Source organism: Bombus affinis, chromosome 10 (assembly GCF_024516045.1).
Source record: "Bombus affinis isolate iyBomAffi1 chromosome 10, iyBomAffi1.2, whole genome shotgun sequence".
In the NCBI taxonomy this organism is placed as follows: domain Eukaryota; kingdom Metazoa; phylum Arthropoda; class Insecta; order Hymenoptera; family Apidae; genus Bombus; species Bombus affinis.
The window spans coordinates 11,743,308-11,987,100 of record NC_066353.1 but is presented as its reverse complement, the minus strand read 5'-3'; the positions used below and the strand labels follow the sequence as shown (position 1 = coordinate 11,987,100).

At 35.9% G+C, this 243,793-nt stretch overlaps 15 protein-coding genes and 7 long non-coding RNA genes across 58 annotated transcripts in view; 11 read left to right on the top strand and 11 right to left on the bottom strand.

Annotated features, from left to right (window-relative positions):
* Positions 1-1,177: 1,177 nt before the first annotated feature.
* Positions 1,178-2,888, bottom strand: LOC126920972 (uncharacterized). The gene is made up of 2 exons (XR_007712153.1): positions 2,749-2,888; positions 1,178-2,387 (listed from the first exon to the last, which is right to left on the bottom strand). It is a non-coding gene; the product is annotated as an uncharacterized LOC126920972 (long non-coding RNA).
* Positions 2,889-3,039: 151 nt separating this feature from the next.
* On the top strand, positions 3,040-15,856 carry LOC126920951 (protein tramtrack, beta isoform-like). Of its 4 annotated transcripts, XM_050731986.1 has the most exons (7): positions 3,040-3,287; positions 5,140-5,332; positions 5,662-5,914; positions 6,047-6,163; positions 13,085-13,347; positions 13,415-13,765; positions 13,846-15,856. In XM_050731986.1, the coding sequence occupies exons 2-7, from the start codon at positions 5,207-5,209 to the stop codon at positions 14,452-14,454; spliced, it is 1,719 nt and encodes a 572-aa protein (XP_050587943.1). In that variant the 5' UTR covers positions 3,040-3,287; positions 5,140-5,206; the 3' UTR covers positions 14,455-15,856. The 4 variants fall into 4 exon arrangements, with proteins under 4 accessions (XP_050587943.1, XP_050587944.1, XP_050587945.1 ...); XM_050731987.1 differs by lacking the exons at positions 3,040-3,287; positions 5,140-5,332; positions 5,662-5,914; positions 6,047-6,163 and adding exons at positions 8,324-8,523; positions 8,604-8,769; positions 11,786-12,360; XM_050731988.1 differs by lacking the exons at positions 3,040-3,287; positions 5,140-5,332; positions 5,662-5,914; positions 6,047-6,163 and adding exons at positions 8,324-8,793; positions 8,824-9,273; positions 11,786-12,360.
* LOC126920970 (uncharacterized) lies at positions 7,481-8,153 on the bottom strand. Its single transcript, XR_007712151.1, has 2 exons — positions 8,008-8,153; positions 7,481-7,724 (listed from the first exon to the last, which is right to left on the bottom strand). It is a non-coding gene; the product is annotated as an uncharacterized LOC126920970 (long non-coding RNA).
* On the bottom strand, positions 10,643-11,787 carry LOC126920975 (uncharacterized). Its single transcript, XR_007712156.1, has 2 exons — positions 11,496-11,787; positions 10,643-11,397 (listed from the first exon to the last, which is right to left on the bottom strand). It is a non-coding gene; the product is annotated as an uncharacterized LOC126920975 (long non-coding RNA).
* Positions 15,857-16,633: 777 nt separating the features above from the next.
* Positions 16,634-22,856, top strand: LOC126920964 (CUE domain-containing protein 2-A). Of its 2 annotated transcripts, none has more exons than XM_050732020.1 (5): positions 16,634-16,800; positions 17,693-17,782; positions 17,902-18,238; positions 18,309-18,482; positions 18,682-22,856. In XM_050732020.1, exons 2-5 carry the CDS (start codon positions 17,694-17,696, stop codon positions 18,940-18,942), a joined length of 861 nt encoding a protein of 286 aa, XP_050587977.1. In that variant the 5' UTR covers positions 16,634-16,800; position 17,693; the 3' UTR covers positions 18,943-22,856. The 2 variants fall into 2 exon arrangements, with proteins under 2 accessions (XP_050587977.1, XP_050587976.1); XM_050732019.1 differs by lacking the exon at positions 16,634-16,800 and adding an exon at positions 16,887-17,083.
* A 189-nt stretch (positions 22,857-23,045) lies between these two features.
* On the bottom strand, positions 23,046-27,171 carry LOC126920946 (chromatin-remodeling complex ATPase chain Iswi-like). Its single transcript, XM_050731974.1, has one exon. It carries the CDS (start codon positions 26,975-26,977, stop codon positions 23,948-23,950), a length of 3,030 nt encoding a protein of 1,009 aa, XP_050587931.1. The 5' UTR covers positions 26,978-27,171; the 3' UTR covers positions 23,046-23,947.
* A 1,366-nt stretch (positions 27,172-28,537) lies between these two features.
* LOC126920959 (uncharacterized) lies at positions 28,538-31,521 on the top strand. Of its 2 annotated transcripts, XM_050732011.1 has the most exons (5): positions 28,542-28,983; positions 29,430-29,688; positions 30,013-30,233; positions 30,306-30,635; positions 30,872-31,519. In XM_050732011.1, the coding sequence occupies exons 1-5, from the start codon at positions 28,728-28,730 to the stop codon at positions 31,021-31,023; spliced, it is 1,218 nt and encodes a 405-aa protein (XP_050587968.1). In that variant the 5' UTR covers positions 28,542-28,727; the 3' UTR covers positions 31,024-31,519. The 2 variants fall into 2 exon arrangements, with proteins under 2 accessions (XP_050587967.1, XP_050587968.1); XM_050732010.1 differs by having other exon boundaries at positions 28,538-28,983; positions 30,013-30,635; positions 30,872-31,521.
* A 2,434-nt stretch (positions 31,522-33,955) lies between these two features.
* LOC126920947 (chromatin-remodeling complex ATPase chain Iswi-like) lies at positions 33,956-37,829 on the bottom strand. Its single transcript, XM_050731975.1, has one exon. The coding sequence runs from the start codon at positions 37,573-37,575 to the stop codon at positions 34,546-34,548; it is 3,030 nt and encodes a 1,009-aa protein (XP_050587932.1). The 5' UTR covers positions 37,576-37,829; the 3' UTR covers positions 33,956-34,545.
* Positions 37,830-39,753: 1,924 nt separating this feature from the next.
* Positions 39,754-43,645, bottom strand: LOC126920949 (N-acetylglucosamine-1-phosphotransferase subunits alpha/beta). Of its 2 annotated transcripts, none has more exons than XM_050731978.1 (7): positions 43,322-43,645; positions 42,669-43,090; positions 42,355-42,566; positions 41,457-42,270; positions 41,201-41,372; positions 40,927-41,114; positions 39,754-40,853 (listed from the first exon to the last, which is right to left on the bottom strand). In XM_050731978.1, exons 1-7 carry the CDS (start codon positions 43,472-43,474, stop codon positions 40,544-40,546), a joined length of 2,271 nt encoding a protein of 756 aa, XP_050587935.1. In that variant the 5' UTR covers positions 43,475-43,645; the 3' UTR covers positions 39,754-40,543. The 2 variants fall into 2 exon arrangements, with proteins under 2 accessions (XP_050587935.1, XP_050587936.1); XM_050731979.1 differs by having other exon boundaries at positions 41,457-42,249; positions 43,322-43,643.
* Positions 43,646-45,036: 1,391 nt separating this feature from the next.
* LOC126921398 (putative fatty acyl-CoA reductase CG5065) lies at positions 45,037-91,857 on the bottom strand. 6 transcript variants are annotated; one of them, XM_050732960.1, is made up of 11 exons: positions 83,901-84,395; positions 83,468-83,669; positions 77,265-77,378; positions 52,521-52,766; positions 52,276-52,411; positions 47,135-47,451; positions 46,796-47,043; positions 46,323-46,509; positions 45,876-46,061; positions 45,517-45,777; positions 45,037-45,442 (listed from the first exon to the last, which is right to left on the bottom strand). In XM_050732960.1, the coding sequence occupies exons 5-11, from the start codon at positions 52,333-52,335 to the stop codon at positions 45,364-45,366; spliced, it is 1,338 nt and encodes a 445-aa protein (XP_050588917.1). In that variant the 5' UTR covers positions 52,336-52,411; positions 52,521-52,766; positions 77,265-77,378; positions 83,468-83,669; positions 83,901-84,395; the 3' UTR covers positions 45,037-45,363. The 6 variants fall into 6 exon arrangements, with proteins under 6 accessions (XP_050588917.1, XP_050588916.1, XP_050588912.1 ...); XM_050732959.1 differs by lacking the exons at positions 52,276-52,411; positions 52,521-52,766; positions 77,265-77,378; positions 83,468-83,669; positions 83,901-84,395 and adding exons at positions 47,535-47,800; positions 91,534-91,857; XM_050732955.1 differs by lacking the exons at positions 52,276-52,411; positions 52,521-52,766; positions 77,265-77,378; positions 83,468-83,669; positions 83,901-84,395 and adding exons at positions 47,535-47,883; positions 48,479-48,818.
* On the top strand, positions 69,760-82,793 carry LOC126921400 (uncharacterized). The gene is made up of 4 exons (XM_050732962.1): positions 69,760-70,166; positions 73,639-73,761; positions 79,672-79,801; positions 81,321-82,793. Exons 1-4 carry the CDS (start codon positions 70,063-70,065, stop codon positions 81,369-81,371), a joined length of 408 nt encoding a protein of 135 aa, XP_050588919.1. The 5' UTR covers positions 69,760-70,062; the 3' UTR covers positions 81,372-82,793.
* Positions 89,314-93,520, top strand: LOC126921399 (uncharacterized). The gene is made up of 5 exons (XM_050732961.1): positions 89,314-89,633; positions 90,140-90,253; positions 90,589-90,711; positions 90,799-90,909; positions 93,197-93,520. The coding sequence occupies exons 1-5, from the start codon at positions 89,518-89,520 to the stop codon at positions 93,198-93,200; spliced, it is 468 nt and encodes a 155-aa protein (XP_050588918.1). The 5' UTR covers positions 89,314-89,517; the 3' UTR covers positions 93,201-93,520.
* A 961-nt stretch (positions 93,521-94,481) lies between these two features.
* LOC126921298 (protein son of sevenless) lies at positions 94,482-104,090 on the top strand. 9 transcript variants are annotated; one of them, XM_050732760.1, is made up of 22 exons: positions 94,482-94,825; positions 95,925-96,041; positions 96,933-97,196; positions 97,278-97,361; positions 97,476-97,556; positions 97,657-97,806; positions 97,881-98,089; positions 98,172-98,355; positions 98,441-98,687; positions 98,771-98,995; positions 99,076-99,439; positions 99,521-99,713; positions 99,803-100,039; positions 100,142-100,297; positions 100,387-100,569; positions 100,645-100,762; positions 100,838-101,127; positions 101,198-101,423; positions 101,570-101,895; positions 101,980-102,235; positions 102,344-102,430; positions 103,863-104,090. In XM_050732760.1, the coding sequence occupies exons 2-22, from the start codon at positions 95,934-95,936 to the stop codon at positions 103,907-103,909; spliced, it is 4,035 nt and encodes a 1,344-aa protein (XP_050588717.1). In that variant the 5' UTR covers positions 94,482-94,825; positions 95,925-95,933; the 3' UTR covers positions 103,910-104,090. The 9 variants fall into 9 exon arrangements, with proteins under 9 accessions (XP_050588717.1, XP_050588718.1, XP_050588713.1 ...); XM_050732761.1 differs by having other exon boundaries at positions 95,915-96,041; XM_050732756.1 differs by having other exon boundaries at positions 95,886-96,041.
* Positions 103,499-113,267, bottom strand: LOC126921301 (anoctamin-4). Of its 2 annotated transcripts, XM_050732772.1 has the most exons (14): positions 111,816-113,267; positions 110,844-111,183; positions 109,386-109,533; positions 108,048-108,330; positions 107,761-107,906; positions 107,402-107,647; positions 107,144-107,343; positions 106,937-107,074; positions 106,655-106,872; positions 106,264-106,572; positions 105,887-106,196; positions 105,588-105,793; positions 105,209-105,499; positions 103,499-105,078 (listed from the first exon to the last, which is right to left on the bottom strand). In XM_050732772.1, exons 1-14 carry the CDS (start codon positions 111,852-111,854, stop codon positions 104,764-104,766), a joined length of 3,189 nt encoding a protein of 1,062 aa, XP_050588729.1. In that variant the 5' UTR covers positions 111,855-113,267; the 3' UTR covers positions 103,499-104,763. The 2 variants fall into 2 exon arrangements, with proteins under 2 accessions (XP_050588729.1, XP_050588730.1); XM_050732773.1 differs by lacking the exon at positions 106,264-106,572.
* Positions 113,268-115,185: 1,918 nt separating this feature from the next.
* LOC126921314 (lachesin-like) lies at positions 115,186-119,966 on the top strand. 2 transcript variants are annotated; one of them, XM_050732806.1, is made up of 7 exons: positions 115,186-115,278; positions 115,368-115,502; positions 115,820-116,061; positions 116,137-116,393; positions 116,463-116,866; positions 117,176-117,296; positions 117,411-119,966. In XM_050732806.1, exons 2-7 carry the CDS (start codon positions 115,457-115,459, stop codon positions 117,430-117,432), a joined length of 1,092 nt encoding a protein of 363 aa, XP_050588763.1. In that variant the 5' UTR covers positions 115,186-115,278; positions 115,368-115,456; the 3' UTR covers positions 117,433-119,966. The 2 variants fall into 2 exon arrangements, with proteins under 2 accessions (XP_050588763.1, XP_050588764.1); XM_050732807.1 differs by lacking the exons at positions 115,186-115,278; positions 117,176-117,296 and having other exon boundaries at positions 115,285-115,502.
* A 68-nt stretch (positions 119,967-120,034) lies between these two features.
* Positions 120,035-124,558, bottom strand: LOC126921315 (D-altritol 5-dehydrogenase-like). 2 transcript variants are annotated; one of them, XM_050732808.1, is made up of 5 exons: positions 124,373-124,558; positions 121,651-121,908; positions 120,960-121,197; positions 120,438-120,616; positions 120,035-120,314 (listed from the first exon to the last, which is right to left on the bottom strand). In XM_050732808.1, exons 1-5 carry the CDS (start codon positions 124,508-124,510, stop codon positions 120,111-120,113), a joined length of 1,017 nt encoding a protein of 338 aa, XP_050588765.1. In that variant the 5' UTR covers positions 124,511-124,558; the 3' UTR covers positions 120,035-120,110. The 2 variants fall into 2 exon arrangements, with proteins under 2 accessions (XP_050588765.1, XP_050588766.1); XM_050732809.1 differs by lacking the exon at positions 124,373-124,558 and adding an exon at positions 123,759-123,776.
* On the top strand, positions 122,993-124,358 carry LOC126921322 (uncharacterized). Of its 2 annotated transcripts, XR_007712280.1 has the most exons (3): positions 123,196-123,493; positions 123,558-123,675; positions 123,823-124,358. It is a non-coding gene; the product is annotated as an uncharacterized LOC126921322 (long non-coding RNA). The 2 variants fall into 2 exon arrangements; XR_007712279.1 differs by having other exon boundaries at positions 122,993-123,675.
* A 7,360-nt stretch (positions 124,559-131,918) lies between the features above and the next one.
* LOC126921325 (uncharacterized) lies at positions 131,919-132,682 on the top strand. The gene is made up of 2 exons (XR_007712289.1): positions 131,919-132,059; positions 132,134-132,682. It is a non-coding gene; the product is annotated as an uncharacterized LOC126921325 (long non-coding RNA).
* Positions 132,683-159,261: 26,579 nt separating this feature from the next.
* LOC126921307 (tyrosine-protein phosphatase non-receptor type 7-like) lies at positions 159,262-170,560 on the top strand. 7 transcript variants are annotated; one of them, XM_050732788.1, is made up of 10 exons: positions 159,262-159,393; positions 159,464-159,875; positions 160,887-161,097; positions 166,426-166,618; positions 166,709-166,907; positions 166,984-167,199; positions 167,277-167,687; positions 167,782-168,077; positions 168,162-168,371; positions 168,478-170,560. In XM_050732788.1, the coding sequence occupies exons 4-10, from the start codon at positions 166,596-166,598 to the stop codon at positions 168,590-168,592; spliced, it is 1,470 nt and encodes a 489-aa protein (XP_050588745.1). In that variant the 5' UTR covers positions 159,262-159,393; positions 159,464-159,875; positions 160,887-161,097; positions 166,426-166,595; the 3' UTR covers positions 168,593-170,560. The 7 variants fall into 7 exon arrangements, with proteins under 7 accessions (XP_050588745.1, XP_050588747.1, XP_050588746.1 ...); XM_050732790.1 differs by having other exon boundaries at positions 159,296-159,833; XM_050732789.1 differs by having other exon boundaries at positions 159,296-159,879.
* A 1,093-nt stretch (positions 170,561-171,653) lies between these two features.
* LOC126921299 (myelin regulatory factor-like protein) lies at positions 171,654-239,241 on the top strand. 7 transcript variants are annotated; one of them, XR_007712275.1, is made up of 19 exons: positions 171,655-172,327; positions 224,366-224,459; positions 228,298-228,507; positions 228,960-229,051; positions 229,451-229,773; positions 230,288-230,551; positions 230,871-231,049; positions 231,257-231,461; positions 231,812-231,970; positions 232,052-232,381; positions 232,550-232,809; positions 232,898-233,245; positions 233,385-233,556; positions 233,641-233,716; positions 233,834-233,946; positions 234,023-234,276; positions 234,462-234,690; positions 234,784-234,981; positions 235,059-239,241. XR_007712275.1 is itself a non-coding variant. In XM_050732769.1 (18 exons), exons 1-18 carry the CDS (start codon positions 172,279-172,281, stop codon positions 234,856-234,858), a joined length of 3,420 nt encoding a protein of 1,139 aa, XP_050588726.1. In that variant the 5' UTR covers positions 171,654-172,278; the 3' UTR covers positions 234,859-239,006. The 7 variants fall into 7 exon arrangements, 6 of the variants coding, with proteins under 6 accessions (XP_050588726.1, XP_050588724.1, XP_050588725.1 ...); XM_050732769.1 differs by having other exon boundaries at positions 171,654-172,327; positions 228,298-228,495; positions 234,784-239,006; XM_050732767.1 differs by having other exon boundaries at positions 171,654-172,327; positions 233,837-233,946; positions 234,784-239,006.
* Positions 187,481-190,342, bottom strand: LOC126921328 (uncharacterized). The gene is made up of 2 exons (XR_007712291.1): positions 190,190-190,342; positions 187,481-187,623 (listed from the first exon to the last, which is right to left on the bottom strand). It is a non-coding gene; the product is annotated as an uncharacterized LOC126921328 (long non-coding RNA).
* A 2,908-nt stretch (positions 239,242-242,149) lies between the features above and the next one.
* LOC126921323 (uncharacterized) overlaps positions 242,150-243,793 on the bottom strand; it is a 3,501-nt gene continuing 1,857 nt past the window's right edge. The window contains exons 1-3 of one of the 2 annotated variants that reach the window (XR_007712281.1): positions 243,494-243,793; positions 243,244-243,440; positions 242,150-243,179 (exon numbers count right to left, since the gene is read on the bottom strand). The exon at positions 243,494-243,793 is cut by the window's right edge and continues 1,857 nt beyond it. This is a non-coding gene — a long non-coding RNA (uncharacterized LOC126921323). The remainder of the gene's footprint in view (positions 243,180-243,243; positions 243,441-243,493) is intronic. The other variant, XR_007712282.1, reaches the window with a different exon arrangement.

The window sequence follows — 243,793 nt, the reverse complement described above, 5'->3', positions numbered from 1 at the left end:
ATTATTATCCATCGTTCAAAAATGCTGCCAAGAAACAATGAAAGATTACATACTACATATGCTAGGAAGAGAGAGAAAACAAGGAAAGTATCATGACGAAGAAGAGAAGAGAAGAGGAATGAATAAACCTTTGTGAAAAGTCGATCGAATAGAGCGTTGAAAAAATGACTAAAAGACGAGGAAGAAAGAAAAACTATGTGAAGGAGTAATGCCACCGAAGGTCACCGCCTGCTAGTCTTGTCTATATTGTTATTCGGTTACATAGTGCATATAAGGAAACAATATTTAATATAATCGATTTAATTAATATTGTACTTCTATAAATTACATTAAAAACAATGAACCATTACAAACGAATCTTTTAACATGCCCTTTGGAACGGTTAATAAAAATAATTCAAAGAAACAGTCTCGCTGGTGTATTGAATAATTCATAAAGTTATAACATTTATAGAATTACAAATTATATTTCGAAGCCTTTTATTATTTTTCATTTTTCAAATTTACGTTATTAATGTAAAATATTGAAGCACGAAAACATTAATGAAAAAAAACGAAACACTCTTCGTCTCTTATTTTTATTACAAAAATTGGTTGTTATATAATCTAGCATATGATATTTCTTTTGTATTGATTTTTTAAATTAACAAATCTTCACATTAAAAGAAAATATAAATATACGATAGAAATATGCGAACGAAGATTCTAAATAAGATAAAAGAGATAAACATAAAAGTAGAATGGGATAGAAATATACGCGTTGGAGTCGATCGAGTCAAAGTAGAAAAGGACGAGTTGTTACGGGAAGGTGGTGTAAGAACAACACAATACGATCGTATAGTACTTAAATGCTATCAAGAATGTAGTAAAACGTGACGGATCGAATTTCAGGCAGCAAAATAGTATTAAGAAGAAAAAACAAAAAATGAGCATTCTTAAAAAAGAAAGAAAGATGGTATAATACGTTTGGAGTGTTGAAATGTAGCAAATAAAATTATACCAAAAAAAGAGCTTTGTTTTATAATATTTCATACTTCAGTTTCCAACATAAATTTTGTTCAATATTTTACAGTACTATACGTTGTACTTTTTAAACATGTAATATAACATATTAAGAGCACATGCAACTAAATATTTGGGAGATTTTATTATGTATAGGATAAATAAAAAGTATCTTCTTTTTGGGCTTTTTTTTTAAATTATTATAGATTCAGAACACAATGAATCTTGATATACATATGTATATTCCTATGCTATACAAGTGATCATTGCGGATAGTTACAGGCTTTTATCTACAATGATACGGATGTTCCCAATTTTACCAATCCAGAATGTCTTACCATGCGTATTGATTTTCATGACCATATTACATTACAGCTTTTCCATGAAAAACAAATATTTTTATGCTACTACAGAATCGATAATCACGATGAATTCACGATATACACATATATGTATATATATAGAATATTCTGTATACATTAATAGTTACGATACAATTATAGGAAGTGAATGATTCTACATGAAAAAATAAGTCGAAAAAGTAGAATAGAATTATTTTATATGAAATTTTCTTTTCCAACAAATTTTGAAATCCTTATGCAAAATAAGTAATTTTGATGATTCGCTTTAATAATACAGACAAATAATTGTTCAAAATGCTGCCAATTGTTCAGCGTGTATAGCTGCGTTCTTTTTTAATTAAGTTATTATGCATTTTAACCTATGTTGTGTCTTTCATTATTCCAACGCTGAAACAATCCTCGTTTTTAGTTACTGAGATTTTATTGTATATTTTTAAATATAATAAGTCACGTTTTCAGTAAATTCACAAAATTCAACACATTTACCGCCAATTAATATTATGTTTCCAAATTATTTGATTTTTAAATTAAATATGTTTTCCATCCCTCTTGTAATTTAAAAAATATTCCTTGTGGCTTAACAATTATACTTTTAACTTTCTCATTTTACTCACTGTTCATGTTTCTCGCTCTAATTGAATCAGAATCCTATCCAGATCCTATACTATTTATTTCAGTTCGTGCATCTTATTGTCAGAGTAAGAAACATGAAGCATAAGATAACAAGAAAAGTTACCATACGAGTATATTTCTAGAGTGAAATAAAATTGTTTGCAACTTGCAGATAATGCTCAAACGAAAATCCTCAAACTAAATTTTTGCAATGAAATTTTTTTTCATTATCTCAATATCTAGAATTGACCCTACAAATATTCTCCACATATTTTGAGATACTATATAAATATCTGTGAGTATACTGGTATATACATGTATCTACAGTTGTTTTAGCAGAGATACGAGAGCGTCGCTACTGTCAGTGTTTTCCATAGATCGGTGTTCAGTCCATCGATGCCGCTTAATAAGCCTATAGAATGTCAGAAAACAGACGAAAAATTAAAAGTTATTCTTTGTCGCCTTGAAACACGCTATACTGTATATATATATATATATATACAATCAACATGAATGAATAGTCGTCTTAACAAAGACATGAACGCATGGCTATTGTCAATATTTTCATAGATTGACGCCCATCGAAACGAGTTAATAAACCAAAGACGGTTATACAAAAGTGTGGTAAGCGGCAAACGGTGAGCGATAACCGACAGGGCGATAAAACAAGTGACGATAGAGCCACAGAAATTAAATCAAACTTACAGATTTACATATGTGGAATAGGCCATATATAGCAGCTGAGCGACCAGCGATAAAAGATTGTCGCTTACCGCCTACCGCTTATTCCTCTTCGATCCTAATCGCTAATCGTGGCCCAATACGTAACATCGTAAACAGACAAAAACTGAGATAATTTAGTAACAATCTCGTGGAAAGCGCCATCCGTGCGTAAATGGTAAAAGTGTGAAACGATGGCGCGTGAATAAACCACAGACGGGTGCCATAGTGCCGTTCATTGATTGCGCTTGTCCGGTGCCATATTCCTTGTTCCAGAGTGTGGCGTTTATTGCGCAAAATCCAATCACTAGCGTTTCGCCATTTTTGTTGACCATTCAGTAGATTCCGCGAAAACGGCTATAAGGCAGCCTGTCCGGCAAAAGTGATCACGCTCGTTACCTAAATATCGATTCATCTCGATTCAGATCCAGAATCGCGATTAGATTCGTAGAATAAACGATAGAGTTCTTACCGTTCCTTTTTTTCACTATACTCGTTACTTTCTCAATTTATGTATGTATAATGTACATATACATAACTGTACTTTGAACGTTCCTACGAATTTTGTGATAGAATTACGCATCGACAACACGTGAGTATTATTGCTACTTTGATACTTCTCATTCATGTAGAAAATGATGCTCTTTTCGATGACTGAGTAAATAAAAATTTCATCTTAATTCTTCAACCGTGCGTTCGTTGATGTTGAGAAAGGCTGTGCCACGGTTGTTTTTAATTTATAATTTTGTTTAAGTTTCTATTGTCAATATATTTCCTTTCTTATAACTTATTTATTATATTATTATATATTACACTCTTTTGGAATTATATTTCTGGAAAATGAGAAAAAGGAACTTAAACCTTCACTTCTACGGAATTTTCCTACTTTCTTGTTTACCGGAAGTGCTAGTTCGAAGATGGTGGAAACGAAAAGTAAAAATTGCAGCAGAGATACGTTCAATGACGCACGGATTTTTTTACATTGATTACTAATGTGTTTTTTATTATAAATTTACATGTCTCTCAAATTTTCACACTTTGCATAACAAACTAAATAAAATCTTCGAACAGTGATATGTATAAACGTCAATATTGATATTGGTACAATGAAGTGATGAGTACTTCGAACCAACTTTTATCTTATATTTTTCCACACTTTCCATGAAGTAATACGGAATAATGTAAAGTAAAAAAAAGGTACATAAAAAGGTTGACAAAAATAATATTAGAAAATCGCAAAAAAGCAATAAATGTGCAAACATATTCGATAAAAAAGAGACAGGATGGACAAATTAAATATTCGCACTGATATGAGATAGAAACGCAATCTAAGCAATGTGTACATTTATCTTCTTTCGAATGAAACTCGTCATTTATTACAAAGATAAGCTCTTTCAATAATTTATTTAATTTATTACCGATCTAGATATTCCAAATAATTTTAATTTTTCAATAACCAATAATAAAATGAACGATACGAAAATTCTGATTTTTTACAATCAATTTCCAAACTTTTTATTTATTACAATTATTGCAATCTATTACAACAAATTCACATCTCTGGGAACTCGATATAATCTTACTTCTTTAATAATAAACAATACGAACATTTTGATTTTTGTCCCAATTAATTTCGAGACGGACGATTTCTCCGCATACTTCGCCGTGAATGCAATTTTAAATCTGGCCAAATGAAATAATGTAATCGAAAGCGAAGTGTAAAAGAGACGAAGTAAGGAAGGCAGAGGTTGAAAAAAGAATGGTCAGCCTGCGGACGAACACGAGGCAGACTGAAATTTCTAGCACGCACGATTTCCGAGGTTCTATAGACTCTCTGTTCATTTCTCTGTTCCGTACTATTTTTGGCGCGTGCATAGGTATGGAGACGTTTAGGCGATTTCACAGTAATAGAAGCCGAGCTAACAGATGCAATTGCGCAAATCGTTTTGCCGGTATATCGCTCGAGATCGACGGCCGTGCAAGCCTCAGATCAAAAAATCGCGTCTGAATTTGGGAGTGAAGCTTGGCACGCGTCGATATCTTTATTCTGTACACGATAGAACATAATTTTTGATAAATTTAATGCTTTATGCGAATAAAATGAAATGAATGTTAGCAATTCTTTTAATATACGTATATATGTCATAAACAGGATTTTTAATAAACCTTTTATTCAAATAAAATGTGAATTAGTAGTAAATTAATTTGATAATTTAATAAGTTTTGTTTATCATTCAATAGAAATTTTTGATATATTAATAATTGTCTTTTTATAATATATAAATATTACTAATGAGGCGTAAGTTTGATATTGAAAAGAAAAATAGTATGTGCACTCAAAATACAGTTTAAAATACAACACTTTATTGAAATTAGATTGCTTATACATATATAGAAATATTTCTAATAATATTTCTTTTTAGTAATGCTAATTATCTTTTCAGGTCAGTATCACGAAAAATAGGCCGTTGAGAGTTTACAGTACTTAGCACCGGGGAAAATAAAAAAAGAATGAGCAGGATGCCACAACGCGTGAAAAGTGCGTCCAACGTAAACAAAACGCAGATCAAGGAAGAAGCTTCCACATCGTCCGTTCTTGCCGGGAATTCTAGCGATGATGATCCGAACGTAGCCGAAGTATAAAATAAAAGAATTTAGGAATCACTTAATATTTAATTATCAAGTTTTTTTAAATAATTAGAATCGTTTGTATAAAATAAAATTATTATTTCACTATTATGCGAATCAAAAAATCAGATATTTATATAACTGGATATTAACATAACTGTTTCGTAGTAATATACATATAATAATATATACAATGACTGCAAAAGGTATTTGAACACGACTGTATTTATCGTATATATTAATTAAATAGATCTAAGTATATTTAATTTTATATTTAATAGTACTTTCATATGACTATAGAACATGAAACGTCTAATTAAAGATTCCGAACTCTGCAGGTTGTACTATCGAATAAAGGCGGGCCAAAATTAATTCACCACGGTTATATGTATACATTGCACAAGAAGCAACCGTACAATATCCGATGGAGATGTGTTCGCAGAACTATGCATTGTAGAGGCAGTCTTATCACTACCACGAGTTGGACGAAGCCAAGGGTGCGTATGGAGCACAATCATAAGCCAGACTTCGCGGCCGTTCAGGTTGCCAGGAAACGGTACTTGGCTCTTGGCAAACCTAGCGTGTTAACAAGTAGGTTCACCAACTTTTCCATTGATTATGATTTAGCTCGTTTATCGATTCCTGCCTGAATTTTCAAAAATACATCTGAGGGGATATTTCCATAATACATAATATCACGTTTAAACTTTGTGTGTTTCGTAGACGTAGAAAGAAATACTGTCAACTCTATGAACGTACCACAACGAGTGCTTCATAAGGAGAATAATGTACCAGAACAGAAAGGTAGGAGACCGAAGACGCGAGCTACAGCCAGGAAAAGTAAGTGTTTTGAAGACTTTTATAATTGTTAATAATTTATTAATAATCAGAATCCAATCTTGGAAATCCAATATTGGAAATGGTTTGTTATATGTTATATAGTATTGTGTAGAATGGATTATTCTTTTTGATATGTGATTTAATAAATTATTGTGTTTTAAATTAAGACACTAATGAAAGTCATTAAATGATTCTCCAGAAGATTAATAGGGAATAGAAAAATCAGTAGAGAGATTAGATACAATCAAAGAAAAAGAGATTCATATTTCTAGCTATCGATTTAAGATTACTACGAATGAATTGGAAAGTTATAACGAATTAAACACTGCAACTCTTATTACATTTACAATGAGATGTACGAATGATTCTACTATAAAAAGAATACTGAATATATGTAGTCGTGTTCAATTATCTAGCATATAAATAATCGTATAAATATTAATTTTAATTAAAACGACTAAGAATACATAAATTTCAGTGTTTGGGAATTTATACAATATATAATTTTAGATCTATAATTTTAGACTAGCATTACAAATATGATGAATTGAATCTTTCAATCAATCAGGACTAACAATTACGTGGAAAATATATGAATTTATTCTGTTGGGTTAATGTTAATGCCTAGCGTAATCGCTCTATATAAATCCGCACTATCCCACATATTCAAAAACAAATTATTGTTAGCGATCGTTCGTCTAAAATCAGGCGGGAGTATTATCGCGCGATTGATAGCCAACAGTTATTTTATATATACTTACGTACACTTACTCACACATATAGACGGTCTTTTATATAACATAATATTCGAAATGTACGTAAAAATTATAATTATTTCATTATTTCTGCAATCGTTTGAATCGTTAACTTTATTTTTGTTTAACTATGAAGTTACTAATAAATACTATAGGAGAATATATTGTGTGATAAATATCATATTACACTAATTTATAGAGTAATTTGTTTTGTTTTTAATAAACATTTTATCATTGTGCAAATAATTAAGGCAAAGCGTAGTTTTTTTTATAATGAGAAAATATATTCTAAAATAGTATTAAAATTGTAATAAAATCTTCTCGCCATTTTTTAATACAATAAATAAAATCAGACAAATAAAACCGCTCGCAATTTAAAATGAAACACAGTAGCGGTAAGGTAATCGCTTGAAAACCATCAGTGTGAATATGCTCTCAATCCTTGCATTTCTATAGCCAGATCATTGGAGATCTGCCGAATCTAAAGTAATAACGCATGAAGTTTCAGAAACTATTTATGTTAGTCGTAAAATGACGGAGTTAACAAATAAGAGGAGAAAAATTTCTATTTGCATTTATCTTTATTTTCGTTTATATTTGCAATATTCGCTTTATACATAATGTAACAGTTTTATACAACAGATGCAGTAAAACTAAATAAGAGCAAAACACAAAGGAATATTTATCTGCTTTTCTTACAGTATCATTTATTTATAATTTCCCATTTTTCGCTCGAGTGGTAGATCTCATGGTGAAGATGGCGAAATACCGACGACATATCGATTGTTATCGATAACCCTCGCTATCTAAAACAATCGATGTTGTTTTGTCATTATCGATAATTTTGATATTTTTGTTTTATATTTATAAGCACATATTCATTCATAAATATCCAAAATAGAAGTCAATCAAAATCTAACTATCAGATGACAGATTGCAATTCTTAACTACCAATTCTACCATAGATTTCATTGGTTAGAAAAATTCGTGAAATTTAAACTATCGAAAATAATCGATAATTATCGAAGATTGTGATTATCAATATCTCTCTAGCTCTATTTCAAAGTCCGTACTCGGAGGGTTAATTACCGCGTAAAGAATGCGACCCAATGGGCAAGAGACGCATTTCAATTTGCGTGTACAGTGTGTCCAAGATGGCGGGCATCTTGAAGATGCGCGCGAGAAAAAGGGAGCTGTGGTAAGCGGCTCCCGATCGATGAGAATTCGCTCGGACGAGGCTCGAGTGAGTCGAACGTGATCAGGTCGGTTAGTAATTCCTTAGCGAAGAGAGACCCGGGAACGCGCACACGATAGCAACACGAAACACGGTACGGATAATATGCGTCGACGACCGGCGGCGCCGTCGCACATGCGCGCCCTGACGCGCCCCTGTTCGTCCACCGATTTCGATTTTAGTCACTCCCGGGTTCGGCTTCGGGGAAAATCGTTCCGCTCTCGTAGCGAGCCTTACTCGTCCAGACGCGTCGTGAAAAAAACTCGCACGGATTTTAGTAGCGATTTTTGGTCGATCGAGTAGAAATACAAACGCGTCCCTACACGAGCCACAACTCTCTAACATTCGACAATTTTTCCTATTCGCAACGAGTAGATATATATATATATACATATATATATATATATATATATACATATATATTTGTACGCTTCGACGTATACCACGAAAGAGAAGGAACGAGAAAGAGAGAAGCAGATTTTTGGGCGATTATTTCCTTGTGTCGTCGTTCACGGACGATCGTATCCCAATACCGGTTTAATCGTCAGACGTTTACACGGGCCAGCGAGATTAGACACGCCGAGAATAACGCGATAGGAAACCAGTGTTGATCTTTGGTAAGAATCTGATCGAGCAGAGAAGTATCGAGAGAGAGAGAGAGAGAGAGAGAGAGAGAGAGAGAGAGAGAGAGAGAGAGAGGGAGTGAGAGAAGAGAATTTTGGACGAGAAATCGAGCAATTCATTTGTGTAGTTTAGAATATCACTCCTGGGAATATCGTACGAGGGTCGATAAATTGTCGCGTGGTCGTTGTCGGTACAACGGTTCTCTGACGCGGCGCACAATACCGAAAATCGAACCGGTTCGTAGCCGCGAATCGACCAACGAACTGGATTCAGTCTAAGTGACACCGTAACGAACAACAGAGAAAAAAAGAGGAACGAAAACAGAGAAAGAGAGAGAGAGAAAGAAAGGAAAAAAAAGCACAGAGAGGTAGAGTAAACGTAACGACGTAGCAGCGGCGTGTGCTACTCGATATCGTGCTTGGTCCCAACGGTTGCCATTTTATAGTCAGTCGCTCACGAGAGTTCTTCGGGGAGGCAAGAAGGAGAGGGAGAATTGAGTAAGAACAAAAGAGCGAGTAAGATAATGCGAAAAAGGTAGAAGGAGCGAGAGAGGGAGAGAAAGAGAGAGAGAGAGAGAGAAAATAAAGAAGAGAGAAGGATCGAGCGAACGTAGCGTATGAGACGGGAAACGTGGTTTGATAGTGGGGAGAAGGAGGGGAAGATATTGAAGTAGGAAAGAGAGAGAAGAGAAGAAAGAAAGGAACTTCGCAGATGGAGTAGAACTTCCGTAGATGTTTTTAGATTGTTTTCGATCATACGTACGTGTAAATTTATGGGAATGAAACTTTTTCTCTCTTCTTTCTTTTTTCTTACTTTTTTTTTGATAGTTTGTGTCAACTAACACGTTGCAATGCAATATCGATTTGGCCTGCGTAATATACGTGTGGTATACTATCGCACGTTCTCATCGGATAAATCGTTAATACGTATTATCCGTGTGTCGTCTACTGAGTGATGATACGGTGTGCTAAAAGGAGTGGGAGTAATAGAGAGGCATTCAGAAACGAGAAAGATAGTGCGTGAACGCACTATATACATGTATACTTTATCTACTCAGTATGATTATCGTTAGCGCTTTTTTACAGTATCTCACTATACCGAAAAATTTATATCATATATTATAGTATTTCAATATTTATTCCTTTTATAAATTTAACACCTTGTGTGTTAAATTTATTATTGTTATTGTATTTAATATTAGTATTTAGGATTGTGAAATATATTTACTTATACTTGTTAATACTTTCAAATTTAATTATGGTATTTATATTGGTAGAGCAGAAGTATTTTATTATTTATAAGGTCTTTTAACATGATATAAAAAATACATTATTTTGGATAGAGTTTAATAAAGGAAAATATTTTTTTCATCTATTTATTCTTATTCTCTTACAAAATTATTCTACACAGTCAGAAATAAGAATTCAACATCATCTGTTTATTGGATAACGATCCTACGATCTAATTTCTCATCCTACTCAATGTTTGAAATAGGTTACATGATATGATAATTCTCGACTAACCAAACGTGGTAAATCAACGAACATCATCATAGATTCACTTACAACCGAGATATACTCACTACTCGCCATCACATCATTTTCTTTATGTCAAAATCATGAATGTGCAAACTTTTACTTTTTCAGTAAAGAAGTGGACTGAATATCTTTCTTTTTGTTCTCATATGAATTGTATTTACGAGTGTAATATAACAGATGTGTAGTAACAGGAGCATAGTAGTTATTAACTCTAAGGCTTGATTCATCATTTCGGATCTACCGAATTGCATATTCATAATTTAATTTAAATTAATCTACAATATAATGCCATACATCTTTCCTTTTTTATTTTTCAACTTATCGCTCGTTTATAAAGTAAAAGAAAAAGTATGATTAGGATACCAATGCCAAGATGTTGTTACGAGTAATCGATTTGTGAATTAACGCGGGAAAATGTCGTTTCTTTATGTTGTCTTACGTCTTGTGTAGAACGTAGAGTACAGCTATACTTCTCTAACTCGCCAGAGATAGGAACCTTATTTGGCCAATTATTCAGAGAGGTAGATCTAGGAAATCTCAAATATATTCTCCATTAACCTATTAAGAGTCAATATTGCGTTAATACGACATATTATTTTAAAGTTCTTATTTTCAACAACTTTTCAACTTCTCAGATTTTTAAATCTTCAAATGTTCAGACCTCCAGATTTTCAAATTTGTGCATTTTTTAGTGTTGTATATTATTTATTTTTTTACGCTATATTTCATAGCTTGGTCCTTAATAGGTTAAGTGAGAGTGAAAGATGAGTATCTGACACATTTATTCATTTTACATATATATCCATGTTAGTAGTTCTGCATTAAGTAATCACCATTTTGCTACATGAACTGACCGTCGCTATCTCCATCACTTCGCGAAACTATTATAATTTCATTGAGCTTCTAATGTTACGTACTTATGTAAAATAAACGAATGTGTCAGGTATTCTATTTTACTCACATTTAATGGAGAAGAAACATATCTCCTAGAAATAAGGTCCCGATCCGTGGTCAGTTAGTGGAGCATTACCTTGTCCTCTTTAGTCAAAAAATGTTTTACCTAGCATTTTTTCATTATCCAAACTAAGAAGAGAGATTCAAAATTCGTTAATAAAACAAGTTTCCTTCCTGGTATTGTAGTACCATGGATTTCACAGAATTCTTTTTTCATAGCCGCATACCTTTTTCATACCTGTTTAAGTATCCAACCATGATCTATCATAACTCATAATGTTACAAATATCTCAGTTTCTTTAAATTTCATAAACTCGTAGAATACATGTGGACAAAATAGCACTAAAAAAATTACCAAGCAAACCCTTGAAATTCTTTCTTTATATCCACAATGTTAAAAACTAAAATTTAATAATATAAATTGATTGAAATAAAAATTGTATAAATGTTGCATTAACGCAACGTTGGCTCTTAGTGGGTTAACGCGGCAGTACTGTATCGCGTTTTCGTCCCACAGAGAAAACACACCATTGGAACGAAAATACGATCAGCGTGGAATTGGCGATCGACAAAACAGCGAGTCAAATACGAGCACGACGGCTACGACGGTGGGTCGGCTTGTACTGGTGGCCTGCAAGGACACCGTGAAGCTGACTACCCGCCGTCTCCTGCAGGAGCGTCAACGTGACCGAAATTGCCACGCGAAAGTCATCACGTCTTCCAACGCGGATATCGTGGAGGGCATCCGGCTCGAGGACGTCACCATGAAGCAGGAACCCGAGGACGAGGAGGATTCCTACCTGGAGGCAGTCGAGATGCCGTCTCTATCGCCCTCGTCATCCAACAATAGGAGCGCAGGTGCAGCACATCGTGTTCGATCTCATGCACGTAGTCTACGTTCTATGACGAACCCAAGCGCGGTTTGGGCACATTTTGATCTGTGTGCTAACGATCCTCTACGTGCACTGTGTCGAATCTGTGGGGCAGTGGTGGTTAGAGGCGGGGCAAATCCACGACAGTGTGGTACAACGAACCTTCATCGACATCTCAGGGTACATCACGGTGGCAGACTCATTGGCACTCGCTATCACGGTAATAGTTGTCGGTCGAACCTTTCAGAAGCCGAACTGATAATTATATTGTGGATGTTTATACATTTATGAGAATGCATATAATACTTATATACTTAATACCATAATTTGGTCCCACTATTAATTCCAACTCTATTCATCTCAGTAATTCATCAGTATGACCAGTAATTCACTCACAATAAGGAACAAGTTATAAGCATCTAACAGTACAAGTATTCAGAATCAGTAGTGCATTGTTGACTGAGCCAGTTATATTGCAGTAAGATGATGTAAACAATCCAAAATTCCAAGATGAATTCAGGGAAATAATGCTTGTAATACTCATTTTTCTCTACTTTTCCATATATGAAGTTGATCAGAGTGGTTTCTGAATGATTTGATCATGTGCTAGTACTCCTATACTAAGAGAGTGATAGTATGTAATTTGATAATTGTATCGAAGCTATTAATGGTTATTGCTATTATGTGTATGAGTTTATGCAAGATAATCTTCGAAATATGGTTTATATTTATTATATGAATAATATTGGGATCTCTGTAATCAGAGGACTTTTTATTACTTGAGTAGTGAACAATCTGGGGAATATATCCATTTTTAATGTATCTTGTTGACATTTTCTGGAGAATCATTTTAATGAACATGAGTGGACATGAATTATTTGTATCTTCATATGTTGTATTAGTTATATTCATGAACTGAAAGTAATAATAGTTGTTTTTCACAGTACTACAATCACCTCAGACCAATTCAACTGGCAAGACTATAAGAATAGCAGCGCAGTCCTTGGTAAGATCTCATATTAGAAATATTGCACCAGCACCTATATCACAGCAACAACAGCAACAGCAGCAACGACAACCAAAGACTCTTGTGTTAAAAACAATACCCTTAAAAGTAAAGCAGGTTGCACCTACGACCATTAAAATGCCACCCCGACAGATAAATCAGGGAGTGCCTCATAATGTCGTACATCAACAGCCTACAGAGGTAGTGACATTATTACGTATCAGTTTCTATAGCAATAACTTAAATATTTAATATCTTTGTTTTTCAGGTTTGTTTAAGATGGAACAGTTATCACAGCAACATGCAGAACAGTTTCCCATCTTTATTGGATTCTGAACAGTTCGTCGATGTCACTCTGGCCTGCGAAGGCCGCTCGTTGAAATGTCATAAAATGATACTGTCAGCATGCAGTGATTATCTCGCGGATCTATTACGCGAAAATCCATGTCAGCATCCGATCATTTTAATGAAGGATCTTAAATTTTGGGAAGTAGAAGCACTAGTCAAATTCATGTACCGCGGAGAAGTAAATGTCGCCCACGATAAACTGCCACAATTGTTGAACGCAGCTGAGGCTTTACAAGTAAAAGGATTAGCCGGTCCAAATCCTTCTTCACGGGTGAACGATGTTTTTTTATTGTTTAATGGATCTAAGATTCTGTTGATACAAGTTTTTACAAAGCATATTTTTTTTGACAGAATCCAAAGCCGCCTTTACTTATTCCGCAATCGAAACCAGTAGTATCTCAGCAAGTTCCTCGAGGCGCTTCAGAGACCAAAGAGAAACCTTCCACTTCTGGAGTTTCTACGCCTTCTAGTCCTAAACGCGCGCAAAAACGACAACACTCGGAACCGATCGAGCCAAAACCTTTTACAAAGATACGCTTACAACGACCTGTTACACCGTCACAGATTACTACGGTTAAGTTGGAACCCCTAGATATCCCTCTCAGTCCTACGGAGATGTTCCCCGAAAATAACGAGGACAGTTCAACTCCGTCGAATTTTGACAAACTCATGAATTTACACGAGGAAGATGATCCAGGTGGCAACGAGGCTACCGATGGCGAAAGAGAAATTCATTTCTGCGAGATATCCGACCCACCCGATATAAACGATAGCGAGGATCAAATGGAATTTGTACCTACGGACTTTTTAGAACAAGAACAAGACATAGTCGAAGAAACGGATACAGCCTCAAACAAAGATTGCAAAGAAGAAGAATCTAGGGAGGATTATAATTCTGTTGAACTGGAGGTCGGTGAAGGAGACGGAGTTGAATGTTCAAAAGAAAAGAAGCCGGTTTAGTGAGATGTTCTGAATTCAGTATTTGGTTTGTTTGACGGAAATGGAGTAAGATTGTCGTTTCGGATTTTTAACAAATTCTTGGAATTATCCAGTATTGCCACGAGACTTTTATTTTGTTAATCAAGTATTGATTTCAATGGTTTCCTCTTTTCTTCGAAATTAATACAAGAGAGAATAATGTATATATACATATATCTATATATTATTTTTGTGATAGTGTTTTATGAAATCTATTATTAGCATTAAATCATTATGCAATATATGCAATTTTAACTTTATTTGTGTTTAATCAGACGCAACGCAACATGAAGTTATACATATATTGAGATTTTACCGTTTGTTCTCAGAGTAATATGACAAATATTTCATCGACATTGTAAATAGAACGTAAACGATAAAAAGTAAAACTATTTTTATCACTTACTGTATGAATCGTAGCGGCTACGTATACCTTTCGAGTATTTTCTTCAAGTTCACTGTTCGAAACTGATATTTCTATACAAACAACTATGCCAGAAAGTGTGAGAGAGATATTTAAGTGAACATTATTAATTAATTACACATATTTACAAGAGTACCTATAACTACTTTTCTTGCATAGTTCTTAGAAATTCGAATACGATATATGACTTCTACGTTGTCAAACAATTTTAATTTATTTGTTGAACAAAAACTTTTATATTATACTTTTTTAAATCGTAGATCGATTTCATTAGTCAAGTAGAAATTGATCGATTATTTTAAATTCGAATGACATTTGAATCTGATGAAAATCAATTTGAATCATTAATGAAAATTCGGAGATTACCTATTCCTACTTTAATCACAAATATGCTAACAGCATAAAAAAGATATAGCTTCTTAAGAAGAAAGTTGTACCTGTTAACTTTCATGGTCGTTTGCAGTATAATATAATGATAAACAGTACAGCGGATTAATATTTTTTGTTATTTGTGTTGTATGAAATTTGTTTATTTTAATAATATACTTTTAAATCTGTACGTAGGCATTATATGGAATAAGATGTCTGAATTTACTAATACATTAATGAAAATCAAATACATTCATGCATTAATCGTAAAAATTCATTATTATTAAATAAAATTGCAAAATTAATAAAGTGATAACTCGATATATCATACTTTTTATTACATTTCTACCTTTTATCGTAGGTTCCTAAAGATCATTGCGTAAATTTTACTTCGAAAAAAAAATTATCTTTTTAGCATTATACGAGTATGTAAGCGTTATGTAAAAATAACATTCTACGTATATGGTATATATTAAATCGAAGCTAGCGGCAAAATTACGTTTGTTGTAAAAATTCATGTATGATTGAAAAGTATATGTACATTGTATAACATGTGAAATTATGTGTTATAAATAAACTGCTATAATAGTACACAGCGAAATAATATGCGTTAAAACGTTATATACGTTTATTCTAAAAAATTTACTAGTTTTACTATTTTTCTATGGCAAATTACCTTTCTTTAAAATAAAGAATTATAAATAAAATTGAAAAAAGAAAAATATGTTATCGATTATTTGGGAAAATTCGAAAAATTATTATGTATCGTAACTAAATATTAATGGAACTGTAATTGTATATAAGTTCCTTCTATGTTTAGCATCTTTATACATATATTAATATGTTACATTCTTTGAATAGATAGAAAAATTCCTTGTTCTCATTTTATTGCTAAAAATATTGTCGAGTTTCAAAATATAAACATAATTAATCGTACAGACTTTATTATATAATTTCAAGCACTCAAGTTCAATACTCCCAATTAATAAAAAGCACAATTCCCAAGTTTTTGTTTTATTCTAACAGTTTTGGAGCTGTAGCTTATCAATGATTCATAAAATAAATTTCATTTGAATGATTGAATCTACTAAATAATCCATCTCATCTTATTTATTTCTAAAGACAGTTCTATTATACATACAACAGGTACAGATTAATATTCATGTAACAAATAAGTTTCGGGGGTTACAGTATCGATATTAGTGCTCCGATGTAAATCGAATTTCTGCATTTATGCTAATCCTATATAATTTGTGATATTTACTTTTTTCATTCATCGTAAACGATATTTCGAGTAGAAAATTATTTTATTTTATAGAATAACTGTTTCTATTTTGGGTTGTTTTAATATTAAAATTACAACACTGAGATTGCTGATTTGATCCCGAAGTGAGTCGCGGACTGTGATGGCGCCACGTTATCTCTACCCGTCCCACCGGACTGTCAAATCGAGCAACATTGTTTGTATACGAAATTTTTATCAGTTTTCAACTTTAAGTACGATCCGGGGACTTGGAGCAAGTGAATAAGATCAGGTTCGTACTCGCGCCTATTTTCATGATAAAATATATCAATGTTATCTTACGAAATTGTTTGTTCATCGCAGATGAACGGAAATGCTAAAAGCTGGATATGACCGGCGCTGCTACTACCTTTCTGTCAATTTCTTCTCCTCCCTTTCTCATTTTCCTTTGCGATACTTATTCATTTTCTGTTTTTTCATGCACCACGAAAAATGATTTTATTCTCATTTCTTGCACGAGATAAAGACATTCAAGAAAAGTCAGTTCTTGAATACAATCCTGTTTTGGACTACCTGTAATTGGTTTTGCCTTATTTCTCTTAACCTAACTGAAAAGTTAACAGTAGCTGGACGACAGTAGCTTTCGAAAACGAAATTTCTCAAATGAAATTTCTGTGCGAATTAAATTTAACGTTAAGCATAAATTCGACGCGGTTAATGTACTGTGTAATAAAGTCAATTTGGTTTATAAAGTTCATGTTGCAAATGTAGAATTTGTGAATTAATATTTAATAGTTTGTTGTAATTATTTCCTATGTAAACTGGTAAAAGAGTTAGACTTATGTATTTTTAATGTGCTTTTCCTCTGCAGTGTAAATGTTTTGTAATAAAGCTTTTACACCTTAATATAATTTTTTCTAACTATAATTTTTTCTAACAATAACATTATATGTCATCATTGACTTTTTGTAAAGACACTTGTTAAATTGTTTTAGAAATATTATTGAATATAAATATTGTTCTAATAAGGTTGTATAATATTAATTTTTGTTAATAAACTGATTACTTTAAAGAATATAAATTTAACTGAAACATTTTAGAGTTTATAAATATCAAATTAAATATATAGAAATCTTTCAGTGATGGATGACTTTTACTTGAATTAGTTATTATTAATTTTTTAGGATGAATCGTACAATGGATGAAAAGGAAGAGTTGGTCAAAAAGTCTTTATTTAGTTTTGTAAGGAAAGAGGTACCAACTGCCCAATTAAGGTAAAAACAAGAAAGAAAAAATAATGGAACTTATTCATAATTCAGCAAATGTATATGTGGAACTTATATAATAACTGCATTTAATGTGTTTTTGTACTTTATAAAGATATCCCTTCCAGCTTAATAGATGACATTGTCCTGAGCTATGTGGTGAGCATGGTAGAAGAAAGTGCACTTGAGGAAGACTTGGATGTTGATGGATTATGTGAAATGGTTTCTGCTTGTCTTCCTGAGTTTTCTACTATTGAAAAAGAAGCAGTGTCCAAGTGGTTATTAGATGTTGAAAGTAAACTACGGCAAGAAAGCAAAGGGAATGAAAATTGCCAACCTCAAGATCCCTTGAGTCATATTAGTTTAACAGCTCTGTTACCTCCTGGTACACAGAGAATGAGAGTTCATCATCTCTCAGAAACTAGTGATGCTGGAAGTGATTCTAGTGGAGAATATTTTTCAGAAGTAAGTTCCTTCTACTTTGTTTTTGAAGTAACTATTAGTTATTTTAAACCATGAATGTCTTATTTATCAGGAATCATCTTGGCATCAAGTAGCACTTTTACAAGAAATGTTCCCAGCTGCAAGTCCGGCAGAAGCCAGACATTGCTTGGCAGTTGCTGGTGGTGATATAGCAAAGGCAGCACAACTTGCACTTCATAGACAAGAAGCAGGGCAAAGTATTGTTAGTAATCTTACTTTTCTAACAGTAAGTATCTATTTTTACATGTATGCACTTTTTATAAAATATATTATATAATTTATTTTTTGTATGATATTTGAAACTTATACTATTAATTTAAAATGTTATTAAATTTATACATGTATATACACATGTACGTGCATTTTCATAGTAATGAATCAATTATGAGTTAAACGATATAAAATAGCGTAATTATCTTCTACAGCCAAACGGTCGTAACAAGGCCAGAGTGAACGACGAGGAATTGAAATCACGTATCATTGCACGGTATAGTTATGTTGATAGAGACGATGACTCACGTGAGCATCGTCCAGTCGCACCGAAAACGGAACCAAAAAAATTAGTACGTTACTTAGATAATAAGATCGTAAGTGTGAAGGGTGAACGATACACTGAAGTAAGAAGGGGCGGCGAAGAGGAGGATGGTAACGAAGGTGGTAGAAAAAGAGGTCATTGCCGACCGTAACCAGTCCCTTTGCCTCCACCCCCCGATCCACCCCCTTGGAGGCATCTGATTTCGAATTAAAGCTTTCGCTTAGATCCTCTTGTCTTGCTTATAAAGGAATACGGACAGGGTCTTGAATTTCTATATACTTGCAGCACTATCTATTTTGTACCTCTCTTTTTTAGTTGAATTTGTGTTATCCACAATGATTTTTATTGATTTTAGAATTATTTTTATGCGTGATATTATAATCATTGTGATCTGTCGCAAAAGTCTTGGAGCATTTTAAAAAACCGCAAATAACTTGCCGTTCATAGTGTGGACTAATGAAAATTTCTCCATAACGGTACATCGCTAATGTTATTAATTATTATTATTACGTCGCAGTTTAAGTACCTGTTAACGTATAATTAACTTACGTTTGAAACTTTTTATTTTTTACCGAAATAACTTTATATAATGGTCACGAAATAAATTTATGATTTTTAGTTTAGAGAAACTTTTATGATAGCGAACTTATAGGTAAATGTTAAAATACAAGACGTAATTTCGTAATGTTTCGTTGTTTTTCAACAGTTTTTCAGATTTTAAATCTGCTATAATTAATTTTATCTATGAATATATGATTACACTATAAGTTCCTTTAAACTTATAATTCAATTTCTGCGATACAATCGCAAGTCGATAATTTTACTTATTATTTTCAAACGCATACACTCCTTTACTATTAAAATAATACACACATTTTATTTATTAAACATGTTGTGTGTCCTATGCTCTTCAGTGAATATCGAACCGTTGTTATATTAACTATTATTATTAAGACTATGATATGTGCTGATATATCTTGGAATATATTACAATCACATATTTTATAATGTTAACTAATAAGATTAGTTCAGTTGATTGTTTCTAAACGTTACTAAATTTGAGTAAAATCTCTATCTCTGTCTGTCTGTCTGTCTGTCTCTCTCTCTGTCTCTCTCTCTCTCTCTGTCTTAGACTCGTACTATGTATGTAATGAAAAGTACGTAAGAACGATAAAATATAAGTGGTATATCTTTGCAAGGAGTTCGGTTTCTTGCAAAAACACTAAAAATAAAATGATATATAACAAAAAAAAGTTTAGGAATTTTTATGTGCACACTTACTTGGAAAAAAACCGAAAAAATTCCAAATAAATAATTATTCTAAGCATGCATAGTTATAATTATTATCTACAAATATAATCGAAATTCACCAAAAGTTTAATACAATATTAATTGTAAAAAGAAAAAATATCGTGCAAGTGAATACTGCGTGCATACTGAATCTCTTGGTATCGCAGAAAAAAAATTATAATCAAGTTGTAGATTTCAGATAATAAATTGTAGTATATGTATTAGGTAGGAAGAAATATATATAGTATATATATATATATATATATATACACACACATACACACAAATATATATACATATATATGTATGTATTATACATACATATATCTATATATATATATATATATATGTATATATATATATATGTATAAACAGATATTATATATACATACATGTAATAGATACGTAAGCGGGATGAAAAAATTGCTTACCGCGCCATATAACTTACCAGTATTACTATTGTTATTGCTATTATTGCAAATTTCAAAGTGTAGATGGATATAATCCTTTAAATCTTAGGATATTAATAAAGTCGAGTGATTACTTGCAATAATATATGTATACTAGGAAGCGAAGTTTAATAATGAATTCATAGAGACACCAACTTTTGACGATCGTATATCGTGATTTGACACAACAAGAAGTGTAATTGATCAGAAATATAAATTTACATTTTCATATTTTTTAATTGGGTCCATTGATACGCTGTTTAAGGAGTTATTGGTGTCGTTGAATTTTATTTATTACATTTATTAATTCATTCTATTAAGTGCGTGTCTTTCTTATTAATGTATTTGTTTATAAAACTCTTGTTTTAATTATTTGATAATTTTAATAAAAAAAAAAGAAGAAAACTATATATATACATATATATGTAGTTTTAACTTATATATATATAAGTATATTGAAAAAACTTGAGCCGCTCCTTGCCATAGGTGATTTATAATAACGCTACAGAGGAGTCATTATTTCTAATAATTGTAATTACCGAATGATGAACATATATTCACTGTAAACTAAATATACTCTACTGCCGATTAATTTCAGACAGAACAATGTTGCTGTAAGATTTCCGAAAGTATGTGTAATAGAATAAGATAGCAATATATTAAAAAAATTATTAAAAACAGAAAAAAATAAAAAAATATAAAGAAAAGTGACAAAAATAAAAAGAATAGGATAAGATGAGCAATTACTATAAACTGGGACACTTCAGTTTCTTGCGAATTTTGCTGTATTCCCTTTGATGTAACATATGAGTATTTTTAATTAACAATATTGATTACATGTAATCTGTTATTATGAATGTGCAATTAAGATCATATATAAAAATTAGGATTTATTCATAAATTTCGTTTATACGAAATTGTTTGCTTATAAATGATCATTATTGTTTAAAACACTAATTCTGTAGCTTATTTTGTTGTCTTTGAAACATTTTATTGATAAAAAATGGTGGAAAGTTTACATCTAGAAAAAAACGGGATAACAAAAATTATCAGCTGCATTATTACTCAAATGATATTCTACATTGTTACAAAATTAAAGACAATGAAAAAAAAATTGTTTAAGGATCCCTTTTGTTTTATGAATTCAAACATAGGTATAGAATAATAAGAAGAAACAATTATAGTTTTTGATTATTTTATTTGCTTTTTAAGGAAAGTCGTTTAACTAAACAGAAATTTTATTATGATCGGGAAAAAAATAGTTCTCTCAGTATAAATAGATTTTAAATGTAACACCAAATTCAAAATACTTATATGATTATAATATTACATATATTCTGTGGTGATAATGACGAACTCCGGGGCCTTAAAAAGTGATCCAAAAAACAAATAAAAAAAGATTCTATTAACAGTCCCATTTTATTTTTTTAAGTTTATTTGAAATTTATCTCTCTTAACATTGATATAATGCAGCAATAAGAACTCTGTTTTATTTTAAAAAATACTTTTTACAGTTTTATTTTAAGAAAAATAAAGTCATATTTCTACATGTTTTCTACGTTTCTTATAGTACTTTCATAAAGTCATGATATAGTTAATCAATATTTTTTAATAATTAGTATGCATTTATAAAAATATATAACTATCTTATTAATATATATACTAAATTATTCATTAAATTACGATATTATTATCATACTCGGTAAAATATCCTTTTTTTGTGACCTTGTAAAATCAATAATTTCTAGTAATATGTCATCGAATATAGTTATAAAATACTAGTACAGTTAGTAGAATTAATGATTGTATGTACACAATGAATGAACAATTTTTGTGGTCAAATTTATCACGAAACTCTTGTATGCATATTTTACCGATTATCGGTTAATTCGACTTTTCCATGCATTTAAAAGTAACAACGCTTTGTTCTCTTGTAAATCGTATCCAATAACTGGATTAATGAAAATTAGAATATAAAAAATTCTTCTAGAAAACGAATAGAATAATAATTTTAAAATTGCTTTATAAGCATTTCGGTATAAATGTTGATATATATGTTATACTACTTTTTTCAAGTTGTAGCACGAAGAGAATGTAAGTTTTTGAAATGTAATCGTTTCATCTATATATTTTAAAACCCGATGATTGTTCAACAAAGAATTTGCGATTTATCTCATTTCGATAATCGATTTCGTAAACTATACGAACAATAATACATTCACCGTTTAAATTAATATACGTATGTATGTGTGATTATATCATTATATTATTCATAATTACATTTGATTTAAACACAAATAAACCTAATATTATATATAAACCTAAATATTTTTTCTTCACTCAGTACTAAGAATTCCGAAATTCTATATATATAACTATATATTCGAAAACATGAAAATAGAATTGATTATATTTATATCGTTCTAATCTTCACATTCTAATCCACCATAATCCTATCTTAATTATCGTCATTTCAACTTTACATAAGGTAATTAATAATCAACAACTAAACACATTAGATTTTCATATGAAACGGCACATGATATTTTATTCATAAAACGAATTACAATGCCTTTTAAAATCATAACAAATAAATAAAATCGATCACGTAATATTGCATCACAATTATGTAAAATAAAATCAAGGTACGCATGTGGTTTATATACAATACATACATGTTTGCGAGTGTCTATGATAATTATAATGTATGTATAAAAAAATCTCGCTTTCCTCTAATTACATCAATGTCAGAAACAAGCACCTCTTTGACATTCATAAGAAGAATCGAAATAGGTCATCCGGTACATATAAATATAAAAGCTATCATTCTTAATGTCACATGTGAAAATCCATTTATTACAATAATACGTCCATTAACGATAATAATAAATACGTTCCCCGGCTGAACTTCGTTTTGGCATAGACTGAATTTTTGACTTTCTTTTCATGATGTATGATAGGCTTTGGCGAGTATAATTTAAAAATAACTAGTTTTAAGTTGCGTGAAGCGTTACTTTAAAAGTCATGGATAGATAAAATTAATATATCGGATACTCTCACCAGAAACTATCGCACATTATAAAAAAGAAAAAAAAAAAAATGAAAAATTCAATGTGCCACAAAACGAAATGTAAGCCGTTTTTCTGTTTTGCTCTGTTAGTTGCTTGCTCCCGTTAACTCCAAATATTAATTGATGGTTATTAAGAAAAAGAGAGTCAAACGTAATCATACTGAAATGTAAATCTCGCAGGGAATGAAAAAGTGGCGAAACTGCAAAAAAGTTTACAGGTTCTCCTTAAATTTAAACAATAACAGATCGTTTTAATATTTGGAGAATGAACGATGAAAAGATTATTATATCGTGATTAAATTCGATTTTCCAAATGACAACTGGAAACGTATCTCCGTTTAAGTCTTTTATTTCTTCTTTTTCCGTGGTTTGTCTTGTGGTGCTGGTAGGTTCTCTTGTTTTCTCTTGGACGCAGGTTTTGCTCCAATACTGCCGCCTTTCTTTCTCCTTTCCTGTCTCTCTCGCTCCTCCAGCTCTTGATTCTCGCGCTCGATGAGCGTAATTAGCGTGTTGCATCGCCGCTGAAGTTCTAAAGCTGTACGAGACTTTACGAACCAGTCAAAACGAAATTGTGGCGCCGATCTGACCGTGGCACGAAGTTCCTCATATACGTTTTCCTTGTCAAAGCCAAGCTTGTGCAACATACACACGAGGAATCGATCTTCCTCCTCGGTGTAATTCTTACCTTTGTTCGTTCCGTACGCTATCCTCAACTGATGAAAAGGTGCGCGGTACCTTGCCATTTTGGCGTCCAAGGCTTTTTTAATCCCAGCTCGTCTCTGTATTTTTGCTTCTCCTCGTTCAATTTGAGCCATTACCCTATCTATATCTTGTAACTCATGACATCTTTCCCAAAAAACAGCCGAGTACTCCATCACTTCTTCAGGAGTTTTTCCTTCTACTTCTTTGGCTATGTTCTCAATATCATCACGACCATATTTTTCATTAGCTTTTATGAATTGATTAAAATCTCTCTTCGTCCAGTTCGTGAAGCCTTGAGTAAGCAGTTTCTCTTTTTCTGCAACTTCTTCATCGGATAATGGTTGAGCTTCGTCTATCTTACGCTGTTCTTCTTTTTGAATTCTGGCAGCGTCCGATCCAAGCTCTGGATTTTTTGGAACTTTATAACCTACCGTTTGACGGAAGTAATATATCTCTTGGTCGAGTAATTCGAATAATCGTGGCGGGAAGAACTGGAAATCTTGGACTATCGGTTGCTTTGGTGGTCTAGGTGCTTTTGGGGCTTTTGGCTCTGATACTCGGAGAGCTTCTCTGAAGTAAGCGTCCACCGCGTAATTGGCTTTACGTTCGCGTTTCGGTGGCTCTATCCAGTTACCTATTCCAAGAATCTTTTGTTTTTCGCGGTAATCCTCACCTTCGAATTGGTAGACGGAATCCGTGGGTGCGTCCACAGTGAAGTTACGCAGAGAAGATTCACCTAGACTTTCCAATTTCTGTTTCATTTCTTCGGTTTTGGCTTCACCTTTTTGAAGTATAGTGTCTATGTCTTCGTCAGTGATGGCGCTGTCTTTCGATGCAAATACCTCGTTTGCACCGTGCCTGATCATGTTTAACATTTCATCCTTGTTCAACGCTGTCTGCTTCGCGTCCACTAATCGCCCCTGTTGAATAACTAGTTTATCTAAACGCAATTTAACTTCCGCACGCTCTACGATTTTTTCTTCCACTGTATTTTCTGTGATAAACCTGAATACGCGGACTTGCTTCTGTTGACCTATACGATGAGCTCGATCCATCGCCTGCAAGTCCATTTGAGGATTCCAATCGGAATCATAAATAATTACTACGTCCGCCGTTGCTAAATTAATACCTAAACCACCCGCACGAGTCGACAGCATGAAAATGAACTTTTCGCTTTCCGGTGCGTTGTATTCGTTGATTTGACGTTGTCTATCCTCGTGGGCTGTGTTACCGTCTAAACGACAATATTGAAAACCTCTCCAATGACAATAATCTTCTAAAATATCTAACATTCTGGTCATTTGACTAAATATAAGAACGCGAGACTCTTGTTGTTGTAATTTTGGCAATAGTTTGTCTAGGATAACCATCTTACCGCAATTATAAACAAGATGTTCATCGGTCGTGTAAGGCGGCCCAGGCTCTGCACCGTCAAATAAATATGGATGATTACAACATTTACGCAGCTGCATCAAGATGTTCTGCAACCTCATCTTCTCAATTTTGCCAGCACCGTTAACTATATCTATGTCCTTCATAAGTACCTTGGTATACCATTCTCTCTGCATTTTACTGAGACCAATGTAGACCTTGATTTCTTTTTTAGGTTTCAGTCCTTTTTCTACCTCAGATTTTAAACGTCTCAAAAGGAACGGTCTAAGGACAGCGTGTAATCTCTCGACTAATGAATTATCACCTAAGAAACTGTTAGTGTTGAACCAAGAATCAAAATCATCCGAACTATTAAATACATCTGGTAACAAAAAGTTGAGCAAAGACCACAGTTCATGAAGGTTATTCTGTAAAGGTGTTCCCGTTAACAGAAGGCGATTAGCAGTTTTAAACTCCCTCAGAATCTCAGATAGCTTGGACTTTTCGTTCTTTATCCTGTGAGCCTCGTCGATTACCATGTAACGCCAATTGAACTTCTTAAACACTGATTTTTCCTTTATAACCATCTCATAGGATGTTACACAAACATCCCATTCTCCAGGCATCATAACCTCTCTGATGAAAGTGTTTCGAGTTTCTGCATCTCCTATGAGACAAACTGCTCTCAACGACGGACACCATTTTTTAAACTCGTTCATCCAGTTGGCCAACGTAGACTTGGGAACAATGACTATGTGCGGGCCAGGAATGTTTCTGAAGTGTTTCATATATCCCAGTAATGAGATAGTCTGTAGAGTCTTACCCAGACCCATTTCGTCAGCCAAGATACCATTTATACCATGCTCATACAGAGATATCATCCAATTTAAGCCTCGTATTTGATAATCTCGTAACTCACCAGATTTAATGTAGTGCGGAGACGATTCAAAACGAGTGGTTGGCGCGACACTGGCATTACTTTCAGCCAACAATTCCTCGTCTTCTTCTTGTTCCGTCTTACGATGCCTATGGTCACCAGAATCGAATTTCACTTGGGTCTCCGGCTGTTTTCTGGGTCTCCCAGCTTTTATCTTTAAGGGACTCCCAGCCTTGTCCTTCTGATTATTCGTCATAAAGTGTGAGAATATCTCAGTTTGCTTTAGTAAATAATCGAATCGTTTACTACGATCGGTTTCAAGTTTTGTTTCGAAGTCACCACCTCGGGACGACGTGGTCTCGGCCGAAGATCCATTCGAATTATCTCCTGTGTCCCCTGTGTCTGCATTTTCATCTGGCTTCGACATTTTACTCTTTTTTTTTTAGAAAAGATATATTTTCTTGTATGTATAAAATGAATCCGCGCTTTAATTTTACTTAATTTTAATTTTATTTTAAATACGCGCCTGACTTAATTACAATTATTGGTGGATTAGACGCGCTCTTCTCACTGCAACGTTCACAAACGAATAACACCAATCGCTACCATATTGAATAATGTTGTCCCTCCAAAATCACGAAAGTGGCGCCATCTATAAGCCATAATATTTTAACTTATTTTAAACAAATTACATTGTATGCAATTATATGTAACTAATTTTGTCATTGGATAACAAATGTCGTATCAAAGTATCGAAATAACTCTATCGTATATCGAAATAACTCTTTTATGTTTACGATGACTGATAATTCAGATGTACATAAATCTGAATAAAACACATTTGCAGTCAGTAATTTAATAGAAATTTTGAAGTAAAAAATTGTAATGTTTTTAAATATAAGTACATAAACATATATTGGTAACATTATTATACATTAGTAATCGAAAAATATTTCTACTAGTTATTATTATTAATTTGAATAATAAAAGTAATATATACTGTAACAACGGCTGTTGATGTGTTAAATATAATTATTCTACTTCATATATCTAGATATTTTTATTGTTATTTTTAATTACTTTGTATGAAATGAAATACTTTAGTAAATATTTTGGTATTTATTCATATTGAAAACATATATGTAAACTCCCTAGAGTTCAAGTGTGATAGGGACTTTCTCTGCCTACGGACAGCACTACTTTGTCTCACAGACAGAGCGACTTTCTTTTGTTTTACGAACAGTCATTTTTGAGAGACACTCATTTCCCGAACAGACGGACAGAGAGCAACGTCTGATGTAGACAAGACCACAGAATAAAGATTAAATATTTAAAACATCGAAGATTGACGGAGGAAGATCGGTATCTCAGGACGTTGAAAATCGATTCTTGATTTTCAGATAGACATTGTAGAGATCTTGTTATTTATTGTTTACTGTTATAGATTGCTATTAATTGTTGTTTACTCCTGTATTTCATTTAAGTATTTTTGCAATAAACTCGATCTTCAGACTTCAGAATCGATCACCTGAATTACTCCGAGATTTATGAGTTTACAGATATATATATAATTTAATTTTATTATTAATAATGTTATATGTAAAACCAAAGAATAAAGCTTTTCAACTTGACGAATGATAACGATGATAAAAAGAGAACTTCTTTATCGATCGATTCTTCTGACGAGTTATATATATTTAATCTAATTGTGATAATCGAATGTTTATATTTAAATCTTACTCGTACTTTAGCAAACGAAAACGTTTATCAATATTTTAAGAAAATATTTAATATAAAATTAAATGAAAAAATGATACACATCAATAGCAATTCTTTCATATCTATTTTGAAATATTTTTTAATATTAGAAAACTACAATTGGTTTGAAGATGACCGAAAGAATACAAGCGGGTTAAATAGAATGTAAGTGAAGGTGAGCGACACTATTCCTACCACGAATTGATCACTTTTCATCGATGTTGTTTCCTAGACGACGAAACCCCGCGAAATGGCAACAAACAGTATACCTGACTTAATGTACTACGATATTCAAGTTAATCATAGTTTCACTTCGTATCAACTAGCATTCCCCCTTAAGATTTTACTCTCGTTCCTTATTCGAAAGTTACAGTACTTAATATACGAATAATTTGTTGAACTTTGAAAAATTGATAAATATGTCTGTTGCAGAACAATCAGTTTCAGAACATGAAGTTATCGTGCCACCGAGTTTGCCATTAATTCTGAAGGAATTCTGCAAGGCGGCTATTCGAACGCAACCGTACGATTTACTTCGATGGTCTAGCTCGTATTTTCAAGCGTTGGCCAATGGTGAGGAACCACCGACGAAATTAAGATTGGAGTATCCACCACCGAATACCGCTTCCGGTTTGACTCTTGGTTTTCTGAGGATTTTACTTCGTCAATTTGGAGGTATCGATAATAATTATTCGAATATATATGTATAGGTATATGAATTGTTGGAGCAACATAGAATTTTTTATTAACTGTTTCAATATATTATTTTTGATCGATTATCCGTATTTAATATTTAATACCACCGGTTCTTGTTGGTCTGTACTTTATATTCATACTAATCACTAATACATATAATTATTCTAATTATTAATTATTGATGCTAATGAATTAAATAATTATATTAAATATAATTACTTATTAACTGGACATAGAATTATCAATTATAAATATCAAATATTTAGATATTTCTTAGGTATGTTAAACAAAATATGTAATATAAGATAACTCTTAGTTATTATTTTTTTAAAGTAGAACTTTGTGATCTGGGTGGAAAAGTTTTTAAACTGTGTATTTAGATAAGCATCTTTCACCGACATTGAAAAATAATATTTCTTGAATAGATTACAATAAAACGTTACCTGTGGAAACGATACTAAGGCTATGGGACTGCTTGTGTTTGGATCGTCGGGATCTAAATTTGATCTTGATGATCGGGAAATTTCGACGAAAATGCCAAGTGAAAAAATTCTTGGCAATCGCTGTTGGACTTTTAGGTTCCAGCCTCTTTGAAACAATGACTATGATTTGCGAGTTATTTACTCACGAACCTGATGGCGGATCTGCTATGGTTCCAGTTACATTCTTTCTGGAGATATATGGGTATATACAAAACTTACAAAATGTATAATACATATTGATATAGGTAATAAACCGTGAAGCTATAAAACACAACTGAAGGGAAGAAGGATGTACTTATATAGGGCGTTGAAAAAGATATGAATGATATTTATAGGATTATACATATAGGAATTTATGGAAGATATACATATATTGTACTTATATGTATGTATATATATAGAGATCTTGAAATCTGTAGTTTTATATATCATAATAATAGAAAAAATTCTACAATGTTTAGCGTTATTCAATGTATATTTTATTAAATGTGAGAAAATTAATTTATTAATAATAACACCTTTTCAGATATTTAGCTGGACTTTGTTGTGACGGGAGCGAAAGAGATCCTGGCGACGAGGATCCGACAGAATTCATTATATACGATTCTGAATATTCAGAAAATCAAGAATCGAGCAAAAGAAAATTTTCCATAGATCGGGTTTGTTCAGCTACGAGCCAAGACACGGAAGCTGACGCGAATTTAGACTTAGAATTGGTATCAAGAAAGGACATAGACTCTTCGAGAAGTACATTCTTACCAGAAATTATTATCTCGTTCGCACATTTGTTACATAATTTACAAAAATATTCTTCTACAGCTGATATAACGCCGCAGTTAAGCGAAAGTTACGCTAGCCAGAAGAAGATGGTTGAAGATGAAGCGAAACAAGATTTCTCTAGCAAAGAAACTTCACAAATAGAACCTAACGAGATATCCGCTAGCAATGTCGAGTCAAGCAAGAGACCGGGATCTAATGGACAAAAGTTGAAAGGTGAAAATACATCTGCAAAAAGTGTGACTAGTAGTACTTCGGCAGAAAGTTATAGCGAGAAACAGAGCATACGAAATACGGAAGATAGGGTTGAAAGGAAAAAGAAGAAGAAGGTTATAGACGCAAAATTGCTCAAGTATTATCCGAATGTTCCTGGTGAGATAACAAAGAATCTTTAATTATATTACAAACCGATATACATACATATATACAAGCCGAGTTGTAAAATTGTTCGAGTTTATTTATGTTACGTTTATGATTCTTTGTAAATTTCAAGTTTCTTGCAAAATTATCTGAGACTTTTACGTCGCGGTTTCTGTACAAAACCAGTTCTTTGCTATGATTATCATTACATTAATTTTTATAAGATTTCTGTTATAATTCGATATTAGGTATTGGATCTCGTCTATCAGCTGAAGAGGTAGCTAGTGTCGCAATATGGTTGAGCGAATGCGCAAGAGTACAAGAAGGCATGGTTGGCCCGCGAAATCTCCGGCATATGAATTGTCCTCCTTTAGACAAACAAGAGATATCGGAGTCATGACAAGACGCAATATGATTGTGACATGAATCTGCGAAAGTTTTCTAAATACTAAATATATGGCACTAGCGAGTGAAAACAATTAGAAATATTCAAAAGTAGCATTATTTAAAGCAAATTTTAGATTTATATCTTTTATGCTTCGATTTTAGGGCGCTTGTGTTTACACGAAAGTACACAAAACATCCACACATGCTATTGTACAATAAAAAGCAAGGAATACAAGAAATCGTTTTGTATGAATTTGTTACGACTTCAAAAGCGTATGTGTATAAATAACATGTTATACCTACTTGACTAAAATTTTATTGAGGAAATGAGAAATGTTAAACGTTTAAAAACGGTACGAGTGAAGTAACAAAATGAAACAAATGAAATGAAATTATGAAATCTTACTTCTCCTTACTAAAACAAAAAGAAATTAAAAAAATACATATATAAAATACTATTATAGTAATATATAATACTATAATTTATAATACCTTCAACCCTCTATATGCTGAGAGATATCCGACTATAAAAATTCTTAAATAGTTTTTTATTTTCTCCATATTTCTAATTAAATTTCGCTTTGCTCTTTTTTAAACACGTTTTATCACTTTACTGTAAATGAAACCAATGTCGAACATTCTACACGACTTCATAGGGACTTGAGAAACGTGTGGTTTCTTAAAAAATTATTATTACAAGAAAAAACAAAATAGATGTCGTCACAGCTGATACAAAACGGTCAGTCGAAGGAAATATATTTTTCCAGTAATAAGAAAACGTATTAGTTGTAATGTAATAGAGAGTGACGATGAATGAGGCGTCGATTTTTGAAAAACATATTTTTCTGATTTTCCTTAACGCAGTACCTTCACTTTCGTATGTTTGTTGAATGAAATATTATTATCGAATGCAGTTCTACATTCTAAACTGCCTTTTCCATTGTTTGCTTCAGTTCAACGCCAATTGCAAATTTAGTACTTTGTTGCAAATCACGATTTTTCTTTTTACACGGTTCTTTTTCACCAGTGGAGAAATAGAGCGTTAAAACGTACGCAATGTGAAGTGGTCACTTAATCTGAATTTCGCAAACTTTGCGAAACGTAAGCGAGACTGATCTACTCTCAGCCAGTTCTTATTATATGATTATTAGTGTAACAGTAAGTGTTAACAGTTATGTGGGTATGAGAGTGGAGAGGGGAGAGTTTTTCATCCCCGATAGTCAATTAAATATATTTAAACCACATGTAGAATGGAAGTTAGATTTAGACATTTCGAAGATCGCCCATTATTATTATACATATTAGGTTAAATGTCTTGTGATCAAATGGTATCGACATCGAATGATACGAGCATGTTTTCCATGTTAAATGAGAACGCTGTGATGAGCATACAAAGGTTCGAGGAAATCTCTTCGTCTCTTCAACGGAAGTCGTTGATGTGAGTAAACTATCTCAGAAGACTACATCGATAATTCGATATGTAAGTAGGAAAAATACAATTTTCGTTAAAATCTCTTGAAACAGAAGAGCCGTAAATCGTATAAATTGACTGTAGATTGAAATTGACGCTGCGCATGGACGCCTTTATTGCATAAATGGTCTAACGAGTACTGCTTGTTGGCTAAAAGTCGTTCCATTTGCAAATAACTGTCATAGCTACAACGTGTTATTGATGTTTACCATCGATGGTATCATAATGAAAACAATACGAAACAGGTCTCGGCGGAGCATTGTTGATGTGGTTTGCTGACGATATCCTGGCCATGTTGGATATATCATTTGTGAGACCATTCAATATACAAAGTAACCCATTTCTCTCCAAATACATAAATGCGAATCGCATATTTAAGCGATCCTGCCAGATTCTACGTAAATAATGTCTATACCGTTTCAAGGTTACAATCGCTACGTTTGTCCCAATTGCAACAATCGGTTCAAGTTTTCAAATTCCTTGAAAGTACATATTGCTCTAAAATGTGATCAACTAAACATTAATCATCTCTGGACCGAGGTAGAGAATGAATTCAATTTAACGATAAGGCCGCACAATACTCAAAGTGTGGCTGTTCCGGCCAATGACTGTCCTCATGCGAAGCAGACGAAAATAATAATCAGCAATCTCGGAAAATCGAAACAAGACTATTCTTGTTTCCATCGTGGAAAAGTTTATACAAGAAAGTATGGTCTAAAGATCCACATCAGGTTAATATCACATTTTATTCTTTCTATTATCTAACTTATGCATCAAGATGGTTACTTTCTTCTCAAAGAAAGACATCATTCTTTTACTTTAACAATTTTCTCAAATAACAACTAAGATCTGGGAAAAAAATTCCAAGTTTTACATCCTTTCGGTTTCCAGAACTCATACTGGTTACAAACCTTTAAAGTGTCCATGTTGTTCGCGATCATTCGGAGGCCCCAATAATTTCGCTAAACACATACGATTGCATACGGACCGCAGTTTTCATTGGAAAGGGAGATCTTGAAAGACATATAATGTTAGAACATTAAGAAAGTATGGATCACAGTTCGGACAGCTCGTTCGAAGGAATTGACGTCGAATCAGAGACTTGAGTAGATTCTGCGATTGTCCATCCCAGAAAAGCCCATCGTAATTCTACGCGATCCTTTTCTTACATGCTGCCTGTGGTTTGTGACACTGGACTTGCAGAACCAGAGTTCTTTCGATCAGAATCGAAATCGTTACTGTTCCGTTTCAATGGCTTTTATTATTATTCAATAAGAAAAGTGTTTTCGATAACAAAGGCAATTTTGCTGTAATCACAAACGAAATCATAAAATAGAACGTTGTTCACCTTGCAAATAGTTATGTAGTGCCACAAATAGACGAGTTCGTACTCTTACGGCAGATTATTATGGTGCAACATTCATAAGATGAATGGAAATAGGTCATCCGGTACATATAAATATAAAAACTATCATTCTTAATATCACAGATAAAAATCCATTTATTACAATAATACGTTTATTAACGATATTAATAAATATGTTCTCCGGCTGAACTTCGTTTTGGGATAGACTGAATTTTTGACTTCTTTATCATGATGTATGATAGGCTTTGGCGAGTATAATTTAAAAATAACTAGTTTTAAGTTGCGTGAAGCGTTACTTTAAAAGTCATGGATATATAAAATTAATATATCGGATACTCTCGCCAGAAACTATCGCACATTATAAAAAAGAAAAAAAAAAAATGAAAAATTCGATGTGCCACAAAACGAAATGTAAGCCGTTTTTCTGTTTTGCTCTGTTAGTAGCTTGCTCCCGTTAACTCCAAATATTAATCGATGGTTACTAATAAAAAGCGAGTCAAACGTAATCGTACTGAAATGTAGATCTCGCAGGGAATGAAAAAGTGGCGAAACTGCAAAAAAGTTTACAGGTTCTCCTTAAATTTAAACAATAACAGATCGTTTTAATATTTGGAGAATGAACGATGGAAAGATAATTATATCGTGATTAAATTCGATTTTCCAAATGACAACTGGAAACGTATCTCCGTTTAAGTCTTTTATTTCTTCTTTTTCCGTGGTTTGTCTTGTGGTGCTGGTAGGTTCTCTTGTTTTCTCTTGGACGCAGGTTTTGCTCCAATACTGCCGCCTTTCTTTCTCCTTTCCTGTCTCTCTCGCTCCTCCAGCTCTTGATTCTCGCGCTCGATGAGCGTAATTAGCGTGTTGCATCGCCGCTGAAGTTCTAAAGCTGTACGAGACTTTACGAACCAGTCAAAACGAAATTGTGGCGCCGATCTGACTGTGGCACGAAGTTCCTCATATACGTTCTCCTTGTCAAAGCCAAGCTTGTGCAACATACACACGAGGAATCGGTCTTCCTCCTCGGTGTAATTTTTACCTTTGTTCGTTCCGTACGCCACCCTCAATTGATGAAAAGGTGCGCGGTACCTTGCCATTTTGGCGTCCAAGGCTTTTTTAATCCCAGCTCGTCTCTGTATTTTTGCTTCTCCTCGTTCAATTTGAGCCATTACCCTATCTATATCTTGTAACTCATGACATCTTTCCCAAAAAACAGCCGAGTACTCCATCACATCTTCAGGAGTTTTTCCTTCTACTTCCTTGGCTATGTTCTCAATATCATCACGACCATATTTTTCATTAGCTTTTATGAATTGATTAAAATCTCTCTTCGTCCAGTTCGTGAAGCCTTGAGTAAGCAGTTTCTCTTTTTCTGCAACTTCTTCATCGCTTAATGGTTGAGCTTCGTCTATCTTACGCTGTTCTTCTTTTTGAATTCTGGCAGCGTCCGATCCAAGCTCTGGATTTTTTGGAACTTTATAACCGACCGTTTGACGGAAGTAATATATCTCTTGGTCGAGTAATTCGAATAATCGTGGCGGGAAGAATTGGAAATCTTGGACTATCGGTTGCTTTGGTGGTCTAGGTGCTTTTGGGGCTTTTGGCTCTGATACTCGGAGAGCTTCTCTGAAGTAAGCGTCCACCGCGTAATTGGCTTTACGTTCGCGTTTCGGTGGCTCTATCCAGTTACCTATTCCAAGAATCTTTTGTTTTTCGCGGTAATCCTCACCTTCGAATTGGTAGACGGAATCCGTGGGTGCGTCCACAGTGAAGTTACGCAGAGAAGATTCACCTAGACTTTCCAATTTCTGTTTCATTTCCTCGGTTTTGGCTTCACCTTTTTGAAGTATAGTGTCTATGTCTTCGTCGGTGATGGCGCTGTCTTTCGATGCAAATACCTCGTTTGCACCGTGCCTGATCATGTTTAACATTTCGTCCTTGTTCAACGCTGTCTGCTTCGCGTCCACTAATCGCCCCTGTTGAATAACTAGTTTATCTAAACGCAATTTAACTTCCGCACGTTCTACGATTTTTTCTTCCACTGTATTTTCTGTGATAAACCTGAATACGCGGACTTGCTTCTGTTGACCTATACGATGAGCTCGATCCATCGCCTGCAAGTCCATTTGAGGATTCCAATCGGAATCATAAATAATTACTACGTCCGCCGTTGCTAAATTAATACCTAAACCACCCGCACGAGTCGACAGCATGAAAATGAACTTTTCGCTTTCCGGTGCGTTGTATTCGTTGATTTGACGTTGTCTATCCTCGTGGGCTGTGTTACCGTCTAAACGACAATATTGAAAACCTCTCCAATGACAATAATCTTCTAAAATATCTAACATTCTGGTCATTTGACTAAATATAAGAACGCGAGACTCTTGTTGTTGTAATTTTGGCAATAGTTTGTCTAGGATAACCATCTTACCGCAATTATAAACAAGATGTTCATCGGTCGTGTAAGGCGGCCCAGGCTCTGCACCGTCAAATAAATATGGATGATTACAACATTTACGCAGCTGCATCAAGATGTTCTGCAACCTCATCTTCTCAATCTTGCCAGCACCGTTAACTATATCTATGTCCTTCATAAGTACCTTGGTATACCATTCTCTCTGCATTTTACTGAGACCAATGTAGACCTTGATTTCTTTTTTAGGTTTCAGTCCTTTTTCTACCTCAGATTTTAAACGTCTCAAAAGGAACGGTCTAAGGACAGCGTGTAATCTCTCGACTAATGAATTATCACCTAAGAAACTGTTAGTGTTGAACCAAGAATCAAAATCATCCGAACTATTAAATACATCTGGTAACAAAAAGTTGAGCAAAGACCACAGTTCATGAAGGTTATTCTGTAATGGTGTTCCCGTTAACAGAAGGCGATTAGCAGTTTTAAACTCCCTCAGAATCTCAGATAGCTTAGACTTTTCGTTCTTTATCCTGTGAGCCTCGTCGATTACCATGTAACGCCAATTGAACTTCTTAAACACTGATTTTTCCTTTATAACCATCTCATAGGATGTTACACAAACATCCCATTCTCCAGGCATCATAACCTCTCTGATGAAAGTGTTTCGAGTTTCTGCATCTCCTATGAGACAAACTGCTCTCAACGACGGACACCATTTTTTAAACTCGTTCATCCAGTTGGCCAACGTAGACTTGGGAACAATGACTATGTGCGGACCAGGAATGTTTCTGAAGTGTTTCATATATCCCAGTAATGAGATAGTCTGTAGAGTCTTACCCAGACCCATTTCGTCAGCCAAGATACCATTTATACCATGCTCATACAGAGATATCATCCAATTTAAGCCTCGTATTTGATAATCTCGTAACTCACCAGATTTAATGTAGTGCGGAGACGATTCAAAACGAGTGGTTGGCGCGACACTGGCATTACTTTCAGCCAACAATTCCTCGTCTTCTTCTTGTTCCGTCTTACGATGCCTATGGTCACCAGAATCGAATTTCACTTGGGTCTCCGGCTGTTTTCTGGGTCTCCCAGCTTTTACCTTTAAGGGACTCCCAGCCTTGTCCTTCTGATTATTCGTCATAAAGTGTGAGAATATCTCAGTTTGCTTTAGTAAATAATCGAATCGTTTACTACGATCGGTTTCAAGTTTTGTTTCGAAGTCACCACCTCGGGACGACGTGGTCTCGGCCGAAGATCCATTCGAATTATCTCCTGTGTCCCCTGTGTCTGCATTTTCATCTGGCTTCGACATTTTACTCTTTTTTTTTTGGAAAAGATATATTTTCTTGTATGTATAAAATGAATCCGCGCTTTAATTTTACTTAATTTTAATTTTATTTTAAATACGCGCCTGACTTAATTACAATTATTGGTGCATTAGAGGCGCTCTTCTCACTGCAACGTTCACAAACGAATAACACCAATCGCTACCATATTGAATAATGTTGTCCCTCCAAAATCACGAAAGTGGCGCCATCTATAAGCATTAATATTTTAACTTATTTTAAACAAATTACATTGTATGCAATTATATGTAACTAATTTTGTCATTGGATAACATATGTCGTCTCAAAGTATTCGAAATAACTCTTTTATATTTACGATGACTGATTGTTCAGATGTACATAAATCTGAATAAAACACATTTGCAGTCAGTAATTTAATAGAAATTTTGAAGTAAAAAATTGTAATGTTTTTCCTCTAATTAAGGCAATAAAATTAAATAAGTTCGATTTTAAATATAAATACATAACCATATATTAGTTATATTATTATACATTAATAATCGAAAAATAACAACAACGGCTGTTAATGTGTTAAATATAATTATTATACTTCATATATCTAGATATTTTTATTGTTATTTTTAATTATTTTGTATGAAATTAAATACTTTAGTAAATATTTTGGTATTTATTCAAATTGAAAACATATATGTAAACTCCCTAGAGTTCAAGTGTAATAGGGACTTTCTCTGCTTACGGACAGCACGACTTTCTTTGTCTCACGGACAGAGCGACTTTCTTTTGTTTTACGGATAGCCATTTTTGAGAGACACTCATTTCCCGAACAAACGGACAGAGAGCAAAGTCTGATGTAGACAAGACCACAGAATAAAGATTAAATATTTAAAACATCGAAGATTGACGGAGGAAGATCGGTATCTCAAGACGTTGAAAATCGATTCTTGATTTTCAGATAGACATTGTAGAGATCTTGTTATTTATTGTTTACTGTTATAGATTGCTATTAATTGTTGTTTACTCTCGTTCTTCATTTAAGTATTTTTACAATAAGCTCGATCTTCAGACTTCAGAATCGATCACCTGAATTACTCCGAGATTTACGAGTTTACAGATATATATATATAATTTAATTTTATTATTAATAATATTATATGTAAAACCAGAGAATAAAGCTTTTCAACTTAAAAAATGATAACGATGATAAAAAGAGAACTTCTTTATCGATCGATTCTTCTGACGAGTTATATATATTTAATCTAATTGTGATAATCGAATGTTTATATTTAAATCTTACTCGTTTGTAATCGTACTCGTTTCTTCCACAATTATTTTACGGACACAAATAAAAACATTGTAAAAAGCGAACTTTACCATTTTCCTTGCGATTCTAAGCCATTTCTTTTACCCATCATTTAGTAAACTAATTCTTCTAACTTCTCAAAAAGGCTTAAGTCATTTGGTCCAATTTTTGAAAACTTATTTTGCTTCAAACTATGTTCAAATACTTTCATAATTCACAGTACATGCGTAGTAAACGAGAATAGTACGTTTAATATATTACTGTCTTGCAAGAAAATTTGCCGTTGAAGATAAATCAGAATCGAAATTTCCATAAGTTAATTCGCAAGGAAAACATAAAGATCAAAGGACGATTAGACAAGTCCAAGCGATGTCATTCGATCATGATTTATGCACGCGTGCGAGAGAAATGAGCTCCTTTATTTCCTTATCAATCAAGAATTCAGATGTATCTTTTGGCAGCATCCCCCATCCTAAGGGAACTATGTTAGTTTGCAGCTGAATGAAGTAATGTCCTGGTGAATGTCGCACAACTTGTGTGCGTCACGTGTTCGTACTCCCTGTGATCACAACTAAATGTGAACTAAGTTCGATGATGATCGAACAGAGAAAGGGCATACAGTCCGAGAGAATAAATGAACCATGATCCAATGTTAAATGTCAATATTTTATCAATTATAAATTTATAATACTGACAGTACTAACGCAAAGGGTATAGAAGAACTCATTAGAACTATGAGAAAATAATTAACGCCATTCAGTTCGTCTTGTTGAGTACATTGTTGCATACGCAATATGTGATTCCATCAAACATTAACGTTTTATAGTCCATAAAATATCTTTTATCTCTTTTTTTGAGTTGTGTATAAATAATGTACAACTAGTAAGAAATAACATATAACTTTATTTGAATCAAATTATGTACATACACGGTTTTCTGGAAATAAAATAAATACAAACTGCGAAATTAAAAAGATATTCAGTTTAATGGCATTCTACTGCAATAATATCCTTATTATTTTAACAGTAAGTACAAATTTGGTACATTTCATATCTTCAACAATTATTAACCGGGTAATTTTCTAGTAAAAAATTGTACTACACATTAGGATAGAGAAATATTAAAATACTATAAACTAATAACACTTTAAAATTGCTATACATTTTTTAAATCTTATATAAGTTCTCAAATTTCAGTGTAAAGTTAATATACATATCATGATACACTCATCTTGGAGAAAAATTTATGAGATCTAATCTTCCATTTTGTTAAGAGAGAAACAAATAAAGACAATCAGTACTTTATCAATATCACAGGAACGTTTTACTTAATTTTAACGCGACACTAAATATCTATTTGTTCATACCTTATTATACATTATACCTTATAATGTATCGACTCTTAGCAATGAATGTTACCTTCTAAATGAATTTTTTAAAACAAACAAAGAGATTTGTATTTTGTTTCTTCAAATATCACTTCTAAATTGTGGATGGACTTGTAGATGTAAAACACACAATAAAATAGATGAATTATCTGTTAAAATAGTACAAATTTGTATGGGAATTATCTGTATAAAACACAATCCTATATCACATAAAATGTTTAGAAAATGTTGTCCTGTTTAAAAGATATCAATATATTTATCCTATTTTTGCATTTGTACCTTAGACTTAAACGAGTAATACGGGTAGTGCTCGTATTCTGAATAATCGACGCACTTGATGATAAAATAAGTGATAGAAAGTCGTAAGAAGTAATAAAAGGATAAGACATAACAACAAATTTCTGGCCCTTGTTCGATTAGTTCTCCACTCAAGGAGCTTATGTCGATGAGTGAAAAGATTTCGATATTGCAAAGGCAATTCAAAAGTACTGCGTAATGGATAGAGTGAGCGATAAAAATCGTTCAGTAATGCCCGAACTATTTCGTTCTCAGAACGTCGAAGGGGATCCATATCGTCATTTAAGCAAATAAATTTTCTAAAATAAAAGTAAAATTATCCCTAACAATCCTTAAAATCCTAACAATATAAAAATGATCACAACTACTTACTTTGGATCTCTACGTATCTCGTCTAAAAGTTGTACTGTTAAAGACACGTTGCTTGTTAACATTTCGAATATTTCATTTCTTCCAGCTTTAATTATTTCGTGTGGGTAAAGTTTTTCTTGACTGAATTTGTTTTTAATTTTGCGTGAAACCGTTTCGCATTTTGCTATCAATTCCTTAGTTACAATCGGCTATAAAAACATAAATTATTATTATAAATAAAAGATTTTCTTTTTAGATTTAAGTATTATGTAAAGTTTACAAAGTGTTTGCTCACAAGAGATGAATCCAAATATCTTTCTCCAGGTGGTGGATTTAATACTTTAGTAACTTTTATATAATTTGAACAATTCGTTATTGCATTTTCAAATTCAACGACTAGACTATAATCAAGAGGAAGTGGATAAAGTCTAGATAAAAGAGTCCTAATTTCTCTATCAGACCAAGTGCTGAAACAGAATTACTATTTTAAATAATACTTCTGTTATTTTCTTTCTTTTTCTATTATTACTATTTTAAAATAGTATAACTACCCTGATTTATCCGTGTCAAATGTATCAAATATTTCTTCAATTGGTACTTTCCGTTTTTCACTAGCTAGAAAGTAAAAGTAAGAGAAAGCAAATTGCATATCCTCGGAGTTTCTAACTTTATGGCTAGATGTTTTTCTAAATTCGTGCTCGAATTTTTGTTGCATATCAGCAACGATCCATTTATCTATTAGATGAGGCATATGAGCGGGTACTCTTCTACGTTCGAAACCATATGCCATATTATATATTCTATTCACATATAGCAAAGATTCGGCATATGTATCAAGTTGTCTTGTTCGAAGTTTCCATTGATCAGAATGAGTCGATTTATGATTAGCTTTTGTGGTACTACTAACTTGTGGTAAGTTCATGATATCATCATTTAAATAACGTTTCAATTGCAGACGTCTCTCAGTAACGTTCAATGTTTGATGTCTTATCTTATTTATCATTTTTGATATCATCGATTTTTGGGTTGGTACGGTTTGATCATTTTCATTCAATTGTTCATTAAAATATCTTTCAATGGAACTCACGTAATTATTATTTTTGAAATTATAAGATTTATTTATATGCATCTTTAGATTTGTGACTGTGTTTGGAAATGTTTGTTGAACAGACAATTGTGTATCATTCCACATAGTACTTATACTTCTGTTTCTAAAGATATTTAAAAATTTTAATCCATAGTTAGTATCCTCTAGAGGATCTTGTAAAAGTTTGTGTGGATAGTCTCCCTCTTCCTCGAGAGCTTCACTGTCAGTAGGAACTGGTGTGCTATCACAATCTCCTCCTGTAAAAAAGATTAATGATACTAGTTTAAGTTTACATATATTGTTAGGTTATTAAATTTGTTAATAGTTGTTATTTCAAAACAAATATAAACAATGAGTGCTACCATCAAATTCACATAATGTTGTATTACAAGCAGGATCACATGATCCATCACCCACCCAGGCCCAAGGACAAACATCCGAACAATCAGGAACCCACCATGCAAGATACACTTTTTGGCCACTTGCTTGTGTAATAAAATCTTCTGGCCACACTTCTGCTCCAAGCATTACATCATCATTAAAATATAAAAATTTATCTGAAATTCCAGGAATTCTGCAAAAGTAGAAAATTACATTGTTAAGAAGATTACAAATAGCTATTAACCAGATAATATAAACTGTTATGACTGCTATTGTATGATGAATTTGATACTACCTATGAATATGACTTTCAATAGCTGGACTAGAAAATGTTGGAAGATCACTTTTATTTAAAAATATATCTTCATGAGTAATAAGTGTAACTTTAGGATTATCCATATCTAACCAACTTGGTATTTGACCATTTGTAACAATATACACGTGTCTCACCCAGGGTGCATACATTTCCAATGAACGTAATGAATATCTTAATTCATCTTTATCACTAAATCTGGAAGTAGCTGTATTAACGTCCATGATAGGAACATGCTCTTTAAGATTTTTTAAGAAGACTGGATCTGACCCATTGACCCACGTATATACAACATCTATTGGAACATGTTGGCATAATTTTTTTTGGAAAGAGATACCTAATATATTATCATTGAAAGAGTGAAACACTGCTTCGTATTTCTCTTTACTCCATGTTATCCACATCTGAAACGTTAGTATTTAATTAGAATAAAAATTTTTATTTTGAATTTAAGAAATTCAGTAACTCGAAATTTACATGCAAATTTGACATTTACATTAAAATATTATCTCACACTTAATTAATAAATAAAATATATTCTATGGATAACAATAAAACACAAATTTTTAATAATCAACAAAATAGACAGATAGAAAGATAGATAGAAAAACAATGGGGAAAATGAAATTCCTAACCTCTCCAAAATGAACAATGCCGATAAATATGCAAGTAAATGCTGTCAATATCACTAACAGCGAATATTTATATGAAAGTAGATCGTAACACCGACGCTGTAATAATTTCCATGTGCTCATTATATTGATAAAGATTCTGCATGCGATTAACATTGCTACAATTACAATACGAATTCATATAACACTGTTTACACCTCCGGCTGATTTCAATCATTGATAAAAATGTACTGATACCGGTATATACTCGTTGTTATCGTATACAAAAGTCTAGTAACTACCGTGGTAAGGGATAAGCGGAACCAGACTCTTAATGACCGGATAATGTTGGCCCACTTGTCCGCGGTATGGCGCTTTAATCCATTTGTTAGGATTCGTTGTGTAGCGCCATCTGGTGCCTACAACCTGCAATATCAATGTGTTATGTCGGTAAATTCATGTATATATCCTCAGTTGGTAAGCAGGTTGAAGCGTGGTTGCGGTTTCCCGTCGTACAATTATAATACATATATCATAATCATAATTATTTGATAATAATAAATTTCAATTCACTGCTCCATGGCCATGTATTGTGGCGAATTGTCGGTCAAATTAGAGCGAATATAGTAAAAAACTATCTGTTGTCGTAGTGAAGAACGAGTATCTTCGTGCAAAATGAAAAGCATTACATAGTACAATATTAATAGTTACAACATTTTTAATGAATTAAACAAAACTTAAAAACAAATTTATTTTCCAATAGATGCGTATAATATATATATATGTAATATGTACATACAATAAATGTATAAAAATATATATATTCAAAAATTGTATTCTTTTAATCGAAATAATAATACTTATTGATGATTCACATAATTAATATTTAATTAAATAACATTTTTCTGTATCGAACGAAATACTGTATAAGTATTTTAAATAAATTATGAAAGATTATGAAGTCATTTAATTCAGTTTATATTCTTTACCTTCAATGTATATAGTTATTATTCTCACTGTAGGATGGCGCTATATGTAAAATTCTAAGAAATAGATCGACGCATCATGGTAGCGGCCGACCTGTAAAGCACAATTCTCGACATCATGAGCTTTACTCCCACCACGGGAGTTTCCAACCTCTATATTCCTGACTGTGGTCTGTGGTATCCATGGCCGTGGCCTGTGCTACCGGTGTTGAACCAATACAACTATGGATAAGATAAAGAACATATAAATTTAGGCTCGATACACATGGGCATACAAGCGATGAATGTCGGGCTATTCCACAACGGTGTGAAGTTGTGCGCACGAGTGCGTTGGTTCTTAATTTATAATGTAAATATTTTAATGTAAACTGGTCAAAGAGTTACAAGGTTTACAAACAAATAATTTAGAGACCAAACCAAGTTTTTAGGACAAATGATGATTGGTTAGAAAGATTTTAATTTAGAACGATTTTATTTTAAAAGATATTTATTTTTTATCATCACTGTTTATTCTACAATAAACTCTTCATCGGGAAATTTTTGTTGTCGTCGAATAGTTATTCCTCGTGCTTTTGTTTGATGGAGAATGAAAGAAATTTATATTATCATGCGGAAAAATGTTTATATTTCGCGAATAAATATAATATACAAAATATTAGTTGTATATATTATTATTTTTCCCTATATAATTATGTTTTGTTGTTTAGCGTTACACAAAGGCATGACGTAGAATCTTTGCGAACAAATTAATAATTAAATATTTCAGCACATTTTATTTTTTGTTTTAATTTAATGGAAGGATCTTCGAAGATACGTGCATTCAGAGATAACACACAAGAATTCGCAAATATTGTAGAACAAACAGCATGAAGTATCGAAATTGTCATGTATGATTTGTTTACAAACTTCAAAGCGTATGTGTATAAATATATATATATCCTTATTAAAATTTTATAGACAAAACAAGCAATACTATAAATGAAGTGACCTGATTATAAATGAAACGGATAATGATTCCTTTTTTCATAAATTATTATTTACTTTTTTTTCATTCAAGTAGAAGAAATAACGTTCGAATGATCAGTACGTAACGCGTAATATTATCCATAGTAAAAAGCTTATAGCGGATATTTGAGTTGTCTGATGTATCCAGTACAACCTGAAATAAATGAAAATATACAAATATTTATATTCGTTCCCATTTTTTAATACGTAGATACATTCTATACGTACTTTGATAATCGTTGTCTGGCAGCATCCATAGATTCAAGATCTTCTTTCAGAATGAATTTCTTAATTCCCATCATGTATGTTGCGATATATTTCTCCCAATTCATATGCTGCAAGTCTAGTTTCACGACATCGCCGTCTTTTAACGTTTTTACTTTCTTTACCATGTCGGTAATGTTATCCCTTTGGAAGGTCCATTCGTGCATGGTAAAATACGCTGTCACTGTTACGAGTTGATAGCAATATTTGACAATTTTCATCATTCTGAAACACCATTTTTAAATATTATTATAGATAAGGACAAAGATTACTACTACAAAAAGAAAAACTGTTCTCGTTGTTGCAGAAACAATAAAACTCACATTGGCTTACTACCGCGAAATCTTAAAAAGATGTCTATGACGAACGCGGGTAGAACGTGCAGGATTAGGTTGAGGGCGTTGTAAATATATCTGTTAGCTACCATCGGACAACCCGGGTACCATAATGTACCGTTCAGTGGCGTTTCTATGCTACATTTCACGATGGCATCTTTCATCTGACCCCATCTTGAAAATTGCAACGTTTATGCATATAGAATTGATCGAACTATATTTGAAATACAGTTCATTACCATCAGAGTAACTTGGGAATAAAAAGTATTACATATTCTTAATTATCTTTCTAGTCTTCTAAATTGAGGTATTGTGAGTAAAAGTGAACTTTTGTATTTTATCTTTGCTCGTGTCAATCGAATGAACTAAAATGTGTCGGATACTCTGATGATAATTGAATCGCATTAGTCGATAAGAATTCGCAATAAAAATTACTTAAAAGGGTACGCGTTACTCGTGCAGTTGTAAACCTTAACTTCATTATCGCGATGATGTAGCGTGACGTGCCACGCGGCGCACATTATCGTGTCGACTACGAAATCCACAGGCACTAAATCCAATCTCGCGTCCTTCCTGCCCCATATAGCTTTCGCAGAACCTTTGCTGATTTGCAGAAAGATATCTGTAACATAAAATTTCTGTAGAAATTACTCGCGATTCTCGACTATCGGAGATATAGCGATAAATAGATATTTAGAAAGGATAATTACAATTGTCAGCAAAAAAAAAGAAAATACGTATATGTACATGATAACAACGGTGATCTTGAATACGTTTAAATCGTTAATAACGACGTGTGGAATGTTAAAGCTAATTTCTCTCGCGCAGAGGGCAAATTGATTAACTCTACTTATGCGAGATGCAAAGAGTATCAAACAAATTATTGTCGTTAAAATCTGTGGAAGTACTTGTAACTCCAAAGATATTCTCTAGCCAACCAGGACACGGTTCTTCCTGCGAGGCACCGATTATACTTGGTCGTACTATCGCAACTGGTAAACCTTTGCTGTCGCTAGCTACAATCTGCTCTGCTAGATTCTTCGTAAACGTGTACGTGTTCGGATGAGTTTCCAAGATCTTCTTCTCTAACATGTTGATCAATTCAATGTCCAGTTTGTCGCACATGTTGATCACCGTAGAAGGTTCCAAATTCGTGCTGCAAAATTATCAATAAGCGAACATACTCGTCACATGCCACGGTCGCAAACCGAACCGCGGAACAACATTCGCGCGTCATTCGTACTTACGTGTATACCTTCTCCTCGATCTGCGGTAGATTCGCGTTGCTGTAAGCTGTGCTAACGTGGACGATGCTAATTACGTGTTTCAGTTCCTTGCACAGTTCGATGATACGAGCAGTACCTTTTGTATTCATATTAACAGCCGCGCTCAGCGGCTCGTTGAATCTTACCGTGGCAGCCATGTGGAACACTATGTTCACTTTCTTCAGCAACAGATTCCTGTCTTCCGGCGAGAGACCTAGATTCGGCAGGCTCACGTCACCCCTTACGGGCTGTACTCTGCCGAGAACCGAGGGACATTTCGCTCTCACGCCATCGTAGATCTGAAGAAGAAGAGAAAGACGCGGAGTTGATGAGTCCGGCTTGGTGAAGGCGTTCGTAGACAACGAGAACCTCATCTACGCACGGGATCGTTTATGAGCTTCTTAAATCGTTGCTGTATCGTTTGGTTATTTTTCGGGCGGATCAGTAAGAAGATGACGGTGACACGCGGACAAACGCGCATCAATTTTTCCAGGAGACCTTTCCCCACGAAACCCGTCGCTCCGGTGACAAGGACGCCGGTACCGGCGTAGAATTCCTCGATGGAATTCGCCTTGTTCAATCTTTCGTTAATCTCATTTTCATTGATTTCTGTATTCATTGTACCCATATTACAGGACCCTCTGCCTTCTGCGAGAGACATTCCATTGTTCATTAGCAGTCAAATGGATGGAGAAACGTTTGAACGAAGATTACGATATAACTTCTACATTCTATTGTAAATAAATATCTGGATATAGTGTTCGCGTATCTCGCGTATAGATCTCACGAGCAAATATCGAAATTGTGCATTTCGTTTGCACGTGCGATCTATAATGCACAAGATACGACCGTTATGTGGAGGCACTGCATGAATGCTTAAGTGACCGATCGATTTATATCGGCAGAACGAAGGTCCTCGGGGGAAATAGTACAGCCGAGTGACCATGCTCTAGAAAGAAGCTTCGTATCGAGCCTATAAATGTTTTACTTTCATCGCGCGTGATAATCGAAATTCATGTCGTTAAAGCACGTATGAAAATCTGTATCAATTTCTCTTTCAAACGGCTGTGCATCTTTGTTCGTTTAATTCGGAGAGATGGATTTGTTCTTTTATTCGTATTTGAACGATTAAAATTGAAATGACAACGGTGATAGATAAAAAAAAAAAAAGAAAAGAAAAAGAAATAGAATAAGAAACAGAAATGACAGATAAAAGTGTTCGTAGCTATTAAATTATTTGAGAATGAAAGAGTTAACGCGATTAATTACTTTCGAAAGGATTCACTTAAAAGTAAGAACAAACATCAAACGAAAGGATTGACAAACCAGGTATGCGTATCGTTAGAACTACTCATTCTGCCGATTATATATTCCTAAAGGAAACTGCGAATAAACGTATCCATCTGAAGGAAGGGAAGAACCTGAAGAACATTCATTAAACTTTCATCCTCGTCCCAATATGCTTTTGCTGACACCAAAAGAAACAAAAAAATCTAATTAGAATGAACATGAAACTGCCGTCAACGTGTTAGAGTATGTATATTTGCAAACTCATTTGCGATCTGTTTCGCGATATTCGAGGCAGAGTTTCGCGTGCACGCGTGTTTTACGATCGACAACGTTCCGCAACGAAGGAAGAGTCGAGACTGGCTTTGTCGACGTTTGTCGAACGATCCTGGCTGGCTATACCGGTTGATAACCAGCAGATGACGACACTCGCCGGGGTTGCTTTCCCAAAATATTTATACTGAATCGCAATCTTCCAGGGATTAATCGCGAGACTTATTCGTTTCTAAACGAATTAAGAGGATTTTAGGGCGAAGGAGACTCAAGATGAGACAAGCGACGTTTAATGAAATTTGGAATGTTTTCTGTCGTATCATACGAAGGATCTAGGAGAAGAAGGGAAAATATCGAGCTTTGGCATTTTGTAGGGAATCGAGTATTTATTTTTTACACAGAATGTCACAACTTCATACTCTTTCGTACGTATTATATCAAAATAAAACATTTTATTCATTATTTTATTCCGCATTATTTTTTCCATTAATTGCTAAATTTTCAAACTCAATTTTCTCAAAAACTAAACCTTAAACGAACAGATTTTATTCAATACTTTGTTCTTACTTTTTCACGAGGAATCACCTCGTGCCCGTTTGTACGTGTTATTCCGTCGCACCCTCCATATATCTTCTTCTTCGCTATCATTTCATCCCGGATTCTCAAAGCAACCCTCGAGACTCAACAATATTCAACGATGGTTTAAATAATAAGTATTATAATTTTATCCCTAAATGAAAATAGAATTCGTGGAAATAACGGGAGGTGGATATTATGTACTTTTCCATACTGACTCTACACGCTCATTTCACTGCGGCATACAGGCACGTTGTATCGTTGGTACGTAATTTTAACGATTAGGAAAAAGCGGGACAAAGGAAAATGTCGAGACAAAGTGAGATATTGTTTTATGCATGCTACTGCTAGTACTATGTATTCTGGGTCACGAAAGTATTTTAACATTTGCGATAGAAAACTACTACGTACGTATTGCGTTCCATTTGTATTGCGCTGTATATTTGTACAGGGTGTTTCATGACATGGACAACCGATTTCAGGCGTAGACAGGAGGCATGGAAACAACGAGGAAAGTTCATACGGACATGTATGATATCCCCGTCTGACCTTGTTACGAAATTTATAGCCATTTTTCTGTATCATTAATTCGCAACTGCTTATCTTCGTAGAAAGTGTTCGAAGTGGCTATCGTCGGTCTCTATTATTCGACATACACCTGGAGTTTTTGAAAGACTGCGAAATTCTCTGACACGATAACTGCAATTTTGCGTGTGAATCGTGGGTGGTCATTTCGACCACCCTCTGCGATGATAAACTGTCGCGGATTATTTTAATACAAAAGTGACTATAATTCTAAAACAAGGTCAGATAGGACATACGTTCGTACGAAGACTTTTCATTGCCCTTATGTCTGTCCACTACCGAAACGAATCACACGTGTTACGGAACACCCTATATAGATTTTTGGTCTTGTTCCCAACTTGCACAAGTATTAGAATGCGTCAAAAGCTTCTTTCGTTTTGTAAGGAAATAACGAATGAGCAACATCTTTTGTTTTATATTATTTTATTGAATTATGTGTGATTCATTTTGTTCTATTTCTGTTATTATGATTATACATAATTCAATAAAATAATATAAAACAGAAAATGTTGTGCATCTGTTGTTTCCTTATAAAACGAAAGAAACATTTGGAACAACCTAATACTTAAATAATAATTGCAAGAAATTATATGGTCCTGTAAATGCATTACAGCGCCGTTTGCGTTGTCTTAATCTTTTAGGATCTTTCAGCAAGATCCTTCGCAGGAATAGGAAGCGACACGAGTAATTTGAAGAAACGCTATTTTTCAAGCTCCGAGAAACGCGACTGAATCACCTGTTCCATAGATTTAATTAATGTTTTACGCGCTACCTTTCCGTTAGAAATTAATTCTGGCTGAATTTCCTTTTCTTAATTGTAAGCAAGTTTCTTCATCCGAAAACAATCTCATTCATTATCACAGCGCTTAATTCTTTCGTCCCGTGTTTTAATGATATTCTAGAAATATATTTCGGGTAACGAGGCGACGTAACCGATGTTTACCTTCTTCTGCCTTTTGATATCCTCTGTTTCGTTACAATTTGGAGGATATCTCTTCAATGATTTGTTAGTTCACATCTCACGATTAACATTTCTTTCATCTAGATACGCATTTAATTTAGTAACGAAAATACTCAGATAGTATTATAATACTCAGATAGATAGTTTTAATAATGTTCACGTCGATGACGATTTAAAACTTTACCTAGGGTTTTAGACGCTTGACTAAACTATCGATCGATCGAAGTAATAAATGGGAAGAATACGTCAGCAAAAGTATAATAATGTACTAATGTACTACAATGCGGTAAGATAAGGTTGCTTCTATAAAAGTTAAATGACCCAATACTTTTGCGTATCATCCTAAAGTAATTCATATAATTAGTAATTGCAAAAATCTTGAACAGATTGTAACCGTAACTTGGGATATCCAAAAAAGTTTGAAGTCCACTGTGAAGCTTTAGACGCGGTAAATAATAATTTTCCTTAAACCGGATTCTTCCTCCACGAGGCATAGATCTTCAACAGGGAAAATGCAATCACAAGATGAACGTTAATAGAACGATAAATAAAATATCATTTTGCATGCTTAAACAAGAGATAAGTATTGCTTTTTAAAGGAGAGAAAAATAATAAAAGATATACACAGAACTTTAATTAAAATCATTCATGTAGTTGTTGTAAGAACTATGTAAGCGTTATTAATAGACTGCGGATTTTTATGCAGCTAAAGCGTGTTCGAATATTCAACTTATGTGTAGAAAATATACCATATTATGTAAGGATATACACCACATAATGCAGATTGCATATACGCGCATAACACATGCATATCATACTTATATTTACGAAATACAAATTATTATGTTCTTACGTATCGACATTTAGTTCTCACAATTTTCGTTAGAACAATCAACGATAGTTCTTCAAGGTCCTCTGCCGTAAATTTTTACCGTTTATCTGGCCAAACGAACGTATAGACTGAAAGAGATCGTCACAAAACATAATTGAAATGTACATATTTAAATCTGATCTTTTCCGGTCCTTTCACGGACGTATCTATGCCTCAGAATCTTTGAAATCTTCAATACTGCATCGTGGCCAAGATTTTTCTTCCGAATACGGCTAAGCTCTTCTCCTATTTCTTGTTTCAGTGACATAAATCGGTGTAGAATTCATTCTTATCTGATTCTTACCGTTGTGTACACTTGCTCAAGGTACTGTGAATATAGATTCAGATTATAAACGGTTATATTTGATATAAACTGATAAGCCGATTGCACGACGATTATTATACCAAGGTATCGTGAATCACATTCATGAATCATACATTGCCGCAGATAAAACTCGATTTAGAAAGAAATATGCAAATCGTGATAACTCGATATACAAAATCTATGTATCTGCATAAAAATCCGCAGTCCAATTTAACACTTACATGTAATTAGTTAGAAATTAGTACTTTCGATATCGGGTAACACGTTAATCGAATAAAACCGTCCTTCTTTTCGATTCTCGTCATTCGCTCGATTCTTCGGCAGAAGAGAGGCAACGTAGGCCGTCGATCGGCCTCTCTGCCAGTCTACGAGTTTCACAGTCTATAAATAAAACAACGTGGATTATTTTTACGTCTTCTAGTCGCTACTTTCATTCTAAATGCGCGATCCGAATAGAAGAAGTGGGAGATGGAGATCGCTGGAAACTGACCTTACACCTTCTCTACGAATCGATGAGCACGTACACGGAATCACGTAGGCCCTCGTTCGAATAATATTTCGTACGAGTATCTTCGTCGAACAGTCTCTTGCCCACGTTTCGTCTGATATAAATATTGTTTTTCAGCATTCCGAGCAAATCCGCTGATTGTAAGCTTCCTTACGATTGGTAAGTCTCCCGTGCGTAACTTCCCAGTTTCTCGAAATTTTCCTCTCTCTCTTCCTTCGTTCCTTCACCCTGCAAACGATCGAATTGTTCATCTTCTTTTGCGTCTTCACGGCGTTCGAAAGGTCATCGTTTTACAGAGTTGTTCGTAATAGCGTTATTCAGTTAATCGTTTCTTTTTTAATTGTGTCGGTACACCTATCGTAATTAGCAAAGATATGAATATTTGTTCATTCGATGCATATATAGTTTGCCTTATTCGGCAAAGAGTAAAACTGAATTATATCTAAGGTTTATAGGTTTTCCACAGTTTAGCAATCAACATCCTAATTAGTATATATCATGATTTTTATAAGTTGTAATAAAAGTAGGAAGTATAAAGAGAGAACAGTACCTTGACTTTTAGCGTCGTCTTTAATTTTACGTCAGTTGAAATGTTATACGTGGTTAACTTTGACAAAGTGCCAAGATACGTGAAAGTATGATGGATGAGTATTAACGCGTATGATAAGGAGCAAAATTAAAATCAGCTTCCTTGGAGTAATAAATTCAATATCTTATTAATTTCTTTATTCAAATGGGATATTAACAAGCAATGATTACGTTGATGAGTGATGATAAACCTATTATTGTTTTGCAGCATGATAACCTCATCTTATAGCATAATAAATTTGTTACAGTTGCTTTCGTATCTTTGGCATTTTTCGTTTCACCGTTACGCCCAAGAAAATGGATAACGGAATATCTGAATAAAGTGTTCGCAGAAGTGATAATTTACGAATGTCACATATTGTATAGATTCCGATATCTGTTTGATATGTGTCATTCGACGCGTGTAATATTCTCTAATATAAGAGTAAATTGTAAATATCGTTGAGCGAAAGCTCTTATTTGTCATGATGAAACCGCGAAGCGATCATTTATTGCCTTGCATCTGGTCGTGATTATTCATACAACCGATATCGGTTTCCATTGAATGCACGTTTTATCGATGCATCGATGTTTTTTTCTTTGACGAAAATTTTATCTCCTACTAAGTCATCGACAAATAAATCAGAGCATTGCACGGAAAATGAAATATTTACTTTATTATTTACTTATTAAATATTTACTTATCGAAGAACGCGCGATACCGGTGGCTACAAATATTCCATGTTTGTATTTAAAAAGCCATTAAAAAAAGCTTCTTACTTTTCTTTAATAACGCTTCGAGAAAAATACGCGCGAATGACTGATCTCGATTTAAGTTTTATTCTTCGGGGAGGCATAGGGAAAACGAATCGGCGAAGAACTGAAGTTTTTTAAATTAGAATATTTAGCAAAGTGCGAATTTTCGGGCATTTAATGAAGAGCTAAAGTTGCAAAAATGCACGCTGTACGTGCAAAAATGTAAAAGATATTTCGAAGATGAAACAAAGTGAAAGTTCGAAGTGAAACGAAGATCTGCCCAAGTTTCGTTTCTTCAGTTCGTCCCTTCGTTTTTGTGGATTTCTCAATACCGTTGCCCAGAAACATATTATTACTGTTTCACCCCGTATAAATAATAGTAAATTTCAATGAGAATTTTAAAGAATAATTTCTAATTAAAGAGTAAGTTTACAATGTCCTTACTTTTTCTATTTTTCAATCTATAGAGTTGTCCAGTCAGTTTATAAAATCACGAATCCCCATAAATATCTATAGGAATCATATATCATCGATGCATATTTATATACATCGAATAATTAATTGCTTAAATAATGATCACTCTGTTTTTCTATGGTTATTTCTCCCTTGCTATCTACTGTTCGTTTCTTCGACATTGTTAAACATCGAACACTTGCACGGCAAAAAGTGTTATAAAAATAAACGAAAGCAGATACTTTAAATGAACTCCCCAATTTATATCCATAGAGCGAGTAGTCGACGCAACACCAACGCGTCGATTTCATTAAAACGCGTGAGAATCTCGAATTTGGCACGACGACACATTATTGGAACACGAGTCTCGTTTCGAGGATACGTATCCTTGAAAGTAATTATTCCACGTAGCAGTCAAGTTGATTAAACCTTCATTACATTCAACACTAGACCACGCCTGTGGTTTAATTATTGGTAATTATCGCGACTTAAATTCGATTAAGCTTATATTGGATAGTTGGGAATTTAATTTCGTTAGCCTTTTCAAGACGGACCTCTCATTTAAATTCTGCTACTTAGATGTTTATCTAGTAATTGCTTCACGCTCTTTATTTTTATTTCTTCGAACTTTGGATAATTTTGGAACTTTTAGAGAAGCAGGCAAGAAATTGCGACGAAAAATATATTAAACAAATAAAATTCATTAAAAATTTCCTTCTCGTATTCGTAACATTAAATTCAACGAAATTCGATAACGTCAATTATAAGAAAATACCAGAAGAAATATTGCGCTAAAATTCTTGCTCTGTCATTTCTTCTTCTCTTCTTTCTTTCTTTTTGCTTTCGCAGGGAAGGGAGAATAACGTGGATATCTAACACGTTATGTCATTCTCGTCATCGAGTAGACTCGGAGATCACAGCCCATCGATAATTCGAAATTCCTAACACGACTCGGTGCTTTTGATTCGCGCATGAATTCAGAAGATGCTTCTTATGAATCCGATAGAATCGTCTGGCTTCGAAATCTCACATGGATCTAGGACAGGTCATCGATCTTTTACAGACAATGGATCGAAGTTAACATCCGTGGCTCCATTATATTCGACTTCCGTACTATTATTCCAATGACCAATCAAACGACGATCAACTTCGGGACTTCGAGAAATCTTCAACTCGGTCGAAATTGTTCGCGCGTAAAATATCCACCTTTACAGTTTGAAGATTATTCGCGATTGCAGCATCGCGACAGTAATATATTTGTTAACGGAACTTGCTCTATGGGTACGCCTCGTATTATGTGTATATGTCGTCGAACGAACGCAAGCGTAATGGATGACGTAACACGGAATCGTTTTTTTCAAGATTCGCATGTAACGTGTCTTGAGAAAAGTGTAAAGTCATTGCGTTCTAATCTGGAGACGACGATTATCAGAGACGGCAGTCGAGAGGCGTCGTGACGTAGTTACTCTCGCGCGTCGACGTCGATCTGCTTTCTGTGTTACCTAATCGCTCCTTGTCCTACTTCAATGTTTGTTTTTTCGAGCGCATCGGCCGCGGGAAAAAACATTAGCGGCCGCGCTTAAAATAGCCATTTTACATGAAATCTGGTAACATTGGGAACCGAGGGATTTTGCGATCGAGCTTCGGTGCTCGAGTGCCACCATTCTGACCTTATGTCTGCTTCGAAATTATGGTGTTCTTCGATATCATTTTCTGTCTCATCTTGCATAATAAAGGCTAGTAATTATATAATTAAAAAATGACAAAAACTAATTATAATGAAGATATAACAGCTGGTATTATACAGTTGCTCGCGAACGTATTCAAAACTTGTAGAAATCTTTTATGAATATATTAGATACGTATGTGAAATGTACACGGGATAAAAGGCGAATGTCAATTTCAACGAATTTTGAATAAAATTTGAATAAAAATATTTACGGTTTAATGTGTCGTGTATTGCTTAAAACTGTAAGTGAAAGTTGAAGATGATGCGGAATAAAACGTGGAATAGAACGCTTCATTTTAACATAATGAAAAAATAATGAAAAAACTATATAGAATATCTTGAAATTTCACTAGCGCTGTAATGAGTCTTGTCTGTCCTATCTCTTCTACATAAATACGTTTTATTCTTAGAGGATTAAAAGTGTAAATAATTGTTAATTCCTCTTTTGTAATTTATCTATTTAAACATCAGGTGCAAAAGTTCTCGAGGAAAATAATTTTTAGATATAAGGGAAATAAAGAAGAATAAACAATCAGACGAGGATTATGTTTTTCATGTAATAAATTTCTTGGTATTTTGATTCAGACGAGATTGCACGATTATCAAAATCACGTACACGACATATTTAATTTCGAATATTTGGATAGTCAATAGACACTCAAGTACATAAATTCTTGTTACGACATCGTGGTGTAACTAAACGTAATCGATCACGTAATATGTAAAACGACAATGATCATCACATGTTACGTATCATTGAAATGGAAGAACGTATGTATTTCACATGTCGTTGATTACGTATGTGTAACAGTTCGTTAATTACGTGTAATTTTAAGCAAAAGTACACTCGCATACACTTTACATTACGAGTTACTGTTAAGTAGACAACCGATTCTTTAATCATTCATTTTTGTCATTGGTAATATTTGCATTTTACATACGAATGACGTTCTATCATTTTTTGTTATTTTATAATTACCTACGCAGAAGATGAAGAATATATGAGAAATGTAATCACAGATCTTTAATATACCACGTCAACTACTCTTACAAGATTAATCGATTATCCTTGGAGAATTATACAAATAAGTCTTATTTACAATTATTTGTTAGTTACAAGGTTATATAAAATCTATGCTGTCGAGATGTTCCATTTTACTATATTCCTTCGATAAATCGAAAAAACAACAAGCGTTGCAGCTATTATTGTAAATATTAAACATAGCGATATACATGGACCTATTTACCACTTTATCTGCAACGCTGGGGGTTATTCTATTTAATCAAATAAACATGCACTCCGACTTCTTTGTATCATTCGTGTGATAATTCAGCTATGATAACGTCGGTGTAAATAAATAAACAATAGAGTCTAGATGATAAATCTCGCTCTATTTGCAAATTTCCACGCTTTTCCTTTTATTTTGTCATTTTCTTCTCACGCGATGCCAACATAAATGGTTACTTTCAATTTCTTCTTCGACATCGTAACTGTTCCGTCATGTAGATTTTTGTGCATTAACAGGAAATTTGAAGATATTGCGATTATGTTTTCGGTATGTTGTTTTTCGCCTATTTCAGCGTTATGTGTTGTAAAAGGAGTTATTATAATAAAAGTTGCGGTGTAACGGCAATCGTGCTATTATGTACAATTTCGCGAAAATTTATACGTTTATGGGTTTACCAAGTTAAATAAACGAGTGTGCAGAATTTTCTTTTTTTATGAGGAACTTTATTGCTCCTTCTTGCTCATCCTTTTATTACTATTATCCATTAGAATCGAATGTCTCTACAACTTTCATTTTCGTGATCTCTGTAAATGATTTACAAGTCTGAGATCGCCGAGTAGTTTTGGAGCAGGATTCGTTGATAATAAAAAGCTGAGTATCTGATATATATAGGATGGTCTAAAAATCAGTCCCGCAAGTTTTCACGCACTTCCTATAATCGGACAGCAAAATGTTTCGAACAAAAGTTAATTAGCTTTCAATCAGCTACATATCGCAATATTAAGAATTTCCAAAAAGATTTTGACGAAATACATTTTCTTCGTATCTCCTTTGTAAAATATTCCTAATTTTTTAGTATAATTAATTTTTTTTATTTTATTTGAATTTTATTCGACGTGTCGTCGATGACATTTACTGACAACCGCTAGAATGGATCGATGTATGCGTGTTATTAACGGGACGTGGGTAAATCAGGTTGCTAAGTGCAATATAGAAAAATACATTGAAGCTCGACATGTGACAAGATACTCTCTATCTTTATATACAAAATATTTCAGCTACTTCGGTTGAAGTGATCTTCAGATGGAAGAACAGTGGCGTCCTATATTCTAGCAGAATATTAATTATTATATATAACAATATTTGTATATCAATCGCTGCTCTGGCACCAATCAGAAATATATATCTGCCATTCTTCGAACATTCTTATCTTGTACACTAATAATCTTAGAAAGCGCATGTGTCTTTAAACACTCGATAAAAAAATTCGTGTGTATTATCACTAAACATAATCACATTGTCGTGTAAGTCGCAATTCTCAGATACTTCACTTCAAACACTTTACACACTTTAATCGTTTAATACCTTTAATCCATCGCTTCTTAATCTCGATGAATTATAGCTTTTGACAACAATCTCTTCCAATCTCGTTACGTAATTTAATATCGCTCTCGTATATCATTCAACATACACAGCTGTCATCATCAAGTGCAATCTGATGCAATTTATTTAGTTATTTTACTCAATTTTGTACATCATTGCAACATACCCACCTCGTTACGTCAGGATATCTTCAAGTATTTTCATACTGCTCAGAAACAATCCAACATTTTCAAACATTTTATCAGTTTGAAAATTGCCAATTTGCTCTATCACATCTATTACCAGCACCTGTTACATACTGAAAATGGCCATTCATGCTTTATAGTAATTTTTACGGGCACAGGATGGCGAGAGGAAAAATCTGGGATCATTAAGATTGCAATTTTAGTATTAAAAAATGTTCGTCAATACAACGAAATGATTAAAAATACACCATGATGAATACTTGTTTGAACGCACAATATTATATCCATATAGTAATGTTTTCCACATTACAACGTCAGTTTCTGAGTAAGATCGGTAGCTTCCACGTTGTGTGACGCCAAAGAAGTCACGTATGCCGAGAAATAACACGCTGCTGTTTGTTGATACGACGTGTTAACGAGCCTACGTATTCTTACACGTCGATACCGCTAAAACTGTGACGCCTTCGCGCGTGCAGCGTGTCACTATGGCGGTTTCACGCTGTTTCACGAGGATGGGTATATTCATGAATTTCCAGAAAACGGGAAAACACGAAAGTAAAAATAGGCTGGTTATTTTGATACAAAATAAGGGTAAAAGGTCCAGATTTTATTTTCTATTAGAGATCACTGTGAAGCGAATATGTAAATATTATTCAAAGATATAAATTCGTAAAGTCGAGTTTTAGTTCAAACATTATAATTCTTCCTCTTGTATTTTTGTTTTTTTAATTAAGTCGTTTTTTACACACATTGTAGGAAGTAATTGGATGTTTCGTCGCGAGCTATGAATCCATACTTTGCGCTGTAATCTTTCGATGGCTTCGATTGAACCGTCGATTTTAACGTTTGAGTTTGTGTTCCGTTTAGCAGTCAATTTTCCAACGAGGATACCACGTGCGCCAATAACAGGCCATCAACATTTTCGAATTCCTTCACAGAGCACGCCTACGAACATTTTCATATCGAACAGTGGCGAGTTCCAATACGATGTTTCACATCTTTTATTAAAGTTTTCTAGGAATTCTCCAAATGTACTTTTCATTCAACGTATCGAATCTTATTGTTTCATATTTTTTATTTGCGTCTAGAAAGACGTCAATCGAGCAGAAATTCTTTTGTAGAATGTTAATCAATGTCCAAATACAGAACAGATATTTTAACAGCTTGTACTGAAACAATTGCATCCAAATTATGCATATTTGAATTCAGAAATGGATTAATGTCGTTTGAAATTTCCATTTCAATGAACAGCGTGTATAGAATATCGTTGAAGCGATCTGGAATCACTTGAGAGAGGCATGATAGGACAAAATAACGCTACGAATTTCGAACTGAAGTGCCGTCCGACTTTTATTTAAGTCGAATGAATAACGATTGCGTATTCCCTAGTTACGTCTAGTATACGTCTAATGAAATATTTCAAATTATAAATCAATCGTTAGATAATAGGTATTATAATTTGATGAAGTTTGGTGGGGTACCAAAGATCAAAGAGTCTAGTCCAAATATAGTTGGAACTGAATTATTTTGGACAGTGAATAATTTGAAGCAAAGCAGATATATATATAAATATGTGTATATTTTACGTAATTACTATCTTCTATATTTTTTCTAGTGGCTTATCAATCGACGTTCCCACGGAGAACTGACCGAGTTGAATGAGTAAGACGTGACAAGTCTGGATGTTGTGTAAGAAACAAGAATTTTTAACCTAAGAAATTTCCATGGTTGTGATCTGAAAAATTCTGATCACCATTCTAAGGAATCATTTGGAGATTGAGTGAAACTCGAAGATTGAAAAGTTATGTTCTCTTATTGACGGAATTTTCCAAATTACTTCTTCATTGATCCGAAAGAAATTCAAGTTCCAAATGGATGAGAATCATTTTTTTTCGATTTTTGGAAAGTAATTCGAAGATACCACAAAATTTGAAGATTGGAAAATTGTTCCCTTGTGATGGGAAAAATTTAATAGGATCTTCCAGAGTCAATGACAAGATAGGAGACAAAGATCGTATAAGGTTGAAGGGGAAACTACGTTGACTATTTCAACGTTGTAAAGTCGATCGGAAACTTTTAAATGGAATAACTTCGCATTCCGGATGAGTGTCGATAGCCTGCTGTCTTACATTGGAGATATCTACTTCCTTTTCTACAAAGTCGTCGGGAAGCAATAAACCATAAGGTCTTGCTGTTTTCCCAATTAATAATTCCAAAGGACTTGATTTAGTCACACGATTGGTGGTGCAATTTAAAGCCAATTGTATTTCGCCAATCGCCTCTTGCCAAGATCGACCAGTCATTCTTTTGCCAGAAAACCACGGGGCTACGAATTCTTTAATTAGTGTACACTCGGCTCCAAAATCGGAGTAAAATGGAAACGACTCACCCAGATGACTTGATCTACCCATTGACGCTTCCACTACGTAGAAGTCGACGCGCTGCTCGTTATTGAAATTATAGTTTAATTTCAGGACACTACTTTGTAAAGGATTTCCCTTCATAATCTGACTAACAGCTGCGCACCATGCAGCGGGGTCAGCGCACGCGATTTTAGGGGTTGAAACGTGGAAACGGAAATTGTTAGGTTCCACACTCGATTTTAGCTCTAGCGATTGATTGTACTCGCGCACGATGGTCGTAAGCTCTAGCACTGTCATATCCGGTACTGATCCCACTTCTGATGTCGGATTTCGTTAGAAATTTTATAAATAAGGTAATAATAATAATAGTAATAATAGTAACAATAATAGTAACAATAATAGAAACAATAATAGAAACAATAATAGTAACAATAATAGAAACAATAATAGAAACAATAATAGTAACAATAATAGAAACAATAATAGAAACGATAATAGAAACAATAATAGTAAGAATAATAGAAACAATAATAGAAACAATAATAGTAACAATAATAGTAAGAATAATAGAAACAATAATAATAACAATAATAGGAACAATAATAGAAACAATAATAGAAACAATAATAGTAACAATAATAGAAACAATAATAATAACAGTGATAGTAACAATAATAGTAACAATAATAGCAACAATAATAGAAACAATAATAGAAACAATAATAGAAACAATAATAGTAACAGTTATAGTAACAATAATAGTAACAATAATAGCAACAATAATAGAAACAATTATAGTAACAATGTCGGATCTCGTTAGAAATTATAGGCGTGAAATAATTAATAAGTATAACAAAAGCTATTGACAATGTTCCTGGGCTCAATTACGAATCCACGGTCAACGGGTAAACTCTTTGTACAATGGAATACATTTTGTAGCACGCAGACACGTTAACTCAGACGGCGTGTTACTTTCAGACTGACTCCAAGTCAATGACAGAAAACTCTCCAAGGAGATTGCAAAATAAAAGACAGATACAGTCACACATGTCAAATACATATCGATCGAGAATATTAACAAATTCCCAAGCGCCGTAGCTAGGCAGTTCCACGTAAACCAGCATTGCTCCTGATCAAGACTTGATTGTCTATACAGCGTATCCCTCAACATTGGTACCTCCTCTGTAAGACATTTCGTTCATCCCGTGACCGTGGCTACGTTCGGCGACCAGTTATGTCACCTCGAGCCCAAGTATTGGGGAATCTTCCAAAAGAAAGGCCCGATGTCCCTACATCTCCGACACGGCCATCCTGACAATCACCCGTCCGCGGGTGCATCTAAAATATTCGGTTTTCTTAACATTAGACTCAATTTGACATCTTTTCCGAGGCATTCCTCGACGAGCACAACTTTTCCGAGGCATTCCTCCTGTAAAATTCCAATGTATGAGACACTAGCCTCTACTATCGTTTTCAGTATGTTAGTCGTAACATCTGTCTAATACGAAGCTTGAACAATAATCATAATATGACGATTTTGTTTCAACAATTTCCGGAAGTACTCGAGAAATGAAGATATACCGCATAAGAAAAATGTGGATAACATAAATTGCCTCAGTGAAACTCCTGTACGTCATTATAGTAACATCAATGATATTGATATGAAATTTTATTATCTATCAAGTATAAAGATTGTCCTAGGATGATTGAATTAAAAGACAAAGTTGAGACTTCTACCAAATGATTAAATTTTTGAATAAGTACTATCTTGTATGGAATACCAAAGAAAATTAAGGAGAAACACACTAAATTTGTTAATAAAATATATTTCTTCTAAGAAGATGGATCTTAATTGAAATATTCAACTGTGTCTGTCTCATTCATCGAATATAGTATGATCTCATTATTACCATTATGTAAAACAATCCTCTATCTAGAGTCAATTTATCTAATTAGATATGAAAGTATAAACTTGTTTAAAGTTTATTCTAATGATGATGTTACAAACATTGTTGCTCAGCATTCATCACAGAATACCTACAATTATTTATACTTTCGTATTAAAAAGACATGTGCACAAAAATATTGTTTTTTGGAAAATTAAACGCCAATCACCAAAAGCAGATAATAAAATTAAGGAATTTCCTAATGGCGATTAACTTACTTCGTAAATGTTCACATAACAATTATCGGCAATAGATTTCTTCTGGCAAGAATTACGATGTGCATGATTCATTGAATACAATGGACAAATGAAATTTCCAAACGCAGCCAAGCTTATCTCGAATCTATCAGATATTCCTGATATATACTGTTATAGGCAACGTACAATGATAGCCAACGTACTAAACATCTGTGACGGGAACTAATCAAGTAATAACGTAGAATCTCGAAAAATAAGAAAAATGAAGTATGTGTAACGATTGCTTACTTGATTATCACCGATAAAATGTATTATCATTATTGGTGATTAATCTCACTTGAAATTTCGAACGATTATCGACACCATAATCGTGGCGCTTGCTTAGAATCGTCGGGAAACCATTGAACGAGAAACGGATGGTCGCTTATCGTACACGTCGTATGTATGTAGAATACGAGTGCAGCAACAGGCAAATAACGGTGTCGATTTATCGTAGACATCCCATATCTCATTAATCACACAATCGGCTGGTCACGATTCCATCGAAGGTAAACCGGTGATTTCCACTCTTGTCACGAGGTCTTTTACGTCACTGATCATAGAGGAGAAACTGCCAACGGGACAGTGCGGGAGTTTCGCGTTATAAGCTTTGCTGACGTTGTTACTCATGGGGAAATCCGGGTAGATGATTTGAGACGCCTTAAGGAAGGTTGAATATGAAACAAGAATTTCGGAGGCGCTTTCGTTTCTCACGAATTACCAATCTCTTTGAGTAGATATACTACTGTACATAAGTATATTTAAACATCCCAAGTAATTCAATCAAACGTGATATTCTCCGTTATATTTTCAACATTATGGTAGAAGAATGTTTCCTTTTTGTTTTCTTTTTATAACTGGGATCAAATGCTTCACTGAATTTAAGTTGAAACGAGGGACATGCCCAGATCACTCATGTGATCATCATTTGTATAACTCGGTTCCATGCGTGTCTATGATGAATGACTGACATTCCAGAAAATTTATGAACTGTTAGAACATAGCTGGAAACGCATATTTAAAGCGCTCTAAGATTCCGACATTGAATATACAGTCAGTTCATCCATCTCTGCGGGTCCAATGTTTGGCGATCCGTTGAGAAGTTTTATCATAATTATCTATATGATTATTATCTGTATTAATTTCGTGCTGACTAATTTTTTTAGAAGATCGATAAAATAGTAAAGGGATATGGATAGCAGGAAGAGAATCAATATTTCTCCAAGAAAGAATAAATAATTTAAAGAATGTTTTCCTTTTTTCCTCTTTTTTTCTGATTTTTCGACCGACGAAAATATTAACAAGACAATTAAATTGCAAAGAATTTCGTTAATTATTTCTACGCAATTCGTGTAACGTTATTAAAAATGAAATATTATTCGAGATATTTGTATCTATGTTGCACCATGATTATTTTTATTTCATATAGGAAATCATTAAGCGTGAGCCGTCGTTTAAAATATCGGAGCGCAACAGTGTCGCGAAATGTTAACATAGATCATAGTAATTGAGGAAATTAACGATTGTCGATGCTAAAAGTGAAGCAGATAACGCGTGCGAGGAATTTCAAGTACATCGCCGGCTAGGAAAGCCATTGCACAAGACTTTTATCCGATTTCTAGTTCTTACGGAGCTGGTTGGAACGTTATAAGCTTAACCATCGAATGTCGAACTTCGAGCAACTCCTCTCGTTCAAGTGAATTTCGTTCGTAATGGTATAAAACTATTTTGCAGAAGAAACGCGTCAGTTTCGTTAATTCGTGCCCTCGCACGGTCGCATTAAGGGTAATATGGCCATTTTCGACCCATTATAATCTCGTTTTTAGAAAATAAAATATACTAAGATATATCTTTGAAATATACTATCATTCGAGCATGTAAACTTTATTTGTAGTAATTTGATTTTTGAAGAATTTTGTGGTAATTTGAATTACTACGCTTTTGGAATTTTCTATAGTTTTAATTTAATAGTTTAATAAATATGAGATACGGTCTGTTCAAAATAATTCAATGAAGGGCTCGGTGAACAAAATATAAACGTAAAACGTAAGAACGACACAAATGCATCTTTTTTCAAGAAATAAATTAATGAGGAAACACTATGCATATAGTTAAAATTTTGTATTTATAAATGTCCGGAGGCACATAAATGTTTCTGTTACAATTTAACTTTCAGTTCTATCTGTAGTTTAATTAAATACACAAGTTCATCACTTTTAAATATTCCTTCGGGGTAATTAAGTAATAATGAAAACGATGAATACAGGTACAGTTAGCTTTCAATAAACTAGAAGAAAAACGTATATTTTAAGAAAATTGATCTGGATATACTGGATACACTGGAGTCTAAGTATATTTTCCTATCTTCCAAGAGCATTTGCATTTATCGGAATATAGTATTCGAAGAGCATGGAAGAAACCATTATAGGCAATTAGTTAATCTCGAAGACCTTGTGAAAGATAAAATCGAACTACGATTATGAAAAAACTTTATCCGTTATATACATTTCAGAGGATTATCAATATTTTATCAAGTTACGTGGAAAACGTATGTGATTTTAGTTACCTAGTTTGAAGAGTAATGTACTCAATCAAACGTTTACACGTTGTAGATATCGAAGAAAACATTCAGATTTTAACACTTCACTATGTAATCGAGAATGAATCATGTCTATGTAATAACAATGACGATAACTTGCTTCCAATAATTTGGGGAATTTCCTCAAGCTTTTTCTCAAGCTCGATGACGTAAAAGCTTGGGCCCATTCCATCATTCTAAGTTCATTGAATTGCCTTTAGTCATTCATAATTGATAGTTTTACTAAAAGAACAAAAGGAAAAAAATATAGCCGAATGCAAAGCATGAAACACAAATTTTTTAAAACTATTTCAACCCTTCATAATACGATGGAACTTCAAAATTAAATATGTGTGTGAGTTTGAAGCCATATCGATATGTTAACAATTTTATTTCTTTGCTTAAGATTGTATTGTTGAAATTGCTTTATGTAAATACTCGTAGATTACTTGATACCGATATAATAATTAAATACAAGACTGCAGTGATAAATAGCTAATAATGTAAGATATTAAAGATATAAATATACGAGTATGTTATGTTGTTAAAAAAAATGGAGTGTAAATTACAACAAGGCAAGTGACAAATTTACATACTAACATACAGTATGTTAGAGTTAAGTGTTTAATTACAAATTAAGCTTAGAATATCGCAATAGGTGATACAAATTAATATCTTTAAGAAAATGAAGAAGATTTTTCGCAATGTTTTTTAATGATTTAGACGCGTCTGAATATCGTTTGGAAGAGTGAATTTAATTTATAATTGATTAAAATAATTATATAAATATCATTTTTAATTATACGATGCATTTATACAATACAAAAGCACTGTTCATGCCAGGTTCGAAACTATACAGATTTAAGTCCTTTAACACGATTTCAAATGATTCTCCAAATTGCCAAAATTATTATCGTTCTCTCTCTTAACTGAAATCCGGCACTGAAGTATTTCTATAATTACTGCAGTGCGTTCCAAAACCAGATATCGTTCGCAGAAATAATTGGGTAAAAAGTTACGCTGTTTATCGGATACACAGAAATCTCTCGGAAGGATTCATGGGGAAACGCCATATTTACCATGGATTTCTCGAAAATGGAATGAAAAAATACGGCAGAGACGCAGAGGCCTCTATGAACCACTGAAAATGCACGACGCCTCCAAGTTCGTGGCAGAAAGGTCATCTGGCAAGGAACAATGCCTTCTTTTCCCCAAAAATAATCTACCTTAAGAATATATCGTCGATTACAAGGCTGAACGATTCTGCATTCGCATCTGTGCGTCCTGGTTGCCCATTCTAGTAGCTTTTCATTCGGTACGCAATATGAAACGTTATCATGAGAAATGTAATCAAAAGAAATGAAGATATGAAGAAATGAAAGAGACAGTGGAATACAAAAATAAAAGAGCAGCGAAATAAAAAAGGAAACAAAAAGAACAGAAATAAAAAAATAATGGAATCATATGATAAGGAGTAATAGACCAATAAAAGAGTAAAAAGTAAAGATATAAGAGTACAGGGAAAGCATATATATAAAAATAACAAAATCAACGAACAAAAACTCAGCTGGACGGATGGTGAGTGGATCAATAAGTATGTACATCGAATATCTGATTAATGAACAGTGATTTCCCTAGTTCGTAGAAATTATTCTTGCAGCGTTTACATTAGTCGATCGTTGAATATACGGAAAACGATTCCGAGAAACGAACGGATCTGTTGCAACGTGGTTGCGATTTATGGAGCATAGAACGTCACAACGGAATCTCCGTGACTCGCTACTTTAAGTCTGATAGAGTGGTGCTCCTAATGTGAAACAGTTTAGCTCGCGACTGAAGTAGAAAAATATCTCGGTTGCATTGAAGGTTGCTATATATTACGCGCGATTATATTTATAAATAGAAATTTATGGATTTATGAGAAATTTATGAAAACAATGATCTAGACAGATGCTCTTAGTTATTACTTGCGAAATTTTGGACTTGAGTCTTTAGAAACTTAATATTTCAATATCAAAGAATTACTTTGTCACGTCATGTTAGGTCATTGTTTTGAACATAAGGAAACAGCTGAGTGTTGACAATTAGAAAACGCTGTTTTAAGCAAATGAGTCGGAACTAAACATAATAACAATTATGATTGCATCATTCTTACGTTCAATGGAAAAATATGAAAAATGAGTTAGTTAACAGACGAGCAACGACAATCTATCTCAATTCCGCATTCCAATTCTATATCGCATAAATAATATAATGACGAAATGTGGTTGTTTCAGACGAATTTATAAATCATTCACGAGATTCTTCATGTGAGACACAATGCATTTACACTGAAAAGTACAGCAATTGTATTACGTATGACACGTAATTATACTTTTTTCCAAAGAAATTTTATCAGGGTTTGCACAATAGTTTACCAACCAATTGTAATGCGTATAAATTGTATGTGATAAATGATATTCGTTCAATTCGAACATAATTAAGCCTGTAACTATTATATCATTTCCTGAACGCAATTAATACACGACCAAAAACATGTTAAGAGGCGTATCTTTCCGTAAGATAAGTGGACACCGATCATCGAGCCACCTGGCACGTTGACGTCTGATATTATGAAATGCCTTTCACCTTATTTTTTCGTAGACTATCCTAGATTCAGAGACAATCAATCTACATTTGCAAGGAGTCATTCAGAACACCTACGTTTCTCTTTCTTCGAATTTCCAAGACGTAAATTATGGACGTCATAGGCGAGTTTCAAACTTTCACCTTTTACATCCCGAGTAGATTATCTCGTCAATTTTAGCAATTCTCTAAGACTCCAACTAACTATAAGTTTGATCTAAAATAAGTCTCTTTGATGATTCATCACGACTAATTCATCCAACGAAACCTTAAACCAGTCCCATTTTGCTGTAACGAGAAGCTTCACTTGAATTCTGTTTCTATAATACCTAAATTTCTTCGTAAAATTCCTAGAAACCTCAAGTAGACCGGAGACCAGACTATCACAGCGCAATATCGAAAGAAAATCGAACAGCATGATCTCGCCATTCTAAGGATTTAAAAAACTCATCGTAAACAATTATCCCTGAAAATTCCATGAAACTTCTTAAAATTCTCAGCGGAATTTTAAAAAATTTCAAGCGGGAATAGATCGACCGAAAGATCCCTCACGGTATGATGAAAGCCGAATGAAACCAAAATCGAACAGTCCAACCTCAAAGCTCGATACTGTGTTCCGCTCTAGAGATCTAAAAAACGGTTCGATGCCAATCACGCTCCCCGAAAAAGTTCTATAGAATGTTCCAAAAGTCTGTGCAAAATCTTAAGGAGAAATGGCAGGATCGAACCGAATACGACATGACGAAATCAGAATGTAAGCCGAATGAAACGAAAATCGAGCGATCCAACCTCCTCCACGCACGTATGACACTCTAAAGATTTAAGGAACGTATCGTCATGGGCAATTACGTTCTCGAAAAATTTCGAGCAGATTTGGTCAGGTCACGTGGTTGCACCGTGACCGAGCGAGCATCCCGCGTGATTGGCGGATACGCGGATCTGACGAAAGGTGGAAGTCAAGCCACTCTTGATTATCATCTCGTATCTTTTCCTTTCTCGCTCGGTGAACGACGATAAGACCGAGACAGAAGGATGAAAAGGTGGATCCAGGGAAAAGGGTCGCAGTCCCTCGCGGAAAGAAACGCGAGGGAGGATTCGGATCGAGTGGGGTATAGGCTACGAGCTGAGTGGAGGGGGCGCAGCCGGCACTCTCCTTCGAGTATATATGCTGGAAGCGGACGAAGCTACGCTACAGTTCACCAAGAGACAAAAGCGACAAGAATAGGATCAGATATCGGTAGAAAGAAAAAAATCGCGATCACGATAAATTGCCGAGAATTACGTGGCATTTAAATAGTTGTTAACCGTTGTTCGAGGCAAGCTCGATTCTGTGGACCGGTTGAAGAAATAGAAGTGCGAGGAGATATTGTGCAAGAAGAATCGAGTCAAACCATTGAGGAATATTTCCGATTCTTCGGTTAAGTTTCGTTTCTTGTTTAATTATTTTTCATTTTCGTCCTCGTTGATACGAATAATGGCAGCGAATACAAGTCTGCTTGTCACGTTGATGGTGTTGTGTGTCCTAAACGTGATCCTGATGCCAGGAACGACGCACGCCAGGCCACCCTCTTTGCTCAGGTAAGAATCAGAACTTTGTGAGAAAAGTTTCGCGTGCGGATTTCTCTGCTGGTTTCGTGTGTTTCTTTTCTGGAACGGTTCTAGAACGTGGAATCGCAGATGTATCGGGCAACTTAGATATCGGGATTTTCTTAACTTTAAGCAAACTTCCTTTACATTTTTCGAAAAACCGATTAGCCTTTAAATCTCTTCGTGCAAAAGTATCTCCATATGTTCGAAGTGAATTTTTAGACGTTTGTTTTCTTTGGAAATCCAAAAGGGACTGTTACAACGATATTTCTCTATTCCTTGACGTACAGATATTTTAATAAGCAATGTCACGAAGATGAAATATTACAAGCGATGAAAACTTCGTCGTATATACACAAAGCTAGTAGCAGAAATCTCCTCATTGTCAGTTTCGCCACTTTATCCATAAGAATGGAAACCTTCTTCAACTTGTTGCACGCCCACGTGAAACTACAAAAAACCCTCTATAAGCTTATCCAGATCACGCCTATTCTTTCATTCTATTCATCACTCTGTTCTTCCAATATCCTGAACGAAATCAGTGATCATCCACTTTAACCAAACACATAACGCAAAATGTAATCTCGAAGCTCATCTGATCGTAAGTATGCATTTACCAAAAAGCCCTCTTTGTTCGAGGAAAAATCCCAGTACGACGTCAAACGAGCTCGACCGATCCTCGATCGCGATTTTTATCTGCCCGATTAATTTTATCGACCTATTTTCGACTGGTTACATTTGTCGTATCTGATATCCAGCTGAAATCGCGTTACATATCGACCAATTCCTCAGAGCTTAGCAAAAGGGGAATCTTCGATGATTGAAGGATAAATCGACGGATCTTCATTATGGCCGTGTTCTTTCTTTTTTGTTTCCCCTTTTCCCTCTAATGCCTGCCTTCCTCTATGCAACTCCCATGCACAACGATAACGCCGTCAGAAAATAACGAGAGCTTTGTTTCACGTGTGTACGGAGATTAGCATATCGATTAAGGAGGCAAAATTGACGACGATCGACAAACGCGATATTACATTCCCTGGCAGCTTGCAATATCACCAACCACGCGCCATTTTTTCTTCTTTTTACGCGTTCGCCGCCAATATGAATTCTGTGTTATCGCGTTGACAACCTCGGATATCGGGAAATAACAGGAAACGAAGGGTTTTAAGTCGAACGATTTAGTGGGAAAGTTACCTCTGTTATCTTACTGGGAAAACGCGTGGGAATGGGGCGTGAATCTCATGAATTTTTTGTTAGAAGCTACTCTTCGTTGAGTTACATAGTACTTTCGATACATCTCCATTGAGATCTTATTATTGAGAACTGAGTACAAGAAATATATTGTTTCAGAACTAAAGATAGTAGAGTTTCAGAAAATTATTTTCGTTTGGAGAATCTGTTAAAAATTTAGTTATTTCGAATGGTCTTTAGAATCAGAAGCAAAGATGGTAAAATATTTGGAAATTGTTAGTACACTATGTGTATCTATTATTCTCGTTACTTTTTATTCACATAAAATGTTAAATTTCACAGCTAAAGCTAAGGAAAATTATCTTTGTCAGTGTTCAATAAGAATTTCACTGTTTGCGATACTCTTTATAGTAAAATTTAATAACACTGAAATTTTTGTAATTATTAAAGAAACTTTAATAATAATTGAAATTTCAAAAATTCTCGATATATCTTTAAACGAATGTTAAATAATTTCTCTACTTTCCGTCTATACTTATCGTATCTTTACCATATAACGAAGTTAATATAAAGGCTATTAATAAACTATTCTCGTCCAATCCAATTTCTACAAACTTCTACAAAAGAAAAATTATTTTGAACGGACTCTCAAATTTGGAAATTTTCCGATCATTTGAATCACAGATTTCATTTGTCTTCGTTAATTTTGGGTCGCATTAATCTCATTAATTCTTGAATCAAGACACGCGCGCGAATACCGCAGACAAGTGATTAAATATTGATGGCAGATGAGAAAAACAAGGATACAGAAACGAGGGCGAACGTAAAATTTTCAAGGAAACTACATGATCGCCCCGTGAATACAGAATTCGCAACAGATTGCAAAGAAAAGAGGTGGCCGAGGGACAACGACCTGCTAACCAATTAAGATAGTTTCCACGGGGCTGCAGTACAGTTACAGTTGATCTTGCAAGAGTGATTTGCGACACTGATTTCGCAGCTCTTCGCGTGAAAGTTTGCTTACTGATGTAATTGCAGTCTTCGCATGCTGCAAGTCACGGTTGCGTGTTAGTTGGCTGATTCGTTAAACAAGGCGCAACAATAGTTTCAACTGCTGTTTCAACTTTTCCGTTTTTAATTTAAATATCTGTCGTTGTAAAAAAAAAAAAAAAAAAAAGAAAAGGAATGAAAGAGAGAAAAGGAAAGAAAATAGATAATTTGAAATATTATACACTATTGACATTTTTATCATACAGCGCCCAGTGAGTGTAATTCAATGCAACAAGTTGCAACAATTGTTTCAAGCCTTATTTCATTTTACCTCTTCTTCTTTTTTTTAGATAATAGCTTCCGTAAAGAGAAGAGAAAAGAAAGAGAGAGAGAGAGAGAGAGAGAGAGAGAGAGAGAGAAAGAGGCAAAGAAATGGAGAGGAAGTAAATAATTTGAAACAAGTTGTAAAGATTCTTATCGTACTGTGCCACTGAGTTGGTTTTGCACTTCGCACAATTAATCGTATAATACCTGAAATTGAACGGAAACACGAGGTTTCGCGTGATGAGTCAGTATGTAGGTTACGCTACGATACGTGAAAATTATTCAACGAGTTTAATTATAGAAGCTCGTTCTTTGGGGATTGAAGGAATCTTATATCGACTTTTCTCCCTTCTTCTCTTTTTTTCCTGTTTCTATGATACGGAAAATTACTCGTATCTGTCCGAACCGTGAGTCGAGTTAATTATAGACACCTGTTCCGGGAATACGCGCATATTTAAGGATACACGGAAGTATTCTTAGGATTTCCCGGTTCTGAAGGCTACGCGAAATAATACCTAACCATCTGTTATATTAAATTATCATATAGTTTTTATACGATAATTTCTCTATCTACTCTAACTTCTTTCTACAATCTTTCTCCTACTTTCACTTTCTACCTATACTCTATATAATTCTACATTGTATCGTGCGGTTGAATAATAACCATTTAATTACAAACGAGTGTTCTTATTGATTATTAAATTTATCGGTTTTTACGACAGACTACCGATAAATTCGATCTTTATAGAAAGATTATAGAAAGTCAAAAATACACACTTCAATTCGATCATCGACCATTTTTCTCCTTGTATCATCATCATCGGTGATCTAAATCGTTCAATCAATTTTCTTAATTTGTCTATATTCAAACTTATTTGAAATTTCCCTTTGTCACGACAATGAATTATAAGTAATTGTTAATATAATTAATAATAGTCATTGCTCGTTTGTTTTGTAGTCGTCAGAGGCGTATATCGGATCAAAGACTCGCTGAAATAGAGACACTTCTGGGGTTGGAAAATGTGAGGGGAAAAGTAGTGACGGTTCCAGTTGCATTCGGCGTGTTGGATCCAGATAAGATGTGAGTAATTACTTTAATAGCCTGTAATTATTTAAACTCGCCTTTTATCTCTACTGATTTATTCTTATCAAGCCAAAGTTACTAATAATAACATTCTTTCCTATTACGTCTGCAAAACGACTAGATAAGCAAAGAGTTGCTCATCTCCGTTTCAAAATTCGAACGCTTTCCAGCTTGACTCTTAAATTTCGATCGTTTTTCGTTTCTTCTTCTTGTATTATAAATTTTAATTTCGCCTTTACCGTTTTGATAGAAAGAAAGTAAATTTTGTATATTGGAAATAAAAAGATCAAGAAAATCGTATCTATAGGTCAGTAAGATTGAGAAGTTCAACGAAAAAATAACAAAAATACAGCTTTCTTCTAGCGAACGATTTATAAGATGCTACTATTCCTTTAGAGAATCTCGTTGTTAATTTTCCAATTCTTTACGAGTACGTTTAGTAATGTATTTTAATATTTATAAACGTACTGAGTTTTCTATTGAAGTTTAACACCATCAACGATTCTATTCCAAAATTAAAGATTCATTCACAAGTCACTTTTATCAAATTTTCTCCGAGCTGCTCGATAATAATCGTGAAACTCCGAGATAATGTATCAGGTCATTTTATAAGTTCAAGGAAACAAGCAAGAAGAAACGAAGTTGAGGTTCGATGTTTCAATCGGCAATGCATTCGCCGTTATTTTAAAGAATATCCCTGCCATTCTCAATTCTTCAATTTCACATTGCAAATCATAATTTCAATATCTGAAGTAACTTCTGAATTCCATTTTCAGGATTACAATTTAAATGTAAGAAGTGTTATAATTTCGTCTTCAAAATTAAAATTTGAGTATGAGAAATCAAAATTAACGATTTTGGACGGATACCAGTCCATTATTAAACATCGAATTTTGTTTAGTTCGTTCAAGAATCCTTCGCTTACCGTGAGAATTAGATCATGCCACATATAAATATATATATATATATATATATATATATATATATATGTGGCATATATCACAAACGAATCACTCTAAAATTTGGTTTATGTGAACGATAACCTCGAAGGGAAAGAACCACGACTCGATTTTACATAACGATCGCCATTCGAGTTCAACGTGATCGTTAACCACGAGATACGAAAAGAATCTTTCTTTTTATCATCGAGTGACAATACTATGAATCACGAACTCTTTTCCATCTCTCCTTCGCTTCCCCTTCCTTCTCTTCTCCCCAAAAAAACAAAGAGAAAAAAGAAACAGTGACTATGATTACGAATGAATCGTACGACGCGAAACGAATGAATTTTGCTAATTCTTCGAGCAGAAGGAAGACAGAACCGCCCCTGTTGTATCATCGTCTACACAGACGTGCCAAAAATATCAATCTATTTAAAAAAAAAAAAGGAGAAGAATACGAAAAAAGTAAAGAAGAAATAACTATTCTGGTGGTGCAACGTGTCTGGCTTTAGGTTCAGGAATCTCCCAGTGGAAAACATGTCGCTTGCCAAGCATCCTTTATTTTCATTCCCATAGGTACACGGGTACATTTTCACACAGTTTTACGTTCCATTCAAATGCAAAAAATATGGTATAAATATAGGGAGTCTGAAAAGGTCGGGATAAAACTTATACTGCGTATCAATAGGGTCTAGTGGGTAAAAGGGAGCTCGTATAAACTCAAAATCGTACGCATAAAATTGTTTTGCCAGTTATAAAAGACAAATATTTTCTGTTAGATATAGAAGATAAATAAAGATAAATCTCTTCTGTTCCTATCACGATTTTCGTGAAACACGGTTTCGCGTGTCTCCACTGTATATAATATAATATAAAGTAACATAAATTACCTTGAATAAGTAAATTATATTAATTTTAGAGAACAAAATTATCCATCATGCGACGATATTTTGACATGAATATTTGTTTCTTTTTAATATCTTCGGAAACACAAATGGGATTGTCAATAAGCAATTCCCGCATATTTCACGAAATTTTCATTTCGTCGTCTATTCGATGCAACTACCGAATTGTCGGATAAGTCTTATACGTTTCTGAGATTCTGTTCTTGTTCAAAAATCACAAAAATTTAAACAGAATGCGTATTCGGTATAATTGTATTATTACAAACTGTTGGAACAAAGTTTGTAATTCGTATCTAGAAGGGATATTCATTCTATAATATTCGTTCAAAAATAAATAGTTGGACTAAAAACTTAAAGTATCAGCTGGAAACTAACTAAAGTATTTAAACGGCTAGGGATGCGCTTTTAAATTTCTCTCGATGCGAATTTTCATGTCAAATAATCAATTGATTCGTGAGGGTAAATACGAATGAAAGAAAAGGGAAAAAATACGCGGAAAATGTATGGCACGTTCGGCATTGAAATTCAACTTGTTGCTTCGTGTTCGCGTGACGAGGGCGGAAACCACCTTCAAACGAGACCTTCGAACGTGCGGACTGATAGAGGGTTGGGCGAGTCACGTAAAATAAGAAAGAACGGCCTATTAACGTCAAAAGACATGTCATCAGAAAAATCTTCGGAGGACACTGGTTGTTTCTCGAGACGTTATTAACTTCGCACCACCGTTCTTAAGAAAAATGATTTTTGTTTCGCCGGGTGGTGGTGTGGAGCATTGCGTCGTACGGGATAATAGAAATATACGGATGATTTGATTATTTTATTCGACGTTACTCTTTGTTACTAGTAATATTGCTATTACCGATGTTACTGACGTTATCACTACAGGAAGTGATATTTTTATTTTTTTTTTTTTTTTCATGGGGTGTGGATTTAATTTTGATAGTTTTGATATTTGATGTTAAATTTTTCTCTAGAAACGTCGTATAATATAAAAGTACACAGGGATCTACTCGAATGGACGTTGTACGAAAATATTTTTACTTGTACATTCGCTTCGAACAGGTGTTGAAAATCGAATACAAAGAAAACGTTTGTTATCGTTCTAAGAATGGACTCCCCGTTGGTATTTTGCAAGAATAAAGTTCGAAAATAAACAATTGTTAAAAAAAGACCACTGTGCGTTAAAAACAGCAACGCAAATATCGAAAGTAATATCGAGACTGAAATGCAAAATGGAATAACAGAGAAAGAATTCGCTTAACGGTTTATTCTTCTCGTGTGTTCTCTTTCGAATTAACCAGCATCTCCTCTTGTATGTCAGACATTACTTTCCAAGCAATATCCACAGTCCTATGTAAACGGATACCGTATCAAATTTATGTAAAATTATGTAGCTATGGAGTATTATATTGCACCATACTATAACCTAACCAAGCTCAGGTAGAACAGCTCTGTTTCAGTAGGAGACAAAATAGAATATGAGCAAAGAAAAGTTGGGATAATAGATTACTATAATTTTATTGTACAAAGTAGTATCGCAAGAGTGTAAATTGGAACGTCTACTTGAGCTTGTTGGAAAAAGTTGAAATGAAAGCAGTAATATTATTCCAGTCAAAAGAAATAATTCTTAAGTAAAAGTAGTATAAACAGTTACCATTGAAAAGTTTTATGTCCGTGTTGTATGTGTTGGATAAAATATTTTGAAACTTCATTAGCACTGTAATGAGACACGAATGCAATGATTGTATTGGTCAACTTTGAAACCAATCTGAAAATGTATATAGAAATTACAGGATATTCATTGCGAATATATATTTAATAAAAGATCAGTAAATTTAGCATGAATAGTCATCTTAAGTATATGAAGACTTGAGATTTATTAATATAATGAATAATTGTCTGTTTAAATATTTACACTAAGTATCTTATAAATTTGTATATATTTCCTCAAATTTGTTTCAAATTCTAGTTTATTACAGAAGAATCGTGATAGTTGAGCTCGACGAAAATGCTAGTAAAATTTAAAAATGTATCGTCTAACACACATAGTATATTAATAAAAGGTATCTAAAAGTGGCCAAATACTTTCGTGAATCCGTATATTTGCTCCCATACGTAGGCGGAATAGTACGATCGAAGAGATCCTCGTAGAGGAAGAACGAAGAAAAGCGACGACGGAAAAGGAAACGATAATAGAATGTCTAACCCTGCTACCTTACTCCGAATGCCTTCCGAATAAATTCTTATTCAGACGTTAACACGACCGGCTTCAGGGAAATTCGCTTTAAAGTTAAAACGAACAGCTCTTCCCTTTTTACTAATTTCGTAACGTCAACATCCGCACTCTGAACGAATGTGTCCATAGAAATTTCCCTCGTTCTCTTCTACTTGTCATTTCATTTAACATTCGCGTGTAAACGTGAAGAAATACACGAAAAGATAGAAATTTCCAAACAATGGGCCGACCATGTCGAATCTCTTTCCTTCTTTAATGAACCATTGAAATTCGAAAAGATCTCTCTACGTCGAAAGATCTTCCTCGCGAAGTGGAAGGAAAAGAGAAAGGACGATAGAACGAAGGAGCAAGTCCTATTGCGTTGGCGTTCGTTCTTCGACTGCAAGCTCGTTGCAACGTGAACCAGAGATTCTAACCGCGTTTATATTCTTAGATCGAGTGAGTTCGTGCCGCGCGAATCGAGAGAAATTCGCGATGCAAATTCGATTGGACTCGCGTGTTCCTCGGTTTCGTGACTAGCCAATGGGCTTCTTCTAATCTGGTTCGCCGCGTGTAGAATTATTCATCGTCGAAATTCGTGACGAGAGCCACGGAGAAGCTCGAGTGGTTGAAAGAACGCGGATGAGACGGCTATCAGTATTCGGAAATTACATGCTCAGTGCGAATTTAGACAGATTTAGAGAGAATTCAGGAATCTGTTTCTTTAAATGCTCTTTCGAAAGCGCTTAAACATTTAGTACCGAATTGTAGTATCGAGATCAATATTTTACAGGTCGATTTTAGATTCTAGATTCTACGTGTATTATACATAATACATTTCGGATTGGAACTGTTACGTGGAATATCTGATTAGACGCAGATCCACGGATATACGTATATCTATGATCTTTGATATTGTTATGCTACAGGAGAATTTCATCTCGCCATTATCATTAGAATTTCGATAGTTGTGGCTTGAAGGCTTCTTTTTTTCTTCTGTTTTTTTTTTTTTTTGTTTCTTAGTGCCCTGTTTATTTATGGAAAATTCAAAGGCGCGAAAATGTGCAAAAGTCGCATGACGCGAGAAAATACACGAGCAAAATAAAGCAGAATATATGAAACGAATCTGGAATGTAGGTTTCGTTTTGTTAATTACCTTAATAAAAATAAGAATTTACATAAACATCGTGAATGTAATAATCATCGTTGAAATCTTAACTTTCGCACACCAGTTTGATGATCGAGCCTTAATTATGTGGCGCTGCGTTGTTGCATTTTATTATCGAGGCTTGCATCATTCCCACGACTTATCGAGAGTCCCGGCGATAAGAATAATTCGTAATTCGTATGATGATGAATGATTCTCCACGAATGCATGCTCGACAGTTTATTCCATCAGCACGTGTCACCCTCTTTTTTACTTTCAACCACGTGTGAAACGCGTGATCGCGTGAAATTCCAAGCGCTTATTCTTCGAACAGGAAAAAAGAAAAGGACGAAAAAACGACGGCGAAAAAACGAAATACGAAGCAAGAAGGAGCCGTGTAGAAGAAAGGCGTGAATATTCCGCTCGAACACATGGCGGGAACGTTGAACCGCGCGTAATCTTCCATTGAATCTCGAAAATTTTTTATCAGACGGTTATTTTAGTGGGCCATCCGGTTATTACGATCCTCCGCTGATCATTATAATTTCTAATTATAGATACAACTGATCCATACAAATTGAATTGTCAAAGCGAAATTTCCATCAAAATCAATAGAACTTATATCACGTTTTCTTTAGCGCAAATTTTCATTTTGATTATAACATTTTTTCTAATTTCCCGATTTATTTCTCATTGCAGAGGTCGTAGACGAAGATCCGCCACGAATAACAGACTCGAAACTCTGCAACGTATGATGAACATTATCGGTAACCGTCCTGACACGTTTAATGAAAACATGCTCGGAGAAAGGATGCGCTCTTTGCCAGCGGTAAGTTCGAAATAATCGAATCTATGATTTAAAACGAAGGGAAAGAAATGATTTTCTATGAACGTTTCTGATTTTCTATAAATCCTATAAATCCTGCAGATTACGTAGATTACATATTTTTAGTACGTTAGGTATAATATTTTAACATCGAGTATTCTGAATATTAATCAATCAATTCCGATATATATATTAAATTTTTTAACGAATTTTATGCCATTCTATGTTTCCCCGAAAGAAAGGTAATACAGAGTGCGATTCTTGTCATTTAATTATACGACACTCGTTCAGAATTGAAATAAGAAATATCCTATTTTCAAATAGAAATTCCAATAAATTTCATTTCATTCTAAAATCTTTTCGTTACATTTACGCCTCGAAATGACTAACAGTTTCATTAGATTATTGAAACATCGTGCAACACTATTTCCACATGGTTATGTAAGTTGCATAGTTCGTGTCATGAGGTAATCTATCGCGTATAGCAACGTAATTCCTATTTTTCTAGATGGCATAAAATTAGTGATAATTTGCCGCGAAAGAAAAATGAAACGATTCACTGGCACGCGCCTAAGTGTCAGTCATGAAATTTATTGTAAAACGTGCTGTGTTCTCGTGATAGATTCATATTCCTTCTTCGTTTCTTCGGCATGTATAAACGTTTTCTTTTAATGTTTGTTTTATCGTCGATTTGCATTTCACGAAATGGTAATCGTTCGTGGTCAAAGAGAAATATTCATAGTCGTTAAATTGATCGTGCCTCAGATTAGAACGTAGTTAACCAGTTTATTAACTGTCACATAGATAACGTCAAAGTATCGCAATATATTATGTACATTACTGTTTTATTGTTGCCCGAAGCTAATTATGGAAATATACATGCAATAGAATACTTATGTTTTTTAATCTTGCACTTGTAATAATTGAATTATTGAATCGATGGCATGAGAGTTACGCTATCAGTACTATACACGTTATTGATTATGCAGAATTGATTTTAATCCATTAAGAACCATACAATGAGGTGTGCGAAAGTTGTGTAGCGTAACATTATTAATTATTATTGGTCAAGGTACGAAAGAACGTATTAGAATGATAGATACCTCCATAGAAGTTCATTACAAATAGAAAGCGCGAAAAGAAGTTCTATAAAAAAAGAAATAGTCTATTCTATCGGTATAAAATACTTCGATTTCTTCAAATTTTGTAAAGTTGTAGGATTTGGATAAAACCCGATAATTTGAATGAAATAAAACTAAAGATGAAACATGGTCGTTGATGGGTTAATATTCAGAACCATAGTGTCAAATAATAGTAACAAGAGTCGTTCCATTTTAAGAGTAACGAATCTTTATTTGCAAAGTGTAATTAGGAAAAGAAAGTTTAACGAGTCCCTATTTTTTTAATTATCGAAAATGATACTTCAAACTAACGTCCCTCGAGGTATAGAGAGATATTTATAAAATCGCCAAAATTATTGTCTAAGGCCTGAATTAATCAAGAACATTTTTTTGAATTTCAGAAGTTGAAAGAGAGCCGACTAGGCGTTAACGACGAATATTCGTATATATAATTCCATGGTACGAAATCGCGATAAAGCACAGGGCGAACAAGAAGACAGAGTCGAGAGAACGAAAAGCATTCAAGAGTAAAAAATGAAAAATACAAAAAAAAAGAGAGAAAAACATGAATCGAAAACGAACATCAAGAAAAATCGCCGAAGGAATAAGAGACGAAGGAAAATTACAAAAAGAAAATATTATATACGATCTCTCGACCCTAAAATCCGCCTGAACAGTATTACGGACCGTCCTCCGTCCGAGCTTAAATTCTTTAAACGAACTTAAACTATTAGATCACTAAGTAATTATAACCAAGGAGCAGAGGAAAAAGACAGCAACGATCATACTTGTCTCGATGAAGAAATCGAAGAGAAAATTTCGAAGAATTTCATGGTTTCCTTCGATTTTCAATTTGTTCCTTAACGCGTGCGTTCTCCATGTTTCTTTCATTTATTTTTTATAATTTAGCAACGTAGTAATTTATGATATTTATTTAAGTAGCCTTATTTATTCTTTGTTGACCGTATTATTTGTAGACTGGTTTTCTTTTATTCGTTTCTAAGCGTCTGCAAAGACTATTCTATGTTGCGTGTAAGGAAAACGCGTCTATGGTCTCTCTTTTTCTCATTTTTGTTTTATACTTTAAGAATAATCTCTTTTTAAGAATAATTTTGCGTGTATGACAAAATACTGATGAATGATTTTTGTACGGATGGAGAATGGATAATTACTGGCTTGTTTTCACGATCTCGCGGTTTTTAAACGCACCTTAATCTTAGGTTTCGTTAGATCTTTCGTTAGGTGGATTAACGATCGTGATCTGTAAATCCCCGGATATCCAATTTCTGCTTTAGCATTGAAATATGATTTTATAATAATCGAATAGAACTATGGATGATGCGGGCCACCGTAGAAAATGTATTAATTAGAAAGATCGATTATTTTCAAACGTGATTCATTGCGTTTCCATTTCGTATTAAGATGTGATTCATTTTATTTATTGTTTTGTAAAGTTAGTTAATACGAATATTATTGTATTAATTTATTAGCGCACCTAAGAAGGAATAGAAGTAAGAGAAAGGAAGAAATGTAATTAATGTTAACGATATCGTTAAGATTAATATCCTTCTCACGAAACAATCGAATTTTTCTGCTGTATTCAAGCTCTATGTAATTATCGTATATCTGTTCGACACTGTATATTTCCTATATGTTATTTATTTATTTATTTATTTATTTAGTTTACGTCGTACGTAGGAGCCAACAAAGTATTAAAGACAATGTCGTGATAGTATCGCGATTTCGATCGATCAAAATCAAGATCAACACGTTCGAGACAATTTCACCGATCGTTCACTCTTTTATTGACTGTGCGTATTATTTTGTTTATTTAAATAGAATAAAAAGAATAGTAATCAGCTATACAAGAAGAATCGTCTCCTTCAATTTATTCCGGAACCTTCATCCTTCCTCGAAAGTATCTCTCCTTTACGTGTATCGTAAAATATCAAAAATTACTATTTCTATTTTACCTTGGTAAATTAATTAAAAATACGCATCTGAGCTCCCTCTGGAGAAACTTTAGGTGAATTATTCCATGCTGTCGGTAAACGAGATTATTTCGACAATTATTCGAACTGTACGTCGAATGATTGTAAATAAATGTAGATTCGTTGGTTGTATAATTCTAGAGGAAAATGAAAAATTTGTAGGAAGAAAGATTGGTGGAATTTCTACGAGGAAAGGTTTCGCGAACGGTGTATTAAAACGAACTTCCGTAGATAGTACTAAAAATTAAATACTTCGTAAGTTAATTACCTCGTAATATTAAAATGCCATAGTTTAATTAAACTTTACAATTTAATTAAAAGTAAAAAGTATAAAAAACCGTCTAACGTAATTAGGAGCCGTGTGCAAAACAGTAATTCCACAGAAATTGTACATTTCACCAGCTACGCTACTTAGCAACCATTTCAACACGATGCTTATTTAGAAACTAATAACGTTAAATATTTTTGAAATTATGATATATTTGCACGGGGGTCTTCGTACGATTAATCTTAACGTTTTGAACTTTATTACCGCGCAGAAGATTATTTAGATGTACCTGCTTTATTTTGGGAATATTTCCTGTTCCGATGGTCTGACTAAAGGCGACTCGTACTACTGACAGTGGAGCTAGTGGAATAAGTCTATCTGTTCTAAGCAGATCTGATCGGGACCCTTGTTTCTCTCAAAAGACCATTTTTGTCAACCTTCTAGAATAAACCAGTAGGTGAAATATTGCTTCAAATAGTAGAAACTAAACTCTGGAAATTCAAATGTTGGGAAGTAAGTTTTGGAATCGTAGTTTTCTTTAAACATAGAAGAATGGAAGGAATTATATATATACTTTTTATAATTCACATTTATTAAATTCGCATAGAGGAGGGAAGATTTATAATTCTGTTTAATTTCAGTGTGCTTTACTAGAAAGAAAAATCGTTACTAGATATCTTACCATTTTCCTTCCATTTTCCATTAAACTTTATTCAAATTACCTGAAGTGAATGCATCGGTGAATCTGTTATTTCTCTGGCTTGAAATATTTTTTCAAATTTCGACATTCGTCCTTACTATTCAAGTCATTTGCCTTCGAATACGTAATTTCCTTGACTTCAGAATTCAGAAAAAAATTCAGAACTTCAATACCTACTTGCTTAAAAATATAGCTTTATAACTTGTCGAAAGTTGCGATCTCAATTGCAATCTGACAAAATCTCGCAAGCTTTCCAATTAAAAGTCCCAACTACTTCCACAATGCCAATCATTTTATTTAACTAAAGAAACCGATCGAAGAAAGAAACTCTCTTTGCGCGTGACTCGCGAAACTCAATTGATCGTGAAACGGAACAAGGAAAACTCTCTCCATCACGAGTCAACGCGTGATTGCTCTGTCACGTCTTCATGAAGCACTCGACCTGAAACGTTCGTATCAAACGTTCGCGGAAACGGAAGTTTCGCGAAAGGAAAGCGAAACGTAGGACAAGTCATTGGATTGCAGTTGTCGACTATCGTTCTGATTGGCTTCGTATGGTTGCTCTTCGTGCAGTAGTTCATCCGTGGCGAACGTGATTGGCCCGATAGATATGAAATTATTTCATAAATACGCACATACAGATCGCGTGGGTGGCTGATTTCGCAACTTCGTCTTATTGCGCAGTACAGCAAACACTTTAGCTCACAAAAGTATTTGAGCGCGTGCCATAGAAAATTTTCGTAAATATGTTATGTGTATTTCGTACGAATCATATAACGAGATAGCGAGTGGCATAATCATATCGGAAAAATTTGAAACCAGTTTGGAAATATATATAGAAGTTACAAGATCTTTATTACAAACATATATATTTCATAAGAAATTAGCAAAGAGTAGACATATAATAAATGTTAAGAATGATCCTACTGTGTATAACCATATAATATCGAATATTATATTGAATATGAGTAACGTGACTCGTTAATACGACGGCTAATTGATTGTTCAAATACTTTGACGATCTCTCGCACTAGATATCACACAATAGCTTTTATGTACACCTTCAGATTTCTTTCAAACTTTACCGATATTATCACCATATTGGTGTTTCATTGCAGCGCTAATGAAAATTCCAAATGTTCCCTATAAAACGTGATATATTCACAAAAAATGCTCCAACAGTCTGCTCTTGGCAAAGCATCGAAGGTAGCCGTATTAATCCTCTCTTACATAACTGAAAATCTTCATGCACGCATTGCATGTGTTACGTAACACATTTTGAAATTTCATTGGCTCTGTAACGAGACTCGACTATCGTCGCTGTGTTAGTGAAGTATGAAGCAAATTTGAAGACGTACATTATATATACGTATATGTCATTGGTGTATTACACGTTGGCGAGGAACGGGCCTCCAAAGTTGCACAATCAAACAGAATTTCTGATTAGCCTGGCTATGTGTTGCTTTTCGTTATCTCGCTACGTAAAACCGACGACCGATTTCGTTCGACGCACGACTCCTCCGCCCTATCTTCAAAGGGGAGGAGACTGAATTGCGAAAAACGTCCACGTCGCTATCGCTCCGACACTTTCAAATGTTTGGCCCGAAACTTTGTTTTCACCGAGCGTTCTCTTCTATTTTTGCCCGGACGGATGATGCAGCCCGAGCAATGGGGTAGATCAGCGTTCGTTGATCTCGTCCCTGTTATTTCTGTCTCTTTTTCTGTTTGGCAGTTGCCAATGGATAAAATGCTACGAACGTGCGTTCGGAAGTCGAACGAGGTGCAATGCTCTTCTTCTTTTTTCTTCGAGATTCTTTCCAAATTTTGAGGTTTGGGTAATGAGAGCTTATATGCTGATTGCGTGGAGTAAAGAGTTCGAGAAAAGAGAGCTTTCGCGTATTGGGTAGGTTCAAGAGGGTGGTGTTGGGTTTAGTGGTTAGAGAATGGGGAGATAAGAATTAGATCCTGCATTAACGAGAACTTCAAAGAAATATATTTACGTATAAAATATTGAAAGTATAGTACCGATTATAATGAACGATGTAAATGAAACAAATATCTGGTTGCAGCTCACTTCTTTGGTTAGCTTCGTAGAAATATCAATTCGTGCAAATGACTGCAGTCTAACGATCGGAGAACAAGATAGTAGATCGTAAATAATACGAATAAATAATAAGAGAGATCGTTTATGAAATATCAAGAAATGTATGAGGTACGAAGAAATGGCGAGGAATAGAGATCGGAAGGTAATGATGGAAGAATCCAAGGAGAGGTAATCGAAATTTTCGTTTTAATCTTATTCCTGTTTTCTTCGTATTTTTCGCGCGTGCATTGAACAGGACAAGTTCAACAGTCGAGTATTTTTAAAAACAAAAGAAAAAAAGACGAGGATAAATGAGTCTTAACGAGAGAAATTAACGAGTCAAACTTATCAGAGTTTTTAATTCGGTTCTTATACCGAGAAATGAAAGAGAAGAAGTAACCTTATATCGAAAGAACTATAATCACGATTTAGAAAACACGATCGTGACTACCTCCAAAAAGTCAGCAAATAATCTACAAGAAGCAGAACGATGAGCAATAATATTTACGTTGACGTAATAACTGAATAATTTTTATTTGTTCATATTTCGTAACTTTTTATCGCCCAGCTGGACCATTTGTAGAAGAAACATGTACGAAATAATTTGTTATCTGAGCTCGGTGCGCGTATACTTTGATTACATTTTACAATGTTACATTTGGTAAGACTGGCGCGTGAGATGAATGGTCGAGGACATCGCGTCGTGATCATCTGATCCGATGTTCGTTTAATTAGTATACTCGCTATCTCTCTTCCGTTTCTTTCGCATCGTACGGTTACAAATCTCAAATCAATATATTCTAAGCCACGTAAGAAATTTCTTTAGATTTCTGCTGGCTTTTGCTAATCGTAACTTCACAATTGATATTCACCAGCTTTTTTCCTTTTTTCTTTTTTATAAATTATAACTTGATTTTATCCTTTCTTTGAATATTTCTGGTCCTGTTTTGTACGTCAGTCAGCCAGGCTGCCAATATGTGTGTTTCTGCAGCTCGAAATTTTCCATAAGTACATAAACATCTACAGTGTGGCAAATTGCAAATTTCATATCAAATTTTAGATCGACAAAATTGTAAAATCGAAAATTCTAAAATTTGGAATGTAATTGTATTTCGGTTAACTCCGGATCTTTGCTGTATTGGTTTGAGATGATCGGTGGAACATATCGGATATGTATGTATTTTCTAAAGATATAGGAAAATCCGTTGAGTAAATCGGATAAGTCCCCCGGATAGATTGCTCGAATCGATTAGATTCGAATGATGAAATACAACGTGGTAATTAGATCATGCTTTATCATATTTCCGTTTTTACTTAGATTTATCTAAATTGTTCCAGCAGAGAGATTACAATTTCAACGGATTTCATTTGTTTAATTTTGTACAATTTCATTTCTGTAAATTTCGCTTCATCCTCGAATCCCCATTCTCTTCGATGTATGTGTAATATTCAATACACATACGTACAAATTTCTAAAATGACACCTAGCAAACGAATCAATTTTCCTTTCTTATTGAAAAACTATATTTCCTATGGCATTGCTCTTCGCGCTGTTAAATATTCGTTATAAAACAATTCTTAAATTAACTCGCAACTTTTCAGTCTCTGCATTCGCTGTTTCTCTGAATTCATAGTCAAGTGGTTTATACTTGTGCCATTATCGTCTCTTATTTCCTTCTCATGTATGGCAACAGGATCGAACATAAAAGGAACAAATAAAAATAGTTCCCCGATTTCCCAAGAATGATCAATTTTCCTTGTGAACCTTCTCTTATCCACGAAGCATGCAAAATTCTCCTGACATGCACGTGGGAGGAGATAGGAAGTAAAACGCGAATGACGAAACTAGCAATCTAATTACGCTGAAACGCTTATTCGTGTCAGATATTCTCCGTACGTCTTGCGTTTCAAGGAAGAAACTTTCACGCGCATCATTGCGTCGCATTAAATGTCGCAAAAAAAAAAAAAAAAAAAAAATCGAAGGAGAAAAGTCGTGAAAAAAGCCACTATCGAGACAAGTAAGCATTTTCTTTCTGTCGCGTGCCGCCTGATAGCTATATTATTGTATTTTATGATGAAAGCAACGACGTTAACTCCTTCCATTTCCAGTTTCGCAACTGTACGTAAACATTCGTCCCTTTCCATTTCATTGAACACGAGAAATCCTGCATATTCGAGCGAAGTAATAATATTCGTTTGAATAAAGCGGTGAGAAAATCCATGTATTTTCGTGTAAAATTTTAATTAACCGGCCCTATTTTCTTGATCGACCAAATTCCAAATATAAATCAAAGCAAATATAACAAGATGATAAAGAGAAGAAATCACTGAAACGTAAGATGAACATGACCTTCTGTAAGGGGGAGATTTTATGATCGATGAACTCGCATCGGCTTATCCTTACATAAAGCATCCGAAATAGCCACTTTCTATCATCGAAAATTCCACCACTCTTCGTTATCGTTTCATCGACACACGCGAGATTCAAAGACGTCATGAATAAAAAGAAACTGTAATCAATCCCAATTAATGCAGCAACGCTCTTATTTTTGTGTCGAAAAGGAGTCGAGACAAGACAAAACGTACAGTATCGTGCAACAGTTTTCGGCTACTTATCTTTTCAGGAAGCGCTTCTGAGTATCGAGGAGTATCGAAAGTGTGGCGATCGAAGTTTGAAATCGACGAACGGTAGAAAGCGCAGAATGTACTTATCAGGAGTGTTATTATTTTAAAGGAGCGTCGAGAGGAAAAAGTAGGTTTTTCAATACAGGTCATACGGAATTACCGATCACTTGAAATTCATCGATATCACTCAACGATACATTTACAAGTTCTTATCGGTCGTAGATTTCTCGCTGGGGCATTAATTTTGAATTTTTCAATAATTCAGGGACGATTTGCTGGACTATTTAGAATACTCCGCGGTCGTGAGATTCTCTTCTATTTATTTTTTAGCGTAGCTAATTCCACGATTACACGATACAGGCTGACAGTTGTTGCACAATTAATTAAAAATATTAATTATACGACTATCGGTAAAAGAAAGCACCGCTGCAGTTTTTCAATTGCAAACAGATAGTTTCAGGCTTTCACTCGTTATCGTGTAGGCAATTAAGAAATCATCAGCGTATTCTGGTACACTGACACCGTATTAAGGCTGGCTATTTTTTGAGACGCTTGACACCGGCGATAGGAGACACCGAAAACCGACCAAAGGGGGGACATTTCTGAAAATCAATTACCGATACCGATTTATCGTACGAAAGGAACGATAACCACGAAAGGGGGTGTAACCACGTCAATGGCTTTTCAAGTAGAGGGGGAAGATGTTCCTCGAGCAAGAGGATATATAGGCGCACCAGAGCCTCGTAACGTTACAGTTTCAAGCAAAAACCGAACGATTCGGGCGACCTGTGGTCGATTCTACTTGTAAAATTTGGACGAGAAAGTTTCGCGCAAACATATTGAAAATTTCGCGAAAATTTCGAATTTCTTCTCGAATTTGTCTTCTTTCTACGTTTTCTTTCATTTTATTCGTTTTACCTCCACGCGAACAATGAATAGTAGCGCGAGCAAAAATATTTCCGCCAACTATTGGATCAGAGTCGTTGTTGCACTTTTTGTTTCGCTTTGTCTCAGTGAAATCGTATCCGCACAACCTGGATATGACAGGTAAATGTTGCATTATACTTTACTATCTTTTAAGAGGATTTTCTTTTCTTTTCCTCTATGACTGTTTGTCTTACGATTTTTCTAATGTTTACTCGTACGATCGTTAGCCAGTTAGTTAATAATTTGCATTTCGCAACTTGGAATTATAATTGAAACCTCTTCTTCTTTTTTACAAAAATTTGATCGGTAGCGTATCGTAATTATAATTTATAACGCGTATGTGACAAGATGTTACAGAGCAAGGGGTTGACGATGATTAAGATAACGAATCTTTTATTAACAATTACGAACATTTTGAAAAACAAAGTCTAAGCTCAAGCTTCTAGGAAACAAAGTCCAAGCTGTAGTACGATTAAGTAGACTTTCTCAAAGAGATTTTTATCCTATTTGAACGGCCTTATTTGTGCTTCAAAATTGTCGTTTGGGAGTATTCGCGAATAGAGTGGTGTACTAATTTCTAAGAAGCAATAATTTCCCTTATTTAATATTTATTTATTTTCCAACAGAACTGCGCGCGAGAACACGGTCGACATTCACGACGCTCTGTTAAATTTTGCGAAAATGGGGGACAAAGGTATGGCGGAAGAAATGAGCGCTGGAATATCAAGAACGACTAAAGAGTGAGTAATCTTTCATCACGCTTCTCAACAACTTTCCACCATAGATTCCACTCTAAAGATATTTATTGAACAAGACATTTGAACCGAAGAAGACTAGAGTCTAATTTTCAATAGAAATTTCCAACTCACAGCAAATTCTTTTTCTCTCTGAATCGATAGAAATTGTCGAAACGACGGTTTTTCGAATTAAAAATTTCGTTAACGAAACTACTAAGATCATAGTAGAGCGACCAAAAAATCTCAGTTTCAACGATAAAGAGGCTTCGCAAAAAGATTGACCCTATCCGAATGGCAGACTTTCTCTTTTTTCAACAAATTTTGTATCACACACACAGACGGCACAAACGATTATCGGATCAAAGGCGAGCAGAGCTAGAGACCCTGATGGCGCTCTCGAAAATGACGGGGAAATTGGTGAACGTGATCAGGGGAGGACGTCAACTGCAGCCAACCAAGACGTGAGTAGTATAAATGACAAATTTTCTAACTTACAGCTTTTGTCCTCCTCTTCTATCAAATTTTCTAATCTTCCGCTTTATCGTCAGTGAAAGGGAAAAACGTTCGGTCTTCGACATAAACGTGAAGAATCTACAAAGATGGTTCCGACTGTCGCAGAAATTGGGATACAAAGGAAACGCGGCATTTCCCGTTATTAGGTAAGCAACTGACATCGCATATTCGTTCAACTTGAAGACGTATGATCAATTTTTTGAGTAAAATCTAGAGTTACCATTACCACTGACGAATATGAGAAACTCTACAGCCGTTAAATATCGACACGTTCGTGTAATAGAAGATGTTACTGCGGCTGGTTCGACCGATCGAATTCTTTTTATTTACGCAAGATTCTATTTGTTCTATTTATTATATAAGATTTCTATTTATTTACGCAATAACCCTGCCGCGTTGTTTCGGTCATCTTCGACCCAGTTGTTTACCTTTCTAAACAAAAAATTCTTTTTTCAAATTTCTCGAATTCGAGGAATGTACGAAATAATCGTAATAGATATGCAGAATTTCTTGTCTCGATTCTATATTGAATATACGTGTTTTTGGATCGCGGAGAGACTGTTTGTTTATTAAAAGATTGTGATATAAAAATTCAGGAATCACAGCAGGATTAACGTAATTAACGGTATCGATAAAGCACTTGAAAAGTTTACTAATCAACTCGGCTAGTCACTTCCACAGAGTTCGCTAATCTTCACGACCTTTGTTTAATAATAAATGAAACGTACAGATACTCGTACAACGTTTAAAAAGTAAGTCGTAAAGCTTACGATCGGCGTCTTCGATGAACGTCAGTGATTTATCCCCGGAATGAAGTGCACAAATCTCTTCAGAATTGTTCGAAATTTCTAACAATGAAATTCAAGTAAAACTAATTCGTGCTCGGCGCTCACACATTTTATCGTCTTTGACCGCACTCGCTACGTATTCTGCGCGTGAACGATCGATGTAAAATCGACGGATCGAAACTGCTCGAGGCTTGATCTTCGAAAAAAGATATCGCGTAGAACGAACTGCGCCATGGCTTTCCGTCTACTTCTTTTTCTCAGCTTCGCTTCATTTTTTTCTTCCTCGATAAGATCACGTTCGCGTATTCGAAATTCGCAATGCGAAACGCGTGCATATGTAACGAGAATCGGAAACGTGATGTAAGACGAGCGTAGTGTTAGTCCAGATAAATCCTTGTCGAACCGAGACGAACTCGCGGCATCTTATCTGTCGTTGATATGTCGCAATCGGTCCGATTCGCATCAAAAATAATTCAACGATAGTGCGTCTAACGAGACGAGATACACTTGGCACGCGAATTCGTTTCGATCTTACTCCCTTTCTTTGAACCATTTAACAGCGTAGCCCAAGGGAAACTCTATATCGCGTTATTTTCACAGTTTCACAGGCTGCCGCCACTCTTGAATTTTCTATGCTTCGGTCTCATTTTCATCTCAATAGCGAGAAGGTACCTTTGACGTTTTCAAAACATTTTCTGCATAAAATTGAATCAAGAAAGGAATCAGATACATCAGTAACGCTTCTCCTACGATGCTCGTGTACTTTCCTTAAACTTGCCAAATTTTCCAACGATAGAAAAGTACAATTTAGTGTGAAAAATGATCCGAATAGGACACACGAGAGTCGAATATCATCGTAGGTAAAGCAATTATTAATTTCTGTTTTGTATGCGAAGTTGGAAGCACGTACGTCTGTTGTTTATCTATACATGTGAAAACCAGGAACGCAAGAAATGTCGTACATGCCCAGGATCACCAGATCTGTAGAGATGATCAATTTTATTTTTTATAACGTTCATAGTGAATTGCTCGATAAAGCTGTTAAACGATATACAGTAGGATTGGTGAAAATATTTTCAATGTCGAATATTTCGTAGTATTCTGGTCTTCATTCAGAAAATTGCGTGTACGGTAGAATTGGTAGCTAGCCTCGTGAGATAAACTCGATGACCCGGATATCTTTGTAGTATTTTAAATGCGGCCAAATAGTACATACTTACTACTCTTCTCGCGGTGACTGAGTTGCCTTTTCATTGATATTTCATTCTCGATAACATTGTAGAATAGAAATAACAGAATGGTACGTTGTTTGTCATACTGATCGCGAAAATTAGACAAAAGAAATCGGTTAAATTAACTAACAATGCTACTTGCCTTCTTTCAGCACCATATAATTTTTATAGCTTTAATCTCTTATTCTTATCTTTTTCTCTCTCTCTCTCTTCTCGGATTCTCTTCTCTTTCCCTGTTAGAAAATATATCCTATAAAATATACGTTAAATCTTAAAAATATGTACGATTTACGAGACGTTTATTAAGTACTTACATGATGCTATAATTCTGAAAAATATTGATCATTCGTCCGAAATAATTAAGCGCCTGTTAAGAAAATACCGTTAACATATCTTCTCTTATTTATTTACAGTTGAAGCCACAGAATCATGCAGAATGTATTGGCGTGAATTTATTTATCCATGAAAGTGCATCGAACCAAAAAAGGATGACCCTGGCACAAAAGAAATTTCGTGTATCGATTCGTCTGCGAAACCATTGACGAATCACGAATTAGGCGTTTCATAAAAAATTATTATCATCTCCTATGTATTTCGCAGGAATAATACAAATTCCAATTGCTGAACAACTATTTATTTATTATACCTAATGGGAAACTGATACGAATCCTCTTGTGAGATATTTCTTAATGTATTCTTTCTTATACTCTGATAATAAATTTATATAATATAATATACATATATCGTTATATATTTGTTTACCTATGATTACTTGAAATTTGTATGCTGGTAATTCGTCCATGATTAAATCTCCAATTTGCAATTACAAATACGTAGTTTAATTTTATAATTGACATTTGATCGACGTTATATATACGTGTTTTCTATTTATGGTAGAAATATAACATCAGATATAAAAATATAACAATAACATTACAAATTTCGAATTTCAAAAGAATGTACATTAATCATTACCTTGCTGTCATCTAGCGGTCATTACTTTAAGTATCAACGGAGGGACTAACATTGAATCGGTAACGTCAGGGACGATAATAAAATGGTAAGAAGGTCAAGTGATTCTTAAAACATAAAACGCGAAACATTGGAGACACAAGAAACGCGAGATAGCATCGTTGAATACCAGTCTTATTCTATATCTCATTCTAGTCAACGTTAGTACATATATTTCTGATTTTACTCACCATCGCTGTCTCTAACTTTTTGGACGGTCGGTATTGCAGAACATGGGATATGAATGGATTTCTATATGGTTACGAAAACAAACGATTGCAAGGTTACATTATATCGTTCGTTTATATATTCTATTTTTCATTCACATTAAAAATTCACATTCTAAAGGAAATATTTAAATCAAACAATTCTTTTATCGAACACTCGTAACGTCCACCACTGTTATTAAATGATGCAATTATAAGCGAGATTCATCTCTTATATTTATTCTATGTCATCCATTGTATCGTTGTAAGTAACACAAGCAATATTCTTATAATATTTCTCAAAGTATAACACCGAGAAACAAATTTATTATCTATTACACGACATAATAGCAGAGCTTTCACGTATGAATCGCCATTACGAATTTCAAAAATATCTCGAAAAGAGGATCGATACTCTAACAAAGCTTGATATATCGAACTCGGGACTCTCGAAGTGGACGTAACAATCGCAGTTATCGATCGATGCGAGTCGCGCAATGGTATCCTTTGATAGTAGTGGTGCTCGCGCTAGGTTCTGACAAAAATTTGCGTTAAAAACGGTGTATAAAATGCAGAAACGGTCTAACTCGGGAACTCTTGGGTTAGCTTGGAAGATGCTTCCTATGATAAGTGAAAGAAGCATCCAGATCCCAGGGGGATATCTCCGAGTGGCTTAGCTGTCGCATTTATCCAACAGAGATGTCTGCGCCCTGAGAAACGGACTGGCGGACAGACAGACGTCTCTGTCAACTTTTTCTGTGTTCTGATTTCTGATACGAAATGCTGTTTGGAAAATTCGGCAACTCTCCGGAGCGTATTCTCTAGGTATATAGTCAACACGGCCAGAGTTGATATATGTGAGTGGTGGGGATTTGCTCTCGATCACTTTGCTCCCGATGTGTGTCCCGTTTTCGCTTTCTTCGTCCCGTTCTCGCGATGCTTACATGATACACACAGTGGCTCGCCAAAGCATTTCAACACTTGCCGTAGAAAACTTTTGTCTGCATACTATGTGTTTTATGTAGAACATATTTTTTTGAAACTTTATTAGTATTGTTATGAGCCATAACTGTCATGATTATATTAGTGAAATTTCAAGCCAATCTGAAAATATGTATACAAGTTACAAAACATTGACTGCAAACGTATATTTAGTAACAAATTAGTATACAGTGTGAACAGCCATTTTAAACATCTAATAAATATTAAAGATGGTCCTATTGAATATTGTGATTTATTAATATAATGGACTGATTCAATACTTTTGCGATCCCAACGAAATATATACCTACAGTATGTATCATATAGTTTTTCATGTACGTTTTTCATGTTCCGTTTCAAATTTGATCGATATTCACAATAGTCGTGTCACGACACAGTGCTGATGAAATTTCAAAATGTGGGATTATAACACATATATTATATTCATAAAAGGTTTGTATAAATGTTCGAATACTTTCATGAACTACTATACCTTGTAATTTAGACGTACATATAAGCAATTTCAAACTCGACCAAGATAGTCCCGACAATCGTGTCTACGTGACAGTGCTAATAAAATTGCCAAAATGTGGAAGCACAACACGCGTAATATATTCGTAAAATGCTTCTACGAGTGTCTGAATGCTTTTATGAGCGACCGTACATACGATTTTTTAGATGTGACACTCCCAACCAATAACGAAAATTTCTTTCTACCTTCTATCATTTTACACGATTGTACGATGGAAATATGAGAAAAGTCGTATGATAGAATTATGAAGGAAGTCTGTAAATGTGTTTCTGTTTTGAAAAAAGGCGTGAACTAATTCCCACCGCTAGGAAAAACCACTGAGTTTGAGAGGTGGTAAAAATCACATATCAATTCTGGCCGTACCGACTTTAGTGCGCGTTATTCTGTCGGGTGCGTGATAGCCTGTACCAGTACGTAGAGATGTTTTCGTCGCCGGCGTCAGTGGTGGGCGAGCCGTCAGGCTACGACTTTCAGAAAGAGGAGAACGCCGCTAAGTGGAAGGGGGTGTTTGTCAACTCCCTACGCAAGGTATACTTTCCGAATCATTTATTATAGAATTTATAATGATCCCTTGTGAGTTGGTCTCGCTTTTCGCGAGATTTTGATGCCATCCCATGTCATTGATGTCAGTCCGATCGACATTCGTCGATTCTATTGTCATTGTCACTAATATGCCACTGTTTTATGCCCTTTTCAACTCTAACTGGGTTTGTTGCACTCTAACAACATAACAAAAATAACAATAATATCTCATAATATATACGTTATAATCGACGTGAAATAAATTTCATGGAAAATAATAATCATGTATTATCATACAGTGATCGGTAGCTTTCTTGAAAACTGTGTTTGCATCTGAATAAAGGATACCTTCTTCATATAATGAACAATTCATAGAATAATGACAGAATGTTATGTTGCTTGTCCTCGCTGTTTATAAGAATAAACCTATGTGAATGAGAAATTTAATTTTCTTACTATTCTTGTTTCATACAATAAATATATTAAAGTTTGCGGAATTTTAGCGGGAGCTTTTTTCACAATGGATAAAATAGGATAAATATTTACATATTGTATAACAAAAATATAAGTTGCAAACATAAAAAAGGCTGTTCTAAAATGCCACTGCTAATGAAATATTTTTTTTTATAAAAAATTCTATTCTTAGATCACTAATTATCAATTATGCTTCTTAAACAGTATATGTGTAAGAATATTATATCTCTTACTTAAATAGAAATGTAGCTCATATTGACTATCAAATAGATGTTTTGTTTGTAAACAATATCCTTTGTCCGTGTCAATGTATCATATATCATTTTGTATCCCATATATTTCTTTTATTAATTTTTTCCCTAAAACATTTTTTTTCCTTAAATAATAGTCTTCTCTGTTTAATGGAGGTTTTATGTAAAATAGGTACTAGAGCAAGTACATCCTAGTCTTGAAGCACGACAAGATGCCTTAGACTACGTTGAGAGCTTAATCTTAAGGCTGTTGGGAATGCTTTGTGGTCATCCTCCACCACACACACCTCAAGATGTGGAAGAAAGAGTAAGGCGTACTTTTCCTACTCCCATTGATAGATGGGCACTTAGAGATGCAAGAGATGCCTTGGAAAAAGGAAAAAAGAAATCACCACTAGTTCTTCCAGTTGACAAAATTCATCAACTATTACAAAAAGTAATTAGGAAATTAAATTTAATATCTTATTTTTATATGTTTATTCGCAGATAATATAATGTTATATTTTTACATTGACAGGAAGTATTACAACAAAAAATTGATTTACAAGTTAGTCTTTTTGTAGTAGGAGTCTTGGAATATATTTCAGCAGATATTTTGAAGGTTGGTAAAAGTTATTATCATTTATTTTTATCAATATTCTATTTTGTATAACTCTTTTATATGTTATTCGTTAACACTAATTCCTGAAAATGTTTAAGACTATTTTCTTTTCAGCTAGCTGGAAACTATGTCAAGAATATACGTCATGTAGAGATATCTTGTGAAGATATAAGGGTTGCAATGTGTGCAGATATGGTAACATTTTTAAAAAGCACGATATTTGTGCTATGTTTGTATATTAAATGTATCAATAATCGCGTGATGAATGTTGAGTAATTTAGTGATCTATTAATAGGTATTAATGGACTTATTTTATCAAGATGATTATGCAGAGGGTCCACAAAGTGGTTTAGGTGCAGTGGTTTCTCAAACTTATGAAGAATCTGTTCGAGATCTCATACACGACGAACGTCACTATTTACGTGATCTCCATATGATCATTAAGGTGAAATATCTTATTAGTCAGTGAAACGTAGTTGTTAATCCATGAAAAATGAAATTATCCCACTTTTCAAATAGGTTTTTCGGGAAGAAATCGCAAAATTAGCACAAGATAGAACTGAGATTGAAACCCTTTTCAGTAACATTATGGACATTTACGAAGTTACTGTAACGTTACTTGGTAGTTTAGAAGATATAATGGAAATTACTGAAGAGAAACAAACACCTACTGTTGGGTCATGTTTTGAAGAACTGGCAGAAGCAGCAGAATTTGATGTTTATATAAAGTATGCAAAAAGAAATTACTGGTTTTAATAAGTATAATTATATATATTTCTTTTGAATCATAAATGAGAATGTTCATATTAGGTATGCAAAAGACATTAATAGTCTAGCTAGTCGAGAAGTTTTAACAAATTTATTATCAAGGCCTGAAGCTAATGCTGCGTTAAGAGCAGCAGGTCATGGTTTTAAGGAAGCTGTCAAATATTATTTGCCAAAACTTTTATTACAACCAATATGGCATTGTTTTTTGTACTTCCATTACATAAAGGTACATTTTAAATCATTTTATATTTACATATTATTGTACACATTATTCTAACAATTGAATAATATTTTGATCATATTTCATCTAGGTATTACAAAAACGTACACCAAATATAGAAGATGGTGAAACATTGGAACAAGTACAAGGTCTTTTAAATCCACTGCAGATGGAATTATTGCAATCTATGGCGAGTCTTCCAAAAAAAGATACAGGTCTGCGAATGCAGAGTAGAGCAAGGAGACAAGCTGCACTAGAGAAAACTAGTGAATTACAAAAAACTGTTGATGGTTGGGATCAGAGAGACGTTGGACAATGTTGTAATGAATTTATACGTGGTATGAAAAAAATATACGTTATTATTTTATTACTTTTTACATAAGTTATATGAAAGTATATTTTCACTATTTTTTATGTATAGAGGATATGTTGTGGAAAGTAAGTAATGGAAGGAGGCTAACGGAACGAAGGGCTCTTCTTTTCGATGGTTTATTAGTTCTTTGTAAACCAAGTGGTGGCAAAAGAGTTAGTGTTACGGTTGCAGCGGTTGGTGTGGTGGGTCATCCACCTCATCAAGGCGAACTGCGTTTAAAAGAAAGATTTTTTATTAGAAAAGTTGATATTATCGACAAAGAGGATACTGAAGGTAAATTTTAAAAAGTAATAATCTTAATATTAAATAATATTTGTATTGTATAACTAGATTACATGTAATTATTTTTGTAGAATTAAAAAATGCCTTTGAAATTGCACCAAGGGACCACCCTAATGTTATTCTTGTTGCCAAATCCGTCGAAGATAAAAATAGTTGGATGGCGGATCTTGTAATGTTGAATACAAAGAGTATGTTAGAAAGAACTTTGGACAGTATCCTTTTGGATGAAGAAAGGAAACATCCCTTAAGGTTACCTCCACCACATTTATATAAATTTGCCGAACAAGATAGCCCAGAAAATATTGTTTTGGAAGCGAGAGAAAATGGAGGTGTTCCATTAATTAAGGGTGCAACTTTGGTTAAATTGGTAGAAAGATTAACTTATCATATATATGCTGATCCAGCTTTTGTACGAACATTCCTTACTACTTATAGGTATGTGGATTCATACCTTTGGGATTTGTGTATGTATAAAAATTAATTCTTTAACAAATAAATTGTGTTCCTTTTTTGTAGGAGTTTTTGCTCACCTCAAGAACTGTTGACATTGTTAATCGAAAGATTCGACATACCAGATCCTTCTTTAGTTTACGGTGAGGAAGAAAAATCTTCTGGTTGTAAAACAACTGCTAGGGAAGATTGGAAAAGATATAGAAAAGAATTTTGTCAACCCGTTCAATTTAGAGTTTTAAATGTTTTAAGACATTGGGTTAGTAATATTTAAATATATTTACTCTCAATTATTGTATTACATTTTTTAAGTGATCATAATATTTTCTTGAATGCTTCCCACACTAGGTTGATCATCATTTTTATGATTTTGAACGCGATAGAAATCTGTTGGAAAGATTGCAGTTGTTTTTAGACACAGTAAGTGGAAAATCAATGAGAAAATGGGTGGATTCAGTAATAAAAATTGTGCAAAGGAAATGCGAACCTTCAGAACAACGACCTATTACATTTAGCTTCGAACGATCTCCACCACCTATTGAGTGGCACCTAAAAGTTCCTGAAGAAGAATGGGGAATATTAACGGTAATACATTAACAATGTAAAACGGATAATACGGTAACATAATCATAACTAATATGTTATTTGTATTATGTAGACAAGTAAATTATTTTCAAATAATTACAGTTACATCCAATTGAATTAGCAAGGCAATTAACTCTGCTGGAGTTCGAATTGTACAGAACTGTAAAGCCTTCAGAATTAGTTGGGTCAGTATGGACTAAGAAAGATAAAGAAAAGACATCACCAAATTTACTGAAAATGATAAAGCACACAACAAATGTAAGTTACCTACATTATGTTCTATATTAGTTTTTATTTTGTATGAATTTTTTGAATTTAACAAATTAAATCACTTCTTTACTCTGTAGTTTACACGGTGGCTTGAAAAAACCATAGTAGAAGCTGACAATTTAGAGGAGAGAGTTGCAATTGTATCACGAACAATTGAAATTATGATGGTGCTTCAAGATCTTAATAACTTTAATGGCGTATTAGCAATTGTTAGCGCAATGGGATCTGCGTCCGTTTTTAGGTTAAAATTTACATTTCAAGTATGTCCTTTTGTTATTTAATGTTATCGATTTTAACTTGAACCAAACAGAGTATATATTTTATTATATTTACAGCAAATACCAGCACGACTGGAAAAGGCTCTAGAAGAAGCAAGAGAACTAAACAACGGTCATTTCCGGAAGTATCAAGAAAAATTGCGATCCATTAATCCACCTTGTGTACCATTTTTTGGTAAATAATAAAGAATAAAATATTAATGATTTAAATTATTAAATCAATTTTTATTAATATATATTCTTTTCATAGGCATGTACCTGACCAACATCCTACACATTGAAGAAGGGAATCCGGATTATCTGCGAGGAAGTCCAGAACTTATAAACTTTAGCAAACGACGGAAAGTGGCGGAGATAACCGGAGAAATTCAGCAGTACCAAAATCAACCTTATTGCCTTTCAGTGGAACCTAGGATAAGACATTTCATTGAAAATTTATCACCATTTGATCCTAATATGAAAGAGGCCGATATAAGCAATTATTTGTACAATAAAAGCCTAGAAGTAGAACCCAGAGGGTGTAGACAACCACCTAGAGTCGTAAGTGAATGGAAATTATATAACACACGTATAATAACACTGTTTATACTAGTTATTATTGTTCTTGTAGTCTCGTAAATGGCCGGACTTAAATTTAAAATCGCCGGGAATTAAAGCTAGAAGTTTGAGCGGCAAATTACCAGCTCCATTGCAAGCTGTAGCCTCCAGTGTAAGATTACACGATCCTCCTCCGGAGGCTCCGCCTCCAGAATTACCAGAAACCCCTCCGCATGCTTCACATATTACAGTTTCTCACATAGGGGACCACACTGTCTTTGCACCTGTTTTACTAGGAGGTTTGTAGTCCAGAATATTGAATGTTAGCATGTGCTTATCAGTCGCTTTTTACAATTCTTATTCATTCTACAGAAACAAGAATCGTTCTTATTTTGTTGCATAGTATGCTTGGATAGGTAGTAGATGTACTTTACTGTTAATACAGGTACAGCTCAACCTCCAGGTTCACCAGGTCCTCTTAGCATGTCAGGACTTTCGATCAGCTCTCCGGGTAGCAGCCCGCAACTAGGATCACCTGGTCATTTGCCTATCCCACATCATCAACCGCAAAATAGTCACTTTGGCTTTAATTCTGGTACGATTGGTGTAATGGGAGCCTTGACCGGTATACCATCGTCGGGTGGAAGTCCTGGTGCTGCGATACCACCTCCTCCGTCTCCTAGCCATGTACCTCCCTGTCAACCTCCGCCCCCTTTGCCACCAAGATCTCATAGGAAACGAGAGAGTTCCATAAGCGAGTCGCCGCAACAGGTAAATTGTCAAAAAAGATTTGAGTTATTTTTTCTTTAAATTTCGTAGTTTATAATATCGTGTGATTTATATTATTTATCACAGGCCAGACAAGCTCCAAATGCGCCCATACTTCCTCCACGGGATGGTACGTCTCCACCACCATTGCCACCACGAAGAGATTTGCCTCCGGTGACGTTACCGCCTCGCCTTCCTACAACGTTGAATGCGAACTGTTCAGCGCTACTCGCAAGGCGGAATTCCACGTTGGAGAACACATGTTCGAATGTTGTTCATACAAGAAGACACATGTCTTTCAATGGGCCCAGTCCTACAAAACTTCCACCTACGCAACCTAATGGTAAAAATATTAATATCAGAAAGTTTATCATAATTGTGTATTCTCGTGTCACATCTACAATGCTTTTGTCCAATTGTTTATCAAACCATTCGTTGCAATCTATTTTAGGATCGGTAACTCCAAGGCTACCACCAAAACCGATGCCGGGACGTCCACCAACCACCATGTTTAATTTCAATGCTCCTCCTGGATCTAGTTAAGTGTTACATCTTCCTACCTCTTACCTAAATTAAAATGCATCATTTGGAAATCGAGATTTAGTCCACTCAGAAGGATTAGTCGAGTCGGATGTTTTGCTTGTTCGGTATGTTTGACAATGTAAAGTTCATGCTGTTTACGTAACATTTTCACAGGAAACTTCATAGGAGCACAAGATTTATTCAATTTATCTGTATTAATGTATCTACCGGGATTTCTTAGCCAGATACTTGAAACATAGTCGGTAAATGCATTAATACAAGACAAAGAAATTCAACGAAAATTTTCTTGCGACACGGCCCATACGTGATGAGATGCTGTTACATTCCTTTTTACGATTTGTCTTTTTAATACGTGTGACGCTATTTTTATTGAAAGTTTATTTTTCGAGAGAATATAGAATGTTTTATCGCATATAGTATATTTTTAGAGGTTTTTTTACCAAGTGAATATATATAATCAGTAAATGTAAGGCTTTATATCCTGAATATCCTATTGAATGAACTCAGTTGAAGCTATTTATCCTTGAGAGATACCCAAAGAAATGAAATTTGTACAGCTCGCCTAATTAAAAGAAGTGTATCAACCTTTGTTATTCGAATTTACAGAATATTTTTATAAATAAACGAAATGGAATTTCTTTGATAACTTTGCATATCTGGGTCTCGTATAGTAGCATAACGCATGTTAGTTTTAATACACATATAGATAAAAATAAGCGAAGGAAAGCCAAAATTATTTCTGCAATAATGTAGCAGCAGGAATTTTATTAAATAAAAACATTTTGTCTAACACTCAAGTTTGTGAATCACGTATACGCGCGCGCATACATACACATACACATATACATTGTATTAGAAAAAGTACTATGTTGCAAAGAGCATAAAAATGTACAAGATTTTTGCTACGAGATTCCCTTAAAAAAGAAAAAAAAAAAAAAAAAAAATAATCAACGTAACTTTAGCACAAAAGCAATAATATTACAAGAGTATATGTTACTGTAGGACGGATTGCTACAAATGATTTTACCTGCAAACGATTTAGGATAAAAGAAAAACAATTAAGGAAACATGGAGATTCTGTCTCTATTTCAAAAATTTCACATGAATTATACTTTTATGATTTGTTATTTAGGACACATATAACACACGGCATATGTTTCGAAACGATGTGTGTAGATCATTTTATAAATAAGATAAATACCGCTTTTACAGACTATTAGGAATGTAGGGTACATTTCATCGCAGCCGTTTATCGGAACTATGGCTAATGAATTTTGAGTTAATGCGTCCATCAGATCCGAGGAGATCTGACTGAATGGACTATGTATCGATTTCGGTTGTCCGAACGGTCTCCTTTTCTTTAAAACAAGAAAAAAAGCAAAAATGATCCCTATCTATCCCTCAACACAACTGTGATACACTTTTAGATTTTAAAAAGGACGCAGAAGACGCAAGAAAGTGCAGTATGGATTGAATCATAGGCCAATAAGCATAGAATTATACATATAAGTCGAGAATCAATAGCAAAAAGAAAGAAGTAAATATGTACATGTATATTATTATAAATATATTCTATAGTAATTATTGTAATAATGTTAAGCGTAAGACGGAGAATGAAATATTGAAATTATATACAATAAAGAGTATATTGTGTAGATCTTGAGAGAATTTTTTTACTTCTCCGTGTTTTCAGAAATTTTAGGAACTAAACGATAGTAGCGTCCTTACTATAGAAACACAAACGTGACACTATTTAATTCGATCATCATGTCGCTTTTTTATATGGTACAAGTGTACAAGTATGTTTTATAAATTTTTTAAAAATGCTTATCACCGGTGACTGGTGATTATGATTTAAGACTATTTTGATGAAATATAATTTTAGAAAATAGAGTATCTGGTTTAAATATTCTAAAAGAGGTAATTCTGTGTAAGTTAATACTGATAGTATTTATGCTAAAAATCACACATATGTTATTGATCTCGCGATCAAATGTTAAAAATTTATTAAATAAATTTTCGATGAATCTTTAAAAAGTGTCGATATACTTTTGGCATTTGTATATTATGTCATCACATATTGGTTTGATTGTTTCTCGTAAATACTCGTGTTTGCGTATTTTACACGATTTTCTAAAATATCACAATTACCATTTCATTTGTTTGTACTTGATATCTCGATATTTACTTATGTAGAACTTCGCTCAAGTATAATTTACGCAACGATAAAATTAGATAATTTTGATACAGATGAGAGTGGTATTTTTAAAATGTTCTTAAGTACAGATGTACTCCTCGAGGAGAAAATACGATTGACACTTTTCAAAATCATGTCACTTCCCATACGGTTGAACCATCACTGTTTCTGTTATGCCTGGAAGTTACGTCGACGTGGGCATCTAAGCCGTCGCTCAATTTGCTGAAACGTCTTGCCCAGCTACCTCTACCACCGCCTGCAGCTCTTCCTCCAATACTACCTGCTTCTCTAAGCACCGATAAAATATCATCTTCGTCTTCTCTGCCCTTTATACCTTTCTCATACTTGGCTTCTTGAGCTAATAAACGCTCTCGTTGCAATTGAGTCGCCAGAGAACGAGGTACAGCCGGTATCACATAACTCATAATGCCAGTTAGGGCGAAAACCTAATTAAAATTTCAATTTTTATATTTTACTAATAGCTTTTTAAAGTGTGAATTTTATAGGTAAGATGTATGGAAGGCTATAGTGGTGTCATAACCAGTCATATAGAAGATAAAGTACAGTGAAACTTACGATATGTTCAAAAACAACGACAAAGGCCAAACGGGCTGCGAAAACATGCCAATATTGCGGGCTGAGTCCGTATGGATCGTTTGAATGATCCGGTCCATTTCTGTAACCTCTGTACTGACAAGTTACCGGATGTTTTTTATCCATATCACTTTTCATGTCATCTCTATAATCTGATGTGTTGAATTCCGATAGAGAACTGTCGATATAACCCACTAGATCCTCCGTGGGAGAGTAAACGATAGCATAAACGCTACGGGGGATAAAATCTGACGTGTATGCGATGACAAACGCCTATGTATGATACAAGCAAATTGTTGTTAGACTTTGTAATATAATTTGCAAGTTTGAATCGTGAACTTTTATTATTACGTATACGTACGTTCGACACTACAGCAACGTAAGTTACTCCACGTAGTATACCATACCAAGCTCCTATATCTTCCACTCTCTCTGCTAATGGTCTTCTCGCCTCTCTTACCATTTTGTATGCGTCAAGCCGTATCTCAGCTATATTGTTTAATAACGCAAACAATGGTGCTAATGGGAATGCAGCGACGAACAAGGTCACGAATCCGTACTGTAAAACTATAAAACAAGTACATGAAGAAGATAATTGACAATTATATTTTAAATTAATTAAATTTTTACTCATGATTATGTTAATTTAAATATACTTACTCATTTCCAAATATTCGTCAAAGAGCGCTAGTCTTCCGGGATCCTGCAACTGATAATCCTTTTCCCAATAAGTATACGGTCTGCCGTGATCTTTCGTAGCCGCAACGTGGTTTCTTTTACGCCACCAATTCCACAGTTTTGGTGACAGTATCTCGACAAAATTATTGAAGCACTGCTTGCCCACCATTATAATGGCGAGCTGTATGCAAACTTCCGACAGACATCCAGCTGGATCGCACACGTCCGTTTTTATACGAAAGAATTCAGAAGATCGTGCGTCTGCGTCTCCGGGATGAACAAAAAACCTACCCTGTAAATCGCCACTCTTCAATAAATTTGTTTCACTTCATACGTGCAGCAAATAGAATGTTACCAACTTTAAAGAAGGCTATATAGATGAGAGATGAATAAAAATTGACAAACTCGAAGAGAAATATCTTGAATGTGAAACTGGATTCGTACTCAGTCTGCGTTCTGGGATTCTCCATGTTCACCATCCATCGCGCTAAACGATGATACACTCGTGTAAGAATCATGATTATAATTAAATTAATTAAAGCGGCAGTCATGGAGGTAAAAATTTTCGCGTGCTTCTTTAAAAATGGACCTCCACCGCCATAAAATACGGCTACCAGCGATATTCGAGAAATAATGGTTCCCAGAACAGCACCCAAAACAACACATATCTGAATACAAATTTACCAATAAAATTTAGCATCAACAAAACAAATTTATTTGATTGAATGTGACGAGAATTCTTTTAATTACCATAAAAAATACCATGGAACTGGTGGCACAAGAACGTACAGCCTTAGACCATACTGGTAGGTAAGGTTCTCTTTCCCTGGTCACAGGATTTATTCGAAATGTTTTCACTGTAGTTTCAAACTCAGGTCGAGGTTCTTCGTCACTTTCAACGTTCTGGAGATCCCATTCCCAAATTATTACAGCTTGCCTTCGTTTCCATAACTCAAGAAATGTCGTGGCTGAAAGATGGAATGAGAAGATAGGAAATATGCGTTAAAACATTAAATTATGTCTATAGCATACCCCAAAACGACATGAAGATGGCAAAGAAGACAGTGGCAGGGTTGTCGAACAAGTAACTTAGTTTTGAAAATATGCAAGACTCGCCGAGCTTTTGATAAGTACATGCTTTATCGCAGAGAGGGCATAATGTAATATTTCCTAGAAAAGTTATTTAGTAAAGCGGAAGAACGGAAAAAATAAAATAAAAATTGTATGAAACAAAAATACCTGCTATATTATAATCACATATTTCTTTACTGGGTATATTATCAGGTCCATCCATGCTTCCTACACCATACATAAAGCACAAAAGGCCAACAATCGCTGGAGCGTATAAACATTTTGTGTAAAATCCTAGCCATGCAAAGTAAAGAGCCACTTTTTCACCGAAATATCGTCTAATCAACCAGAGGGGTTGCCTTTTGTACCTAAAAATACAGAATTAAATGTTTATTTAAAAAAAGGTGAAAGTGCTAGTGAAATTACCATTGCGAAGGTCTAGCCCATATCAAGTACAGTAAATATCTGTCGAGAATTTCGCCATTGAATCCAGGTCTATTATACGGGCCCTCGTGCAGAGAAAAGCAGTCGAGATAAGTGCCATCCGCCAAAAGTCGACGAATACCTGCTTTCTCGTGATTTTCGTCGTACCGTGCCCTCGATAATATTTGCATTACTATCAAAGACCTTTGTGCAGGTGTATAAGCTGTATCTCTATCCTTTACTACGAATCTATAAAAAGGAAACAAAAATATCGAATAATTAACTCATAACATATGATAATATATAATATAATCAGCTTATACATTTTTAATTTATTTTGTCTTATACAGTCAAATACGTACTTCTCTTCTCGATCGCCAGAATCAATGCTGTTATAAAAGCTAGGCTCTTCTGGATACTTCTTCGTATCCCAAGTATGTATCTTTCTTACCCATTGTATCCATTTCTCCCAAAATTTCGGGCTTTCTTTCACGTCTTCGTTACTTTGCTAATAACAAAATAACATAAATTAATAATAAAATGAAGGATTATTCTATGTTGAATTTACTTACTAAATACTACAATGTTAGTTAGAAGCAGGAACACCGAGCACGTATACTTTTCATTGTGAGAAATTTCATGAACCTACCCAAGCCTTAACAGAAATAGTAATGAACCTTTTGGTGGGTAATTTCAAGTTCATCACTTCAGCGTATTGAACTTTAATCTTCCATGGAATGTGCAACTTCAAGAAGTAAGTTTTCCCGTCGAAGGAGTTTTCTTTTGGTTCCAGTTCCAACTGCAAACCCTCTTTTAATAGATTCTGTTGGAAAACGCGTCTTTGTTCTTTTCGACGTGCTTCTAATTCCGTCATCACTCCAGTGTACTCCTCCTGATACACTAACACCATATCAATGCGTCTACGGCCATCTCTGCAAATATATAGTATACGATATTGTATATTATTTAATAAGTTATAATGCAAATAATAATTGGCTCATTGACCACTTCTTCAGATCAATAATGATTTTATATGACGACTGATTTACTCACGCTCCGTCAATAATATAAACATACAGAACACTGATCCATTCTAGCGATTGTCGGTAAATGTGTCGAGACACGTTGAATACAATCAATTAAAAAAAAGTAATTAATTGTACTAAATAATTCAGAACATTCATAAAGCAGATATAGAAAAAAGAGGGAATGTATTAAAATTTTAGGGTAATTTTTCGAGATCATTCCAAGATTATCGCAAGGCTATTTCAAAGTCAATTCAAAAACATTTAAAAGTCAGCCAGTGTCATTCCAAGATCTTTTCAAATTCATTTCAGATTAATTACCATTCAGTATTGGCTCAGGGTTACAAGTCATTATTTCAAAGTTATTTCAAAGTCGTTCAAGATTATCTGAAAATCCGATTTATTTGACAAGGTAATTGAAAAATAATAGGGCTTATTTAGGAAATATACATACTGAATAATTTACAGGGTGTCTTTCGGGATGACCTAATAGGAAAGCAAACAGCACGACCATAACGAAACCGAGTCTAAAATTAAACCCGACATGAACGGAAGAAGTCACGACTGACGTAAAGTTATTATGGGATAAAATCGCAATATGTAATATGCTGGCAGGGGCCACGCGATGAGAAAATTAATTATGTAAACGTTCTTTTTTTATGTGCTCTGGGTTTTGTAACATTGCACACTGGCTAATTATACGAACGTTCTTGATGAACTGACTCTCTATGGATTATTTTCGCCCACTATGCGTAATTAATATCTACATGAACAAGGAATTCTTTACAATTTGTTGTTCATTTTTCTTACATTATTCAAAACAGTAAAGTACCGGAATAAAAGATAGAACAATGTACAATACATTCTACTCTGTACGTACTAAAATTTTTGCAATATAGGTACTGTCTGTTTAAAAATGCGATTAATACATTTAATATATTTTGGAAAAGAAGTTAACACACCGGAAGTAAAGTGTTTCGGGATCCACTTCCCCCTCTGAGGACGAATCCTTTTGTAATAAAGAATTTCTCGGTATATCTTCAGTAAATATTGGCGTTTCCAGTAACGGTGGAGTGTCTTCCGGTGTCGCTGGTATTGTAAGCTTGGGACCTATGAAGAATAAAAATATGTTCGAATTAATTTGAGGCTCCAAACTCCAAAGTTAAAATTATTATACTAATATCATTTTTAACTAATATAGTTACTCAAAGTCTTTGAATAGATCGATAAATAATTGACTACGTATGTATAAAACAAACTCTGTGCTAATACTAGAGCGGTCAATTAGCTGCGCTTCTTTAATGTATTTCTTCGTATTATTCTTTTGGAGTAAATATACTCATTTGATTTATATGTATAATATGTCATTATGTATCCTAGGAATAATGCCTTGAATCTTTTAATGAGCATTTAATTGTACTGTATCTCATTATTTGTTTGGAAAGGAATATGAAAAAATTAGAAATTCGTGTTTTTTAGTGTCACTACTGGGAACAGAACTTCAAAGCACAATATATTTTCTCAAAATACTATATTTTCTTCGTTGCTTCTATCATTTTGAAGTTCTGCTTCCAGTAGTGACGTAAAGGTACACGAATTTCTAATTTTTTGATATCCCGTTCCAAACAAATAATCAGATAGAGTACAAGAAATTAATCGAATTAAATGTCATCAAAGATTTCAAAGCATCATTCAGGAGCTAATGAATGACACATTATACATATGAATCAAATGAGTATATTCATTCTAAAAGAATAATACAAACATTCTTCTGTATTCAATATTCATATTAAAAAACATAGAAATTTATGGACTACCCTAGTAGCTTCCTATTGACCGTACTTATACATGTAAATAGGCTACTCAGCACCTGTTGCGTGAAATTGTATTCTGTTACTATGTCTTTAGTGAATTGATTGTACATACGACGAACTATGCAAAACCCATTGACCTTGAAGGTCCACATAGGAGAAGAAACGTATAAAGTCATGTATCTTGTACGAACATTAAAGTACCATTACAAAATATGAGGTATCATTACCGTTATCAAAAGTTTCACATTTTGTAAAAGAAGGAGGATAATAACGGGAGACACGTATTGGCTCGACAATGGTTCGATAGTTATAGAGTTTTTACGGTTCCGCTGAAGTTATAGTCTCATTATTAATATCCATTATTCCTGTCACGCTGACATTCATATGCATATTGATCGTAGTTTATTGACTTAGGCCTATTTCAACCATTGCAAGGCTAACGTGCCATTACGAATACTCACGCTATATACGTATGGTATACATATCCCGATTATTCAAATTAGATCGAGAGTTCCTTCCCTTTTCCTTCCTTAATGTCAGGAAGTGAAAAGAAAAAATCGCAAAAGACATAAAAAGAGAAAGAAAAATAATTTATTGGAATCCTACCAAAAGCATCCCGAGCAGTCAGATTTGTTCCCGAGGGATAAACGCTGCTTCTGGAAAATTTTTTGTTCGTCATCGGCGATCCATTCGATTGAATACCATTTTTATCCATTTTGTAAATTATTTCCTTGCTATTTTCAACTCTCGTGTTTTCGTTCACACTGGGAGAATTCGATTTTGTGGAATTCGTAGCGGTTCTTCGGGGCGAGGAACTTGTCGATGACGCTTTCGATGGCGAATTCTCCGTTCCCATCGCATTCACGTTCGTTTGAGATTCATTTGTACTTGATTCGGTAACACTTGTGTTGCTTATGGATATACTCACTCGTCTGTTTTGAGTGTTCTAGAAGGATCAAATTTGTTTCTTCGTCAGTGTAAAAAGTTCGTTTCAAAGCTAGCACAACTATTTATTATTACGAACATTTCACTACATGTCGATAGTAATTTTCATAGTAACGTAAAACGTAACAATACCGAGGCTTATTGTTAATTTAAATATTTCGATTGGTTGCATACTTTAACGCATCGCGCATATTTCATCGAACTTCATTTTTTTGCAATTTCAATGCTCGCAGAGATCGTTGAAGTACGGAACACTTATTGTTAGTGGCGGAAGTTTACCGTGTAAATATTTCATAATTTTCTGGATAATTTAGCAACGAGACTTTCGTTTATATACCTGGCATGTAATTAAGTGAATAATCTAGATCATCTGTGACTAGTTCAGATGAATTATTTAGATACATTATATTGATGAGATTCGTCGATTAGATACAGCTAAAACGAGTACGATGCAATTTTTTAAAATATTCATCAGTTTTGTCTATAATGCGCCATTAAAAAGAATACGTAATGTACACATTCATTTGTACATATTTATTCTATTGCTGACCGGTTCTTACGTACGGATTGTAAAACAAACTCAGAAAATTTACTGACTAGAAAAACGAAGAAAAGGATATATGTATATGATACCTGTGTCTCATCCTCGACTTGAAGTTCGCTGTTATCCATTGCGCTCAAAAATGCTTGATAAACAATGTCGAGAAGAATTCCCTGTCGCCGGTGACAGTTAAGAAAAATACAAGTTCCGCGGCAATCTTGATCAATCCTGACATTCTGTAAATCGGAACGATAATAAAATGCTGCCTTTTTTAGCGAGAGGCAAGTTCGATCTGTCTATTTTCATGATAACGATTCGCATTAAATGGATGCACTATACAACACGCTAATCTTCGTCAAATTATTATCATTACTCGCACGAAAATCCCAAAGCGACGCAATTTCCTACAAAGGTATCATATCATCGGCGTCGAATATCGTTGGGTTTATAAATTCTTCTATTGGTCACCGTGGCAATTACAGATTGGTAAAAAGAGAAGAGATCCGCTGAATCATTATATGTATCGTAAATATTAGTGACAATAAACTCTTGATAGTTCTGTCAAGAAGATCACTTCTTTCGTGTAATGACCAAAGCAGGCAAATCGGTCGATAAGTGTCTTCGTAACTTTATTTCAGTCGTTAATCGATCGATGATGTATTACATGAAATGAAAACGGATCGACAAAAATTCCGATTCCAATTGACATTCATATGTATGTAAAATTCGCAGCAATCACGGAAGATCATTTATTGCCAAGTCAACTGAGGCGGTGATTTAGCCTTGCTTTGATTTTCTTTCTCAATTATGAATGGAATGACAGCTGGATAGTCTATAGTTATCACCTTTCCCAATCTGAAGAGGTCCGAATGCCCTTGGCCCATCAACAAATATGCTAACAGTCTTTCCTATCAGATCTAAGACGGATCTATACATTTACGGCACGAAACGGGATGTCTTTGGACAATCAATCGCGACCTTTGTAATTGATGCTTCAAAATGCATGTGGATACTTTGCTGTATGCTTTTAGTCAGAACATTTTACTTCGTACTCGTGACCTGCTCTTTCTGTTTTCCTTTAAACTTCCATTTTGTTCTTATATTTAATTGCCAATTATTATTTACGTGATTTCATCGTGGCCTATGATTCCTTTTCTTTTGACTTGTAATTTCAAATGTCATTATTGATATTCTGTACACTTGCGAACTGTACAGCAGTGCATTATTGAACAAGACGACCTAATTTCACAATGGCAATTTTTAACAAATATCGTGGAAATATATTCAGAAAGTTGTCAGAAAATGGAGTGTATATTGACAAGACATGGATCATATATCTGAATACATAATTAGTATGATCGTATTTCGTTCGGAAGACAAACAACGGTGCTTGAACCTCCGAAATAGTTCAGAAATTTCTCTTCGTCAATTCTTCGATCTTCCTTCACTTTGAGTAATTGTTTAAAAAAGAAGAAGCACTTTCATGTGGATAAATTATTTTTTCGTAACTGATAACATTAAAGAACATCAAAACATGTCGGCCACAATCACCAGACAGTAATTGCAGTCAATGTTATTTCTTTGAACTGTTAATTCTTGATGTACCTAACTGTATAGTGTACACTACGTTCAAATTTTGGTAAGATACCCTCAACTGTCAGACACTGCGCTCATGCTTGTCAGGTGACCGCGCCGGTAACTTCCACCGCAATACTGTGACACATACTGACTTCCTCGTGGTAGGATGATAGTGCTTATATATTGCACACATGACCATGCGTGTGTTATTTACGAATGATAGCTATACACATGCCTTTGCACGAATAGAACACACGTATAATTGCGAGCTTGGTTCGTGTTTTGATATTCTTTTACATTTGAACTACATGCATATATCTATGTACATTACTACAATCTACTTAGCGTATATATCATTTTACTCGCAAGCGTAACGGATGACTACGAATGTTTCTTTCAAAGATTTGTCATCATGTCGAAGTATCACGGTTCTTAGCACCTAGAACAGTTACAACAGTTAGGCTTTTTTAAAATCATGTCTCTCCTTTAAATATTTCTTTGTTCGTGACTATTTTTTGTCTTATTTTTGTATTAATACATATAAGTACTTTTGTAAATATCCACACACGTACAAACACATTATACTCGGTATAAATATATCCTGTACATTGCACGACATCTGCATTACTTGTATTTACTATATGGAATGGTATATGTTTCATACACGTAAAAATCTATCAAGGATTTTAACCCTCATGTAGGTGCACGAGACAATGAGGTTTTCGAATCGCTATGGTTACCGAATGAACACAACATATGTTACGTATCATGTCTGTATAGCATGCATATTATAGAGAGGTTCTTTCATGAAGTTGAAATACCAACAGAGGGATGGATATAAGTTTGCACGCAACATCGTCACTTAAGAATAATGAACGTGTTACGCTCCTCTTTAACCGTTATACGTAATAAAAGGTTTTATTGTCTCGACTTTTTAACGTACCATATCTATTTTTGTATTAGAAATGTTTTATGTAAAAATAATTTACACTAGAAAAGTATAATGATATAATTGAAAGATATACATACTTTTATTCTCGGTGTAATCTGATTTCTATCTCAAATATTAGTAAGATAACGTTATGGCAAAAATTTGTCTTGAACTAGTTACATGGTTTAATAGTGTTCGCTTTTCCTGAAATAGTACAGAACTAGATTCTTGACATTGTCCATAACTTAAATAACGTAACCTTCGTACCTAAGCGAAACCTTAGTAAAAGATAATCAATAGAAAAAGGTCTGTTAACTGTATAATACTTTGACATTTTAGTATAATTGTTAATATCTACTTACGTAATTTTGTCTGGTATTTCGATTCACCCTTATAACAAGGAAAAGTAGGGGAGGAAAGTTCGTTATAAAGAAAAATAAGGAAGAGGAGTGCAATAGTAGCAAACTAATAATATTATTCTTTCAAACGTGACTCTTAAACGTATTTAAAAAATATAAGAACAATTATGTTAATCCTCATTCAAAACTTACTGACGTTGAACCTATGTATATATCATTATTCTTATGCACTTCCTTGAGGAAACTTTTCATTACTATGTTTAATAAGAAGAAAAACAGAAGCCTTTTTCTGAAATCTTCTTTTTGATCATTTTAACAATAAATTTTTGATAAAATATTTTAATAAAATATTTTCTTTTTGTAAAAAATATAAAAGAAGAAATTAACTCGGATTTATCGTTTTATATATATTGTAATATGACTGCATTAGAAATTTTTGAATCAACATAATAAATCATGTGTACAACTATTAACTTAATTAAAATTGTTACTATTTGCGATAGAAGATTTTATATCAAAAATAAGATAAGAATAAAATAAAATATTTAAACAAATGTTATAAATATGTAAAAATTGATATCTTTAATTTATATTATATGTCCTAAATCTTTCGGTTACAGTATTTCGTTTGATTAGAGATATAGCGTCATTCGCCATATTTATTTTCGATCAACAGACACCTGTACTGTGAGTATTACTCAGTTCCATTATTATACACTTCTGCTGTGTGACAGTATCGACAACGATATCTAATGTTATAAATGTTACTAACATAGGTTAGTAGGTGGAAATAATATTAGTGAAGAAAGGTGAAGATTATTATAATTCCAGCGTTACTGGAACATTACAATAGGGGTGTGTCATAATGAAGACTTTTTATACATTTTTGGCGTTCGCCTTTTTATATGCAGGTAAAGAACAAAGAGATTTATTTCTAGTGCTATTTTGTACGTACTGTTTTTTAATATAAATGTTTTGCTTCTACAAATTTGTTCTTATCTACTTAATGAAGCGAATTTACATGACCCTTATGCAAAATTCAATGTTTACAGAACACCCTTACACGCAATTAATTTAATTTGATACTTATACAAAATCAGAGAATGTATAGCATGTTACATCTCTATGTGTGCTTGGTATTTTGATATTAGGATATAGAATATTATAATGTTATTATATTTAATTAAATTAACATCTTTAACTAGAAACATTCTATCACATTTTTCAGTTAAAAGTCAACGTACACCGACAATATCTTATATTTCACAAGAGCAAATTAAAGATATTGGTGAAACTGTAGAGTTCCGTTGCTCAGTTTTATATGCACCTGACTTTCCAGTTGTATGGACAAAAATTAATAAAAACGTTGCTAATGACCAATTACCACTTTCGCATGGTAGTACTTTAATTATAAGAGATACTAGATTTACCCTCAAATATGATGATGCCCTATCTACCTTTAGATTACAGGTATTATGTTTAATACATATTGTGCTTTTATTGTTTAATAGTGTAATTTAAATATTAATATAATGCATACTTCAGATAAAAGATATTCAAGAGACTGATGCTGGATTTTATCAATGTAAAATTCTGATATCTTTGAATAATTATGTATCTGCAAATGTTGAATTGCAAGTTCGTAGACCACCTATTATTAGTGATAATTCAACCAGAGCTTTGGTTGTCACTGAAGGGCAGCCTGTGCAGCTTGACTGTTATGCTGGTGGTTTTCCTACACCTAGAATCTCATGGCGTAGAGAAAATAATGCCATCTTACCAACTGGTGGATCAATTTATCGGTAGGTTTGTTACCTCTTGTACTTTAGACATTTATATGAATTCTGTTCTGACAAGTTGAAATATTACAGTGGCAACACATTGAAAATTTCTACAATTCATAAGGAAGATCGTGGAACATATTATTGTGTAGCTGAAAATGGAGTAGGTCGTGGAGCTAGACGTAATATTAATGTTGAAGTTGAATTTGCTCCTGTCATCACAGCACCAAGACCACGACTTGGTCAGGCCTTACAATATGACATGGATCTAGAATGCCATGTAGAAGCTTATCCTCCACCAGCTATCGTTTGGTTAAAAGATGATGTTCAGTTGTCTAATAATCAGCATTATAGTATATCACATTTTGCAACTGCGGATCAATATACTGATACAACGATTAGAGTGATCACAATTGAAAAAAGACAATATGGAGAGTATGTGTGCAGAGCTGCTAATAAATTAGGAACTGCAGAAACAAGCGTTGAATTATTTGGTATGTATTCTGAAATACGTATATACATATGTACGATTTTAATAACATAAATCATTCATGAAATGTTGCTTCCATTTTTCTAGCTGTAATTATAGTTACATCAAATTGTAGAATTGATAAACATGTATGCATTTATAGATTGTGCATGATACTATAATCTGATAACATTTATTTGTTATTCTTATATAATTCTGTGTACAGTTTATTTCATCCTCTTATGTTTTTTTTTTTTTTATTTAATTTACAGTGTATTCATTTGTTAAGTTTAGTAGTTAGCATGCTCTAGATGTTTCCTTGTTTTTTGCGCAGAAACTACTGTCCCTGTGTGTCCGCCAGCTTGTGGTCAAGCCCTTTATTATGGGGCTGGAGTAGTACCAGTTTCTTCAGGGCCTTTGGTAGTCTTAGTTTTATTTATTACAGTTGTTATGAGGTATGTTAATTTTTGGAGACAACTTGTTCTCGCTTTTGCACACTAGCATTCACAGTTTCAATATAATATAGATCCACCCTATTTCATGTATGAACAAATTTTATAAATTTGCAGAAATTTCTACGCCAAATATTAATTATCCCGGACTTCAGTGGGCGGCAGGAAGTCAATGCAACTTATCGAAATGGTTGCTAATAGCACTATGGTTCACCATTGTGAATAGATATTAGAAACATTACTTATACAACAACTTTAGGGGCCTAATTTGTTTTTAACTCCTATTAGATGATTATTTTTGTAGTTGTGAATAACGAAATTGAATAATTATTAGAGAATAAAAATTTTAGGGGCCAACAATATAGTAGATGTTGGCAAGGTACAAACAGCATTCTAGAAAAATACATAGTGATACATAGTGAAAAACTTAATGATATTACTAATAGTTTGAGATTTATATATATAAATATATATATATATATATATATATATATATATATATATATATATATATATATATAGCCTTTTTTCATATATCAGCACAACTGATATATACCTGAAAAAGTGAAAAAGTGATTGATAATAATGTTACGAACATATATCAGCCTTTAACATAGTTTGTAGGATTTCAATTCATACAATTCATACAATTTGACACATTCGAGACTGATATATTTTGACAAGACCGTCCTTAGTGGCAGCTAACATTTTTACAGCTATAATAAGAAATTAAATAGCGTAAGAACAAGATGAACAGATTTTAAGATTATTTTCGTCTAAAAAGCGTTACGGCCCATATAGTGGGTCAATAGTTATTGAAATCTTTTTCATACTAGATAGGTGATGAATCATCACGTAAGTTGTAAGCATAGAATAATAGTTGTTAACCCTCTACACCCAAGTTTTTTGTCGATTAAATAACGACGCCAAATATTATCTGTGCCTGGGAGAAGTACTTCCAGTACAAGGGTTAATACTCCAAAAAAATGAGCACAATTAATGTAGAGATAATTATGAAATCATGAACATAAATATTGTTATTCCTGCTTTATGTTTGTGAAAGTATGAAGAATCTACAACAGAATAACTTTGCTAAAGCACATATATAATATAAGAAAATTATCTGTAAGTACTACATATAATAAATTTTTTCAGTATTCCTTAAGAGAACCGTCTAAACATAAATCTGGTTTATCCTCATAGTCTGTATACTAGTATATTGCATGATTCATTAACATGACATCATCTGCACTTTTTTGCTCTATTTTATTCTTTATGCTTCCCAGTAATACTTCAGATACTCTTTTATGTCTATAGTATCTCTGGCGGGCGAGCAAAGGAGCATAAGTTAGAATTATTTTGCAGCTTCTTAGCTACACTTATAATATTTAATGTGTCATATAAAATCAGGTGTTAAATTTTGTATATTAAAATTTCAGATAAAAGAGCGGAAAGGGAGTCAAATTGACTAGTACTGTTAGAACCCTAAGCAAAAGACAGCAATGTAGAAAATATTAGCATTATGTTGACAAAAACTTGACTTATACTCTTTTGCCTGCCAGATATATATGCAATCAATTTTGTTTACACTATAAAATCTTCACTTCTTTGATTCTCTTTCTTGCACTCTGACATGTTAATAGCTGTGGTTGTGGATTATTCATCCTTCATTCGATCTTAAAATTAAACACATTCTTTAAAGTGTGCTCTTCTAACACGACGCTAACTGACTGGTCTCATAGGTCCTTAGTCTCGAGTGTGTTGAACACTTGTTAACGCGCTATTTAGAAGAACTCGAACGATAACAGTACTCTATAGCTGTCTTGTTACACAATGTTTGGCAATAGAAAAAAAATTATTATAATGTTAATACCTTAATCGTGATACAAAGCATGTAAAAATTTGTTCTAGATCTAGTTCAACGATTGTATATTGTAGATGAAATTATTTATGATGTCGCTACTAAGATACTTCTTATTGTGTTAACAAACTCATAAAGACTGCATACTCATAACAGGGATCGTTTCTCGTCTTTTTTGGACTAACTTAAAGTATTTATAACGTCCCTCGGAACTGCGGTCGCCCCGAAAACATTGGTGTTGGTCGTCCTCGCTTCCGCTTCCGCCAACCGTTAAGGCTCCACAAATTTACGAGGTTTCTCTACTTTGAACCGCAGTCAGATCCTCGTTATTAGAGTTATAGTACATAGCGCATTTTTGCTCTGTATAAATGTATGGGACGAGAGAATATTTGACGAAATTTATATACGAAGAAACGAAGATTGGCAGAAGCATTTGCGTTTGCAAGAAACGAGGATTTTTATCTATGTCGGGGCGAATTATTGGCAATTTACACATCCGGGGGCTTGACACGAAGAGTAAGGGGAAATAATAAAGAATGTCGCAAAGCAGCTTCATTGAGAAAATCAATTTTGATTATTCCAGTCTATCACTAAAGAAACAAGATTTAATGAATTTAGCTAATTCGGCATCTAAGAAAATCTCTATAAACAGATATTCCTTATTTTACCTTTTACTCTCCACATATCACAAGTACAGAGCTACTTAGAATCTCAAAAATAAGTAAGATTTTTTATGACCTTTTTACGAGTTTGCAATTTTATATTTACTTCTAGACTAATATGAATTTTAATAAACGAGAATTGCGTGGAAATCATGTTCCTTTATATCAATACTTATCCTTTCATATTTATATTCCAGGGCAAAGAATAATGAAACGCGTTTAAACATTGTCAAAAGATAGGACTGCATTTTATTGATTTCACAATCATCCGAACCTTTCAATTATTTTTCAAGCTTACAATTTGAACACTGCTTTACTGATCTCGCCTTTCTTCAAACTGTCTAAAGCTTCGCGATACTGCGACAACGAGAATACTTTAATACCTAAATTATCGTAATTAAGATATCTATCGGCCATTGCACGCAACAAGCCCAACCCTTTAGGGAACGAAAAAGGGTTTATGTTTACACCTAAAACTGTCAGCTCCTTTAGGTAGATCTGTCGAGAAGTAAATTAAAATTAATTACTTATGCTTACCTGTTCGTGACGTTGTATGAATAAACAATTAGTGGAAAAATAATGAGTCAGGAACACAATGATACACGGTTGTGATTAACTTACCTGGAATGGCTCGATACTGAATTTCGCGTTAGGATTAGCGACTCCGAATATGCATAAGCGGCCACCTGGCCCTAATAATGGAATCGCTGCTTGCACAGCTGCAGCCGAACCACTACAGTCCACTACCACGTCGAATGTTTCCTTTAATTGTTCCGGGTTCTTTGCTTCGAAATCAAGATCTGGCAAATATAAATATAAATAATAAAATCAAACTGTCTCTTACAGCACAATTTTTGTTACGCAGTTAGCTATTCAAAATCTCAGGAAACTATTTATATATACATGTAAAATTGTGTGTATGTCATAAAAACATTTGAAATTTCATTATAACGAAATTTGACTGTTATATTGGTAAAATCATTAAGTTATTATAACGTTAGTAATACATTAGTTAATGTCAGTATAAATTAATCTATTATATCAATGAAATTTGAAATCAATGACCGATCAATGGTGCTATTTATCTATTGATTAAGATTGAAGATAATTTTGTAACTGGAAACTAAGAAATTATGTTGTTACCGAGCTTGTTTAGCAGTTTCCGCCGTTTCTCTTGAGGCTCGCTGATCGTCACGGATTTCCTAAGACCGTGTAAGTGCAACATGCAGGCCCATAAAAGGCCAATGATTCCGGCGCCAATTACGAGCACGTTACTACCAACGTTAACGCCGTTGAGTTTCTGCCATCCATGGGCCAAACACGAGAGAGGCTCGAGAAGGACAGCTTGCTTCAAGTCGACGCTATCGGGTATTACGTGAACCTGAAAAAAGTTCAAAAATGAACAACAACGATAAGGAATAATAATAATTCAAAATTCGTGCAACTTTATAATTCCTTTTACGCTTCTTTCCATACATTTATATATCTATTGGGTTGTTCAGAAAATTCATAACGAAAGTTAAAAAAGATTTAACTATAATTAGACGTTTTTTTGCCATCTAGAATTTCGCGAGCTTCTTCTTGTACGATTTTTCGTCTCTTACGCCGTGTAAAATTATAAAACGTCGTAGGTTAAAAAGGCCGAGAATAGCAAAATTAAAAAAAGCTAGGAAAATCCCAATTTTCTAAGTAGCCTTCGTTTCTCTCATAGGTGGAAGTCATGCGAGAAAAATAGAGGACAAAGTTTCATTATTTTTTATATGCGACATGGTCTAACGATTTTCCAAAGGATTTGATTAAACCCGTAGAAGGCTTAATGAAAACGTAAACGGACCTGGGTTTCTGGTACGATAGCGTGCGTGGAGAATCCACCGTCTTTGTAGATTCCTATCGTGCTGTTTATGCCACCGGTTTCACAGTACTGATAAGAGCCATCGTGACAATGGCTGCAAGTATTACAACCCTTGTTAGGATCGACAGCCACCTTCTGGCCGACTTTAAAGCTTTTTACCAAGGAACCAACCGCGTCGACAGTCCCCGAGAATTCATGGCCAAGAGTCAGGAAGCCTTCCTTCTTGCACGGAAATGATCCCTGAACGATAGAATTTTTATTTTATTATTAGACCTTAGTATCAATGCAAAAATATTATAAGATTATAAAGTTATAGCAGCTTAGAGTAAGAGAATGTGGATATAATATGGTTGATGAATCAGATATCAAAATATGTTCGTCGGTTGCTTAATTATAGCCACTTGATAATGGAAACAGTTTAAACATATTTTCCTCTTTTCCTTTCTTTATTCCTCAAAGATAAAATTGTTTAAATTATGGTAATATATGACAGCATGTAACGATGTTAAAGTCATTATGCTTTTTACAAAGCTTCCCGCAAAAAGGAAATATCAACGATAATACTGCTCATAAAAGAGCAAATTCTTTATTTGCATTTTATTAAAATTTAAAGAAACAAACGCAGGAAATTGCTGATCTTTCTTTAGGCTATTTCCTCTGTTAACCGTTTTGTATGGTAAATTGACATATCACGAGAGATCGCTTGAAAAAGAACGAGAATTATTGCCATGCTCGTGGTAATATTCCAATCAGTATAATGAGATTAAATGCACGGCAACGCGTGTGATCGATAAAGTGCATAGTGTACAGTTGCTATCGTGTTTGGCGAATATTTGTCAAAAGCGAGCGTTATATCACGCGGCCATAGCCTCTATCTCTTGAAATACTTGTACGTGTTAAGAAATTATGCGACATTCTCGTGGCACGACCATGGAATGCAACCGCGCACGAGACTCGTAGCGAAGTCTGCTTTACGAGGTAAAGAAAAAGAAGAAGAAAAAAAAAGGACGTTCTTTTGTCAAGTATGCGAAGAAATAGATTACTATTGTCATGTAACGACAGTATATCTCTGGTCCATATCCGATTAGCGTCTGCCAAAGCGATTTCTTATTCGCTTTTTCTTAAAAGTGGATCGTCCGTGCGTTTAAATACGTTATACCCGGTCAAATAGGATTAAAGCAATACGATAAAAAGAAACAAGTATTTGCAATCACGTTTCTGCCTCGATAAAAGTAAATTGTTAATATCGACAAGAACACTTGCATTTCATGGTAATTGCAAACATAAAACATCTGATAGCGATCGTTTTAACTGGACCGGTGGTTCTAGCGTTAAATAAAACAAAGGTACTTCGATGAAAGAAATTTTAATGCATTAAATGCAACTCAATTAAAAGCTGAATTAATGAAAATCCTAATAGAATAATACAGTCAACACTCTGCTCAACAAAAAATGACATTTCACGTGCACCCACGTAATATGTCCTTACATAATAAATCATTTTTCCGTATACTGTATCTAATAGGTCCTTACATAATAGATGACTTTTCCGATAAGCTCGTGTACACGTGAGGTCGTACAACGAAACGTGATACGTAATTAGACTGTTGATTTTTATGCATTTATAGGCAATTTGATGATACAGGAACGTACAGAATGCACGAAATGAAGCACACGTTAGAGTAAATAAGACCTTAACTGAGGCTTAAATAGGACTTCGTATATAACGATATAAACTTGTATAAAGAGATTGTTAAACATTTACACTTTACATATCGTCGTTTGCGAGAGACGTAGATTTTAAGCGAGAATCAAAGAGTTTAAAGTAAGTACAATAGAACTCGATTTATCTGTGCTCGTCGGGAAACAAGCAGTTTATATAATTGCAGTTCATATAACAGAAGCTCGCCAATCATCCCTGCAATTACGTTCTGCTCGCATAACAGAAGCTGTCGTTCAGATGAACAAATCGAATCAGAAAAAGTTAATCGTAATAAGGAAGCAGTGGTAAGTGAAACTTTGTCTCCACAGAACAACCATCGGACATCGTAAAACGTATCGAAGCATTTACAAAGAGAATCGCAACGTACCATATAAAATTACGATAACATAAACTCACTGCATAAATTAATCTCAAACTTTAATGATTTGTAGACAAGCCAAGAGTTGAACCGTAAAGAACGAACCGCGATAACCAAGATAGGATCGGGGCATACTCAACTGACACGTATGTACATACTGGAAAACAGTCCTGTTAAATGTGACATCCGCAGTGTGAGGCTATCGATCACCCACGTAATCATAGAGCGTTCTATATAGAACAATTCAAGGAGAAAAACATAATGTCGACGATAATCTTAACGATATCCTCGCGGTGATCTCGTTCCAACAGAAAGATTATCAACCTCTGTAAAGAAATTAAGATATTGAGAAGAATTTGATAAGCCAACGTTCATAAAAATAGTTGCCAATGATCGTAGTTGTAGTCGATGCGACTTTAAATTAAATAAATAAGAATAATGATAAAGCTTCGTTCAGGTGAACGATAGTTCAGCTGTAATATATCGTAAAAGTTTGTCGAAACTTGTAAAGGAAACGCTATGTAGTAAAAAATAATAAATGAATGAATAATATAAAATTTGCATAAGCATTTCCAGACTTGTGACCATAAAGAAATAGAGAAAGCATAACGATGACGACGTACTTCCATTATATGAAGGTCGGTGCCGCAAATCCCGGAATAAGCGACCCTGATTCGAACTTCGTTCGGCCCTGGCGTCGGTATTTCCGCCCTTCGCAACGCAAGGGTTCGGTTCTTCACGTCGAAACTAAGGAATTCCATGATCTCACTCGTGCTGTCGCGTATCGTACTATAAAGCGTCACGATATCTCTATCCAACATTTATATGTACGTGTTGCGACATGTTTATGTTTATATGTTGGTGCCGTGCGCCGATATTTAATCGCCAAATGCTGTCGCATGTGTAAGTATGTAACGCGTCAGTCGTCGAGACGATCACGCCGAATGGAAAATTAAGGAATCAGATTTAAAATGTTCGGCGACGGATGCATAAGTCGATTGGAAATGGAATTAAAAGGACGTGTCCAAGGTGAAACAGATATCGTTTGGTACTCCGGTTCGGTTCTTTTATTTATGAGCAGATATTCATGAGAGATTGATTCATGTAACGTGTTTATCAACTGGTATTATGACTTTCTTCGGTATACAGTGGCCGTTGAAAGTGTTGAACGCTTGTAGAAATCCTTTATGAATATATTACGTGCATTGTACGAGACATTTTGGAATTTCTTTGCCGCTGTAACGAGACCGGGATCGTCGTTATGTCGGCAAAAATCGAAACGAATTTGAAAATTAATACAGAAATAGTACGATAGCTCACGAAAAGTATTCCAACATCTGTACAAATATTTTATGAATATATTACGCGTGTTACAGAAAACATTTTGAAATTTCATTGGCACTGTGACAAATTTGTACGTAATTTGTACAAGATATTTGGTGCGAGTATATATTTCATAGTGATCACAGAGGTATTGAAATAGCGAATTATCTACATATTGTTACTTATGATTATTTATTATTTGGAATCATTTTTAACGCTCGTTACATGTTTAAGATGGCTATAGTTATTTTTAGTATAGTTGTCTTTTTACTAAATATATGTTTGTTTAAAAATTTAATTTTTATATAGATTGCCAGATTATGCAGATTTCAAATTTTATCGATATAATCGTGACAGTCGCTTCTCGTTACAATAGCAGTGAAACTTCAGAACGTTTCGCGTAACACGGAAAGTTTTCCTATTAAAGGATCGAGGTAATATTCATGAAAGAAACGATAAATCTTGATAAGTATACAGACACTATTTCCAGCATCTGGTAAAACGGTGTTTACATCTAAACCATGACGTGTTTCACTAGTGCTCCCATTTTCTCGCATGGTGAAACACAACAGAATGCTACGGAATATTTAAAATCAGTATCGTTCACATTTCAAAGGATACTAACTATTTCACTGATCTATTTCTCTCATCTTAATTTTATCGATTAGCAAAATAACGATCAAAAAATTGGAACGCCGTATTTTATATCGATTTAATTATTCTTTCCATAAATTCTTGTCGCATTTCAATTTGGATCAAAGAACAATTTACTTCAAACTCCAACTCCAATAAAAATTCAGCTTTTTGAATTGGATCGAAAGAAACTGACCAAATACTAGGAAAATCAAATCGGTTGAAAAAATCAATTGTAATGCTAACAATTTTCGACGTAACAACTTTTCATTCATACAAAAGTATCGAAACTACGCTATGGATTCTAACGTATTCCTAATCGTTTTAACATTGGTATTTTCTTAAAAATGTCCAGGTAGTCTGCAATATTCTTTCGACAGTTCCGTTGTGCCGCCCGTGTCGTCTTTCGTTCACTATTATTCGCGCAAAGCAAAGAATTCAACGAAGCTTCGAGTCGAGGAAGGACTGCGAATAAAATTACGAACAATCGAAAAGCTACGGGATATTCGTCACGCGTACCAATCGCTACGTAAAATTTGTGAATCTCATAGCTAGGGCTCGTAAATTTTTCGAGGACAGCTCCACGTGTCCTCGAAAAGTTTCCATTCTCAAGATCGACAATGCCCTGTAGAATGCCTGTCCCAGCAGAGGAATCCTTGTGTTCGATTTTGTATGCTGGTGATTTGTGGACTCCGCTCGTGTACCTGCGGTCGACACCTGCACCATTTGGTGGAATGAATGGTTCAGCAGGTACTCTCGCTATTCATGGTGTACATTTCATCGAACAATCGGCTTCATTAACGAACAAAGCCTCGAAACGACTCAGCCTGACTCGTAGGTTTCTGGCTAACAAGTTGCAAACCTGTGATACGGCGATGTAGTAAAATATTTCTCTTCCAACTTGTGTACCTGATACACCGAGACATGGAAGACACAAGACAAACATACGATAAGTATTTTTGTTGATTTTTTGATTTTGATGTAGTTTTATGATTAAACGAGAGAATTATAACATATACTTAAGAACGAAGATAATCTGTTTTGTTTGAAGATGAAAGAGTTTTAAAAGTAGCTGATAAGTTGACCAAGTTTTGTGGAAGCCAAAGATATTATTATTAAGACGAGCAATATTTAAAGATTTTCAATATTGCGATGTTATAGCGTGAAGTATTTATCGTGAACATTTAGTGTGAAAGTTGAGAACTTTTATACAGCTTCCAAGATTTATTATTATACTCGCCGTTTCATTTTTAATTTTCTGGAACTTCTAACGTATGCATACTTTCTTAAGCTTCGTTTTAGATTGCTCGTACTCTGTAATTTCACTGTATGTGAATTTTACTTATTGCTGTTTTATCACGGTTATTATTACAACCGGATATTTATATCTATTCGATTCCAATTACACAATAAATCTCAACGACACATCTCATTAATCTCGATTACGCGTATCGGCGTTCGAGATCTATTGCAAATTTCATTTATCATTCGTTATGTCCTTCTAGAGAATTCCTTTCATAAGACGCAGTAAATTGTAAAACGTTGATTAATGTGTTAAAATCGTTAGATCGAGTCATTTGAATTATTACGAGTTAAAAAATTTAAATGTTTTAATCCTTAAATGTCTAAATTCAAGATATTTAAATGGAAGAAAGAAGCGTCGCAAAAGAGTGTCAAACTGTTTGTGAATTTTTGTCACATGTTCTGGCTACGACAGTGAAAGGAAGATTTCGTTTAATTTACAGCATGTAAATCTTTGGTTGTGAAGCGATCCCCGTGGACAAAAGACATCACATTACAATGTAAATCCGTTGAGGAAGGTTCAAATTCTGAAAGTGAGATCCTTCCAGATGATTATACGATAGCTCCGACTGTGCCACATACTTTTTCTGCGTTTCTAAATTACATTTCCAGCGACTTTCTCAACGAGATGGCAAAAATATTATTTTTACTCTAATAGTCTACAGTTTTGGCCACTCGAATAAAAACAACATCATAAACTGCGTTTCAGATCGGTTGAAGATTATAGCGCAATTAGTAAGTTACAGTGTAATTAGTAAAAAATAACTGTAAATCAGTTCATTGCTACGTTTCATAAAATAGCGTTCTGCTTTCGTCTTTCATCGTTATGCAAAATTCATTATATTTCACTAAATCATAAAAACGAGATAGAGAATGAAGTTACAATTTCATTGATCATGAAACTATGATAACGATGTTTTCAAGATTTGAAATACGTGACTAGATTGAAATCCACAAAATCAGATTTTACGTTACTATGATTTTTAATCCTACTTCGTCTTATCACAGAGGCATAGTTTAAAATCTACGATGGAATAATAAATTCCATAAATAAGCTGATAAGTAGGTTTATTACTGTGGCTTTGCTTATCAGAGGAGATTAATAAAAGTAAGTCGGCCTTTTGGAGAAAACAAACTGGAATAAATATACGAGTTTTCAGATGATTTCGTTCGTTGATAGAGAGGTTGGAGAACTCTTTCGAGATTATAATTAAAAGCGGTGTAATTAAACGCGTACGGTGCTCCGTTAATGCTTAATTAAACAGGAATATGTTTCAGTCGGTGGGAATAAGTTAATTATAGTAAGTTAATAAGGAAGTTTGCAAGACGAATATAATAAATAGACGGAAATTTATTAAGGTTACACGTTCACGTTATTCGCGTCTGTGTATTCCGAAACTCGATGAAAAATTGCCAACTCTTAACGAACTGGAACCTATTTAACACCCGGTACCTTTTAGAAGATCTTTTTACTCCAGCCGCGTTCACGTTTCGTTAAAAGAGTTTCGTAACTTCGGGAGAAACGAGTATCTGCTCTTAAAAAATTTCCGATCTATTAAAATTTATTAAATACGAAGAAATAATTGACAAAATAATATGACGTCACTCGTTCACTCGTTATTAGTAACCGTGTCAGTCGATATGGCATAAAATCCGAAAATAAAAAAGGAAAACCTTCGATGTAATATTAAAGCGAAAAATGTGTTGTAACAAATATAAAACAGGGCGAATTTATGTTACAACCCAATAATTCGCCAAGAATACATTTCAAAAACTGGTTCATTATTTCAATCCTACTAAAAAATTCTATCTTTCGCAAACATCTTTGTAAAACGACCAAAATTACGTACATATCCGAACACAGTACGTCTGTATTATCCAATAAATTTGTGATCTTTATTTTGCAAAGAATCACAAACTCATAGGACGACTCTTATATTGTACAATTATGGAAAGTACCAAGCCCTAGTTCTATTTTAGGCTTACAGTTATCTTGCAAAAGCCTCCTATGGCACATATCAATTATACTACTCGCGATTACGTAAGTAATTATTATAATTAATAATTAAGTAAGCCATCGAGAAACATCGTAAACGATAAAAAGAAATATACCCAACGGAAATAAAGCTCCTTTCCCTTTTTAAATCAAAATCTTCAAACTAAATCTGCTCAATTTCAGCTCGTCGAGGGTTGGTAGCTTTCTGTATAATTTAGCCCGATTAAACTTAATGAAAAAAAAGCTGAAAAATCATCGTCACGCAATTAAACTCGATGGAGATAAATCTCTCCAGCCGTCCTCTTACTCTCTTGACAAAAATTTTTATCAGAACATTCCGAAATAAGTAAAGTAAAACACATGGTGAAAAGTAAACGAGACGACTCTTCCTCTCCTATCAATCAACGATTAACCCTTTGTCGTCGGATGTAGCATTTAAGATTTGTCTTCGAAGTAATTTAAAGCGGAATTTCGCCATACCAACGACATTTTAAAATCCGGTACCTCGGAATCGATATATCGACTCCGCGGTTTTCCCAAGAACTAACTTGAGCCAATATTTCGACTAGAGATGAGTTTTCGTAATAGAAAATATTTCTACCCAACAGGTATATGTACACGTGTTTTACTAAGTGCACTTATCTTCGTTATTAAGAAGAATACGTTAATTTTATTAAACGTTTTGGAAAGTCCATATTTTCCGCACGGTACATAGAAAACTCGCATAGCAGTAAAAGCGTTCAAGTTGGATAGCGTCATTACGGCATACGCGCCGTAAATATTTATTGCTTCAATTGGAAGTGTCACCAGAATGATATGCCAACCGCAAAGGGTTCAATTTGCCAGAAATAAACCCGAAGATTCATCTTCGCCTCGTTCTATTAACAAAAACAAATTCCTCTATCAAAATATATCCGAACCAATAACAAGATGGGAAAGGAAATGAACGAGATACCTGTACCATTTCTGTCGACGATTTCTAACCAGTTAAATTCACCATGAACGGAAAGTATATCTCCTTGGTGAACGGATGCTCGTGAAGAATCCGGTGAATCGATGCCTGGTAAAGAGTTCCATGCGCGTGAGTTTCCTCGGCTAGAGTATCATTTCTACGAGATCTCAATCGAGGGGGAAGGGGGTAAGTTGACCCGGTGACCCAGTTTATTCCCGGGGGTTGAATGAACGGCACTGAACGCGATGACGTCATTCCCGACCTCATTTCCGGTTCCCGGTGCAGCCAGCTATCCCAGCTCCGTCCCGTTGACCCGAAATTTCTCGTGAATCGAAGGACGCTCGTTCATCCCGAGCCATTCTACCGACTATGAATGAATTTTCTGCATACGCGTTGAGCGACACTGAAAAAAAATTCTGAACGCCGTACGAAACACGCTGCGCTCTTTCTACGCCAGTTTCTTTGATATCCGGAGCTCAGTTAATATTATTTAATTACGGAGAAAGTTTTAGGTCAGTTAACGTTAAGCTTTTAACGAGCCTACTAACCCTCGACTGCTATTACGGAATCATAGATAACTATAACGTTAGATAAATGATAGGCAACGATTTATTATCTTCTCTTTAGTTAAAAATAACGATATTACGTTAGATGGATGCTTTTTAACGATTATAGTTGAATTAGGTCGCTTAGTTTTAAAGCGTCTAATCTTAATTTGTATTTTCTATCTCCGATGTTTTTCTATTTTTTGTTTCAAATGCAAATTAAAAGACAGTGTCTCAAAATTAAGTAACTTAACGCGAGCTGTCGTTAGTCGATGTTGACATATAAAACATTTCAATAAACTGCATCAATTTATTATCGAATCACAGATTACATGGCTGATATATAAAGATGGAGCAAGTTTATCGTACATTTATGATGTGTTAGGTAGACGACCGTTATAGCTATTCATACGATGCAGAGAGTAGCTAGTTCCTATTCTATCAGTTTGAGATTAATCATTCAGCAAGAACAAGCTTCGATCATGGAACAAAGAAAGGAAGGTAATGTTTCTGCATAATAAACGCGAGATGAATTTTACATTTCGTGCATCATTGAATTCAAATTGCGATATTACCATTTAATGACTGCGTATTACTCATAAGTAATTGAAAAAATCTATTCAAATGGCTTCTTCGTTTCGTTAGAACTATATCCGTGATCAACAATTTTAATTGATCGATTATATGATGTGTCTTCCAAATTGGTATCCTTGCACGTATAGCGCACGTATTTCAGTTTTAAGGTCAATGATGAATTATGTATCAATCGTTAAAGCACTTCTTTTATTATTGTTGTATCATTTTCTTACAAGGAAAAGGACGTTAAGATATTGCAATCAACATAATGAATTCTCTAAACACTCATCGCTCTATTTTTTAATGTTACTCTATCATCTGCTCAAAACAGGAAACAATAGAATATTCTGATCAGTCTAATAGATTTTAGCTTCCATTCCTTCTTGACCAAGGAAAATAAAAAGAACATGGTAGCAAGCAGAGACAACGTTTGTAACTTACATATTTTCTAACTTATTTGTTTTACCATCTCCTCAAGAAGCTAAAAAAAGAAAATCGAACAAAAATTAATTATTCAGGCACTTTATTCTTCACTTTGTTTTGACGAGGGAAAGTCTTGGTGTGAAACAAGAAGAAGAAGGTATTATCGACGAAGACTTCCATATCAGATACTAAATAGAACTTTGTTATTTTATCCCGTTTGTAAAAAAAAAAAAAAAAAAAAAACGAAGACAATTGCCGATGAACTTACTAAATCGTTTAAACACTCCATCTTCTATTCCGCTTCGAGCACAAAAGATAGGATGAAAATTTACCGACCAAAGATTTCCGTATCTCACAATTACAACTGAATTATCTTATCGTGTCTGTAAAACAAAAACAAAGAAAATTACTCATGAACTTGTTAAATCATTTAAACACTTCACCTTCTATTATGTCCTGAGCGAGAAAAATCGGAAGAAACTAAGAAGAAGATACTCATATCGTGCGAGATGCACGTGATTTGTAACCTGAAATGGAAAAGTACTAAGTACTCGTGTGGCGTAAGTGTGCTTCAAGTTCGCGGTAAGTGACTTATGTAACCATTTTCTTAGTCGTGTGTTGTCATGATCGTCAGGGATCAGCAGTTTCATCGGGGTTAATGCAGACGTCAACGACTCGATTAGACGCTTGCAATCTTCGTCATCGTTGTCCGACACGGAACAGCACAAAGGCTTTTATGGCGAATAGTAGAAGAATCGACAGGGAACAGATGTTGGCCAGACGGAAGAAGCGTGAAAGAAGCAGAGGACGAGGCAGGAAGGCGTAGGTGGTTTAGCTGCGAATTAATCCTCCGAGAAAGAGAGCAGGTGTCGGCCGTATTTCCGGATAGCGCGACGTTCGACTCTTCTTTCGTGGAAGAATTCGAAACACCACTTTGCCCGCCACCTACGTGTTCTCCCACGAGCATACCGTACATGGGATTTCAACGATTGTTCATCACGTTCTTTCCACATATCGATACGTTATAATTGGATTTGTCTCTCCGTTTTGATGAAACCTATTTTTCGAAGCATTTTTGGCTCACAGCTGGAATGCGTCGGCTTTCAACGTGATGATTTAATATTTAGGGAATTGTTTATTTTTACAAGCATGTCCAATCTTTTATTAAATTCGTCCCAGTTTATTTTTCTTTTCATTAATTCGTTACCATTCGATCGGTGTTTTATTCGAATTACACGAATCGATTGGCGTTTATTAATATTTAAGTAGCATACTTATAGAAAACTTCTAATTAAGAAGTAACCTAGTTCATGGTTTGAGATTGAGAGTAACGAAATTTATTCTTACGGTTACTTGATTTTTCACCGACGAAGAAATCAGTCGAAAGCAGGAATAGATGATTATGATGCCGTATTATATTCTATGAATAGAACGAATGCAATTGAACGTTCTAGCTATCGTCTAACGTCTTATGGAGAAACGAAGACTCTTTAATCGATCGATTTCTTTCGCGAACCAGGAATGATATTTACCTTAAACTTAGCATCTTAATTCTTGGCAAAAATCTTCTTTCAATCGTAACAAGTGTAACGTTGAATATACCTGTAGAGGATGATTGGTCGTGAGGTTTAAATGACGAGATAACTCGATGTTGAAACCGTCAAATATATTTTAAAAATAATTAATAAATACAAAGTCAACCATAGATTGCTAAAATAATGTTCGCTGAGATGCTCGGTACTAACTGATTCGCTAAAATCGCTCGAGACTGAGACTGAGAAAATTGAAGAACCTTACGATCGTGTTCGTTTATTTACGCTGGTCGGAGAATACCGGAAAATTTAAATTCGTCTTTGTTTGACGGTTGCATGTAGCGGCGACATTGTTTTGCCCGGAGTTTATTTATTATTACATTAAGTACGTCCTAACGATGTTGATACTCCGAGGCAAAACAACATGATCCAAATTGTCCTCTAACTCATGTGCCGCTACCTATCTGTTGTTAAAAATGTTCAGAATTGGTCGAACAATGGGGAACTTGAAGAATTGGAAAATTATAGAGGCGTTTGCTGGAAAGAGAAAGCGGCGATCATGAACGAATGTTTGTGTTTCTATTCTCGTAATCTTGGGCCTTTCCCCCTTTTCCGCAGGAAAGAAAAGAGGCCACGCGTTTCCGGTTTTCTCGGGAAGATTGTCTAAGGACGAACCGCTCCTTTTACGCGTCGCGTCGCGTCAGCATCGTCGTACAACAACTGCCTTGAATAAAACTCGCGGACGTACGAGCCGCTCGAATTCTTCGCGAGTCGTTGTCTCGCCTCGGTGACATCGTGTGAAAGGCATGCTCGACTCGTTGAACGTATCAGATAGCAATTTTTTAAACGATGTTCGAGAAAATTGCCTCGTTATTTCGAGCGTTGCTATTTTAATCGAGAGAAAAAGGTGGCTGATAAGTCGAATACTTAGATAATTGTATTGTCAAGTTATCGAATAGTAGAATTTAAAATTTAATATTTTCTTTATCGTTTGCTTCGCAATTTCAAAAATCGAGAACCATCGACAAGCGCTTGAAGAAACTCGTACAGATTTCTTTGAAAAGGCAAAGCTACCCGATACACGAAGTAAAGGAAATTCACTAAAATATCAATTCTATGAAACGCGATGCTTTTCAATTTTCTTTAAATCTCGCCGATGTTTAATTAAAAAATTTATCATATTTTTCTCGTCTGTACGTACGTATATATTTGTACAGTTCTAACACGTGTATACCGACGAGATTTTTACTTGATTTTAAAACGTTATTAATTTTAAAAGGTTTCCGTGAAATAAAAACGGATGTTTTCGCTATTTTATAATTTCCATCAATTACGTGGCTGTAAAAAAAAAAAAAAAATGTATAGCCGGAGGTCTACTTCATTTTGAAATATTTTTAAAAGTTATTAATTTTGAAAGATCTCGGTGATATTAAAAAAAAGGATATTTTCATTTATTCAAACATTTCCATCAGTGATGTGAAAAAAGGTCCGCAGCGATTGTTATTAGTACGATTTTACGTATATTATGGACAAAATATTTCGTCGCGGCGGATGTATAAAATTTCGTAATACAGTTTTATAAATAAACAGATACGATTTTACGAGTTGTCGATTAGTTAATTTTCTTTCCATTCGATATAATTATCGAGGCTTGCTGATGACGAAACTCGAAAGTCTACTTTCGTAATGACTGGATGTTGCTTAGCCACTGATTCTTGGAAAAATAACTGACACTGGCGCGCTATTATCGCGTTCACGGGTCAGAATGTGAATTTTTAAATTTACAAATAAATTTTGTTTTTTTCAAATTCTTCGTACATTCGTATCTTAATCTTGTTGTTCTCATTTTACAAAATCATTTAAAGGATATATATTATTAAATTGCTAATCCATCCGTTGCCCTTGCTTCTCTTCATATAAAATCGAATATACTATTGGATGGAAAATTTGTATAATTGCATTCGTGATTATAATATTACCATGTTGCGCTTATGGGAAATTTTAAGGTGCAAAATACACAGGATACATACAATATAGGAAAATATATAAAATATCTAAACCAAAACGGTTCTTCTAATATTTAACAAGCCAAACAAATTTCTGCTTAATTTTTATTTTTCTATTTTATTTTTTAACGATCGTTCATCATAGCGAAGCTTAAAGATTAGTAACAATCTTCGTGCACGTTTCACATAATTTTCATTGCGTTTGGATTCGCGTTACCATTGCATCGCATCGATGTTTTCTACCTCGTATTGCTACTAATTGTCATAACGTAGCGTAATATTCCAATATGATACAACGAAATATCACGTAACCGTTTCTTTAAAACATCTTATATAACCATTTTTTTTACCGAACATAATTTCTAAATAATTACTATTACACGCTTTCACATCGGTTCCAAACTTTACCAACATAATCGCGTTATACTCAACTATCGTAACAATCTTAACGAGATTTCAAACTGTCCCGAATAACACACGTAATATATTCGTCCAGAAAGTTTCCGCGAGCGTTCGAATAATTCCATGGACACGAGCAGGTCAGACGTGGAAAATCAACCGAAATGAAATCAAAAGTCGAAGTAAGATTCGTACTATCGTTCGACGATAGCGACACGTAATCCAGCGATGAGTCTGAGAAGGAAGACGCGGGCTTTTTATCGGGGCGATCGCTCTTAGAGGCGAGACTCTATTTTTACGGCATCCAAGGATGCTGAAAGGGATGCATTATACGAGGATGACCCAGTTCTGTGGCGTCGGCAGCGGTGGAAGCAGCGACGGCGGCGGTGGCGGTGGCGGTGGCGGCACGGTGTTCCCGGCTGAACTGGCTGGTTGAATGGTCTCGCCGACGTCACTATTCGCGAACTAGGTCGCCATAGAATTTCCGTATCCCCTGTATTGTAGCGGTCCCCAGTCAGAAAAAAGCGGGTCGCTTGTTGCGGAAACCGTTTGTCTAACAAAGCGATTCCCGCGAAATCGAATTAACCGAAATGGCGATTGTTTCGCGAACCGAGAGAGAATCGTCGATTAACACGACTTACGAGGGATGCTCGGTTCTTGTTCAATTATCGATGATTGAGGTATTCGTTATACGCATCGTATCGTATCGTATTCGTTTATCGTATCGAGACTAATGTCAATTACAATCTTTTCGTCTATGTGCTCGCTCGATACGTTCTACTTTTATCGTAGTTTATTCCTCGAAGCTAAACCTTGATTCTTTATCTGTCTAAGGTATATCTGTATCGTAGTTTACTGTACAAGTTGCTATAAATTTGTATATGTATCTGCTACGGTTCATTCATGGGTCAGGTTTTAACAGTTATGCGAGTTCAGTGATTTTCAAGTACTAATTTTCGATCGGTCTATTCGACTGCGGTCTGTTCTGTTAGGAAACAAGGAACGATTTTTAAAACGCGATGCCTTGTTTCCTTTATTTATTTAACGGCTATAAGTTTATGTCTTTTTAGAACGACGTTCGAACATATCGATTGTCACGGTGACGATCAGTTTTCCGGATTCATATCTACATTTCTCAGGACGGTTAAAGTAACTTGAACTTTATGAGATATAAACGATTTCTCATTCGGAGTGCTACTATGCTCTGCGCATTCTTATTTCTCGACGCCAGATATAAACGTTTCATGTAACATGTAATCTGAATAACGTTACATAAATAACGTAACAGATTAAATTTAATTGAAATTTACATATTCATATCTCGATTAATTTGAATGATACAATATGAAACAAAATCAATAAATTATAACCAGACCGTGGGTATTTATGCAGATTCATGCTTTCGAGGATAGAATTAAAAAGGTAGTACGTAAAGCTAGAAAATTCCTTTATTTACCAAGTATCGTACAAAGCACTGTACTTTTTGATATTTAACATACCTTTTCCTATAACGTGTGTTCAATGAAAATAAAATAAAAACCCATGGTGTAATCACAATAATCGATAAAATATCAATGTAATTTTTAAAGACGATCGACAATAAGAATCGATGAGGACAACTTTCGAAAATACATCCAGCTATCGCAACTGATATCGTCGTCTACGTGCATCGTATTTTTATTATTTTCCATTCTCTTGTCTGGCTTTCTTTCAATATTATCGGAGACCCGTACGAAGGATACGAGGACAAAGAGGGACGCGATTTATGCACGTCGGAGCTTCGATTTTCCGATCCGTGTACGAGGTCCTTTCACGAGATCCGCTGTCACGCGAAACGTTTCAAAGCTCGACGCTTATAAAAGAAGCCCCGGCATGAATGAACCCATCGACATTGCTCGCTCTCGAAATAGGTCACCGTAGTATCCGCGCTTCCGTTCCTCGTTTCGCTGTATGTATTTCGTTTCCATAAACAAAGCTACCTATCCGGAGGAATAAAACACGCGAGAATCGCTTTTTCATGGTCCAACGGAAACGAGCGTTCCCAGAATTTTCGCTAATCCATCGATTCTCCTTTACACGAGAGCGTTCCCGGTAACAGTATCGATGTTTGAAAGACGAGTTTTATAGAGTTTAAAAAAAGACACGGCAAACATTTGCTTCTTCTCGTTTAAAACATTGTTTGCATTAGTCGCGGATGTTTGTTGAATGTAGTAGTGAACTAGATAAGATTCGTGAAAATACGATTAGAATTCTTTGTGCCAATTTTTCTATAACTCGTTTCAACGAACAACGAATTTTCCTTTTATTTTATACTCTCTGAATCTTATATTGTAAATGGTAGATTCGATCAGCACGAGGGTGTTTAACGATAAAATTCTTGAAACAACGTCTTCATTCTGAATTTTGAAACGCCATTAATGTCTTTTTCATTTGTTAGACATATTTTATAATATACGTACAATAAATAGTACGTAGATAACAGCGATCTGAGCGGATTATCGAATTTTTTTATCCTTATAAGTCATTTTCTATTATTCCGCGGGAAAAGCGGACCAGAAAGAGCTCGATTCTCGCGAGGAACAAGCGACGTCGGCGTCGTTTCTGAAAGAAACGCGAGGTGAATGGACCAGTCGACGTCACCGCTTCCGAACTAGGTCAGCCCCGGAAATTTTAGTTCGTGTTAGCCTTGCGCCACCCCTGGCACAGCGGTGGTTCATTGAAAAGTCGAAAAATGTTAATTCTGGAGATTGATTGTCATAGGTCAAGTGCTACTACATTTCGAGTCCTTGATTCGCTGCCTTCGCGAACTTATCGAATTAACAGAAGCAAGGATTTTCCAACGCGAATGTTCAATTTAAATAGGGAAACAATCCGACAAGTAATTGAAGTGAAATATTTGTTTTAAGGCGAAAAGCGTAGTACGTGCGCTTAATTCGTTAATTGTTACGAACGAACAGACGTTTTCAAATTCATAGAATTTATATTTATCGAGTCGATAGCTTTGTCGAAACGAGCGCAGCTATCAAAATGCTCGAACCTTTAAATATAAACGAATTTAATGTCTTGCGTTTGGCAAATTGAATTTCCAACCCTCGCTGACCTTCGTTTTCACTCACCTAAATCTTTCTATCGTATTATCGCAAGGAAATATCACGAATTCGACAATTTCGCAAAACCAAGGGCCGAAACAAACTGCTTGGTAACTTTTTCAGCCTTTTATCTTCTTACGTTGTAACCTTTTTCTCTATTATTTAAACTTTATTATTTAATTGCCAATTTTCTGGGAATTTATATTCCGGGCGAGGATTACATTTTTTGAGAAATTACTTTCTATTTAAAAGAAATTAATTTCGCGAGAAATTGCTAGCATTTCGCTATCTTTACTTTACTTTATTTCTCGTATCTGGCTATTTTCTTCTCTGAAATGATCGTTCCTCGAATCGCGCAACTGAGTTTCCGATTTTGCCAACGAATGCGCGATTTCCATGCGAACGCGTGTATTTATTTCATAAACGTAAGGAACGCATTGTCATCGAAGAAGATTTATAGCCTCATCCACGTATGTACGTGTCATATCTGCGTTTGAAAAGGTGTTTAATCGTTCCAGAGCAAGATTTTCACTTCCGTGAACCGTAGTCATGGAAATAAAATTTCGCAACGTTGCTCGCCGTTAGCTAGTTCCAAGAAAATCTTCTATTTCTTGTTGTATTTCTGTGAAATCACATGTGTACCACACGCAGAGATTCATATTATCGATCTCGTTTCTCGAGCAATTCAGAAGATAAGCGATAGAATATATGTATAGACGAACTCGCACGATAATTTGCAAACTAGTAACATTAGCGAATCAACGTAATACGTTGAATTCGTAATACGTTCCTTCTTTATAACTGTACAATTTCACCGATAATATAATCAGCAGTAAAATTTTTCAAAATTTCGTTCGTTTCGTTCGTGAACCTACTACCGTCACGTAAAAGAATTCATTAGTGCCAGTAATTTGTAACTCGTTTTTCTTTTTCTTTTTTTTTATTTCGAAGAATTTTACAATCAATTCTCATTGAGAATTAAAAGTAAATTATTCTGACGTGATACTATAACGTGAATAATAAATGATCGTCGTATGTTTGATTCTAGCTGAATCTAATGTTTAGATCTAGAGGCTAATGTCTTTTTAACCTACAGATCTGATCCGTCGTGTCAAGTAATTGACCCACATAGTGGGTTTTGGTGGTTGTTGACTCTTATGTTATATCTATTACTGAATTTGGATATTTTTTCTTTAATTGTGGGTATCTTAATGTCGCGATGTATTGTTTCATTTGTAACATACTAAGGTGCATCTATTAAGGATCTTAGAGTTTTTGATTGGAATCGTTGAACAATTTCTATGTCGGAATTACTTGCTGTTCCCCATAGTTGGGTCCCATGGGTCCAAACAGGTGTAACTCGTGACTCGTAAAATTTCTCTGTCGGTGCAGACTTAGCTTAAGAGAGCCAGGGCGCGTGCAAAATATTAGGTCGTCCGCAAGTTTCTTTCGTTCTATAAGGAAATAATGGATGCACAACATTTTTCGTTTTATATTATTTTATCGAATCACGTACGATCCATTTTGTCTATCAAGATAAAGACCACAACGTTTGACAGATTAGGTTTCACGTTTGGTATAAAGGTGCATCGTTGTAAAAGACGTGTCTGTAAAAGAAAGACACTTTTCGGACAACCTAATAATATTATTGACAATAGACGTAGTATGATGAAATTGTATTAAATTCAGAGACAAGAAAATTCTGGATCCTCGAACGATATCCGTAGAACTCGAATACGAGAGATCGCTTAAGGCTGTATATCCGGCGCAGCTCGTAAAAGCCTGAATATAGCGGTGAAATTATTTATAACCGTTCGGTTACGGTCAAGCCGGGCTCGTAAAGAGGGTGAACAGCCGTAAACGAGACCGTCGATAATCAGCCGAGTCGCGGATAAAGTCGCGCCTCGAAGGACGAACGATTTACGTCTTCGTGAATCGAACGTGTCTTACAAAGCGGCTGGTTTTCTCTTATAATTTTTCCTTAGAATTCTTCGGAAGGTTAAACCATCGGTCACATTAATATTTCCGAATATAAGGGAAAAATGGAATAGAAGCAAAAAATTGTTTTATCTATTAAATATCATCGATCCACCGTCTTAACTGATCGTCCTAACTCAATTTTCTAGAAACATAATTAATTACCACAGCGGTCAAAATGATTGGTTTTATTCTAAAATTCCTACTTCGTGTTACATCTTTATCCGCAGTGACGTGATTTAATTTATTTATTTTGCTTATTTTTGTCTTTATTCAAAATAATGTTGTACCGTGGCTACTTACATCAATACCAGTCAAAATAACAAATACTTGTTAAAGCGTAAAAGGGTCCCGTAATCTGTTTACCCGAATTAACCAGTTTCCTTGTTTAGTACAACTTCCCACGCGCTTTTAGAATTTCCACCGCGTATTGTTCGATACGACAGCGTCAATTATCAGGAAAAACTCCGGATCGATCACGATGCTTCCACCAATTCACATACGTCTCGATGGTATAAAGAGTACGGATTGGCGATAATATAATGAGAATTCTACTCAGAAGGTGACAAATATTCGATTCTTCCGAGTTCCAACTTCGCACGATAAGCAAACTGTATAAAAATTTCAAATTCAGTTTTCTCAGTGTAAAAGCTATTGTGGAGATAGAGCGGTTGAGAGACAGAGCGACGATATTACAAGCGGGACTATACTTAGGATATCTTGCACACACTTGCACGATGTGCGCGTCCTATTTTCCCAAAATTTTCCACAAAGACGTAAAAATCCACGCTCTATAAATTATTTAACTGGAATAATCCTATCTCGCTCTGTGTCGGTGTGTTTCAACAGTTGAAAGAAGGATGGTTGGAAAAGGGTTGACAAGGGCGGAAGGGTCAGTGAATGGAATTCACGTTGCTAAGTCGATATCGACGAGGACTCGCACACGATCGTGTAGACGAGAAGGACGAAGTAAAAGGGGGGCAGTTTTAGGGGCGGCGGCGGCGGCGGCGGCGACGACGACTGGTGGCGGTGGTAGTAGTGGTGGTTGGAAAGCTTTCTCTCGTGAATCGTTCTTTCTCGAGTTTGTAATTACCAGGCAGGGTTGTTGCTAGGGGCACGAGAGCGCAGCAGACTCGCAGAGAAATAAAAGGGCGACGATAAATTCCCAACGGTGAGAAATAAACGTCGAGGTCGCGAGCAAGCCTCTGTCTCTGCCTTCCTCCCTTCGTCTCTCTTCTTGCCTATCCAGCGTTTCTCTTTCAACGATCAATTTTCTGTCCTGTATTCTATCGGGCGCCGTAGCATCGGCAAGGAAAGAAAATGACGAGACCGGAACCGGTTTTCGCGACATATAAAATGAAATCCGAGGGAACTTGTTCTTTTTATTATCGTTGATGCCATAGACTATACGAGCTAATACAAATGGCTACTGTTTTACAATGTTTTTGATGAAAGCAAGTGGCAAGTGTAGTAATCTGGTAAACAAGCGTTCTGTAAATAAATGTTCTATGACGTAAGTGGTCGCTATTAGGTACGTGGTAGTTAGATAAATGGAAATTTAATTAAGCAAGTGCGAGATTAAGCGCATAGATAAATATAAATTTAATTAGCTGTATGAATTGAAGCTAAGCGGCTATTTAAGGACAGGAAACAAAGATCATTAAGATAGAAGAAAATGCAAACTAGCCAGCAATATCGCGTATAGTTGACGAATTGTAATGGATGATAATCTATGCTGCAAAAGAGAGTATATTCGTTCGAATATACGTGTTATCGCAATGAAAGAAATATGCAAGAAACTCCTCAAGTTTCGTGCAAAAATGTTGCGAATACGATAAGGAAGGTCGAGAAACAAAGTTCTTGCAAGGCTAAAGAATGTGGCCAAAGATACCCCGAGATCAAAGGACCAAGAAAGAGGACGAAAGAATACGATGAAGCATATAATTGTAAAAAATGAAATTGTAATTGGCAATTTCATTAATCATTCTAGAAAAAATGATTATTACCAAGGAGATGAAGATTTTCTAATACAAAAATTGCCAATGCTTGTACATATGCGCAGCTATGAAATCTTACATTTCTTTTCTCGGTCAGTGTAGGTACAATATGTGAGTCAGATCACGATATACTTTGAAAATGAGAAATCACTGTGGGAATTAAGACAGGATCTTCTGAAGACCGTGGAATTCATCTGAATTCTGATCAGAATGTGCAAGAGACAGAAAAATTCCAGACGAGAGTCTCTGTGAGGCTCGAAGAATTTGCATCAGTCGAAGCGAAGATCGAGCGTACTTGATAAATTTTCAAACTCGATTTTCTCGAAAACTAAACCTAAAATAAGAAAGTTTCGCATGCACATTTTCCTCTTATTTTTCCACAAGGAATCACCTGGTACCCGCTTGTACATGTTATCCGACCGCACCCTGTATACCTCGAGCCAAATCTCCAGATCTTCGCTCTTCCAAACCCCAACCTTCGTCAAGCTCGCGAGCACCAAAGTCCCTTCCTGTTCCTGCCAGAGGCTGCGAATCTCTCAATCTGCCCGAGTCTCTCAATTAACAGGCAACCGATGTTGCATGCAGATTAGCAAAGTTAACGTGACACGTCCGTCGTCGACGACGAAATCTCACGTCTCTGTTGCTCTTCTTCGAAGATCCGACTTCTTCGTTGAGAAACGAAGAGAGAAGATCGACGACGAGAGCAGAGGAATAGGAGAGGAATGGAGAAAGATAAAGAGAGACAGAAAACGAGAGAGAGGGAGAGAGAGGGTGACGCATGAACGAAAAGCGGAAGCGACGGAGCCGCTCAATGAAAGAGCTCTACCCCTGCAGCGGATGCGAATGGGCAACCGACCCATTGAAGATACCTCGGATATTCGCAATGCGTATGCGCAGGGTTGACGTTTCTCTTTATCGAGCAGAGAGTCTCTCCCTTTCCCTCTCTTCCTCCCGTTTTCCTGCCTCTCACTCTTTCTCTGTCTCCCTCTCACTCTCTCTTCCTCTCTTGTTTTCCTTCATCCTCCCCTTCGTTCCCTGCTTCCATCCTCCCTTTACTCCACCGACAGGCGCGTCTCTCTCCCCGCCGTCTCTTTCATCCTTTTTCACTCCCTCACCCCGTCAAACAACGGCACCCGATTATTGTTTATTTCCATCTCGTGCTACTCTTTCCTGCTCCTATTTCCGGCCGAATTTTTTCGCTGTAAATTGCCCATCGTTGACGAAACGCTGAAATTCGCCGGCGATATTTACCGACGTTTCACGTCGACCCTTCGCAAGGTGCAGGTGAATGGAACACGACGGTCGTTGCGTTTCGTAACGTTTCGCAGCACCCGAAACATATTTTTGGGGGATTCTGCGGAGGTATATGGAGCTTATTCCTGCAGCGTACGGTACCTTCGACGGTATCGTACGTCCGTTTCTCCCGCCTTTCGCAAGGTTTTATTTCGTAAAATACAAATTGGAGGATGTAGGATGATTTGAAAAGGGAGCTGCGACGAACAGTCAGCTCCATTTTCTGGCAATTTAAAAATTCACGCTGTACATAGATTGTAGGAGCCGTGATAGTTAGTAATTTAAAGAGCATGAATCTAGAAACTCGGAACAACAGTTATTCGTATAATTAGTTTTACCACGGTAGTACAAATTCGAGGTTGGAATAATTTACGATGACTGGAGAAACTATTTGGATACCATTACATTCTATTATTGCATTTATATATTAATCAATTAAATCCAACTATTTTTAAAGTTTGTAAAGTCATCTACACACATATATATATATTCATTTATTTATTTATCGTCAGCTTCATAGCTTGGAAAAGAATTTGATTTACGTATTTTCCAACACCCACTCATTCCCGTATTTTCATCGCTCTTCTTTAATGCACGTATCGCACCCAACACTCAAATGCCTACATATTTACTCTTCTATTTCCGATGTTCATGCTAAACCTCAACTGTGAATCTTAAATCTATGTATATCTTTATTTCTCTTAATATCTATATGCGATATCACGTATCTAAATTTCGCTTACGATTAGTTGGAATATCACTCAGTAATAAAGGAAAAATAGTGAAAAATATAATAGTAAAAAATTGATACCCTGGGAATGAAACGTAGAATCGAATAAAAAAGTGTCTTGATCAGAAAATAAAAGGAAAGGCTATGTGCAAATATTTTTATAGCCGCTACATGGTATTGCGTTAGAGCAAACGAGTAGAATTACAACAAAAAACATAGACGTCTGCGTGAAAAGATTACCGCGCGGATCGATGAAGCGTATCCGGTTCTGGACGAAAAGTCCGTTTGACACGGTTCGTTTACGAGGTAATCGTTACGCCCGCTTTTGCTAATTAGTGACTAATTACGAATGCTCCGCGAGTAATCAGTGTGTCGATGGATGGTATTACATCGTACGGAAGGAATAGCTTAATGAACGAAGCCTTCTGTTGGACGTGGGCGTACTTCCGCCTCACTTTGTGGATATAACACGATATCCGGGGGAAAAACGCATAATTGCTCGGAATAAAATTACTAACGTTGAGTCATCCTCATCTTCTCGGATGGAGGAAAGTCACCAAGTCGAAAATGCGAGAGCTTCAAACGACCTTTCAAATCCTGACTCAAACTCTATTTTTATTTTTATGTCTCCTAGTTTTCGTATTAAAAATGTATCGTATCCAGCTTACGCTTTACCGCTAATCGATTTAACCAAAATTAAGTCACCTTTGTTAACTCAACTTCAAATTTCAGGCGATTGGAACATTTTATTTTTAGTTAGACCCGGTTATAATCAATTACCAATATGTAAACGTCACTGCATGCACGTTACGTTTGCAAAAATTTGCAATTTGAAAGAATTAGAGAAATTAGTGCAAATTTAAAAAATGCATCACCTTAGAAACGATAGAAGATCCTATTTCTAATCCTATTATGATCCTACGACTATCATGATCGTATTGGTGAAGTTCTAGTCAAATAAAAAAATATACGTAATATAGAAATTACAGGATACATAATATTCGGTACAAGTATACATACAAGTGCATACAAAAGTCACGAAAGTATTTAAACAATCGATTATGCAATATATTAATAAACCCACGTACAGTGGGACAATATTTAACATTTGTTACGTGCTTAATATAGACATTCATGTTATGTAATGATTTTTTTATTAAATACACGCTTCCAGAAAAAGTCTCCTAATTTTTATATAATTTTTCGAATTGGTTTCAAATAACTTCAACATTGTCACGATAGTCTCACAGTTACAATGCCAATAAAATTTCCAACTGCGATATATTTTTTCCATTTGTACGGAAACTGTTCAAATACTTTCGCGAGCCAGCGTAGTATTTTCATAGCAAAAAGAGGGTTGAGCTTATCGATTAAAATTGAGCTGTTCTCGTGATATTTTCGACGTCGACTAATTTTCATTCCGCGATAATAGCTATTAAGATAAACGTCAAGGAGGATGTTCGTTACAGTGGTGTTGAATTTACTTTTATTATGAACACTCCGGAATATCGGTTTTTCGTCGTTGCTCGTACCGGATGTACGATATCTAATTCCTTCGTTAATGACGATTATCAATGAGATTAAACGAGGATAAAGATACTCCTTCTTGATTATCGTCGTAAATCGGCAGCGAGTAAATCTTTCGCTCGTTTATTACAAAATTTACGCTTTCCGTGCTCGCTTAAACATATCATTCTAACAGACATCCGCTCTCTAAAATAAATAAAATTACCGGATACCTTCGTTAACGACAAGACAATGTTTTAATTATTCACGTTAATAAGTTTCAGCAATGGCTTTCGTGGATTTCAATTGCGAGCCACGGGGAAAGTATACGATAAGTTTATATTTATATAAACGTTTCAATGTTTCACACGCTGTCAATTAACGTTGCTAAAATATTAAATAACACGCAATTTTATTTAATAAAAAATAAATTTAAAAAAGCAAATAAAATATGTCCAACCTAATAAAATAGTAATAAGGAAACTTAAAATATAAAACACATGTATTTAAAGTCAAGTTCTAGAGAAGCCGGACGATCTCGTTATAAATAGAACTGCGCGTCTTATTATTGAAATCCTGATTAACCCATATTTTTTCAAATCAAAGAGAAAGTTCTAAAGAATCTGAAGGTTTCTCTTTGATTTGAAAAAAAACTGGGTTAATCGGAATTTGAAAAATACAGATACATAGTTCTGCCTATTCTGCCTATTCTTACAGTTCTGCATAGTTCTCAGTAAGTATCGAAAAATGTTTAAAAATACTCCTGTAACGTATCGCACCATCCATCTCATAAGGATTAAAAACACACAACTCTTTAGCCAGGTTTTTAATACCGACCAAGAAAAACTATTTTAACGGTCGAAGCTTGATCTTCTATTGAAAGACGCACAGAGGATAAAAGTAACGACAAAAGATGGACGAATTCTGTGAAGCATTAGCAGGATAAAACGGTCGAAGGGCCTGTTTCCTTCGAATCATCGTTTAAAGGTTCATCCGGCTTGCCTCTTAGAACCCCTACGTCGTTGCTTCCGTTTCGACGCTACCTACTTCGTATTGTCTCCTTAGAGCAGTTTTGGAACGATCAACAGGGGGAAGGAAACAGTCTTTCACGATTCCCGTTCCCTACCGGAAATGAATTTTAACGGAGTTTCCTTCCACCTGACCGAGATTTTCAAAATAGAGATCCGTTGCCGACAATTGTACACGCAATCGATGATCTCTCGCTGTTTCGACGGACCAACGAGCGAAATTATTTAATACTTTTATTTTTGGATATTCGAATATTTGAATTGATCCCAATTTTCCAATTAAAAAATATTCAACGACAATTTATACGGTCAAAGAAGAAATCGGCAGGTACGCAGAAAAATACAAGGAAAGAACGGCGACACATCGAAACCAGCTGGCTGCTGAAGCGAGCAAAACTCTGCTAGAAAAAAGACTAAAAAGAAAACACGCCGTTGGTCTCACTAAATAAATAAAATAGTCAAACTCTTAGCTTAGCAGACTCAAAATAGCTTATTTAGCAATTAAGTTAGAAAAATTTACCAAATGTCCAGTTGGACAAATTGTAAAGTGCAAATTAAATAATAATAATAATAGAAATAAAAAAAGACACTTTAAGAACATGTCCATAAAACACTTCGTCACGGCCGAACGAAATGTAATATCGCATCGATTGAAAGCGAAACTCCTCTGCTAGCCGATCTAATTATAACGTCGATCTCTCTGGATCGGGTATCTAACAGCGACTATAAATCGCCGAGCTGGTGAACGAGACGGAGCAGCTCTTCTTCGCGTTTGCGTCACCCGTTTCTCAAGCAAAACGAGACGGTCACGGTGTAAGTCAGGAATAAGCGTGTACAACGCCTGATGGGATCTCGGTGAAAATGCAATTAACGCGCGTGAGAAGCAGCGTTCCGATCGGCGAGTCGTCATTCGTGAGATTTGCCCCTCGTGAGAACCGTCGAAAAGCGCGGAACTCTATCTTCGTTCTTCTTTTTCTCTTCTCTTTTTTTTTTTTTTTAAGGAAGTCTACGTGTGAGACAGGAATCACGCGTCGGCGAGCCGCGGTAAAAGAAAAAGACGGGACACGTGTTTCTTTTGCCGGAATCCCTCGTAACGACCCGCCGCGCCGTTTCCTCTCGCGCATAAATCATCGACACCTACAAATACACGTACACTACCGGCCAAAAATTTGGAATTTGTAATTATTAGTCCACGGATGTACAGGCAATTTCACGTTTTCACGAACATCGATGATATCGCAGTAAGCGGTCTGCTTGGGATATTTCTGGAACCTTAAATTTCCCGAAAATGCACGAACATCCGTAGTCGAATAATTGCGCTTTGGATGGCTGGCGAAAGTATTTCGACGTTTCTCGTTGCAGGAAACTTTTATGCGTAGATCGTGCGTGTTATATAAAACGCTTTGAAATTTCGTTAGCACCGTAACGAAACGCGAGTATCGTGGTTACATTGGTAAATTTTGAAAGCTGTGTGAAAATGTAGACAAGTAAAAGTACGTCTATCGCAAACGTACGTTTAGTAAAAAATTGATAAACAGCTGAAGCGATTATCTTGAACGTACGCATAGCGTCGAACACGCTTCCACTAAATACTGTGACCTATGAGCGAATAATTGATCGTCCAAATACTGCGGTAATCTCTATCGAGTATATGCTAACGATAAATACCTTGTAACCTCTACGTACATTCTCAAATTCCTATCACATTTGATCGATGTAACCACGATACTCGAGTCTCGTTACAATTGCAGCAAAAGTCCCAAACAGTTTACATAACACTCGTAATATATTTACAAACTGATTCTACAAATGTTGGGATACTTCTGCGAGCCTCTGTAAATACAAGTACGTGTTCGACAAACGGGCAAACGATTCACAGGAATGACTAATCTGGAAACAACAAAAGAGAACGACACGAGCAAACATAAACGTGGATTGGAGATTATGCGAGCACGTACGCTACTCTACTATCGGTATAAAGACAAAAAGTATCGTATGAGCAATCGTTGGTTATCGTGAACGTAGTAAAACACGATGGATTTCTATTGTGGAATGGCCTGACGCGATACGATTACTCTGGTTTCTCAAAGTGAAACGTAGGCGATCTCCTTTCCATCGCTTTCGCAATTACGCATTCCGTGTAGCTTGCGTTCCCGATTAATCGTCGATTGTTCGGTTACGCGAGCGGATTCGTGCCGTACACGTGACGAAGGACGCTTTTTCCATTCCGCGACCGGAAACCGGATGTGACGTTGCCGGTCATTCACGGTGATGCTGAGGAAGCCGCCTCGTTACTTTCAAACGGAGATCCATTTTAATTTTAACGGGTTCGCAGAATAAGTGCGCATTATTTTTGTTAAGGCAATTTTTTCGTTGATCCAACAAAAAAATGCAGATGCAATTTTACATCGATCGGTAGATGTTTGTTCATCGTATCGTTCATTTCGATTTTTTCCATCGCCCTTTATATTTCAATTTTACCAGGCTTCTCTTGCACAACAATTCGATAACCAAGCAATAACAGCAGCAAATAATAGACCAGTTACAAATTATAGGTTGCAGACTTTCCGTTTTCGGACTTGTTATTTTTCATCGAATGGAATAATCGGCTACGAACGAAAAAAAAAAAAAGAAAGAAATACAATGTACAGAAAAACAAGCTTTTTCTGTACGTTTTACAAAACATCACTCAAATTCTCAAAGAACGATCAAGAATAAATTCCATACAATCTCTATAACATACGAATAAAATACAAATTAAAATCCTTTTAACTGCGATGATAGTTGCAACGTTAAAAAGATGACTGGACTACCGTTCGTTCACCTAATGAAAATTTCATTTCTATCGGTTATCGTAAATTTTCAATCGTTCGTATAACATACGATTAATTCTAAAACTCGATATATCGAACATACTTTCCTGATCGTTTACAAATTAAATTAAAAATACGAGGGATAAATTGAGCAAAGAAATATAATGCAGCTGTTGAAAGTCGTTTGGTGAATTGACGAAACGTTGATCGTAAAAGTTTAGCGTGGGTTTTACATAAAAAATGCATAAAACCGACGCTTTCTGAATAGCCAGGCAATAGATGTTGCACAGGGATTAATTAAATATTACCTGGTATCGTACGGTCGTTCGACCGAGTGAAATCGCGATGCTTCTATGTTCTCGTTACGTAAAGGCTATTTTCGAGGAAGGAATGTTATTAAGCGAACATATCAACGGTACTATTCTCCATTCATCCGCTCGGTTTTCACGCGCCTCCGCTTTCGGTGCTTACAATTACGGTTCATTGAATCGTTCCGAGAAAAATTGAGCAGCGTACGTATCTGTTAGTATCTTCTGGAAGTCCGTAATAAAAGAAGAAGATTCTACGTGTTATCGTTTTATTAAATAATACACGCGCTATCGATCTCCTTCGCTTTTCCATTGTACAGTTACGTAATTTTATTTTTCAAAAAATTTCTCTCTACATTCTATTCGAACAGTTTTTTTACAAATACCTATCGATATCTACGTTCTTTTTTTTTGTTATTAATAAAGTTTCAGAAGGATCAGAGAACACGACGATCGAACGAATATCATTTTATCGAATACCATACGAATTATGTTACGTATTATACCGGTAACACAAAGATCGTTTAGAAAATAGAGAATTTATATTCTCGACGTACAATTAGATTTTTCAGGATCGAATCGTGAAAATGGAACGAAAGAGCAATTCTATTTGATTCGAATAAATCGTAGGAAACGCGTGTTCGGTAGAACTTTCATTTATATCTGCTAATTCATGGAACTTTATACGAAAACGTCGTATATTCATGGCGAAATAAAATAACGAAATACCTGGCTTGGGGGCTGTTGTTGCCGCGTAAACCGATGTCGAACGGACGACTACAAACGTCGAGCTGAAATTCGTGCGCAAACAATTCGAACACGGAGAACTTATTGACGAGAACGATGGCCGTTAATACGTTACGCGTCCGATTAATCATTCAACGAGCGTCTGGAACCTGTTCCTGGAGGAAAGCGTTCCCGTCGAGTTGTGAAACTCGTCTAAAAAATTTCTGATTCTATGAACCTTGACCTTCGCTCGGTTGGAACGGATCTTTCGTGGAACCGTGAAGGTCGTGTCTGTTACCGGCACACGGCCGGAAGCGGATGTGACGCGATCGTGGATCGTTTAAAGTAACGAACGAAAAGAAAACATCGTGGATTTCGTTGGCGAACCGAGCATAATGGAGCGTTTATCACCACCTACGGCGCGTCGAGCGTGAAAATAGAAACATACCGGGGCCTTTAGACGTTTCGATTCACCAGCCAGCAGCGATTTTTTATCCGAATTTTTTCCCCTCCGTGGCTGCGAACGAATCTATTCGTCCTCTCTGTATATCGTATCTGTATACAGTGGCTCACAAAAGTACGAGTATTTTATCGCACCATTTACGTTTCGATGTTTTTCGGGTATAACGTACAGTACAATCTAATAATATCTCAGCGGGATATTAGCAGAAATATGTGCGAGAAAAACATCATAATACTAGGCTCATCAAGGTATTCCAACACTTATACGTATCTTTTGTTAATACCATGTATTGCGTATATTTCGTTATACGTGGCCGAGCGCTGATATTTGTAGAAATTCATATTTCTACGAATATCTAGAATTTAAGAGAAGATACGCGACCGAAAATTTGTTTTACCTACTAAACGTCATACTTCACTTTGGATATTTCTTGGACATATTTTTGCGTATTACGTGCATTCCATGTATACTTCTGCATCTTAAGAATTTCCGTAAATGCGTAAAAATCCGCAGTTATATGAGACATTTTGAAATTTCATTGACGCTCTAACGAGACACGAGTTTCGCGATTACATTGATAAAATTTGCAGCTGATCTGAAAGCGTACGCGCGAGTTACAACATGCATACTTGCTCGGAACGTATATTTAGAAAATATGTAGTATACAGTGCGGATAGTTATATTAGGCACGTGCTAAATGTTAAAAATATTCGAAATCAAAAGTGAGATCTATCAATGCGATGGATAATTAATTGTTTAAGTAGTTTCCTAATCTCTTCGAAATATACGAACCGTCCCGAAGATATTGATCAGCTTCGTAAATTGAAAAGTACAGATAAATGACAACGTTACAAATATACTTTAACAATTTACTTTAGAATTTACCACAATCTGTGAGATTTTCTTTCAACGAACAAACTTATAGAAATAAATAACTTGTTTCTTAAGAACTGAATAATAATCGCGCACTTACGCAATGAAATCAACGGATTACTAAAAAACCGAATTGATCAATTTCGCTTCCGAGAGACTCGTACACTTGCACGAAATATCCCGTAGCTTTTGTTGTATATTCTCAGAGTTGTTTCAAGTTTTACCAATATAATCGCCACAGTCATGATCAATCGTATAATTACACGAAATACCCTGCAGCTTTTGTATACGTTTTGCTTCAAGCTTTGCTAATATGATCGTGACAGTCGTGATTCGTCACAGCGCTAATGAAATTTGAAAATGTTTTATACGAAACGTCCAATATATTCATAAATCGCTGCTATTACGTATTGAAATACTTTGGCGATCCACTGTATACGTAGAAGCGCGAAACTGGCAGCCGGAACAGGAAATGACGCGGTCAGATCGACTAACGGCTGAATAAAAACCACGGTATCGCGGCCGAACCGGAATCGTCCGGATCCCGGATGTTTTTTTTTAACTATCGAACTGCGAAATAACCGACAGATGAATGACAGCCTCCAATTGTAGTATCGAACGTGACGCGCGCGCGCGAATTACCGTGACGCTCGCATGGAATGCAACGTAATTGTACGTGTATCGTTTGAACGACTGATTGCCATTTCACTATGGTATTTAATTTGTATGGAATTTTAGGAGAATTTAATATCGGCGTTCTTTTAATTATCGATAGGCTATTATTTAAATTGTTAGCCGCGAATGGATAAACTGGTTGACCACTTGGATCGACAATTCTGTTGGATACGATGATTTTTTTATTTGGGGATTCTTCGGCTTTGTATTGTTAATTTCGATTCCTATTGATAATCTTGAAGTTTCGATAGATTTTTAACAAATAATAATTTTAATAGTTGATCATTGTAAAAAGTCATTTTAATAAAGCGATACAAAATTGTAGCTAAACGAAGCATTGGAAAAGGAAGAGATACTGTTCAGAAAAAATAAGCTCTCTGTTTTCGTCAAGTAGGTGTAGCATATTCAGTAATCTTTCGACATTCAACAAAATTCTATCTTTTCTGCACTTTGTTGTTAACAAGCGTATATATATGTCGGGTTATCGTTAGGTTTAGGGGCGTGTAACGAATCTTCGTTTGGACTAGTCATCGTTGTTGTACAATAGAGATTATATTTGCTGGCATAAATATGATTTTTACAGAGTTTGACAAATAACCGTGGTGATTAGACACTCGAGATGTTAGTGACAATGTTCCTAGGTTCAGTAACGAATCCACGGTCAATGGGGTAACTCTTTGTTAAACGTAGAATATATTTTGAAGTACAAAGTAACGTTTGCTGTACGCTCGGTATACACTGCACGTAAAGACGATGTGATCTCCAAGGAGATCGAACGAATAAAAGACTGATGGAAACTTTCCTCTCTTTACGATCGCATTCGTTTTTTGTATATTGGCTGGGGATACCAACAAAATTCCAACCGTCGTTGCTAGGCAGTCCCGCGTAGCGGTGACATTGTTTCTGCCCGGGGTTTGATTGTTAATACAACGTGTGTCCCATAATATTGGCACTTCTCTGTTAGGTAAAAACGTCCATCCCGTGACCGTGGCTACGTTCAGCGACCAGTTGTGTCACCTGGAGCCCAAGCCCACTGTCACAAATCTCGGGCAAACATAATCGGATTGAATCATAACAACTACTTCAAAGTTTTATTATTTAAGTACAGCTATAATAAATAGTTTAGAGTAAAGTATTGGGGATCTTCCCAAAAATTCCAAAAGAAAGGCCCCGATGTCCTTTCATCTTCGACATATATTTTTTAGTTTCATTTTTCTTGGAGTTATTTTAGCCGATGGAAACTACGATGTTCGGAAAAACATGGAACTGTCTACGTTATCGATACTTGTCACAATCGGTACCATTTTTCTTGAAAGAACCGTATGTCTATCCTTTTTAACACGTCGCACTTGGTAGCAGCACACTTGCAATTTCGCAGCAACCTCTTTCTTTCACCATCATGTTCTGTCCTTCCGTGTCAAAGCACTTTGTCAATCACCTGTCTACTGCAGACGCGAGCATAGTTGGCGTCACCTAATCTCCAATCTCACGATCAGAAGGTCTTATTAAATTTACACCTGAGGCGATCGAAGGAAAAATACTCGAGTGAAATTAGTACATTTTATGTAATAATAAATAAATTCGATTCGAATTTAAGATGGATAGTAAAATTTAATTAAATTAACGATACTCTTTTGTTGTATCGTATAAAATCGTATTCGTCGTATAAAAAGGTTAAAAAGACATAAAAAATGATAATATGGATAGTAATAACAATAATAGTAGTAGCAATAATAAGGAGAGAAAGGATATAAAGGTGGGAAATAAAAGTAAACGATATGGATGAGTCAGACTAGGCTCAGCCTAATTGCCGACCTCTTATATCCTCCATATAAGTTAAGTTTTAAGATCGAACAGCGAATATGCACGCTACGCGTTATCTTGAAACGAGAAATTCCCTAATATTCAGTTTTCTGCTCTATAATATTCAAGTTATATTAATTCTTCCATATTGACGTCTTCATTAGCCCTTCCATATCTTAATTTATCCTTTGCAAGGCACGATTTGAACAAAATCATTGTTCACGGTAAAAATGCACCGAATGATGAAACAGTGAAATAACGCGTAAAAAAATGAATTGGAGAATTTGGAAATTCGAAGACCTGATTTGAAAGTTGGCAAGTTAAAGAGCCTAGAATTCTGAAAACAAAATGTTGCATCGACGCAACGCTGTTCCTTATTGGGTCAATGTTACACTTTCCTGAAATTAATTACGTTAATTACAAATGAAACGATTAGATACCGTTCCCGATTGATCTTCGCTTCGATATTGCTTTGATAATAATTCACGAACGAAACCATAGAGAATGGATAGATTCGCGATAATTCGATCGTTCGAAGATCTCGTTTCCTTCACGATAATAGATCGAGCCTAATGATACCGGAAACTCTTTCCTTTGGCACAAGCTTTCGATGTAATACAAGCTTTCCTACTCGTCTACCACGGGGAAATAAAATTAACTTGCCTTCCTACGTGTCGCAAGTTGTAGGTGTTCCTTCTATGTATGTGCGTGTGTATATTTCACACGTATGCAACACATACACACGAGTACATACAGAAAACGTTAATAGAACCGTGTACTTACGTTCCATTGTTGGAAATAAGGCGATCGTTTCTTCGACTAAAATGATACCCAACCGAAAAGCAACCAAGTGATTACGTACTCGAAATGGAAAAATAAATACCGAAGCTTCTTTAAAATACCTCGTTTCTTTTTCATATTCAGCCTGTGATCGTGAAATAAACGATATTAAAATCGTACTGAATCATTGTTGAAAAAAATAAATACCACGCTATTTATAATGTTCGTTCAGAAGCTTACAAACGGGCGTCTCGTTTCTCATATTCGAAGCAGGCTGCTGTATCCACTAAAAAATAAAACTCAAGTCGCATTGTTCCGTCTATCGAAAAACGTCCGCCGATAGATACTACACTGTAGCGTGCTATTTACCGCTACATTTTCTCAGCGGTTGGCTCGTTATCAATGTGAATTTAACGCTTCCCCTTTCACGGTTTATATCGAGTACAAATGGTAAATGCAACGTTTCAGAATCTATCTCTTTATTCGATATATGTAACAACTAGCTTCTTTCATCCATTCGTTTACATTTATCGCGAAAATCGATACGTATTCTCGAAAAGAAAAAAAAAAAAAGACAACAACCAAGCAACAAAACGATTTACGTACATCGAGTACGAAGAATAAACGTAGCAGTGTCACCACGCGTTCCCTTTTTTTTCGCCATACGTAAGAACTTTCTTGTCTCGTCCATTTATACCAGTACGTTCATCCATATTCGCGAAGGAAGCAAAAAATAAAATAGGAACGACGACGACGAGAGAAGAGAAAGACTCACGACCCGGTTCTATCCTTCTTTTTTTCTCAGTAACGGATTAGAAATTTGACGCGCGACTGGGTTCATCGCGCGGGATCGATAAAAGCCGGGCCAATTCGATTCGAGATCGTAACGAAATCAAAGGTAACGTGGTAGGGGGTGGAGAAGTGGTTGTTCGCTGCGTGTGTATCGATTGGGGACGCGGTTCGCCCACGAGACTAGCCTACATTCGAGCTGCTGCTTGCTTCGCCCTTCTCTTGGCCAGCTTGTTTTCCTCTGTCTGATCCCTCTGCGACCAACCCCACTTCTCCCCCCTTCCCCTCCCGCCCCACTTTCCCCTTTTCCAACCCCGTTTTCCCTCTAAACCAGCTAGCTCTCGCCCCAACCTCGAGTCCTCATTCAACATTCCCTCCTCTCCACATTCTGCTTCCCCAACGTCCCCTTCCTTCCTACCTTTCAATTGCTACTCGGACACGGATGAACGAAAAGAGGGGTAACGCAGACTTTCCGGGAGGGGTTCAACGGAACAGGAGGGAGAGGGAGGGTTGAAATCAAAGAATCAGTCGAGCCCCGGGATTCGGATAGAATAACTGAAAGAAGTATAAGCTCCTTTCATGGGTCTGGCTGAATGAAGGGGGTTGAAACGCGAATTAGAACAAAGTAGGTCGATAACAGAGGATTATGATCGATCTTATGGGACGAGGAACTCGATGTAACGCGGTTCGATTACCTGCTCGCGCGAACGAAGGGGCTTGAAAAATGAATTAGGACAAAGTAGGTTGACGATAGAAAATTGTAATCGATTTTATGGCACGAGAAACTTGACGCAACCCACTTGAATCATAGTTACTTTTTTCGGGCGGGGCATTGAGAAACGAACGAGAACAAGATAGATGGCTACTACGGGATTATAATCGTTTCTATGATACGAAAGTTTTGGCGCGACGGACTTGCTTTCCTACGCGAACGAACGGGCTTGAAAAACGAATTAGGACAAGATAGGTTAGGACAGTGGAAGATTGCAATGGATTTTGTGGTACGGGAAACTCGATGTAACGCACTTGGACCGAAGTTACCTTCTCGCGTGAATGAACGGGATTGAAAAATGAATTAGGACAAAGTAGGTCGACGATAGAAAATTGTAATCGATTTTATGGTACGAGAAACTCGACGTAATGCACTTGCAACGAACTTGCTTTTTTACGTGAATGAAGGGGATTGAAAAACGAATTAGGACAAAGTAGGTCGACAATAGGAGATTGTAATCGAGTTTATGGTACAAGAAATTTGACACGAAATACTTGCATCGATGTTAGTTTTGTACATACACGAATGACACAATGGATAGACGGTAGAGGCTTGTAATCGATCATGTGATACAAGAAATTTCGTGTAAAGTATTTAGATCGAAGTTACTTTTTATACTTTCTCTTCTACGTGAATAAAAGGGGTTGGAGAACGACCGATAGTAGCTGATGATAATCGATATTTAAACTGAAAAAAGTTTGATACGTAAGACACCAAGTTGCTTTTTCTTCTCTTTCCTTTTTATATGTACTCGTTGAGTATCTTCTCTTCTTCTCTGTCTTTTCTTCTTTTTCTTCTTTCATCTTTTGCTCTTCCCTTCGCATTAGTATAATGCATCGTTAAAAGGACTCGTTCTCGTTCAGGAAGGCGAAAATGGGAGTCGAAAGAGACACCTCGTGTTTTCTCGCGTGCAAAAATGTAAGATGGGAACGTAAATTGTAGCGAGGAGACAACGTTGCGCACCCTGTCTTTTAGGGGTAAGATGCACCGGTGAAAAATTGAGCAGCCACGAAGAAGGGTAATTTTTTCGTTACTGGCTCCATGAAATCCTGTCATCGACTAACCCCATAGTATCACTGTAAATTTCATCCCTTATCTTTCGAATAGCTAGTATCATGTTTGTAATTAACATACTTACTGTTAGTTATTCATTTAATATTAATTCAATACTCCAAGTTTACAGCCAGGCCGCAAATTCATTATAAATGAACATGCACATTTTCTATCTTTTATAGAGGAGCAATAATAAAATCCAGCATGTTATCGACCAATTCCACATCAATGCTATCTTCGTATTTGATTTTAAAATCAGTTGAATACGCGGCTGAGTGTGTACGTCTAACATTTTATGAAACGCTAACAAGCGGCTGACACTACGATTAAACTAGCGTTACTTGTCTCTTACGAAACACAGTATCGATAAGTCGACTATTTCCGAAAGATTTATATTTTTCAATCTATCAAATGGAAATACTTCTTCTCGTCCATCCCGTGAAAAAAAAAAAAAAAAAAAAAATAAGAATCAAGAAAAATGGACTTTCCCGCCAGTTCTTCAAATAGAAGCAACTTCCTTTGCGTTTTGACCGTAAAATACTACGAACCGGAGGCGTGACTTTCTATTACAAGGGTTTAACAAGGATTTATTTTAAAAGTTCGATCGATCCGCCCTTGCCTTTCCATCCAGCGATTTGTCGAACGCCTTCGAAAACCGAATTACCCTAACGGCCGTAAAATAGGTCGAGCAAAACGCCGACCGGACCGATGAATCTCCACGCGAGATTAAACCGTCCCTGAACTATCCGAAAATAATATAGCGTGAAACTGCTTACCGTCGAAGCTGAAAGAAAAGACACACGAAGACACGGAGCAGCGCACACAGGCGAGCCATGGACCCGTCCTCTCTCATAAAGACGAACGATGCGTGGCAACCTCGAAAACGGGGTGGAGGCAATGGAAAAGTATGCAGGTAGTAACCAGGAGGGATGGTTCGTGAGAGAGGAAGAAGAAAGAGCGACACCATCGGTAGCCGCAGCACCCTGTCGATCGTGGCGGCTGGTTCATTCGGGGGATGAAGCGGGGTTGGCTGGTGGTTGTGCACTGTAAAAGAGGGGAAGGTGGGTCGCCTCGTATCCGTGTCACGAATGCGCGCGTCTGCACTCCACCTCGCCACCCTCCACGGCCACCGAAAGAGGTGAATGCAGTTGGCCGTCATTTTGCAACCCGTTCAGACGCCATTCAGATGCGTCCGATGCAAGTGGTCGGCGTCGCGCGACTTCCACCTCGTCACAAGATCTGATTGATACGTTGTTCCTCGATCCAAACTCGGACGACGAACGTTGGTAGACTGCTACATAATAGACTTTTACGCGTTGATTAAATCTTGACCGATATCTATCGTTCTAAAGGTTCGGAAGGGGACAAAGACCGATAAGACGAGACGAGACAAGAAATCGAGGAAAGATAGGAGAGAAAAGCCGCGAAAACACCGTTTTATCAAGGATATACGTAGTCTCACGCGGAGTACACGCGCGCGGCTGATGGTCAACTACTTGTAACAACCGCAACACGCTGAGGGGTGAATCGACGCCGACGATCCTTCGCTGGTGATCTCTGAATGGACCGTTGCGGTGGTGTTTGCCGTTTGTTCCGCTTGAAACGTGACAGACGTGGGACAATGAATTTTTCAAGGATCGCGCTCGTTGATAGGGGACACCGAATGGGGAACGCGATGTTGACCGAGAAACTAACCGACCAGTGTTTTATGTGTACTTAAAGGTGAGCGGGCGTTACCCACGGATTTTGATTCGATCCGAGGCGGTGAGTACGTTGATTTCCATTAAATCGTGCGAATTGACTAACTCCACTTTTACGCGATAGGATTTATAGACACATAAATCAATTCTTTGGAAATAAATTCATTGTTTCCTTCGATGAATATTAATTACTCGTTCGTAGCAGATAGTATAGGTAATTACGAGTTCTGAGATCAATTTTTCTAAAAATAATTCCTGTAATTGTGATTTTTCTGTGCGTTATCATTTATGGGGTTGCTCGGCGTGGCTTTTCAGCGATCCATTTATTCCTTAAAGATCGGTCGTTACAGATGAACGATAAAACGATCCAAGGAAATATAAACGAAGGTTTGATCGTAAATTTTTTCCTATTTGCATATGATCGTAATTTGCTTGAGGATAATTAGGAAATTAAAATGAAATTATTGAAATTTACATTCGCGTGCGAGGCTAAGCAACGTTTTAATTAGACGATTCAGAAGTACGGTCACGTAGATTTCCTATGAGTCATTCTACCATGAGACAACCTACCGCCGGGAAATCGATTCGGTATAGTCTAATTTACTTTAACGGCGCGGTGGCGGCTCGTATCATCTTTTGTTAAAAATGCAATCACGCGATCACCATTAACTATTAATATTTCAAGAGCAATTCTCCAGCCGAACATTCTGTCACTATTACTTCATACATTTTTCTAATCGATGTCTTATTTCTATCGAATTCCATTCAGTTACAGAATATGACGATACAAACATCGTTGTTTGCTACCGTAGAATTTATCGTTGTTCGTTTCACCTTCTTACGACCAATGAACCGATTGAAGTAAATCATTTCTTTAGCGGGCAATGAATATATTAATTACGTACTTGTGCGATGAAATTTAGAAACGAATGAAACGTGGATTTCACCGGTTTGGTTTCTCAGAGAATCTGCGTTAGATATTCATGTTAATTAATATTAAATATTCGATTATGTTTACAAATATTCGTTCTGACATTAGATATTCAATATGTGCGTGATTTTCGTACGATTGCAGGCGTGCAAGGAAGAAAAAAAGAAGGAAGTCAGAGATAACGAACGGAAGTCGCGGAGTTGCACGTCGCACGTGCTTGGCGAATAAGCATCGAGAAAATTGCCGTAGGATTATCCTCTCTTCTTTTGCTTTTTAACACGGCGTTACAGCCGCTTTTCTGGACGAAGGAAGCCCCGACTGACCAAGCAAAACGTCTCAAAAAGGAAATGTCAAGGTACTGCTTAGAGTGGTTATGTTTATTGCTCTTAGAAACTGTCCCCACGATTTTCTTTCCCACCTACGCTTTCGAAAATAAGCTCCGTAAAACTTTCGCAATTTTCGCAGATTTTCTTTCCACGCTCGTTATATCTTCACTCGCTCTGTCGTTCTTCTCTGGCTGGATAAAATTACGAATTTTCAAACAGCTTAATCGCGACCAGATTAGGTATTTCCATCTAACGAGCATTAAAGTATAAAAGTAAAGCTGTAAAATTTATAAAATTAGAAGCTAGAAATTTGCCCTTAATTGGTTGGCAACACGCGATTAATTCAATATTTTCCAGCGATAAATATAAAGATAAAAGTAAAATTATAGAAGTTGTATAACTAGAAATTTAAAATTCCCTTTGTAAAATTTTTAAATAAGGTAAAATAATTTGAAGAATGTTACATATTTTTAACGCTATAGAGGTAATCGATAGAGCGTTCGACGATTTGCAAATGCGCTTTATCAACGGTCGTCACGAGCACAGCGGCCAATGACTCACGATGAATAACCAAGGTTTTGTAGTAAATGTTAAATGACTTTTCATCGAGTTCGAGGATGGCAAGGAAGGTAAAATCCTTTGACTGACAATTTATCGTGCCCCGTCGCCCTACGGTAATTAATAGGGTGATTCCAAGTTTCTTTTTTAACAAAGGGAAACGTCAATGCATCCTGTTACGTAAATTTACAATCGTAATTTATATACACGATGTTATTCTCCGGAATATTCTTCCATGCTGTTCTTGAAAAATTAATTTCAACATTCGCGATAACATTCTTTAACTGCGCTATACTACGAACAATTCTCCGTATGAATATAATTGTAATTCACTTTTTGCTTAAGTTCTTATGTTCTATATCGAATGTTCCTCAATTATCTTGTCGAAAAATCGATTTGGAAATCAACCCCTATTTTCTTTCATTAAATTTACAAATGTGGCGTGTAAATAATCTTTTACATATATAGTCAGAATTGATCTTTTTAAAAAAATTGAAAGAATTTGCGAAATGATAAACAGTCATAAATAGTCGAGAGACATTTAGGCAACGAGGACTTTATTCCGGCGAATCTCTAAATTTTTCTCCCTCTTATGTTTGCATTTCCCTCGGCGAAGTATTGGACAAAAAAGAGAACCCTTGAGAGACGTCTCGATACTGCCCACGCGTTTCTCGTTCGAATCGACGACACGCAATTTTACGCAAGTGCGTGTCTGGCTGCGTGCGCCCTGCGAAAGCTCGCAAGCTCTCTCCGAAGGGTGAATGGAGCCTCTAATTTAGTCGGTGCCACGACCGCCCTACGATCCGTACGGTTCTACGCTCCCGTACACTCGCAAAACTTCGTCTCTGCCAATAATTTTCCCTCCCAGTGCTTCGATCTGTGTTTCATCGATTTTCTTTTCATTCATTGCGGATTTACATCAGTTTCTCTTTATACTTATGACCTCGACTCCACATCGCGATTTCTCAACCTATTGAAAATACATGTCGAGATACATATTAAATTCGACGAGTGATTCATAAGCAAACAGCGAACCTTTTTAACAATTCGCCCATTTATCTTATCGTTGAGTCAGTTGTAAGGACATTATCGAATGTTAGCGGAAAAAGTGTTTATTAAAAGGCAGATTGTTTTGTAATCGAAGTATTCAGTGCTGTCGGGTAAACGTGACCAAACAACGTGTGTCCGAAATATTGTTTTTTGAAAATTAGAAAGTACAGAATACCTGAATGTTTTTTCTTTTTTAACAATTATCGTCGTACGATCGGTCAGTCGATTAGTCGTAAAATCGTTCGTGTAATTAACGTACTCAGTGTTATCGAGTAAACGTAGTCACCCGGCACGCATTTCAGATATATTTTCTTGAAGGTGAAAAATACGGAAAACACGGATGTTTTCTGTTAAGAATTACTTTGTACGATCAATCATGCCAAAAGACGTACGAGTAATTACCGATAGCAGAATTGGCTCCGCTCGTCCATGACATCGATCTCGAATCAATTAATTTACGAATCCGTCGGATAAAGAAGGGGTAGTTTCGAAGATTCGGTTCTGTTACGGTGGTTTATCGATTTTTTCAGCCTGTACCGGTGTTACAACAATGGCAGTTGATCAGTATTGTTGAGTGACAGGGATCGGTAGGCAGCTTCAGAGAAACCGCAGTTCGTTGAACATCAGCTTCGTGGAATACAGTACCGGTAGTGTGTTATATGAGTAATTATTGCAGTATGCTGCTACTCAACATTGACTCAACTTAAAGGGAAGAACGTTAAAGACTTGAACGTTGAAACACTCGTTAGAAAGAAAAATACATATCGACGAGTAGAGATTGAAAGAAAGAAGACAAATATTTCAGAGGATACAATTTTAGATGTCGAAATTATAAATTACGATAGTAGAATTTTGTTTGTGGAAATTTGGAAGATAGAAGAATAAATAGAAGCAGAAGAACCAATTCGACAGAACGAATATTGGATGTCGGCCGTATGGCAGGGATGAATGGGCGACATCCGGTTTTCTGATTCACTGAGATATTCTTGAGAAACGCGTAAGACACGCGCGTAGACGTTCGCTCGATTCAATGCTGTCTTAACCGATGAACAATTGATAAAATCGAGCCAATATTAACAGACTATTGCTTTTTAATTTGGAGCAAGATCGACGCCGTTTTGCATCATGTGTCTGTCACGAGATAAAGGAAGATTGCTTCATCGCTTGTTTTACGTCAATCGATCGAAATTGCTTGTGTGAAGAAAGAATCGTAGAAAAATCACGGTCGTTTAACGATTTCAAACGAATGGAAAAGTATAATATGGAGGCAAACATGAGGCAGTGTTTCGACAGAGTTTTTATACACGGTAATACGTTACAAGATGATCGAATTTTTCATCTCTTTCTTTTTTTTTTTATTCTTTCGTTTCTTCGTGACAAACTTTAATTTCATAGAGTATATGTGTGTGGAATGATTCATCCCCAAGATGCGTCAGCGCATCAGAAAAATATTTCTTTTAATGTTAACCACCGTGACGGGTATCCATGACCCATAAACGGCTCTTAGGGAGATACGCGTGTTCTTCTTGCTTTGATTTATTCATAAACTGAATTCCCTTAACGATAGAAGTAATATAAATAGTATAATCCCCTTTGTTCATCGCGACGAACTCTCTGTAGATATATGTATACTGGCGCTCAAAAGTAATCAGACACTTGTTTATCTTTGTAATTGTGTAACCGAATTACGAAATTAAAAGTGAAAAGGTCTGCAATAATTTTCTTCTTGCCGAGTTATACGTAATAGTATATTACAACGAAATAAAGTTCATTTTTAGAAACCAATATGCAACGATAAAGTCGTAATATTCGTAGAACAATCTTGTTTGGTTGAAAAACTGTTTGTCTTCGAGTTGTTTAATTTCTGAGCTGTCGGTCAAAGTATCTGGAAATTTATGAATAGCGACAAATATTTGAATCTCAACTTCGAAGCGATTTAAAGCTTTTTGACAGTGTGCAAGTTTGAGTCATTTCCAGAGTGATTTAAAATTCTCAAAAGTATCGATAAATCTTCAATCTTTAAAGTTCCAATAAATCCTGAATATGCAAAGTTCCGACAAATCTTGAAACATCATGGGAATCGTAAAAATCCTGGAAACTTATATAAGATATCGAAAGAAGTCAAATATTTTCGACATAATAGATCAAAATCTTATATATTACATAAGAGATCGTAGAAACTTCAAAAGCTTAAAACTTGTATGTACTGTATTTCGGAATGTGCCGTTACTTATGAATCACAGTGTACTCGCATAATCGTCAAAAGAGGTCTCCTTATTAACGCGAAGAAAAAGAACGGTATTACCGGAAGAGAATACGACACCGACCGCGTGAGAGCGCGACGTCGAAATCGAACGAATCGAAACATCGTGTAGTCGTGCAATGGCGAGACGCAACACAGAAACGCTTCTCGCTCCGGTCTCAATGGGCAAACGTAAAACTTGATTCCGAATGCACTTTACTATCATTAGTTGCACGTGCTTCGCTTTCATTCACCTTGAGTCCCTCCCGCCAAATTCCTGGCGTTGGTAGTAAATCGAGCACGCGATTGGCTGTCATTTGCGTGTATCTTGCCGCTGATTGGCCGGTATATACTCCCGTACATAACCGAGTGCAAGGCCGAAGTAAACCGAAGCCCAGGTCAGGGTACACGAACGATGTCTTCGACAGTTCGAACGAGAAGCTTGCGCAGACGAGACAGACTGGTTTCTGTTAACGATATCAACATGGCTGTTTACATGTCCACGCAGCCGCTACTTTCAAATCGCGGCTCGTACGTTATTCTTAATCGTACAGTCTTCGTATTCTTCGTGTGTTTGTTTCTGACGAGAGGTACCGATTGAATTTTTTTTTATATTTTTAAATATTTTTTTTTTTTTTCATTTGTGTGAACATCATATACATACATTGATACGTATACGTTAGTTCTCTCTATACACACGGTCGAGAAAACAGGATGTAGTTTATTCGTGTTCTTCGCTTTCGTATTTGTGTGTAAATGGGAAGTGGATGTATACACACGGTGTACAGTTGTGTCAGTGACTGAAACGACGTCTATTCATCCACTTGTCACATGCAGTTCTCTCATTGGTGTATACTCCATCTGCTCGCGTTTGTTACCCTTCCCCACTTCAGAGTTTCCTTGGTGTTTCGTTCATAAAATTGACGCGATGTTTACTTCCTGCGTAACCGCACGGAAGTCGGAAGAAATCGCTTCCGAGGATATCTTTATGAGACTCAAAGGAATTCAAATTATCGTCGAGTGGAACATATCGTTGTTAAATGATAGATCGTACGAAATCATGGAGAGGTGTTTGATATTGCGTTAATAAAAGAGAGAACGTAAAACGTGTTGCTCTTTTTTTGTTGAGGTTCTGACATAACGCGTGTGCTCCCCCACGTGTCAGGTCGCGCAAATACTTTATATTTATATTCTGTATATCTTAATGATATTGGTTGTTATTCTCGAGATAAACGAATGTCAATTACTGTGAGTGTGTTAAGAGTGTCGTTATATTATGACATTAAAGGATATTTCATATCTAATAACATTCTTTGTACAGATAGTGATAGAGATATAGATAAGATTTTTTGTAGAAATTAATTGAATTATTTTTAATATATCGATATTAATCATTGACCTTAACCATCTTCGTAGTATGATACAACATAAAATAGCAATATAATATATTATGATACTGGATTTTTGAAAACAATCTGAATCCAATGAATTAAAACTTTTGTTGCAGGAAGTACGAGTACTCCTCTGACTAAACATTATGTAAATGATGCAAATTATTACGACATATCTAGCAACGATGACAGATCAGATCCCTTGGAGAAATTTTACTTAATTACTGGACAAAGGTGGCACGCAGATACTGTGCTGCCTATTCCTTTATTACCATCTACAGAGGGAATGTCTGCTAGATCTCATCATAGGTACATAATCAAAAACTTTCTGCCTATTATTAACTATATATTAATAAATATTATTAACTCACATAGCAATAAATTTGATATCAATTTAAGATATCAATTTTTGGTATATAGGATCCCACAGTCCATAACGGGACTGGATGATGCTGGAATGGATTTGCAAGCAGCTCAACTTAGTACCCGTACAGGTCAGGAGGTACGCTCCACTGCAAATTTATCATGGCCAGACTGGCAATTGCCTCTGTTCGTAGTACTTTGCGCCATCGGTGGCGCTATTCTCTTTACATTCCTGGTAAGATTTCAATTCTACACCATCCATTGCATATGGATAGGCAAGATATTTATGTCTAATTTCATTTCTTTTTCAGGTTTTGTTATGGCTGCGGAAACAAATGTCGCGTGAAAAAGATACAGAGGATGGTGACAGGAGAGGTTTGGTAGAGGAAGGTGCTGTAGGTCATCCAGAAAAGCCTATCAAGCCTGGAAAAGGATCGATTGAATGGGTTCATCAACCTGCAGCAAAACCATCCATTCAATCTGTTCAGACTGTCCAATCAGTCACACAAGCTACTGGTTTACCAGAGGCATGTTCCATTATTTAGAATAATGTAGATAGTCGTCAAGTAACAACTACAATATTGACGAATTCCTCTATCCTTAGGTAATGTCGGTGGCGATACCAGAACGCAGACCAGAACCAATATGTATAAAAGCTAAAGGATTATTGGAACGACGTGGATCAAGTGCAAGTTTGACTATAGAATTGGCACCTCCTCCGGAAAGTCCACCACACATTGTCACGCCTACCCGCGAATGTACCGCGGAGGAATTTTTATTAAGTGCCGGAAATGTTCTATCAAGAGCCCAACTTAAAAAAGCAATCAGTGATCCAGCATCGTTGCACAAAGAGTTTTGGGAGGTTCCTCTCAACTTGCCTGAGAAATTAGATATTTGTGGATCCGGGGTGAAGAATAGATATTGTTCCGTATTACCAAACCCACAGTCGAGGGTGGTTTTACCGGGTTCTGCTGATGATCCTCTTTCTAGTTATATTAATGCCAATTATATTCGGGTACGTACGTTCAGGACAAAATGGAATACACAAAAATTGAAGTTATTTAAATATACAAAATTTCAATTTAAGTTTATTGATTTCAATTTAACAGGGTTATGATGGAGAAGATGTTCGCTATATTGCAACGCAGGGACCATTACCTCACACTGTGGGTGATTTCTGGAGAATGGTCTGGGCAGAAAAAGTACCCGCGATAGTTATGATGACGAAGCTATACGAGGCCGCGAAAACAAAATGCGAAGCATATTTTCCGCTGGACAAAAATAATCGCATGCAAAGTGGACCGTTTACCATCATCGTTAACTCTATCGATACGAGAGAAGGTTACATAATCAGAGATTTAGAACTTCGATACGAAGGAGACAGAAGACACGTGCAGCATTATTGGTAATTAGATTAAATCTGCTATGTTTTGGTTATTTCGAGTGGTGCTATTAAAGCTCTTAATGTAATACTAACAAACAATTATAGGTATGATTCATGGCCGGACCATGCCGTACCTCAAGCTGCGGATACTCTTGTTAGTTTAGCTGCAGAAATAAATTCTTTACCAGGTCCGGTTATTGTTCATTGCAGTGCAGGAATTGGACGAACTGGTTGTTTCATAGCTTTAGCCACAGGAATGATACAGCTATTAAGAGATGGAAATGTTGACGTGTTGGGTATTTTATGTCAAATGAGGTACAAGATATTTTCTTATAATTAAACTGAAATCCGGTAATTTAATTGCGAGTTAAATTATATGTTGCTAGATTTGAATATTTAAAAATTACATCTTTTTTTTTAGATATGACAGGGGCGGTATGGTTCAGACGGCAGAACAGTACGAATTCGTTCATCGTGCACTTTGTCTGTACGAACAGACGCTTGATGGTGGTAAAGCGTCGAGTTCAGGAGATTGAAACCATAAACAAAGCAATTGTGGGAATTGATAACAGTTCACTAGAAGAAAAAATTCGTTTGAGAATTACTATGAAAAGATTTACGAAACGACTATGAGATATTGTCTGCAACATATTACTTCGTCCAGGTGTGAATATCTATACCATGGAGGAAATTCTATGGAAAGAATCTCAACTTTAGACCAGCGGATGTCTTATCTGTCTTTCAGCTATTCAAGATGAGTTTTGTCTCACTAAATAAGCTGCCATTTCTATACTGCCATGACGAATTGTTGACAATTAATATCAGTCACAAAGCTCAAGACAAAGATAAACGGTTTATTGATTCATGTTCTAAAGAGTACGATATTCTTAAACGGAATTAAAACTGTTTGACTAATGAAAAAAAAAAAAAAAAATATTTCAATTTGACTCACGAGATATCAGGGTTTATCTGTGTATCGATTCAGATTTTTATGCATTCTCTATGTGTTACAAATTAGATTTGTCAGTTATAAATACTTGCATCTATAATATTCTCAGAATCCTATACTTTCTACAAGCAGTTCTTTGTTAGCTTCCAATGCAGCAAACTGTTACAAAATTGATGTTGCTGTCTAACACTACAGTTAAAGAAATGAATGCTAAAAGCTGTTAATGATTATTTCAAAATGAAACCATATATACAGAAAAGCAAATTATTATAAAATTGGGACCCACGTCGATTAAAATATTTTTATCCTATTTGTAGTTCCTAGTTAATTTAACGGTAAAACTTACACGCTGATTTCCATGACTTTTAATTAATTTATCAATAAAGACTGAATGCAGGTAGTACAATATGTTTATTATATAAGTTATAAATCTAACTAGAGATAATATGTTTCTCTGATCCAAAACAAAATCCATGATGTTATAAGATCATAAGAAACGTAGTTTTACTTGAAAAAAGAAAGGAGAAAAAGAGATAGCAAATTGTAGGATGGATTTGTTGATCTGAACCTCGAAAAGCAAACTATGGATTCCTCATATAGTAAAGCAAGGTTATAGTTGTTGTATAACATTCTCTCTAAGTATTATGTACAAAACTATAATTATTTATTCTGTTTACTGCTTGAATAAATTAATATTTAATGAAATTCCAATACAATGTTATGAATTAGCGACTAAAGAAGCCATTGCTTTTTTTTCTTGATAATAATCGGTTTGCTTGGTTGAATATTGTATTAGTCTATAGGTGACAATAAGTGTGGTTACGAGCTTCTAGGCAAAATTTGAAAAGAACTTATTAACAAGAATGGCAATAGTTTGAACAGAAATGTCTCTCTGCATAGAAATATTGCATATAACTCGATTTCGATGTTGTATCAAAGTTATTAATATTCATTACTATCGCATACCGTTACGAGATATATTGCAGACTCTGTAAGATCTATGATTATCGATCGTTGTAATGGAATCTTTGATTCGTTCTTTTTTATAATTAATTCTCACCGTAATTCCACTAAGTTGTGCGTTTCGATTTCAGACTGCTACAATTGTATGCAAAATTGACAATTGTCTGTATGGATATGCCGTAGCGAGTTCAAATGTTGTTTTAAGATATACAGTCTGTTGATCGAATGTGTTATAACATCAACTATTCGAATTGTCGATATAATGCCTCAGAATTTTTCTGTTTTGTAAGTGAACAAGTGTGAACGTGTATTTTTGAGCGAAAGATTGTGATATGTATACATATATACTAATATATATACATATATATATACTTGTACATATGTTGTACAGAGAGCAAAATATATTTAAGAGACTATGTATTTGTGTAAGCAAATTGAGAGTAAATTATTTATGAGTATACATATAAAGCCTTGGGCAAACTTTAATGTAAACGTATTAATAACGTAACGATAACAATAACAATAATTTAGAAACCCTTTGGTGTTCAACTGTACTTATGTGACGTAATAAATGTTTATAGTACCCATGCAATGTTTACGTGTAATTTTTTGGCAAGGTGGAGTACTATCGCGGCCACGTATGTTAAATTTTGTTTGCGAAGAATTATTATTTGTAATTATCATGATTTTATAATAGAATTTCAGTAAGTTATTTTCTATGTTTATTCAAATTTCTATACTTTACCAACAAATTATTTGTATATTTATTTCCAAAAATAAAGTCCGTTAAATTCAATTCGTGGATTCAACTCGTACTCCGCCATTTTGATTAATACATTAAAATATAAATTTCCGTAGAAAATGTTATCAAACGTTTGCATTATATGTACCATGAAATTAATTCAATCTGTAGTGTATATATTATAAAAAAATGATACCAACGTTCCTTACATATCATCTGTTTAATATTCTCTAGATTATAAGAAATGTAATGTATGTATATATTATATATACAACATATGTGTTACGATCGTTCTATATAACTGTTACTTTGAGAAATGACATCGAACATTATTTATTAAGAATAAAATTCTATTTTTATAGCCAATCAGAAATTATTCTGTATTCTAGAAATCCCATTATACGTACTCACATATACTATCATTAACAAGTGAAAAAAATAAATAATCACGAGAACTACATTGCATTTTTTTCGAGTATACAAATGAAAAATATATTAATAACTTACATATCTCCAAACACGTACAATTGATGACAATCCTTTCAATCTGCAGGAAATGTACTCGCACTTTTTAAAACAACCACTCCGACGTCAAATCCACTGATTTCGTTTTACCGCGCGAAACGCCGACAAGTTTGGTGCCGCCATCTTGAGTCGTATAAATTGCTTCATCGATATTCAGCTTCATTTACGCCTGTTTACACCTTAAAATTACCATATAAATTGTTACAGCGTTTCAACGAATACATCACGCAATGATATCTTAAGTAACATCGACCACTCCACAACGAAAACTCGAATCAACAACCATTAACTACAAAATCAAAGGACATTTTCACGAGCGAGCGACGATGCGCGGTTCTTTCAAACCTTGCAGTTCGAAGACTGACGCGTATCACGTGACCAGCTCGTTCTCGGCGCGACATGCACGGGGCGCGTTTGCATGTATTACGTATTGTGTGCGTGTGGTATCGGCCACGGAACTGAAGTTTAGTCCGCGCCTCGGGATTCGACACGGCTCCTGGGTGTACGAGTCAGCAGTAGAATAACGCAGAGAGAAATCGTTTCGTTGAATTCAAAAGAATCAAAAGAAAAAAAGAAAAGGAAGAACAAAAAGACGATATACAAAAGTTGGTTCAAGTAGTGACTTCTTTCGGATACTGTATTGGAGTAATCTTTTTTTCCTTTGCGATGCTTTCATTGTCGTTCACCGTGTCGATTCTCGACGTCGATCGCTCGTAGATCGTGTCGCTGCGTTCGAAGGTGCGAGGAAACACGGAGTGACCACACGGAAGGAGTGAACTTATCTTATTTGGTGAAATTTCGAGGGAAACATACGATTAAAAAGAGACAGACAGTGCAACCGCGAGACTGAGAATAACAGATAGAAAGGCGACAGAGAAGGAGGCAGTAAGAGAAAGAGAGATAGAGAGAAAAACGGAAGAGAGTTACATTAAACGTTGCGTACTATGTGGGACGTCGCGTCGAGTGACATTCTAGCCTGGAGACAAAATGGGGCCCGTTGATCGGGCCCGGAAGATCTCAGGGGTCCGATTATCAACGGAGGTATGGATGTCATCGGGGACGGGGACGAGCAAACCCTCCAGGCGATTCTCGGTGAGTACCATCAGAGTTTCGTTTTGTTACCGCTTGTGTTTCGAGTGTATGATATATGTATAAATTGCAAGCGTTCGCCAGTCAGCTCGGTGGAACGGTTCGCGACGATTGACAAGCATGACAGCCACGGGAATGTCGCGGATCCCTAGCGTTCGCCATATACCTTGCATTTACCGTGTGCGCCATACAAATGCGTTCTTCGGTTGCTTCGAGTTCCCCGTGCATTGACCTTAAACGCACCGGACACGGTTCATCGTGCGTTTTCGTCTTCCAGCCTCCTTGCTCTCAAACAGATGACCAGATAAACAGCGTTATCCTGCTCCAGTTTGACCTTACCCGGTCTACGTTTTTTCTCTTTCTTTTCCGCTCGAATATTCTAGAGTCTAATAAACCTGTTCCTTAGTGATGCAGAGTATGAAAATGATCAGAGAAGTTTCTCCTTTTTGCGAATTATTATTTGTTGGATTTTATGTAGATACTTTTGATCGAAGTATGGCCGATCAACGAATCAAGTAGTAAATATGGAGGAGTTTGTTTTTAACGGAGATGCTTCAAACAGTTGCAGGACTAACCTCTCGTGACATTTAGGTAAACGAATATAGCGGAACATTATAGTATCCTTATTTTTTTTATTAAGTTATATAAAAATATAAGTATATTTTACTAACTTATCATAATTATTATAGCTATTATGTACTAAAACTATCCAAACCAGAAATATCTTATATATGTAATGTAACTGAATGTAAGAACACAGATATTTCTAAAGATAGCGTCGATATAGATCCAATTTAGATGTACGCTAACGTGGTAGGTGTGTCGGTACACTGGAGTTGTTGAATAATTCAAATATTGTTGTCGCGTAGTATCATTCATAGATTCTTTCTGAATCGCTTGAATCCGAAGAATTCTGTTTGCAAAATGCTTAGCTCGCTCTGATTGATCTTCAAAGGAGAGTCGTGTGCCTACGTGGATACATTTACCCTACTTTTGCCTTGACTGTGCACCTCCCCTCCATGCTCGCGGAAAAACCGCCTTCACATACCTGTTACACGTTTAGTTCAATGCATCGTGCTGCATCATTTCTTGCCATTATTCCACTGTAACTATGCAACAACCGCTATTATACTCTTCCCCTCGGAACCAAAACTCGTATGAGTCATCGTATCTCTTAATTTCGTAAGAAGTCACGTTAAGTCATCCGTATCAAGCATCGGTCGAAATTAATTCATTAATGATCAATGATGCGTTAATGCAACATTTCATTCGTAATTTCCGTTTCTAGCCGATCTATATAATTTAATTTAGTTTTCTGACATTGTGGTTACGAAATTACTATTTCTTCTTATAATAATCGTCACTAAGTTGTGCGTGTTTAACCAGAGTTCGAGTTTTTATGACGATAAGAAGAGTTGAGAAAATGAAACTAATTATATACTTGCACACCCTTTATAAATGCATAAAAATCTCTTCTACGTTGTAAGTTGTATCTTTTAAAATTATGTTCTTTTCTGTAAGATATCCATCTTTCACAATAATAAAATGGCTTAATCAGAATAAAAAATATTTCGTGAATATGAGAAATTTAGGTAAACACTGAGTCATCGAAATATGTAATAATTATCTGTTATATAACATCAGTGGAATAGCATCTGCATAAAAATTCGTCGTTTTTTCGCATGTTTACGACATTTTTCTAATAATCGCATTGGATGTTGGACTCCCGGGTGCATTCACCTGCAACGAGTGCACCGTAGCACTCTTTATTTGGGTCGGAGGTTGCAATGTAATGCTTCTCTCCGTTCAACTTGATCTTTCCACGAGCATGCTCTCGCGAGCAGTGTACAAACGGAGAACTTGTTTTTTGACTACATTGAATCATTCGTTCGTGGATTAATACGATTAAATGCGTCGAACGCGATTAAGATGAGAAAATAGACAATTAGATTAAGTCGGATATTAACATATCGTTGACAGAGTATGTTATGAAATAAATTTTCACCCCATTTCCCATACGTACGTTCTTAGAAAATATGTCAATGCTTATAAGATGAAAAACATCTATTTGCATCTCTTGACCTTGACATTTAAAAAATTATAGACAGTAGACTCACGCTTTCTGTTAACGTAACGTGTCAAGATTCTTTAGTATCAGAGTATCAAGCACTTTAATATAAGTATACTTTGTTTCATCGTTTCTCACAGCGTAGCTGTTCAGTCAAAACGTGATATTTTAAAAAATTCTTAGATACGCCATCAATCAAAAGCCTGCAATCGCTACGCGTTCCTTCGAGTTCGAAAGTTAAGCAGAATTTTCGAAGAGAGTCCATAAGAAACTCTTTCACTGCAAATTCTTCGAAAGACAATTACTATTGATATATATTTAGCGTTAATTTCGAATAGCGCGCGTATTATTGCATAGGAAGGCAACGTATATTTTTACTGAATTAGAGAGCTCGGTCGATCTCGTTTAGAATACCTGTCATTGAAGCAATTTGAATTTACGCAACGGCTACTAAATTTTAATTCGTGTCACTTAAACTCGTTAAGGACCAGGCAGTGAAGTAATAGGTAGACAAATAACTTGGATTATGTAAAGAAGGTAATTGGCACAAATCTGTCTGCTATCACTACGAATAGCTAACAAAATATCTTTATCAGTTTCTAGAAATGACGAAAAAAAAGCAACGAAAATGATGAACGGAAATGAAATACGATCTCCACGAAGCCAAATAATTGCTGTGGATTCAAGGTCCTTGCCGAGATTTTCCGACCAGATCGTTTTGTATTCTAACGATTTCACGTTTAGTTAACTACATACATCTAATAACGTTCTATACAATGACTGGAAAATGTATTGGCCCATACACTCGGTTTCAGTTGAAGTGGCTTTTTATCAGATTCTACATTTCATTTTCATAATATCTTATGAAAGTATTACTTAAATGATACGAAATTTATTATAATATATACGCATGCTCGTGAAAGTATTACGATATAGTGGTCGTGTCTCATTACAGTGCTAATGAAATTTCAAAATATTTTTATAATACATACAGTACGGGCATAGAAATTTTCTATGGCAACCGTTTAAATAGGTCCGTGAGCCGGTGTACTTGAATTTAGTTAACGATAGAATAGATACAATGGCGCGTTGATACGTGCTTTTCATAGCCACTGTACAATCTATCAAAAGGTTTTAATATATTTTGGAAAACACAAAGTACAACGGAAAGAGAAAGAGAAGCACGTCGATGCGCGACCGCCGAGATTCGCTGGATGGATCGAACTCTCTCGGATATTACCGCAATTCGTCGGTCTTTACCAACAATTCCAGTATTCTCCGTGCTCACAGTGGCTGGCAGACAGTGAAAGTTGCAGCGGTGAACGTGCTTTTCCGTTTATTTGAAATTAACAGCTCGATACTTGGCCGTAACCCGTGTCAATAAACAACGCGTACCGTGTACACCATCGACAACATTTCACTTCATTTTTGTTTTCGTTATCAGCTATTATTCACAGTCGCACGATTGTCGTCAAAGTAATTGTTCGTTGCCACGTTCGTTGCCAGGAAGGTTCGTTGCCGGTTCTTTCTAGATTTTTTCTGATTTTAATATCTCTGATATTATCCTCATTCGCGCATCTAAAGATGTTTACGTATCGTCTAGAAAACGATAATTAACGTTAAAAGTTAGCGTGCCGTAGTAATTAAAAAAACACGCCGATTTCATAGCGAACCATCGATCTTTCTCACGTCGTAACGATAGCCGTGAAAGCCGTCGAAGATCGGCGAGAAAGACGTGCAGAACATCTAACGAAGTTAGTATAGCTGTGTTAAATATAGCCGCGCGAACTTTCCTCGTTGCTAATTAATTCTCTCCGCGGTATATTATTATGTAAGCTCGATCTCTGCATTCGATCGTCAGTTCGAATACAGTGCAGCTCCATTTGTTCGAACCTGGCGAATAAACAATTCGTATACACGTACGTAAGTTTCTATCAGTTCATTGATTATTTCTGCTACCTGTGATTTCTCTTTTAAATAGTAGCAATTCACGATCGGATAAATGGATCTTATTTAATCTGGATAGAACTTTGATCGAATACCGATTTAAATCTCGATCAAATAAATGGACTTCAGACCCGAGTGAAGTTTCACTACAGCCAACAGTAGTAATTTCGATTAATCTTTGAGCCGAGACGATTTAATCCATCTTTCACTTACGAGCGAGAGAAAGATGAAAATGAGAAGAAAACACATGGGAAATATTTTTTTATTTTTTACAATACGCTTTCTTAAATATATATTTCATTAAAATGTTGAAAACAAGCATCTGCGTTTCCCATCGAAAAGAGACATATTACAATTCATGTTGATTACATATCTTTCACTCATCCTCTCATTGACATTCCTATAATTACACTATTTTACCCAACACTCTGTATATCGGAAATTAAAGACACATCGTTTGAACGATGCGTTGCGTGATATCTCGTATGTACAATATATCTAGGAAAGGGTTACTCGTCTGTGTTATAAAATCAAAAGCGGTTTTCCTGATTTGTACGCTGCTTATCGCTGGTCCGTGCAGAACGACGCAACGACGCAAAATGAGCGTTAATGGCAACGTGCTTGTGCACGTGTGCACGCCTGTCTACGCTATGTAACTGCGTACGTGGATGGATGCGTCTATGCAGCAGTTACTGTGCACAGTTCCATGTACATACGTATATCAAGCGTCATTGAATAGAAAGATACGATTAGCGTGACGCGATCCTATTCTTGCTGCAAAGTTTCAAAACAATCGATTTTTCGAGTTCCGCCTAGACTTATGAAACGTTCTCTCTCTCTCTCTCTTTTTTGCTACGTTGAATAGATAATAGGAAACGTTTCTTCTCGGATGTAAGTGAGTTGTTTGGGCAGTGGGTAAAGTCTGTTTCGCGTCGGTTAAATTATGTAGCTTGATTCTGAATTTGTGTTCATCACTGTATAAGATGGCTAGATACCGTAATAATTGTATAAAATAAAAAACAAGGATATAAAGGCTGATAGTAGATATATTTTTTGAAGTATATCTCGGTAATTATGTTTGTTCGTGTCATCTGTTTTACTAGATAAATTGATGGAAGTTGATCAGCTTTTCCTTCGCTGTTTCCTTCTTTTTCATAAAATGATTGATTAATCACGGTCGATTCGGCAAGAAGTTTGACCAACTTCCAACTCGTTGGATCTTTCTTTTTCTCTTTTCTTTCTTTTTCTATTTCTTTCTTGCTATGAAAAAAGGAAAGAAAGGAAACAAGGTTATCTAGAGACCCGAGGCGTACGGTGTATAGAGAAGGTTTTACCGAGAGTCATAACTGTAAACTGGTCGCTAAACGCGAGAATAAATACCGGTCTCTTCCGATTTTGTATAACGCGCTAAAGATGTTTGCTTCGTTCTAAACTCTAAACTATCTCCACACGAAAATCCTTGAATATATCGGAAGAAGAAGAAGTAGAAGAAGAGTAGGAAATGAACGCAGAAATCTTTTTCTCGCTAAACTGAAATAAAAATCAGAGAAGCAACAGATACGAAGCCTCTGTATCTTTCTGATCTAATTTTTCTGCAACTTTTTCTGCAACGTAGAGGTACGAAATGCAGCAGCAACGATAATAATCAAAGCTACTTATCGATTAGAGGAATATCCTCCTCTACTTCCGTTCTTCCGCGGATGATCGCATCTGTCGCTCTAGTTTCACCTTCGTCGAATTTGTCTATAAATAGGGACGAATGGTAGGTAAGCTGTACCGGTAGCACTAGTTTATTATACTCCATATAGTAATGGCGGCCATAAATTGCAACAAACGGTGTCGTCACGAGAGGCAATTTACTACTTGCTACTCGCGCCCTTGCGCCTCTACGAACGCAACTTTCCTCGATGCTCTTCCTGAAATCAATATCGGATCAGTGCAAAAAGGATCTTTCCCAGTCCTTTCAACGAAACTGTATAATTCACAAAACTCAACGAAAAAGACGTGCTCGAGAAATTGAAGAAATGCCGGTTTTTAAATACCCTGGAACGCATACACGCCGATTTCGTTTCAAGTTTATTGCGTATTTACCGATATGATTCTAATATGTAGAATACGAGATTTTATTATCATAAATCAAAGAAGCGTTATGCAATTTACTATTGGATAATATTTCTCATCGCTGCCTATCTAATTGCCACTGGTACTTATTCGACAATTCGTGTTCCGATAGAATCTGCTGTATGTCACTTTGACACGCAGTAGCCACGCATTATCGGCAAACAAAGAATATTTGGAAAATGTTAATGTTTCGGTTAATGATGGAAACGAATCTACGCATACTCCGGGATCAAATATTTGCTTTGATACCATTGCTCTCCGACCGATTAACAACAACGAATCGCATTAACCTCTCAAAATCTCTCATCTGTATATCGCAGCAATCACCACAAACGTATCACCAGAAGATTCCATTTATTAGCAGCATCCTTCTCCAATCCATCGACGAGCTGCAACTGTTCCGAATCTGGTGTTTATACTTGAAATTTCCGTAGCGTGCAAATCGATGGAAACCAGCTCTCCGAAATAACATTAATCACCTACTATTTCTTTTATCTCCGACATGTTGTCCCCCCTACGTTCCCTCGCCATATCTACCACCGTTTTACCATACACATGCTGGTTCGGCTCGCGATTTCATGCCGATCCACCGTTACACCGTTCATTTCATTTTGCTTGCCTCGTCTACCAGCCGTGTTGAAATCGTATCGATTCACCGGGTGAACGTTTATTTTCGACAACGGACGCACGCCAGCGACAATAAAACCGTTCGATCGTGGCCGCTTATCGGCGATCGGCGGACCTGAAGGATGAGTTATAGGACCGGCTGGCGCGACATGGCCGTTGAGGAAAGCACCGCGCAAGCTGGAGGTCGTCCTGAACCACCCACAACATCACATTGGTCGGCGAAAAGCTGTGTGGTTCCGCCTTTCGTCTAAAAGCTCGGGCATGCGCCGAGTTTCCGTGCCATTCGCTGCACCAGGCCACACGGTGCCTATCGTCTCTTTATTGTTATTATCGTCATCGTCGCTGTCCCTTTCCTCTTCTCTTTTTCCATTCGTTTCGAACTACTTTCCCTACTGCCATGCGACCAGCCATGAACAACCGCGAACGATATAAATAACGATGAGACACGAACGAGTATTTTGTTAGCGTCCTCGTTGTTACGGAAGATCGTTGGTATTTTTGTTTTGTTGGCAGAGCGGTCTGATACAATCGTCGATTTTAATCGTACGACTAATTCAATCATTGATGAGTAGTAAAGTAGCAAGTAAAGAATTAATCAATAGAGTAGTCGGTTAACAATCGAGTATTTTAAGTTCGGTAGTCGAGTGTCAGTCTGTTGCCTATTTAAATGGCACCGCGTCAGAGTCACGCGTAGAAGCGAAAACTGTTTGCAAAGATTGGTTCCGTGACTGAGCTTTTTCTTTAAGTTAATCGTTACGTAGCCGACCAAAATGTTTATAGCTCTAAGGAAACAGTTTTGTGATATTTTCGTTAAGAAGATCGTTAAGATAGATATTACGTGGAAGTGTACATACTCAGGCTACCGACATTAGGTTTAATCTACGAACAACGTTCCCATTGTTCGCCAGACCCATTTTGACAATGGACTTTGGTAACTACGAGAAGGAAGATGTTTGGAAAGAAACATGGGAGCTATCTCGATCTTTCCCTTAGATTATACAGTTTTTCTTTGTTTTAGGGTTTTGTTCTTTAGAGCGTGTTACGATAGTAATTGCTTTATTATTTGCGATCGCGTCGAGTTTAAGCTTTTGTAGTGGAACGGTTAATTTATGAGCGGAAGATGCGAGAGATTCGGGTTAAGATAAGTTTAGCAATGCTAAATGCGATCGAATACTAAAATGGTTGAAGCATTGTAGCGAGATTAAATGAATTATTTATTTATTTTTTTTCTCTTAAGACGAGGAGGACGAGGAGTAGAAAATTGATTTGTGAAACCCATTTCGTGCCTGTGACCCGGATTCTCTGTGAAAATCTCTGTTATTTGTCCGGGCGGAAGTTAATGTGGAACGCCGTTGTTGATGACATCCTCGTGTTCTTGTCCCTTTTTTGCAATAACCGCAATGTGTGCGTTTTATTCGCGCGTGTATGCAAACAGGGGAACAGGTAGCGTGACATATACTTCGATGACAGGCGTGCAATTATGGAGATTTTGACACCTGATCGTAGCTTACGTACATACGTAAGGTCGTCAATCGTGCGGATGCGCGCAGGTAAAAGTTAAATAGACAGATTCGTTGCAAATAAAATTCATTGAAAGTAACTCGCGATAACGTTGTTATATATTACTTGGAAAATAATAATTAGACCGTACATGTATATGCATCTATGGAAAATCAGAAACTGCAAAAGCGCACAGCGCTTGATACTTAAATTAGAAAATCAATGTTTAAATAAAACAATCGAACACGTCCATTATTCTGTCCAGGAGATTTACGTAAAATTCCTCGTTCTTTATAGTTCATTGTTGTAAAACAAGCAATCCAATTTTACAATTCAACAGAAATAAACTAATCTTATAATATAACCAAGTATTCGAAAGAAAGCGACCAAACGTATTTACGAGATTGTTATCTTAAACCGCGGTATACGATTTCTTACTGTAAATCATAAATAAAATTCTGCAAACTATTCGAATGTGCGGTATTCGTTATTAAAAGCAAGCTTGAATTATGTGTGAGAAAAAGCTGTTTCGTTTGAATACGCAATGGTTAATTCTCACCGCTTGGATACGTTTCTGTGTACGCACCTGTGGGTGAACCTGTTTACCTCAGCTCCACAAAGCAAACTTGTTTACAGCTATAAAGTTCCCCAAGCTGCTCCCTTAAAGTACCTATGTATACGTGTGTACTACAAACTGTGTGTCGAAGTGTACGTACGTCTACGAAAAACTGTCGGTGAGACTCGTTTTCTAGACGGAAGAAAGGGGACGAACTAAAGGGGTGGTTTGTTTAATCGATGCCACGACTCTTTGATCCCGTTGTGTCCACAACTCTGTGTTCCGTACGCTTTCACAATCATGCGAATCGGCCACAACGCGGTCTTTGTTTCCTTTGCATGCCACTGATTCGTGAAAGTAAACAGCGTTCTATTCTTGCATCGGGTCATCGAAAAATTCACTTCCGTGATTATTTAATCCTCCATTGGTATCCTTTGGTCATACATTGAACACAGCTGTTCAAGCTAGGTATGCGTCGAGTTATTCGATCGCAATTTTAGTTCCTTGAAATCCATTTTATTATCATTTAATTCTTTAAATATTATTGAAATCTATCGAGGACCTGGAAATATCGAATACCAATGGAAACGAAGTAAGATTAAATAATTTAATCCAAATCATGATAAATTGAAATAAAATGTTATTGGTAAAACTGGTAGAAATGTCACACACGTTATACAAAAATGATAAAAGTTGGTTGGTTGATAAAGTGGAATGCAACGCTACGAATAAATTTTACGAATATGTAATTAGTTATCCGTGTATCCGCATTTATAGAAAAAAAACTATCAGTTTATTTATTTATTATCTACTCCGTTTGTAATTCTTTTGTTTAATTAACCATTAGCGATTTTTAGGCTTCACGCATAAATTTGTAAAGATATTTTTCCTTTTCTCCTTCGACTCCTTGTATTTACCTTTCACGGTCCCCAGCGAATTCCAGAATGAGAGGAGCTCGTTCTAATCTCAAGATCATCGTCTGCCTACGTCCATACACGGCGTCACGATGCATGAATTAGAAAGACCGTCTTGATCGTAGATTGACGGGGATCCTGAAATGGAGAACCGAGAGATTTCAAGGATACGCTCTCGCCGGCTTTCAAGTCTCGCTTCGATCTCGATGGTATCTCAAATACATGTATACTTCGATACGATTATACACTTAACTGGTTAATATAGCTGTTTGTTTGGACGTGCGTGTCATATAAAATGTTGACGTAACGTGAAATTTTTCAATTTTTAACGTTTGCATTGCCAATTACTTCTTTTTTTCTCCGTTTCCCTTTTCTTTTTTTTTTATTATTATTCCATCCACGTATATGCTATTCACGATCATTAAGATTTTCTACTTAAGATTATACGTGTGTTCTTGAAGTCACGTACACGGACGTTTATAGATATCCGGACACTTTGAATACTTCATAACGATAGCATATAAATTTTACGAATGAACAATGTACCATTAGCCAGAAACACTGTTTATTAACTTTTTATGGAATCATCAAATTGCCTGTTAGAAAGCAAATAAAATTCTCTAATTTCTCTAAATATTTCTCTCTATCTAACATCTCTAAAAATAATAATAATCATAATATTTGCTGTTGAGTACAGAGCCAAAATTTCAATTCAATTAGAAACTTCAAAGGAGAGTAAATCGAAGTTGAAAAGATCTTGTAACAACACGTGCACTTAATATGATCTTCACGTTATTATATTAACAATTGAACGACTTTTTCTCTCTATCTAATATCTCTAAAAATAATAATAATCATAGTATGTGCTGTTGAGTACAGAGCCAAAATTTCAATTCAATTAGAAGCTTCAAAGGAGGGTAAATTAAAGTTGAAAAGGCCTTGTAACAACACGTGCACTTAATATAATTTTCACGCTATTATATTAAAAATTGAACGACTCAGAACGAACAAATATGAAAATATACCGTGGGGCCTAGATATCCGTATAATACTTTACATTTATTACTAACACCGGAAGTGCTTCTATTAAATTAAAAGATTCTTCTTAACTACTTGTATAATTAAAAGATTGAAGGATCTGTAGAGTTTAATCGAGGACGACAGTATTGTTTGGTTCGTACGAACGATTCGCAAAATGATTCTATCGCGCTCGTATCAAACAAAATTGTGGTTGCACAACTTTGAGGCGGTACGAGCGAGTATAACGAGACACGAAAGTCACCAACCATTATAACGGATAATGTTCTCGTTGCTTCATACGTCAATTGGTGTAATAGCGCTAGAAATGCCATCCGACGAATCGATTTACGAAAGATTTTCGCGTTTCTACGCTGAAGATCTGGAGCAACGTACATATCGTATGCAACTCTGCCGATCGTTTCGACGAAATTAAGATGTCTTCGTGGAACTTTAATTTATGGGAATCGCGCGTTACGACACGGAAACTTGCTTATGCGAAGGAACGGCTTTGTTACATCGCTACAAAGCTAGTAAGGCTAATGCCGAGTAATTACGCCAGAAACTAGAATTTTCGTTAATGGACGCGGACGTTAAGAGAAACATCTGCTACAGCGAGGAAAAAGTAACGCGTTAGAAAGATACAAAGACTATCTAATTAGGAGAGATATGCAATATGTATATAGTATTAAACCAGAAACTAATCTTCGCTATGTACATCGCATTTAACCGAAGGTTCAACAAACGTTTAACGAAACATACGATAAAGAATATAACAAAGAATATAGCAAAGATATAATATACGAATACAACGATGATAAATTTGTCAAATCTAATGTACGAAAGACAAGGGAAGACGCGAAGCGACACTCTTGCGTTTACATTGCTTTGTCTTTCGTACGTCAACTTTGACAAGTTGGAGTTAAGATATCAACCAAGCTAACGATTTTCCGGTATAAGTAAGCTAATAGTTTTTTTCGTAGAGAATGTCTTTATAAAAAAATATAGGGTGTCATAAAAAAAAATTAAGGTCCCTTTAACGTCTCGAAAAATATACTCATCCGAGTAATTTCCTTAGATACGATAAATTTCTCTGGAAACATCTTCTCATAAAGTCAACAGATAACGAATTACTTGAGACGGTAGTTTCTACTGACTCACCCGGTATCAAATTCAATTCGAACATGCCGCAACTACGAATTTATTATTAATTATATTTATCAATTCAATTTATCATCAACGCGTTACACGTTTCGATAAGAATTTCTACTCTTATAGACGAATATCATCAACAAACTTATCTATACTTATTTGCGCGAGACGCAGCTGGTGAAATTAATCCGCCTCTAAAGTAGATCAACACAGTCAGACACGGACCATCCACATACTACGTATTCTTGAGGCGCGGAAGCTGTTCAGCTACGTCGAAATAATTATCGCCTTGGCGGTCGATCCTAGTAGCGAGTGTGGGAGGCAGAAGATTCGTCTCATCTCTAGGCGAAAGTTGCTCGATCTCAATCACTGAAAGTGTTTTATCGACCATGAAATTGAACGAAGAGGTGATAAAAATGCTGCAGTAATAAATTCCGCGTACAAAACGTCAGACACCTAGTTCCACCGATGAACCCTCTCGGATTAATCGGTTGCTCGCGAGCAAACTTTCCACTTCCATTTATCCACTGAGGAGGGATAAATGATAGGCCTCGGTTCTAGTGGGATCTCTTATCGCATTCGCGACTTTTATTCTAATAAAATGGGCAGCCTCGAACGTCTGATCGAAGCACGAGTTTCCTAGCCGTTTTCATCGCGTTTTCCGAGACCTTCTGTCTCCTCGGCACTCGATCACGCCCACGCACGAACCTCTAATTTGCTATTACATCAAGCAGGGCGGTACGCGCCACTTCCGGGTAAGAAATCAAAGTCATCCATCGCGAAACAAACGCTGCCTTCTGGTAAACGTACGGACGAATCCGTGACTTTATCATTCTTTCTTTTTCCATTTTTATCGACTTTTCTGGTATGGAACTTTAAACAGCTTCCTTGTAATTCTATCGACTTTTGGCCGATTTTCAATTTAATTTCGACGATCTTTAACGATTCCTTCGAATACCTTTTGCCTGATTTCTAATCGAATTTTTTACGGATTTCTGTCAAGTTCTTACTGATTTGAAATTTCTAGCATTATCTTATTTTTTACGATTTTTTTTCAGACCTCTGTTTATCGTTTATCAACTTCCGTTTTTATTACGCATATCTTTAATTCATTTTAATATATTTCGACGAAATTTGAATACTTTTAAATCTTCGATCATTCAGTGAATTTCGACTTCCTTCAACGCGCTTCTAACAAATTTTGACGATCTTTTACGTCTATATGAAAAGTTAATCCTGATGCACATATTTTTCATTTCAAATGTATTTCGATGTACACACTGCCAAGGTATCGAATATCAATTTTAACGATTGGAACAAAAATAGTCGGATTGTTAGCAACGCGTAAGAGGAATACACGAGCAACTTTTCTCCAAGTTAGAACGTTCAACGAGAGAGCAATACATTTTAAGGAGATCTCGGTTGATTTCGCAAGTGTCGTAGCCTGTTATTGGCTTAATGACGATTTGCATCGCTCACGATAATCCCACGTGTACATATCTACTCGCAAGGCTCGTATCACGTACTCGCACGCTGATAAATATCTATCCACGACATGTTTCTTCTTTTATATTTCTGCTTTTGCGTTTTCTGCTTACATTTCTGTTTTATTCCTCTTATGCAACACACTTGAAAAAAAATCTATCATCTTATCTAAACGTTTGAAGTTTCATGAAAATGCACATGCAATTTCGTTAACTCGCGATGAACGAATAATTTCCGTTTCTTCCTTTTTCTTCTTTTTTTTCTTTTTGTTGGTTCCCAAGAGCGTTGTATCGTCGAGCGAGGAGAAAATTTGGAGTATTTCAGTATTTCTTTACAAACGTATGGCTTTCTTTTGTGCAAGGTTTCGCGTAAATCTAAAAATTTTCACAATTAACAGACGTTTTCACAATGTCTGTCTCTGCAATTATCGCTAATTCCTACCGTTTCTTTAAGGCTCCGTTCACCGGTAACAGTAATTCAAAGAAAAACTTTTTCCCGTGAAACGGAATGTAAAAAATCTTGCATATCCATAGTTATTCAAACTACAATGAATTTAGAGAAAATTTCACGACATTATCATCCGAAACTCGAGTCATCCAACTAATTAAAATTCTAGTAAAATTGCAAACTTTCAAAATCTGACGGATTGTACGATTCGATCGGAATTTCTATCTCTTAATAGATAAAAACAAGAAGATACAAACTTTACCAATTTCGCTACCCTAAACGGAGCGTTCGAGCATTGAAATAATATCATGATCCGAGTCTCGAAATCCTCTACACATTTACAATGTTTCCACCGAGAAATCTCTACTTTTAAATATAAGAAGAAAGATGAAGATTTAACAGACGAAAATTATAAAGCAAATTGCCGCGACATGGCGGCGCGCAAAACACGCCACGGCGAGTTTACTACGGCCGACCGTTCTAGATTTTCATGGGAGATTGTTTATAATGCAAGAGAGAGGATGTGTGGACTACTTTGCGAGTCGCGAGTCGTGCCGCGATCGCGGAACGCTTCGACGTTCCACATGCAGAGGAGAGAACGGGAAGCCTCGTAAAAATCGAGGTAACACACAATGCTCCCGACTATCCACATGTTCTGTGCTATCGGTATTTGTATAACAACGACGTATAAATGGCAAAAAGAAATGTACGAAGCAATAAGTTGGTGCTTCAACCACTTGTTATCTTTTATATTTCATACTTGCTACCTTTTTACCAAATTATATGTTAGCTTGTCCGAAATGTTTCTTTCGTTTTATAAGGAAATAATAGACGCACAATGTTTTTTGTTTTATATTAGTTTATTGAATTATACACGAACATAATAATAGAAATAAAAGGAAATAAATCACACGTAATTCAATAAAATAATATAAAACAGAAATTCTTGTTCATCTATTATCAACTTATGAAACGAAAGAAACTTTCCGGACAACCTGATACATCTATCTACATCTCATACTGTATCATAGTATTAAAATCTGTACGGATAGATTTAACGGTAACAGTGTTATGTTATAGTACAGCGTAGCTGACAAAATTCAATAGTGTTAGAAACGCGTCGATTAGACATTAATTATTAAACTGCAGATGTTTATGAAAATGCAGGCTTTTATTTCGCAGCTTCCATTTCTAATTAAAGACCCTATCGAAAAGTTTAGTGGGGATATATTTAAGGGGATTTCTTGAATTAGAATGTTCTAAAACAGCGTCTTTTTGTGATGTTTTTTTTAGAAGGGAAAGGAAGAAATGAAGTTATTGCATTTTGAGGCATGGTTTTATATATATTTAACGAATACAAAGAAATTTTTTTTAAAGTAAAAAAGAAAACTATAACAGATTTCTAAGGCTATTTCATGGGCTGCAGTTTTTAATCGATGGGAAAGATCCACCTGGTAATTCTTGACTGAAACAAGAAACCAAAAAAGGATTAAATTATTATATATTTTTCTTCCCGATGAACTAGAAAAGTTCGTCAAAAAGTTTATTTAAATAATTGTTATAGCACCTTAAAGTACATTTTTTCTTTTTTGTAAAACACATTTTTTCTTTAAGCTCGCTAAAATTTTTAATTTCACACTATTTTCTGCCTTTTTTTTTAGTTCAACTCGTTGATGTCTTCGTTAATTTGTAAACGGTGCTTCTATCGCCTCTTTTTTATTTGACTCGTAAATCAGAAACAACGTTATTTCGAATAACGAAGCAGCTTCGTAATGTTTGACAACTGACTACCAATGTCAAACCAATTAATTGTTAAAAAGTCAATTTTATCGTGTTATGATTGAAGGGTTTTAAATGGTTGTAAACTATCGACCTTGAATAACCTTGGGACACTAATACATCACGGGTCAATGAATTCGCTGCTAAATGGACTGCACGTTCGATTAAATGGAAATTTATGCGTATAATTTAATCAGAGGAAAGGAAAATTACTTTCCAACAAGAAACCTGCATCCGTTACAAAAATTATTATTCATTCTATTTGCAATTTCATAGGTAAATTGCATCACGCGTAAAATAAGAATTTACATGGATAATTTTAAATGTACGTGCTCGATATACGAGCCAGTTTCTCCTAGTTAGTCTTTCGTCGTATAAACATCGTAAATACGACATGATTTACCTTGGACAAATTATTTGTGCGACATTAAGTAGGTTAAGACAACCATAAAAGGTCCGAGTTTGGCGTAACGACTTTGTGTTGGTCTGTTTCGCGGTGCATCGTAGTTTTTAATATTTCGAGTCTTAAAAAATTCTAATCGCTGTATCGCGATCCTTCGGGAAAACGGGAAAAATGAAACGTTCCTGAATGTTACCATTAGATGGCGGATTTTTAAGCAAATGCATCAAAGTAAAAATATATAAAATAACGAAAGTGGCGTACTCGCTATAATTTTGAATAACAGACAGAACAAATCACCATTTAAATTCTATGTCATTGGTTACGTCCATAAAGATATAAATTTTGCATAAAAACCCGCAGTTTTTTAATAATTTATTCTCGACGATTGTCTCCGATATTTTCGTTTATGGTGATTTTGTTTGCGCACCTTTGGACATTGATGATGACAGCGTCAGGTATTTCTTTCCAATTATGATATCAATTATCGAGTGAAACGTTTCGATACGACTAGATTCCTGATTTTTATTGGATTTTATTATGTGAAATTTAAAGATCCATAGAACGCTTAGGATATACAAAAATCTCGTACGTAAAATATTCAAAGTAGAGAACTCGTTATATATTTTAGTAGAAAAGAATCTGGAAATGAGGAGTCTCCACCTAAGTTGCATTTCTTTAGTTACGTGCAACGAAATATACATAAATTAGCATAAAGATCCGCCACTTGAATATCTCTTGCTCGGCACAACGACACGCAGTAATACGAAAACAAACATTAATATCGTAATTACTTGGATATCTCGACTAGAATCGGAAACGGTGTGGCTTGGGAACTCGAGTTTCCGTCGGTTCTCGTAGAGTTCACGTACAAATATACTTTAAGTTGTCTTCTCGCGAGCCAGGAAAACATATTTTCACCATAGAAAACTTCATCCGACTGTTTCGTTCTTCCCAAAATCTTCCATTATTTTCCATTGAAAGTAAATAAAACAGACTAGAAGAGCTCAGAATGAAAATTAACTCCCAATAGAGTTCTTCCGAAAGTACCACGCTTCTATAAAAGTAATTGCCGAAAAGATTTTTAATTTTCACCCGAAACTCGCAGATTTTATATTATATTATTCTTAGATTATTTATATCAGCTGCTCGGTGATTTAAATAAATCTATCGTAGGATTATTCGAATGATTTTCTTCTTTTTGATATTTTCCCTTGCTGGACGTGTAGTAGAACTATATGATAATTTCTCACTTTCGTTGTTATATCACACGTTAAAGATGTCTCACGGTACGACAACATCTGTACAAAGTTCAAAACGTTAAAAAACCTGCTTTTGTTCGAGTAATTTTATTTTTTGCCATCCGATGATTCTACCGAAACAACGGGCAGCTTTAGCGAATTTCGAACGTAACATTTTTTCGTACGCTCCTGTATCTGCTTTTTATCGCTGGCTTGTGTCGCATTGCGAATGAAAATCTGCCGAGTTGCACGATATCTGCGTAGATAAAAGAAATTGACGTGTACAACGAAAAAATGTTTTTCATTCTTTGCACTCCAATGTGTCATAATGTCGCTTCAAATTATCGACAAAGGTTGAAAACCATGAAGAATAAAACAAAGAGCAAAGCGATGTTCTATTTTGAAGATTGACGAGAAAATACGAAGTTGCCACGGCTATGGAAAAATAAATGTTCCTTTTTTGAAAAATACCAAAGCTCGACGTCCACCCCTTCTCTTCGCCGCCCATCGTTCGTGTATTCTCATTTTCGGATTATTTTATGGATAATGTTCGATTAGAAGCGAGGAAAAATACTGAATAACGGTAGAATGGTAGCACGTTGATGGTTTACCTCGGTGGAAATCCGCGAATCGCGTTAATCATCCTCTCTACCTGCGGTCTTAGGCAACACCTTCATTGATTGCTATCGTCCTCGACGAGGATGCACCAACACCTCGGCGCCTCCTGTCCCCTCATTATCTTCATCGCGATTAAATTCTTCGACGCTGCGCACACAAAGCATTGTCTGTTCACGAAACGAATTTACTTATCTCGAATTGAATTATTACATGATCAAGAAATTGTCGAGTGAAAACGGATGTTGGACTGGACCAATAAAACAATCGTACGACTATGAATCAGCTAAATAATGACATTAACTTATTATCTTTATTATTATTATCATCTTTCGATCGATGCTTATTAACCGTCTTCATTGTAAATGCAGTTAAATTATAGTAAGCTTCGAACATCTCGTTATACGTGTTCTCACGGTGGTCGTATGGCCACGCATTTAGGATTATGAAATAGAACGTTACTTTCCTAAGAATCTGATCGTAGAATCGCGGACAACTTTCAGCCGATATGTAAACAACCCTTGCACGCTTCTAAATGTCAAAATATTTGTACGAGTCGCTTCCTCGTTACGTAATGGGCAGAATAATTACGAGCAAATGTTTTGTCCGGCCGCTAGGCAATTTTGAAATTAAAGATTCAATAAACATCGCGATATCGTGCATACGTGATAATATAATGTAAATAGTATACTGTAAATTTGCATAAAATATATTTTTAATAACAAATAAACATATATATCAAGCGTCCAAAGAGTACGAGAAAAATCGTAGAAATATTTTAACAGTGTCTCTGAAAAGATTTATTTAAATGTTATAATTTCGATCGTCGTGTTCGTCAAACCGAGCAACAGATCCGTGCTTCGCGTACGCGCAATTATCATCTGATTTCGATGGCGATCAAATATTTCTCGACCATTGATTCCAAGGATCGATCTCACAATTGTTAGTTTGTCGCGTTAGCTCACGTGACGCGTTGGTATTTCACGTGGGCGCAATGTTCTGCCGTTGTAACGACGCGTTATCCTCGAGATAGTTTCACTGCGTTAAGCCCGACTTACACTTGCGCTGTCAATCTTCTTATTCACACGGACGTCGTTCTACGCAATTGATCGACAATAGGCAGGCAACTACAATATTCGCGCAAAGATATCTCGGAACGAGTGTAAACAATTTTACGCAATCGTTTAGCGACCCTCGCGATTTACCGTGGCGACTCACACGAGTCACACTACTAACTTTTATTTTAATCTCAATATTCCTGATAAACAGGAAGGTTTACGCTCACAAGGAACTGATATTCGTTTCACGAATTTCAAATTGAATCGATCTACCGTAACGATTTATCTCGACTCTTTCTTAAACTTCGAGGATCCTTCGCGCGCGTAGCAATTTCGATATCTGTGAGAATTCCAAACAAACTTGGAAAGCCTTCCATAGCCACAGAAATAATATTATTTGACATGCGTGGAATGCGAAGAAGACAATTGTTCGCCCTGAACGAGATCCGGGTCATCGATCGAATACAAGAGAATCGACGAACGGAACTCTTTCCAGAACTTCGCAGCGAACGCACAAGATTCCGAATCTCGTCTCGCTATTCCGTACATTTACGTAGATTGTAACGTTTATGGTAAGTAAGTAATAATTATGACGGAAAAGCACCATAGGTCACCTCGCCAGTTGCATGACACGAAGTCGTCAAAGTCACCGTGGCACAGAATCAAGAAAACAATCGGCCCTCAACGATATCCGGGTTATCGATCAAACGCAAGAGGATCAGGAGTTGTTCCCAGAACGTTGCAGCCAGAGCACGTGTGCCGAGTGGCTCTTTATATTATACCATACATCGTGGGACAGATAACTGGAAATAAATAATTACGTAAAAAGATCGGCAAGGATGGCACGTCGGTATGAATCAGGCTTTATACGCTATGGTACAACGGGCAGAGCCTTGAGAGAGCACGCGGCCAACGAGAAAAAGAGATTTGCATGCACGCGGAGGCGTGGGTTTCTCGAACCGAGTTCTCTATAGCCGCCAGCCTCTTCTTAAGTGGATAAATTCGATGCAGTTTCCTTACGCTGGTATTGGCATTAGCGTCGGTCCACGGAGTACACCGGCTTGGATTTGTATCATCGTAAAAGTGACGCAACCGGTGAAAGCCGGGACACCAGGATTCCACGAGGTAAAGTTCAGCTCGAGCGTATCAGTGTGGGAATCAGGCGACTTTTCTACGCTTCAACTATGAGAGGAACGCATCGATCATTCGCTGTTTCGCGCTGTTGCAAGGTGACTACGATCGTGCAGAGTTCTGTACATCGTAGTTGGAACAAATTGTAGTTGCGACGATGTCGTTGCTGTTCGAAGGTGTTTGATGGAAAACAGATGCATGGGAATCGGATGCTCGAGACGTTACTTTATGGTTTTTACTTTTAACGAGGATTGTCTGCGATTTGTTAGAAAGTTGACTCTGTAATTATGGTGTTCTGGAAACCTTAATGAACTGGATATGTCAAGGTTCGTTTATGAAAGGAGGCAATTTACGTACTTAAAAGCGACTGGTATTTATTTTGTAAAAAGATTCAATCGACACGTGAATTTAGCGCGGAGAAGAAAATTAAAACTCGTATCAGACGTCTGTAATATTTTTTCTTTTATCACACCCTGTTAATTTACTCACTGAGAACCGAATTATTGTATTAAATACCCTAGGAATAATAAGGGTAAACGAAATACGAGCAATTGCGTTATATCGCTTGTGTTGTGCTATTATTGTTGCTAGCTGTTTTATTAGTCGTCGCGTCAAACATCTTTTATGATCATTAGCGAACGCGATTGACAAATTACGTAACAAGAAGATAAAAAAAATTGAAGTACGAAGTAGAATAAATTATGTTATGCAAACTTTAGTAATAGTAACTTAAATAATTTCTATCATATATCATAAACGGTACAATTACAGTACAATTAATTCAAATTAAAATTAATATGATACAGCGTATGTGTGAACCAAGTGGATAGCCTACATCGTACTTGGTGATACAAACTAACATCTTTGAGAAATATGAAGATTTTCGCAGGAAACGTTACTACAATTAACAGAATATTTGACAGACAGAATACAGTTTCAGCGATTGCACTTGCTCGGCTGCTTTTTAATTATAAGACGAGAGCGTGTCAGTTTAGCGTGTCGAATCCTAAATCTGGCAAGAACAACTTGCTCTTTCCCACTAAAAGAGGTACTGGACTTTTGCCAAATATATTTTACATTACATTGTAGCGTACTATATTTCTCTTTCATATTTTTGCTTGAAATTCCCTTTCTATTAAACTACGAATAGACCGATATCGTAAAGACGATCGATAAGGATAAATAGTACTATGATAAATAAAAATAGCAATATAATAAAACGCGTACGAGTATCTCGTAAACATCCTACAGTTGTATCAATCTAATTCGTTAATAAATATCGTGACGAATCGAAGCTACGTTGCTGGTAAACACGTCCATCAAATTTCCTTCCTCGACAGCTACCCGATTCGTAACTTCTATTTTTACCCGCCACTAAATCATCCTGTGCAACCAAGAAGGAGAACGATCGTCGAATATCGTGATCGTTCAACGGAATACGATTTAGGAAAAAAGACCGATGGAAGGTTAACACTTAAATACTGCGGTTCTCCAAGGATCCGAGTGCAACGAACGTGCATAGAATTGCCATCTTCCGTCTCTGTCTTCACAAAGATATAAAATTAACGAGTGGGCAGAAGGAAACGGATTTTGGTGATAAATTCTATGGAAAGAAGAAGAAGAAAAAAGAGAGAGACAGATCGAAAGTACACGATTTAGAGAAAAGACGAGGGAAGGTTAAGTCTAAAATACTTCGCTTCTTCGGCCATTCAAATGTAGTGGACGTGCGTAGAATTTCGCGTGATCGGCTGTTAACGAGTGGAGAGAAAGAAAAGGACTCTAACGAGGAATTCAATCGGAAAAGTTAAAGGAACTGCGAGAGCATATTGAGGAGGTAAGATGGAAGAAAAATTACGAGGCAAGGTTAATACACTGGAATTCGTTCTTCGATAATCTAAATGCAATTAACGCGTACAAAATTCCATATATTTTGTTTGATAAATTCAGTCGAAAATCAAAGACGTTAGAAACGTAGGTTGAAGGAATAAGCTTCGCGATAGCTGGTGAAATACGATTGTCAAATATCCGAATACTTGGGTTATCCAATTATTTAGATGCAACCTAACACGCGTAGAAATCCACGGGATCGACCATTTTCAGTCGTTCTTTTCGCAAAAGTTCGAACTTAATTGGAAGAAGAAAAAAGAAAGGGAAGAACGTGGATAAAGCAATTCGTTCGTAAATAAATTCGATTGAAAATGAAAGGAATTACGAAAACGTATCTCGAAGAAGGCTAAAAATCGAGGAACTCGATGGAAAGAAGTTGGATTGTGCCCCGAGGACGATTATTGTCCGTGAATCGCAAGATAAATGGTCCCGAACGATTGTTTGCCCGGCCACGATTTAACGCGTATTGAATGCCGAGGTAGAAAACCGTGGAACGTATCCATTACGGAAGAAACATGGCCTCGGTTGTTTCTCTTGATGTCTCGTTGCCGTGTCTTCTGCTTGGGTCACGCTAAATCGCCTACCTTGCCTCTGCCTCGCTTATTGGTCCCTCCTTCTTATTTCGCTTCTTCTTCGTGACACGTTGATTTGTACATACTTATGTTTATGGATCGCCTGTTACAGAATATTCATCGTAAATCACAATTTTCTTAATACGTACGTTTGCGAAGAGAAGGAACTTTTTGTTTCGACGCCAGTGAATTTTTCTCGAGTCTTTGTTTCCCGAATAAATAAAATTAATCGTATGAGAGTTAACCGAAAGATTTAATGGACAAATTACGTTCTTTTCCCACGAACGAGATAAGAACAGGAAAATTGATCACAATACAGACCTGCTCGTTTACATGATTCGTTTTCTTTCAAGTTTCCATAGAATCCTTTTCGTACGTCGATCATCGTCCGGCTAAACCTATGAATTTGATCGTTTCACATTGTATAATTCGGTTTTTCCTGCCGTAAATTGGACATAGACGATACTTAATTCAATAGCATTTTATTATTATCCGTTTAATTGTATTTTTTAACGAGTGATTCTTATCCCGCTGATGATGAAAATGACCAGCCACTATATTACGTGCATCGTCGACGATTTTCACGAGCGATTTTCGTTACGTGATCAGGATTTTTACATAACATCGGATTCTTTAAAAGCCGGATAACTGTGTCGCGTTTTAAACTAGGTTGCACTCTCCTACACGCGCGCGCACCATCGCAAACGTTTACAAACGCATACGGATAAACGTTCGTAGATGCGTGCAAGAGACAGCTTTTCTACGCTAGTATACACATATTATATTACGTGTACACGCCCACGTTAAACGTATTACCATATTTATTACTTCGCCAGTAACGTTTATGTCCGCAGACAGTGTACGTCACGGATGAATGATGCGTGGATCAGGTCAGGCGTTTAGGCTAAGTGCACAGGCGCACGCGAACACGCTCGACTGCAGGATCCAACCGATTTCTTCTTCATAGTGGTATCAAAGAAAAAATTCTTTCCACGTCGATTGTGTTTCAGTATCTTATGGAGGTATTCGCGGCACAATACTCTGCTCGGTGATCGTGAGTATCGTGAACGATTAGGAATGGGGTCGAACGAATCGTAAATGAACACTGAAAGAAGGTTGAAAGGCGAATGGTTAATTAATTGTTGCTTTTGCGAACGATCTTTGAATATCATAGAATTGAAAATGATATTAAAACTCTATTTTTCTTGATATTTATTAGGAAAAATGAAGTTGGTAAAAAGAGAAGGATCATGCCATATCTTAATGCATTAACGACACTATCGGCGTTTAATTAAGCGCAGGCAGTTTGTCACATTGAGAACTAGAATTGGTCCATTAATTTCTCGAACGCGAAATGTCGTCATGGCTGTACTTAAATCGCGACCGCCACGAATCATAAGCTGCTTTTCATTAGTCATCGTCGTCACCATTTCGACTCGAATGGGCGATAATAACGCGAGCAAAAGTCAGGCCGCGATTCGATTCAGCTTGCACATGCAAATCGGCTCGATTAGAGGATATTTAAAAAATAGCACGCGTTCCGCTTCCCGCGTTCGTCGCATATGCCAGTGAAATATACCGTTATTAGCTGACGATTATTCGCTACGATCGTCAGTTGGATCGTGCTATTGTACGAACTGATCTGAAAAACGTCGATTTTTTCCTTGGCAATCTGCGTTTAAAGAGCAACCTATTTATATTTATATTTTTAGCGTAGAATTTGAAGTGTACGAAGTGACGAAATAGTTTCCGAATTTAAACTCAACAATTACGATTGCCGATTTTGTTATGGTATATTAAATGTTCTACTATATAACTGTAATATTATTACTGTTTAAACTTCGGCATTATCGTTTGTCTACAATTTGAGGAAGAATTAAATTCTAAATATAAGATGAAACCAATCTTCTCGCAGAAATTATCGTCGCGTTCTAACAACATACACAACAGGAACTTTTAAATCTGTACGAAATCACTACAAGCTCTAGAACATAATATTTGTTTCCTTTTCCTTTTTTCTTTATTTTCCTGAAGGTAATTTACAGTCTGTTCACGAGAACATTCGGTAAATTAAGGTGTTGGAATAATAATTTCCAGCCACATTCCCAACAGCCCTTCCTCGCATTTAAAATACATTTGTTTGTAGATTATCGAGTCTTCTAGTTAATCGTACCATCTTCCATTCTTAATCGATAATCGAATTAACCGAGACTGAGGCGGTTTTAGTTAATCAGATTATTGCGATTCTCAGCTCTCAGTTTCAGCTCTGAGTTTCTTGCTCAGTCGGGATAAATGTGGAATACAAGTTGCTCGCTGGTAGATCTGTCTTCTTCTAATCTCTTGCTAGCAAGCAAGACACGTTATTGTATTTTTAACTGATTTTCTATCGAAGCTTGTAATTTGTTTATCGAAAACAATAATTATCGTATCAACGTACATTGCAACTAATAAAATTGCTTTCACATCGTTAAACAAGGTCAGCGAACTTGCATAGAATTGATCGTAAGAAACTTTAGAGGGAAACATTGAATTAGAAATTTCAAATAAATTTCTAATAGATTTCTAATTTATCCATAATTTCATAGTCAAATTACCATTATCTTTCTAATTCGAAGATGAACAAACTGTTGAAATAGTCGAAAGCGTTAAGACACGTGTCTCGCCCGGTGAAAGGTGCATAGGTGCGTTTCATTGAACAATCCTCGATACAAATTAAATAATCCGCTGTCTCGAATGTCCAATCACGGACATTCGATTCACGATACACGCATGGATCGATAGCATACGCGTAAGAGGAAGTTACGTAGCGATCGTACAAATTTTCTGTCAGCGCAAATTCCATCGTTTTTTCTTCACAGTTGTTCTGGGCTCCGACGTTTATTTACCGTGCTTGTTCGAGCTAACCTACGAGAGTTAGCTCACCGATTTTTCCAGCCAGATCGAACCGATGTTCTCACCGATAACCAACGAATAAATGAATAGTATAGAAATGGAACAGCTCGGATTAGTTTTTACGACGCACGCTTGGCGGTTTTCGTAACTCGTTTTGCAGGTGACCCACGGGGTTCCCGTGTCTCGCCTTCTTCCTATTAATTTACGTTACTGCGTATACACGGTATTTCGTATTTCTATTATATCCGTAAAGTTGTATTATCTAAGATTTATCGTCCAAAGATTATTCCAAGCTCTTGTGAAATCCGTAGAAAATTATAAAAATTCATAAGCAATTTTTGAAGCTTAAGAGATAATTTCTAGGTTCTTGCAATAGTTTTATAGAGCTTCTAAAAAATTGGTAGGAAATTGGAACATCCTTAACAAATTCTTAAAGTTCGTAAACTTGGTAAAGCTATCAAGGATCCCTCAAAATTAAATATTTAATTCAATCGCTCGAAAAGTATAAGAGTCGCCAACGAAGACAGAGGTCGTCGAAAGGAAGCGGCGAAACATTGTTAAAAATAAAGTGAAGTAAATTTTCTACTTAAAAATTCGTTCCATTTAAATCCAGTTAATCTCGATCAAACACAGAATTCTCAGGGAAAGATCACTTTGTAATTCCATAATTCCGATACTTATCTAAATTGTCGCAACATTGACGACGAAAAGAAGAAGATTCCTAAAGCACGTCGATTTAAAATATCAGGAAACTTTCCTCGCAACGAAAAACGACGACGCGTTTTCCACGTACCTGTGTCTATATGTGCGGCGTATCTTTACAACTTTTCGAAGCTTCTTCGAGAATCACATCGACGAAACGAGGAAGAATGCGAATGGAGTAGCTCCTCGAGAATAAAATTATTGACCATCGAGTCAATGCAGATACGCTCGACAATCGCAATGGCATTGACGACAATGATAATGACGACGATAATTCATCGTGCTCAAGTCGACTACGTGTTTTCACCAGAATTTTGTCGACGACGGAACGCGTCGAACCACGTTCTTTCGTTTCCACTTTTCACGTTCCTGTTGATATTAAACGACGCTTTTAATCGTTCCGCGATTTACTGTTTCAAACTGCGGATACGATGGCATGGATACGGCTGAGAATATGGAAATAAACGTTACGCGATTCGTTGTTAAAATTTAATAAATTTCACGCTTGAATCACGATAACGTTTTGATGTTCCATTGGTAATAAGGAGAGTTAAATAAAGCGCGGATAAATATATACGATATGGAAGAAGATATAGCGAGGTCATGAATGAAATCATCGAGTAACAACACAGACAAACGTCTTAAGATTCTAGGATAAAAGAAAATATTTCAGCTTAACAGAGGGACGAGTAAATTTGAACATCACCATATATTGATTTGTTTTGTTGTACATTAAAATTTTCATTCCAGGCTCCGTGGGGATTCTATCGTCCTCTGGCGTTCCGCATAAATGATGTTTTATTATTAGATCGTGGATGATTATGCGTTTATGGGAAACTTATGCGAAAACTTGCACAATCCTTGTAATTATGAAAATGTAGAAAATATCGAAGACGAAGTAGGAATATCAATTTTTATTTCGATCTGTTCTATCCAAACTTTTATTTTATATTATATTAAACACCGATTAAACCATAAGTTTCCTATATTACAAATATCTCTCTAGCTAAGAATTTCCGTTCAGACAATTAAGACAATTTCCGTACGCCAACGCCGCTATTCATTTCTTTTATCCAAATGGTCGAAACATAAACTTTGGCTACCGACAGATTTTACGACCTCGGTATACGTATATCGTGGCCCGTACTATTATAACGGCGATTTCGCGCAATGAGCTTGAAACAAGCTCATTGTTCCTTCCTTTCGAACACTAACGAGCATACTTAACGAGCGTACAATGTTTAAAACTCGTGGTTGTATTTTAAATTCACCTCGAGCGAGCAGCGCAAGCATAGCCTAGGAGAATCTCCGATACACGACGCATGTATGAAAGGTAAATGCGATGAATCTAATTATCGAATTGAAATGTGAGAATGGCATCATTGTGTGCTCGTACGAAATAACCGCCGCGGGTTTTTAATTGACTCCATTTTAATTTATTCCATTATCGCGGAGACTCGTTGCTTTCAATGATGTTTCTCTATTATATCGAACGAGGTAACACGATTGTATTTAAAAGCCAATATATAATGCTGGAATAAAGTAACACATCTATTTAAATAACTCTTGCAAATAACGTGTTTAACCGGAGTCAGCTGAATTTTTACGTATACGTTATTCTTTGTTTGAATTACGCCGATATCAATGGTTCATTTAGTATCGCTTTTAATCGTGCAACGAGGTTTCAATAATTTCGTCAAAATATCGTGCACGATATATAGAGATTTCTGAATCAACGGGAACGTGAAAGATCGCATGTATCGTTAAGGCAAACAATTAGTTATCAGTTTTAACAATTTAATTATTTTTGTAATTTGTTACGCGCTTCCTTATCGATACAGCCATTTCTATATACTGTTCACGCTTTGACGACAACGCGTTCTGTAGATCAGTGTATTTTTATCATTTGCAATTCCATTATCTATGCGCCACGCTGTGTTTGTCTTCCACGTTCTATCCTTTCGGAAACTTCACATCTCTTCAACGGAGAAAAAACTGACTGTGCGCTATACCAGTCGCGTATCAAATATTTCTCGATTTTTTTTTTTTTTCAACAAATTATCACCGATTTCATCGAGATCGAAGAATCTGAATTAGGCAAAATTTAGAAAATCCTTGCATTGACTCGGCCTTTCTATATTCTTTCAAATTATTCGATCCAAAGATTGTCTTTATTTGTTTATGTATCTTATTAGATAATCATAGGCTACATTTTCTTAAATTATTGGGCTGGCAACTAAGTGATTACGGATTTTGTCATTAGGTGATAATCACTTAGTTGCCAACCCAATAATACCGTTTTCATCATAGAAGAAATCGAGAGTTATTTTCTCAAATAATTGCAATATCGAATCAACTCTTTCAAGTTAAGTATTTTTATAACATTTATTTATTTTCGAATTTCGACAAAGCAATTCCATAAACGAAGATCGTAGCTGCGATTAATGGAATTTATTCGCAAATTTCTACGATGATATATACCGTTTTCTTTTTCTCTTTTCGTTTCCTTCCTATTTTTCCAAGAGAAATAAAGGCACTGTTTCTTGCAGTCCTTTTGCCACGATTACAACTGCCGATCGCAGAGTTCGTTTTAGACACGAAGCGATGATAGACACGTGCACGTGGACGTCAAACGTTCGAACACGATAATACGTTTATCGTTGTACCATAGGGAATTCATGCTTGTCTCGTAATAAAAAAGAGGAACAATCTCTGATCGCATGTTCGACCACGCCATGTATACACGCCAGCGTTGTCTGACACTGAAAAATAACGCTGTTTATTTAAAAGCGTTCGTAAAGAAATTCGCTATCGATAGAAAACTGATCGAAAATGAAGCAACAGCAATAACAGAGAAAAAAGAAGTTTGATCTTGAGCAAATAAGTTCAACTATCGCCACAACTTGTACACTGTTTTGATATCGAGACAAATGAAAGTTAATTTAATCGAACAAGGTAGAATATAACTACGATATCTTGATAAACGAAAGAAGCAAGAATAATTCTAACGAAAACTAATGAACGAAGAAGGAGAATTTGCTATTACGAGTATTAACGTCTGTCGTCGATCATAGACAATAGCTCGTTACCATCGGTATGACGCGTGTAATGTCATAGAACAAATTTTTCTTCTATAAGAAATATTCTATTTACAGGCAATTACCGGGAATTAATCTTCCAGAATCCTTCTGAAACGAAATTTCGTCCTTGATTTTCCTTCCTCTCGGTTTCTATTTTTGTTGAAGGATACTTAGAACGTTTGATCTAACGCGTGTAGGTATTTAAATACTGGTTGATTAGTCGATGTTTTTAAACCGTTATTACAAACCTACGTTAATAAATATCGTGTTTAACATTACCAACTGTCCGGTGTCTTATGAACGTGATTGTGTGCATTTAACGCCGGTGTCGTGTTACTAAATATCTTCTCAACACTTTCAAGTGCAACAGCGAGATTGTTTGGTACGCGATCGATGTGTCGTACGTATCGCTAGTGAAGAAACTATTCGGTGAAAGGGTGTACTATAGTTTGAGAGATCGCGATAAGTTGATACGTTGTCGAATTTTTTATTTTCATAATTGTGAGAGATCACACTCGGTACGACGAAAGTACAAATACATCAAAACATAGTTGAGCAATTTCGTTACTCGGTATTACACTTTTTTTCTATAGATAATACAACGTCTTAAAATAAATAGGCGGTCAATGATCTCTCATTGTTGGTATCATGAAACATCGAATATCGTGTCACGAGTGATCGTTGAAAATGGGAAACTTTGTTAATTCTACGTGTCAGGCAAAGAAGATATTTGTTATTATCTTAGAGTTATTACCATTTGAATTAAATTAGTTCCTTTTGCACGATATCTCGAAGTAAATAAACGATAGTTTATCGATGTTTTTTCCCGAGGAAATTCTTTTTTCCTGTTACATTGCGTAATTTATTACAAGAAAAAAGAAAAGCGACGAAGAGGCGAGACGCGCCAGCGGCGTATCAATTACAATAACTGCATTTCATTTGAGAATTTAATTTTCGCGTACGCGGCTTTCGCATTAACTCGAACGATCGTGTAGGATGATTGCTAAACGACCGTGATAATTTTCTCGTTGCCACACTAATTCCAGTTAGTTAAGGTCACGGCTTGGATGCTCTCGGAGCGTCACGAAGCGAGGACAGAGTGCGATTTTTCTTTGCCGACGGATCGTCCAAACCGTTGTTCCAACCAATGTACCATACATATCGTGTATCTTTGAAAATTCCCTGAAATATTTACTATCAAAAATAAAAATCCCAAAGACTTCACTAATAACCATGCGCATTTAACACGACATTAAACTTTCACAAAAAATAAAAATAAAGAAACAAACGAAAATCGCTACGTAATAATCTTTATCGCGTAACATGGAGAATAACAATTCATCTATGTATACGTATATATGTACACACACGCATATTACTATCATGATCATGATAGTCGAGTCTCATATTATAATTCTATTGAATTACGTCTGATCGATTTTGTTCTATTTCTATTATTACGATCATTCAATAAAATAATATAAAACAGAGAACGTTGTGCATCTGTAATTTCCTTATAAAACGAAAGAAACTTCTCGGACGACCTGGTATTTTGTAATTGCAGAAATCTCGCACCAGTTATTTTAATTGAGCTGCTAATTCCAGCGTTACATGTCATGAGCCAAACTATTGTGCAACTCGGACGACTCGACGATGCCGTAGAATGAAACTCGCTGCATAGTAAATCGAATCTAATCCCATGATCGACAAAGCATGGCGAAAAGATTCGTTGATTTTCTTTTACGTCGCTCATACCTTGCCGTACGAAAACAGACGCGAGTCGCTCGATTCGCGTACGATAACGCGCGTTGCGTTACAATCGACGATAAAGGAACGCGTGCGCGCGAATTTTCAGACCATGTCTTAACGAGTCGAGCATAATCAACATCAGGATTGTTGCTAATCCCGATAAAGTGGCGATAAAGGCTCGAACAATGAGATCAGCGTGAGGAAACTTGGGAAAACCGAAAACAACTGCAAATTGCATCAATACGGCGGTTCAACGAAAGCCCGCGACTCCGTTTGCGACGCAGGAACATATAATAGATCTTCTGTGATTTTAAATTCCGCGGATTTATTCATTTTAGAGAAGTTTTATTATATTCCAATTACATATTCTATCGTCTAATTAATATCTTTCATTTTATTCGAAATACCGTAGATCCATAGACTTTACACAAATTTTACCTGATTTATCACTTACGTAGAAACAGAAACTTCTATCATAGTGAATATCAAAATTAATATAAACCCATTTTCGTTACACTTGTTTTAATTCTTTTAAATAAATAATTTATCGTATCAGCCGGATATTTCACGTATGACACACAGATAGTATAATTCTAATAATACTCCGTATAATAACGACTTTTAAAGTACGCGAACTATACTATTCCGATACTCGAGCTGCTTTAATTCCTGCAAACACACGTGTAATTCATTACTAAGAAAAATGAAACGATAGGAAGCGAAAGATAGGAGATGTCCACATAGAAAAATTGCTATGTCAAAAATTGTATGTGCCGTACATATCTCACTTTATTATTCCCAAATAGAAATCATGGAAACGTAGGTTAATAGGATCGTCTATTCATTTCCCTAATCATTTTTTCCCTCCTTTTAAATCCCACGATCCTATAGTTCGTTATTGAACGAAACGAGTGTCTCTTACTCGGTTGCACAATATTTTTTGTCCAATTGCTTTCTTGCGTAGCAGTTGCAGCGTTGCATGTGTAATGGAAGGTTGATCAACGGTTACTCACTGTTTATTATCATAATACCGAAGCACGTGAACACGGATTACTGACATAAGCCGTTCTCGACTCCGCGTATCGATTCGTAGCGAACCGCATTGGAGGGACAAGAAAAAAAGAAGAAAGAATACGCGACGTTTTCGCTGGAGCGAAACGGGACCTGTTAATCTACGATTGAAACATCCGCCGTTCTTTTTTTACGCCTGGCAATTAGAGCGTTGATCCATCATCTGAATTACTCGATTCACACTCGCAGACTTTCTGGCATTGTAAGATTCTTCGTGTCACTGTTCAATCTTTTAACGTTTGCATTCTCCTTCCACCGGTAACAGGACAAACGTAACTTCATTCGCTTTAATCCGTATCGTGGTATAAATTTTGCCTCTCAACAACTTCGAAAATGAATTGCCTAAAATTTCAATTTTAGATCAGGGACTAAACGCATCCTTCGCACGGAACACAATATAAATCCACGTAGAAAAATAATCACACGTCACCGCTATCAGCAAACCGCGCTTATGTGCGTATGACCGTGTTTATGCGCGTTTATAGGAAGTTTAAAGTTGCAAAAACGCGCGGAATGCAGGCAACATAGAAAAATATACGAAACACACGAAATGTTAAAATTTCTCGTAGCATTCGGCGGATCAGATAATTTTCTGCTCGAGCTCCGCTCCTTTAATTACGTGTTTATAAAATTTCCCTCAAAAATAACCATACGCACTTTATCAGATCGCGAATAAATAACAGTCGTTGACTCGTAAATCTTCCCTCCTATTTGCTCGACGTAATTACGTAGTTCCCTAAAAACGTAATGTCCTTTCAACGTAATCCGCTCGATGTTCAAAATTGACTAAAAACATCCTCTTACGTTCGGGTTAGGTTCGTATCAACTTTACGTCCGAACAGCAAAAATTGGGAAAAACCCTCGCTAAACCCTGGTTTATTTTACATAGTTCGATTATGCGAGAATTATGCAAAGTCGTAACGAGCGAGGAGAACGAGGAAATCTGGCGTGTTCGATGGGAACGATACGGGAAACAAACGGTGGTTCGCGTAATCAGGGGTCGCGGATGGGTGGGCTATTTAACCGGGAGCAAACATTTACATATTATCGGGTTGGCTGCGTTTCTGCGAGGTAAGAATTTCGAAGCGCGCCTGGGAATGATCGCCGGCCTGCTCGCTCGTCCGTAACGGTAATAGAAGCGCAGGGGTTGATGGAACACACGCGGCCACTTAATGCGTGCGATTACACGCACCCGTGGCTACACGCACGCGACTCAGCCAACAGCAGGTGGTTACCAAAAGAATTCCACGGGAGCCAATTCGACGCTCTGGACGCCTTTATTTCCCGAGACACGTCACCGCCGTTCTTTCTCTTTCTTTCTTTTTTAACATTCGTACGAGCCACGTATTAGTCTCGTACCCTTTCGATTTTGGGATCAACGCCTTGGGATCATAAATTTACGTCGCCGACGCATCGATAATGCCACAATTCGTACAACGTCGAATTTGCTGTCATCGAGCGAGAGGTGTACGTTATGTTTCCATTTTTAGCAAGTGAAACGGTGTATGTATAATTCCACCAGTTGTGCGTCAGAGGGCAAAATTATTACTTACGCCGCTATCGACCTGGCCTTAGTTTTACGACACTGGTTCATCTTCAGTTGTTCTTGACGCTATAAGCGAAAGGCTGTATCGTTTTCGCGAACAGTGGCATATGGCGAGCCAGGTCAGCCTTGCGACCTCGTTGAAACGACTCACGAACATCATTCTGTAAATGTTAAAATGACTCTCCTCTAAAATTTACATTTTTGCAGTTCTGCCATTATCGATGCCAAGCAGCGATATGATCAGCTTCTCTTTTTTTTTTTTTCTATCCAGTTATTGAAGATACGTAGGTGGTCTTGGAAAAAGCTACTTTTAATACGAGTATCATGGTATAGTATTAATACGAGTCGACGTTAAAAGCGTCAAGAGTTCTTACGTCTGTATTCGTTAAAAATATGTAGACTACGTGTTGTAGTCTTTTTTCAAATTATTGCTAGTTTATTTAAAAAAAACGAACAGGATTGTCCTTGGAGATAATGAAATGTTGTTTTGTTGAGACCATGCTCCGTATGGTTGACGTCCTCAAATATTCTTGAAAAGTGTACACTTCGAAGAAAACAGATTTTTCATCTTCCATCTGTTTCAAACATAATTATTTATAATTTAACACTAGAACTACCGATAGTTAACACGAAGCTATTTCTACCAAAACCAGTGAAAATGACCAGTCTCTAAAAAATACCCAATAATAGAATATTTGTATATTTATTGATCTATTACGTTCTTGCAGAAACAATCCCATGTTATGTAGTATATTTTTTATTAATTATTAATCCATTTGCGACCATGATCCTTAAATTACGTTTATAAAATTGTAGAAACAGTCATTTTTACATATTTCTAGTGTTAGCATCTAGCGATCTAACGATCGACTCGGAATTTTCCTGATAACTGATATCGTCATATCGAATGATACGCAGTAAAAATTTGAGAAACGTGTGGCAAGTTGCAGAAAACGAGGAAACTGGTTAATTGAGGTTCGATAAACAGATTGCAGGACCTTTTTACATTTTGACAAGTATCAGTCATTTTGGCTGGTATTGGTATAAGTAGCCTTGCGTTTTATTTTACAATTTTTATTTCAAATTATTTTGAGTTTGAATGCGTAAAAAACAAAATAAAATTCATCATATTATTCTTTTAATTATCGTTGCGAAAGTCATTACGTCATTGCGGAGAAAAAATATATGAATATGAATATGAAGTAGGAATTTTAAGATGAAATTATAAAACCAATCAATTTGATTGGTAGTTCTAGCGTTAAGTCACATTTTCTAAACCTTAGAGAAGAGCAAATTAAAATTGCAATAACTTTGTTACAAGATATAGACACAGAACCAAAAGAACGTTAACCATCGAGCAGAGTGAAATGTAAAATATGATTTTTGTCAAAAGTGCACTTAATACGCTTTGATTCTGAAGTTCAGAAATAGTCTGGGGTCCAATTCTTTGTCACGCTATTGATATCAAATCTCATTTACATTCTCTCAGTTACATTTTCAGTGATATAAACGTAATGAAAAATTGCAGAATGGAGATTAACAGGATTCGTTTGACCAAGCGTGCTTTTTACGTATCTTGAGAATTTTAAGGATTCGTTTATTTATATGTTACGTTGTAATTGGCGTTAATAATAAGCGTTGAGACAGATTGCGTGGCAACGCGAACAACGAAATGTGCGAATACGTTCGTTACATTGTCAGCTTCTCTGGAACGAAATTTTAATGAGTCGAAATAGTCTTCAATAAAATTCCGTCAACACTTTATCCACGTCGGAAGATGAAAGTAACGATCTTGTTCGCGATTTCTTGTCCTTTTTCTCCAAATTGCATCAACAGGATACTGTTTCGAAATTACCTAAAAAATCCTTGACGAAATTCAATTGGATTTTTAACGATCGATTACAAAAAGATTTTCGTTCCGTTTCTTCTCGCAATATTCAACGTTCCCTTAATTATTTCGATCCTAATTTTTGCCGAAAGAGAAATTGTCTGTCATAGAAATCTTTCTATGAAAAAAAAGAAGCATCGGAAAACATACGTAATATAAATTAATAAAAATATTTCTGTTTATTCTAAAAATAAAATTTATAAAAACTCAAAATGTTCACGCTCGTCCTTTCCAATTTTTCTTTCAACTTATTTAACGTAACGTAAATAAGATCTTAACGTGTAATTCGCCACTTCCGCGATCGCCAGATTCACGAGATTTCGAACGAAGAAGGATGCTACGAATTTATTCGTGAGTTTCGTGTCGTCGAGTTATTCTCGTTCGTGCACTGCGGATATCTCTAAATGCTGGTCATTAGCGACCATAATTGGTAATCGATGCCGCTCGTCCCGTTTCGAAATTCAGTCCTGTGAAGGAAGCTTGTTCCTCGATAACCAAATGCGAATAAAAAAAGCGCCTGGAAAACCAGAGAACGATATATCGAGCGTACATGAAATTCCCAAATGGACTTGAGCGGATGGCTCTTTGTCCCCAAGAAATTAATAAGATTCCTTTATATCATATTTTATAGTATCTTTTCAACATTAACATGGTTTTGTTTTTAATATTAAATTTTTACGATTTACTTCGTGCTCGTTTATTTTCGCATAAAGAATTAAACCTTGGCCGAATAGTTTACATAATATGATTAATTTTCGACGTTTTTTACAATTAATCGATATTTTGATTTCATCATCGTCAACGACGAAGACGTCGTTTTGCGATACACACGCAGTATAAAATGTCATAAGCGTGTTTAAGATCATCTTAGAAATCGTTTAAAATTCTGCTTCAATCCCAAACGTAAGTCCATTTAAGCGATTTTTTAAGAAGCTGATGTTTCATACTTATTTCAATTAATAACTCGGTGAATTCTTCTTGACACTTTAACGACAGATGATTCATAGTTTTCATTTCACTGGTACGTGGTAGACGAAAAAGTTTGTACGACCCCATAATTTTGTTTCGCAAATTAAAAAGTCCCGATCTATTAATATTAATCTAATATTATTCCAAACTATTAATAAGTTTATCGATCTTATAACTTAGAATTTCTGATCAAAACGCGTAATTATTAATCAAACTGCTAACCTTCTATCTTGCTTCATTCGTTTTATGTAGATACTACGCTCTTCTTATCTATAGTTTATGAAATAGTGATAACTTAAAAGTACCTATCATTACTGCGAAACGATTTTCGAATGAAACAAAGTTAGAATTTACAATGGCAATTCGTGCTGCTCCATTACCCTCTTGCGATACCTTCTCGTAGTTTCTCCTTCTGTTTATCGATTCGCGTATTTTAGACGATCAAAATTTATATCCTACGAATTTTTAGAATGTCCTTCCTCTCGTGACTAATCCTCATTAACGTCTCAACGATCTTCAATATCATAATTATTTGAAGTAATTAAAGATATCATCAATGAAATGCAGGCTTCCGTATAATTATGTTTTTTTATCTTAATAACAGTCGACTAATTTAATTTTTTGTTATTCCCCACTTGCATTATTTTTTTCCTTTTGCATAACAGCACCTGCATAACTTGGATAATTGAAAAATAAAGAAAAAGCTGATCTCTACAAGCCAAGTCTCTCTACAAGCACCTGCGTATTTTTAATGATCGCAAATACTGAAAATCTCCATACATCTTCTAACGTTAATTCGCATGAAAAACTTGTGGAAAAATGTCTACACATTTCTACCAATTGTAAGCACAACAAATCCTGATAGTTCTAACGCCAACTGCAAAAGATATTCGATCGTAGACGTTATAACTTTCTGCGACGTATATTAAATCGAAAAATAGAAGACGAAATATAGGAGTGTACGATGATTAGCTTCACGAACAAACAACAATAGTTGAACAGTATTTTATTAGGAAATCCATAAAATCCGGTGTCTTTAGGGATCGCGCAAAGTTACCCTCATTGATTCGAAGATCCGCGGAAGCACCGCCCTCCTTGTTCAGGGGTAGAACGCTATTACGCTACAAGTATGGTGGTCGAACGACGCAATAAAGAAGCAAAGTGGAATCGGAGCGATCGTAAACGTTTGGGCAAATGATTCGATGTTAATTGTTCGATGAAGATATCTTTTGAACCTTCTGGCTTAGAGGGTTTAGCGGTTTCTAACGTACAGCCACTTTTCAACGCGCGTCTCGTTTGATAGGATTTACGACGCTTTTGCAGATAATCAAGCTACCTCAGCCGATTATTTATAGTTCGCTTACGATCGTTCGTTTATTTTTATGGATTGTTACTACGTACTTCTTGCAAATCAATTCGATGTATGGATGCAAGACGCATCTTGTAACCTCGTTCGAAGAGGAGTTTTTGCTTTAGACACTTCATAGAGTCGTTGAGAAAAATAAGTAAATATGATTTGAATATTTATGAGGTTTGACCGGTGCTGCGAGTATCGAAGAAATTTTATGAAGGCTGAATACGATATACGAGAGTATGAAACGATTCGAGATCGATTATTTTCGAATCTTGCTCTTTAAACAAACGATAAATGTGTCTTTCGCTTCGATCCTTCGGGAATACTTTCTCTTGCTAGATATTAATTAATACCATTCTAACAATGAATTATTAACAACAACATAGATAGCGAATTGAATGCTAACTCTGTTATTAACGATTCGAGGCGAAGTATTATAAACACAAATGCATAAATCAAAAAGTTGAGTTTCATAGTCGGACAGGCCCTGAAGACCAGCCAGTAATTTAACCAATTTACAATAACACGACTACCTACGAGGACAAGGAGATTCTGGGGCATTTTCATGCGGACGAGGGGCTTGCACGAAACAACCCCTTGCGTCTCGAAGGCTGCTGGTAAGCGCCGCCCTCCGATCGCCCGTAGAAACCCCCACTACGTTTGGTAACATGGTGGTGGTACGAACGACCCTCGTCGATACCAAGAGGGCCACGATAATGCCGTTTTGTTTCCCCACGAGAAAGCAAGGGCCGCGTACCACCATCGTCTCGTTTCGATTCCAACTATTCATCCCCGGTCAGTCCATCACGATCGTTATCGAGAACGTCATCGATCCAGCGATCCTGCACGATTCTCACGTGTTCGTGACAATTTTACCGCACGGACTTCTTCAATATTTCTCGATAGTGAATTTTAAACTTCATCCGGACTTTCGAGCGTTTCAACGGAAGAACTCGAGGAGCGATCGAGATCGAACACTCAGAACGCGCGATATACCGATCGCTGTGGCGAATAAAAATTGATTGAAAATGAAAGAGATTTAGTTAAAACTCTGAAGATTAACAAATTGAAGAATTTAAGGACTCGAGTATTCGGATAAATATCCATCTTCCTTCTTTTCGTAACGAGGCACATTTTTCGTTAACATGGAAAGATCGGAGTGGTTCCACGGATTTCCAACGACCAATTGCGACTTTCGAAGCGCAGTTATGTAGTGGTGCGAGTGTTGTCGTGATTTTCTGCCAGACATTCCTCCGAGAGTGATCGAGTTCCCTCGAAATCGGTGCAATCATGGAATTTCCATGGACCCTGCAGCACCAGACAGCCGATCCCGTTCAAAACCCACGGAACCACCATCAGCCCGAGCATCACGAGGATTCTGGAATTAATCAAGCCGGCGCTCGTCGATTATTGCCCGTTGCAGGTAATTTCGACTGGTGGAAAAATGTGAAAAAATATCCGCGAGTAAATCGAGGCCGGCAGAACCGGTAGTTTAAATTTGGGAAAAATTTCTTGGAAACGGGAACACGTCGCTCGACCGGTTATTAAATATCAGAGCAGGTGGCAACGGGTATTATGCTTTTCCATTTTAGAATGGCGGTTTGTTGACTTTAGAGTCGCGTTACCGCTACGAAGGAATATTTCGAATTTCAAATAGTTCGAATGGAATAGCCTGTTAGATCCAGCAGAAGATATAATCGTTAAGATAAGTAATATTTTAATATCTTCGACATTTTGATATCGCGTCGAACAACATTTCACGAAGACGATAAGAAAATTAAATAAGAGGAGAATTTTAACAAGATAATATTTAAAACCCGCTGGTTTGCATGAAATGGGAAACGTGATTTTCCGTGTTCTTCCCCTCTAGTTTTCATGTTGTGACGTGGTATTTTATTCTTGCCTTATGTTTTATTTGTTTTCGTGTATTTTTTTTTTTATAAGACAGGTGAGTTTTATGATGTTCATTGTTATAACTTCCTGTTAAATCACGGTTTTACGAGATCGTCGTATTGTTTGCACGTATCGCGTTATGTAACCACGTCGAATGTCTCATCGAGTTTCGTACCAAATCGAATGGCAAACTTCGGTAGTCACGGTGCGTTTTGGTGAAGCATGCTCTTATGCCATTTACCATATTTCTTTTTTTTCTTTGCCGATAGAAACGAAAGCGGTGTAATGTTCCTTTTGGAAGTCTTCCTCGACCTATTAAGATATTCATTATTGTTAAATAACCAACTATTATTAATTAACAAACGTAAGAAACGTGATTAAAATAAAAGGTATTTTGTGGAACGACGCATTTTAAAAGCTGGCAACTATCGAGCAAATAAAAGATATCACTATGAACTTTGGAATCGTTCGAATAAATCTTGGATATCAAGTTAATTCAGCTTTTCCAATTAACGGGTTAAAAATGCATACAATACGATTTCATTTGTAATAAACAGTCGTTCAAGGAAGCAAACGAACTTTTATACCAATCTGATATTAAAATCTTCGAATGCAGCTCGTGCTAGACAATGGTTTGCTCTCGTGAATCTGATTAGAAATCGTAAATAAAAGGAATCATAAAAGCGTGAATTGAATGTAACAATGATACATACAGGTTAAAAAGAAAGGTAATTAGGGAATTGAAGTAATTATTTATGTCGTAAGTTTATCATTAGATGCATATAAAATAGCGTAATTGTAATTGTGTTCGTGTTTTCCATTAGTCAAAGTCGGTTCTAGAGGGACAAACTATACCGTAGCGAAACAATGGAGAAACGTGCGACTGCGACTTTCTCCGATTATTAATGAAACGCTTTTTATTGTTATCGTAATGGCGATCCATAGATCCGTGCGCTTTGGCTATCTTCGTTCGCCGGAAACTTCCAGGAAGTAATATCGCTCGAAGTCACTGAAAATGAATTGTAACATGCAATAGTCGTTTTCTAACCAATAATACCGGTAATAGCGGAAGAGTAATATTTTTCTATCGAATCGAACGATTTGTACCATGAAGTCGTTAATTTACATTTCTTATTTCGACTCGAGTGATTTCCAAGTTATTTAAAAAAAAAAAAAAAAAGAAGGAAAAAACGAGAGAAATTGCACGTACAATTCGGGCAACTGGAATTAATTTGCTTTTCGCTTCATATTACGCTCGATAACATTGCGCCCATAAAACAAGGAAATAAAAGAATCCACCTAAAAGAGAAACTATACGTTAATTTATAAAAGTGCCGTTTCATCGCGGGATGAAAGGAACGTTATCTTGCTAACGAATCATCGTAATTCCTTCTAAATCTCTCTCGCGGTTCTAAGAGCCTAAATTAACACTTCGATTTAGATTCAACAACCTTCCCATTTATAACGAAGCGAAAGAAGAGATCATTCAGAGGAAGGAAAATAAAGTAACATCTCGCGTACCGTTACTATAAAACTCTATCATTATACATCTATGAATAGACATACGGTTTAACGAGTTCAATTCAACGGTTATTCGACAAAAAGCATCGACACAGAGATTCCATTATGTAAGATTATTTTAACAAGTTTCGCAAGTTCACAGTTACGCGATGTTTATTTCATAGCCAACTGCATACTCCGGTAATTTACTCCTTGCGAACTTTATCCAAAAATGTCACTCGACATTCTCTTTCTAATTAAATAATTGTTCGACGAAACTCTCAGAACAGATATTCTATTATACAAAGTTGCATAATTTTTGCTTTACAACTACATCACGTTCATTCGATATCTTTATATACTAATTACACTTAGGTTTCATCGACGTCATCCTGAATTACCATTTATAAACCTCTCTAATCGCCACGTCATGTTCTTTCTTCAATTAAACAGCTACTCGATAAGAGTCCTCAGCGCAGAGACTCTACTGCACAAAATTGTATAATTTTCGCTAATTTACAGCTACACAACGTTTATTCGATGTTTCTGTACAATAGACGAGTGACCAAACCGAGGATCCATTGACGTCATTCTGAATTGTTTTCCGTGGACCTTTCTAGTCGTCACATCATGTTCCTTCTCCAATTAAACAGCTACTTGATAAGAGTCCTCAGCGCAGAGACTCTACTGGCAAAAGTTGTACAATTTCCGCCAGTTCACATCTGTACAACGTATATTCGATGTCTCTGTACATTAGTCGAGTGACCAAACCGAGGATCCATCGACGTCATCCTGAGTTATCTCCCGTGGACCTTGCTAGTCGTCACGTCATGTTCCTTCTCCAATTAAGCAGCTACTCGATAAAAGTCCTCGGCGCAGAGATTCCGTCGCACGAAATTATAGAATTTTCGCGAATTACAGTTATACGATGTTTATTCGGTACACTGATCGGGCGACGAAGCTTAGGATGCATCGATGTCTCGGTAAATTAGCCCTCGTGAACCCCAGTTAATAGCCACGTGACGTTCTTTCGACACCTATTATCGAGCATCGAACTAAACGTGCGCCGCGTTTATCCGGTGAAAATCGCTGGGATTGCGTGCCCTCGTGGGGTTCAACACCTGTCGGTGGCCGGTTCATCCCTCCGTGACCCTGTAATTGCCGTGAAAAAAGTTGCGTCGAAGCTTGCGTTCCCCGATCGTTTAAGCGGTAACACAGTGAGTTCGGCAGCTGCCCCGGCGATTAAGGGGGTGAAATCGTCGATTCGGCTCGATTAACTTCCTCCGTTTAAGCGTTCTTCCGGTTCTGCAAGCGGCTACGAGTATCACAGGCCGAGTCTCACGGGTCAGTTGGTTGAGAAGCGATTCCGTGGAAAATTAGTTCCAGCGACAGGTGATCCTGGTAATTTCGATAACTCAACAAACGCAGTGGATCTCGTAATTCTACCATTGCAATTCCTACAATATTTTAATCGAAGGAATCCAAAATATTCGCAATTTTTTGTCGCGAGAGATTAAAAATTATAGGAAACATTTCGCTGAAGAAAATCGAAGAGTCTCTGTTACAAGTTTGGATATTTTTTCGCGAAAAGAACGACAATGTTCTAGTCAGGCTCTTTCGTTGCACATCTAAAAACTATTAGAAAGTCCTTAGCTTGTTCTTTTGTTAAATACTTGTAGGAAATTTTTTATGTAAAATAAAAAGAGCCAGAGGAAGTATTTTATTAGACGATATCTCGAATATTAGAAAAGAAAAAAAAAGAACGTTCCGTCTGAGAGAACATTTTAGTACTCCGTAGGTTATATTTTATTCGGATCATTGACGTGAATTTTTGTTGCAGGTAATTAGTATGATTATCAGTTTCGTAGACAGCGGACGAACTTTTTACGATGCCGAACGAAAGTGAGCTAATTTTCATAGAGGCGACACGGCTCGAACAGTTTACAGCGCATTTCTATTTGCTCTGTCGGAGAAAGTCGACGGTGTCGGGGCTTATGCACGAATCGTTTTGCATAGTTTCGGGCTCGATCGATCGAACCGGACGAGAGTCTGTCCATTTTTATGCCCGACGAGTCGCAATTAAAATCGTGTCTTTTCTATTCTTGAACCCTGCAGGTTATTGACCAACAGAAGCATTTACATATGAAACTTCCTGCTTTGCGTCACACCGAATAAAAATAAAATGCTCGAACGAACCATACTTTCGTTCTTATTCTCACCTTCGCGTTTGTTAAAGTCTCTTGAATGCAAAGTTACGAGAAATCTATCAAGCAAGAAGAGAAGGAGTAGTTTCAAGGAAGAAACTATCTTTCTATCTATAACGTTGCTTAACATCATGGTGGCCGATAACACCATTATCTATTTATATATTTCCTTAATCGCTTATTATATCTAGCTTTTTACTTGTAATCCGAATATTCGTAGTTATCGAATTTCTCTAAAAACACGACAAAGAATTTCGTTAATTCTTGAGATACGAGCGACCCTCGCAGTGTTACTCCACTTTCTTTTAATTATTTTCGATTCAATTTATACCGTTCTCAACGTGGAAAAATATCGAAACAAAATTCTTGTCGACACGCACGATTCCTGGCTTCGATTTCACGTCAAAGATCTTGTCGGTTAAAACGAGGTATAAAAATTCGACGATTGCACCCGGATTAATATTATAAATTGTCTTCTGTTGATTTCACTTACAAACGTACGCCTCCTACAACTATTATTTTCACATACTGCCTCTTGATCGTTACGCAACATTTCAGTGTGTTTCTGAGGGATGTGCATCTGCTTTTTCTTATCGTGCAACAGCACAGTTTAAAACACAATTAATCGATATTGCTGGAAGCGGGAATAATAAATTTTCGTGGTAAATCCTGTTTCACGACACGAAAGCTACACGTGCAAATGATTACGTCGTCGGTATGGAACACGTGTCGCCTTCGGCAATATCAAATCTCACGTATATACACCGCCACGTGTCGATTACATCTCGTTCGTGAACGCGCTTAAATTTTACCGCTTTTATCCGGCGCAAGAATTTTCTGCGCGCGATTAGTTCTCGTTTCGTGATCACCGAGCAATCATTGCTACCAGCACTGACGCAAATGCACAGATAAGAGGTATAACGACGTCGCGTTTTAGATATGTTACACCTATCGAGAATATCAAATAAGTTTGCGGTTCTTTAACTATCATTAAATGCCTCTGACCGAGTGTTTACAATTTTCGAAATTACGATCGCGCTCGAATGCTCAGCTCATCGTCGAACAGGTTTTCTTGAAATATTCGTGAAATGTTGGAAATTCTGTAAATGAACGTAATGAAAAAATTTGTCAGAGTTGGTGAGTTTATTTGAAAATTCATTTTTCAATTCTTTCTATGCTTGTTAAATGAACAAATTTAACAAATCAGCTAGTTTTCATCCTTTGACGCGTTTTAAAGATATTTTATCGGATGGAACATCTCGTTTGTAGCGTTCTGAATTTTTGCCCATTGTTAAAAGTTAAACACGTGCTGGAAGGATACACCTTTGACCTAGAAAACGGTAGCCGTGAACGTTTAGACAAGATCGATGTTCGATTGGAAAAGATGGAATTCAAAATCGTTGAGTCAAGGTTGCCCGTTGGTCCATCGAAACGTGAATTCGAGCTTGTTCGCGCACGAACTTACGTAAACACGTAACACTGTTAATGGCATCCACGTTAATTACATTGTTTGCACGTGGAACGAGCTTCAATTCGGATGATTTCGTGGAGTTGCGATGGTCAGAACGATAAGAACTTCCGTTTGCTTCCGAAACTACGATTCCGCTTTCCATTACTTCACATGGAATTGTTGGACAACGTTGAAAATTCTTCGGGAGATTAATTAAAGAATTATTAATCAAAGAATTCGATGAATTAAAACGACAGAAAAATTCAGATCGATTCTCCACTGTCGACTAAACGAATTATTCTTTCTGTTCTGTAAAAACATCGAGCAGCTAACAGAGACAAAATGGAATACTTTTTTAAGAATAAATTTTCACAAGTTCCGATTCAAATCGATCACGTACGAAGCTTGGTTAATTAAAGAGGCGTAGGAAATTCAATTCGATTCGCGATCGCCCTAATAATATTTTTCGCTCGTTTCTGGAAAAGTGGCGAACGGAAAATGTTGCTAAGGTCCGAGGAACGATCTTTAATAATACAGCGATTTTTACCTTTTAAGCCGGCCGATTTAATGTATAATCACCGCTGTTTCGAGTCGCCTAACGACTTCCTCTTGCTTTGTTCCTAATAACAATGTAATTATTACGCAAAAGGCAGAAACTCGGTGAAACTCCGAACTTGCCCGATGGTGTACACGCCGCCATTGGCGCTCACCGTGGAAAAAAGACAATCTTTTTTTCTTATCTTAGAAAGTTATTCATCCTGCCACGACGATTTTGCGCGGACAATGAAATTGTCCCGCGGACAAACGCGAACGTCCGTCTTCGTTTCTCACTTTCGCATCCCGTCTTCTCCTACCTTTTCTTCGCTTCTGCCTCTAGTTGAATCGAAAAATATTCTGCTCACAATTTCACGAACGCTTTTTTCCTTTTTCTTCGGCTTCCTGTCCATTCTAAATATAATCTGTTCGTTTCTACGCTTTTTCCTACGCTTTTTTCTATCCTCTACTCTCTCGAAATAAATTAATGGGACGTTAAGAAGAGACGAAAAGCTAGATCATTAACAGTTTAATCTACTTTTCGGTATACCTTGGTGTAACTTGTAATTACTCAGTGTAACTGAAGAAAAAAAAAAGAAGAAAAGAGAAAGAAAAGAAGGCAATCGATGGACCGTGAGGTTTTTACGTATCGAAAACGCAAAATTGAGCATAGAACGGTTATTACGTAGTTCAGTGTGACTTACTTCGTAAAAATGAGAATATATTTTCTCAGTTGGATTCGCTTAACGTTGAGAAACTGAAAAACACCGAGACCCAAGCAGTTAAAGTGGCAAAAGGAAAGCCAAGTTATCAAGAATGGCTATAACACAGTGTGAGAACGTATAAAATATCTAAAGTAGAATACTCGTTATAATCTTTTTGATGGATAAAATCTAGGTCAAGTTCCACATCCCCGCGTCCAGAAAAATGTCAATTCGCATTTACAGACAATCGACTCATGTAGAATCGCCGCGCTTTAGATTCTCGCGTTTCAAAGATTATTGAAAAAATGTAATATTTCCATTGTTCTACCGCGTGGTTGTGGATTGTGCGGCAAAAATCACAGTTGTTTACCTATACATATACACGGCCGGTTGTCGTAATAATATTCAGATTTAAGTCCATCTTGCTGCAGCCCAGGGGCGGTGTTTGGTCGATACTTCGAGGAGGGATTGGTTGGCAACGACCCAACCACCGGTATAATTCAACCCTCGGATTTCTGTCACGTATATTATATTGGCTTCAGCCTATATTCCTCCCCCAGCGATTACTTGGCTGACCGTTTCAAAATGGTGAACGCCTCTTACGTGGAAATTTTCGATTCGTTCTCTTCCTTAGAACGACGATAAATGGAATTATCATCGCCGAGTAAGCAGAATTATATTTGGTGAATTTTTACTTGTACTTGCGTACAGTCGCAGTTATGTGCCATATACGTAGAGTATCGTTTAATTTATATTATTACGACACTTAGAGTAATTATCAGAGTGCGGGTTTTTCTGTACATGAAAAGTCTCTCTCGATATAATTTCGATGATTCTTTCGTTCCTCTTCAACTTTTTCACGAAATTGCTTCGCAACTAGTTCGCTTTGCTCCGACAGAACGTGTATAAACGAAGTACGTAACACCGTGGACTTTTTTTCTGCATCTGTCAAATTCTTCGAAACTTCCGTTCCACCCGTTGTAAACTATAACTGTTAAACTTATTTCGCAGTTTTTTTTTTGTAATTGTCACGATAGCGTGACTTTTGCTACGGGGAATGGAATTTCCAAGATATCGTAACTCTGATCTGTAATGGGAGATTTTTCCGCAAGCGAATAAATAAATAAATAATTAAAAAAATTAGAATCTAGACGTTTGCTTTGCATACTAAATATCACAACTGTCTAGCGTTGATATTAACGTTGATTCGTTTGTGGGAAACTTAACATCGCAAACGTGCACAGAATGCGTATACAAAAATATGTAAAACATGGAAAAACGTAATATTTGTTATGATACTCGGTAGATGAAATAAACTACACACGTTGCATTCTTCGGCTCGTGCTCTTAAAAGTATAAATTTCCATGAACATCCGCAGCTTAATCATAACAAATATACTAAACTTTGCGATATTTCATATATGTTCGCGTGTTTTGTGAATTCCATGCATCCTTCGACCTCCAAATTTTTCACCAACGCGCAAAAATCCAGCGTCCGATAATTATCGATAATTCGGAAGCTTGGCGATCGTCGAAGAACAGTTGCCCGCTTAAAATTCCCGATTCGTTCGCCCCGCTATATCGGGACTAAATTCCCGAAAATGTGTAACGCGATTATGCAAAGCGATCGATGTACTTTTAGACGGCGTTCTTTTTATAGTAGAAGAGCCAATTACGATTTTTCTCACGCGTTTCCGTCCCCGTACGTTCTTTCACCTTCGACGACGATCGCCTGGGATTTTCCTAAAGAGCCAACCAAATAAGAAAAAAGAAGATAAAGACGGGACGAAGAGAAACTGGAACATACGCGAATTTCCATATTACAAAACGTCAGTCTGTTTGAGCAGCTTCTAATTTCCTCCCGTTTCGCTCCAATTCCCTCGTATTCTTTTCTTATTCTTTCTCTTTATTTATATCGTAACGTAGAAACACCGCGGAGTTATTTAAAAGGATAATCAGACACACGGAATAGTTTCGTCATGCACGACGATAATTTATTATCTGCATTGGAAATATGCAAATAAGGCAGTTTAGAACACGTTGTCGCGGATTCTCGATCGATTACGACAGGTTTCTCTTCAATCGAATTCCACCACCGTTTCTGGATGCGGTGCTTTCGAAACGTTTCGAGGAAGAGGTAGCCAGAAACTGTTATGCGGCTGCCCGTAAACAGGTTCGCATGAAAACGTAAACTCGTTTTAATGTCCGCCTTAACGCGTGTCCTTGTTCCGTCTTTGCATTTTTATAGGCGTCGCGAGACATACAGCTGTACTAGCGCGCCGATGCAATTCCTCGAATCTCTGCTCCAACGAACAAAGAAGAAGAATAATTCCATCGATACTTCGCTGCACCAGAGTTTAGAGTTTGCTCGTCTCGTTTCGCCTTTTCCTTGCGAGCTTCTTCGCGTTCAAAGCGACGTATCTCCGCCAGCGAATACAACCGAGTTAAAGGCAGCTAACGAAACCCGAAATTGCAGATTCCAACACTCGAAGATCTGAAAATTAATTACTTCGCGAGTTTGAAAATTGGGAAATTTGAGAGCTCGAAGAGTCGAAGGTGGAAAGATTTGGGAGTTCGAAGGTTCGAGGATTTTTAGATCTGCCATTCGAAACATCGGAATTTCAAGAATTTTTTTCTTTTCACCTGAATCTTAATCGAGAGTCTGGCAGCGACGTGCAGCGAGCAGTTCGACGAACGAGCAACATGTTTGTCAGCCGGTCGTTGTTACGAACGTGATGATGTTCATTGATGGGTCGAGTTGGCTCGTACGATGCGTATTTTCGAACCGAAGTCTTAAAGGCGCCCTTACACTTGCTCCCTAGCATGAATGGCCGACCGGAAGCCACGAGTTATGACACTTGACATGGAGTCTTAAGCGCTTAAGTGTGGCCAAGCTGCGTGATCACATTGTATTCTTCGTACACAGGCGCTTACAGTCGAGAAACATGGCCTGATTCTCCTCTGTAATTACCAGCCTCCCAGTAGGCTGACTTTATTATTAATTTTAATCCTCCGGAGATTCAGAGCCAGAAACAATTTTACAAAACAATTTTTCCACATTTTACGAATTTTGCCGAATTGACATTAAGCTACTTAATTACGGATTCTTATTACGGCAAGCATCAATTATGCTGTTCGATAAGATATTTCTATCTAAACACATTTTTCTGCAGGTTTCGGCATAATGTTTTATCCACTACCCGATACGCAACTAACACGTGCAAACGATCATCAAGCGATTCCTTATGAAAAAACAAGGCGCAATCTTGCAACAAAATTTGTTCGTCGGAGACATTTATCAAGTATACTTGAACGTGGTTAATTCCAGGATAAATAGGAGAAAATAGAAATAATAGAAGTGGAAAATGGAATAAAATTGTTCCATAAAACTCACTGATTTAGAGAAAATTTGAAAGATCATACGCGTGGGCAAACTTTAAACGAACAAATTTTATTGCCCGCGTTTTACTCGTTTTAAGTAGCGAAATTCACGTATACCAGACAAACTTCCAAAGTCAGTTTTCTCGAAAACTAAGCGCCAGGGAAATACTATCTATAATAATAAATTTTTCCTACATTTTCTTTTCTTTTTTTCGCAAGAAATCGCCTCGCGCGTTGTACGCGTTATTCGACCGCATTCTGTATAGTAAAATTGGAGAAAATCCCCAAGTAAAAATTATTTCCTTTTAACCACCAGCCTATGAATCACTGAAAACGCACAAACTTCCTCGTCGGATCTATGAAAACGACGGCGCAATATTTTCCTGAAACTCAATCTTCTTTTTTACGCGAATGTTGAAACTTCAGATTCTGTTAGATGTTGGACCAACAAGAAAAAGCAAACTTATCAATTACTCGTTCTTGGCAATAAAATACGTTTGTTTACGAAACTATTGTACAAGTTTCGTAGTTCAACGGTGAAACTATAGATCGAGATTTCTCTTCGACACCGATCGTCGATCGGACTTTTCTCGTCCGAGTGGAACCTCGTAAATCAGAAAGCAACGTTGTGGCGTTCACCATGGAGTATTTTACAGGGAAGGAATTTACACGATCGAAGAAATTCCGGTGCGATTCTACCGCGATGCACATGTTCGTGTACGTTGACACTTTGATCCTTCGGCCGCATAGCCTTCCACCTCTAATTGGCCGTGAAATTCTCTCCCACTCGATGAACTCGCACTTTCTCTTGCATCGCGATCATTAGAATCCATAAGCTGTTTCCTAAGATTCCTAACATCGCGTATCGTTGCTTATCGTTGGACTGCGAATTTTAATGGAAATTCGAATTGTTACAGAGTAAGAAAAGTTCAGTAGAAATTTACTTTAGTTAGAAATCGTATCGAGCAACTTATATCGAACATTTCATACAGTTTTGCATATTATGCGCGTACTGTGCGTTCCTGCGTCTCTAAATTTAATTAATTTCACTATTGTTAATAAATCGCGAATTTTAAAACGAAAACTTACGTCTTTGTGCAGGCGATTTTTTTTTTTATAGATTTTATAGAAATTATGACTAACAGATACTTCACGTCGGATATTTTATATATATGCTTGCGTATTATTATATTTGCACGCTGTATTTTTGCATTTCTAAACTCTATTATATCTAACTATCGTTAAACACTCGATGCCATGCGAATCGTTCAGAATAAAATTACAGCAGTTAATCGTTGAAAAGTAGAGATTAGCGACTACGTTACGAGCATTAGTTGTTTCAAAGTTCACTTCGCGATTTATCGTCGCTCGACGTTTCAAAATAGTAGAGTCGATCGGTTTAGCTTCTCTAGGGATTCGCGTAACAAATCCGTCAGAAAAGCGAAGACATAGGAAGACACAGGTCGATGGTAAAACGCAGCAAAATACGGAATTCCACAGAGACACAGAATTAGCGACTGCATTGTCCAATGATTTCGAAATCAATCCCTTAACGCGTGTTCGGCCGAGAGACCTTTAAGAAGACCTCGAGGTGAAATATGTTCGTGCCTCTACGTTGCTTGTTCTCACCTGTAACGCCTCGTTACTCCCACGCGGATGTCTCTCTCACGGAATACCTGAATTACCTGCATCCTCGTTCCTAAACGCAGCTCGCTACAAGAAATAACTCGGATACATAAACCAGGATACGTGTCGTTTCTCGCCTTTATTCCTCGACTTGGCGAGCAAAGAGTCCTTGCAATGATTATATTCCAAGATCTAATTTTCTATCGAAGAATCTGTACGTACTAACAAGGGAAGACTCTGAAACCATCGATTCAAAAAACTATGAAACTTTGGGAATATGCAGAGGATATTGCATTACTTTTCTTTTTTTTTTTTTTTTTTTTTTTTTGCTGTTCAAATTCACCTTGAAAATGCGACTGTTTTACGATATCGCGAATCTCAAGAGATAGGAAAAAATGTTTCGGACAAAATTTACTCGCGTTAATTAGGACTCTCGTTTGGAGAAACGATTTATCAACGTTATAGCGAGTTATTGGATATTCACGCGTCGATTTCAAATCTTTAAAATAAATTTCCGCGGCGAAAAGAGATTGCGTAATATCTGTACGTATCTGCGAAGTTTTACTATTTTCAGGATTTGGGGATCCTTACCTGTAAGTATTAGAAGAAGAAGAGCAATTAGAAATTTTGTAGAAAATTCTTCTCTAATTTTCATCTTCTCCTACTTATCGCCCACTCGATATACTTTAAACCTTGCAAGAATGGTTATTTGTTTTTTAATACTTTATAATAACAAACGAACGTTTCACTATCGTTTTCGATTGTATTAAACGATCGGCTAATACGTCGCAGACAATTTTTCTACTAAAACCAATTGACTTATTCTATTACTGCGCTGCGTTTTCACATCGTATACCGTAAGACACCACGAGAAGACGTATATTTAGACGAGATTCGCGTTATCATGATCTCATAAGATCTTTGCCAGATAACGATCGTAAGGTAGCAGAATGAAACATGGATTCTTCTCGTTTTACACAGGTCGGGGCGATTTCGTCGGAGGCATAGACAATGAGGCCCTGGACTTCTCGCAGTTGGAAGATTTCATCAACAGCGACAGCGAACAACCCGCCACGTAAGTGATATTTATCCTTCTACGTATTTGTCTCTAATATAATTTTTTATATCTTCTAATTATTTTACGATTATTTTCTACATTATATTCATCCAGGGCAATACAAATTTCCTATTTAAGAAATTGCTTAATTTTCGGTTAGAAGTTAATCATTTGATTATACTAGTTCGAAGGATATCTCGCGTTTTGTAGTGGATTTTTCAAAAATTTGGAAGCCGACGCTGACTGAAACGATAAACAGTTAAAAGATTGCTAAGGCGATGAATCGAGTTCGTTTCCAACGAATCGATAAACAAACTGGTAGCTTTTTACGCTGACGCGACGCGTTAATTATTTCGATGTTGCAATTAACAGAGGCTGAGTTTTCTGTTTAGCTAAGACTCCTTTCTACGTTTGCAACACGATAAAAATGTCGCACTTTGATCGGACAACGCATGATTTTAAGTTGTCTTTCTCTCTGTTCTTTTTTTTCCTTTTGTTTTAATGACAACGACGTTTGACTTGAACTGGAAGCCATCGTTAACGCCTACATCACAGAGACACGTGTGCGTGTGTAACAACGTTGTGCAAACAGAATCTCCATTTCCATGATTCGTCAGTGTGTTCTACTTATCAATCTCTTTGCATCGACCTCCATGAATTTTTCGATGAAAACGAAAATTCTGCGTACATTCGTTTGTCAATTTTTGAAATATTTCCAGCTCGTACAATATACTGCAACTAGATATACATTTTATAAAATACTGAAATCACTGACAACATACGTAAATGTTGGTAGGAAATAAAATTGTTCACGAAGAAAGTGGCTCGCAAAAGTATTCGTACCTTTGTCACGGCAAGCTTCTATTATTTATATCGTATCTGTTATATTAAACATTTTGAAATTTTATTAACACCGTAATCTGACGCGACTGACATTATCATATCGCAGGATATTTATATAACAGCGGCAGGATATTCGTTGTAAAGTTATATTTAGTAAAAAATTAGATACGCCGTATGGATAGCTATTTTAAAGATATAAAAAATATTAGAAAAGAATCGACCAAGTGCCGACATTTATTAACATTCTGAATGATTACACGTTTAAGTGATTTTGCTGTCTCTGCAAAATACATACTCGTCCTGAATATCTTGTAACTTCTGTATATATTTTCAGAAGCGTTAAAGATTTTCTAACATAATCATGACAGTTGGGTGTCATTACACACACGTAATATATCCATGAAAAGTGTACGAGCGCTTCCGCCAGTCACTGCAATAAGAAATCTCCTACTATTTGCGTTTCCAAATTATTACGTAAAACAAATCCAATAATTCGTAGAAAATATTAAGTTCTTTATTCAAATATGAAAGCTAATCTGTCGAACGTTGTGATCTTTATTTTGATAGAACAGAATGGATCATACGTAATTCGATAAAATAATATAAATCCATTATTTCCTTATAAAACTTTATAAGAAAGTTTTCAGATCATCTAATACCACAACTATACGTACACACTTCGCGCGTGAATACCGAGAAAATTATAAAATAACGCGAAAGTTACAAAATAATTGCCCGAAAAATGTAAAAGGGTCTCCAGCTAATTGCTTCTCCAAATTATTCGAATACCTACAACAATATACTTCGTAACTCGAAAATACTCGATCACCGAATACCCATCTGTAAATTGTTCACGATTTACGTATTTATCAACGTTCCCCTGCTCGCCGTATTCACAGCTTACAAACGCCACACGCAAAATGACACTTTCATCCGGTGCATCTGAAAACATTCGATAAAAACAGATAATGAAAAACTTATGGCCGACAGTGTACACGTCTGCATAAAACGCGTACAGAAGAAAAAGGATGGTGCACGCGTGTGACAGACACGAACGTACGAACATTCGTCGAGTACGGTCGTCGAACACAATAATCGTGTATGTATAGGAGCGTGCGCGCGTGTAGAAAAAGCAGACAGATATCGCGTGGTAGCGACCGCAGAGGTGTAATGATATAATGACAGAGACAGGCTGGACGGAATTGATGGAATCAGTGCTTGCCGTGTTAGGCCTGGTAATCCAACCTAACGCACTCGTCCCATTAAAGGCCCCGCGCTGATCTCAGAAACAGATTTCATTCACGGATCAACCGAATGGAAGCTCTTCACCCTTGATCCCTGTTGCGCCGCGGGTCAATGGGATTAAAACCGCTGGAAATTGTCTATTATAGCTTCCATTCCGTGTTTCATATGCGATTCTGTGCGACTTTCGATGGTGCGGTTTGCTCGAAATAAATTTCATTTGGCAAAATCAAAATTCATTTGGCAATCGAGGTAAGGTCGGTTGGGATTACGATAGCTGGAAAAGTGCTCCATCGTAGCTTTCGTTCGGTGTTTCGTATATGATTTTGGGGGAAATTTCGAAAGTTCGCGAGCCGAGCGAGTCTTGGAAAATAAAGCTCGTTCGGGAAAATTAATCGAACGCAAACTTGAAGCGTCGCTCCGTTGCGTCGAGGGTCGATCGAAACAGCTGGGAATTGTATATTGTAGATGATTGTGGAAGAAATTTGGAACGTTTGCCGGGGCTTTGGAAAGAGACAAGGGCTTTTAGAGAGACAGCAAATTGCGAATCAAGTGACTCGTCGAAAAGGAATTTTGTTTGAGAAAATTAATCGAATGTCAACTGTTTGAGAGCGATCCCTGTCGTGTCAAGGGTCAATAGAGTTAAAACAGATAGAAATCGTCTATTATAGGTCCTACGTTGCGTGCGTGATTCTGTAGAAAGTTGAAGAAGTTGAAGGATTTGTGTAAGACTTTAAGACGCTTGGAAACAGGCTATCGAGTACAATTTTTGTGGGCTTCTATTGCAGACGTAAAATTTGGATCAAATTGAGAATCTGAAGAACGAGGAATTAAGGATCGAACGAATTAAGGAAAGACGTTAGATTTAGCTTTGGTAGACGATGTTACAATACCAACGTCACGATGCTGTTTACTGATCGCCACGAACGAGAGATAAAATTCTTTCCAATAAACTGTTAGCGAGGAATGCATAAAAAAAGAACGTAATTGTTCTTGAGCCAAGAAGAAAATATTCAATGGTAATTGGTACAAGTTTCAAGGATTCGTGGATCTGAAATCGCGACAGGATAATTGCATAATTACGAGGGGCAATATAATCGTATCTATTATTCAATGTAAATCCTTGTTTAGATCGTGTCAGGGAAACGGAATACGTAGAAAAATCTCGAAGGGAAAATCCGAAAATCGAGTTTTCTCTTGACAGCAGACAATCATCGTTAATATCGATAAGAATACATTGAAACATCGAGTAATTTGTTATTATCATCCGTTTATCGATGATAATTACCGCAGCCGTCGATATCGATTGATTCGTTAAGTTCCAATCATTCTTTTCGAGCAGAGTATCCGCTTCGTATATCGAGCGTTAAAATAGGAAAACAATTTACTTGAAATAAACCTATAATTAATAAGACAAGAGTATGATTGGATAATGACCTGTAGCGCATAATTCATTTCTTTAGACGATACGTTGGAAGATGTAAACGTCCGATAAATTCCTGCGCTTCTTCCATCATAGAACCTCTGCAAATCTACAGTAATATAAAATAAAAAAAAAAGCTTCTACGCTTCTAAATTTGCGAACTTTTGTAAAACAGGCGACTATTCCGGTATTCTGGTATCTCGTAAAAATCGTAGCTTATGGTATCTTGTTTTATTTGCACGTAATGTCTCGCAATTTTCAGTCGTACGATCAAATTCCCATCCCATTGCGTACCATTTTTACGCTGATTTTTACGCTGCGATTGCACGATTAATTATTTCATGGTAGATATTTCGCTGATACATTGGCGCATAATGAGAACGGGGGTGGAACGACGACACACGGTGGTCGTGTGGAGGCGGCAACCACTCAACAACCACCGTCTCGATTACCATCGCCGATTACCCAAAGTCATCCGGCCTCGAGTACGTGCACATCCGGTACCACCACTGTACCAAATGGCGCCGCTTACAAGGATCCGCAATCGTACGTTCACCCGTAAGTCGAGTTCGCCTAAGGCGAGGGCTAGAATGTCAACCTAGTGGATTAAGTAATTCGAAACCATTCATGGTTTAAATCCTTATAAATTGATACTCTCTGAGAGCCATTTTTCTGTGCATATAATAATGTAACGGTCGCTATGCAGATAGAATCGTTGCTTTCTTTTTTTTTTTTTTTTTTTAATGAATATTTACGCTGGTTCTTTTCTTTTTTAATTTTATTTAAAACTACAGGCGATTTAACGCGATAGAAATCGGAAACGGTTATGTCACTTTGTAATGGTAACATAGAGAAAAGGCTATTAAAGAAATTAGAAATTTTGCATTAAATAAATCATTCGTACTGATGTTCTAACATTGATTCATGGTCATGATTGGTAAGATGAAATTACTCGGAATCTGAGTATTATTTAGAAGTATGAAACGCTTTAGCTGGCTGCTCTGTTGTAGACATGCTTTGCCAGAAAGCCCACCGGACAGCGGCAGCGAACCACCGTATTCTCCGCCAGGTCACAACGACACACAACATGTACATTCACCGCGTAAGTTCGCAAAATATTCTGTTAAATATTCAACGACGTTGTGCTCGATGTTCGATCGATAGATGTTCCTACATTTAACTACAAGTCCATAAAAGTATTCCAATAGCGCGTGCCATAAGCGACAACATGGTCGATGGCTGACTTTATTTTGCAAGATGTTTGATAAATTATTACTGCCAATTGATCATTGAACAAGAAAGATTTATTCTCTTGAAGTAAATGATAAATCAATAACATCGATGTGACAAACACGTTTCTCGCACAATACCGTAGGCTAAAAGGTTGAATGTTTCGTAACAATGATACCCGGAATATATTTGGCAAAGATACTTAGTTAATATTTATGATGATATTTAGAATATTTTATGAAAAATTGTCAAAAATCATGCGCAATTGCAGATCAAAAGGTAGCTCTTCAGGAGATGCTTCTTCATCACCAAGGCAATCAGGCAAATTACGCACCAAATTTACTACCGTCCTCCCCGAGGACTTTAACATCCTCCACGGATTCGATGCTGCTAACTCATACAGTGCTGACGTCTCACCTCGGCCCAGGAACGCCGAATATCCAATCGCAACAGCCGATAGGTCAGACTCTAGTACCTCTGCCACACGAGCACAGTCCTGGTAACATGAACACGTTGTACTCGTCGTTACAATCGGCACCCAAGAAGAGAAAATTGAGCCAGGATGGTCTTGTCCATGTGAAGCAGGTGCAACGAGTAAAATTTTTTTACTGTCATGATTATACTAAAGTAATTAGATACTTAAGAAACTGTGATTCGACGACTACAGGAAAAGAATATAATAAAGTATATCTTTTGTTTGTTATAGGAGAGTTACTAAAATTGTGTTTTTATTTAATCTCCAGATTGGAAGAATAATTTTTCCCACTTCTGAATCGCTTAAACGTCATCCATCATTTTTTACACGCAACACCTTGTAATTTCATGGATTTATCGTTTGTTCTTCGATCTTTATCAACGTAACAGAAAAATTGTAATACTTGATTTTTGGTATTTAATTAAACGTGTGAACTGAGTTATATTTCCTTCCTGTGGTCTTTATTTCCGGATTGATCGTATTAAAATTCTACACCTTGGAGTAGAAGTAGATAGACAGAGAATACAAGTGAAAATGTATTTTATGCTTGCAAATATCTTTTGTCAAATTCACATCGTGAAAGATTATTGGAAAAGTATCGTTGACCGATCTGATACATTCTTATTTGTCCAGGAACCTGAACTGGGTACCGTGGAGCACAGTTGCAGTAGCAGCAGTGCAGTTCTCGATGGCGACGAAGTGGCAGACAATAGCTATATAGATGCCAGCTATCAGTGCATCCGATTTCATCCCTTTCAGCAAACTTCCTGGCACGTTCTATGCGATCATAATCTGAAGGAACTTCCAGTTCCTCATTACCGAGTAGACGCGGACAAGGGATTCAATTTCAGCAATTCCGACGACGCGTTTGTGTGCCAGAAGAAAAATCACTTTCAGGTATAAGAGTTTCAAAGGAATTTAACAAAATAACCGTTGAATACCATTTAGATTAATAATATGTCGTTTATACGATATCATAGTATCAAAGGATACATGAAATGTTCAAAGTATAGCGCTTTTTATAATATTCCATTAGGTAAATAATCTACCCAAGTCCTACTCTTCCAACTATATTCTCAAACATGTGAATTCGCATAAAAATCCACAATCTATACCACTCGCGTTACATTAATCACACTTTGGGTTAACAATACTTTTCTTGTATATTATTCGAGACAATGAAATCAGCGAATGTAATTACATGAAATATCTTCAGATTACTTGCCACGCTCAGCTCCAAGGTGAAGCTATATTCGTTCGAACCGGTGAAGGTTTGAAGAAGATAAGCAGTTTTCAGCTACACTTTTACGGCGTCAAAGTTGAGTCTCCGACGCAGACTATCAGAGTGGAGCAAAGTCAAAGCGACAGGAGCAAGAAACCGTTCCATCCAGTGACGTAAGTACACAGACAGATTTACAACGATTCCACACGAATCGATCGAACAGTGTGCATTATTCTTTTTTTGTTTCACATTTTAATATCACACGCGATGTGAAAATTATGAAGCAAAAACGTTTCGGAATCTTTGGTGCGAAATTCTAGCCGCTTTCTCACGGAAACTATTAAAATGGTTACGTTACACTAAAATAGAGCTGCTTTCAGGGTGGAACTAGGCGGCGAGCGTGTTACAAAAGTAACCGTTGGCCGTCTTCACTTCAGCGAGACGACCAGCAACAATATGCGAAAGAAAGGGAAACCGAATCCGGATCAAAGATATTTCCATTTAGTTGTTGGCCTGCACGCACACACCGCTGACCAAGCCAGCTATCAGGTGGTAGCTCATGCGTCTGAAAGAATAATCGTCAGGGTAATTATATCTCTAATTACGATATCATCCAGATTCAATCTGCCACTTAACTTGTCGTAGATACAAGCAGACGCGTTTTTATCCTGTTACGAGCTATAAATCTTACCGAAGAAATTGTAGGATATATTTATTTCTTTAGCGAAGAGTAACTACTGTGCTAAATTCAACACACTTCGATCGTATCATCCCTCTCCTATTTGTAAAGATATACCGAAGAAAAGGAAAAGGATTTGTCAGGATTAAATACGATGTTTTCTGAAAATAGCCGATAGATAGACACAGTTTTATAAAAAGCTGTTAGGCAGCAATATTTTTTAAAATAAAATTTGTCACGAAATGGAACGATGCAGGCAAGCAATCCTGGCCAATTCGAGTCGGAAGGCAGTGGCGTTGGCGCTGAAGGTGGTTGGCAAAGAGGAGCAGCACCGGATAGCGTTTACCATGCCGGCCGAGTTGGAATTAACACGGATAGGCCTGACGAAGCTTTGGTTGTCCATGGCAATATGAAAGTACTGTCATTTAGTTACAATACTGTAGCATAGATATGACAACTTAACAATGGAGCCATTGCTAATGAATAATGTTCACAGGTGACTGGCCATATTGTCCAACCCAGTGATGCACGGGCGAAACAAAACGTACAGGAAGTGGACACGCGTGAACAATTGCGAAACGTGCAACAGTTGAGAGTAGTTCGTTATAGATACGCGCCAGAATTTGCACAGCATTCTGGTTTGGGTATCAAGCAGCAAGAAGACACGGGTGTCATAGCGCAGGAAGTGCAGCAGATACTACCGGAAGCTGTGCTGCCAGCTGGAGACATTGTCCTTCCAAATGGCCAGAGAATCGAAAACTTTCTAATGGTGAACAAGGAGAGGATATTCATGGAGAATGTTGGTGCTGTAAAAGAACTGTGTAAAGTAAGATGCTCATCCAAGCTTTTTATCCTTCAACTTCTTTTCCTTCTATCTTTATCCTCTAATTATTATTCCTATATCTTTTTTGATTCCTTTAGTATCCTTATTTTTTGTGATTTTTATTTGAACTCGTCGTCAGACAGTATGCTGAGATTTTGTGAAATTTGTCAGGTAACCGATAGCTTGGAAACTCGCATAGACCAACTGGAGCGAATAAACAAGCGGCTGGCAAAGCTGAAGAGGGGCGATAGTCTGAAAAGTTCGATTAGTACAATCTCTAGTATATCAAGTAACAAATACTCATCCTCTATCAATAGTAAAACTACCGTACAAGGTAAAGGAAAGAAGAGCGAGCGGGAGGACGAACTTCTGTGCAGTAATAAGTTTATCCAGATTATCATTGTTATACTTATCCTTATTATGGCGTTTTGGTAATTACAATTTCTTACATACAACTTGTATATGCTCTTGTACTAAACAAATGACTTGAGTGTTTGATCGAGTGTATTTAAATTTCAGCTTAGTAGCAATGGCGACGTTATACTTCTTAGAATATCAGAAACGTAGCAGCCTCGAGTGGACCGCGGTAGCTAGCAATGGAATGTTGGCTATAAGACCAGTTCATCCGTCGACAGCGTCGAGTACGCCTAATTACGATCCTCGTTACAATTCGTTGTTAGATAGTACATTGTCGTCTTCGTATACCAAGCACGGATCCCATAGTAGAGGCTTGGACAGTAGTTTGTCTGTGAAAACCAACGCGTTCTCCACGCAAGCGCCTCATACGAAACAACAGCTTTACTCTCAAGAAATTACTTGGTATCCTATTAGTCATTCTGGACCGCAACCAAAACTTGAGAAAAATAGGTTTGTAATTATTAACAATTTTAATTATTCCTTGCTTTATTATTTACTGATAATTATTAAAAATTATCGATGTAAGCAACTTACAGTATCCTTTGTTCCCTTCAAGTTTGAGATATTTCAATGTGTTAAATTATTTTAGTGAATTTCCTGGGAACTGGTTGGGTAGACATGGCGCCGGTGCTATTCCCAGTAACGTGGATGAGAACGATCAAGGATCGGAAGTGGACTCGTCTTTGAACAAAGGTCCAATTCCACTAGGTAGACCGTCGAATTGTCCCAGACACTTTAGCGAGTTTGAAAATCCCTGTCAGGTAACATCTTTTCGAATCGAATCTTCTATTTTGTCTTATTCCTTTTAATGCTTGTATTTTAAATGCATATATATTGTGCTTTAGATATTCTGTTGTACAGCCAAGATTCATCAGTTCGAGGATCCTCAACCTGATCATCCTCCGGAGAAGAAATCAATCTGTAAGTCGCATGTTACTTTGTCTCTAAAATTTTTTTCCTGGATATATTAAAACGACGCAATAAGAAATACTTTCCCATTGATGTGCGTAAACAAGAAATTCCTATTTTATTTTTTAGCAGATCACATAGAACAGCCATTGAACGTGTACGAAGAGAAGCGTAAAATAAGCAAAAGTTTCCAGAATGGTATCAGCCCGTCTGATCCAAGCACGCAGACACTTGTAAAAGAAGTAAGAGAAACATCAGTTAATTTTTTATGTTAAAGATTATCTTGGATAGCGTAAGAAATTATTCTATTTGTTACAGAACAATTACAAATATCTGCATAAAAGAACAAGGAGAGAAACCGGTAGTGGAGATTGGGCGGAAGTTGCCAGCAATGCTGCTGGATCGTTACCACCAGAACCAAAGCCACAGTTGTGGATAGTGGCAGAAAGCTTTAATACTTCGCTCGATCAAAAGTATTGTTCCGCGTCCTCGCAGGATACGCCGAATAATATATCTTGCATCATTCCTTTGTCCAAATATATGCCAGATGTTCAACTCACGTTACATTTTATGTAAGTTCATAACTTTTTTAGACTATTAAGATACTAATAAAATAAAAAAAATTGTAAGTGAAATAAAATATGTCTAAATGCAGTACAGTAAGTAATAGAATAAACAAAAGTGTGATTCTGAATATGTTTCACATTGGAATATTCCACATGTTTAATTATAATCTGATTCTTCGCTTATGCTTCAGTGGAATGCCTTGGTACGGTCAAGTAGTGCAACAGTGCTCCTCGCCAACAAGTCCTGGCGTCGATGAGTCTCTAATTTGTGGCCGGAAATACACGATGCAACAGCAAGCTCAGCTGAAGATCGACATTGAAAGTAACAATCAACGGGGAGATCAATCCTTCCCTCTCGATGTTGCTCATTATCTCAGGAGAACGTTGAGGTTTCGTGTACCTACTGTACAGCCGCAAGAGGTAATTAATCCTGTCATTTCAAATTAAATCTCTTTTCTCTCAAATGTTCATAAATATTATAATTTCTCTCTTCTTTCGATTTCTCTGTTACAGAATATCTGCAAGAATAAACACGGTGTCGATTACTCGGAGTACACGTTGCACTTTTATCGAGATTGCGACGAATGATTACTCTCTTAACGGAAAAAGATTCTATCCGTTGAACATCTATGCAGTCAGGACCTTCTTGTGCCTTCGTGACATATTCCGTCTCCATTTTCTCCGACTATGAAATTATATACAATGTGTTTGGTAATATATCTATAATATACATATCGTCAAATGAATCTGTAACTGTATTTTATATGTTATTACGATATACTATGTAGGATGAAGACTATGATGATCAATAGGAACGGATAGATCTTACAAACTCAAGCTAGATGTAATGTAGTAGGACTTAGAATTTCCATTTCATCGGTTAGGAAATTATACGTGCTCCTTTGCGTTAAAGACATTGAGGGTATAAAGAATTCATTAGTTGATGGGTGGTAATTCAAAGACTTTATTATTTCTCTTGTTGTAGAAAACATGAAAAGCGGTAGCGAAAGTAACGTTATTAAGTGTAAAATATTGTACAAAATGAATTAAATTTAACGTTAAATATGAAATTTTTCAACTTGTATCAATACATATATGCCTATTATCTCTTTTTAAATCAGAATGATTTCAAAATCACACCCATCAACTACAATCAAGGATCGTAACGTATCGTTCCAATCATTTTTACGTTATTTATACTCATGTACAGAATATTATCAATATTATTACTATTATTATTATTATTATTATTATTATTACTACTACCATTATTATTATCGAAGGAATATTCGCACTACATTAAGAGAAAAAATCTAACGATCGATGTTCCAGTCAAATCATATCTTTGGTTTAATTTATCGATTATATTCTATGTACAGCCTATATATTTTCATTCATTGCCGATCTACATATTTACTATCTAAAGACAAAACGTATCACGTAGAAAAATAACAAACGATATATTCTCTAAAAAGTAAAATGGACTTTACAATGGGACAGAAACTAGGAAGACCTTCAACTAAACGTGAATAATTTATGAAAAAAGTCTATTTATTAAAAATGTACAAAGCGATATCGGTCATTCTTTATTAATTTTCTTCTTAAGATCTTGATGTTGCACGATCATAAATTTCATTTGGATACAGTAAACATTCACGAGGCGCGTTATCATAGAATTTCAAGTTCCTAAAAAAGGTATTTGTATGATAATTGTCCATTTCGTATGGTAGAATTAGTTGCATACACTTTATTTGCACCTACTCTCTAAGCAATCTTTATTCGTTGCATGCGAGTAGATCGCCGCTATTCACATCGAATCATTATTATTGATATCACTATTATTGTTGCTAATTACAATACCTAATAAGACTACTATCATCGTTACGTATCTGTAATTAAATTCAAGTTATATCTTTGCATTCGCGAGATTCCAAGTGCTATCCTATAATTAGTTACTTTACTTTTAAACATCTTAAAACAAGAGGAAGAAATAGTTATCTATTGGCATGCAGGATGTTAAAAGACGTTGCAGTCAAGTCTTTTAAAGGCATCGAAACAAGCAAAAAATCTTAATAAGCAAATAGCTGCAAGAATACAAAGTTTCAAAGTTGTACTATCTTTTAAGCTACTATTTTAATAAGTTTTATCTTCTAACATAATAGCAGAGCATTATTGGCTGTCTACGCTTGTAAAACTACAACCACATCCTTCTATTTACTATTGCCGAGTGACATCATATGTTTGTCTACAATTATGTAATACTAGTTGTACTAGCTTATTTTATTTGATTTTGTAATAAGCGAACAGTCGTAACAGCTCGCTTCGGATGTTTTAAACATCGACCTAGTTAAGTCTGTTGCTCCATCAGAATAACATTCGTAGCTAAAACTATTTTCTGACGATCAAGTGAATAATTTTGCGCTCCTTTTTATTAAGATATTTTTATTTCTTTCGATAACTTTTCATCAAATGTACGCTGCATGCTCGACTGCTACATATTTTAGTACCCTGCATGTATACACTACTGGCCAGAAATGTCAATCCAGTTGTACCTATTACATCAAACCTCTTGTTCACACTGTTATTAATTCGAAGTGATTCGAAGTGATTGATTAAACCTCTTGAGAACCTAAGAACTAAAGAATTTTCTAAATCAAATTGATATATCGTTGAACACGTACGTTCCATGCTTTCGGCCAGTTGTGTACGTACAAATTAACACATCGTCGTTGTAATACGATTAATATAATTTATCGTAATTTCATTTGTATCTCTCTGAGACAGAATCCAGTTTCTTCGACGCGTTATTCCACTCTTCTAATTTTGTATTTATCTCTCGTGTACATGCGATCGAAACGCGCCACTTCTGCCGTCCATACGTTTTCCTTACGCGGAGACATTTTATTGTATGTTTTAAGCGAATATTGACAAATATCCACGTATATAATATATACATATATACATATATATATATATATATATATTTTTACAGAGAATATATAAGCTCACACGCACGAGCATACGGTTAGCGCGTATCAATTTTTCATGTACGTGGATCGTGTAAAAAGGAGACGACGCTGTTGTACAGTAATTATACGTAATGATACGCGTGATGATAATATTAATTATACGTATAAACGCAGATATACACGCAACGTATAACACACACTGAGACATTAGAAATGTTCGTTAGAAAGTAAAGTAGATATAGTCATGTAAGAAAAATCGACGGTTCAATTCAAATTAATTCGACGATAGTTCCCATAGTATTATCTCATTCTCCATACTTTATTCCATCTGCAATTTCATCTTCTGATTTCTTTTTATTTATGTATACTTTTCTGGTTCGATAAAATGATTACAAACATGTGAAAAGATTCGTCAGGAATAACAAGGGATGAATCGTGTTTCGACTATTAATATTATATTGCCTAATATATATATATATATAATATATATTTAATATAAATATGCGTGCGCATATGATATCACAGTAATATTGATATTCCGTGTATAATTGTTCGTAAATGTTGATTTTATACAAAATCTACTGAAAAAAGAAAAAAAGAAAGACGAGTAGGTCTTGTATAAGGATTGAATGAGAGAGAATATTTGATGTATTATTTCCTTGGAGGATTCTACGAACAATCGACATTTGTATATTTTTCATTTATCATTTGTAACGCTTTATTGTTGCTTTTACGTTCGTTATCGTTTATTGTATCGCTATAATGTATCAGAACTTGTTATTGTTTTATATTTCGATGTATTATACCGACAGGTATCCGAAAGAAGCAAAAATGAAAGAAAAGGCAAGAGAAGGATCTACGTATACAAATTTTAGTTCATTTTTCATGACTCCGCAGGGGGGTTGATTTTTCTTTTTTTTTTTTTTGGTTTGTTTTTTCTAACTAAAACGAAAATAGACAAAGTGATCGCAGAAGTGTCATAGTGTTGTAAACAGCAAAGGAAAAATTTCGGAATAAAATAGAACGTCTATAACGATAAGTACATATTTCGTAAAGAAAGAATTTCTCTTTTAATATAAGTAGCATAATCTCGTAAGCCCTAAGTAATTGTCAGTAGGATTTGTACATACAGTTTCTAGCGTATTGCGATGGTACGTGTACTACTTGCGGTAAAAGAACGTTCTGAAAGACGTTCGTCTTCGAGCGAATTAGAGTTCGTAATATGTAATTATACGTAATTGTAATGCTGTCGATGGAAAAAGACGAATTACACGGAGACATGTAATTTTCCAGTGATATTTGTACGCGTCGTATCATCCGATCGTCGATTTCGTTTTACGAAACAAACGCGGGGGAAAGATCGGTCGTTTGTTGAAACTTGAGGAAAAATTCGATATACACGTTAATCGATAAGTTAATTTACGATATTTAAATATTTAAATATATTGGTATCTATATTTATGGAAATTACCTGGTAAAATCGAATCTACGCTAAACCGGATATTAATTTTAGAATCTCTTCTTCGACGAATTTTTAACGATGGCGAAAGCTTTCTTCGTTGAACGCTTTTCTTTTATTTATTTCTTTTCGGTGATCTCTGAAAATGGCGAAAGCATAGTTGTTAAAACTCGAGATATCGAGTGAAATTAATCCTAATTATAATTAATGTGCAATTTGAACGAGGTATATTAAAAAAAAGAAGAAAAGAAAAGGAAAGAAAGGATACTTTGAACGTGATCAATGAATAAATGCAATTGAACGATTGACTCGCTAGTCTCATTATACTCTGTTCTAACGTTTCTCTTTTCTATTAATATCAGACGTATCTTTCATTTGATCAATCGGACGATTTATATCGTCGCTCGTCGAGCATCGAATAGCGCTATTTATGTATATTTGAACAGACTAAAAAGCAAAAGATGGGAAACGCATGTAAATGTTATATTCACGTATTTATGAACGTATTGTTAAGCCAAATATACATATATATATATATATATATATAAATATATACATACACGTAACGAAACTGTATTCGCAGGAAAATAAAGATATTGCTCCAAAAACCTTTCTTTCATTTTTCACTGCGTAAAACAGAATGAACTATACGTCTCGATTTGCGTGCTACGTTTAAATTAACTATAATCTGATCGATCGATCAAACGATCGAAAAGAATAGCCGCGCCAACGCTCTAATAATTTTCTTGTAACTGTAAATTAAACGCTAAAAGAGAAATAAATAAAAAAGCGGAGTTCCCGTTGATTTTGATCGGGCCAGTAGAATAGGAACCGTATCTGACCTTGAGCTATTAAGTAGAATAAGGATCGTGGTCAGACGAGTTCGGCAGAATGTTCCGCGGATCGTAAAAGTGGAATGGCCCTGTTTCTTCTCGTCTTTAAACGAATGGAACGAGTCTCGGCGTTCAGATAAGTGGAATAAGACATCGTAGTCGGACGTCATCGCACGGAACTGATCGGACTCGTATACTTCGATCGCTGTTGTAATTTTTCTACGATTCATTGAATTTAACATCGATCGATAGCAAGGCAACATGGATCTACTGAAGAAAAAATTCTGCAAATGTCCAATTTATCGGACATTTTTCAGAATTGTTGAAATCATTCTTGAATCGGAAACAGAGATGTTTCATTGATTCTGAAGTTTTACGCGAGTTTCGAGAAACGATCGTACGGCAGAAGTTTCCATTCACAGAACACTCTGCTCTATCTGGAAACGCCGTTATTTATTTATCTCGAGGAACGGATATCCGCCAAAGCAAATGCAAAGTCGGTCAATGAAAAGCCACGGTACGAAAGATCGTCGATCAAGCATCTCGTGGAAGCCAAAGACGTGACGTGGAGGAGCGAAAATATCGTTCGCGGTCCCTAAATAGCGTACAGCCATCGTCGCGGTTTCCGCGTCTGCTCGACGTCCGCCTGTCTTTCAGCTACCGCCACGATTCGTCTGTTATTCCGACAAGTCCGGTCCCTGTTTGACGCGTCGTCGATATTTTCGTCGACGTCTTGTCATCAACGTCGAAACGTGTCTTCTTTCAGTCGCTTTTATCGCAAACCGTCCCCTGCTATTCTTGCTGTATCAAATTCTACGGATATATCTACAAGTTGTTTCGCTTGATTTCCGGTTGTATGAGAATCGGCTGAGCGTCTTGTCACTAGGCTCGCAGGGTCCAGCACTCGAAGGCTTAGAATTTGACGACTCGAAGGATCGAAGGATCGATAGTTCGGAGATCCAGGAATTCGCAAAAACGAAGGATCGCAGGTTCGAAGCTGCGGAAAATAAAGTGATCCAGCAACGACCGTCGCAACGAAGTAAATAACAAAAATTCGAAGAAACTTCCCTAAACTCTAAGGATGAAAAGGAGAATTGAGATTTTAAAAATCAAAAGCTCGAAGATTCGAGTTTCAGAGCTGGGAGACTCGAGACTCGTGCCGATCTGAGCATTCGTATAAGTCCCACGGTTCGACAATTCAACGCTCGAAAACTCGGAAACTTCAGGATAAAATGAAGGGGAATCTGAAAATTGAAATATCAACCAAATATCCTTCTGTAATTACCGTCGCAAATGCTATTTCAGCGCAATTAAACGCGTCTCGCAAAGCTTCAACTCTACCTACGATACGCCGGTCTTGCAACAGAACGACACGTGCGAGCATCGTGCGTGAAATTGCAACTTGAAGATTGAACGACTCGTCACGCTGCATAGAAATTTACACCCACCAAGAGGACGGTGCATGCCAACGGGCAGCAAGTCGAGGAATTCGAAACAATAACGTCGAGACGCTAAACACAGTGTCAACGACACGCGTTCATCGAGATACGACCATTTTCAAGCGTAGCTACCGGCTATTTGATATATATAAATGTATAGAGAGAGAGAGAGAGAGGGAGAGAGAGAGATTTGGCAGTGACGGTTGCATTAGTCACGAATGGTATTCGCGATTAACGATTAGCTCTCACCTGGATCGGTGCCACTTACTCATTCAAAATAGAAGGCGACCATTCCGTGTCCAATCTGTGTGAATATTTCCGTCCAAATGCATAGAACCATCATCGTAGAATGAACTGGCTCGTCGTTTCACAGTTTCTCGAAGAAATTGAAACGTTTACCGTGACTAATGAAGAAGTAACGACACGTGATAAGATGAAATATGTAACTTGGAATGTTTTACTTTCGGGGAAACTTGTGGCTTGCAATTGCTCTTTTTTCTTTTCTTTTTTTTTTTCTTTTTTTAGTAGGTAGGCTATTTTATAATGTATTTGTTGAAGTGGTCACCACTTCTAGGAAAACTGCACATCTGGTCTTTTTAGCTTTCTCAAGCGCTGAAGCCATCGACAGCACATAGACAAAAGAATAGCAGGCAGGCAGACCATAAACAGTAGACAGGCGACGTTGGTTTCGGGGTTTTCAGTTATAAGGTAACACTGCTAGCGTGCGGATCTGGACCAGCTCAAATTGTATTCCTGTATTTCACTATTAAATCAAACATATTTTGTATCTTACACTTTATCCACGCGTTTTTCTCTCTTTATATACTGAATAACCTTAACAGTATTGTTTTATACAAATAAGGAGAGACAAAAGCGTATAACGTATGCAAATTCCCTAAGAGTTGAAACGCGGATAAACAAAAGGACCTTCTCTGTTTAACGAACAATATGATATTCGTCGTTATTCGTCGTTACGGACAACCGATTTGCCAAACAGTCATTTCACAGACGGACTGTTAGACAAGAAGAAGGATTTCGAGCGTTGGAAATAGACACGATCATAAGAAAGAAATTATTATTTAGAGTATTGAAGATTGACAGAGGAGGAGTCGATCTTCAGGTAGATCTTGTACAAAGCTTTGCTGTTCATTATTATTTATTGTTATTGATTATCATTCATTGTTGTTTACCTCTGTATTTTATTTAAGTATTGTTACAATACACTCGATTTTCAGACTTAAGAATCGATCCCTGAATTATCCAAGAATCGAACGTTATATGTATATCTCGTTGATGTTTACCGGGCAAAGATACAGAAATACATAGTAAGAGGAAATACGTAACTTGGAATGTTTCATTTTCGAGTAATTCGTGGATTGGCGAAATTGTTTACGAAAGAAATTATTTCGTAAATTTGAAGAAGATACGCGTTATATATTGAACCAAGTGAAATTTCATTAGTTTATATAAATGTCGAATAAACTATGCATTTGGATAGGAATAAAATACATTTTCAATAGGACAAAGTGCGTTATGTACTTTAGAAATCGATATATTAAATCGAGATGTATTAAATGTTCAAAGATTGATATCTTCCATCGGGACGAATTATTCCTTCGACGAATAGATTAAAACCTGCTACTTTATAAATAAATCAATATTTCTATCTCAAAAAAAAAAAAAAAAAGGGAAAAAAGAACAATTTACTTCACCGGCGGATGTTCCTTCGATAAATAAAATAAAATCTACCGCTTTATAAATAAATCCTTCGAACGATGAATTATTTGTTTACATAAACGTAAGCGCGTAAACTTGTATCTGCTGCGAAGAAAATAATAATAGCAGAGCGAAACGCTTAACGAGCCACACAAAGCCAAAATGTTTTCTTTAAATCGAGCCATGAATGAGACTTTCTATTCATTAAGTTGCACCTACTAACTTTTGTTTACAATCAACAATGGAACATTTTATATAATAGTAGGCAGGTGAAATCTGTGAAAGGTATTTCAAGCGGAGGCACAAAAGAGGGTTCGTCGAACACCCGAAAGGTCGTAAATTCCTCTATCCGTGACCTTGGTTAGGCGCCAGCACTCGACCTTCTCCAGATGGCTGGCATAACTTCCCCTTTTTATCGTCCGAGGTTGCTCGAATTTCTCTTATGAAAAATAAACCATATCCCTGGTATTTCGTTAATTTCGCTGTTACTTCTCTAATTTCAAAATAAAACGTCCAGAATAAACATATATACTTTGAATAATTCTCAATAAACTTACTTGGTTCGCTATTTCGATAAACCTTCATCGATCGTTGCTATCCATCTCGATATCAAAACGTTCTAATGTTATCCAGTTTATTTGCATTTTTGTAAATTATTATAAAATCCGTTCAATTATCTCGCTAAGTCGTTTGTTGTTCCCGGACGATAGAAACAATTTTCTGATTATCACTTCGTCGGACGTTCGCTTATCGTCTAACGATTGAGAATATTAGAAATTAGAATATTAGAAAATATTGTTAACATACCATAGCATATGATGATACCATAACTTGGCTTTCTCGATGCAAATTCTACCACCTATAAATAATCAGGGTCGAGCACGAGGAACCACGCGAAAAACGCTAGAAACTCTGTGCCTCTTTCGTGAATAGACGGTCGAGATTTTTCTACGAGACGCACCGAGCTGCCTCAAATTTATTTATAACGACTGCCTCCTCCTCTCGTTGCGAAGCAATTCGGTGCAATTGAGTTTGTCGTTTGCGTGTTCGTGTATTGGTCGTTTGAGGTGGCCAGAGGGTGTCGTCTCGCAACGTTTTACGACTCGA

Bases quoted from the DNA above. Each gene is read 5' to 3' on its own strand.
- LOC126921301 (XM_050732772.1), bottom strand. From the start codon at position 111,854: ATGGATAACAGCGAACTTCAAGTCGAGGATGAGACACAG. The intron at 107,075-107,143 runs GTATTTTTGTTT...TAACTTTTCTAG, and splicing joins ATGTGATTATAATATAGCAG to GAAATATTACATTATGCCCT. The intron at 106,573-106,654 runs GTAATTAAAAGA...ATTTGTATTCAG, and splicing joins GTTCCATGGTATTTTTTATG to ATATGTGTTGTTTTGGGTGC.
- LOC126921307 (XM_050732784.1), top strand. From the start codon at position 165,334: ATGTCTTCGACAGTTCGAACGAGAAGCTTGCGCAGACGAGACAGACTG. The intron at 167,200-167,276 runs GCATGTTCCATT...CTCTATCCTTAG, and splicing joins AAGCTACTGGTTTACCAGAG to GTAATGTCGGTGGCGATACC. The intron at 167,688-167,781 runs GTACGTACGTTC...TCAATTTAACAG, and splicing joins TTAATGCCAATTATATTCGG to GGTTATGATGGAGAAGATGT.
- LOC126920959 (XM_050732010.1), top strand. From the start codon at position 28,728: ATGTCTGTTGCAGAACAATCAGTTTCAGAACATGAAGTTATCGTGCCA. The intron at 29,689-30,012 runs GTATATACAAAA...ACACCTTTTCAG, and splicing joins TTCTTTCTGGAGATATATGG to ATATTTAGCTGGACTTTGTT. The intron at 30,636-30,871 runs GTGAGATAACAA...ATTCGATATTAG, and splicing joins GTATTATCCGAATGTTCCTG to GTATTGGATCTCGTCTATCA.
- LOC126921399 (XM_050732961.1), top strand. From the start codon at position 89,518: ATGAATAGTAGCGCGAGCAAAAATATTTCCGCCAACTATTGGATCAGA. The intron at 90,254-90,588 runs GTGAGTAATCTT...TCACACACACAG, and splicing joins ATATCAAGAACGACTAAAGA to ACGGCACAAACGATTATCGG. The intron at 90,712-90,798 runs GTGAGTAGTATA...CTTTATCGTCAG, and splicing joins CAACTGCAGCCAACCAAGAC to TGAAAGGGAAAAACGTTCGG.
- LOC126921299 (XM_050732766.1), top strand. From the start codon at position 172,279: ATGGATGTCATCGGGGACGGGGACGAGCAAACCCTCCAGGCGATTCTC. The intron at 233,557-233,640 runs GTAACATCTTTT...ATTGTGCTTTAG, and splicing joins AGTTTGAAAATCCCTGTCAG to ATATTCTGTTGTACAGCCAA. The intron at 233,947-234,022 runs GTAAGAGAAACA...TATTTGTTACAG, and splicing joins CGCAGACACTTGTAAAAGAA to AACAATTACAAATATCTGCA.
- LOC126920951 (XM_050731986.1), top strand. From the start codon at position 5,207: ATGAGCAGGATGCCACAACGCGTGAAAAGTGCGTCCAACGTAAACAAA. The intron at 6,164-13,084 runs GTAAGTGTTTTG...TGTTTTTCACAG, and splicing joins GCGAGCTACAGCCAGGAAAA to TACTACAATCACCTCAGACC. The intron at 13,348-13,414 runs GTAGTGACATTA...TTTGTTTTTCAG, and splicing joins TACATCAACAGCCTACAGAG to GTTTGTTTAAGATGGAACAG.
- LOC126921400 (XM_050732962.1), top strand. From the start codon at position 70,063: ATGGCAGCGAATACAAGTCTGCTTGTCACGTTGATGGTGTTGTGTGTC. The intron at 70,167-73,638 runs GTAAGAATCAGA...TTTGTTTTGTAG, and splicing joins AGGCCACCCTCTTTGCTCAG to TCGTCAGAGGCGTATATCGG. The intron at 79,802-81,320 runs GTAAGTTCGAAA...TTTGAATTTCAG, and splicing joins GGATGCGCTCTTTGCCAGCG to AAGTTGAAAGAGAGCCGACT.
- LOC126920946 (XM_050731974.1), bottom strand. From the start codon at position 26,977: ATGTCGAAGCCAGATGAAAATGCAGACACAGGGGACACAGGAGATAAT.
- LOC126920949 (XM_050731978.1), bottom strand. From the start codon at position 43,474: ATGTTAATCGCATGCAGAATCTTTATCAATATAATGAGCACATGGAAA. The intron at 43,091-43,321 runs GTTAGGAATTTC...CTAACGTTTCAG, and splicing joins GCATTGTTCATTTTGGAGAG to ATGTGGATAACATGGAGTAA. The intron at 42,567-42,668 runs GTAGTATCAAAT...CTACTTTTGCAG, and splicing joins ATTGAAAGTCATATTCATAG to AATTCCTGGAATTTCAGATA.
- LOC126920964 (XM_050732019.1), top strand. From the start codon at position 17,001: ATGATTTTATTCTCATTTCTTGCACGAGATAAAGACATTCAAGAAAAG. The intron at 17,783-17,901 runs GTAAAAACAAGA...TATCCCTTCCAG, and splicing joins GTACCAACTGCCCAATTAAG to CTTAATAGATGACATTGTCC. The intron at 18,483-18,681 runs GTAAGTATCTAT...TATCTTCTACAG, and splicing joins GTAATCTTACTTTTCTAACA to CCAAACGGTCGTAACAAGGC.
- LOC126921315 (XM_050732808.1), bottom strand. From the start codon at position 124,510: ATGGAATTCCTTAGTTTCGACGTGAAGAACCGAACCCTTGCGTTGCGA. The intron at 121,909-124,372 runs GTACGTCGTCAT...TCTATCGTTCAG, and splicing joins CCGACCTTCATATAATGGAA to GGATCATTTCCGTGCAAGAA. The intron at 120,315-120,437 runs GTAAGTTAATCA...ACTTCTCGACAG, and splicing joins TCAGTATCGAGCCATTCCAG to ATCTACCTAAAGGAGCTGAC.
- LOC126920947 (XM_050731975.1), bottom strand. From the start codon at position 37,575: ATGTCGAAGCCAGATGAAAATGCAGACACAGGGGACACAGGAGATAAT.
- LOC126921314 (XM_050732806.1), top strand. From the start codon at position 115,457: ATGAAGACTTTTTATACATTTTTGGCGTTCGCCTTTTTATATGCAG. The intron at 116,867-117,175 runs GTATGTATTCTG...TTTTTTGCGCAG, and splicing joins AACAAGCGTTGAATTATTTG to AAACTACTGTCCCTGTGTGT. The intron at 117,297-117,410 runs GTATGTTAATTT...ATAAATTTGCAG, and splicing joins TTTATTACAGTTGTTATGAG to AAATTTCTACGCCAAATATT.
- LOC126921298 (XM_050732760.1), top strand. From the start codon at position 95,934: ATGTTTTCGTCGCCGGCGTCAGTGGTGGGCGAGCCGTCAGGCTACGAC. The intron at 100,040-100,141 runs GTAATACATTAA...AAATAATTACAG, and splicing joins AAGAATGGGGAATATTAACG to TTACATCCAATTGAATTAGC. The intron at 102,236-102,343 runs GTAAAAATATTA...AATCTATTTTAG, and splicing joins TCCACCTACGCAACCTAATG to GATCGGTAACTCCAAGGCTA.
- LOC126921398 (XM_050732955.1), bottom strand. From the start codon at position 47,825: ATGAACAATGGAATGTCTCTCGCAGAAGGCAGAGGGTCCTGTAATATG. The intron at 47,452-47,534 runs GTGCGTAGATGA...CTTCTTCTTCAG, and splicing joins AGAAGCTCATAAACGATCCC to ATCTACGATGGCGTGAGAGC. The intron at 46,510-46,795 runs GTACTTCCACAG...TTTATGTTACAG, and splicing joins GAATATCTTTGGAGTTACAA to ATATCTTTCTGCAAATCAGC.